Here is a 284,229-nt window from a genome sequence, read left to right as displayed (position 1 = left end):
ATATAACAAATCTGCAAATCATGCAGCCTCTAATGGTTGCATCCACAGTTTTGATACTGGAGTATGTACAACTGAGATTGCGTCATGGTTCAACTCCAACCCAGTACAAAGCAACAAAGTACCACACAGACACTCACCACTGCTGCTCTGCCCAGTGGGGAGGAGAATCAAAATATAAAGAACAAAACTTGTGGGTTGAGCTATGAGCAATTTAATAGTGGAAACACAAAAAAAATATAATAATAATGATTACAATAGTAATTTTATTGAGAACGAGAGAGAGAAAGGATTAAAGATAAACAAGCAAAACACAAGACAATGCTCACTAGCTGCTTACCAATGCCTGTCCCATCCCTGAGCAGTGGTTGATATCCCCAGCCAACCCCAGTTTATATGCTGAACATAACATTCACTGGTCCAGAATATTCCTCTGACCTGGTCAGATCATCTGTCCCAGGTATGCACCCTCATGGCTTCTTGTGCACCTACTTGCAGGCAGAACATGGGAAAATGGAAAGTCCTTGATTTAGAGTAAGCACTACTTAGTGCTAAATTGGTGTTATAATAATAAATTCCAAACACAGGATTGTGCCAGCTGTGAAGATTACCCCAGCTGACAACAGGACAGACAGTACCATCACACAATGAGCTTTTGAATTCTACACATTTTATTTTGTACAGCAGGTTAGGTTAGATGATTGCAGTGGTATCTGATCTTCTATCTTTAACTTAAATGGATTCAAAAATTTAGCATCCCAATGAAACTGCAAGGCCTTTCTGCTTGACAGACTGAATTTGCCTCAGCTCATCTCTTTATGAAGCTAAAGACTTGTGCTTGGGTAAACTTTCTAGAAGTTGTTTAGGCTTGATCAAGACTCAACAGTTCAGAGAATTCCCTGCTTCTGTTGTGTTTTAGGACATCAGTTAATTGCATCTACAGCTATTATTATTCCAATTTTCAGTAGTTAAGGAACTATTTTGTACTTAGGCTTTTCTCCTTGTAAGCTTTCTTGTACACAGGCATGAAATGATTTCCCAGCTTATTTCTTGATAAACTAAACTGAAAACTCCCCTTTTCTAAAGAGGGCAGAGTTAATTTGAACTGCTTTGCATTGGCCACAAACCCAGACTGAGTATCCAGGTGGTGACTGTGAGTCAACTGACACATGGCAGCTCATTACTCTGCAGTAACACTTTTATTAGTGTGTGCAAGTCTTGTGTCTCTCACTGAAAGGCTGTTTCTTCAGCCCTTCCATCATTTTTATAGTTCTAACACCTCAATAAATTATTCTTCTGGTTCTCTACTCCTTCATTGTTATATTCATGGGTATATATTATTAGACTTTTTGGTCCCAATACAACACTCAGGCTCATCTACCCCTACACTCTGGCTTTTAGGTATTTATGAGTGATACTTAATTTTGACACCCCATTCTCTGAACCTGTTAATAAGTATTGAAGTGGAATGGCTTGATAATGAGACAGCTGTGAACAAAGCTTTTTTTGTGCAGAATGGGGTACTACTATTTTGTCTCTAGGTTTTTCCTGCTTGCTTCCTCACCATGGCTCTTCCTGTTCTGGTTTTGGACCCTTCCTTTTTTTTTAAACTTCCTGGATACAGACAGACTGCAGCTCCATTAATCAGAATACTTGATTTGTATAAACATTTCTTCCAATACTGACTTCACAACAGCATTAATGGTTACATCAGTCAGTGCTGTTAAAAACATGTCAGATCTTAAAAATAGAAAGACAGATTTAAAAATAACTGATTCTCTTATACTTTTGTTTATTTGTATGGTTGGTTTTGAGCCTTTAGAAATCTTATCTGTATGTCAAAATCTTTTTTTGCATCACTGCTAGTAAGTGAGAACTCAAACTGAGGACCAGGTGCTATAGAAACAAAACAATAAGGCAGCCTCTGGAGATCCTGATATCTAAAATTAGCTAGGAAAGGCAATTGAGTGAATATAAGGAAATACTGGATCATTATTGGTCTGTATTACAGTCTATGATCTTCACACACTGTTGCCCAAATGTTTCTTAAGTAGGATTCTCAAGAAGGATTATGTGATAGATTGTTTAAGGGGGAATTATTTCAAGAATAAGGGTCAGCATGAGAGAAAGTGCAAAAGTCTTTGTGTCCTTGAAATTTAACATGTCAGAGTTGGAGGTAAACGTCATGGATCAGAGGCAAAATTAATGTCTCTTTAATGGGAGGCCATGCTAAAGGACTTGTGAGATTAGCAGGGAAAGAACATGATGATCTGGTAAGTATATGATGACCCTTCAAGCAGCTGCCTAGGATAGGACCCGAAACGTGTAAGGTTGTTTTTTTTAACCCACAGCAGTCATGTAATTATTGCCTTGCACTGACCATCTCCATGACATATTGTTTCTATTTGCTCTATCTTTATTTTATGTCAATGGTTTTTCACAGAATTTCTTTCTTTGGTAGCTTTAGATAGTTTGAGGAAATATTTTTTCTTGACCTTCTTTGTGTGTACTCAGTACTTACAATGATTCTGAGGTGTATTTGTCAATTCTATTAAGGGTGTTTTGAGAGAACACAAGAAAATCTCAGAAATCTCATTAGTGTCATCTCTTATCTTTGAACTTTAAAGATAAGCATGCAAATAAATGTAGTCTGGCAGCTGCTAATTACTGGATGACAATTTTCAGGCAGGTGGATGTTAAACTCAGGAAATTTTCTATAGTACATATAATTCATAGCAGATAAGTAGAACACTTAGTGATGAGCCTTATTAGTGGTTCTGTAATTTTATCCCAATTCTTACATTCATTCCATGAAGTATCAATCCCTGGTGTTGACTGTTCAGAGAAACACTTTCAAAAGAGCTTCCACTTTTGAAAATTTGTTACCACAGTTTTGGAGAAAGGCTTCTCATGATTTCGAAATGTACTAATCCCCAAAATAACAGATATCTGGTTATTTTTAAATCTCTCCTATGATTTTGGAGGTTTAACTCATGTTTTAATGACACCAATTACAACACATAGCAGCTTTATAACAGCAAGTGTGTCTGCTCTTTTAGAATTAACTTGAAAATAATTCCTATTTGAACATTTATTTGTTCCATAGATCTTTCCAGAGATTTATTTATACAAATAAGTGCAAATTCTGAAAATTTAAAAAGTTAATTCAGAAAAGTATATTTTTTCAGGTCCTTTTGCATTTGGAGGTGCCTACTTAAAAATCCGTTTCAGGCACATGTGATTGTATGCTTTTCCCACCCTTACATGTACCTTTGTATTGCTCTCAGACTTTTATGGAGAATTTTAAAAGATTTATTTTGACTAGTATTAATAGTTACAACATCACCTGTAACTGAAATAGTAGTGTGTAGACAAAGCAAGAAGGAAAACATGGAGAAGAGTGTTGGCATTTTTTCCATTTCCCTCAAAACTCCCCAAAGATATTATTTAAACCAGCAATGGGAAAGCTTGCTATTCCAAGGGTGAAACTGGACATGACTGAGTCTGTAACATCTTTTAGCGTAATCAGAATTTTGCTTACTGAGATTTGGTGGAGCTACACTATATGTTTTAATTTAAATTCAATATTAACATCTTAGGGTCACAGTATTTGTAAGGTATGCCCTGGGTGAACTTGTGCACTGCTGTGTGTTGTCTTTCAGGATGCCCTCGAGTGCCACCCCTCTCATGGAGCCTTGGGCTGCGCTGTATTGTGCGGATCAAACCTCAGACCCCTGGGCCATCTCAGGAACACAGGTCAGATGGGAAGCCCTCAGGGATACCAACTGCTGATGTTACCTTGCTACAGTCCCAGAGAGATTCTTCTAACATTCATCTGCAAAGCTTGTGTTTCCCCTGGCTGGGCTGCTCCCTCACCCTGTGTCACCATCTCTAACCACCACATCCATTCAGTCTCTGCGCTGGGCCATAAAGCAGCCTGCTGACACAAAGGGAGGAGAGTAACATCTGCAGAGGGAAACAGCCTTTCTAGTACCCAGGCAGTTGTAAATACCTCTGCAGTTGCAATATTTGAGAGAACAAGCACATCCTGAAGGGTCACTTCTCAAGCCTCAGGTCATGCTGAACCACATCCTTCCTGTCAGCAGCTCAGCTGTGTCTAAAGACTACACAATGGAGGTACCCTTACACAGACGTGGCTTTTTGATCTTATTCTGATCCTATGGCTCCAGATCACCAATGAAAATAGGCAAGGTCAGCAGTCTATGGGCCCCCTTTTGCACTCACCAGACCATAATCAATACACTGCTCTGTTGTGTCAGATCTCTGACATATAGCTTGAGATAAGGTGATTTCTCTTTCGAGAAATTAAAGAAGTACAATTCAGTACCAGATCAGCAAACTTTCTGGTGACAGCACATACATGGAAGGCAACTGAATGGTGTTTAGGAATGAAGAGACATTAGTTCCCATGGGCACAATATGAAAATATGAGGAATGTTCTCAGATTCAAGATTTTTTAGACAGAAAAAAAAAGCCTGTATTTTTGTTAAACACAAAGCACCTTTATTCCTCTCGTAAATTTGCTGTAAAAGACAGATTCCTGAAACTAAGTTCAGGAGAGAGCAGTGCTTTGTTGCCCCACAGAAGCACAGAGGAATTTAGAAAATTGGAATTGGTCTGTCTTCAAAAAGCTACTTAGAATACTACAAAACTCTAAGAAATTAAATTCAATGGACAAAGACTATCCGAAAAAGAGAACTGAGACTGAAGTTCACCTGGCTTTGACATGGAAAACAAGCATGGAAATTCAAAATTTCCCTGTTGTTATAAGGCATGACTCAAAACAAAGTAGAATTTAAACAAAAGAGTATAACTCTATTTTGTTTCCCAGAGTCAGGCTTGCAATCAAGAGTGTAGCATATGAGATCAAACACTTCATGAATGTCAGCTAAATAAAATATGATGACCTTTAAAGTGGAGAATACACTTGGAAACAAAAATAAGTCTACTAGCCTGGCATCTTCTATCCTTGTACGGTAAAGTCCTCACTTTTTCAAACATATGCAAGACCAACTGCCTTGAATGGGAGTATCTTGCAGTGATGAACTTTAAGTAACATGCTGTAGTAGAAGGTGTTCCTGCCCTTGTCAGGGGCATTGGAATTGGATAATCTTTAAGGTCTTCTCCAGCCCAAACCTGTTCTATGACTATATGGACTAGCTGCCTTGGATGCCTTTCAGGGGCTATCCTTTGCTACATTTTTTGCTTGCCTGCATCTGATGATCTAGAATCCATAGAAATGTTAGGAAATTAGTTTACTTGGTGGGAGAACTTCTTGGTGATAGGGGACATGGCAGGTCCTAGGCAGTACAGAAAGGAACTCTCTACAGAGTAGTGGTTCTGCTCTTGAATTTTGCCTGAACAAAATCGTAGTCCAGAGGTGTTCTTAGCTAGTGACACTTGTACGTAGCTATTTGGCATTACAATAGGCCTGCATCCTCCTGGGGGAACTGCTCACAGCTGCTCTGAGTGGTAGGGAAATATCCTACAGTGTCCGTACAGCTTGGGCCAACCCCTGCCTGGGGAGGCTCAGACAGAAGGATTCAGTGGAGGAGTTATACCAAGAAGAAATAGTTTGAATAGCATGGCACTGTGACTGTATGGATAGACTATATAGAGTGTTTCATCTGGACTGAGGGTGACCATCTCTCTGCCTGCCTGTCTGCCAGGGCTGACCGACATTAAATGTTGTTAAGGGTGCTGTCCAAATGCCTCTTAAATACTGACAGGCTCAGGGCACTGATTGTCTCTCAAGGAAGCCTGTTCCAGTGTTTGACCACCCTCAGAGTAAAGAAATGCTTCACAATGTCTTGTTTGAACCTCCCCTGGTGCAGCTTGGAACCATTCCTGTATGTCCTGTCACTGCATCCCAGGGAGAAGAGCTCATCACCTCCCTCTCTCCCCAAGTCCATTCCTCAGGAAGCTTTAAGGAGCAATGAATTCACCCCTCAGCTGCCTTTGCTCCAAACTAGACAAAGCCAGTGTCCCCAGCCACTCCGTGTAGGACATGCCTTCTAGCACTTTCACCAGCCTTGGTGTCTCACTTTGCTAATTTTGGCTGCTTCAGTCACAATGACTCCGCACCTTTTAGGTTTGAATTTAGCATTTTGTGTGTTTTAAGCACATCATTTTATTTCCTGTGCTGTCATCTAAAAATAACTGTGCAGTCTACTCTCATCACACATACCATAGTACCACAGACTTAACTGCTTGCATCTTACCTGTCTATGCACAACCTGAGTCATTACCCTCCAAGATTAGTAGCTATCCATTTCAAAATGCAGCCCTGAGTATGGAATTGCTACCAGGCACTCTCAGAACTCCAGGGGAGATCTAGCAGCATTCCTGCAGTTGCAAGACAATGGATGTAGGGACTATCCTTGGATAATATTGGTTCAGTGTTAAGCTAGACCTAATATGACAAAGGAGTTTCCTAGAGTACAATTATAATGTTTTGAATTACATTATAAAAGTATGTGGGAAATGGTGAACAGGTGAAAAAGCAAAGCATGTTGATTTAAATAATCTCTGAGGCTGTTTCAAGAACAGCACAGGCACTTAGGCAGCAGAAAGATGTGCATGTCAGAAATGAATAGATTAGCTAGCAGCTAAAGGCTTGTAGACTTCAGAGAGAAAATGGAATGAACTAAACATAAACCAATACAGCAAGATGTGTATTCATTTTCCAGTCTGCCTTATTACTTATTAAATGTAGTTTAAGGAAACAAAATTATTTCATTAAACAGGGAAAATTGGGATAACTAGCTAACCAACTTTAAGTCTTTGAAGACAACTTTTTATAATGGTAATAACAAATCCACCACAGGCAAAACATTCTAGCTTTGAACTTGATCAGTGCAATCATTATTTTGTCACTAAAGAGAAGACCAAAAAAATCAAATGTTTATTTATGAGGCATTTATTGTGGACAGAGAATTAAATCATAAGCATGAATTGTATATAGAGCATTTGTGATAAATGGAAATAACACAAAAAACTCTGAAAAAATACAGATTTGTCTGAAGCACTGCATTATACACACTGTTAATGTTTGCTAAGTAACAGACAATCTGAATGAGGCTCACAAGGTCTTCAATATGTACAAAAACCCAGAGTGTTGTAACAAAGACCCCCTTTCATTGGTGTTATCAGCAGCTGATCCCTACTGAGCTTTGTGGGATTAGTGGCAGACAGTGACGAACTTCAGTAGAAATGTACAGACTTTTGGATGCCACAAAGCTCAGTCCTTTTACATCAGCTTAATTTGTGTTTGAACTGAGTTACACTCACTCTCTTAAGGTATCTGACAGTCTTTCTTTTGGTGTCACTATCTAATGTATAAAAGACAGTGAAAAGTAGTAATGAGCACACAGTTCTCAGTAGCTAAAAGAATGTGTCATCAGTACCCAAAGGAAAAAGAGAAAACAATCCATTGTTAAAGCCCAGATGGGATGAAAAATGTACATAATCGTGATGTGCATTAAAATAACAACAAAAAATATTACTCAAAAAATATTACCTCAAAAATTCATTTAAATAATCCATCCAGAAAATACTAGCACTTAGAACCCAAGGAAATGTAATAAATACCCTGTGCTGCAAGTAATTAACTTTTCATGCCTCAGCACAAAAGGCTCTGAGCATATTATCAATGAAGTGAAACAAATCATATGCCAGCATGTTGCTTGGTGTGTAGGAGATGATTAAAAATAATTTTTTTAATCCTTCATTCATGCTAACATAAACATTTACAATATTGTTTGAAGGAAACAAAAAAATAAGCAGCAATAACTAACTTGCCGTTAAGAACTCAAATGCAGTAGTGCTTGGATGCAACGCAGTTGCTTACTGTGATGCATGTAAGGAGCCTTAAGGCAGCTCCTTAATTCCTCTGCATTTGCATCCCGAGTAGCAGCTCATGGAGGAAATCTGGCTGCACAGAACTAGACTGTCCATATGGGTCAAAGTAAACTGAGATGAGGATTTGCTTCACAATTGCTGCGTGCATGAATGGTAAGTGAAGGAAAATGTCTTCACCAGCCTGAGAGCTGATGCAATCCACTCCCTCCTGTGGTTTCTGAGCACCTCTGAAGTGGGGCTACTCTGGTGTAAACTGCAAGCAACCTAATTTGATATTTATGGTTTTGCAACCTAATTTTGTCCTGTAGGAGAATAATAGATCTGCAAAAACTTATAAAGAATTCCAGTATATGCTTCGAAGCACATATGCTATTTTGAAGGCAGCTGAGACTTCTTCTAATGCATTTTAAGTGTTAGAAAACTTGTTGACTAAGTACTACATTGTTTCATCTCTAACCAGGGAAAAGAATTAGTGCAGTAATTGCAAAGCAATTTATGAGTCAGTCAAGAGGTTTAATATAGCATTCCAAGGAAATCACATGATTTCCATTCACATATTTTCATTATCTTTACACTTACAGACAACACAGCACTCTGTTTTCAAAGCTATTGTCTTGTGATAATGCTCATAAGAGAACCATTACAGTACACAGTTGGTTTTGGCCAAAGGTAGAGATTTGGTTCATGATACTTATCTTTCTGGAAAAAAATAAAAAATAAAAAAGAAGAAAAAAGAAAATTGAGGAAGTTCTCTAATGCAGGATGTCTGATTATTTGCCCAGATTGATCTGTGATCCTTATGGCTTGAGTTGCTCTGTTTTTAATTTTTCCACATATACAACTGCAAAATCAGAACAGTGTAGGTACACGCTACCAATGAAAATTCTTAGTTTCCTGCACTTAAACAAAAAATAGTCTAGATGCTGGCAGCTCCTTTTAAAAAAATTAAAATGTAGAAAAGGTATAAACATAGCTGCAAAGAGATTTTCAGCTTCTATAAATGTACTAAAAGAAAAAAAGGGGAAAAAAGAGGAAAATAAAACTAAAAATTGGAAAATAAAAATACGTAGCCCTTATTTTTAAGACAGTTATACAGGAAAATTTGTGGAAACCTAGAAAGTGGAGTTAATTTTCACATACATTTATAATGAAATACGAAGTGCTTGTATGTTAAATATGTATCATACTCATGGAGTCTTTATAAATGTGTAAGAGAGAGATTTATTATTTATATTGCTCCAGGAGTGTACTTGGTTCTTTTCAGTAAAAAGCAGGAGGATGTGTCTCCTTCCTCAAAGAATATAAAATGTGTCTTAAGCAAATATATTGGATTCTGTACCTTTAAATTTAAAACAAGCTATGGGGATGAGATGGTGTGCAAAATGAAATGTAGCCATAATTGTTAAGGTTTGTGACATACTGTGTGTGGCTCAAGCTGTTATATTTATTCTTATATGCATTCAATTAAAGAACCCATCTTCAATGATGTAGTCTAGCACACTCCTGGGAACTAATCCAATGTCTTTAGCTATCTGTTTTACATGAAACCAATTATTGTAATATCTCTAATGTCTAAGTGGTATTGTCCTGAGTGCTATTTACAGCATGGTCCAAAGTATTTATTTCAATGAGATTATTTATCTACTCTACAAATTTATTATGCTCTCAAGAATATCCATGGAGTCACATTAGCATTTTTGTATTCCACAGCCAAATGTTCAAGCAAAATGTAATATGAGATAAATAATCAGCTGACTAAATTTAGTGCTTTCCACTTCTGTTTACATAAAATGACCTCTGGCTGGTGCTTGACCTCTCTGTAGCCTCATTTGGAGTTCTCTGCAACAGCCTATATCCATTATGTGTTTTAATGCTCTGTTTTTCTCTCATGCTGTGTGATGCTAGCTCAGCTCTGCTATTGACTGCAAGCACTGCCTGGAAAACTCTGGAAAAGGTAATTAAAGCAGTGTTATAGGAGTTTGCAGGAGAAAAGTTCTGTCTTTAGCTACCACAAATTATCATTGTTTTACAGCAATAATAAAATGTACCCACAGGCACTGAGGTCTCACTGGGGCCACTGTTTGACCACATGTCTGAGCTAGTGCATTTCTGCTTTGTGCAATTCTGCCTTTCCAGAAGTACAAGGGGGATAATTATCTAGTCCAAAAGAGTGTTTAGGCTTTGTGCATTAACATAATGCCTGTTTGTTGCAAAACAGTGTGGTGTTTTCATACACTATTGTTAGCAGGTTCTAACTATTTGCATGACAAGTGCTAGGGTTTGTGGAAAACTGCAAACAACTGTGAGGCAGTTACACATCATTATGACTTCTGTTGCCATTGTCATAGTTTGTTACTGGTAGCTGACTTTGACTTGCTGGCATTGTATAACATGTGCTGTATGAGTTCTTCAGTGACCTCGTATAGTCCTACATTGACCTCATTTTATAATAAAGTTTTCATTTATGCCAAGATTTTATAAAACTTAGCAACAGAGTAAGTGGAAAACTTAGATTTGGTGATGCTTTGGACTCCCTTTATTAAAGGAAAATAGCTAAAATGTAATGGAGCGACAAAACCCAGTACTTGCATCTGAAGCACAGGAAAGGGAGGTATGCAATGATTCAGTGGCAAGGTGCAGTGGGGTGACCTGCTTTTCATTTGAGTGAATTTACTGTATGTCTCACGGGAACTTGCCAACAAAGCTTTAAGCAAAGATGATGTTTTAGGGTCTGTCTTGTTAAGGAGGTCCCAGGATGATTTGAAACTTTTCAGATGAGGTAAGTACATAAGCAAAGTGTGTAGCTTCAAAGGAAGAACATGAACTTGCTGGTATGACTGGGGAGGTAGCAGTAAATCTGCAGTGACAGAGGGATGCCTGCATGAGTAGAATGGTAAAGGTACCAGAGTAAGACTAAATATCTCTCTGGAAGCTCATCTTCTAAGCTGCTCTTGTCACAGCTAGCCAAGACATTGCATGCCACAGTCATTCTAGGATAAAATCTGTCAATGCACTTTTATTTTCAGTCTGAGAAAAGAAGAATTCTGCTCAGTAGATACTAAAAAAATTCTTCTCTCTTTTGAATGGGAAGGACATATTAATTTTTTCCATCTCAAAAATCCTGAGATGTCTCTCCTTTCTGAGGAGTTTTCTGATGGAAAAGCATGCAGTTATTCTTTCTTCCACTAGCACTGGTTATCTATTTAATCTGCAAACCAGAAATGAGCCTGAAGCTGAATCAGGCCTATGGACTCAGTATCAATGGGAAATACACTTCTGTTGGCTCTTTCTGTCATATGCTTATCAAAACTGCTAACACATCAAGTGTATTTTGATATGCAGCATGTAATAGAAACAATAAAGCCTTTGACTTTCACTTCATGCAGAACTGTGTAGAAACATAGCCAAACTGTAGATGTGTTTGCTTTCATTTTCCTGGTTTCTGTGAGGTAAATTCTTAAGTGTTAGCCTGCACTAACAACTTATTAAATTAAGCTTCTTCAGGCTTGGTGATGGTGATTTTCAGCTGAAACTATAGGAAACATGCATTTTTAACAAACATTATACTATGGCAGTTTTTAACAGAAAGGAAATGGTTATTTATTGAATATTGCTGGAGGGGCTAAAATAGCATAAATAAACAGAAGGGAAGACAAAGGCCAAGGGAAGTACAGTCTACAAAGCTAATTTAGGCATATTTGAAACCTCTGCAAAATTCACATGAAAAATAGGATTGCTTTATGATATTCTTCTCCACTTGACCCAAATTCCTATATTGCAGTAAAAAAATCAGGATTTATCAGGACATTCATCAAGAATGAGTATACTGTTATGTATAGAATTCCCCATTTAAAATTAAGAAGTTACAAAACACTTCCATGGAAAAAAAAGCAGCTGAAGCACCAGCTGCCTTCATCCAAAAGAAAGCGTGTATATATACAAAGGAATTTGTTGGGTATTCTTTTGTTAGCTTTGGTTTGTCATTACAAAAGGAGGCAGAAATATCACTTAGATAAAGAAATAAATAAATATGGGATAGGGCACACCCACAGAACTCTGGCACTGGTGATCTGAGAAAAAGCTGAGAAGGAAGAAGAGATTTTCAATCAGGTTTTCAATGAGAAAGTTTTGAGAATGGGAGCTATAGAATTATACGCTATTAATTTGATTTTGTGTTTAGGAAAGAGAATCTGTTTGGAAATAAAGGGAAGAATACAGCAATTGCCCTCAAATCAGCTCCCCCTTCTCTCTAGCACAACTCCCCTAGAGCCCAGTAAACTGGTCAATCTTTTGAGTCACAAGGCGGTAAGAGTGTGTGTCTGGAAGCAGTGGATAGGAAATATTAATAGGATCCAGAATAAACGTGCAGCGTACCAGGATATCTGTTTTTCCAGGATTCATTTTACCACCAGAAAATCTGGAATCAGATTATCACAGCTTGTATTCTACATTGTAATTCAGCATCGGAGTGTAAGCAATAGCAAAGCACAAAATGACATTTCAGCCTGTCCTTTGGGATGCAACAGCACTGCTTCCAGGCTTTCTCTCCTTGTAGCACTGTATGAGCACACCCAGGCAGCTGAAATGACACAAACAATGAGATTTAGGTACACAAATGCATCAGTAAAAGGACAAGCTAGCTGCTAAAGGACAGTAAAAAGTGGAAAAGCTCAGCAAAATTACTATTTGCATAGAGGAATTTAACTGAGGAGTAAAAATTGTTGAAAGAGTTCCTGTGCTGATTCCCTGTTTCACTGTTATCATTACTTTCAAATCAGATCCTGCAGGTAGACAAAATAATTACTATAACCGTTCTGATGCTATCTTAAAAGACAGGAGGTGATTCCAGAAGCATTTTCCCTGTGTGTACTTGTTAGTGCAACACACTGAAGGACTCAAGAAGAACTGGATAAAGAACGTAACATAATTTAGCAGTCCTAAATCCACAGAATAGTGCTCAAATAGGTGGCAACATATTATATACAAAAGTACAATTTATTAAAGACTTCTGATTTGGTAAATATTTTTTGAGTTAAATTAATTCAAGCAAATTATAATGAAGGTAATTAAAAGAGGAATTGAATAATAACTTAAAGACTGAAGAGGAATGGTGCTGGGAGTGTGGACTGCAGAGTTATCTGAGCCTTTGATTTCTGAGAAAGAAATTCTTTCAGTGTGCTAAGAGGGGAATCTGGTCACAGCAATATTCTTAACCAAATTCCTGTAATTCGTTCACATCTAATGAATCTCTTCATTGATTTGTCTGCTCTAGGATGCAAATGGAATTATGTGTATTAATTATAAAATCATAAAAATTTAGTCAGAGGTGGCACAGGTCATCAATTCATGCCAAGATTGTACCACTAGCTTCCTCACAGGCCTTGTCTTACCAGATCCTAAAAACTTTGTAATTGCTGCAAACATGCAAACAGTGTAATTCCACTGCTCTGCAAATCTCCACTAAAAAAGTCATGAATCCTCCCTTTATTTTTCCTCTGCAGGATAAATATGCCTTACTCTTCAATTCCTTCCTTGTATTTCCAGACCTCCAATTGCTTTTATTGTTCCCTCATGGTTTCTGTCCAGGTAATCATATCTTCTGTGCTTTTGTTGGAGAGAGAGCAGGTGATGGAGTGGTAGTGCCAGTGGCCAAGGGATCTCTGCGCTTTGTGCCACTGCTCTCCTGCATCTTCCTCCACCATCACACCATGGCATTTGTTGTTATATTTCCCCAGGACAACAAGATTCCTTCTGGCACTGAAAAATCCTTCAGACTGAGGAACAGTGGACTGTAAGAGTCACTAGATGGGATGGACACAGGATACATGATGGCATTCCAACCTTTCCAGTTCTGCACAGTCCCTCTGTCTTTCAGAACTGCCCTTGCCTTTGTGTAGCTCAGCCTTTGTTACATTTTAACAAATTCTGTTACACTTTAACAGCTCTGGGTTGTATGCACTTTTGCCAAGCAGAAAAATTGCAAGAGTAATTTGGAGGATTATTAACACGGTGTTGGGAACAATCAATGAACCTGCAGCCTGGTGGATGTAGGCCTTGCCAGCCCTATGCCAGGTCTGGCAGAGGCTGGGGGTCCAGGTGGGTGCAGGAATAACACCTCAAAAAAAGACAAGGAGCAAGATTTGCAGAACACAATTGCTTATTGCTTTCAGTCCAGCACATGCATAATTTCACAGCACAGCAAGCAGTGGTCAGGGATTGTGCACAGCACAGTGGGTCAGGGCATTCTCCACAGTTTGCCCCTCCCATTTGTCCCGGGTGACTGAACAAGCTGTGGCAGGCACAGGTGGTGACCGGGGCTCCGTTTGGGCTTCTTGCTCTCTGTCTGGAGCCATCTGCTGCTCTCTGCTCCTGCAAATGCAAAGGATCCTGCATGCAGGAGACAGCAGAGAAGCAGAATCCTTTTGAAGTGAGTCTGAAATTTTTCTTCCCTTTAAGTTTTATTCCTCTGGCCTTGAGGTGATTGAGCACATTTTCTAAAGTCACCTATGGATGCTCCTTCCACAGGTATGAGAAACCTTTTTTCTCATAGGATGATTTCAGCTGGGGTCTATTCACATAGCTACAGTGACTTCCTAAGGTATTAGCTGAGGCCTCTCTCTGTTTACAGTGCTATGGCACCTGGTGCTGATCACATCCAAGCTGCCGAGTTCCTGCTGCCCCACTCAGCCCCAGACACATTCCCATCCCTCACATTGCACAAGCTCATAGAATTATGTGGTGAGCTGACTCTGAGAGCTGCTCTGACAAAAAAAAATCACTTTCTTTGCCGAGCCAGCTGTCAGGCCTCTGAACTGTCTCAGCATGTGGTTGAATTAGAAGCAGTGGTAGCAAAAATAAAAGGATGTAAATGTAGCTGGGAAGTCCTGCAGATGGCAGAACTACAGATTTAGTACCACTGATGGCCATGCAATTGCACAGTCCCTTTGTGATGTGTGTGATGAGCTTTGAATGGGTCCATTCCTCTCCACACAGCTCTCTGACCACTACAGAGAGCTACTGCTAGTAGCTCCAGTCTACTGCTGCTGCTTAAGCTAGAGGTGAAAATGGCATGTTGCTTATGTAGTAATAGGTTGCAAATTATTATGATAAACATGTTATCTGCTACTAAGTGAGGTGGTAAAGGTGGGTGATTGAGCAATGCACAGATCTCACATGACTGTGGAAATGTAGCCTAAATATTCAGGTTTCCATCACTTGCTCGGAATTCCCTCTAATGTCTTCTTCTGATTTTTTTCTTATGAGTCCAAGCCATTTTGAATTCTGATCCTGTCAGCCAATATCCTTCCAGTCTTCTGCAGTTTTATGTTGTCTGTAAATTTAATAGAAATGTTGCCTGGTCCATCATCCAGGTTACAAATGAAACTTTGAATAAAACTGGACCTGGCCCAGATTTCTGTAGCCCCAAGCTTGATAGAAATAGGCTTCTTGATCAATCCCTAAATTTAAACAGTGGGTCTATTAATAACTAGTCTTAGCACATTGGTGTCCAATTAGATTTTGTACCTACCTTCCATTACTTTCAACTAAATGTCTTCTGATATTCATCCCTTCCAACTGCATCTCACCTTCACTGTATTAATGGATTCTCATATACCAAGATGATAAGCATTTTCAGGGACAGTTTATTTGACCTCTAAAGGCAGCTTATTTCTACACTTAAGGCTACCTGAATACATAGTAGCTAATCTTCCCACAATGGTAGGAAATTAATATGGTGATTTCACAAGAGAGTGACAATAAATAAATTACCTGTCACTGGTCTGCAGTTTCTGTGAGCATTTGCAGAGTTTGGAAGTCAGCATCTTCGTCATCCCTTTCTTTCATGCCTGTGAATGAAAATATCTGCTGACTTTTTTTCACAGAAAAGCAAAAGAAGCAGAGCCTCATTAGTGGTGACTGTTCTCCATAGTTTTGCAGCCAGCAAAGCTGTTTATGTTTTACTTTGTGGAAGAAAGCATGTGGCATCCCCATAGCAGTAGAGCACACACATTGTTTAAAACAGTAGCTCCTTCCACATTTTGATAACCAGTTGTGGTTGCAAACCTAGCTGCTCCCACAATAAGCCTTTATATGGTCATGCTATGATACAGCATCTTCAGCATTGTCCTTTGAAATACTCTGTTGTTCTTTTATCTCACAGTTTTATAGTTCCTACTTTCTGCAGGTGATTGATACTAAAGAGAAGGAGCTGGCAGGTAATCCCTGCCTCATGTGTACTGTCTGTTTAGACATTACTTTCATTGGTAAACTGAAAGCCAAGGAAAAAGGTGCATGGAAGTGGAACTATTGAAATAATGCCAATTAATAGCAGCTAATGGAAGAGAAAAGGCCACTCAGTCTTTCCTTCCAGAGTATTCTGAGAAAAGCTTAACTGCAGGCTCAAGACCAATTCAATGCCATACACAAACCAGTTGCTGTTGCAGTCCGCAGCCTCAGGATCTCTTCCAGGGAAGCTGCAGGGTTCTGGGGACTAGCGTGGAACACCAACGAGACGGGCTCCCGTTCATGAAACCATTTATTCAGCATGGGAACAAACTCAGATCCAGAACAAAGAGCCCCGAGCAGAGGCTGAGCAGGGGTTTTTGAGGGACAGAACTCTTGAGGGTCTCCACCCTTGAGGGTGGAGTTCAGGGTCAGGGACCACAAGAAACACAGCAAGGGAGAAACCCCCTAAGGGACACAAACCCAATCAGAAGCCCTGGGCCGCCCTTCACAAGGGGTTTGGGGTGGGAAAATGTAACTCTTTGCCTCCTCCGAGGCCCATCGCAACTAGTTGCCATCTCTGCTTTTGCCCAGTGGCCAGTGCTTGCTGTGTCTAGAGGCAGAGCAGGCTTTGCTTAGTGAGAAGGTATTATCTGAAGTGTGCACATGTATGTTGCCAACCTTGAAGGCACAAAATCTCCTATACATATAAACAGACAAGCATCTGAGTATAAAATACTTAATTTAGGTTTGCTGTCACTGGATAGCATTTTTATGGTGATACAAGTTCACTGTGATGATGGTATTAAGCTCAGGGAAGTTATTTTCTCTCTTATACAAGAGAAATTGTAGAAATCACCAGATTTTTTCCCTTTTAAACCAAATTATTTTGTTGGTGGTGATAAAGAAGTCTCTGTAGTAAGATGGACAGAATTATGTCACAGCAACATGCTGTCAGTCTCTGAGTCTGCCAGATATCTCAGTTTTGACCTTTACTGTCTGCAGTACTGGAGTTAACTATGACTGGACAGTTGTTAGCACTTTTAGTCTTCACAGAAATCTCTTAGCCAAACTGCTTTCTAATGATAACGTAGCGTGTGTTCCTAACTTCTGTATTTTTTGAAGACTGTGTGGCACCATTGTAACAGACCATGCTAATGACCTTCAAATTGTGTTACACTTAGATGTTACAACTGGTAATCACTTAGCACAGTGATACTATGTCAGTATGGTACAGGGGACATGAACCCCCTTCGCCTTGCACCTTGCTAAGTAACACATGTTGCTATAAAATCAAAGTAAATATGATACAACTCTGATATTTAATATTTGACAGTCAATTTCTGGGATATAAATTAGTACCTCACCAGGAAGAGGTGCAAAATACCTTCAGGCAGAAAGGCTTTAAGGCTTGATCTTCCCTTGTGACAGAAAGTCCACAGGGTGTGATATTGCATGCCTAATCGTGATTTAGAATTTTGGAAACTGCCAGAGAACTTCCAGAAAGATGTTGATACTACCCCACTATTTGGAAGTAGTAGGAAAAAATAACAGGAAAGCCCCAGTCACCAACAGAAGACCACTGTCTTGAAACAGGGAAATTTAATCTGACAGCTCCAAATAGGAACAGACTCTCAGAAAAACGTTCAGGATCTCTTTAAGTGGATGTCTCCTGGAGAAGCATTAGGTTATTGTTCCCTGCAACCAAGAAAAGGTTCAGAGTCACAGTGAGGGCTGTGTGGGAGGTCCTTTACAATATGCTTTGATTATAGAAAGATGAGTATATGTTTAATTCTGATTTTACTGCCTCAAAGAAGAAATAAAATGCTTGTGAGAAATTTATTCCTAAATTAAGTGAAATCCACCACAGTCTATTAGTTTTAATGCCAAGATATCTGCCCACAGTCTAATCAGAGAGACATTTTATTAAGCAAACAACATCTGACATACTATGGCTGTGTCAACCTACTCTTGCTTGAATGAAGCAGACAATAAAGGATGTAATTTAAGCATTTTCTAAGCTGCTTATTTCACAGATATGGAGATATTTCTCCTTAAAGCAGAGGAAGTAACTGCTGTTGTAGGTTACCACCCTCCAGACTTTCTTTGAATAAGATCTAAGATTTCAAGCTTTAAGCACTCATTAATTTTTTTAGCTCCCAGTAACTACAGTGTCCATTTTATTAAAAACTCTTTGAAGATTCTCAGCAAGTTCCTTCATGAAAGCCAGCTAGTTAATTCTGATAAAATTGACTAATATTGGGGGATTTGCCTTAAGGATTTACACCTTGTCAATTTAGTTAAAAATCTGTTTGACTCAAAGCAACACAATACAGCAATGATGCATCCCAGATGACAAGGTAAAGTGTAGAGAAGGAGTCCTGTAAGGGAGGGTGTGGTTAATTTTCAGAGTCATTGTTCCTCTCCACATCCAACACTTAGTCTGTTTGCTTAAACATTGAAGACCTTGGTTTCTTGATTGCTTTTGTTAGTTTGGTTTTTTTTAAAAATACTTATTTTTCCCTAAATTTCAGGCTTTAAGATAAATCTACTAATTACATCAAGGTAGCAAACATACTTCAGGTACAAATTTCCAAGACTTTATTACAAAAAATGATCTGCAGAAATGTTGTTTTAATACCTCTTCCTCATTCCAGACATTCTGAATACTCAATATAAATAAATCACATATTTATTGTCAACAAATATTTGCAACATCTTGCAAAAAGATTTGGTCATTTGCCCATAGCCTAAATTTAATGTAGCTCAAGATATAAATATCTAAAAAACTATAGAATGGTTTAAGCCATTGCAGTATATTAGAGATAATCACTACTTTTTTTGCATTTGTTTTTATAGAGACTAATTTCTCTCCCCAGGCATGGGAATAACAGATGGTGTCAGTCAGGTAGAACTGCCAGGGTGTGTATGAACAGACAGTCAAGAGACGAGGAGATTTGCTTTGGAAACACAGGAAAGAACAAGAACCAAAATGTCCCTTTCATAACTGCTTGGGCAAGAATTTTCTCTTTCCTTCTTCATCTTCTCCTAAGTCCAGGACAGTGGCTGGGAGTTATTTCAAATGTATTCATAGCCATCTTTAAATTTGAAAAGGGAGTTTGGAACAAGGACCAGGCTGAAAGTCTGGCAGGAGGAGCTTGAATTCCCAAAATTTGAGCAAAATGGTCTCTCACAAAATACGTAAACTTTGTTTTTCCATTTAAAGGCTTGTGATGGATGAATAGTCAGAAAAGCACACATAAAGTCTTTCAGTCTCTAAGAATATGTTCAAGCGCTGGCTTCCAAAAACACTTTTCTGTGCTGCAGCAGAAACTTACTCTGACTGTAGAGTCTTGGTAGTTTTGTGTGGTATTTTCAGTCTACCAGAGATGTTCCTGTAGGGTGTTTGGGTCAGTGAGAAGCTGCTCATGAAACCAGTCACCATTTCCCATGACACATGAACTATTTAAGAAGCAGTGGCTCAGGGTCCCATGCTGAGGAAGAGCAGTTCTGGAAAACTTAAAAGAGGTAGAATAATTGACTGGACTTGAGGCAGCATCCTAAAGCACTTGAGGGTTTCTCACATTTAGATTTCCTTCTTCAGAGAGCTCTTGACTGAAGGAGTTACATGAAAAACCATCTGTTCTCTAAGGCATTGGTTCATAGAAAAGCATAAAAAGTTGGAATATGCAAATAATTTGCATAGCTTTTCACATGACAAAAGATTTGGTGAATCTCCACTCATAGGGCACTTTTTGTGAGAGCATGAGGTTGCTGAACCAAGTCTGGCAAGGCCCTTTCAGCTTTTGGCCATAGCTCTGCCCATTTCATATCTCCATGATCCATTCTTGATCAGCTAAAAGGGTGTGATTTCCCATCACGGAAACTCAACCTGGGACATGTCTATTTGTGCAGGTGTAGAACACAAGATGCCTGATCAGACCCCAGCCTGGTGGCTGCATGGTGATGGTGTTTGAAACAGATTGTTTTGTTTCAATACCCTCTCTCTAAAATGGCATATTGTCAGGTTAAAAAGAATACTTATAAGTGGAAAAATTAAAAAAAAAAAATCAAGTGAATAGTGTTTTTCCCTGCCTCTTTGAAAGACTAATGTGTTAAGGACGGAAGCATTTAATGTCTATGTAAAATGCCCGTTTGTAATTCTTATATTTATAATTATAATATCTGAAAATTTCTCATTTTTACAAGCACTTGTAGTGACAGGACAAGGGAAATAGACTAAAAATAAAAGAAAATAGGTTTAGATTAGACATTAGAAGGACGTGATTAGAAGGATTGTGATGGTGGTGAGGCACTGGAACAGGTTGCCCAGGGAGATTGTAGATGCCCCATCCTGGAAAGCGTTCAAGGCCAGGCTGGAGGGAGCTCTGAGCAGCCTGATCTAGTGGGAGGTGTCCCTGCCCCATGGCAAAGGGGTTGGAGCTACGTGGTCTATAGAGTCACTTCCAACCCACACCATTCTATGATTCCATGATCCTGTGTTTTTAGAAATGTCCTGATTTAGGGCAAAGTATTAAAAGGTCTCAGTGATTTTGTTTCTGACCAGTTCTAATTATTTAGACATTGCCTGCACCTACATATGGGCAAAGCTTCTTTATTTTCAAGCAGTTTTGTCAGATCTTTGAGGAAATTGCAAAATAAGTGAGGTCTGCATAAATTCAAAGTGGTTTAGAGCCTGTGACAGCAGTGCATAGGACAGCCTGGCCCTGAACTGCAGGACAGCTGTGTTGCTGTCCATCTGCACCACCCTGTTCTGACACTCAAGATCATGGGACATCAAAAGTTTGCTGGTTGTGATTTTCCATGAGCCTCCCCACAGCAGTGGTCCTCTTCACTCAGCTAAGGGGCTTGAAATTCCTGCTTCCTCCTAAAGTCCCTCTTTCCCTGAAAAAGAAAGAGCACGTAGTCCCCATTGCACAGCCTGGGTAACTGCCAGGATGATGGGAAGAGATGGAACTTCGGGCAGAAATTCAGGTAATAAGTGGCCTTTGGCAGATTCATCAGAGGAGCTTGTCAAATACTGTTTGGTGCAAGGATTCTGGGGGGATTTAGAATGAGATTTACCAAGACTTCTGGCTGTAGCCCAGCTCTGTGCTGGGCTGGCTGCTGTTCTGGCTGGTTGCTGCAGGAAGGATGTAGCTCTTTCCACACCACTGCTCCAAAGCCCCTCGCAGCTGTTCCCGGAGACCATAGTATCCTGTTTGTTATTACAATAAATCATATCCTAAAGTACACATGCACATGGGTAGAACTACTTTTCAAGTAACTGTGAGAAAGACAGGCCTTTGTGAGCAGGAGCTTTTCTTCCATTGACAGCTGCCCCTCACCTTGAAGGTTTAATCTGGTCCAGTTTACCAGGAAAATTGATTCAAACTCTTGACCCAATAAAAAAAAATCAAACCACAAAACCCTATCAAAACAAAACACACTCATACAAAACTCCTGAGGGATGCAAACTTCCAAAATTCCACTTCCAAAAATCATCTAGTGCTTTGGCACTAAGCAGTGGTGTGTGGGAAGCAGGACCTGAGGACCTTTCGGGAAGTTGTACACATATCTTGTCTCTGCTTCCGTTACTTCCTGAGGACTTCAGCACTCATGGAGCCACAATGAACCCTGAAAAACACTGATACTTCAGGGTTTACATTAAAATATTAATTAATTAAAATATATAAAATTAATTAAAATATATTAAGTTAAATGAATATATTGAATAAATATAATATTATTAATATATTAAACTATATTAAATATATTAAAAGTGTTAGGAATACAAAGATAATTTTTTTAGACCTTACCCTTTATTGGCATGAGGATTTATAGCTCTATCAGTAGCATTAGTCATAAAAATTTTGGATGTTTTTTTAGTAACTGATAAGAGTTCTGCTTTCAGATCTAAAGTGCAGCTGAAAACCACACTAATGCAAAGAATGGTTTTAGTGATGGGTAGGAAAAATGGGGATTACCCAGGCTACTGGAAAAACTTACTCCATCCCGCAGTCAAATTCCTCACGAAGTCGAAGGGGAAAGTCGAGTCTTTCAGTGATTATAAATTAGCCTGGCAACAATAATTTTAATTATGGTACAGCCACAAGAAAGTTCTCAGTCCACTTCATCCTTCCTTTCCAGAAGTTGGTTTAGATTTCTTCTGATAGACACAGATCAAAGATCTTAAGAACAATTGAGTGTCCCATTTCCTGCATGGGATCTTAATATTGTAAAAAATATTCATTGCACTCAAAGGTTATTTCTGTCTTGTTTTGACGCTACAGTTTTAAAGAATGAGATCATTTCTGTTGAATGTCCAGCTATTTAGGATCTACATCTCTATTTTAGAAACACAAGAGGAAAACACTGTGTCTTTGCCAGAAAATCAATCGGATAGTAAGACTGCATTCTGTTTAATTGGGAAAAAAGAATCAGACATAATGTGTTGTGTGGATGAATCTGTACTGACAAGAATTCCCAGGACCCAAAAATTGTTTGGTCCCGAAGTGACTGCCATTCTGTGTGTCAATTTACTTTTATCTCTTGTACTATATTTTCCATCTTCTTGCATAAGATATTCCTAATTTGTTGCATTTCCATGCTGAGCTAATTCTACTGATTTTATTGCAGGACTTAGGACCATTGTTTATCATGCCCAGTTCTGGAAATGATAGAGGAGGAATCTTAGATATCATTTTAGTTAAAGGTTAGTTTCTGATCACAATTGCTACAGGAAAAATTATAACCATAATGAACATCAGCCTAGAGTTTCAACAATATTTGTACTGGTTTGTAACCATTTGTAATGGTACTCATCAACTGATGAGTTTTTTTAAAGCTGGGGACAAGAAGAAGAGTTTATGTGTTTTAGATCCTTACAGAATTAAAAAAAAAAACAGTGGAAGTTAAGTAGAATTTGTAACATGCATCAAGACAATTATTCCAAATTTTATACCATGGGAAGGTGAAGGAGAAATGCTGTGGGGTTTGCTCAGTGGTTGACATACAGTCACTGCCTTGCTGTTGTGAGACATTTTGGATGGAACACAACAGGGTCACGATCTTATCAGAGAAATTATATTTTTCCTCCCTTTACTATTCCATTATATTATTTCCTATTTAACCTTGTTTCTGGGCTTTGAAATTAAGGAACTATTATAAGAGCTTGAGAGATGAGAATTTCAGTAATTTGAAAACTTTCAGCATGTTGATTGATTTATTATGATGTTTGCAGCACAGAGGGAATGTTTAATTATGGCAGAAGGCACTTTTCCTTTACATAGAGTTGTTCAATTATGAATTCTGTGGTGGCTCTGGAGATGGAAAGAATGATTGAGCTTGAACAATAAAGCAAAAGACAGACACTGCTAATGCTGCACTGGGATGTGGTGAAGACAGACCTCATGGGAAAACAAAGTACCCACACAAACACATAATCCATTAATTATTATTTAGAATATTTTCCACCAAAATCTTAATGCTGATAAATGAAAACAAATTCTGATGCCATCCCTGCTGTTATGCCTTTATCATTCTAAGGGGATATGTAGCTTTATTATGATTACTGAAGACTGAAATACATCTTTGATGATCTGCTTTGATGATGTCTTGATGATTTGCTGCAGTGAGAAACATTTACACAAAGATATACTGGAAATTAGACAGAATTTCCTTCATACACCCTTAGTATTTTTATAACTAAAGTGCAGTTGAAATTTTTAAAAGGTTGAGTTCCACTGCATATTTTTTCCTACGTTACTACTCTACATATTGACAATCATAAATCCCTCTCTACTTGAAGAGGCTGACCCATTTTACTGTTTTGCTGTCATCTACATGAACTGGATTTTGCAACTTGAGTCTGTCACTGTCTCCTACTCACAAATTGTCGCAGTGGAACAATTGCTCTTAAATCTACAAAAGACTATTTTCCTTTTGCACAACACTGAATAATGTTAGTAACTTTCAAGCATCTGATGCCAAAAGAATAGCATAATTTAAAAAAGGAAACAAATCTCGGTTCTCACACGGATAATTGGAGGCATGAGATGTGAGTGCTAAGAGGATAGAAACCACCCTTGATGTTACCTCCCTGTCATGACACCTACAGAGAATGCAACATGCTGAAGTGCTTTCCAGCTCCTTGTTATCACACACTGCTGTATCTCTACCATGTTAGAGTCATGTCTTATGTCTTCTTGACCTTCTTTGCCTCCTTCAAACCTTGTCCTTTTGGAAAGCAGAGTTTGCCAGAGGACAGTGAGCCTGGACTGGGTCAGGTCCCTCTCCGTGCAACACCATCTCCAGCAGTGGCAGCGGGAGGAGGAGCAATCATCTTGGCAGCATATCTTTGTGATCTGCTTTACAGGTCTGAAGAGCAGCTGGAGAGAGTAACTTGGAAGTCAAAAATGTCCCTTGACACTTCTGGTATGCTGATGTAGCAAAAAAAATAGGAAGAATATATATAAATTCTCTAAGTACTTGAATGGAACTGATTTTTTTTCCTGAAAGTTAACTAGCAGAAACTGCATTGGAAACAACACTGGTCTTCCAATTGAAGACAAAAATATATTATAATAGTTAACATCTGAAGAGGATCTTGGGTTGTTTAGCCTGGAGAAGAGGAGGCTAGGGGGTGACCTTATCACTCTCTACAACTGCCTGAAAGGAAGGTGTAGTGCGGTGGGGGTTGGCCTGTTCTCCCAGGCAGCTGTGACAAAAGGACACAGCCTGAAGCTGTGCCAGAACAATGTGTTCAGGTTGGACATCAGGAAGAACTTCTTCACTGAAAGGCTGGTTAAGCATTGGAATGGGCTACCTTGGGAGGTGGTTGAGTCACCATCCTTGGAGGTGTGCAAGAAATGCCTGGACATGGCACTTAGTGCTATGGTTTAATTGATATGGTGGTTTTTGGTCAAAGGTTGGACTCAAGGTTCTTTTACAGCCTTAATGATTCAATGATTCTACTCTATGATGAATCATAGAGACAAAACTTAAGACACTTCAGCCACAAGAGGAAGGCTATCCAAAAATCACATGGGATTTCACACATGGGAAAGAGAAGGCTGAAAGGGATAAGTTTCCATTTGATGATCCATGTAAGCTGAGGCAGCAACCACTGCCCAAATGGACACTTGATCCCATCCCCACACCACCCCTTCCTGTGCTCTCCCTTGGACTTGGGCTTATCTGACCACCTGGTGCCTGAGCTAAGGGAACTGAACTGGCAAAAATGCATTGACTCGTATTTTTTCAGTGGGTAGTGTTTTCTGTCAGTTTAGATTTTTTAACTGGCCTGTGATTTGATCAGGAAAGTACCAGCTCAAGGGCTAAAGCCAAGGGTGGGTAAGGGGAGGGAGGATGTATTTTGGCAGCTTTGCTGTGTTTGAAACCATACCTTTATACTCATTTATTTGGAAAGTACAGTTCCCCCATCACCAATCACAATAGAAGAACATTCCTCCTCTAATTTTATTGTTAAATAATCTTTAATGAGTGGGAAGCAGTAAACATTGATGTGGTTGTAACTACTACTTTCTTCTTCTGTGTTAATTTGTTTACTTTTTCGTAATGCAAAAAATGTGAGCCTATAGCTGCAAGAGCCTTTACAAATGTATTTTATCTCCCTTTACTTTTTAATAGTTTGTGCCTTATTTTGAATAAAAGCTCTTAAGTTAGCTTTTAAGAGGAGAAAGGTTCACAGAGCAATTGTGACAAATGTAAATCAATTTAATTCAAATTGTCATATTTTTATATGTCAAACTCTTTTGAGGTAATAGTTTCTTTCTTAATTAGTACTGATATTCTTCTCTGCATTTCTTCAAAGAGTGGAGTATTGTTTATGTTTCTCTTTCTTTTCCTAAAAACCATCTTGGAAGTGTCATACAGATCACTAATCATCCTGTAATCATTTATTTTTATCTCTAGGATTTCCAGAGTCCACAGCAAAGATGTAAAGAACAAACCCAAGACAAGCCTACTAAGCCCAACCTGTACTTTCTAGGCGTGCTGCATGCTGGATCTGTGATCATTACAGTCTTGTGCAGGTTTGGTTTTATAGGTGTATTCACCCTCATCAACCGCAAATCCTTTCTGACATTCCTACCCTGTTCCATCCCAGTCCAAATCCATCTTGTTGTAAACTCTGCTGAAAAATCTCCTTTCCAAATTAGAATAAGTTCTACAAGTTGTTAGCAGTCACCTTAGTTGCATGAAGAATTTTAGCAATATTTGTGTTTATTTCTGGCTTAACTATGCCACTTCCTAAAACTCCATCTTTGCAAATGAAAGAATAAAATATTGCTTAACATGCTCTGTGTATCACAGTAAGAAGCACTTTAAGCCTGTTCTTAGATCCTCTCATGAAAGAGTTGGCTCTGTAGATCTAAAATTCCTTTTAATGTACGTTACCAGCTTGAGGACTTACACAGCCCCAGGCACCAAGAATTTGCTGTCTGCATTATAACTTCCAGAGTGATTTCCAATATCACCAATGAAGCACAAAATCTTTCACAGCTTAATGAAAACACAGGACATTCCTGATGGAAGACAGAGCAGCCACTCAGTAAAATGTATTTTAAACTGAAAGATTTATTTTAATTGAAATAAGAATATTAATTCAGAGATCGATAAAGATAGATAGATAGATAGATAGATAGATAGATAGATAGATAGATAGATAGATAGATAGATAGATAATACATACATGATCCAGCATTAAGAAATCCCTCCAAATCTGTGTGTCCAGGTATTCATTTACTCTTGGCTCCACCTCACTGTGTGACGAGCAAGAGTCGCCCATGGGCCTGATGCAGCAGCGCCTCTTAGTGATGGAAGTCAATTCCTCATTTAGCTACTTCGGGAGCAGGAATATTTTTTTTTTCTTACCTTTCCGGTTTCTTGATACCCAGATCACTAACACAGCAGACAAAGATTTTAACTTCCAGCAACTTTTGACAGTTAAAATTATTATTCAAAATACAGTTATTGTCGTGTTTATAGGCATGGATTTGCACCACAATCTCCCTTCAGATCATGGGTTGACATTTTTTTTTTTAATCTTAGGTATATTTTCAAAATCTGAAACACACTTTTTAACTGCTATTAAAACAAATTCCCATCTTAAATCTACTAAGGATGCTTTTTTGATTACAACTTGTTTGATTTGTTGACCAGTAAAATTTCCAAAGAGATTGCAGACTGAGTTCTTCTTAAGTCTGGAATTTTTTACCAGCTTAGCTGTCTGAAATTCAATGGAAGCCTTTTATTTATACACAGGTATTGATATTGAAATATAACTTTTCAAACAACCTTTGCCTCTTGCTGGGTTTCAGTCTGACAGCATCCTTTACAAGTGTGGTGGACAGTAGCTTTTTACTGGGAGACCTAATCAACATGAGTGCAAAAGACTCATGAAAGTGAAAAAAAAAAAAGTACAAGAAGAGTGGAAGGTGCCAAGTGAAACTCATTTAATTCAACATTGTCTCTACAATAAAAGTTGATTCTAAGTTCTTGATGCAACTTACTCCAGTTAATGGAAAAAAAGGTGCATTTTTTATTTTTAGAGTCACAATTATAAACCTTTTATGAAATGCATAATATTTAATTAGGAAAAACTGTATATCCTCCTTCCTATGCCCAGAAATATTTCATTTCATACTACATGTCAAGTATGCTTCAGAAAAATGATTCAACTGGTTGGATGGGGGACTAGGACTCTGAAGTCCCGCATATGCAGGAGCAACCCCTGACCACGCCTAAAGCTCTATGTAGCTCATGTAGCTCATACCTTCCTGGATGCTTTTTAAACCTTAGCATTAAAAGCTTCATTATGTGCTGGTTTAGCGTTTCCTCTGGCTCCATATCACCTCCGTGAGAGTCATTTCTATCACACTGCTTTGGTCGCCTCTCCCGTCCGTGCTCCTGTCAGATCAGCTGTGCCGGGTCGTTCCGAGCAGCGCCGAGGGAGCCCCGGCTGTGCGGGTGCTGCTGCCCGGCCACGGCACGGAAACAAATGCCTCAGCCCTTCTCCCCGCTTTTCCACTTGGCATCAAGCGGGGAGATGTGCCATTCCAAGTGCTTTTGAAGCTGCTGGCAAATTGCAGCCACATTTGACAGAAGGATTGGTGGTGTAAGGCAAACCAAAAAGCAAGAGCATCCTGTCCAAGGCGAGAGGTCCGCTTTTCAGCAGCATTTTGGTTCTGCCAAAGCGCTTCCCTCCCGGGGTCTCTGAAACCAAGGGAGAGAAGCAGTTGCTGGTGGAGGCCTCCAGAGGGAGATCCTGCCCACCTGAACACGAATGCCCGTCTGCTGTCTCAAATCCACACGGAATTCTTGAATGTTTAATGAAAGAAGATTATCAGGGCGTGGAGGGGGAAGCTAGAAACACTGTGTCTGAGGAACCAGCTGCAGCACGAGCTCACTTTAAATCGAGAGAGACTCTTACCTGGAAAAAACATCCCAATCCCCCCAGTCAGGGGAAAAGCTGAAACCAGAGTTCACAGAAGTCGTAACCCATTATCTGGAGAATTCATCATTAGGTCTGTAATCATTCATCATAAGAGAAAGCAGTATTGAATTATCACTCTGGATATGCGGACCATACTGAGTGTTAGGAACTCTTTATGTAGCTCAAAAAAGCACACAGAGATATGGAGGAACATCTGTGGCCACTAAAAGATTTTCAAACAGAAGCAAATCCCTGGAAAAGACAGAAATGAATGTGTTTTGAAGTCAGGGAGTTAAATTTATTGGAGTGTGGTTATTCCTAGTTAAATGAAAATATGTTATAAATATGTTAGTGTTTTTGAGATACCATTCTCCTGGGATGAGCACTGGTAAACAACCACATCTTTTTCAGAATGTTACTTGCACTGAACTGGCCTGGTGAGTGCATAAATTGCAGCAGTTTGAAGATCACAAATGGGAGGGGATGCCAAGGAGTGTTGGCTGTCCGTGGCAGATGTGATGAAGCCCCTCACCAGGCAGAACCACAGTTGTCATAACACCTTAGCCATGGTGGCAGACAAAAACATCAGAAAAGATGATCCTTACCAATCATCCTCAAGGGCGGCAATAAACATGACCAAAACTACTGTTCTATACCAAAGAGCAGTACCAGAACCAAAGAACCTCAGGCTCCCTTAGGGATGGGTAAGAGCAGAACAAATCACACTTAACATTAGCTGTACTAGATAAAGAGTTATTTTAATCCAGCTGGTAGTTGTTCATTATTGTCACCTAAGATGTTTGCATCACTCTATTTGTCCTCTGGATCTGGAATAAGTACTGGTCCTGACTGAGGGTCCCTTTCCCAGCCTTGCCACCAGGATCAGCTGGTGAGTGCATGGTGAGAAGCATTGCCTGGATCACCTGCCCTGGCTGCAGAGTGGCAGCAGTGCTCAGCTGGTGTAGTGTTCATACCAGCTCATTAAGGGTGCACTCATGGAAGTTTATCATCTAAAAACATTGAAGAAAGTGAACATGATGGAGAAAGTGCTAAGCCTTTGCTACATGTGCCCCAAAGGGCTCTGACCTTATGCCATGCTCCTGTCCAGGGTGAGGCTGATCTTACCCTGCTGCATTTTTGTTAGAGATTTCTAAAGACTCTTTACTGCTAAGCGAAAATGTCCAGGTCTGTCAGGTTTATACTGCAGGCTTCACATTCTCTGTCCCACTGCCTTGTTCTCTACTCACTGTTGGGGAGGCTCCATCTGAAACACATCTTTCAGGCAGGGTTCTTTGGTCCAGTTAGGATGTATACAGAGAAAATGGAGAGGAGAATGCCAGGATTGTAAAGGGCCTACATCTACAAGGAAAGGTTAAAAGAGTTACATTTCTTTCACCTGGTAAGAGGAGGATGAAGAGTGATGATGAAAGCAGAAACTCTGTAGGAAAGAGACAATAAATATCAGGTGAAATCCCATGAATATCCATAAGCACAAGGCCTTATTGTTTTGTCATAAGGAACTTGTGACATCATATGGCTACGTTGATTGAATTAAAAATGTTTTCTAGTTGTCTAGTACATCAACACATAAGGCAGCCTATGATACTTCAGAGAGAAAAAAATTTACCAACTAAACATCATGTAGAAATCCTGCTACATTCACCAAAAAAACCACAGAATGCAAAGTTTGGTAAATTTTAAAGTTGAAATTGAAAGTAGAAAAATACAAGTATTAACTATAGATTTTAAATGTTTTAAGAAAGTCCTGCTTTGTGAAAATATTTATTTGTCAGTAGTTTTTACCATGAAAAATATTTGATACTGATAACACCCCAAAAATCACAGCTGCGCTCTTAGGGTAAAAACACCAAACCTCAAAATCAGGTTGGTGAAAGCCAAAGAAGTTTTGTAAGCTCCTTACCTAGCCCTCACTCTGACATTCTTCATCATCTTCATTTTTTCTTTTAATTGGCAATCACCACGTTTAGGTCAGCCAGCTGGCAGTTGGGTTTTGCCCTGCAGTACCTAAGAATAGTTATGCTACTTTGGCTTCTTGCTTTGGAACTTCTCTTTTCTGAGCATTTGATCCCTTACGTGTGCTGACAGTCAAGGCCGGTTTGAGTCACACTCTTGTGAGAATATTTCTTGAAGATATGAGTATTACTACAAGATCTGTCACAGTGTGAAATGTAGTGTGTCATGTTCCTGTTTAGAAATTACTTCCCTGAAAGCTGTGACCCTGATCCTAAACACACAAACACACACGAGGATATTGACACTGGAATAACCCCCAAACCCACTGGAAGTATCTCAGGCCTAAAGCTATCCATATAACCATATGTTTGTTAGTTGCTGACTACTGCAGACACATGTACTAAGATGATTATAATGCAGTTGAATACATAATACAATCTACCTTTGTTTAATAGGGTGAAAACCAATAGATGAACAAGGTTCTTTTTTACTCATGAGCTCTTGAAACCTGTCCTCAGCAGTTTTAAATCAATTTAGAGCAGAGTACCTGGCCCAGATATTTTATAACTTGGAAAGGGAAGTGAATTACAGAAAAAAAGGAGTGAAATGCATCAGAGCACTGAATCTAATACGAACAGAGCACTAAACTGTTAGAAGCAATATTTTTTTCACTTCCACAAATTAGAAAACTATGCTGAACTGAATGGAAAAACACAGATGTTTGTCACCATCATAGCCCAGGTTAGGAAATCACAGAATACATGAAATGATCAAGAAAACAGTAATTGGCCTAGGAATCCTTCTTTCTTTATGTTTGATAGATAGCTACATAAATATAATAATAATTATAATTAATTTAAGATAAAAATTAACTCAAATAATGAAACCAGTAAACTCCAATAATGTAATAATTATTGGGGCTACGATTATTAGGTCTGCTCATGGACAAATATAGTCAGAGACTACAGCTGACTGACAGGACTGTAGGCTGCAATGTCTTGCTTGTGGCAGAGGTTTGTTTTGCTGGGTAGTAATAAATCAAGCTGAAGGTTGACTGGTTTGGACAATTCTTCTCACAGTAGCAAGTGCTGCATATCAAATGTTTGGGCTTAGTATTTCTAAATAAATCACTGTTTATTTAAGCTTATAGGAACAGTCAAGTGTTATTTACCTTTGAAACTTCAGCAGTCTGATTTTTTTAATTACTGAGAAAAAAATTTAAAATATTCAGTATTACATTTAATTTCCTTGGACTAATGAATGTGGTTTTCTTTGAAGTGATAAGGAAACAGAGATCTGAAACCCATTCTGGTTTGTGTCCATGAGTCTCCATCAACTGTTTCGCCTTCTTCTGATCCATGTACCATCAGTAAGCTCTGGGCACTTGCTCTCAATTACATTGTGTATGTTAGAAGCCAACCATCGCTGTTGATTGAGCCAGAAAGTGAAGTGAGGAGAGAGGAATCTGTGCATAAGAAAGTACAACCCTGAGGTTGTAATAGTCTAAAAGCACAAGTTTTAGTTAGTGAAACCCCAGCCAGTGTCCTGGAGCTCCCCCTGACAAACTTCACACAGGGACAACATGACTCCTCTGCAGCTTAAAGTGCTGCTGTACTGCAGGGTGCAGATGTTTTGCTCTTAAGGAGCACTGCCCTGGGCTTTGCTAAGCAGGGCACTCTGCCAGCACAGACACTGATGGAGCTGAGCTACACTCGTGCTCCCAGCTCCGGGCCAGCGCCACCTCACAGTGATGGCCCCTGGGGCTCACTCAGGCCCCCATCAGCGCAGTGCCACTGCATCTCCTCATTCAGCAGCTTCTCACTGAAGCTGCCCAGAGAGGAATCTGTCCTCTGCCACGGGAGGTGAATGAGGAGCAAAACCCGAGTGGCAGTCGTCCTGTTGTGCATTTACCCAATCTATCTCTCACCCCCGCAAGCACACACCTTAAGCATCTCTCTCTGAAACCCTTTCCCAGGCTGTCAGGCTGTACCTTTATCAGCCCAGAAGTGCTGCTCTGCACTGTTGACCTCTGTCCCAGAAACATTATGATGAATATGGCAATTTGTTTTCTTGGCACAATTTCTGTGTGATACAGTAGCTAAATTACATCAATCCAACTAGCAATCCACCCATCCCAAAGGGATAATAAAAAAACTGTAAGGACTGATGTATTGAACTAGGCCAGAGGTCCATCTAGTTCATTAGTCTTCCGTGAAAGTGGCTGTCACAAGGTGCTTGGGAAGCATGTGGTGATTCTTCTCCAGCTCACCACCCATTCTTCAGTGATCTAACTGACTCGCTGAGGGGCAACATCTTTCTTTTCACTGCACTTGAAGTGTTTTTCTTCCATGAATCTAATTGCTTTATGAACATGCATAAATTTTTTAAATCCATGACACCCTCTGGAAGTGTTCTGCAGCTTTTTGCTTTGGAGGCTTGCTTAATTTCCATTTTTGTCTTAACCTTGCTAACCTTGTTTTATCAAATGTAAGCCTGATGTTTTTATTACTTTCTAACTAGTGACTTGTGGTGGCTAATTTAAGGAAGGTAGAGAAGGTACTGGGGGATTTAACAGGTAAATAAGTATTAAAAAAGGTGTAAACACCCATGATGTTGAAAAAATTTGTGCAGTGATAAGAAAAAAAAATAGAAGGGAAGAAAATGAGAACTCTGTTTGGCTTGTGAAGAAAAATGCTGTCCAACAGTACAATGTATTCCTATCTGAAATATCTAGTAAGAGATTTGCTGTATCTAAAAGTGGACTGGACTGGAACCCTTAGGAAAGACTGGGCAAGGATATTTCTACACTGGCATTAAATAGCTACTAGATGCTTTCCTTTATGTTCTTCCATACATGAGAACCAAACTACACATCTCATGTTTGTGTCCCAGCTCTTGTGCTTTGGCATCTGATCTAGTATGGGTTTAGTTCCGTCAGTTTCAGATCAGGGTTACGAATGCACCATATAATGTTTTTTATCTAATCATCATTAGAGGAAGAGGAAGTTTTAAATCCATTTATTTCTTGTCCATTTTATCTCCCAATATTTAATAAAGATACAGCTAGTTTAGGAAACAGAAGCAGAACAATTATCTGGTCAATACCTGCAGAGCATTAGCTCAATTGGCTTCAGGTACCTCTAGTCACAGTCAGGCAATTTTCCTTCCTTGTGTCCCCTGGTCCCTCTAGCACCGGGACACACACATAACAGTGATATGGAAGCAACTTTTGCAGGGCTTTCTGTGCTGTAGGATTTTGCATCTCCTCTGTGCCCTCTAAGGACACACAAAAAAATGCAAGAGGAAATAGTCAGGCTTTGCATCTGTGTGGATTTACTGCTTATTAAAACACCAGCATTTCTGGACATCAGATACTCAGACTGGAAATCTAAATAAGTTGGTAAAAATAAACAGGGCAGATAGAACTCAGTGCATTAGGTCTAATCCCGACGATAGCATGGCCTGGCCTCATTTCACACTGGGAACTGGCAGAGGTAGCAGATAAGGAGAGTGGTGACAGATGCCAGTTGGCACCAGATGAGGAAGCCTGGGTTTATAGCCCACACTGAAAGTTAATAATGGCCACAAAAGAGGACACACAGACCAAATTGTGTGCACTGGTGAGAAAGCTTCTTAAAAGTCAGTCCCAACAAATGAAAACTGGGGTTTTGTGTGCTCCAGTGTAATGATTGTGCTGAACAGAATACATGGGCTGCTGTAGGTGCAATTGCCAAAAGCCTTTTCAAAATTCCTTTAAATTTTCCCTTCCTTAAAAAAAATCACATAAAATAGAGCTGAAAAAAAATTATTAACTTTCTGAATGACTCTGGGTTATGAGTGCAATTTTTCAGTCTGTTATAGCGAAGAATGGTAACTGAACAGAAAACTGTGATGGGATTCATTAGCTACAGTAAAAATTACTGAACCTCCACATACATAACTTTATCATTCCTTTAAGAAGTGGTGTGCTTACAAATAGTTGACTAAGAGAAATTAAACGTCAACATACATCTGTTCAGTTTTTTTAGAGTAAACCAGGAAATTTTCAAAGTTTTCATTCCTTGCCTTGAGAGAATGAGGTGCCCTGTGAGGTGGATTCCTTCACTGCTGCTGCTGTGTGAGGCTGTGCCTCTCACCCACATCACAGTGTAATGTTGGCAGAAGTCTAGTATGGAGTTTACTTGGAAAAAAAACTTGGAAGCAGGATTTGGGACACAGGGTGTGGAACTAAGTGTGACAAGCTATTACTAAAAGCAATACAACGGGGAATTTTCATAGATATAAAAGGGTATATCTAAATGATTTGAGGTGAGATGTTGAGTAAATTGTTTCATCTTCTTACAATGGTTCAAAATAAGAATAATTATACTTCCCCTATTGAATAAACTAATTAGAGATCTAAACATAGAAGCACAATTTGTTCCTAATGTGATTATCCTCAGCTCAAGGAAGAAAACATATCAGAGAGATAACTGGAAAGGGAAACAAAAGGAATGTCAGCCCTTGGTCTGGTGCCAAAGTGGCAGAAACACCTCTGTGGCATTTAGATAAGGACTGCCATGAGAAGTTCATCAGGAACCTTCACAGATCTCTTCCTCCTTCATCAGCATTGGCTCATGTACCAGTGGTTGTTCAGGTGCCAGTAAACTAGAAATGGCATCATCTTCATTTGACTAGGTGCTAACCCCAGCATAGGTCAAACAACTCCACTGTTTCATCTTCTGATTCTCAGTGGACAGCGAGTGTTCCTATGAAAACAGCCTACCACCAACATCAGATGTAAGAAGGGAGGAGGGTATATGATATATTTGGTATGTCTGAAGAGGATGTGGGAAGAAAGCAGAAGATAAGTCAATAGTTTGTTTTTTTAATTGCCTTCAAAATGCAACACAACGTTGCTACAATGAAGAGTCTATGCTAAGTGAATATATTGGTACCTAACTATTGTCTACACTTGACACTGATCAGGCATCCAACAGGGACAAGCAGTACCCTTCAGGTACTGAAGACTGAGCATAGACAAGGAAGACTTCATAATAGAGCTCAAACAGAAAAGCAGGGATCAAAACAAAGCCAAACCTTTTTGCGACACAATACCTTCCATGTTACTCTTAGTTTCATTTCTTCAGATTGAAAGAGGTTTAAACAAAGCAACATGCTAAGCTCAAAAGCTTGAAAAAGGAGAGTCACTTCTTGTTTGGCTTTGACTGTCCTAATCTTCTCATTTCTTTTCTGACACATTATGTTTAGATGTGAAGTACTGAAAGGTAAAGTTTTGGAAAGCATTACAGTGCTAGCTCCTGTCAGCAGAGTGGTTATGATGAGTACCTAGTTTTTTGTTAACATGGCAGAATTTCAGCTCTCCTGTTTTAGTGAAATAAATTATTTGGGTACTTCTGTTATTACATAACTGGCTCTAGAACCAAGTCTTTAGTCAATAAAAATTCATCTGCTGCAAACCGTGCTGTGAGCTGTCAAAGCTCTGACTGTAATACAGGGCTTGGCTCAGGTAAACTGGGCTCTATCCCACCAACTCTAAGCTGCTAATACCATTTCTTTGCAATATCTTTTCAGCTGTCTCCAGAAAAACAGACAAACATAATGAGAGGAGATTGTCTCCATCTCTGCTCACCCCTCAAAAGAACACCTTGAGTTCAGTTCCCTAATGATTCTTGCTTTTTGTCAGAATACATGGAAAAGTATCTTAACATGAAACTATTGTTTGAATCTTGGTTCCAGGGTAAAAGTCATCCTGTGATGGGTTATAAGAAATAAGTACAGTATTCTGGGCAGATTTTTCTGAGTGGTGATAAATATCTTTAGACTCCTAAATGCAAGACTGACCTATTTCCTTTTCTGATTTCCTAAAATTCCATTGGTTTATTTTTTTATTTTTTTTTTTACAACCAGGTGGACAGAAGATTTGTTTTCAGAGGTTTCTTGGTAGCTGAAATTCCTTGCTTTTTATTTTGTTTTGTTAAAGGCATGTAATAATCCCTCTACAATGCACTTCCTGTCAGGTTCAATTGCTTAATTAAGTTATTGTGGTGAGGTCATTAGAACTATAACAGTTTATATCAACTACCCTTGGCCAGCCCACCATTAGCAATAAAATCTCGTTATCTTATTTTGAAGTCTGGATACTACCTTTCTGCTAGGGGGCAGAAATAATAACCTGACCACGTGATTGAAAATGCTGGCTCCTTTTTATGGCCCAGAGTCAGTCTCTTCTCAGTGTCCATGCCTTTCTTAACTACAACAGTAAACTGATCAAAAATAAACTGAGAAATAGGAAACTGTTCAGCAATAAACTTCATAATGTGATGTATAACGGAGTATTGGTTAATCACAAATAGTGCACTCATATGATTGCCAAACTAGGCATGATTTGAATGGAATATGGATATCCATACAAATCACAACATTTGCTAAATATATTGTTCCAAGCTTGCTTATGGCTACATGGCTTTTTCTCCAGGATTGAAGCTAAGTTTGAAATGAGCAAAGAAAGAATAAAAAAGGTTCACATTAAAGTTCTTGGCAGTCACATCATTAATTGGATACTACCACAGGAATGATACAGGTCACATGATCTTAAGAGCTCAAGAAACAAAATCTGAGCATTGAAGCTAATAGTTCCATTCACCTGTGGGAGAGGAGGCCAAATCCAGAAAAAAACCCAAGACTTAATGTCTTTCATAATGGTCACATCTGGTCTTCTGCCCACTGCAGTCATAGAACAGGCAAGTCTCTCAACAAATTGGAGCCGTTGCTAAGTAGCAAGCGGGCCTTTGGAATATTCAGAATAGAGAATATTCAGCAAAAATTCAAAAGAGAATATTCAGCATTTGGGCAGAATTTACATATATTTAAGATCATTATTAAAATTAAAATGGATAACAGTCTGTATAGATAGACACTGTCAATAGTAAATCAGCTCTAACAAGTTAAATAGCTGACATACAATGTTTTGGACAGCTTTTTGTGTCTTTTGTTTTACCACCAACTTCCTGTGCTTGCCACAAGGATTTTCACTGCTACAATATAGTTGATATAGAGTCTCTTTGAATTAAGAGGGTATGAGTACCAAATATAACAAAATCTTTCCTGAATGTTCTGTGAAAGCATAAAACAGCTGTCTATATTGTGCTATGAGCTGCTGGTTTTGTCTATATGCTGGTCTATATTCTACTTCTTTTGCTTCAGTTCATGAAGATAATTATTGAAAGAAAAAACCAAGTTGTTAGAAAATACAAGTCCATGTAGTTTTTCAAGCATGAAGTCAGTGTTTTATGGTGCACCCTCTTTCCAAGTCAAGAGCTGTCCACTCTTGTGAAGCGCTGTACAGGAAAAGGGGCTACATAACTGAAAATGTCTTTTTTTAAAAAATTACATAGAAAAAATACATAGGGTGTAAGATCCAGACATAATTGCATAACTTTTTTAAAGGGTAGATTACATTTAGCAGAGGCCAACTCCATCTGTTTCAGCGGAGCTGCACAAGGGATGACCGACTGCTAGTTTCTAGACACCACTGTGTCTGCCTTCATAAGTGTCCAGGAGAAACACCCTCTGGCTTACATGCAAATAGCACTGGTAGTAGATATAGTCTTGCTATAAACAATAAACAGTTGTAACACTGAGACCTTTTTGCAGGTTCCTTGTTCATTACTGTCAATTTTAACATCAAGACATCATATTTGTGCTCTAGTTTAGACAACACTGGGCAACCCTGTGGCACTTTATGCAGGAGGTGATACTGCAATGACAGCATGACTCTCTCCAGGCTTCTTGTGAGCAAAGACTCTGTACATTTATAAGTGATGGATGCTGGAGGTGAATAGGAGAAATAGAGTCAGTTCTCCCTATGTGTTCAGAACTGAGGGAAATGCTTTTTTGTCTTCTCTCTGGAAAATGGAAGCCCAGCCCGAAGGAGCTTCAGGTTCAATGCATTAGTCAGGCACTTCCAATCACTGACCTTATCACTTAATCAGTAGTCACTTAGGGGAGGTCTATGCTGAGTATTAGGTGAAGATTCTTCACCCCGAGTAGTCAGGCACTGGAAGAGGCTTCCCACAGAAGTGGGCACAGCACCAAGGCTGACAGAATTCAAGTGTTTGGACAATGCTTTCAGGCACATGGTGTGGGCTTGTCTTGTGCAGGGCCAGGAGCTGGACTAATAATCCTTGCAAGTCTCTTTCAACTCAGGATATTCTATTGATTCTATGAACACATTTTTAACACAGAACATATATTCAATATTTATCTTCAAATGTCAGTGTAAATCTTTTTCAGGCATAAAATACTGAGTTGGCTAAACTTGAATAGAAGTAGAGTAGAGAAAATACCCCTCCTTATTACTCAGTTTGATGATTTAACACAGTTCAGAACTTAAATTATTTAAGCAGCTATACATTAATTTTTTAATCAGTAACCCTGAAGACTGCATAAAATAGCTACTCTCAAGCATTAGAGAGCAAAGAAAGTTTTTTGCCTACATAAAGCAATGAAGTTCTGTAAGAAGCTTCCCACCTCTAACTAACTCAGAGAGAAGCATTAACATTCCACTTCTGGGTTATCACTGACAAATTGCAGACAAATTCCAAATCTCTATCCAATCTACTCATCAGTCATCAAACTGGCTGAGAAATTGTTTGCGCTTTGGAGCTGGTACGTAGCTGAAGGGAACTGGTGAAGCCTGGAAACAGCTGGGTTTGTTCAGCAGCATGAGCTTGTAGTGAGCTCCTCTTGACTTTAATATCTCTGTGCAGCACAAAGACTGATGGAGTGGAAATTGAAAACGCAAACCCAACTTTTATAGGCATCATTTGCTGAACAGAGTGCAAAGAAGTATTCCACTATTTAATATTGACAAATAAAGTAAGAGAATGAAAAGTCATATTTGTACAGAAGGGAACTGCAGCTTTGAAAACACTAACCCTAAAAGTGGCTGCAAATTGGCAATTAGAGTGAATAAGAGTTATAGTGAATAACATCCACTACTGTAGAAAGGCTGTGTCTCAAAGTATTCGAATACCTAATATATCAATGATGCATGAACTGGCATTATGATTGCCAGGCCATGACTAGAATAATGGGCTAAATACTTCTCATCACACTCCAAGTATCTCACATTCTGTGTCTAAAAAATGAAAAGCATAGCTCAGCTGCACTGCTTGCAAATATTTTCCTGAACTATCCATGTACCTCAGGTTCTCTATCACTTAAGGACTACTAAACCAGCTGTCTACATAAAGAATTGCTTTCTCTATTTGCTGGACATGAAAGAAATGTGGGAATGCAAATGCTGACTGTTTGATTTGATAAAGTGCATTATAGTTGCCCTTTAAAATACACAGTAGGTTTCCTCTTGACTCATGATATTTTTAGTTTTGTAATTGAATAACGTTCACTTTTACAAGAATGCTTCATTCTTTGAGTATATTATCCACAGATGATCTGATTATTTCTTTGGTAATTACCTCAAAAAAGTAAACAAGAATCTGAAATGGTAGATACACAGGCATGTTAATTTACATGCCATTGTTTTTGTTAAGAATAACCAAACTGATTAATACTTGCAGCATATGACAACAAAGTGCTGACAATACACAAAAGGAACTACTATAATATATTAATTTTAGGCTCTCAGTAACAAAAATGTATACAGAACACTGATGGAGAATTGCAGGGATGTGATACAAAAGGGGAAGTTTACATCATATTAGAAAACCTGTCAAAAGACTTGATGTCAGATTTTATCTTGTGGATTGAATTTTTAGGAAAAAAGGCAATGTTTTACGGAACGTAATTAAATCAATCACTTAGTATATATATATAGTTCTATATATAGTTCTCATAGTGCACGCTGACTCTGCTGGTACAACATAAAGCCTGTGTATGAATGAGAGTTGTCTACGCAGGACAGGGATTTGTGCTTGTTACTGCCTTTCAGCCATTGGATTTCACTGTTTAGCCCATTGCTATCACTGGTGCAAGGAGCTGAGACTCATCCGAAATCCATCTCCTTCTACCAGCCCTCTGCCACGGATCCTTCCCTGGGGAGCATATCCACCTTTCCTTGTCAGCACTGGCTGCCTTTCCATGTCAGTAGGTGACTTCTAGGCATTGCATTCATTGGACTCTCTTTCCAAGCCTCCAACTTCTTTTTAAACTCTCTGGCCTCGAAATGATAGAGTCAAGAAATACTACCCAAAGTTAACTTGAAGGTTAATGTATGGAACCACTAAAAAATGCCCATAGAATTTGAAATACTGATGCAAATTCTGTAAAATGATAAAGAAATAACTTTTTCTCAAGCAATGTGAAAGGAACAAACAGCACCAAAGTACTTAGGTAACCTAAACAGCTCATCAGTGTTAGTGGACTTCTCTGTGTCTGTGGAAGATCAAGCCCATTTTGACTATTAACTCTCAAAAGTTAACATGAACAGTTGAATTGTTAGTATTAAATAGCATTCACCCAATAAGTTATATTGCTATTCCCAGGGCAACTGTGGTGATTCAAACATACAACACCTCAACAAGCAGCTATGTTTTATAATTGTACCAGAAATAAGAGCTAGTGTTGATATATACTTCTAAAGGATTTCCACAAAAACAAGAGATTTCCTTATTTAGACAAAGGTAGAAGCTTTATTTATATAAATGAATAGTTGCATTGAATTTGGAAAGATTATTTATCTGCATTTAACTAACCCCTAATCCTCAGCCACAGAGTGCTGAGTGTGAATAGAGATCCTGCTGACCAAGATGAGCACAGCCTTGCAGTATTGACAGCCAAGTTACAATATTAATTGCATTTATGTAACATCTCTTGTCTAAGTACCTCCAAGCACTTTACGAATGTTAACTAACAAGAAGCCTGCCCATGCTCTTTTTGAAGTCAGTGGCAGCTTTCCAGCTGTACTCAAAGGGAGCAGCACAGGCTCTGAGCCTCAGAATAACTAAAAGTAGGTTAAGGATCTCTGTGTTCACTGGAGAAGAGAAGGATAGTAAAGCTGAAGAACAGAACCCAAAGGGCTCTTTTCTAACTGTAGGGCTGCCTTTCTCTGGAAGAAACTGTAAAATAATTTATTGGTAAGACCACAAAATGAACCATAAAGAAGGAGCTGCTCATAAAGGCTTAAGTTATTGTTCCTTTAGAATGTGACCTTTTTCTTATTCCAGTAACAGCAACTGGAGACAAAGCTGGGCTTCCAGGGATATCCCTCTACAATTGCTGCAACAGCCCTACAAAAAGCTGCTCCTTGGAAAAGATTTTTTTTCTCCCTAAGGCATTTTCTACAGAGGTATGAGCATTTCTAGAGGTCTAGTTGCTTTACCTCTACATTTCCTATGCCCATGACTGATTTGTTTGCACACCAATGCTCTTGATTTCTTGAGCCACAGTAAGTAATTTTAGAAGTCAGTAAATATCTGCACTTTCACTCTTAAGCCCTTTCCTGGTAGCTGTCCTCAGCACTGATTCCCATTTCAGCCAAGTGCTCTGGCATCTCATCTTCATTGAGATTCTCACAGACAGCCAGTGGTGCCTCTTTTGTATCATACGCAGAGGTCCTCGTGGAGGCACAAGGGTCATGACTCTGCTAGAAGCTGCAGGCTTAACCATCCTTTTTGCAAAGATAAACAGCATTTAGTGAAATGGCACCATTTCAGCAGTAACTGGAATACAGTCATAAAGAGGATGTTATCAGAGACAATAAATGAAAGGGGAGGATTTCACAGCCTAATTCAATGTTGTTTCACAACAAAAAAGCCCTAACAATACATCCAAAGGGAAGGAACCGGAAAATAGCCTGTAGTAATTCTCTTCTCGTTTGCCTATATTTTAGAAGATGGAATTATTTTTTTGTGAATGATACTGCCAGGGAGCCTACAGCCTATTTCCAGGCAGCTCTCCATCAAACACCTATATGACATAGAAAATGTATATGAAGGCACTGGAAGGTCCTGTGATGCCATGTGTGTCATGCTGACCATGTGGCTCAGCAAGAACTGCTGTAGCAGTAGCAGTAGCAGGTTCCACCAATATAAATTAGATTATGTGGACCTTGTAGAAGACATCTTTACAGGAACTGTCTCTGCTCAGCAGTGTGCAGAGGGAAGAAAGGCTCATAAGTGTTAAGCATCATGTTCCAATTCATCCACAAAAGAGATTTAAATGGGTGCTTTTTGTGGGTTCAGACGGGACCATCTTCCTGCCTTACCCATCACACCATTCTTTTCCTTTTAATATATTCTAAATTACATCAGCTCTAGGGATATAAAAGTTATTTATCTCTGCAATGGTGATCCCCTCCCACAGCCACAATTTCTGGCCAAATTTGCAGACTGCCTCTCAGTTTGCAGTCTGCTCACCATCCATCTTCATTGACTTTTCCCCTATACCACTGTGAGATTAGAACACCACAGGAAATTAAAGGCAGTGCATATAAATCATGTTTATTGTTGCCTCTAATACAGAAAGATAACAAGAATCAATAAAAAAGAAATGATGACTCACAGTTTTATTAGTATACTCAGTTTTTCATGAGCTGAGTCTTCAACAGTTTAATTGGGCCACTGAGATCTTGATGAATTCATATATTCCTGGCTATTTATCTTCTGAAACCTCAGTTTCTGCTTTTCCATAGCACTTAAAATCATGAGGGAAAGCACTTTACTACTCTCAGAGAACCTGACAAATTTCTGAAAGCCAGAGCGGTTTGTGAAGGCAAAATTTATCCTAGGCACAGTACCTGAAGCAAAGAGGTGGTGCTCAGGTCTGTGAGCAGCCTCAACTGGGGAGGAAGTGAACTGCCAAAACAACAAACATAATTGGTGGTCCAGATGACTGAACTGTTGTCCTTCCATCTTCTACCCTCACAAGGCATAAAAAAACCCATTGCTAATAGAACTACAATTTTTACACTCTCTAATTAAAGGATCAATTTATCAGGAGAACCTTATTTTGACCATTTCTCATGATTTTTGGTCTTTTATAATAATTTTTGATAATAACTTTATTTCTATAAAAATTCAGTATCATATTTAAATATGATTTAAACTTGTTGCAAATATTATTTTTCTGCAAATTGCTATTCAAATGCAGTTTGAATACCTATGGACATCAGCATATAAGGTTCACACAAACATCCTTAATAGAATCAGATACAAATGTGTTTCCTTGCTACAGCATAGTCCTTAACTGTTGCCGCTGAAGATGAATAGATCACACGGACACAGGTCGAGGTGTGCTGAAAAGAAGAGAGAGTTTATTTTTCCTCCCAGGATTTATAGGCTTCTTACCATGGCCAGGGATTGGATGGTCAGGATAACGCTTTCTCACTGAACTGGCCATGAGAGATGCCCATCACAAGACGTGTAACAGAAAGAATGTACACATATCTATGTTTATAGTTACTGTCCTGGGAAAGTCCTTAGAAAACTATGTTAGCAAGCTCAGAAGCTGAGTTTTCAGGGCGACACTTAACCATGGTTTTCTTTTTCCAGAAAATGGGAGGATTTGTGTCCTTTACTGCTTCATACACTTCCTGAAACAACTTTTAGTTATTGAATCTCACTTTTTTCTCCCTCCAAATAGTAATCATTTGCTCTCCCCAATGTTATACAGTAGCAAACAATATATTATTTGATATAACAAACTTCTTTTGCTTGAAATCATCCATCTCTGACTGGATTCGTGAAAAAAATCTTGATTAAATCACAATTGATTAACAGCTCTTTATTTTCAGTGTTTATCAAGTAAAAATTCTTGAATATTACGGCCAATTCTTTCTATCACGTTTTCTTATTTCTCCACAACAAAGTTTGGTACTGCAGCTAAAAAGCAACTAGATTAAGTACTGAGTTGTGGTGCATTTCATTCAGAACAATTTGTCATAACTGTATCAACAAGCTAAGAAGGGGCCACCAACTCTCTGTGGAACAACATGCACTCTTGCTTAATCCTAGAATAAAAATGGCTGTTGGAGTTACATTCAAAGGTGTTAAGAACGGAGAATTTTAAAGCCCATCTGAATTGCATGAGGTATGCACTGGACTTTATGCTTAGGATTGACGTGTCTCTTGGTGACAGGTTGTGACTTATGTCAGGTAGCACTGGAAACTCATGGCCTGTTTTTCAGTCACATTTTACTTCTGCTTTTTAGCTGTACATAGAAAGCAAAATTAATAAGTTATTCTAAATGCAAAAACAAAATTTTCTTCTTAAGTGGATGAGAGCTCAGTAGATTCTTCTGGCTGTCTGACATTGGTTTGAAAATGACTTAAAGTGGATTGAATAGCTGAAATTACTCCAAATGTACAGCATTTATTTAATGCCAGCAAAGGAAGTGTACAGCTTTGTTAACTTGATCTCCATTCTTTCTGCTAAGGATCCATGAACATTGCCAAAGGAAAAGAAAAAAATCTTGTAATGCCAGGCAGCACAAGTGAACACTGAATTCTGGGCTGTCAATCCAATCCAGCATGCTGAGTGGCTAATTCAAAATAACCCAGAAATGTATGAATGGAATAGTTAAAGAAAACCTTTAAAATACACATAGCACAGTAATAGCAAATGAAGTTCACTGTAGTTAAATTGATGTACTTACAACAAATGACTTGTACTGATTACTTTAGGGCAGCAGCAACAACTGAAAGAAACAACACACAGATGACTTAAAATAATGGAAACAGCAACAATGCCAGGTACCCTATAAGGGAAGTTTCCAGTGCAGGGCCAGCAGTGGGAATGGGACTTTAAAGCAAATTTTGAGTTAAAGAAGCAGATGAAAGGAGGTGTTTTCTTCAAATTAAAACACATAGTAGGTATCAAGGTACACAAGCTGATTTTCACTGACACTAGAATAAACTACTAAGTTCCTGTAAAAACGGGAGTTACAAGGATGAATAATAAAACAGAGCTTATAAACTGATTTGATTCATTTATAGAAGGAAATATATGAGATGGTTGTCAAATAAAGCTATGGCTATGCAGGGGTGACACTACTCTGTTCCTCTTATACTTTCTTCTTCAAATATCCCATCTCAAAGCAGATTTCTCTTATATGAAGAGATGTGCCCAGCCTTCTCAGTGACACAACCAGTGTAACTTGTCCTTTTCTGGAATCTGACAAACATAAAAAAGAAATAAAATGAGGAAATAAAAAGCTTTACGCCTAGTGTTTAGAGTGTCCCACCCTATCAAACCCTTCCTGCCTGTACAGTCCTTGCCCCTTGTCCTACACAGCCACTCCCCAGTTCCTTTAACTGGATTTTGGTTACATAGTGAGTCAACAGGCTTAGTAAATCAGCATAAAGCATTACACACTTTTATTAGTCACATGCATTACCAGACTTGTTTCACGTTGAGTGCCTAAATTTATCCTTACTTTTATTATCTTGGCACTATCAGACTAACTCCATCAATATTTGTGATGTGCCATACACTTGCTGTATAATAAGAACTATACACATATAATTAGTAGTAATTATTACTGTTTATCATTACACAAAAATTTGCATTTAAGTCTGAATTCCTGGGTAATCTTGTGCTCAATCTGGAGTTCTACTTCAGAGCACTGGAAAGAAGAGAAAAAAATAATACTAAGGACAATTGTTTTGTGGTAGTGTCGAAAGTTATAATTAGATCATTTGTTAAATTAAGAATCTCAAGGTTATCATTGATAGGAAACAAGGATGTAGTCACATAATGAAAACATGTGCTGGATGAATCAGGATGATGTGGCCATTTGGTTCTCCCCTGCTAGGTGCCCTCTCAGCCATTCCTTGGGAAAGACTCAGATTGCTCCACAAACTCAGGAGAGTGCCTGCCTTCCTGGGATGATGCAACAGATATAGAAATTAAGAAAATGTGTGTCCAATTGTGCTATGTTTAAAATCTTGCTTATGGGCAAAAACCCCACATTCCCTATGAGGAAAGACGAGCATTTATTTTTGGTATAATCCAGTCCCTAAGCACACACCTGGAACCGATGCCCAGCTGGGTTGGGAGTGAGTTCCTGCTCACGCCTCTGCCCAGAGCACCTCCGTGCCCCTATATTCGCTCTGTGGTGTAAGGGCAGCCTGACTCAGGGGCTCAGATTTCACTCCCACACCTGCTTCAGCTGCTGGCCCCACTTCATCCTGTGCATTTGCACTGTGGCTGCAGCAGAACCACAAGCTTCTGGGAGTTAAGCCAGTAAATCCTTCACTCACCATCCCCAAATCTCCTGCTCTTTGGACAAACTTTTCCATTTTGCTGCTTTACTGAGGCAGTATAGTACAACTCTCTTTGGTCTCTCATTACTGGGGACTGCTCCAGCTGTCAGCCCAAGCCATGCACGCTCCTGACATGCAATCGTCAGTAGGAAGAGCACAGTCAAATCCTGGTCAGATCCCGGCAGGGATACACGGGCCCCGTGACTTCAGCTGATATATAAAGCACATTGCAGCAGTGCCATTTTGAGTGAGGGTGCACACAGCATTGAGGGAAGCATCAGGCATATCTCTCTAATCTTCTGACAGGCAATGGGTCTGAACAGTGCCTGGACATGCCCTGACCTCCAGTCTTTGCTAATTAGAGCCCAATAAAGTGCTTATATTGCTTTCAGTACTGAGCTTTCTGAAATCCTTTATTTTTATTTTTTCTTAACAAGCCACTTTTTCAAAGGACAAAAATGACAGGAGAATAGAAAGGCATTCCATGAAGTGTTACTACAACACAAACGTGGCCATTTATCCTAACACCTTGTCTGGAACAACTTCCTTAACAAACAGTTCTCTTACATTCTACAAGAGCTACTGGGGACCTGATGCATGGGGAAAAATCCTTCCATGCTCTGAGTGACATTGTCAAAATATCAAGCACTGACCTTGCCACGGTTTGAGGAACATCTCTGTAAACAGGGAGGAGATTTCTGGACAGACAAACAATCTACAGTTAGAAATGGAAGAAACGAAGTAAGAAGTTTATAGCTGCTGCTTGCATGGATGACTGCCAATAGGATGGGGTTTTATATACATAAACTGAGGAATTGTACAACTTTGAATTTGCATAGTGTTGGGTTTTTTAAATTATGTAATAAAGCATGTCTCAGCAATTGCCACCAAAGGTTAATATATTTTAAATTCACAATTATGTGTATAAATATTAAAACTGCAATAAGTCTGGTTTTGTCATGGTGGCAGCACTTGCAGACAAGTACAGTCAGCTCACATGGGAAACAGTTTTTAGAAGCAGCTGAAAGCTTGTGCTGCATAACTTGATTTAAATGCTGTCTCCAGCCAGGTGTGGGATCGTGATCTACAAAGGAAACCATCTCATACAGTTTTTTCCCCTGAAAGAAGCTGCCTTGTATATTGCCAATTTCTTCAGAGTAAGACATCACTGATGGACATGCTGTTTCAAAACCCATGATAATGGTGCAGCACCTTCCCCAACACTGTCTCAGTAAGGGCTGCACAACTGTTAAGTCAACCATCTCCTTAAACTTCTTTCTCTGAGGTTAACTTATATTAGCAATATCTGCTTTTATAGAGGGTTGCCCCCTAAATCAATATGTTTATTGCATATGGTAAATTCTTCAATTTGTACTTCACTAATAACCATTGCCATCATTGTCTGTGTAAGAATAGTGCTTGTGAATCAGTCTAAGGAAAAGTTCAAGGAAAGTTAAGTTTTGATTAACTTTTAAATTGTGAGGCTGACACGTTTTAGTGGAATACATCTGTTAACATGAAAAGTCACCAGAGGTCTGTTCTACTGTTTTAGGTGGAAGCTGAACCAGGCAGCGCAGCAGCCAATGCTTTTGGCAAGGGGTCCTTTGAACAGTCACAGAGGCAGACCTCTATCATGGGAGGTCCTGGTGATAAACTACATAAAACTCACTTCTGCCCCCTCTGCTGCAGCAAATAAGCCATTCTTGTGGCAATGCTGGTTGGCAGGTATAACTCAAAAAGTAATTACTTCAGATCAGCGCTCTTCTAGATCCATATATAAAGTAATAACTGACAAATTTAAAGGAAAAAACATTTCAGGCAATGGATTTGGCCGCATAATAGTGACCAATTTGTGTTCGAGCTTTTGTAGTTCAGAAAATTTCTCATTTTATTTACATATTATTTGTTCAGAAGGCTATTCTAAAACTTTGCAGAGCATGAGGAGAATGTTCAGGTCATGCTGGCCTTAGACATTCCCTCTCTTCTCCATTCAGGGGAGATCTAAGATTTATATCTTAGAGATCTAAGATATAAATATCACTAGTGGGTTGCCCAAGCTCTAAGAAAATCAAACAGGTCCAAGACTAAGATGCTAATTATCTGTTAAGACACATCAATACCAAAAGGCAAGCCACTTCCATAGGAAGTTAGTAAGTTTTTAAAAGGTGATTTAAACAAAGCAACAAATAATAAAAGCTACTTTCTCACAACATGATCTGTTGTCACTCTGATACAATTTCCCAGATACCTCTGAGGTCTGCTGAGCTCAAAGGGGAAATAAGACAAAATAAAATTAAATCTGCAGACCGCAATTCTGTAATGTAAAAATAATTAATTCTTATATTGAAAATCTGGGTCTTGATATCTGAAAAAGAATATTGAAAAGACTGTTTTTTCCCACTGCAAATACTGTGAAAACACAGGAGCATGAGTACATGGTCACCACAATGTGAGGCCGGGAGAAAATGCACCCCTTACCCACATTAAGAGGCAAAAATCACAAAAAATATTGCAGGCATGGGGGAATGGCAAGTGCGGTTATGGTTCTTAAAAAATAAATCCTTTTGTAGACAGAGACCAGAAACACTTTGAGCATTGGCTGAATGATAAAGCCACCGGCACTTTTGCCATGCTCTGAGAAAAAAGTCTCCAAAAAGTCTCCTACAGACACAGGGACACATGATCCCCATCCCACAAGCTCCCCTTCAGCTTCAGAAGCAAGCATCCCAAACTCATCTAAACTTTGGTCTATTGTTTTTCAGAGAATGAAAAAGGCAAAGATGAGCATTTTATGAGATGCTTGTGTGACCTCACATAGCGGCCATAGTACATGCCAAAGGAAGAGATCTGTGGGAAAAGCAAACCCTCAAATGAAGAAGAAATTACAACTCCTGTCCCAGTCCAAGCATTTCACAGGTTGAATTTTGGCTTGTTTGCATACAATACCACAGTTTAAAAGTACATTTAGTTTTCCTAGCAATCTGATGGGGCTACTTAAATATTTTCTTGTACATTTTATGGATTAATCTATGACAAAATACCCCGGGCAGAAGAACAGTCACAAAAAGTAGAAGCTTAAGCAAATATAGGCCACACGGCATGAAAGAAATGAGGACAACATGTTGTAAGGTATTTTGCAACTTAACACTGTACATGGTTGCAGGCATCTACTTATTAGTTATTTATAAGTAGTATAATATAAGTATAATAGTATATATATATAATATATATACTATATAATAGTATATATACATAGTGTATATATATAACAGTAGTATAATAATAATGTGTAAGTATTAGTTACTTATAAGTATCTGTAAAGGACACGGAATTAAACAAGTTCAACATTCATTTCACTAGCGCCTCTTGGCTTAGGTCAACATGTTTTAGGTGACTATTTTATGACTGTGGGACTTTGTTACCTATGAACAACTAAGAACAAAATGTTCTGCACATCCCATATCATGTCAGGTGTCTTTCAGGCCATGTCAGAAGATGACAGACTCAGTTGTCCCTAAACTGTGATAGAGTACACGTGGCCATAGGTTTTTGCTGTCCAAGGAGGTGTGGGTTCACTTGTTTCAGAACATATTGAAACAGAGGCTTCATCCAAATGGGTGCTTGTTAATGTTTCCCAACAGTCTCTTAATCCTGCAGGACAGAGGAACGCTACCATTTGAAGTTAACTTGGCTCTTTCAAATACAGCAATTACGGGAATGTTTGTATTCTATAACTAGAACACTCTAAAAACAACAAAAAAAATAATTTCAGGTGTGTTCCTGATGAGATGGCTTGGAAATTGAGTCTAATAGTTTACTTCCAATGCTAGTCTAGGGTAGCCAATATCTACCATTTCTTGACTAAGACACTAGAGATTTCAGGCAGTGTTTCCTGCTCAGAAAAGCCCACAAAATATCAGGTCTTTAACACCTCCCTTCTGCTTCCTTCCTTCCTGCTTTATCTCCTCCTCAGTATTGCCTCTGTGCAGTACGTCTGTGGATTGTTCCCCAGAAAGAAAACATGACTTGCAGACACAAAGAAGATCCATGTTTTTATTGCTGGTTTCTAATTTATTTTTTGGGGGGGAGGGAAGGGGTTAGTTTAGTTTTCTTTTGTTTTTAATTCACATTATTAAGCAAGAAAGTCAGAATCTAGTTCAGCAAAGTGCAAGCTTTGGAGGATCAAAATAGCCTCTAGATGTGGACTAATAAAAAAGCACAAATCACTTTCCCAAGGGGAGAAGGTAGTTTTATTGGGTCCTGTAGGTAACCAGAAATGTTCCTCCCAGTAAAATACAAAACAACAAAGTTCCAAGCAGCACAGCATGCACATGGCTATTATAATCTTACAAAAGTTTCAGAAAGTAGACGGGGATAACAAAAAAATAAAGGTTTGAATTTTCCAATTTGCAGGACAAACCCAAGTATCTATATGAGCAAGGGGGAGAATAATGCAATTAAACAGCATAAACTTTTCATTGACTTCAATACAAGCAAATCTGTCAACAGGCTTTTTCATGTCAGGTATAAAACACATACATAGTCTTCTGCAGTGCTCCAAAATCTAAAAATAAAATTCTGCCCTTTTTTTAGGATCTATGGTGGAATTGTGTACATGAGATATTTACTTCAAATATGGAATTAATATGTTTTACGGTACATGATGCAACTTACCTATATGAAGCCTCAGTGATTATTTTCTTGACATTTCTCTCTTTTAACTGTAAATTTTTTGAGCAAGAACCATGCTTTTTATTTATTTATGTAGAACTATCATACTGGAGACCCTGCTACTCCTCTTCTATAACACAGTTTAAAGAAAGAGGCTGACAAGGCAGCAGATGGCTGAGAAATAGATGTCCAGTCTTTGTCCTCTTTCCCAAACACACAAGCAGTAACACCCATCTGTTACTGAAAAACAAGGAGGGAAAGCCTTTGCAGTTGTTTTGGACAGACTAATTGCACATTGGCCAAAAAGAGACTATTGGAGCCTGTGATGAAAGGGAAGTTTTTGAATCTTTGCTGAATTCCACACAGCTGAAAATTCAGATCCATGAGAAATGTCTGAATATTGAAGACCAGCTGTAGAATCTCCTATCCAAGGGAGAACCTCAAGCTTAGGTCTGGTGTGTCTCCAGGTGTGTGACATGCCATTCCGCACAAGGGTATGGGATGGGAAATAAAGAACACAGGGGGAAAAAAAAGAAAAAGAAAATAAAAGAAAAACCGAAAAAAAGGAAGAGAACTTAATCCAGAGCAGGTAAAACTGCAGCTGAGAGTAACTTGCAGGAACAGGAATTATTTACCTGAGTGCCATACCTGGCACTATCCAAAACCTCCCACCAGCCCAGATGACTCAAAGATCCATAAAGTATATGTGAGCTACTAAACAAAGATTCAATGAAATGGCAGAGAGAAGCATCTTTATGCTGCTTCCCCTCTATTTAGTGATATACTTGCACATATACATAAAAGTCACAACTTGCAATTTCTTGGACTTGAAAGTTTAATTGATTCCTTCAAAAACACATTAAAAATACAAATCTCTGCATGGTTGAATAATAGGGTTTCCCAGCAGGCTCCTTGAATTAACAGATTTCAACAGAAATTGAGAAGGACTTTTATTTACTTTTTCATTCAAAGGTCCCTGTACAATTAAAAATCCCAATCTGCATGACATCCATTAGCAAATCAGCAGAGAATGCCAAAAGGGAAAGTTTAGGTCTGCTCTGCAAGCACTTGTGTTTATATGTATTGCCCTCCTGATATGCACAAATCCAGTATTCTTGAATATAAACTCCTAGCCAACAATTCATTTTGAAGCTTTACCTTGCTCCTTATGCTCTTATGCTCCATTTGTAAATGGTAGAATTTACCTCAAACCTTTATGGCTGCCCTAATCTGATATTCTTACAGCAGAGCAATAGAATCATGAAAGGACCTCACCAGAATGTTGAGCTCAGGCCCTACCCTGCTCAAACTTCAGTCAACTACAACAGGTTGTGCAGGACCTTATCCAATTGGATTTCAAGGGTCTCCAAGGCTGAAGACTCTACAACTGCTCTGGGACTCCTGTTTCAGTGTCTGACCATCCTCACTCTAAAGAAGTTTTTCATATATTTAAGTGGAATTTCCTGTCTTTCAACCTGTGCCTATTGCCAGTTGTCCTTTCTGGGCAGCAGTGAAAAGATACTGGTTCCATGGTCTTTCAATACCTTAACCCCTTCTGGTATTTACACACATTGATAAGATCTACTGAGCCTTCTTTCCTCCAGGTTAAAAATTCCAGCTCTCTCAGCCTCTCCTTGTATGAGAGTCCATTCTCATACATCCTCCATTCTCCTAATTAGCTTTGCAACCTTTCACTCAACTGTCTCCACTATGGGCGTGTATTTCTTGCGCTGGGGAGCCCAGAATTGGACACAGGTCTCAAGGTGTGTTCTCACCAGTGCCTCACTAGAGAGGAAGAATTATTTCCCTTGACCTACTGGCAATGCCTGGATGTTGTTGGCTGCCTTTTCTGCAACTGAACATTTCTGGCTCACAGTCAACATTCTGCCCAGCAGGAGCCCTGGATCCTTTTCTGTAAAGCTGCTTCCCAGGCTCCAGTGTGTACTAGTGCATAGGGTTAATCCTCAGCTGCTACAGGACTTGGCATTTCCCTTTGTTGAATTTTATGAGGTTCGAGAACAAGAATTGGCCCCTTTCTTGAGCCTGGTGATGTCCCTCTGAATGTCAGCACAAACACCTGGTCTCAACCACTCCTCTCAACCTTCTATTGTCTGGATACTTGCTCTGGGTGCACTCTGACAGCATCACCCAGTATAAGCCCTGGTATGAATCCCTGTGGTACTTTATTAATGACTGAGCTCCAGCTGGACTTTGTGCCTAGCACAGCCCTTTGAGCCCAGCAGGCCATCCAGTCTCAGTTCATCTCACTCTTCATTTATCTAGTCTGCACTTCTTCAGTTTGTCTGTACGTACGTTACAGGCCACAGCATTGAAAACCCTGCTAAAGCCAAGATAAACAACATGCCCCACTCTCCTCTCATCCACAAAGCCAGCTCTTCCATCACAGAAGGCCACCAGATTGGTCAGGCAAAGTTTCCTGCCTTTATATCCATGCTGACAATTCCTATCATCCTGTCTATGATATATTTCAAAATAATTTTCTTGAGGATTTGCTGTATTACCCTCTCCCAGGGATTTAGGTGAGGCTGACAAGCTTGTAGTTCCCTGCATTCTCTTTCTTGCCCTTTTGGAATACAGCATGGACATTTGTTTTCATGCAGGCTCAAGGAACCTCCTCTCATTTACATGATCTTCCAGATGCAATTGACAGCAGCCCTGCATGCATGGTTGAATCCCACCAAATCCTACTGACTTGTGTATGCTCTATTTGTTTAAACGTTTCCTAACTCAATCCTCCTATGCTGAGGTTAAGTCTTCAGAGCTCCCAACTTTTCCACTGATTTCCATGGCCTAGGATCCCTGAAAGCAAATCTGACCAATAAAAACTAAGGCAAGTAATTTAGTTTTGTGGTATGAATAATTCAGTTTCATTTAGGTGTAATATTTTTGTATCTGTATTAGAAGTAGCAAATGAACGTGGGCAATGACAGGGATGCCTCTTGAGCATCCTGCACCTGAACAATATCTGTTTAAAACTACTGTTCCTAGTGGTGAACATGGACTTTGAAAGATGAAAAACTGAGGGCATTTTCCTGCAGAACCATATTGTGATTATATATATATATATATTGGCAATATAAATCTAGTCTAGGGAAAGAAAGAAGAATGATAAATCTCTCACAAAACTGGGACAATATTTTAATTACCATTAAAAAGCCAAATTCCTCCTTGTGAAAAGAATATGAGGAAAGCATTCTTTTTTCAAATAAAATCCATAACTTATACCTAAACACTGCAGATAATGCAAGAATGAAAGCAATCGTCATGCCTTCGAGAACTGAATTTCGAAGTTTCTGATCGAATTCCTGTTATTGTATTGTTAAGGAAGTGGCCTCATTCACTGAGCTGAAGCAACACTGGAAGAGTTTCCTGTTTAAAGCAGCAGGGAGTGCAGCCCAAGAACATCAATCACACAGTTCATGATATTAACTTGACTGGAGCATTGCAGGAACAGGGCTCCAGTCAGCTTCAAGGGTCCCCTGCAGTGTTATATATGGCAAGATCCCGCAGTTAGTATTTCTTCACTCTGACACAATAACTCTCTAACAGAAATGGGAAGAGAAGGAACTTGACTGCACTAGGGAATTGATCAGTGGCTTAGCATTCTCTTTCTCCCTAGAGTCTTTCAAAAAGGTGCAAAGATTTGAGAAGTCAATTACGCAATAACCCACACATAAGTTTCTTTGACAGAACAGTAATTTCTTAGCTTAATAACTTAAAGTTCAAGTCTTAATGATTTATATCCTTTGTGATTTTAAATTATCTCTACTGTTGCTTTTATTTTATAAAATACATTTAAGAAGACTGTTATGTTCTGGTAGTGATTTCCAAAGAATACATATTTTTAAATTTGTTGCCTGTTCTACATTCTTTCACAAAATTTCTAGACAAGGAGATGCAGTGGTCCTATGAAATCTTTAATAGTTAATTCTTTATTAAAAGTAAATGTAATCCTATTTGGTCAATAAAAATGCCAAAACTAGGAGCAGGATCATCACAAAAGCAGCAATGTCAGATAGATTTGCTGTCTACAACAAAGATCTGTGGACAAAACATCATGAAATGGACTATTCTGATTGGCCTAGCAGTTGATGTTATGAACAGATTTTGTTATATGCAGACATAAATCCTGATTTTCAGAGATGTGATGAAGGTGCTAGTAACTTGAAGAAAGAGATGGAATAGTTTTCATTCAGCCTGATCATCATTCATGACCCTGAATACTCACATGTTGATTAAAGTTATTAGAAACATTCAATTTACTTACAACACCAATCTCAAAAACCATGGAGGAGATAATAGACAAACCCTGCTTTTATACACAATGTAAAGGATGAAAAGAATGAACCATAGCAGGCAAAATATATCTAGCTGAACTATCAAGGAAAAAGAAAAACTTATATATACCAATGAGTATATTCAATTTGATAAAATGCTTCTTCAGTTTCCTAGATTGGTTTCCTGAATAATAAATTAATATTCTAGAGTGTTTCAGGTACACATAGTGCAATTTTAGGAAGACTGCTCCTTGACTGAATGGCTGAACTTTATGCAAATGTCTTCACTTATTCAAGTAACACCACTTATAGAAATGGAACACATATATGAGCTTGTGTATGACTTGAAATAACTCTCAGAAACATGAACACTAGCATGCATCTTTGACTACTCTTCCCAGAACATTACTTACTAAAGTTTTGGGCATGTTGTTAGGAGGACTATTGTATTATGACTTATCTCACAAATGTGTATTTGGAGAATGCTCATGCTCCATATCCCCTTACGCTTGCAGATGGATGCTTAGCAGTCAAGACATCAAGCTAAGATACAATGAACAAAACTAAACCCAGTGGACTGTTTTTATGCTCAGTGTCTGACAGTGTGAGGGTCTTGGTCCATTTCCTCTCAGGTCCGTAGATCTCTGAGCTAACCAGCCTGTCCTACTGCTCTGAACAGTGAAGGCTCAGCCACTAGGACAGACAACAACAGCTTCTCGTGTGTTGTACAAAGCAAGAGAAAGGCACTGGAGAAGCAGGTGAGTACCAGAGCAATTGCAGAAGCATCCAGTGACAAGTTCAATTGCACTGAGCTGTTTCTGGCTGCAGCAGACAGGTCGAACATCCCAAGTACCTACTTTCCATTCATCATGTCACTCAACCTGGTTGTGCCACACACCACCAGTTCTGATCACTAAAAAGTCCATTGTGACCTAGTGGCTGTCAAAGAGCAGGCACCTCAGGCTGTGCTTACTGATGTTGTTGGAGTCAGAAGCAGCAAGAGAGGAATTTTAAGAGCAGGAGTTCCAATAGTATGTGGAGAATAAAATAATAGGAATGATGGGACAAGTGGGAATGAAGCATTGTACATCCAACCTTATACTTTCTAGTGCAGATATGTGCAATTGTAATAAAGTATTTAAAATGAATGACAGACAATGAAACATGGACACTGAAGAAGTCTTATGACAAAAACTTTAAAAATGTTTCAAAAATAGGAGAATAATTTAAACTCAAATGAACACACAAGACTAATACTAGAAACTCCTGAAGAAAAATTTCCTCCTTCTTATTGAACAGAAATATGATAAGATTGAAGATGATAATGCATAAGAACAGGGAGAATCACCCCAAACTAAGTAGCAATGGCCATATGGACTAAGAAAGCTATTTAGTGTGAGCCAGTCCTGGGATACAGAAAAAGAAAATACCATAGTTCTCCCTTTCTCTCCTTTAAGCTGTGAACTTGAAGTAGCTGAAAGTAAAACTTACTTGGTAAGCCTAATTTTAAATTGCATTTTTGTTATTTACATTGCATCCCCCTTCCTACAGTTCAAATTTTGCTCTTAGAGCAAAATAATTTTATTCTGGAAGCATATCTTGGCATTAAAAACAACTCTAAAGCAACTTTGGGATGAATGAGGCATGTTATTATTTGAAAAACAATTAATCCAAATAAAGAATAATCTTAGTCCTATCTTGTTGCACTCACCTATGGCAAGTGGGAGGAATCTTGGGAACTGAGCTTTCTAAGTAGCAAGGATCAGTTTGAGAACTCGTAATATCTGATACTGAGGAAAGTCAGGTCTCCCCTTTCAGCCAAGGAGACACAATACACAGACAGCCCAGAAACCTGAGAAACTTGTTAAAGCTGTTATTTCCATGTCCTGCTATTACAGTATGACAGGAAATAATATATATACACACACTATATATTCACTGTACACTTATATACATTTCATCTGAATATGGTTTTTTTAAAATAGTTAAATCAATGAAAAAGGTAGACTTGCCAGTTCTTTACTACTGTTTTATAGTAGTAGGCTCCTTGCAAGATTATCACCAGCCTCTCCCATCCACTGTCTCTCCCACAGTCTATAATAAATATTTAATTAAGCTCAAAACAGCTGTTCTTGAACTCATAACCTAGCTTTGAAGTTCATTGCTTTCATTTCAGTTCTGAAAAGAAAGGCTTCTATTCCTTAAAGTTTTCAATTATCAGAGTGACAACAAAACCCCAACTGCCTGTGGCACTGGTTATTACATTTTGAAATGCTGTACACTGTCAGTTTCAACTGTTTCTCCATAAAGAATTTTTGAGTAGAATTTGCTTTTAAAAGGTAACCCATTTATCAGAGTAACTTCTTGTTGAAGTCAGTTGGCTTGACCTTGTCATGAAAGCAGGAAGTTTCTTTAGCAAAGAAATTACAGTTTCTAAGATCTGTATATAAGTTGATACTTACAGCTAAACAGAAAGCTTTAGTCAGCTTTCACTCATCCTTCTTTAGATGCTCTGATTGATTTTTTTTAACAGACTTTGTGCTATAATTAAAAACCAAAATGGTCTGAGCTGAACATGACTCTATGTTTTCAAGAGATACAAATGCATTTCCCCATAAGAGAATTTCCAAGATGTAAGCACTTGGAAGAAAAAATGTTGATCTAAATCAATTATACGATTGAAACCGATTGCTGCCTTAATAACAGAGAAGTTTGCTCACTCTCAGAGCAGCTCTAAGACTCAAGTAAGTCAAAAATCTGAAACCAAAGCATTCTGCTAAAGAGCCAAAGGAAGACTATCTACCATGTATCTAAACTGCGGAAAGGTATTTATATTTTTCCTCATAAGTAGAGAGAGAGAGACAAATAAACATTACTTGAACTAGCAATCAACAATATCATCATGAAGAATTCCAACAGATATTAAGGAATTACACAAAGCGCTAAATCACTAAAATAGCTGAAATGGCTAATTAAAGATTATATCATTTCAGAAAACAGCTGATGCCTGTGAGGCATATTGTGCTGTGCAGAATATTTAAAGCTATAGCAAAAACTGCTTTGCAGAAAGGGTGAGACAAAAATAAAAATACCTAAGTTTTAAGAGCAGATTTTTTAATTAAAATTATTTCCATTTGACTGGCATCAGCTTTTGCTGAAACATTCTTCTCTTTGGAATGAAGTCTCAAATATTTCAGGCTAAGCAAGCCAGATAGTAAAATCTAAAATAAGGCTTGATGTGCAAAAGTGGTCAACTCTCTAACACTGAAACCCATTTTCCTTTTCATTTATTTCTAACTGAAAGTTAGAAGGACTTTCAGTAACTGTTCCTATTTTCTGACTGTGAATGTGTTCCTAGAACAGCCTTATCAAACAAAGAGGAACAAGAACTGTACACAATGGTGCATCTAGAGACTTTATCCCTTCCTGTCCTCTGCCACAGTGCTTCTTGTTTTGTTATTTTATCGTAGAGTGTCATATGGGAAGACTGGTATTGTTAGCACCTGTGTATCTTATATTGTCATTCAAATAAACAAAGTTTACACAAAGCCTCTGGTGTTTGTTACTTCATCCTGACAGATTGAGAAATCTCTGTAGGGCTGAGATGCCTTCGTGATTATTTTTGTACCCAAGAACTATAAGCATTTATGGGACCATAAAAACTTAATCAAAAGTAGAACATCAGAAGTTCTTCATGGTATGTCAGGCCACTCTCCTGGAATTACTTAAATCACCACACCCTCCTGCATTCTGTCTGACAGCCTTTGGTGGAAAGAATTTTCTTGTGGAAGTATCACTTCTTGTTCTCTTACATGAAAATATTAAAACAGTAGGAATGTAAGTCATGTTTATTGAAAACTGTCCAATTCACATAAAATTTTACAGATTCACTACTCTCAGAACATCAGCTTCTATGTATCACTCACCAGCCTTTGTTTTCACAGCATCATTTACCTTTCAGGACCAACTGCATTGTCATTGTGTCAATGTGACGCAGAATGCTACCTGTCGCCAGACAATGCTTCACCTTCCCACACTCAGTATTTGCACACAGGCAGGAAGTTCTCTGAAAACATCTGAAATAAAACCCTCTTCCAAAGGAAAAAAAAAAAAAAAAAAGAGGAAAAGCAGAAGACCTAGTTTTACTGCAGTGCCTGTGACAGTCCTTACCACACAGCAGACATCAAAGACAAGCTACATTTTCTCTGTCAGAAATGCCTTATTTTCCTGTTGCTTTCTTCTTGAGCAACATTTGTACACTTCACATTTCACTGCAAACTTATATTTTCAGCTCTGGGGGGCAGGACACCTTTTGTTCTTCCATGTAGCCAATCTCCACCAAGGGAGGGTTTCAACAAAAGGACTATTACTTTGTAACTGTTTTCATGATGTATTTCTGTGATGTTGTGTTCCCCAACACACACCTTCCTAAGTAAGAGCACAAGTAAGTCTTCTCAAAACACATTTCTCCACTGAAAAGTTGTGAAAGACATAATTATGCAACTTAATGCCGGAGGTGCAAACTATTTATAATAATACTGTGATACACAGTATAGATGTATCTTTGACCAATGAACTCCTAGGATCTTAGGAGTCATACAGGAAAGAATATTTTTGCTATTTTCTAAGCATTGCAAGAATACATACACTGACAAAATAATAAAATTTGCCATAAAAATAAAACAAGTTTTAAATCCAACCAACATTTATGCTGTGATGCCATGAGTTTGTTCTCAGGCATTTTGTTAAAGGAAATAAGGAGTTCATTCAGTAGGTCAATTCTTTGCTGCCAGTATTTCATCGGTGTCAGTAATGGCACCTCCATGGATTTATACAGATGCACTAGAATAATTTCTTGTGATTAGACTGATTCAGAATTAGGCATCAGCCTTTTCTAAAGCAGCTCTTTTGGGGCTTCATTAGAGAATGTTTAGATAAAGATTTCCAAAGATTTCTGTGTGTAGATATGCATCTTCCTAATAAAAGAAAATCAGATAAAGTGAGCTGTGTCTCCATATACATATACACATACGTATAGTGTAATGCAGACTGTATTGAGCCTAGTGACACTGCACTTCTATGAAGTTATTCACACACATATATCCAGATATATAATTTGCAGGTTTAGATTTAAGAGACTGATTCAGAGTTAATTGGGAAAAGTTTGGGGTTTTTTTCTTTCTGAAAACAGCTCTTTTTGCTTTACTACAAAAACATTATACTATTGGAGCTGCAGACGCTACCACAAATATAATTGCCTGTCATGCAGTGGAGAAATCTAATTAAAACCACTTATTTGCACCTATTAACCAGTCTCCTTAAATTCAGACAAAAGACCTTACCACAAGCTAAACATAAGTACAGAGTGCAGTCTGCAATTCAGTGAGAGAAACAACTTGTGTTTTCAGATAATTACGCCTGCCTCCATTTTCCTGCTATTACCAATTAGCATTAACTATGAACTTAAATGACTACGTAAATCACTACACCTGGCCACTACTTCAGACACACTCAGATTGTCAGGATGATATTGGACAATGTTTTTTATCTCTTACATGCTTAAAATGGTGACTTTTTTGTGTTGAGGGCAAATTTCTGATTGTATGTGGTTTAGAGGTGCAACATACAAAAATTATAAAAAACATGTTTGACAAACTGCACGGAATAACTTGCAGTTTTATCTCAAGAGACAAAGGGTTCTTGAGCAGTTTTATAGATAAGACCAGAATATTCCTTTGGAACCTTCTTCACAATGTCTTTTAGAACAATTAATTTCAGTTATTTCACAGGAACAGAAAAGCTACAGAAAGCTCCAAGGTAAGCAAATAGGCAGGTAGGGCACTAAAGCAGAATGGCTTAATAACCAGCCTGCAGCACAAGTTCATCTGGCAGAGTTTTCTGCACTTCTCTAATGTGATACTTTCACTGAAGTGTTTACTCTGTTTCGCGCTAGACAGTGGTGACTGGACAGGTGGAAGAGCTGTGCTGTGCACCACTTCAGTACTATTGCCATCACCACATCACTTCTTGCTTTCTTTGAGGAAACAGCACTGCTAGACAGAACCCTCTGAAGAAGTACTGATGCTTTTACCATTTCACGTTTCTGTATTTAAGAAATAGGCCAATAATATAATTTAAACTGTATCTTACAGCCATGATAAGACTTCATTAAGTCTGTGGGTGGCTGTAGAACAGGGTTTCTTTACCATTTTTCTTGTACCACCTCTTCAGGGTTCCAGGCCACCCTCACGCCCTGTGCATATCCCACCACTCATCCGTGTGAGTGCTGAGAGTCCATGTCTGGGCGAAGGGGTGAGGGCTCGGAGCCGGACACGGGCTGAACTCTTCATTACCTCAACATGTATCTATATCCACACGTTCTGGCGTTACCCTCAGCGACAGACACCTCTTCAGGGGCCACCTGGGCCGCAGGGCACAGACCCCGCCGGCACCACGCTCCCTGTCCGGCTGTCCCTGCCTGCCCACCCCGAGCAGGGAACTGCCACTTCCCATTAGGTGCTCGCATCCATCACCCACCCGCACCCGCAGCTCTCACCCCGCGAACCTGGGCGCAGGTCAGTGCTCAGAATCGCAGAATCAAGAGACTCCGAGATCATCGAGTCCAGTCTATGAGCGAACACCACTGTGACAACCACACCAGCACTCGGTGGTCTTTCCTTAAACACCTCCAGGGACGGTGACTCCAGCACCGCCCTGGGCAGCCCGTTCCAATGTCTAACAGCTCTTCCTGCGGAGAACGCCCGAGCAGAACGTCCCCTAGCGCAGGCAGGGACCGGGTGAGGGAGAGCGCCGGGCCCTGCGCGGTACCTGCGCGCTGCACGCAGCTCCCACCCACCCTCAGCGCGGAGCGTCCGCCGCGGGGCCGCCTCGTCCCGCCCAGCCCGCCGGGGGGCGGGGATTGGGCGAGCCCGGCCGTCACTCCGCGGAGGCGCCGCGCAGCGATTGGCCGCCGGCGCTGTCAGTCATCGGTGGGACCGCGCCCGCCCCTTGTTGTCACGGCGCCGTGCGGGGCTGGGGCCACTCGCGCCGCCGTTGTTGCCGCCGCCGCCGCTGGAGCCCGGGCGGGGAGCGGCTCCCCGGCCTCGCCATGGCCACCAGCACCACGGGCTCCACGCTGCTGCAGCCTCTCAGCAACGCCGTGCGCCTGCCCGTCGACCAGGTGAGGATGGGGAGGCGCCCGCCCCGCCGCCGCTCCCGCGGGCTCGCCGGGGGGGGGCCGCACCGCGCCCCCGCTCCGCGCCGTCCTGCCCCGCCCCGTCCCCCCGCGGCCCCTCCATCCATCCGCGGGGCCGGGGCAGGGCGGGCAGCGCCCGGAGCGGGGGGCGGCCGCGGTTCCTCTCCGCGCCCGCGGGCGGGGGGGCGCCGGGGCGGCGGCCGCGCTTCGCGGGCAGGTGCGCCCGCTCCGCGCCCGCCGCGGCTGGTCCAGCATCCCGCCCGCATCCAACCCTGTCCTTCCCGGCCCTGCCTCGCCCCAACTTGTTGGCATCGTCAGTCGGCCAGATGTGGCTCCGCAGCTGGGAATGGGGCCGGTATCAGCGCAAGGGATGCAAAGGTTGGGTAATAATTGCAAATGCAAAGCAGCGCGCTGTGCCTAGATGCGCCTGCCGGGGGGTTTACACGCGGTGTTAAATAATGTGCGCCGCACACAATGCTGCTGGGAATTCGTATGTGCTTTGTAGGCAGAACATTTCTGTGGTATCTATTGTCCAAGTGATATAAAAATTCTTGGAGGCTCTTAATCCTGGTGTCTTCATGAAACATTAGAAGATTACAAAATAAGATTGGGAAACTGACGTTTGCTGAGTTTAATCACTGAAGTTGGACCATAATGTTTGTTTATGGGGGAAGAGTCTATCACCGTGTATATCTACAGAATATTTATGTATTTAGGAATACATAAGAGAAGTAATCTAAGGTACCTTCTCATATAAATTTTGTAGCACCAAGAAATTTCATGTTAGGAATTTTTTTTTAATGCTTCATTCATGTACATATGAGTGAAACATGTAAAAAAAAATAGTCTGTGCTTCAGTAGAGGGAGACATTGATGGCTTGGGTTTACAAAATACACCTAATAAGTGAGAGAAGTAACTCAAGTTAAATACAGAGGAAGGAGCATGCCTAGAGAAAGTATTTTGGAATTGACTGAGTTACTCATTCTTCTTTTTTCCTCCCCCATTCCCCAGCCATTTGTTTGAATGGAACCATAGTAAAGGATATACATGAAAAAGTACCTTCTAGAAAACTGGTAAAACAGGCAAGTTGAAATTGAGCTTCCTGTGATGAAATAGATACTGGGTACCCCTTGTAATGATACCTGTGGCTGGGATCAATAGCACCTCATGGCTTGGTGCCTCATACCTACAGGTGATAACCTGCTGTTGCCAGGTGCCTCGTGTTTATTCCATAAAATGTACAGTTTCTACAGGGTACTTTAAAACACATCAGAGTTGACCATCTTTTTATGGCATGATGCCAGGGGTGTCTAATTTTCTACTCATATTAGTAGTTATAAATTTAATTGTTTTGTGACATGGTGTGGCTACTGCCAAAATTGTTTTAATATTGTGGATACCACATTTTGATAATAATGAAATTATATTTTATCAAAGCCTGGAAAGCTTCCCTGTATTGAATGTTTTGCAACAGATGCTCCTGTAGAGCCAAGAAGTTTTCATAAAGTACACTTTGAGCTCTGTTGGAGCTTTTGGGAATAATCACGTTGGAGGGTGGCTAAACACGTAGTTTAGAAGATTTGTTATAAGCAGTTGGAAGTCAGACATACATTGTTTTCAGACATCAGTGGACTGTATATAATATGGGTTCAGTTGTGTATGAAGAGCACTGATTGTGACTGGAGTGTGAATTGAAGAGCTTCAAAATTATGCTGCACTGAGAACAAAAAATTTAAAAAAAGCAAAGGTATTTGCAACCTCAGCTCAAGATTCTGTCTTGATAGTAAATTTGTAATACAGAAAGAATGTGAATTGTGTTCAGTGTAGTCAAATCAAAGAAGAGAAGGAGATAATGAGGGCAGGGAAGAAAAAGAAAGTGCTGATACTCTTTGGTGTGTTTGCTCAGAGATTATGCATGACATTTGGTGATACTATAAGCATATTCAGAATGAAAATGTAGCACTGCTTTGAAAAAATAATAGAAAAATGAGGGTTTTTTGGTTTAGTACATTGTTTCTATTACTCAGTCCAAATCTGTACTATGACTATAGTCATACCAATATAGCAGCTGCTTGAAATAGAGACTCTGGTATGATACCAGCACTCAGAACTGCTGAAGATCAGTAGGGCTTTTTTCTCCATTCGTTTTCAGTTTTGACCTCGAATAGATACTAATCTTTATCCAAAATATTGTTTAAATTGTTATTTAGGTTTAAGCCATTACTATTTAATTGTCCTGCTAGGGTGTATAAATCTTGGAAGACAAATTGAGGTAGCATGTGTCCATGTTGTCTTACTCTCTGGTGTTCAAACAAATGAACGGAGAAACTTCCCTAGCTGACAGTGGATGGAAGTAGAAATTTAAATTCAAGGTGAAGTTGCTATCTCTAAGATTGATCAATGAGATCCACATTTCTGTGTGGATCAAGTGTGAGAAATTGATTCCTTTGTTACTTAATCCTTGGCAGAGCTAGAGGCAGAGATTTGAGCATGGTGTTGGTTATGTGCTAGTTGGAGGTCAGTGGAAAATATGAAGGGTGAGCTCCATCGAGCTGTTTGACACAGCAAATGTCCTTTATGTGCCCAACTGTGTTGCAAAAGAAAAGCTTTGTCACTTTAACAATTGTCTGTTCTTAGACATTTTTCCTTGGAACTAGAGTACTAGGTAGCTAAAAGAATGGAGAAGAACTTGTTTGCTGCTTCTGTGTGTATCCCCCAGCAAGGTATTTTGCAGTAACTTGTTGCTGTGTTAACCTTACCTTTGGCTTTTGTTTTGTCTTGCACCAAGTTAACCTAAAGGGCTACTTGGAAAAGTTACTGTGTTCTTTATGGGCTTCTTGGGCCAGTTTTTCTGTTGTTATTTTCAGTCATTTGATGAAAGGGAAGATGCTTGGTGTGAGCAAGAACCCACAGCAAACTCACCTTTCTTCTGTATTTTGTAATAGGAAAAAAATCCCACTGCTTGGGAGTGAAAAACCTCATAAAAACTGTTTCTTTTCACATCTTAGAGAATGTAAGTTGGCTGTTCAGGAAAGGAAGCATTCTGTCAACAGCTGTGGCACATTAGGTCCTTAAAGTTAATGAATGAGTGAATAAATATTTATGTGCTGCATATTTTGTCTTCTCAGGGGACAGAAGGAATAAAAGTTGCCATGTCCTTCCCACCTGGACAACTTCCCAAGAGAAGTATGGGAAGGTTTACCATAAGAATTTGGCTGTTAGAGTATCACATGTTGCATAATGCATTGAGGTTGCAGTTTGAATTATTTTATTGTAGTTACATCTGTCACCTAGATTTATATTTTTCCTGTCTGTTCTCATGTAATATTTATGTCTCTGCTTCTTTCTTCTTTCTCTAAGGTGAAGCCTGACAAATAAGGCGTTGGACTTTGGTCTGTTTCCAATTCTATCACTACCTTGCTGATTTTTTATTAACAAATGACTTACCTTGATGATGTGGCAGTTACTTGTCATTAAATTGGAAAGATTTAAATTTGCTTTGACAATGATTCTAGGAGAGCAGAGCTTTCTTTTTGGTCCCTGTGGGGTTAGGGGAGTTCAGAGAATAATCATTTGCTTTCACTGCTTCCACCAGAGGGAGCAAAATTTTTTTACTGAAAATGGGCAGAAATTGTAGGGGTTATTTCTGCCTTTCATTTGTTGTAGAAATAGACAATTTGTAGTAGAGGAATAGTTGAGCAGGGGAGATAGGAGACTGACTATGACAATATCTGAACATCAACTTTTTAGATGAGTTGTCTAAGAGATTGATCTTGAGATCCTGAAATATGGTCTGAACTTAACAATTACCAGTCTGAACTTCAGTGGTTATCTTCTAGATAAGAAAAGGAAGAATGTGGCTCCAACTACTAACAATATAGCTATGTGAAGATATGTGGACAGAATAAAATGTCATGCTTATGACTATGCACTTGACTTAAACTCCAGGATGTAAAAATAAGCAGTGTTTTTTCAGCAGAAGAAAAAAAAACCCTCTGCTGCTTCCACACTTTTCTTGGTTTTCAGTTTGGTTTTGTTTTTTTGTGTTTTTTTTTCCCAGTCTAGTTTTAGTTTTAGCTTTTATTTTGTTAAATTTTCTTATTTGTGTAGAATAAATACAATTTTCTGTGTGCTTGCCATCAATCTTCAAAGAATCTAAGCGGACTTTTTTTTATTAAGAATAGACATAAAAATCCAAGTCTTCCTAAACACGAATTGTATAAATCACACAAACTTCCTTTGTTTAGTGCTCATAAGCCAATTTGCTGTACCTTTACATATTTTTCTGCATATGTCTCTGTGCAGAGAGTTACCCAAGTTGCTTTCATCATGCCCTTAACACACTTGGTTCCACATAAAAGCACTGATGTATGTTGAGCCTGTGTTTCACCTTTAAGCCCTCAAGGAGAGTGGGCAGGAATTTTCTGTGTGTATAACTATGAAATATTTATTTCTTACATGCATATGATGTAAGAAAATAATTTAGCAATTTTTTCTCCTTTATTTTGATGCCTTGGAGGTGAGCACAGCTGTAGTTTGGAGAAAAGGCAAGGCTTGGAGGTGGGGTAGGGAATTTTGCTGAGAAGCATTATGTGCCTGATTTGCCTGCAGGGTAAATCTGAGTATGTCTCCTATTTAGATCTGTTATTTCACAAAATTTTGAGCATTAGTGATGCTTTATCATCCCTTGTTTTCTGCCAAGGCAACGTAACGTAGCCTCCTGAGGGCTGAAATGTTTTAGTCTGATAAAAACCTTTTTGTCTAAACATGGAATGGATATCAAAATGTTTGTCCTCTACAATTGTCCAGTATTAAGATGTCCTAACATTTGACTGAAGCATTATCAAACTAGAAAAAAGAATAAAGTGAAGAGTGTCCCAAGTTTTCTTCTTTCATCACTGATTCTTAGACCCTTGCGTATGGTTGTGGAACCCAGAGCAGCTCATTACTGATTTTTCAGATGTGATCCAGGAAATTTATAAGTAATAGATGTAATAGCTTTCACAGGTGTGTAAAATGCAAACACTGAAGGCAAGGGAGTGGTAGGATAAGCAAATTGTGCCCCTACTTTGCCCTGTACTTTCTTCATGTGCTGCTAGCAGCAGTCAGGAGAATGAAGGGTGGATGGCAAAACATGAAGTTCTATGATGATAGATAGAGACTGTAGCTGGTGAAAAAAAAGCTGGAAATAAAGTTCTGTTGTTCATTCTGTATGTGCTGTTCTCAGTGACTGGATGTTTGGAATTGTTTGAATTTGCTCGCCCAGTTTTTAGTGGTTTCTTAACTTCCCTTTGGACTCTTGGAAGGGAGGGATTGAATCATCAGAAGAGTCCTCTGCAGTGGCACCTTTCCCAGGTTTTACTGTTAGTAGTTAGGTATTGACTTACTCAACAAACAATAGGTAAAGAGTTAACTCTGCAATGAAAGATATGTAGAGAAGGATGAAATGGTTGGGATAAGAGGGAATTGACAAGAGAAAGTGACTGTCTTGAAGGAAGAGGTGAAATCAGTCATGAACAGAGCTGGAAAAGAAAGCAAACACTGGTTACAGTGTCAAAAAGATGGGCCATTTATTAAGTGATAGATTTAGTGCAAGAAGGAAATACATCTGTGTGTGAGGATGTAAATTACAGAGCTGCTTTAATTCTTTAATATTTATAGAAGCAGCAGTGGATTTTGTTCTCGCATGCTTTCATAGTGGGTATGTTTTCTTCAGTTTTTTTTAAAGCAGTGGAAAAACTCAAATATAATTGCTTCTGAAGTTTCTAGAGTAAACATTTAAACTAAACACTCTTTACCTGAACAGCTTATAGTCACCTGCTTTGTTTTGTCACAATGTTTTTCATATGCTTATGCAAGTTGTTGGGGTGGTGTAAGTGTGAACACTCACCTGTGCTCATGACAATGCAACCCATTTCTGAGTCCAAAATGGGGTTCAGTAATTGCTATGAAAACACCACAGTTCTGGGATGTTGAGAAGAAACAGTGGAGTGCTCAAAGAACAGTCTAATAAAGAAAGAAGAGTAAGGCATAAGGAAGATAACAAGAGTCACTTCTGATGGAGTGCATGGTTACCGCTGTGTTGCTCTCTGTTTCTGAAGGGTTTCTCCTGTAAACCTCTTGTACCACAGCTATGTCGATATTTTCTCTCTGTGGGTTTTTTTAGTACTGTGCTGACTTTAAGCAAGAGTTCTGAAAAAAGCAATAAAACTGAAATAGATGAGTCATCTTTATCATTCAGTAGTCCTGACATTTGTTGACTTTTAACTCATGTTTACCTGTTTCTTTGTTGACCTAATGAAGCACTGTGATACATCCTTTGCAGCCTTGATTACAGAATGCTTTCTCCACATTTATTATTTTGACTAATGTGTACTTTTCCTGAGGAACATCTGTCCATCTTTTTTCCTTGTTTCCCTTGAACTAGGGAGTCTAAACTGGAGTTTTTTCTCCTGAAAAGTGAGAACAATTACACACAGACAAGTGAAAACCCGTTTGCTTGATGTGGGCATCTTCACAATATTTGTGTTACAAAGAAAGTTGATATATCTCTTCAGTATGGCTATTTCATTTTCCTTCTTTCCTTTGCGAAGTGTTTTAAATTCAACATCAGTTGAATCAACATTGCTAGTCTTTTAGCACTTGTTTAAGATCTTTTTGAGAATTTCATTTTGTCTGCAAATTTAGATAAGTGCTAGTTATGCCTACTTGTTTTAAGTGATCATTCTGGTAGCTAAGCCATCTTTTGCAAAGGAAAAGCTCCATAGCTCTGCTTTTTATTCTAGAATAATATATCCAAAGGTGAAGAAGCTATTTTGGTTTGGCTATAGTGTTGTGATTTCTGTAGTTGGGATTTTGGTGTTTTCTTCTATTTCCAGTTAATAAGCTGCAGAAGGTGTTCTTATTCTGAAATGTGGCTTTTGAGCATACTGGTTGTATTACTACAGTGGTGTATTCTATACTGATATATATATATTCAGATACCTGTACAGATGATTCTTAACCTTTCTTACCTGCCTTTTGGCTGAGTAATGCTCTTGATTCTACTGCTTCTTCTCAATCTTATGTATCTGTGATATATATATTATATATATATATGTCTGTATATAAATACAAACATATATAAAACCCCAGTTATTCAAATGACTAAGCATGTCATTGAAAAAGTGGACTGAAGGCCCAGACTAAAATGAATTAGGTTATATTCTTCAAGGTGGAAAGGCTAAAAAGGATTTGAGGTCATCACAAATCTGCAGGAATTTTAGAAGTTCAGTGATGGCTGAGATTTGTAGGTCTACCCTTAGAATACATGAGTAAATAATTTACTTCATGGAATTGAATGTAAGAAGTCAGATAAAATATTTTAATATATAGTTCTAAATGTTACTATATTATTATTAAAAATGGAAATAATTTGAAAAGGTATAGCCTCTCAAAGTAGGGTCCATTGCTTGTGTGGGTTGCTGCATACTGCAGATGTTTAAAGGGCTGTGGTTATGGTGCTTGGAAATGAGGCTTGGCAGATCTCATGGGGATTATTTCTGAATTGGGAAAAGCAGGAAGATAATAGGCATGGAGGAATACAGACTGTGTTTGGATAGTAGTTTGTTCAAGGGAGAGTGTAGTGAAGCTCCTATTTTTTTTTTCCTTCCCGTGGAGAGCACTGAGAAGCTGACCATTTTAAAGGCTGGGGAAATTTGTTTTACTTGCTAATTGAAATTACTGTTGTTGTTACCAGATTTGCGCTTGCTACATGGACTTTCAATGTCTGTTGCTTATTTTAACATGTATTTCAGTTTCTCAGATACCAGGATACTATAATTGTAGTGAAGTAGATCTTAATTGAGCAAATGTCAGTTTCTGTTTGCATTTGAAAAAGATACCTCCATTGGTGTTGGTTATTTTGCTTTATTTTTAAATGCCTAGGAAAGTGAGTAGCTGTGGTAGGTTTAGTTTGTAAAGTTTTTGCAAAATTTCAGACACTGTAGTGGTTTGCTGGGCTTTAAAGTAAAAACCTGTTGTTCAAAGACACATTTGAACCTGTGTTTATAGATGACACAGAGAATAGAAATGTTCAGTTCCCCTGGAGCTGCTAGATGGAGCTTAAAGATTAACTAGCAAAAGAAGGATAAAAGAATGTAGAAGTATGAACACAGGATGTAAACATAGCTGGAACTACTGGATAAACAGATCATGAGGAATATAGTGGTTTTCTGGGCAAAGTTCTGTCTCAAGAACTAACAGCACATGCCCAAATAAAAGCTCAAGGAAAGGTTACCTGTAATATTGAGGCACTTATTGAGTATGACCACCAGAGACCCCTTTAGACAACCCTCGAGGACCATAAAAGGGCTTCCAGTAGGAGAGAGATGCATGCAAATTACTTCTAGGAAAAATGATGTTTATGTATTAGCTAGGAAGTACACTATAATGAGTATGTATGATTGCGATGGAATAAATACCCTGTTGTAAAGTTTCACATGTGCATTTGATTAGAGAAGATATCCTCTGGAAGTGTCCAGCACTAAAGAATGCCTGCTTTCTAATACTTTGAATTATTTTATTTGTTATTTTGTTGTACACTGATTTTGTTATCAGTGTACTGCTAATGCATGCGATAGAGATTTTGAGTTCATCTCATTATGTGTATTTGCACTGCGAGTGTGTGATAAAAATCCATGATTTTAAAAGCACAGTGACTGAGTTGGTCTTTGTTTGGTGCTGTGTTTTGCCAACATAATGCCAGGCTGTGGTGTTTTGATGTTGTAAACTCTTTATCCCTGGTAGTCTGAGATCTGCAATCCTTAACTGGCCAAACCAGTTTTTGCTTAACAGAAGCAAGTGGTTTAGGTCCTTATTGTTTCTGAAGAGAGAAGAAAACAAAACACAATTCTTAGTCCAGTTTCACCTTTGAACCAAACTTGCATCCTAGGTTTTTTTTGTGGGTATTCCCATGAATAAATAGCTTTTTCTGACAACTCGTGATCTGTAATGGTGAATTCTTAAGAGCCCATCAGAGAGAAAACCCTTCAGCCAATATCTTCCTATCCTTAATTAGTTTCGGTTGTTTTCACTATAAAATGTACATTGATGTTTCATTTTATGTCTTTAGTCGTACAGTTTATCTTAGAGTAATGATAAAGTAAGCTTTCTTTGAAAGAGCTTATTGGATTTGATGCTCATTTATTGAACAAACCAGATTACTGTTGCCTACATCATGTTGTTCATTATATGCTTTGCTCTCTGTAGCATGCTTAAGAACTGGGAACTGGGAGTTAATACTGGAAATAGAAATACTATTACTAACCTATCTCATAACTGGATTTGATGTTTTGGTCTGAAACCAGCTTGGAAAGAAAACATTTAAGATCTTCTGTGTAAGTCCTTTCAGCTGTCAATAAATTAATGTGAAGATGAAGTATATGTATCCGGTATTCAAAACCACTTTCCAGTGATGTTGATGTTGACTAAAATGGTTAGAGCATGCACTTCAAGGAAGTGGCTGGTGTTAGAAGGCTGGGCTTGGAGTTGTCCTCTGAAAAAGTATCCTTCACACTAGATACTGTATAACACTCAGTAATACAGTCTGATACAAAGAACATTGTGCCTTAATACAAACATCTCCCATACTGATACGATTTCAAAATAGTCACTGCTGCTTATTCTCCATTTCTTCATGTTTTACTCATGAAGAAAGGTTGAGACTTCACAGCAGGAATGTTAATTAGCTATATTTTCATTGTGTAAGGCACTGAGTATTAATTGAATAAAAAATGCATTTGAAAGCTTTTTTGCAAGATTTATGATCCTTTTGTTTGAAAGGAATCTTGTTTCTTCTTATCATTCAGAGAACAAAGGTTCTCTGAGCTACTCTTAAATATCTGTCAACTTCATCAAATACCCTTGCCAGTATCTCTGAATTCCTTTTCCTGACATTTCCCAATAAATTGAAGAAAATTACCAAGCAGTTTGATTTTTGAGCCTTGTAATGGAATGGCTTTTTTTCTGCTTTACTGTGGAGAATGTTATTTTCTTTTTTTTTTTTTTTTTTTTTCCCTTTTTATATTAGGGCAGCAACTTTCAGGGAGTAGTTGGAAAATTGACATTGGTTTCAAATAAGTCATTCTCACTCTTCAGTTCTTAGCTGTCTGGTGTTAGGCAATTACTGGATAATTGTACAAGTTATTTTTTACCTGATGAAGGTTAGAAGTCAGACGGAAGAGTATCCATCCGTACTGCTATCTGGCTGCTGTGGAGAAGCAGTAACTCCCCTGGATGTTATAACCAAGTTTTTGTGAACTCTGGTAGATGTTTTCCATTCCTCAACTCATTGTTTTGGTGGGAAAGGGAAGTAGTTTCGACTTAACTTGGAGCAGGAACAAGAAAATAATGATGTTTAAGGAACAAGGCACAGCTGATGCTTCATTAATTGTAGTAAAGTTTAGCAATTTTTGACAAGTATGTGTCAACAAACATGGTGCTTGAAGAGGTTTGTGTTTAAAATGTTACTGCTAAAGTGGCCCTACAGATTTAGAAAAAACATCAAAGCCTTGGCTTTAAGATCTTTTTAAGGTGTATGTACATGATTCTGTCTTGATATCCTAGCTCTTGCAAGAACTCATATCAAAGTGGTTTTGTAGATCACATTCTATTTTTTTTCCTAAAATGCCTTTTTTTTCTCTGATAGCCGTAGATGTTGAAAAGAAAGAGCTAAAGGTTGGAGAAGAGGAATGCTGCTTAGTGCACCTTGCTCACTGGCCCTGTCAGATAAAGGAGGAAGCATGGGTCCTAGCTTTCTTTCTGTGGTAGAATGGAGTGCCAGAAATTACTATAGACAGGGAGACAAGCAATGCTGCTATCTTGCACCTCAGAACAGCTGAATTCCAGGGGGCAAATGTACCTTGGTATGGCTAAGAGGGGGAATTGGAGTACTCCTGAATTTCTATCTGCAGAATTGCTATATCTACAATTTTTTGACTGTTGTCTGTGAAGCATCTTGCAACTTAAACAGCAATAAGAACAGAAGTGCCTTCTTTTTTTTTTTTTCAAGAATGACTTTAAAAAAACCACTAAAGAACAAACAGACAAAAATCCACAGAAAAACACAACTCCCCCAAACAAAACCCCCACATCAGATTTCATTCATCCAAAGTGTTTTATTGAGGCCACAGGCATTCTTTGCTTTTTAGAGGTATGAATGTCTATTTTTCTTCTTATTTGTGAAAATTTATTAAAAATGAGAAAATAGAGAAGCTCCAAGACAAGGTAACATCTAAAGTATTTGTGTGGGTCATTGTCAGAAAGAGTAAAATGTAACATTCCTGGGTCATCTTTGGTGCCTCACGTGCTAAACCACTGTTTCTCTTGTGAGGTACTTTGTTGTAAATGTTCCTGGGGTGCCTCTCAGTATCTTGCTATAGTTGGTAAAAAGCAGAACTTTGTGCCATTGTTTTGCTTTTCAGTGGATTATTCGTAGCCTGTGTGGGCCTGTATGATTAACTTGAGCCATCCAGTTAAGAATTCTTTGTATCAGTAAAATTCCCTCTCTCCTTTGGCTGCTTTTTCTGAATGAGGCAAATGCCTTCTGTGCTGTGAAGTAGCAGGATTTTGAAGGCCTTGACTGCAGCAATTGACTTTTGATATTAAAATATAGCTGATATGAAGAGGAGGCTTAGCCTAAAATCTGAATTAGTAGATAAAATTTGCATATATTAAAATTAGTTTTGTAGAAGAAATAAACTTTTCTCTATATCTTTTTAATGTGAACTTAAATTTCTTTAATTGTTAATTAAAGATGATGTCTGTGTTGTAAAGTTGGAGACTTCCAGCTGTTCAAATCCAATGTTATGCTAGAATTTCCTCTTGATGATGAAAATCCTTGTGACAGTCAGTGCCCCTTTTCTTTTTTTTTCTTTGTGTTAAGAATTGATTCCTTAAATACTTTTTCCTTAGCAATAACTTTGTTTTTACAAAAGCATGGCATAAATTATATTTAATTCTTTTAAAATACTAAAATAAATGTCTTTAAAAGTTACATACTTTCTATTGACTTTTGCAGAGGTCATGCAAATGAGAATTTCTTTTGTAGACAGCTTAATGCAGTTAATGGTATAATGGATTTGTATTTTGTGTAGCTACTACAAATATTAAAACTGAATTTGTGTTCTTGTTTTACTATTACATTTGGCATTAGTTGTGCCTATAATCTGCAGTGCTTGTATGACTAGTTTTGAACCAAAATAGTGGATTTAATTTTGAAATCGCTGGGCTGCACACAGCAGGATCTGTAATAGCTTAGCATGTCTAACTAACACTCGAGTCACTCACTGCTGAATAACTAGTGGTGATGATTTACATTATAGTTGAATGTTTTTTATTCTTATGTGCACATAACTTTCCATTACACATTGTTCTCTCTGTAAGAGTTTGAGGTGTTATTCTCATTGGCTGAGCTGTTGATATCCTGTACCTGAGGAGGAATAAAAATTCTGTTATTTTTATACATGTGCTAAATTATAACTGCTCAGGGTGAAACTTGCCATTCTACAGCAAGATTTTTTTTTTTTACCCCTGAAATCTCATCTTTAAATAGACCTTGGTTAGGTTTCTTTAAAAATTTATTCTGTAAATTTTAAGCTGCCTATTGGAACAGGTTTTATGACCTCACGGAGGCATATTACAATTTGGTTTGAAGAACGCATCATGCAGCTTTAGGGAACATGTTGTCTTTGTTCTTTGTGAGTGTTCTGTTCACATTTGACTAAGTCATATGATAGTTAGAAAGTTGTATTTTGCCCATTCTCACAGTGTCATAAGAGCTTGACATAAGTTTTCAAAAGGTACACAAGTATACCATTCCCAATTGTTGAAGTTTGTATATATAACATTTGACAACAAAATCACTGCTTGGTTGAATGCCTGGTTTTCATGGAAGCTTTCAAGATGGTGAGGTCCAGCTCTGTTCTTGTTCCTGCTCATTTGCTGTCTGTTCCTTTTGTCTCCTAGGCAGCCAGTTAATTTTTGTCACCCTTTCAAGGCAAGCTGTGTATGTGAAGGCAAGTTCTTCATCTATCTCAGTGTGGGTACAGTGAAGCTGTCTGTCAATTCCACACTGTTCAGCATGGCTTAAGATGGGAGATGGCGTTAGGAAGAGGCTGAATGTTACATTTTGACATTGTTTACTAAACCTAATAGTGCAGTACAGGAAAAGTATTTCTGTGGGATGAAGTGGTTGGCATTGAGGATCCAACATGGGTCCTATAATAATTTTGGGAGACAGTGCTTTTGCCTAGGTTAGTCCATGGGCTAAATGTTCACTTGTCTTTGGCACAGATTCTCTAGTTAAGTTTAGTTTATAAGAAATCAGGTTTGTATATCCAGACACCATTGCACAGTACTTGCCAAAGCACATGAAGTGCAGATAACTGGGAGGCTTCAGGAGCCCCCTCTGATGTGAACTAAAACACTGTGTATATTCATGTATTATCTCACTGCTGGAGCTGGAAGTGCCCACAGATGGAATTTGGGAGCCCACAGGGTCTGCTTTTCATTCTACTTCCTGTAGTATTGGCAAGGGATTAAACTTCTTTCCATGTGGAAATGAATGCAAGTGGTAGAAATGAGTGCTGTGGATTGAAAGCCACAGGTAATGGCAAACAGGTAAGTTTTAATTTTTGTTGTAGAAATTCTGTGTTTTCCTTTAAAATCTAAGTAGTCAAGTATTCAAGATGTTTACCAAGTGAATATCTAATGGGTGATAGCAGACGCTCAGAAGTCAGTGTGTCAGATGAAGATTAGCCCTGTGACTCTAATACTGCCCAGAGTGCTCACAAACTCTTCCATATGAGCTCCTTTATTTGGAATGCAAATCACTAGAAAACCAGAGGGATTTTTAACAAGCTGGAGAAACAATAGGGAAAAAAAATAGATTGTAGTGATGATTTTAAGTTTTGCTTGCATTTTGAGATACTTAGGGCCTGATTTATAGGCATGCTGGATAATCAGAATAGCAACTGAATTTATATTTTCAAAACACAGTTCCTATTAAAGTTCTCTTAAAAGTACTGACTGAAAAACTAGGCACTGAGTGTCTGTAACTGAGCAACCAAAGTTAGTGGGCATTTATTTTATCCTTTGGGCTTTCATAATTTTTGTACTAGTCTTTCACCTTTAGAATAGGAGTATTGGTCTTACAAAATTTTTGCAAAATTTACCTTTATTGTATGTAGTCTTACCATGTTATGGACAGAGCTGCATAAATTGTAAGGTTTTTATATTCAGTGTAGAATGCAGATGGTAAGCATTTAATGGGTCACAGGATGAGGGCAAAAATTGGGCAATTGTCCATTTGCTGAATGAATCAGAAATACTGCTGGGGAAAACAGAATAAAGCAGCAGAAAGAATATAGTCAGAATATATGTGTATATATATGGTATGTATAAAAGCTAAACTCAAGTTGAATGCTTTTCAAACATTAACTGCTGCATAACTTGGTTTTACAGGTACGTATTTAAAGCTTTGGGAGCTTTACAAGTTCTGCAGAGCTCTTGGTGCCTTGTAATCTGTGTTTTGATGCACTGAGACAATGATAAGGATGGGATTGGTGAGACTAGAGAAGAAATGCAGGGTGGTGTGTGACCATTGTGGTGGTATCTTAGATTTCCAAGTATTGTGTGTTTGTGCACTTTTTTGGAATAGCACTTTAAAAGTACCAACTGACAGTTTTGGATTCCTTTGTGAGGAAGGCTTTTGGAAAAGGTTTGTGCAGCTTGGGTCACTTAATTTCATGTTCAGAAAATTGACATGATAAATTCACATCCCTGGAAGTTGGCTTGTAGGGTTGATCTAAAGATATGCTATCCTGCATTTTATTGCTGTTCTTAAAGTGCTCTTCTTGGGGAAGGTATTCTGGGTTGGGGTTTTTTTATGGGGGCTTGTTTGTTTGTTTTTAATTAATGGGATACTGTTTTTCAGATACAGATTTGATCATTTAAGTAAATAGCTAAACTAAGAGTAAGTGCTGGAGAAAGGTACCCCCATTTGACTCCCTACCTGTTGAATCCTTTCTCAGGTTTGTGAGGATTTTACACATTCTTAAACCTGCAGGCTCATCCTGAATTGTGAGATTCAAGGTTTGTTGTTCGTGTCTGCTCCTATAGAGTTGATGATGCAGGTCAGAAATGTCAAGCACTTCAACCCTTTTCATGGTAGTAGTAGGAGCCAGATGATGACTTTGCTTTTTCCCTGGGTCTTGCTAGCTTGCTTTTAGTGGTAATCTGAAAAAGGAGGACACCATGTGATACCAGTTGGTAAATTAGCTATATTGCAGTCAAAGCACTAATGTCCGGGCATTCAGTAAAACCAGCAATGCAAGTGTGTCCATTTCAGAGCACATATTTGTGCTTGCTTCTTCCCTCTGTCTCTAGCTCAGCTTCACTATGTATCTGTGAATGTGCAACCTTCTCTGTCTCCCTTCCCCTTCTAGTCTGTCTAGGATGTCACTTCTCTGGGTAAGAAACATGCTTTGTGGGTTACATAGCCTAATTTCTGTAAAAAATATTCATACATATGAATATATGTTGATACTGAATAAACACTTTTTTTTTGTTTCAACTTTTCTTTCATGCTCTCTTTTCTAAAACATTATCAGTTTGTTTCCCTTTTAGTGGTTCACTTGACTGTTTTACGTGAAACTTTTTCACTAAATCCATAGAATCATCTTGTAATAAACCTCGCTCTGTTTCATTTGCATCATTGCTTATAAAGGAGAGAAAACAGGTCAAGTTATGCCCTGAAAGATTATCTCCTCATTTATTTAGGATTTCTCAAATACTGTTAAAAGCATAATAGAAATGTGGGTGTAAGAGAATGGATGGAAAAATGTACGTGACCGTTTAGAGAACAGTTTAATTTAGGGAATTGCTCCTATTAGAAAGTGCAGCCCTGCCTTCTGAGTCTCTTTCCCTGCTAGCACTTAGAGCTTTAACTTGGTGTTACAGCTTTTGGAGGGGTTCAATTGTTAAAAGAGTGAGCGTTCTGTAGTTGTTTTAATCACTACTTTAAAAATTACTGTTTGCATACTCTGACCATTACCTATTATGGCCTGAAATGTGGTTGAAACATGATAAAGGAATGGACAAGCTGAATTATGGTACTGCAAGTGTGCGTTGTGTTGCTGCAAACATCAGTATTAGGCTTGCTGTCAGGAACATAAAAATAGTATTGTTATTGTCACTGGTCATTGTGGTGTTAAGATTATGTATTTCAGCAAAGTGCCATCAAACAGTTTAAAACATTGTTGTGCAGAGGACCAGCCAAGCATGCAGGATGTGCAGGTTTCTTGTATTGAAGTGACCTGAAGCAGTGATTCCCAAGCTGTTGCTTATGATGACTTGTGATGCTGCTATTAGACATGGAAAATTATTAGGCAGTTTTCTATTTGAGTGAAAAATAAAACCTATCAAGTGAGAAATGTTATTTTCTAAATAAAGTAATTTATGTAGCTTTTTGTAGCTTAAGCCACTTTTGGTAGTGGTTGCTGTATTTCAGGAATTTCTTTCATTATTGTGGCCTTACTGTTAAATTTTTTCAGGCCACAACCAGAACAATTCTTTTTAGTCACTGATACAGTTTCGTTCAATCCCACTTTTGCTTTCAGTGCCCTAATGTCTTTAAATATTTAAAATACAAGAAATTTTCTATCTTCTAGAACAAACGGCCTGAAGGGAGGAAGAATTTCTCAAACTACCCTACTTGAATGTACAGGAAGAAAATGCAGTGTGCAACCAAGCTGTTTATCTGATTACATTGCACTGGAATGCACTTCATTGAGCTCTGCTTCTGCACAGGCTACTGAAGTGATCTGTCAGTGATTTTTGGAGCTGATACATAGCTTCAAGTCCTTCTCACTTAAAAAAACAAATTAAACTGCAGCTCGGATCTTCACATTACTAGGAGACTAGAAGTGATTTAATGGTTGATAGAGTGGTTTGGTATTTAGAAAATCTACAGCAAAGTACGTCATTTTCTTTTGTCGTTTTATGCACCTATTGCCTCATGTGTTCGATCCATCTTTTCCTCTGAGCTGCTCAGGGGAGCACTGGTTTGTGCTTTAGCCAGGGAGAGTCTCAGGGGAGAAGCTCTGACGTGCTGTGATAAAAGCCACAGCAAAGCTACAGGTTCTGCAAATTGCTACAAATGTGTGGATATTTATGTTAATTTTTAATACACACTTGTGTGATATCTTCTTTTTTTTTTATGCAGGTCAACTTTGTAGTGTGCCAACTGTTTGCCTTGCTTGCGGCTATTTGGTTTCGAACATACCTTCATTCAAGCAAAACAAGCCCATTTATAAGACATGTTGTTGCAACACTCTTGGGCCTTTATCTTGCACTTTTTTGTTTTGGATGGTAAGTTGCACTTAAATTCATTTTTTCAGGAACTTGTAAATTTTTATTTCTGTGTAATGAAGAGCCTTATTGCCTAATTCTGTGGGGTTTTTAGCTGCTGCTGCAAATGTACAGAAGTCAGTATTCTGATGAGGTGCATGAATTTTGAAGCTGTTTGCAAACTGGTAACTACCGTACTGGCTGCCTGTGGTTTTGGGAAGGTGAAACAGGTGCAGTTTGCTTAACTTGTACAGCTTTTTTTTTTTTTCCTGTAAAATTGCTGGAGAAGTGTTCTCTTGAGGCACAACACAAATGTGGTGACTAAGATAATTCCCCATAAATACTCATGGCATGAGATAACTCAGTGTCTTTTAATGACATTGAATAAAATGTGACCTTTTTTTAGGAAGAGTTGCTGGAACTGTAAAATATAGGTAATTATACTATTAGTAGTGTAAAACACATGGAAAGGAGCTGGCTTTGACTTCAGACTGTTTCATGGTTTTGTTTTTTCTTTAATGATTTGGAGGGAAGATGTTGTCTTTCAAACACATTTTGTATGACTGCTGTTTGTGTATCTTGCTCTTTTCACAGTGTAGCAAGACAGAATGTTAGTAAAGTTAGAAAAGGCTATGTATTTAGTTTGGTGTATCTTTTTCCTTCCAAAAATAACTAAGTGGCTCGCATCTTCCCAAGATGGTTTAAGTGCCAGTTTCGTTTTATTGCATTGTAAAAAAGGTGCTTACTTAGCTTTAAGTGTATAAAAGACTTATTTATGCTGACTATTATAGAGAATTACTGAACTAGGAGGAATTAATCAAGCTGTTGTGCAGGTGGGAAGATGTACAGAGTGTGTGTGTGCATCTGTCTCTGCACATGCTGAGTGTGTTGGCCTCCTCATTGGCACATTGCAGATGTCTCCCAACATTAATTGATGTACATTGGTTTTTAATTTCAGGAAATCAGTAACTTTTATTCCTTATATTTACATGCATGATTTACTTTTATATAAAACTCTACTATTCCAATCCATTTCTTAAATATGTGGCCAGGATATTCTGCTTTGAGAGAATGATCTTATCTCAAAGACTTCCAGTCTTAGCACCACAGATAAAGAGGGTGATATGGGAGATAGGAGCTACAATGTGAGGATTTTTTTGAGAGCGTTGTAAGCTTAGAAACACATTCTATATCCACTGCTTTAGAAGCAGGAATCATTAATTGTAACTTGTAATTGGAAAGGGCTACTAATCTATTCGTATATGGTTTTTGGGTCTGGGAGATTTTGGAAAGAAACAACCTCTACTCCCAACAGACATAAATAAAAATTTGTGGAAACTTCTCACTGACAATATGCCCTGGAAAAAAAAAAAGAGATAAATATTCATAAATATGAAAATATTCATACCTAAATCTATTATACTAGCAATTAATTTCTATTTTGCAGTTATGGAGTTAAAAACTATTTTAAAATGAGAAAAAGAACATAACTGAGATGTTGAAAGTACACATTCTTTAAGAAATTGGTACTTCTGTTATATTTCTCCCAGTGCTTTTTCGTTTTGCTTAAGCACATATTATATTAACAGATTTTTTTAGGGTTTTGGTTTTTTTGGTTTGTCTCCCCAAGAAATCAAGTATGCATGCAGGCTACAAGCCCCTGATACATTTTCAGTGACCCTTGGATTGTGCTATAACATGTCTTATAAACATATATAACAAAAAGGAAACTGTTACTGTTTTGTTATATTGTGTTACTAGTAAATGTAGTAACTCATGGATGAGATCATGCAAACTTAAGTGTGGGAAGTAGTTTGAAATTTGCACCCTATTAAGGGCATTTAGTAGTAGTTATGTTGTCATTTTCAATTTCAAGCGTGTTGGTTTTCAGTCACTTTTGTAATACTTGTGATGGTAGTAGAGGAAAGGAGGAGAAGCAAAAATTCCCTTGGCATAATAGCAAATAGCATAAAAGGCCCAGAATATGTACCCTTCATATGTAGTTAAAAATGACTATTTCATGTGGTATTTCAATATATCCCTTTGAATGTTTGAATCAAAGATCAATCATATTGCTATTGTTAACAGCTCTGAAAGAGAAATGTTTTCAGTCACTGTAATCCTGGTATGGTACTCCATGTCAGTCCACACTCTTTTAGGCTTTGATATCTTAGTATCCTCTCTCTGTATAAGAGTTAAACTTCTTAAGTTTTTGCTGTTTCACTAATGCCTGTCTTTGCTACACAGTATTGCTAATACTTGGCAGATAAGAAAAGCAAGTAAATACTTTTTAAATTGACAATTACTATATTAAAATACACATTTGAATTTTAGGTAGTCCTATCTGAAATGAGACTAACTAGAAGTGAAGTATGTGAACATGTACAGATGGGATCTTCCATAAAAAGTCAAGATTTTCAAGATTAATTCATGTCCAAGTGACTTGTTTTGCCTCAGTTCATCATATGTAGGATGAAGGATTTTAGTTGGATAGAACTGGTTTTCTTGTTGAAAGACTTTGAAGTCATTTCCTTATGAGTAGAGAAGGAACGAAATTAGGAAATTGCTGGTGATAAGCTGAAACAAAACAGCATCACTGTAGCAAAATAACAGCTGCTTTTTAGGCTGCTTTTTATGGGGAAAAAAAGTCCCAAATTAGATGAATGTGTCACTTGAGCATATGAAAGTGTGGTTCTGGGGCACTTAAGGTACCAGTATGAAAAAAAAAAAAAAATCAAGTTACTAAAGATCAGCTCTTTTCCCCATTCACTGGCACTGCTTTGATAGCAGTGCTCTGCAGCTTCCTGAAGTGTAACTCCTTCAAAGACCAAAGCAAACTCCCAAAGTAAGGTTGTTGGGATAGCTGTGGGAAACAAACAAGAAGAGCTTAGAGCACCTTTGTGAAATAAATCTGTGGCTTGATGGTGGGTAGGGCTTTTTCATTAGTGTTTTTGTGACCATCATCACCACCATTCCTTAAAAGTTACTGACAGCCTGGGACAAAGAGACTGGCTGGACACAGTCACGGTTTCTCTTGAGTGGGAAATCTTAAAATATTGTGGATACTAAGAAATGGTTGGCCTTATCTGAAATATCTATTGTTGTAAATGGGTAGAAAGATGAGTATGGAAATTAAACTACAGAATTTTAATGTTTTTTACAGTTATTTACTTGGGAAATAATGCCAAATTGGAAGTATTATAAGATGTATTCTTTGTATTTTAAGAACTGGCAACATTTGCAATACCCTTGATTTAGCTGGAGCATTCTAGCTAGGTGTCTAATTTTTGTTCATTACTGCTCTCTGTGATATGCTAAAGGGCGAAGTTCTCAGCAGAAGGAAGGATAGCAGAAAGCCTAAATAGAATAAAAGGGTGTTTTTCATTGGGAGCATTGATGGCTTTAGATTTTGAACATATTTAATTTCACAATAAATGCATGCAATTGATTGTCATTAAAGAAAATGCTTTGAGGGTTTACTTTTTTTTTCCCCTAGGTATGCCTTACATTTTGTTATACAAAGTGGAATTTCCTACTATATCATGATCATAATTGGAGTGGAAAATATGCACAAGTAAGTTTCCATTCTAAAAGTTACTTTCTTTTTCAAGAATGCTACTGTTGAGGTTTGGTTTCTTTTGTAATGGTTCATATATACCATAATTCTAGCTGTATCATAACATCTCAGTATTTGAATTCTCTAACCATGGTTTTATTTTCAGGAGAGAAGATGGCTTGAGAATTTTTGCTAGCTTTTTGGAATATCTAAAGCACATTAAAACAATACCCCACTGAGACAATTTTTGTGTTCTACATATCCTTATTTTTTCATCATTGCTTAATCCTGAGTATTTCTAGGTGTTGACAAAAGACAAATGTAATTTGAAAACAGACAATGCTGGTAGAAGGATGATGTCTAAATGGAAGACAATGTGTGAGAAATTTCTCTAGGTACTAAGTATTTTAATTCCTTTTTTTATATCAGAATGAATGCTGTCTTAGGTTAAGTATCCATTTATAAAACACATATGACAATATTTTAAGTTTGAACGCTTGATTATATTAGCAGTGTCTGAATCCATATAAATCCATATAAATGAAAAACACTTGTTTTTCAGTTCTTAAAAACAGGAAAGACATTTGTTTTATTACTGTATGCCTATGTTTTACTATTCAGCTAGCCTAGAGATCAGAAACAAATTAGGTTCCAACTGTGTTAATTCCTGCATAAATGTTTAGTAACATAGCAAATCCTTGCTTGAATAGATTCCTGAAGTATGTGGGGCTGTTAGAACAGATGCTGGGAGAAGAAACAAAGAGGAAAATTGCTTTACACAGAAAGCATGGGCAGCCTTAGTTAATGATCCTACCTGTTAGACTACTCTGCTGAATTATACTGTGATAGTGAATGTAATTTTATTGTCTTTTGAAATATCCCACGTTAGGTTCTTATCTTCAGGATTTGCTTCAAAGCCGCATGTATTCAAATGGCTGTTGATGTGAGAGAACCTCATTTGGTTGGGTAGCTGGTTTATAGACACAATTTCTTTGATTACAGGTTGTTGTAAAACAACTTGTTCATATAAATTTCTCCTTAGACATTCAACAATGTAAGCTACAACTTATGTTACTTAATACTGTAAAAGAAATTATTAATGCGGTTAAATGCAGCAAAGGGGGAGGTACCAGTCAGGAACACTTCTTTGTCTTTATCATAACACATTCTGTAGGTTTCTCAAAATTGGAAATCCAGCAGTGGTTTACATTCCTAATAGCGTGAGACAGGTAGGCAGATTTCCTGCACTGTGGCAAGGGAACACTAATTCCTGATCCTCCTAATTCATACCAGCTGGTTTAACTGCATGGCCTGATCTGCTGAGAAGTTGGCTCTGCTATACACAGCTGTTACTGCGCAGCTGGGAGGGGAAACCTAGATTTGATTACAGAGCTTATGTTGCTTTGTCACTGTATAAATTAGTCTACCATTGGATAAAACTAAAAAACTCTTCTTTCAGTGGAAGGAAAAAACATAATAGTCATTTATTACTTTTAAATTGTGGACAGTGTGTGGATGCTGTATGAAAAGCTCCAGGAGCCACTTCTAGTAGGTGATACGGGCAAGACTATACAAAGTTTGCTCCCTCCGTTGCTGGAGTATCCCAGAAACGATGATTCCTGTACCTTTCACTAAGGAATGCTTTAGCTACACTTTTCTGTCAGGAAAATGCCACTTACACCTTTCTGTTTGGCAGTCTGAACAGAAACTAATGTGAATTACTCCCGTCCCCACCGAAGTGTTTGTCTTCAGGCTGTGAATGTGTCTCATGGAGCCCGGGGCAGACTGAAGGTTAATTGCTGTATGGTAGAGTGCAGCTGGTACCAGCTGGCCTCAAGACTGGGGAATGTCAATGTTTCAGTGAGGATGTGTGTATATGTACAGCTAATCGTTGTACTTGTATACACCTGCATAGCCCCAGGGTTGGGATTTGCTTTCTGTGTTGTAGAGGGACCCATTGGCTGGCAGTCCTAGTCAGAGGTTACCTGCATTGTTCCATGAGCATCTTAACCTTGGAGTCAAACTTCAAATACCTATATGTGATGTAAATATGGATTCAAGTGGATTTTGTATTGGAAAAGCAATTGTGTATTGTAGAAAATATTTTCGTCTATCACGTAAATACATTCACTGACCTAAGTTTCCTCCTTTTCCCTGCCCTGCTTGCTGTACTGCAGGTTTCATAAATGTGTGGACAGGAAAGACATTATTCCTCTCCTTCCTGTTTTCCCTGCCCTCTAATACAGCTTCTCAGTCTCTCCAGCCTCTCTAAAAATTGCTTGAACAAGTAAGAGACAAGTACATTTTAAAAAATGCTGTCAGTTCAGTTGCTGTGCACTGGTTATACAGGCTTCCTTACCCTCTGAAGAAAGGAGACGTTTTTGATAAACTTTTGCATCCTCCAAAGCACTTTTACCTTTCATGGTAGCTGTTACATCTTCTATTCTGCAGTTCTGTTTTGTTTCGATGGACATACAGTTCTTTGTGCTGTCCCCATGCCCATGTATGTGAGCTGTTTGAACATGGTAATATAAAGAGATACTTGAATTTGAGTAAACAAACTGGTTGTAACTGGTCTGGTAACTGTGGAGGTCCTTCCTGGTCATACCTTTTCTTGAGATTTAGGAATGTTAGTCCTCAATAAGTTCCCTTATGCTCCAAGCTAGAGCCAGGACTGAGGGGAAGGCTCCCCTTTGCCTTCACTCCTTACTGTGGGGTTGAGGAACAGTGGGAGATGTGGCAAAGGAGGTATGGAGGAGATTTGATGGTTTTATCTTAAAAGTCTCAAATTAGAGCCAAATAAGTCTTGATCATTTGAGTAAACTAATTCCCCTGGCATATTAATTGTGGCACTTAATTTGTCAGTCAGGTGTTTAATAATGCTGAATGTCATGATTTTTCTGATGCTTACCTAGAAATCAGTCTTGTATTCTGAAGACTGTGAATGGAAATATTGACTAGCACCAGAAAGTGATTTTCTCTGTGCTGGAGATTTGATGATTATAAAAATAACCATGTAAATGGATGTTTGTCTTCGGTTACTTGAAAAGTAAGTACTTGTTGAAGTTAACAGCTGTGAAGGAATTTCCTAGTAATCCTTGTCAATTTCTTCTAAAAGTATTTGCTCTAAGTAGCTATTACAAGTTCATCCACTCTCATAACTTCCTGTAACAGTCCTGGCTGAGCCTGGCTAGAGCTCAGTGCGTGACTTAAAACAATGAATGTGTAAGTTGAAAAATAACTTGATATATTACCCTTCTTAAAATTGGCATGTTTGAATGGAAAGGCCTTTAATGAGCATATATTTTGTAATTATAGGAATGGAGTGAAAATAGAACTCAAATATTCTTGGTAGGTGTAGTGCCTACCACTTTTTGCTGTACTTTTAAATAAAGATTAAATAAATTAATTTAAACTTGGTTAGTGGGGGTAGGGTGTGTATCCCTACAGAGGTATAAGGAGAAAGAAGGGTAGGAATCATCTTGTGTCTACAGATTTGTAAAGGTTAATACTGAAATAGAGAGGCTGAAAAAGATAATGCATGGGCATTTTTAAAGCGTTGTAGCCTTCTCAGCTGGTTTGGTACAAAAAAGACATGCTGCCTTAATGCACCTAGAAAAAAAATCTGATTATATACCTTTTATTTTCAGGCAGAAGAGTCTAAATCAGTCTTTTTCTTAAATCACCACCTCCCTTTTAAAATTTTATTTTATTTTACACTTGATTGCTGATGTTACTCAAAAGAACAGAGTTCTCAGAAGAACAGGGTTTTTAAATAATGCCATTGGCATATAAAACCTTTTTTTACACTTGAAAACTCAGGTGAAAAAGAAAATGGACTTTTGTAGGAGGTAGCTATACTTTATTGAGTATTGATCTTTAACTGAAGGAGGGTCCTCTTCCTACACTGTGTGTTTGGTTTCTGTAAGCATGTAGTCATTCCAGCCCTATGTTGGAAGGAAGCAGTAGTGTAAAATTGCCTGGGTGTGTTAGAAATCCGTTGGGATGGAGTAGCTTTTTGGCTTGCATATACATTTTATTTTTTTTTATCTTTGTGCTCAAAGTGAAGCTACGCAAAATCAGACAATCAAAAAGTCATGTTTTGGGGCTCTGTGTTTGGTAATCTCTGTAGCATCTATACAGATGATAGCATAGATAGCTGAAGAAGCATACTTCTTCAAGGCACATTACTCTGCCTGTCATGCTGCCAAGCAACTTGACTGTTAGCAAATTAGCTCTGAGTCATGGTATCATTGCTGCATGGTTTATTACCTCAACAAACTATTGATGTCAAATAAATCAGACTCCCTTCAAAATGAAGTGGCAGAATAAATTGTACCTAGAAGAATTCAGTGAAAGCTATGTTCCTCAGCTCCTGGCAAAGACAGCTGCTAATAAGAGTTGATTAAAAATTCTTGTGTGGCATTGACTGAATTGAGCCAGTGGTGTTTGGGATAGAGGGATTACATGCAAGGGTACATGTATTACAGTAAATTTTCTTCTCTAAGAGCATAATTATCCATGTTTTTTGTACTCTTCAGTGAAATTTCTTGCATTTGAGGCAAATTTTACTTGACTAATTATGACAAGCTCAGCAAATAATAATTATATTGTTCTTAGTGGAACTGCTAGCTGTAAGTTAGGCAAATCAGTTTTGCCTGCAGAACTGCAAGTGGTGATGTATAAAGTGTCTGGCTTGGAGCTAAAAGATAATTGATACCAATTCACTGCAAACTGTAAAAATTGTATCTGTGGGGTTTTTTCCTTATTTGGGAGGGGGGATGTAAATAAAAAACATTGATGTTTAAAAAATACAAACATCTTAGTTTTAAAATTCAATGTCTCAATTTAAGATGTTGTTTCATATAGCTTGTAAAGCTTATCAGTTTTGCAGATCAAATGTCTTTACTGGAAGTTAAAGACAAGGTCACAGAATCATAGAACAGCTGTGGAGGGAAGTGTTTCTGACTCCCACCCTACCCTGCCTGTTGAAAGCAGGATCAGCTAGAGCAGGTTGCTCTGTGAAACCTAAGTCTTCCTTAGTACTGTCATGATCCTGAATAGTTTCAGTTGTCATAAGCATGCTAGCCATTTCCTTTTGGTGTCTTGCTTCAATGTCTATTATTGTTTACAATTTATTTGAGGTGACTTCATGCAGCTTAGTTTTCTCATCTGATGATCTGAATTGACACAAAAGCTTTTTATGCTTTAATTTTCCCTCACCCATTAATTGTCCAGTGACTCGATCTTCTCGAGTGTGGCCTGGCTGGCTCAGTGATGAGGTTTCTCCTCACTCGAGTTTTGAGCCAGCATATGTTTGTGGGATTCACTGATTTTCTTCAAGAATTCAAGTCTATAGAGCGAGTAAAGAAATCAGGGGGGGACTCTCTCTCTGGTTTGCATTCCACAGTTTATTTCTGTGAAGGGGAATCCAAAGGACGAGAGACAAAGGATTTGGGGTCTGGGGGGTCTCTTTTAACAGGGTTTCTCGGAGGGTGGGAACATCAGAGAAAGAACCAGTTATTTTTCTCAGTTAGTACATCTTACAAACTTTCTACAAATCAAGGTTACACACGCCAAGATAAAAAATAACAGACACCAACTTCTTCAAATGCCCACAAAGGTGTAGGAGTATTCTCCACAGAGGGGCAGAGGGGGGGAGAGAGGGGGGGCTTGGTTTCCTGGCAACACAGGGGGGAAAGAAAGGGAAGGCAAGGTAAGCATGCCCTCTCAGCTTCCATAGCTCAGAGGCATTCTGGGACAGGAAAAAGTTACAAACTTCCGTGTTGGAAAGAAGGGTTCTCTTCTCCCAACCCCGTGCTTTCCTGGGCTAAAGAAACTTCAAGCAGCTGGAAATGTCAGAGGGGTCCTCTCTTTACTCTGTCCGGCCTCTCGCCGTGAGGCTGAGGAGAGAAACTTCAGTAACCATGGTAACTTGACAGGAGAAAGAGAAGCTGGGGGTGGGGGGAGAATCACAACTAAAAGATGGGAAAAGATACATTTCAGGCTATCAACTACAACAGTCTGGGTTTGGTATTATTAGCTTAAATTGATCAGGTTCATTTCAATTTAAAGTGTAATAAACTAGCTATGCTTGAGACAATTAATTTGATAGGAGGAGACAATGTTAGGCAACAAGTAGTAGTTTGTCTGTCTTTCCATTTTTATATGAGGTAGCATCAATAATAAAAGGAGTTATGAGGGCAGAACACATGAAACAAAGACTATGCCAAGAAAAAGTGTAGAAATCTTCTGTCTTTAAGTCAGCAGAAACAGGTGGAAGCCAGGCTGAGTAATGAAGAAATGTCAGAGGGAATATTTGACACTGCAAGTTGGTTTTACTTGGAATTAACTTCTCAGTTACATTTGAAGATAAATGTTCTTCCAGTTTTCAACCAAGAAATCCCTTATTTTCTTCTTGACAAAGATGGTGAATGATCTTGAGGAGAAGCTGTATGAGAAGTGGCTGAGGTCACTTGGTCTGTTCAGCCTGGAGAAGAGGGGGAACCTCACTGCTGTTACGACTTCCTTGTGAGAGAAGGAGACACCGATCTCTTCTCTGTGGTCACCAGTGATAGGACCCAAGAGAATGGCCTGAAGATGTGTCAGGGAGGGTTAGGCTGGATATTTAGGAGAGTTGTTTCACCCAGAGGATGGTTGGGCACTGGAACAGGCTTCACAGGCAAGTGGTCTCAGCACCAGCCTGACAGAGCTCACAAGGTGTTTGGACAGTGCTCTCAGGCACAGTGTGACACTTGGGGATGGTACTGTGCAGGGCCAGGAGTTAGAACATGTTATCCTTGTGGATCCCTTTCAACTCACCATAATCTGTGATGTTATGAGAAGGTATGCAATGGATTTACTTGTGCTCTCTTCATTATGGGCAAATTTGATTTCTTGCACATAGCCCTCCTGAAAGCAATTTCCTTATGTATTGATTGGCATAGTTTTTAGTTGAAAAGCTGAGTGGTTTAGAACAGTAAATTTCAAATATTCTTTTTAAAAGTTGCATTGAATTATGCTAGAAGAAAGGTGAGTAAATAAAAGATGGAAATCACAGTATGGTTTAAATTTACTGTATAATTTATGGTACCTATCTTAAATCTCAACTTTTGGTGTTCTGTTTTCTGGGAAATTTTAGGTATGTGCTACTTTAACAGGTTTGTTGTGTGTTTACATCTGGTAAGAAGATGTAAACCTTAGACAATGTAGCATGGAGTTAAATCTTCAAAACTGGATAATACTGAAGTAAAAAATACTTAGTATAGCCAAGTGCTAAGCAATTCTTGCAGTCATTACTCATCACAGGCACAACAGGAACTGTGAAGTCAGTAGGCTTGCAAAAGGAAGCTCTGGGTAATTTGGTGTTTGATTACTTAGAGTGAATAATGTGTTTTATTAATAGATCATACCACATGGAGATGCACTATGCATATAAGTAATACACCATTTTAAACAAGAGTCACATGGGTAGCTTTGTTTTTCTTGGTATTCTGCTCTTTCTAGGAGTGTCTGTTTTAAATCCTATATCCTGGGAGCTCTTTAAAAAGTGTCAGGCTTTTCAGCTCATTGGGGTTTCCTCTTTTGCTTCCCTCCACTGTAGTGTCCATTTGTGATACCATGTTTAATATATACTGTCTCATCATCCACGTGCCTAATCACTGTCTTCTGGCTTTGATACTGAGTGCTGGTTTTAGTGGTAGGTATTACTGTTTCTGTAAAAAGCTTTTTGTCTTCAAATAATATTCTCTTTAATGCTTTAAGGTTATCTTGTGAGGTGTAAATGAGGTGGTATGCATACAGTGAGATTAAATAGTAAGATTTTACTATTTCCCTACATAAGCTGTACAGATGTTAGCTAAAATTTGGTAAATGTGTTATAACAAAAGAAAAACCTGTAGAGCCCCCCTGTTTTGTTTTTTTTTTTTCTACAAGATGGGAGGGGGTCTGATTGATCAGTAGTATCCACTTCTCTATAATGGAACAAGAGTCCAGGCTCCTCTGGATCTCTTTCTCTGCATGACCATAGTGCTCTGAAAAGCTGACTGGTAGATGCAGGAGGTACATTATTCTGCAGAGAGAGGACATTCATATAAACCTGTAGTCTTGGAGGTGTTCATTTTCAGTTGTCCTGACTGCAGTAGGTTTGCTAAAGGTTTGCATCAGAAATTCGTATAAGAAGTGTGATAGTGATAACTTGAGTTGTTCGCACAGTAAGTTATATTATGTGATAACAAAATTAACATTTGGTATGCGTGACCATGATGTGGTATATTCTATTACTGTGCCTGAGGTACCTTTCCAGAACGGTGTGAGGGCCTTACTCTACCAAGCTTCTGTCAGAGCTGCGGTCAGAAGCCAATGGCTTCATCAATCCTAGCTGCTGGAGAGCAGAATAACAGCTTTTGCTGTGTTTTATATAAATGCCTGAAGTATCAACATCCATGTCCAGATAGGATATCTTCACACTGAAAAAGCTAAGGCTTTCAGATGTGGGAACAAAACTTGATTCATGGATGGCTTCTGAAAAGTGTGTTTAAAAAAAAGCTTTATTCTGATGTTGGTTTGATGTAAAGTAAATGGCTATGGAGGCTGGTTAGTTTCTCTGGTGTTTTTCCATACTTCCTGTTTGAGCAATTAGTATATGTGACACAATCTGTATAAATAGAAGAAGGGTCTAAATAAAGGAGCCTAAGACATCTAGAAGCAGAATGTTTGGTTTGTTGTGCCAGCTATGTTTTGCTACTCATATAACTACTCAATCCATTTTTCAAAGATCCTGCAAAAGTAATTCCCTTTGCAGTTCTCTCAGGAATATGAAATGATTTTTGCTCATAAACATCATCCTCTTATGATTGAGAATTGAAATACAAGGTACAACACAAACTCAAAACACAAATATCAGATGCTGTCCATCCAGTTCTTATGGTAGAATAAATCCTTTTGCTGGAAGTAGTAAATCCCATATATTTTAGCAGCTAATAATAATGAAATTAGTTAAGTGATGCTTTCTGAAATTGGTAAAATGGGCAGTGGTAGAAGCAATGCCAGTGTTTGCTAATACATCAGTTCCTTACAAGCATCACCACTTTGTGTTTATGAGTAGAAACAATCAAGACATAAAATCACTCTTAATATTTTAAATCTTCTGCTGTAGGTGTTACCCAATGTAAGAACATCCATTATTCAGTATAATTCTTGTAAACTTATTCTTCAGGTCAGCACCGAGAGGCATTTGTTTAAAGTATATTACCCGGATGGTAATGGCCTGCTGTGTGCTTCTGTTCATTGTGAAATGAAGCCATTATTTGTCCATAGTGTGCTTCTCCAGTGTTTCATAATCACATATTGAATTTTCTTTCCTTACTCTGATCTCATAGTGTGAAAATATGTGATCAGTCAGAAAGTAGCTTCTGTTTCTTAATTGTGCCTTTTCTCCATCTTCTGCAAACACATAGGAACATTGTGACACTGTCCAGTTTGTTCTGGATACGCAGCCTCAGTTTTTATGCCACAGGGCATGAACAGTGATGACATATGTTTGAAATGGCATTTGGTCAGGTCACTGCAGAGATACCTGAACAACCTGTATTAGGTCACTTTCTTCTCCTTGGCTGTGAAAATTCTTGCTCTGTTCCTGTCTGCTTCTGTGTGTTAAGAATTGTAGTAGTGATTAACAGGTAACTCATGGAAATTGTGGTTCATTATGCAGTTGAGGGAAGATGGAGTGGGAAAGAGGAGACCAAACAACCCAAAGTGAGTAACTGGTACTTGAATTGCAGACTGTGTATTTATGGTTGTCCTGACCTGTTCTCTTATACTTGAGTAATCAGACATTGTAGTTGGGTAACTAAAGCAGACAATCCTTGAACTATCAGTGTGCTCAGTTAAGGGTTCTCTGTTAAAGGGAATCTTTTGCAAATGGAAATGTTGATTCATTTTGCCAGAGAAGTTCAGAATACCTTATCTCTGAGAGGCTGAGAGATTCCAGAATAGGACTCCTGCCAGATGGATTCTGGTTGGTGGATGCTTTAGATGCCAAGAGGTCTCAGGAGGCAGAGGGAGAAAATGGATGGTAGCCTCAGTTCAGCCAGACAGTTCCTGTTAAAGGCTCAGCAATGAGCTTTTCCCTGTAGCAACTGATTTCTTAGTCTGCTCTGTCAGCATCTGATTTTCTAATGGGAAATTAATGAGTTTGGGGCTCTGGGATTGACTCATATAGGACCAAGTCCTGGTTTTATGATGTGCATTTTCTGAGATAATCTCTTTTATTAATTCTAAGTCTTTACAGAATTTGACATTGGTTGAAGTTGGAAGGAACCTCCCAGAGATCACCTTCCTGTTCAAGCAGGGGCAACCTAGACCCAGTTGTCCCAAACTATGTCCAGATGGCTTTTGAGTATCTCTAAGGAGGGCAAGTTCACAGTGTCCTGGGGAGTTCTGGCAGTGTTTCCTGCTGTTTGGAGAGCACCTGTGTTTCAGTTTGTGCATATTGCTTCTGGGCACGCTACTGTCACTGGGCACCATGGAAAAGAGCCTGGCTCCATCCTCTCTGTGTAGCCTCCCTCCAGGTATTTACACACATTGGTGAGATCTCCCTGAGCCTTCCTCAGGCTGAACACTCCCAGCTCTCTCAGCCTTTCTGTATAAGAAGAATGCTCTAGTCCCTTATCTTAGTGGCCCTTTATTGGTTTCTCTCCAGTATGTCCTTGCCTTGTACTGAAAACACAGCACTGGACCTGACATTCCTTGTGGCCTCACCCACTGTCCAGTAGAGAAGATGGGTCTCCATCCTTGACCTGCTGGCAGTGCTTTGCCTAATGCAGCCTGGAATGCCATTAGTCTTTGTGGTAAGAGCATGCAGCTGGCTGCTGTATGGAATAGACTGTTTTCTAAGTACAAGGAACATTTCTTCTGGAAATCAAACATGAGGGTGTTTTTCTTTAAGAAAAGCTATTTAGCTACTTTATTTTACCAGCTTCAAAAAAATCCCAATTTGCTTTTACAAAAGTGCTTCTAGCCATGTTATTTGTTTGCCTGTTTTCTTTATTTAAGGCTATAATGGTTTATTTTAATTTTATTTATTTAAAATTATTTATTATTTATTTATTTATTTAAAATTTATTTTAATTTTATCTTTTTTAATTATAAATAATATAATTTTTAATTATAAAGCAATACCTGAAGACATTTGGAGATTTCCGTAGATCAGGTCTCTGTTTTAGTATTGATGAGGTTAAAGAGTTATGGTCAGTGGCTCAGTGCCCTAGTGGAGACCTGTGATGGGTGGTGTCCCTCAGAGGTCATTACTGGGACCAGTGCTAAGGGATTGAGTGCACTCTCAGAAAGTTTACCAAAGATATCAAACTATGGTGCAACCAACAGCGCTGCAGGGAGGGAGTGCCGTTCAGAGGGACTGGACAGGCTTGAGAGGTGGGCCTGTGCAGAGGTTCAACTAGGACAAATGCAAGGGGACAGTACACCTGGGTTAGGGTAATCCCAAGCAAGTACAGGCTGGGTGGAGAGCAGATGGAGAGTAGCCTTGAGGAGGGTTTGGGTGTTGTGTGATGAGATGCTTAGTGTGAGCTGGCAATGTGCACTTTCAGCCCAGAAAGCCCATCCTGGGCTGCATCACAAGAAACATGGCCAGCAGGTCAAGGAGTCGATTCTCCTGTGGGACCCTACCTGGAGTGCTGTGTTCAGATCTGGGGTCCCCAGCATAAGGATATCAGACTGTTGGAGTGAGTCCAGAGGAGGACTGTGAAGATGATCAGAAGGCTGGAGGACTTCTTCTGTGAAGACAGGCTGAGAGAGATGAAGCTGTTCAGCCTGGAGAGGGGATGACTTCAGAGAGACTTTACAGCACCTTCCGGTACCTCAAGGGGGCCAGCAAAAGCACAGGAGAGGGCCTGTTCACAAGGGCATGTAATGACAGGACAAGAAGGAATGGCTTTAAACTGAAAGAGTAGATGAGATATAAGAAAGAAATACTTCCCTGAAAGGGTGATGAGGTCCTGGAACCAGAGAAGTTGTGGATGCCTCATCCCCAAAAGTCTTCAAGCCCAGGCTGGATGGAGCCCTGAGCAACCTAGCCTAGTGAAAAATGCTCATGGGCAGGGGGGTTGGAACTAGGTGATCCTTATGGCGACTTCTAATCCAAGCCATTCTGTGGTCCTATGAATTGTTTTTCCACAATTCAGTCCCTTTCTGGTTCCTTTTGATTCTTAAAAATGGAAGAGCGTGATGGGCTAAATGTGATCAGTTTAATCTTATTTTTTCCAATCCCTTAATGAATAGAAGGTAATGCTGTGCTTGTGCATTTGAAATTGGCTGAATGGTTCAATCACCTTGGGCATAAATTTGACTTTTTTAAAGAGTCATTGGAAGCTGAGTGAAGAGGGTACTATCATTCGAAATCTGTGATGTTTTCAAAGCCTCTCCTTTCTTGTGGACTTGATGTGTCCTGCAGGCCAAACTTTGCCATTCTTTTGTACAGTCAGGATTCCATTTTGGTAGCTGGACCTTGTATTTCCATTCTGAGTACGTGCTAATGGTTGTATTCTTGTGAACTGGTGCAACTCCTTGCTGTTTTCCTTCTGCCTGTGTCTCTTGCCTTGACGGAGAAACTGTGTTGTGCCATGATCTTTTGTGTGTGAACTACCATACCTATCCATGCTTTTCAATTTGAAGGGTGTGATAATTTTTTCATTTTTTTCTTTTTAATTTGAATTGGTGATATTTATCTTTTGTACTGCATGCTCTTGTGTTTTTCTGTATCTGCTCAAGTCTGGACATAGCCTAGCCTTTTCAGCTTCAGATAGAAAAAATTTTCTGTATGTCTCTTCCAGGATATTTATTAGAGAGACTGCTACTTCCAAATTATTTTTATGCTCCTGTTATTTTCCAAGGGATTAACTACTCTCTCAAATACAGGATGCTGTCACAGCATCTATCAGAATCTCATTTCCTTTAGGGATCTTTTAAAAGATCATTTTGAGATAATCTTTCTTGGTAGGGTATTTTGATTGGAAAAAAAACCCCAGACAAACAAATAACCAAAACCAAAGGAAAACCAAAAAAACTCCAACCAATAAACCTCACTCTAGAACTAAGCCCCAAACAAACAACAACAAAATGCAGATCCTTGGGCATTTATTGTTGTTTTAGAGTCTGACATAGTTCAGTATTCTAAATTCTAAGAAGAGGGAAGGACAGCATGAAAAACAAGTTGGGAACAGGACCTCTGAGTTCATTTATGTAGGGACTTTGGTAGGTGTTACTATTTTCTACCAATATAGTTGTGAGGGTTTTTTTTTAAAAGTCTTTGCGTCATGCTTTCTGACTAAATCTTGGGGGAAGGGGTGATTTAATTTCTTGAAGGGAACTAGTAACTTTACCCTTTAAACATCATAGGTTGTTTATTTGGCTGCAGTAATGAGAGATGTTGTATTATTCATGAAATGTCAATCTTCGTGCTGCTTGAACTAGATAAATATAATGAAATGTGATTTCCAGATATTGCATAAATAGAGATCCAAATCCATAGAAAACATATCTAGATAGTAAGAGAGCATTTCTGTTTCACTGGAACACAAAGCTGTCCAAAATACAGGGTGCAGAAAGTCTACTGACCAACTACTAGTGCGTAAGTCACCATTTAAATGAAACAAGTATGCACCTTCCTTTTAGACAAGCTTAGACTTTTAGAAAGAGATTGATTCCTCAGGATCTGTTGGTATGAAAATGTTAATTGAAAATTGAAGGTTTTTTTCTGAACTGGAGACTATCAAAAGTATTTTCAAGTTAATATGGGGAGCTGTTTGTAGTTTTGGTTTTGTTTTCTCCTTATAAAAGCAAAGGAAGTTTCTGTATTTGTTATACTGTGGTTTTGATTTTTATGCCCTTTGGTAGACTAGTTATACTACGAAGAAACCAGCAGAAATAAGGAATAGACTAGAAACAGTATTCCACTTCTTTCTACACTGTCTTCTCTGAGTTGCTGGAAAGGAGAAAACAATAAGACTTTTGTCAACAAATTAACACTTCTGGAAGTGCCTTTCTGATGGAAGAAACCTTCATCTATTTTCATGCTTGTCTGTCTTCCTGTTTCTTTCTTTTGCTCATCAGGGCATGTCTTGTGAGAATCAATGTGTGGGTGCAGTTCTGCTGCAAAGTCCAAGATTTCTTCCTGAGGAGGAGAGACAAAGCTTCTCATGCATTGTAACTCAGGTTCTTAATCCACAACTACTCTAAACCTATCCCCAAGGTATATATGCAAGATTGGGTTTTTTAAATGAAAATTTTAGGAATAACTTGTCTTCCAGTGGATTGCTGTTTATGTAGCTTTTGGCCACGAGCTTTGTATCACCATTTGGGATAGTGCTGCATGATACTAGAGTTCTGTTACTAGGTTTGCATCTTGCTCATTTTTTTCCCCTTTTATGGAAGTTAAGAAATCCACTATTCTAAGCATAGTCTTTGGATTTCTGCATTTCTTCAGAGATTCTGTCTGCTTTCTTGCAGTCCCTGCTTTCCCAAAGGAATTAATAAGAAGTGCTACATCTGGCTTTTCAAGGAGACAAGCATGTAGAGTAAAGGCAATACATAAAGAAGGGAAAAAGTATGGGTGAGAACTTCAGCTCAGTTAAATTTTTTACACTTTTTTTTTTCCTTTCAATTATGTGTTCTGTGACTGATTGCAAACAAGTTTAATAGACAAAATATTTGAACAATCTGTAAATTAGAAAAAGATGTTGTAGATTACCTCTCTCTTAGCAGACAGGCTTCTGGATTTACTGGTGCTAAAGCTCATCCTCACTTGAAAATATTTGTTTGCATTGATCAGGAGATAAGGGAGGTACAGACTGCCCGCCCTCGCAGCATAGCTGATCTCGTAATCAGAGTTTAACATATGGAATGTGTTCAAATCCAAGTACATGACTATAATGTGAAATCTTTTCGGCAAATGTAACCTTGGTTTGACAAGATTGGAAGCATTTAAAAGAACTTTGAGTAGTACTAGAATGGTATGACACAAAAACAGCTCCCGTGGGTGTTCCTGTACTGGAGTTTGTCTTGCCAGATCATCAGTATCTTGACTGGCTCCCACAGCTGTTTTTCCTGCGTATTGCATCTGATCTCTTAACAGATTTAATTTATAAATACTTTAAATACAGATGTCTCTTTATCTATGTACTGGAAAATTTTTTAGGTAGGCTCCTTTTCTCATTTTGAAAAATATTTATTTGACAAACAAAATCCAATATAGAATACTGGAAAATTTTTTAGGTAGGCTCCTTTTCTCATTTTGAAAAATATTTATTTGACAAACAAAATCCAATATAGAATTCTGGAAATGAAGGCTGAAAAGGGTTTGAGAGTTTATCTGGACCTCTGATCAAAGTCAGTTGATTTTATTTAAATTTTCATTATCTTTAAAAATAATTTAAGAATTCTGCAAAGTTTCTGGTCTTGTTTGGCAGTCTGTACAGGTGCTTAACTATGCTTGTGGTTAGGTTGTCCCAGAAATTAGCCCAAATTAGCCTAGAAATTAGCCTAAATAATTTGTAGTTTGAGCCCCTTTCATTTGTGTAGGGAAGTGTATTTCCCTTGTGTTTGCAGGAATCTTCTACTTACATTGCCTTCTTTCAGTCCAGTAAAGCCTGAACAAGTCTATTTAAATCTCTCTTTAGGTTGTGTTTTCAAGGCCTCTTTCCTTTTTTTTGTGTAGATGCTTTTGGAATTCTTCCAGTTGTTCTATGTCCTTTGGAGATGTGCTTCTCAAAACAGGTTGTGGTATTTGTAATGCTAAGCAGAGTAAAAGGCTTATTCTGTCTGTTAGCAGTGCTGTTACTTTCAATGGATCCTTTCCTGCTCTAATGCTGCCTAATAGTTGGTTTCTATTACAGATTTTTATGGCTGATTATCTACAGCCAAAATTGTGCTTTGCACATAACTTAATTCAGCTCTATTTGAGGCTTTTAAACCTTTCTTAATTTTATATTTTTTCCCAAGGTTTTCTGATCAACTGAGTGTTTGCAATTTTTATAATGTAATGTCTACTTGAAGATTTAATTAGTGTACATACTATTACCAAAATATTTAAATATTTCCTGTTGTTTTTGTAAGTTTGAGTTAGTGGAGTAATATCTGATACATCCTTATGATTTGATGGTATTTCATCAGTATGTTTTTTTGTGCACTTTGGATTTGGGTTGGTACTCTCCAGCAGCCCACATGTTAGGATTAAGACAGGCTGACTGGCTGTGTAGGCATAACTTTAACCACAGCCAGTAACTAAGTACCATGCAGTACTAATAAAAAGGGAGACAAAGAAATAAAACTGTAGAGAAACAAGTTATGCATGGTACAATTGCACATCACCCACTGACTGATGTCCAGCCTGTCCCTTAGCTGTGGCTGGTCCCTGGAGCCAGTTCCTCCCAGTTTCTATCCTAAGCATGGTGCTCTGTGGTATGGAATATCCCTTTGACTAGTTTGTCACCTGCCCAGGCTATGTTCTCTCCTGGCTTCTTGTGCACCTCCTCACTGGCAGAGCATGAGATGCTGCAAAGTCCTTGACTTGGAGTAAGCAGTGCTCAGCACCAACTAAAACTTCAGTGTGTTATCAACATTATTCTCATTAAATCCAAAGCACAGCACTGTGCCAGCTACTAGGAGGAAAATTAACTTTGTCCCAGCTGTTCCTCACACTGGCTGTGCTAAGAATAGGTTTGATCATGGATGGCAGTCATGTTTGTGAGGCAGGCCACATCTGCTAGTTGCAGTCATATAATCAAGTCATACTTGTTCTGGACAAGCTTCTGATTCAGTTGTGTTGCTCTGTTTACCTTCTAGGTGTTTATAAATGCATACTGTGTAAAAAGCCAACAAAAAAAGTCCTTTTTAGTACTTGATTTCAAGTTCAAGGATCTATGATTTTCTGAATTCCCCTTTCTGCTTTTAAAGACCATGTTCTAAAGAAATGTAGCCTTTTTTTTTCCAGTTTCAAGGAAATCTTACCCATGCTCAATTTTCCTCAGTGGATAATTATTAAATATGACTAAGCATCATTTAGCTTAATATCTTTATAGAGTTTATTTGTGTTTTGATTTGTCAACTCCTACTTCTCTAGATTGTCTCTGAACCTTATCTTTGATTTGCTTTTTGAAATTGTCCATACTGCCTTTATGATTTACAGGCTGTTTGATTTGCATGTTTTTGAATGCATTGTGGCTATTAAAAGGAAAGATGCCTCAAAAGCAGATTCTTGTGAATTGTTCTGAGGGTTTAGGCATTTGTTGGAGAGAAAGGGCTGCTGTCAATTGTCATCTTCTGTTAGGAAGCTAGTAGAAATAAGTTGTTTCTGGGTGAAAATGTAGTAACTACACATCTCACACATCTCGATTATGGTTATTCATGATTTGAAAAAGACACTAATAACCATAGAATCATAGAATGGTTGAGGTTAGAAGGAGGCAGCCTGGTCCAATCCCACTGCTCAAGCCAGACCACCCAGAGCATATTGCCCAAATGGCTTTTGAGTACCTCAGAGGAGGGAAGACCATAAGCTCTCTGGACAACCTGTGCCTGGGCTCATGAGTAACAAAATATTTCTTGCTGTTGACACAGCACCTTCTGTCTTCCAGTTTGTGTCCATTGCCTGTGGTCCTGTCACTTAGAACAACTGTAAAGAGCCTAGCTCCATCCTCATTATACTCTCCCTTCAGGAATTTCTATACATTGATGGAGTCACCCTGAACCTCCTTGTCCCCAGGCTGAACAGTCCCAGCTCTCTCAGCTTTTCCCCACAGGAGAGAAAGCCCAGTCCCTTCGTTATCTTTGTGGCCTTTGGGACTCTCTCCACTATGTCCATGTTTCCCTCTTGCTGAGGAGGCTAGAACTGCCCCAGCTATTCCATGTATGGCCTCACTGTGCAGTGCTGTATAGGGAGTGTGTGCCACCTCCCTTGAATTGCTGGCAGCACTTCGCAGGGTTTGGCTGAATGAGGCAGTTAATACTGTTTTGAAGAATTTCTGAACTAACAACAAAGAATAAATGGACAAAGATGACAGGCTTGGTTCAACACTGAAAAAGCCAACAATACATACCTCAGTGGAGGCTGTTCAATTGTACGTGCAACATGGTGGCTCGAAATTAGGAATGGGATCTGTATGTCATGGACAACCTCCAGGAGAAGCCTTGTAAAGCAAACTATGGAGAAAAACAGGGAGGCCGTATTGTAGTTGCATGGATAGAGGATGTGGTGTAATTCTGAGCCCAGTATCAAGGACTTTTTCACATGGAGTACTGCACATTTACTGCGGATTTGGAGAAGATAAATTAACAAAAAAAACAATAGGTATGGAAGATTCAGGTGAGGCATTGTGGATGTCTGAGTTGGCTATCTTGAAGAGGAAGTTAATTAAAAGAGATGTAACATCATTACCTGCCTAAAGCTGTTGGCCTGCATAGGAGAAACTGCATTTTTCTTGTACCACAGTGGGGGGAGGAGACTGGGAAGGGATCTGTGATGGAAACCTGGATTTCATCTTCCTATTGCTGAGAAAAACAGGAGTTATGATTATTCTGTTCAACAAGACTACTCATTTCTGAAAATAATTATTTTTGTTCATGGCAGTCTTTTGCCCTAAGCATGTACCTACTTTTACGGATATACCTAGTTCTAGCTATGAATGAGATGCATATGAAGATCACAGAAAAGTAAGCTTATTAATTTTTCCCTCAGGAGGAATGTAAATTCAAATTGCCTTTAAAATTCCCCTTTCAAAAGGGGCAGGCATTAGCTTCTATCTCAGCTCATAGTGGAAATATAGGTTTTAATTTTCTGGAGCTGGGGCTAAGACTAGAAAAATGTCAAAAAGGGCTTCAGTATCCTTAGTAAAGAGAAAGTATTCTGGAAGGTTTGTAAATGCCCCCTGTCAGGATCTGTTTTAGTTATTTTGGTTTCCTACTGTAAAGAGCAAAGATAAAGTCTTCTGGAGATAGATTTTTTTTTTTTTTTTTTTTTTTTAAAGGGAGATTTTTTAGTTCATCTTGGCTTCTGATGTAGCACAGACATATTTCCATGGTTAAACCAGTAGGTTGTTTAATTAAATGTATTTCAAAATCAAGATTGGATGCATTTGTGGAAGATTCCAAGAGTCAGGAAATGTTTTCCATTAAACTGTATTCTGATAATCACTTTTATTGATTCTAATCTGAGTGTTTTTGAGCTGTATTCCTGGCATTATTTCTTGTTATGCCTGCCTGGTTTTTGCATTTTTACTGAGTGTCCTAATGGAACTCTCATTCTTTCACTATGAAAGTAACATTTGTCTTCGAACCAGGTATTTTCTAATCTGAGCTACTGTGCCATGTGGTTCTCACAATTGCTTCTGCTGTATCTGTTCTGACAAGGGTACTGTCTTAAGCAAGCCATGGGTTTAATCCTTTCTGTAAAACCTAAAAATTGCTTAAGAAGTATTAAAATCAATAGCAGCGAACAAAAGGGTCAACAAATTATGCCTAACAAAAGAAGGCCAGATAGATTATGCCTAGTTTCTTCTTTTGAAGACAAGGATAGGTGGAGGTAAGAATTGTTTCTTCTTATGAGAGCTTGCTTTTAGGGGTTACGGACAGTTATGGAGTAACTGCTGAAGTGTGGCAAAAGGAGAGTTGCAGAGGAAGCTGCAGATGGCCCAGGGCTCATTGAGGGGATGCAAGGCTCTGGTGAGGAACTGGAAACAGGCAACCAGTTCTCAGAGGAGACAGGGAAAGCTTCTGAGGGACTGGGGTGGTTGAGCAGAGTCTGCCACTGTTCAGAAAATACTGGACTTGGCTGGAAGTATGGGTCTGTCTGCCAAGGACACAATGAACAAAGGGAGGGATGTGCTTTTTGTTCTGACTGCCCTACTTGTGCTCAGATTTTTCTGTTAGGAATTTAAGCTCCTAGTTCTTGTTCTAGTAAAGTGTGTGTTGTTTTGTTTTATTGTGTGTCATGTTCCCCCTTTTTGTGTATGTTCTCCCCTCCCCCCCTCCCCTCACATTTTAAAAGCTTTTAAAACAATTCTCAAAAACTGCATAAAGAGGAAAGGGATGTGAGAATCCAGACACGTAATTTTAAAACTGGGGCTAACTCAGGGTGCTTTGCTAAAGTCCTGTCCTTCTCTGCCTAAGCAGTTTGGGTCATTCACATGTGGAGGCTTTTTTACTGAAGTTTTCCCACAGCAAATCATAGTGACTATTGGTACATATGGTTATTAAAGTAAATTATTTTTTTGATACCTCTCTTCTAAGATTTTGTCTGAAAACTGTCATTTTGCAGCTATTTATTGCAAATTATCTTCACAAAAGCTTGATGTTTTTAATAAAAATGCTCATTTTTTCTACAATCTCTGCCACCTATACTAAAAGTTGAGATGGCATATTTGTTCTTATACTTACAGGCATCTGCAACTTAAAAATGTGTATTTGGGAGTAAATAGTTTTGTAGCTAGAGGGGCAAGAGGTATCTGACTTAACTGTGATGCTTACAGTGCAACAGAGTCTGCTATTTAAATTAATATTTTAGGAATTACAAGTTTGTGTAGGAGGTACATGTTGCTACTATTAAGTTAAAATATTGGGATTTTAGAGTGAGAGCCTTTTGTACAATTCCATAAATTCAGCGATCATTTATAGCTTGCTGTATGGAGATATATAGATACTGTACAGATGAAACTATGTGCAAAAGTATAATGATTGCATTTATCCCATGTGGCAACATCTCGGTTGTGCTCCAGTATTCATTGCTGCAATGTAATTTCTTTCAGTAGGGTTTGCTTCACCCTGCCTCCGCAGCATTCTTCTGTGCAACTCTCCCTCTTGCAAGTCCTAGGAAGGAAATGGATTGTTTGAAGAAAATTAACTTGTTTTGGGACAAAGAGCTGTTGAACACTTTTGTTTTATATTTGGAATGCACATATATTGCAATGTGATGGAAAGCTTTAATAAAAGAAATTGCTTATTTTCTTCCTCATTTTATCTTAAAAATTAACAATTAATAAACTGTTAACAGTTAAATAAACTGAATAAATTCATAGAATGAGGTACATCAAAGTCTCTGACTCAGCCGCCTGCTCAAAGCAGGGTCAGTGGTGGAGACAGATGAGGTTACTCAGGACTTTGTCCTATTGGGTCTGGATAACCATTGTCATCATATGCTTTCTCCTTCAAGCTGATCATCACCTAGGAGTAGATCTACATAAGGTCGAGGTGGACCTTGAGAACAAAAACCTACCCAGTTCCTCATCACATTTAATTCACATTGAATTAAAATTACCTGCATTACCACTTCATAAAACACCTCTGAGGCTAGCAAGACAAAGCTGTGGGCAGTTGAACAGCAGTTCTAATTGTCTGAGGCTACCCTCTCTGCCTTGTAAACCTGTTCTCGTGGTTTTGCAGGGAGCCAGTGTGATTGGGCCAAGATGAATAACTATGCCTTTGGATTAAAATCTTTGTTCCTTTATTCTTGCAGTTGTAGATTTTATAGGAGATATGTGTTTTCACTTTTTTGTACATCATTGCATTCACAGACTTTATTGGTTCACTGTTGAAATAATTTGAGAAAATCAGTCATTGCAGAAGTGCAGCTTGTCTGTGTACTGTTAAAATAATCAGTTTAGGCTAGAGATGTGCTAATATGTTCATAGTCTCCTAAAATACCTTATCTGGCAAAGACACAAATAATTTAGGGAAGCACTGCTGTTTTTTTTGGTCGTGTCACTGATCCTAATTTATTAACAGCTGAAGGCTAACCTATGTACTGCTTTCAATTATAATCAAAATATCTAATCTGTGTGGTAGAGCTTCATATAGACTGAAAATACTTGAATAAGTCATCAACTGAAAGGTTTAAGACTACTGTGTTCAGTTATTAAGTATATAACTCTCTATGAATTGTGACAGGACTGCATCTCTCTTTTGTAGGTGTCCTTTACACTTGATGCTGTTTCAAGTAGAATGTTTTTCCTCATCCTTTCTCCTCAACACTTGTTATCTTTGTATCTCCAGAGATGAATTATGACAAGGTTCTGGCATTCAGCTGAAATCTCTAAAACAAAATATGCATCTTACAATCTGTTGGCTTGCTTTTAATTCTGTTGTCTACTCACAAGACTTCCACCAACCTTTCTCTTGCTGTTGCCACTTCCTAATTTGAATATGTGTGCTAGCTTAAGACTATACGTGAAATGGTGTTACAGCAAACAGTACTTATCCCTAACACCCAGTAGAAGTTTAAAAAGTTTTCCATCTTTAAATTTTTTTTCAACTTATTCCTTTGTCCAGCAGAGAGCTACTAAATTGGTCTGGAGAATCTCTCTTATGAGGAAAGGCTGAGGGAGCTGGGCCTGTTCAGCCTCAGGAGGACGCAATTGACAGAGGATCTCATCAATGTCTATAAATATCTACAGTGTGGTTGTGAAGAGGATGGAGCCAGGCTCTTGGTGGTGCCAACCTATAGAACAAGAGGCAATGGGCAGAAACTGATGCACAGGAAGTTCCACCTGAACATGAGGAAGGAACTTTACTGTGTGAGTGACCATGTACAGAAACAGGTTTCCCAGAGAGGCTGTGAAGTCTACTTCACTTGAGATATTCAAGAGCTGTCTGGACACAAACCTGTGCCATGTGTTCTAGGATGACCCTGCTTGGGCAGGGAGATTGGACCAAATGACCCACTCTGGTCTCTTCCAACCTGACCCATTCTGTGATTGAAATTTTCCAGAAAGGCCTAAATAGAATATGCTTTCAGACTTGTAATGTCTTTACAGAATCTTTTCTCAACTTTTCCAGCAGCTAAAAGTGGGAGGAGACTGATTACTAGTAGTACAAGAGCATTTTAAGTTATTTAAGAGCTAACACTCTAAGTATTCAATAGCATTTGAAATTTAACCCTGGCTGGATGGATACCTGGTGGACTAAAGCTCAACCAATGAGATTTATTCACATTGTGAAAACAATTTAATTCAACAGCTAGTGACAAAACATAGACATATAAACTCACCATGTTTTGTTTCACATAAATAGGATACAGCTGCTGCAAACCCCTCATGGAAGAGTTCTCATTACTCTGGTCTGAGACTTTGTGGGATTTCAGTCACCAAAACAGTATGAAATCGTTTGTTTAAAAGATACTGTTGATTCCCTTTCATATTCTCAAGTCACTACTAAGCGTCATAATCCCCAAACATGTTAAACTGTATTTTTTAAGGCATGTAGACCAGAACATGAACATTTAGTTGAAACATTTCTTCCAATTTGGTTTATAATGAAAATACAGAAGGAAGCTGAACTGCAGTGATACTGCCAGGCTTCACAATAATGAATAATCAGAGTGCGTTCTGTGTGCTTGTGTTACAGATTAGTTTGTCTTGATTGTTATAATATATGTGATTTTTCAAAGTCTTGACATTCCTGGCAAGTGCAGCGTAGGAGCTTCTGGATGCATTCTAAATTTCTGGCTGACTGGCAATCACACTATTTTTAGGCATGAAGGCTTACAGTGTAGAGTTTCACATGCTTAGAATAAAATGAAAAGTTCTCTTCTAGTTGAAAATCAGTAATTTTGATTAACTTGAGCACAATTTATAAGTATGTCACACCCTTTCTAACAAAAACTTGTTTTGGAGAGTAGGCAAGTTTAATGTTTAGATGTTCTTATAATAGTGACCATAAAAGTAGTTCAGCATAAACTAAAATCAGGGAAAACTATAGAGCCCTGAGAGTCCAAATGAAAAGTATTGGCGTCCTTTTCTTCCATTTTGACAGTTAGAGGAAAGGGTGCAGCCAGAAATGGATGATGTGCATGAACTTCTGACTTTGTAGCTGATGCCATCATGGGGGTTTGGGCTTTATGACATTGGGACATGTTGAATGCTTCTGGGTCAAGCTCAGAGGAGTTGTCTCCAAGGGGAGTCTTACAGTAGACATCTGCCATTGACCTCCAAACCAAGATGATATAGGGCCAGTGAAGCAATATTTGGGTTACTTAAGCAAACTTCAGGTCAACAGAATCTGATTCTTATGGGTGAATTCCATACCAGACATTTGTTGGAAGAATCGTACAGTAGTTAATGTGTCATCCATCACGTTTCTGGGATGCAGAGGGAACTGCTTCCTCATACAAATGTTAGATGTGCCAACCAGGAGTGAGGCACTGCTGGACTTGCTGCTCAAAGACAGACAAAACCTGTTTTTAATATCTCAGTGATAGCCTAGGTGGCAGTGATCACAATATTGTGGTGTTTGGGATGTGGTTGAGCATGCTGAAGGCAGTACTGAGGCAAAAACTCTGGAATTTAGAATAACACACTTCAGCTGACTCAGAGCTCAGTTGTGAGGGCTCCATGGAGGATAAAGGAGTGAGTGAGTGCTGGGTGTTTTTCAAGAATGTTTTCCTGGAAGCACAAAAGCAGTTCATCCCCTTCAAAGGTGAGGGGAGTAAGCAGAGCAAAAGATACACTTGGCTTAACTGTGAGCTTCTGACTGTGTTCAAAAACAAAAGAGAACTGTAACAGAGATGGAAAAGTAGATTAACACCTGTTGAAAACTACAAGGACATTGCCAGGTTGTGCAGAGAAGCAGTTAGGAAAGCAAAATATCTCTTTCTATATAATCCTCCTGTGGATTATCACAAGTCAGATGAAGTGTGTGATTGGGAAAAGCCAGCACAGATTCCCCAAGAGAAATGGTGCTTGACAAACCTGATTGCCTTCTATGATGAAGCAGCCTGCTTGGTTGACGGGGAATGAGGGGTGGATGTTGACTACCTGGATTTCTCCAAGGCTTTCAATATTATTTCCTGTGGCCTTTTCCTAGAGAAACTGATGTGTGATGGTGTAGACAAACAATTTGTGCAGTGGGTGGGGAAGTGGCTGAGAAACTGCATTCTCAGTCACGTGGTGGTAGATCCTCCTCTTCAAAGTGGCAGCCTGTCCCAAATTGGGTCCCCCAGGGCTTGATATTGGGCCCAGTGCATTTTAATATTATCAGATGTAATGTGGAAGATGAGATGAAACTGAGTAGAAAAATGGACACTTTGGAAGAGCGTGTCATCCTGCAGGAAGGCCTGGATAGGCTGGAAGAGTGGGCTGACAGGAACCTTGTGAAGTTCAGTAAGGGCAAGTGTAAGGTCTTGGGAAAGCAAAGTCCTGGAATGCAGCACAGGCTGGGATCCACCTATCTGGGGAGTAGGTCTGGGAAAGGGACCTGGGGGCCCTGAGGGACAACAGCTCGAGGGTGAACACTGTGTTGCAGAAATAAAGAAAACCAACAAGGTGATGGTCAACAGGGGCAGCACCAGCAGACAGAAAGAAGACTTTGTCCCACTCTATTCAATGGTGGTCAGGCCACATCTGGAACGCTGTGTTCAGTTTTGGTCCCTGCTCTGCAAAAAAGGATGTGGACAGGCTGGAGAGGATCCAGAGAAGGGCACAAAGATGATAACAGGACCAGGCAGCCTGCCATAGGCTGAGAGATCTGGGTTTATTCAGTCGTGAGAAAAGAAAGTTCAGGGGAGATCTTACCACTGTATTCTAATATTTAAAGGGTGGTTATGGAGGAAATGGAGACTTCATATGATTCCTTGGAAAAAAAAAGGGGGGAAAGGACATGTAGTGGGTACAAGTTACTCCTGTGAAGACTCCAGTTAGACATAAGAAAACTTTTCACAGTGACAACAATCAAGCATTAGAATAATCTCCCCAGTGGTGGATTTCCTAATATTGGACACTTTCAAGATTCAGCTGGACAGGGTGCTGGGCCGTTTGTCTAGGCTGTGGTTTTGCCAGGAAAGATTGGATCAGGTGATTCTTTTCCCTTCCAATCTGGTATTCTATGAACCTGTATTTCAGTTCAGTGAATTGTAATCTATAACATACTTGCTCACAGAATGCTCTTGTGCACCAGGTGTTTCTATAGATGGGGTAGTCAGAGAGATTGAGATAGCTCTGTAAATTTAGCAACTAAATATTAAGGTTCTGTGGATTTAAACAATGGGAATTTTAATGCTAAGAGAGTAGCTGTATAAAGATGAGCACTGCATTTGTGGATCTTGGTTTAAACCACCTGTTTATAATTATATCATGAGTTTGTGATAGTTTTCCCAGGCTGCTGAAGTCCACCTCTCTTCCTTGATTCTGCCTGTCTGTGCTGGCTGTTCAGTGGTGTTACAGTGAATTGTCTAACATGCAGTGGGACCTTTGCCACTGTAATCATAGTAAACTTTCTACATCTATGTAATGTGTATTTCTTGCTATGAAAATAAGGTGTTAAACATTTATTGTAAATTACTTTTTAAACTGTATTCTGAGTTTAACAAACTTTGAATTGATAATATTTGGCTTTTAATAAATACTGAGTTTTTCACTGTATAATGGCTCAAAATATGATGAAAAAGAAATTTGAGCATATTTCCTAATTTAGAATAGTGCTAATTATGAAAAGTACAACTCAAGATGAGCTCCCTTAATAGTCTCTTTTCTATAGTTCAGGTTTAAAATTCATACATGTCTCTTTAGAATTCTCTTGTGACTTTTGTGTTACTTGTCGATAAAAGAACTCAAGTAATAAAAATTTTCACAAAGGAAGCTTTGAGCTGGCAAAATCATTGCAGATGCCTTCTTTGTATGAATGCTGTCTCTAGACAGTCCTGCTAGCAGCAGAAGATTTTGTTCATAGATAAATCAGTGTTGCAAAAGATTTGGGAGTGAGAAGTTCATTTGTTTGGACACCCTGTTTGATGAGGAAGTAAAGATCTTAACCTGCATAAAGAATGGCTTATTGTGTTTGGTCACATCCCTACTTGTACAAAACAGAAGAAACCAGTTAGTATAAGGAAATTTCCTGGTAGTGAGTATGAAAAGCATTTGAATGCTGTGAGAAAGAAATTGTTGAAGTAAGGTTAATCATTATTTATTTTTTTCAGATAATCTTATATGGATGTCTCTATTATGTAAATTCAATGAATTGAAAGTTGAGGCCTGTAGTGAGTTCTTACATTAGGAAATGTAAGAGAGAGAATAACTCAGAAAGGTAATGGAATATCTTTGTGAGGAGTGATAGACAAATGGCAGTAACATCTATATCTATAGATTATATCTGTAGGTCAATAATCCATTATTTTAATCTCATATCTCAAAGGATAATTGATGAACAACCTGAAATTCCTTATTCCTCTTAGCACTGACATGAAGACTGCATTTTTACAGAAATGTAGCCTCTTCCACTAGCATACATTGTGATTAAATCTACCCAAAAGTATCTATTAATTGACTTCATATAACTTACTATGAGGGATGGGTCATATGATTAATTTGACTGGAAAAACCTGAGCCATTCTGATTTTTACAATTTTGCTTAGTTTTAATAAATTGTGAGATAATTTGGTTGCACTGGGCTTTTAAAGGGAAATTTTGAAGAATTTTAGAAAATGACAAACATGAGTAGTTTCTATGGATCTGCTGAAGAGCAGGGAGGTGACAAACTAGAGTGGAAGCAGTTCAGTGGCTATGCTAGGCCAAAAGTGCTGCTAAATTCAAATATACATGAAATAGGATCAAGACAGTATTCCAGTAAATCAATATTTAAAAAGGTATGGGTTATATAAATACAAACATGTGCAATATGTACATAAATACTTGGACAACATAGTTACTTTCTAATTTAAAGATCATAAATACATCTTTGTGTAATATTGTTTGCCTGTGCTTGAAGTAGGTCACTTCCCTAAGTGATTGTGCCATGACTTGGACTGTCATTGAGTAGATGTTTATTTTGCTGTGAGGTTTTTTTGTATGTGGTTTTTGTTTGTTTATTGTGTTTTTTGTTTGTTTTGGATTTTTCTTTTTTGTTTTCCATTGCTAACTGGAAGCATGAAAAATGTTCCAAAAATAAATGCAAGGCTTTTATTTATAATGGGTTCCTTGTGTATTGCATATCATTCTTTTTTGTGGAGTATCTCAAATTCATCCCTGGAAATAGTCATTAGTGTTTCTCACATGCAGGAGAAAAATCTACACAAAAATAGAAGTTGTCATCCTCTATTTCTGTGTCAGGCTTCATCATTGAGCAAAAAAAACGGAGCGACCCACATGTTTTCTCCTATCTGAGAGCAGGAAACAGCTGATTTAGATCTCTGTGTGTGTTTCTGCAGGACCATATGATAAATACTGTGACAGTGGTGACGTTGATGTATCATGTGAGTGTTATATACATCAGCATGCATTGATTAAAGGATGCAGAAGATAGGACATTGTGGCGGTGCTTTAACTTAGCTGGGGGATGGGGATTGGTCAGGAATTAAAGTCTGAAGTCATCTGAAGGGATAGGTCTTTCCAGGTTAAAGGAATGTTAAGCATTGGAGAAAAGCAGGCATTTATGCTATGTTTTAAGCAAATTATATTTTTCAGAAACGGTTTTATTAATTTCAGAAGAGTTTTATTGCAGCCACTGTGCTGCTTGAGATGCGTGTCTGCTTGCAAGCTGGTGTAAATAGCTTGGCAAGGCATAGGGCTGCAGTGTTGGTGCAGGTCTGACCAGCTGTGGGGCTCGCAGTTGATTCAGTACCCTATTGAAAACAAAGAATTATTTGATTCCTTCCTAGAGGCAAAACAAGAAATAGGGTGGGAAATGTAAATACCATCATCCCCTCTGATAAAACACCTCTGTAGGGCATTTTGTTTTGAAAAATGTTTTAAAAGAAAATGCAGCTGTGTTAGGTTATTAGCACAAACTCCTGGCTTTCCTTTAGTCTTGGAATCATTAAAACACTTGGTTTTTGTAACTAAATCTGATTCCTGTGGCGTTCTGTACGCTGCTTGAAGGGAGTTGGGTTGTTTATTAATCTGCTGGCTGCCCTGTGCACTGATTCTGGCTGCACAATCACCTTCTCAGCAAATCATATCCCGTATGTTCCCCAGCTGCTGCCATCCTTAACACATGCAGAAAATGTCTCCTGGCTGGCTGAACACAAATTCCAGCTAGCATCACCTCATGACCGAGCAAACCTTGCCTCTCTTTCCCGGCAGTGTTGCAGCCACACCAGTTCTCTGCTTCAGGTGTTGTGTCTCAAGGCAAAGATGGGGGGCTGCAGCAAAGATTGGAGGGCTGAGCCAGCTGGGAATCTGCTCCTTCCCCACAGATCATGGGGATGTGCATGGGGCACGAGGGTGTGTGTAGCTGGAGCAGGGTGATGAGTGGGTGAATGGAAATAACAGCTCTCTCTTATCTTCATCCAAGATGATACTTGCCAAGTGCCGAGTTAACAGCAGTGAGGGGTTTAATGATTCACCTTGCTATTGTTTTGCTGTCAGAGAACTTGTTCTGTTAAACTACCTGTGAGTTCTTGTATAAAGCTTACTGGCCCACTGAAATATAATTATTACAAAATATTTTGTTCCTAGCAGGTCCAGTTTACCATTTCTAAACCATTTTAACTATGAAGCCCATCCTTTAAAATAGCACTTGCAGTAGTCCCATTATTATCAGTGTTCTGTAATGACATTTTTATTTCCTTAAAAATACTCTCAGAAGTTGTGTTGCTACCAAGCTCCTAATAGGAGACTGTTTTCTGACTCTGTGGTCTATGGGTTTCTGCTGGTTTGCAAAATTAATGATTCTGAGCACAGTTCTGGTGTTTGCAGAAAAGTTACTTATGTATCACATGGAAGAAAAAGGAAGCACAAAATGAGTTGCATGCTGTGATGCTGAAACATTCTATAGCTAGGCAAATATTATGTAGAAAAATATATGAACAGATGAAAAGTCACAGCACCAGCATGTCAGCTATTTGTTTTCTGAGTTATGAGTACTCATTTTTGTCAGATCTCAAGATTCTGCTTCCTTCATCAGGGCTTTATAAGACAGATTCTAGCATCATGGAGTTCTGCCTTTACAGATTTGTGTTGTGAAGCTGTTAGGATTTCTTCTTTGTTTTTAAGAGCTCTTACGCTATTGTCAACTTTTTAAAATGCAAAGGTCAGACTTGCTGCTCTTATCTGCTTTGTTTACTGTTATACTTTCAAGTGATTGCAGAAATAGGGGTTGATATGACACAATGTGGTTTTTCAAGTGAGAGAGAACTTATGGGGTGAGAGAACTTATGGTAACCCCTCATGTCTCATCTCAGCTTAACATTAAATTTTAGACACGGTCAATTTCAGCTCTCAGGTTTGTGTTTTCTAGGGAATCAAATACATTTTTTCATTCCCACCTTTCCTAGTTCTGTGTTCCTTTTGGAGTCGTACAGGAAGAATGAATCACAGAATATGTTTCTACCTTTCCAAGGAAGACATGAAAGCACCCTCCCTCCTGCCTGACTTATGTTTTAGGTGATGTTTCTTTCATTTATGAGAGTCTGAAGCTGGTCTCCTTGTCCTTGAGATGTTCCAGAAGGGAAGGGAGAAGGGACGGAGGTTGGAAAGCAAGAGAATGTGATATTAGGTAGCATGTGGAAGATCTGAAGTGTTTTTGCATGCATTTTTGACAAGAATAACTCTGTTGCATTTGTCATGTATTAATGTTGCATTTGGAATATGGCCTGTAGCTATAAATGGAATGATCATTTAATTTAGCTTGGTAAAGATTTACTTTACCAAGCCATTATGTAGCAAAACATCAAAATACATTAGTCAAGTGACTATGTCAGCAGCTGATCTGCAGTAAACAGTCAAGCTACCACAAATGGTTCTGGGATAATTGAGATAATGAATCCTCATGTATCCAGCCTGTGTGTGTGTGTTTGGATGCAGGAGACCGAGGGGCCTGGATAACATTTTCTCTGCTGGCTGAGCAAAACCCAACCTGGGCACTACTGGGACAGGAAGGCTAAGCAAGCACTGCTGGAGGCCTGTGCAGCCCTCCTGCCATGGGCTGTGTTGAGCTGCTGTTGGATCAAAATGTTGGAGAACTCTGTCCATTTGTTAAATTTGCTTTAAAATGGCTGTCAGATCCAAAAATCTTCAGCTGAGGGTTAAAAAATAGGTAGAATATGATAGTCAGATTGCTTATTACGAAAGCATGATGGTATGAATGTTTCCTTCTCTGGAAATGGGCTCATAGACAGTCTGGTTTTGTCTTTTTATTTGTTTATTTCAATGCATTTTGGATCTCCACTTGAAGTAATCAGAAGGGACAGACTAGTGTGTGAATCAGAGGCTTCTGAGTGGCCAGAAGGATTAACATGGCTTGTATTTTAGAGGCGCACACACTCTGAAGCTGTTATTGTTTACAACAGAAAACTGATCCATTTCCTAAGAAATGCCAATTATGAATATTAATAATGCATACATAAATTGTATAAATAGGCAACTCTTTTTGGTGTAAAAACAGCAGACTGGGGCAGAGTAGCTTACCTTGTGGCTCTAAGATAGTCAAAACAAAGCTAATTCTAATCAGTATATCTGTTGGCTTGTGCTGGATGATTGCAGATTAGATGTTTAGCTTTCACACTTTGGACTTTTTTTGATGCACAGTTTTCTCTTTGAAGTTTTGTAAGCAAATATTGTATGTTCTAACTGCACAGAGTTGAATTTCTCTGTGTGAGCAATGCAAACTCATTATGATCATTAGAATTAAAAAAAATAATATAGCTGAATTATGATAAGAATTCAGTTCTGACCCTAGAGGCAAGAATTCAATTTTTTTAGGATTTTTTTAAAAAAGTTGCTGTAATCTGTAGAAAAACAAACAAGCAAACCTAGGCAGCAGCTTTCAGCACAGTGTTTGGAAAAACTCAGAGGCTATTCTGTTACCTATTTTAAAAATCAATGCAGTATGATGTTACATGGTGTTTAGGTCTGCCTTTTGAAATGAAATAATTACACATTTAAAGAAAAGAAATTACGTTTTCCTAACATAATGGAAGAAGTAGATCTTGACTGGACATGAAGCCTTTATTTCAAGGCTGAATCTGTACTATGCTGGTAAAAAAGCACCCTACATTGATTGGTTTATTTAATTTTCTTCCAGCAAAATAACATATTTTGCTGTTGTCCTTCGACTGCATGAGAAGAGCCTAAAATAACAGAAACTGTTATGACATCTCTCGAAGCCTGCCTTTATCAAGGGCACAGTTCTATTTTTGCTGCATTTTGTGCAAACAGAGATAGGTATGGTAGGAACATACATTTTATAACTAAGATGCTGAGTCCCCCAAAAGTGTAAATTAAAAGTGCCACTCCCACTCCTTGTTATGCAGAAACATAACATACATTGGCTGATTGTTAGCCTGGATCTGTGTGCTGCTCAGCTTGCTCATCAGCTCTAGAATTAACCTGTGGATGTTCTTTCTTGACTAGCAACACAAAATTTCTGAGGAATACAGGTAAAAGATAGAGGTTCTGCTTTTAAACCACATACGTAATCTTTATATTCTTAAGTATGTGGAAACTTTATATTAGTAGGTTCTGCTGGCTCATTCAGTTCTATCAAATTTGTGTATAGTTATGCTGAAGATGTTGAAATTAACAGCCTTTTCTCCAGTGTATGTGGAGCAACAGAGGGTGGTAAAGATGAGGGTGTGCTTTGGAGCCAGAAGTTGATAGAACTGTAGTCTGCTGGGAGTTATTAAACACATGGATAATGTGTTTGAATCTGGGTCTATAAAGTGCTGATTGTTTGAGTATTGGAGAACACTGGGCATGTGTGAGCTCCTGCTGTGGGGAGGACACAGTTTTGGATTCTGGGCTAGATGGAGACTTTGTCTGAGCCTTTATGTCTTCCTGTTACACATGATGTGCCAGGCAGGATGGTTGCTGTATGTCCTGCTTTAGACTGGGACAAGGTTTATTTTCTTCCTAGTAGTTAGTGCATTGCTCTTCTTGGGATTTAGTATGAGAATAGTGTTTAGTATGAGAATAGATAACACACTGACATTTTGGTTGTGGCTAGATATTGCTTACTTTAAGTCAGATGCATGTCAGTTTCTCATGCTGTTCTACTGAGGAAGTGCACAAGAAGTGATGCTGCCTGGTCTTCATGGCCTCTCACGCTCTGGCTAGCTCAGGACTCTGGCCGTTGGCAACGCCAAGAGTGGGGAACCGTGCGAGTTTAAGCTGTCTCAGCACGGAACCTCCAGAGCTCCACGCAATCAGGCTCTGTAAATCCCAGTGGTCGTAGGTCGCAGCAAAAGGAAAGAGAGGACTCAGTCTCTTCCAACTTCCCAGGAACGAGTTTTATTGTAAGGGCAAGGGAGCGATGACAAAGGGAAGGGCTGGGACTGCAGGGAAGAGGTCTGAGCCGAGACCCTGAGCACCTCTGTGCGTTGGGTTTTAAAGGCAAGGGGTGGTGAAAGTATTAACCAATGGGAATACATCAGAGGAGTGTTCGTAGGAGGGGATTAGTGTTCGGAACCAATGGTGAAGACACGGGGGAGGGACGGCAGCAAGACAATCAATGGGGCTTCGAGGAAGGGATAAAGGGCAGGGAAAGAGCTAGAATAAAGGGTTGGGCTTACATAGACAGATGGGGATTGAGGGCAGGATAAGGGTGATGGATGGGGAATTCTCTGGAAATAAGGGATGGGGTTTACAGTGATGGATAACTGGGAACAGACCACTCTGAATAACGGGGGAGCAACTGGGGCAAACTAATTCGAACTTAACAAAGGTAGACAAACTGGCGGCAACAAGAAGCTGTGAGGAAGCATGGCCAGGACAGCTGACCTCAGCTGGCCAAAGGGATATTCCATACCATAGAGTGTCATGGTCAGTCTATAAACTGGGAGGAGTTACCTGGAAGGTGACTGATCTGCTACTCAGTAAGCAGGTGGTGAGCAATCATACTGTGTATCACTTTTCTCTTGGGTTCTATTACTTATTCTTCTTCTACTTGTAATTTCAATTATTATTAACAGTATTAGCATATTTATTATTATAATAACTACTTGCACTTATTAAATTGTTCTTATCTCAATCCATGAGAGTCACCTTTTCTTTCTACTTCTTCCTTTCCCCGTGGGTGGTGGGTGTCTGGTGGAAGTAGAGAGTGGCTGCCAGCTGGAGTTAAACCATGATTGCTGTGTCATGTGGAGTGAATTTGTAAAGTGACACTGGATAAAAATGCCTGTAGGAAAAGAAAATCAACTGTTCAAACAAAATCCAACCACTTTGCACTGAAGTGAGCAATGCTGGTGTGAATGTTGTGTTGGCTGTGGTAAACTTGTGAGGACAATAAAAAAGAGGGGTACAGGGATAAGACTGAAGTTTTCTGCATTAGCAGAAATCGTGTTTCAGGAGTCAATCTACATAATATTAGCAGTAGAAAGCATAATAGGAAGTGTGTAGCAAATTCCATGAGGATGTTTGGAGACTAGAAGTTTGTGTGATGGGAAGGAACCAAACCCTGTATATATGTGTGTGTGTATATACATGTATAGATAGAATCATGCTTTTTGGTTTTATGTGTATACATGCAGGTAAAAATTCCTGATATATATATTGCTTAATGTTATTTACAGGAAAATTACTAGACAAAAAATGGTGAATGGAACAATGTATGTATTTGCTAATCAGAAATTAATTCGCATTTTTAAAAAAAATATAATTAAATGGATGTTCTCTTGATAAACACCTGTAAATAAGTACATGGAGAGACTGCTTACTTAGTACTTCCTATGTATTGTAATATTTATGTGTATAGTTTAAGGTACTTAATTTAAAATACGTTAGAATATACTTTTAAAAAACATTGAGTAGTTTTCTTTAAAAAGAAATATATCAAGTAAAGATAAAATTTTATGTATAGAACATATTATATACTATTTTTAGTGTTCTGAGAAGTTAAAAATTATAAGGAATTGAAATATTATATGGAATACCTGTACAAGAAAAGCCCTTCTATATAATAGGCTATCCAGTATTGCTGATTTTTTTTTTTTTTTAACATTTCATCAGGAGTTAAAAGTACCACTGTGTTCTGCTTTCTGCTACACGCTACCAGATATGTCTGAATTTGTTGCACCCGTTGATAAAGTGAGGTTGTATTGACAAAGATCCTGGGAATTAAATGAATGTTTTTGTCTTTCTGTTTCATAATACACTGTTCATTGCAGGTCAGTTTATCTAAAAGTTACTTGTAATAATAGCAACATTGCAACTTGTTTGTAGCTGTTCATGTTTAGTGTGCAATACTTTTGTCTTTCTGCTCACAAGAACATTATACAGTGAGAAGCAAGTGTAGAGTAACATTGACTTTTAAAACCAATTGCTTTTCTACTGGTGGAGAAACTTTAGCCTTCGGTAAAACTGTTGCATTTTTGTGCAGCCTGTAGTTAGCTCTGGAGTTGGGTAAAACTTGATGTGGTTGAGTTCTGCAAAACCCAACTCAGTTTTCTGATCTGAGGGGAATTTTTGGTGAATGAATCACTGAAGAGAGTAAGAAACGTGCAGTAAGAGTAGTTCAGAAAGTTCTCAAAACATTTTCAGATCTTATTTGAAATTTTTTAAGTAAAGGTGGATTTGTATGAGAGTTAGGATGATCATAAAGTTGCACTACAAACCTGCAGAAGAACCAACAGGAATGATGCATGCTGTCATAAACTTTTTAAGTTTCTTTAGGGGATAATATGTTGCTGCAATTTGCCTGATGAAATGACGTTTCTCATCAAAAAGGGAGGCGATGTGGCATGACTAATGTGCAGAGATGCAGTTAGAAGTTGAAAACCATTGTATGGGTAGCAAGTTCCTGTGTTTTACTCATCAATTAATTTGCAGTCTTCCCATCTTTGTGTAACTTGGAGCTGTGGCTGACGTAGCTGGAAGATAGTTAAGATTCATAGCTGTGTATGGTGAGTGCAACATAGCAGCAAATTTCACTGGTCTGCTGGAAGACAGATTTTGCTTTAGACTGAAATTTGGAATCTAACCAAGAAGTTTAAGATGTTTTGGTTTTCCTTCCTCCATTTCTGCACTTTAACTTCAGTGTGGGTATTAACTGAATGTTGTGAGAAACCCCTACCATGTTGGTCATGGTGACTAATGTTTATTTCATAGCATTATGGATTAGCTTGAGTTGAATTTTAAAGAACATCTTGTCCATGCTGCAATGAGTGGGAACATCTTCAACTAGATCAGGTTGTTCAGAGCCCTATTCAAGCTGACCTTGAATGTTTCCAGGGATAGAGCATCTGTCACCTCTCTGGGTAACCTGTGCCAGTGTATTCTTACTACAAGCACTTTTGTACCAGTTAGTCACCCAGCATAATACTGTTTCTGGATTATAAATGCTAATGAAAACAGAAAATAAACTATTGCTAAAAGAGATCCTCTAAAATATTTTTTTCACCAAAATACATGTAATTTAATGGTATATAAGGTAATTTGTAATTTCAAAGTTGGATGCTTTAAAATATTAAATGGCTTATATGTAAGACATTTTTCAGTTAAAGGTTAAAGTGCAAGTGTTCTATGTAGCAAGTGTCAGATTGAGGAATAATTTCTAAGACCTGAGATTTTCTAATCTTAATAAATTTTTGCAAAATATTTATCTAGGGAAGAAAGTCATGTTCTAAGGTTGTCTTGTAGTGTCCCTCACTAGTTCACCTGAATACAGTCCTGGCTGTGATTATCAGTTTGTTGTATGAATATTTTCATTCTAACTGGATTTGGATGAATTATATAGTCTGCTGTAGGGATTACACATAAGTCTTGTGAACATGAAATAAAGACTGTATAGTTCATCCATTAAAGTCCTAAAGTATTAGTTAAGTTCCTGCTTGCATTCACTGACCTTTTGGACTTCAAAGAATATCTGGCTGATTTTGTGACATGTATTGGCAAATCACTTCTCACTAGTGCGTTGTTAAGAAAATGGTATGTCAAACTAATTTTATCATACATACAACACTTTCATAAGATGGATTGTATATGTGTTTTTCTTACCGTTGCTCAGGATCAGTTTAACCGAAGACAAAAGGCATCTTGTTCCTTTTTCACTCAGCTATGTTTTAATATGTGTATTTGAAAATTTCTTGCTTTCCAGTTCCTTTGAAAAAAGCAGCAATACGATTTATGGTACTGAATTTTGAATCCATTGCAGTACATGCAATGGAAGTTATTTGCTTTATCATTTTCCAAACTTGTATGCTTACACATACAATAATTAACTCTGAACTAAAACAAAACAAAAAAAAGCATCACCAAAAACAAACAAACAAAAAACCAAAACCAAAACTTCAACAGATTCATTTTCTCTTCATAGGACTTCTAGTTTTTACAGCAGCACTTAGAAGTATAAATTCTAGGCTTTAGCTATGTGAATAAATATTCTGGCTACTGACAATAGAATTTATATGGTTGTACTGCACACTTTAAACAAGTATGTGCTTGCATAGAATAAACATTACCAAAAAAACCTCAGGCAGAATAAAAGCATAATTACAGATTCCTATTATGTAATATTTTGTAGAAATAATTGGAGATTAAAGTCTATTGAAAAGATACTTTATTCAGTGTAGAAATAGTTATAATTTTAATTAATTTTTTTCCCATTTTCTTTCCAGGTATTGCTTTGTTTTCGCTTTAGGATACCTCACTGTGTGCCAAATTACTAGGGTCTATATCTTTGATTATGGACAGTATTCCGCTGATTTTTCTGGGTAAGGAGAAAAATAACCTTTCTATCTTTTCCTCCTGAGTATACTATATATACTATATGTGATACTGTATCCATTTTGGGATATTTTTGTTGGTTGCTTTCCCACTCAAATTGTGTTAACCTTTAAAACTTGGGGAGAAAGCTGAGTATGTATGTGCATATTGGAACACATGCAAATATATAAGTAACTCTACTTTAATCATACAGACTGAGAATTTTTGTGAACAATTGTTCCTGTTAGAACCACCAATGTGTTATCTGTTGCCTCTTGTTCCTGTCTGAATGGCATAAAGGATTTGGTGGCTATGGGAATTCTTCCTCTTTTATTTTTCCATTAAAAATCCTTGACAGCATGATGAACCTTGAATTGTGTCTAGTGTACTTGCTTGCCTGGCACAGTCTGATACCACTTTTTTGAGGAAAATCTGATCATTTTATGGAATATAGCTTTTAGCTTCTCTCTTTTTTCATTTTATGTTAGGTGTTCCAGAAGGAGAAAGCTAAGGAGACAGGAACCTGGTATTGAGGTAGTCACAGAGACTTTGGAAACAGAAAGTTTTGTCTCTGTGTGCCCTCATGTTATATCATGAACTTATACCTATATTTGACTTGAACTGTATAGGAGCAAAACAGAATTAAATGGGCAAAATTAAAATAAATAATATTGGAAATTCCTTTTTCTGCTGCAGACACAGAGAAGTGAAGCACAATATTTCTTACAAGTTTGCTACTGTTTTAGTGCTTTTGTTGATTTAAATGAGAGTGTATATTCTGGGGGAAAAAAAAAAAGAGATGGGGTGTATTTGGTAGTCTGCTTAAAATAATGCATTAAATACTTTCCAGGGATACTGAGTGGCAGTGGTCTTTGTAGTTTAGCATAACCTGTGGTAGAATTGTATTAGTTAGCCTTGTTACTTCTCAGTTTTTATTGGTAACAGGCATATAGTCCAGAAAATTAACTTGTGGGCTGAACCAAAAGCTCTTATGGTTGAGTTCACCTTTTCTGTCATCTTTATCTTACCTTCCAAAACATCTTTCTACATTTGTCTTACATCCAAGTGTCTGCCTTCAAGCCAGATAGCCAAGTTCCAGTTGTAGTCAGCAGAGATGTGATTGATATGGACAGTAGAGCCTGGAGGGCATTTCAGCTGACCCACCACTAACTATCTACCTGAGTGTGAACTGGGTCACTTGTCGGATGCCCCGACTCTATTGACTACATCTCCACTGGCTATAATGAGAGCTTGCAACACAGTCATATGCATAAAGACATTAGATTTACTGATGTTGAATTTAATTTCATCATTACTTGTGAAACTGTAATCCAGATGCTGCCCCTTCCAGTTCACTGTAGGGCCAAAGTGTACAACCTTGGCAGTGATCAAAGTTTTGAGCTGACTGTGGAAATGGTGTAATTGCACTTTGTTGTTCCCATTCTCAAAACAATTAGTAGAGCTTGAGCACAACATTGCTCAAATGTGACTGTACTGCTTTCAGATGTGGCTCTGATGGTTTGGTGGTAGCTCAGAGATTTCTGCTAGGTCTAAACACATCCAAAGATTCCCACATCCCATCCCTGGAGATGTTCAAGGCCAGGTTGGATGGAGCAACCTGATCTAATTGAAGGTGTCTGTGCCCAGGGCAGAGACAATGGAGGTAGATGATCTTCAAGGTCCCTTCCAACCCAAATTATTCCATGATTTATGAGCTCTGTGCTCTGGACAGAACTGTTCTGAAGCCTAGATCTGACCTCTGATTGTATGTTTGAGATGGCAGGCTTAAACCACCCTTTTGTGCACCAGTTTGGGAGCTTGATGTATGCATATCACATTAAATCTCTGGCATATACTTCATACGTTCCCTTGACACGAGACAGAGATTACTTCCAAAACAGGCAGAGAAAGAAAACTTTCTCTGGTTCTGGGAAAAGAGAGTAAGCTCAAGAAAATAACTAAAGTTTCCTAACCAGCTGCTGAACTCCAGAACAAGCAAGTTTTTTTAAAGATGTTGGCAGGGATTCATATAGTGGTTAGCCCCAAAAGACCTTTGAATGTTTATCTAGATATTTCTCCTAGCTTGCAGGGCCTGTCTGAAGTGCCCAAGCTTAGAAAATCTGGTCAAAATTTGAAGGAAGGTCTCAGTGCACTGACAGTAGAGAAAGCTGGGAATACCTCATGCTGGAGATGCAATTGCTTGTGCAGAGCTGTGTGGTCCTGGCTGCAGTACTAACAGATCCCAGCTGCCTCCTTTGCCTTTCTGCCAGTACCTAAAAGGGATTGTTAAAATCCTGCTTCACAGCCTTACTGTGCCAGGAAGGACTCTTCCTCTTTTAGTCTCTAGATTTTTGCTCCTCAGCCAAATATTTGATGATACAGGAATAGCCACTTCAGGAGAAAAAAAAAATAGAATACCAGGGTCTGCTGTGATAACAATGACAGATTTATCAGCTGGAATTAATGCAAGGGCTGACTGAGTTCCTCCTGGACTCCATCCTTCCACCAGGCAGGACCCATGCTGTCACATGTCTGCTTACAGAAGGAAAACCCATTATGTTTAGAGTCAGTTGGGGATTCCTGCCAGCACCAGGCAGGCCTACAGATTAAATGCTAGAAAAAGGTATGAGGCATTTACCAGACTATCTGTTCCTGTTTAGTCTTCTTCCTTTATGACCCTTGTGTGTCACTCTAGCCTTGATATCAAGGGCACTGATATTTGGGGCACTAATAGTACCATAGAAATTTTCTTCCCCTAATTGCATTTTGAGGACTGGAAATAATTTTGTGCTTTGAAGTTGTTTTAACCACTACCAAAAAAAAAAAATCAATTTGACGGACTGAACTATGCAGAAAAATACTAGTGTAACCCTGCTAATGAAAGAGGACTTAACGGCTTTTGAATTTGTGTTTCTGTGCCAACTTAATGTGTTATAAAAATGCCAAGTGCACTCAAGACGTGAACAAAACTACGTGTCCATTGTACAGAATGATTATTTTATTGTGAGGGTATTTTGTTTGTAGGGTTTTTTGTTGTTTGGTTGTTGTTCTTGGTTTTTTGGTTTGGGTATTTTTTGTCTCCAGCTCAGATACTTCTAGGTAAATTGAACCCTGATATGTTTTTTGAGATCTGATTTCAAAATTAAATTTCTAAATTGTAGTAGTTTATGCAATCCACATTGTTTCCCTACCCCAGGGAGGGGGTTTGTAATTTTAAGATTCACATCAGGCAAAACTCTTAGATACTATGAAAATGGTATAATTTCTCAGTACAAAACTGACTTGGCTAACCAGGGCAGAATATTTCTTGGACAGTTTAAGATTCACTCAAGTGTACCAAATTCAGAACAAAGTGAACTCTGTTTGAGACAGCATAAGTATGCTGTTTTTTTTTTTTTTCCAGATATGTTTATTTGAAGCAAATAATAATTCTGCATGGAAAAATCAAAGATAGAATCAGGTGTTAGTAGAAACCATGGAGGTGGTCTGCATAGCTAAATAACTTATTTTAATATTCAACTTTGCTATAGTTTTCTTGTCCTTTGCTTACTGCAGGTGTAACTTACAATAATTGCTCTGTCCTTTACTCTTCTCCCTGTAAAAATATGTTAACTATGTTAGTAGAAAATACACGTGAAACATTTCAGCTGCATTTGTAGAACCTAATGCAGCAGTAAAAGACAGGTGATATCAAATACTACGTTTAAGGCTTAAATTCTTATTGCATTGAAAACTGCAATGGTTTGAGCTAAGAAACAAATCACTTTGTTCTTGCATTGAAGACATTCCAGCTTAGAGTAGTTACCTTGGACTCCTAATATAAACTTCCCCTGGTATTTCTAAGTGAAAGAAAATCCTGAATTTGTATCTAAATTGGTTTTTCTTTCTTTTTTTGTGACAGTCCAATGATGATAATTACACAGAAGATCACTAGTTTGGCATTTGAGATTCATGATGGTAAGATTTCTTTACTGTGTTTAATTTTCCATCCAAAATAAAGTTAAGGAAAAGTTTATAATGACTCAGTGAATTACTTTAGACCAGTTTTGTGTTTCAAGGCAAAATAAATTTCTGTGTCTCAGTTCTTTAATTGATGCTTATTAATGGAAGTACTGAGAAATGTTGCTCAGACTACAGGAGCTCTAAAAATGCTGACACTGTGCAGAATATATGACTTGTCAGAAGACCAGTGACACTTCTGGAGTCAGTGTCTAAAGAACACTGATATTCTTTTGGACTGTGAGAGTTAACTAAAGAACTTCCTAATTCAGAGACCTCTGTTGCTGACAGATGGATAGAAAAAGCACATGTAATTTCATTTGTTGAGCACCTTTTGTTTTAAAATACTAATTCTTGAGCACTTCCCTAGTTTGTGCCATATATGCTGATTTTTATAAAGCCTTTGTGTGTTTCATTTTGTTTAGTACTGTAATTACACTCACAGCGAACAGATTGCTGTGAACAGGAAGATTATCTAATTCCATTTATGTCTTTTCTCCTGTCAGATGTATCCATCAGGTAAGTGGGCCCTAGTTGTGACAATGAATCCTAATGTTGGCTTTCATGGGTAGGATAGCTAAGTTTTTAGTTACCTTGAAATTCAAATGAATAGTTTTCATTGTAAAGTTTGAAAATGTCATTTAATAAATCTGTCCAATTAGCTTGAATCACTTGGAGGTACAGATGTCAGTTGAAGATTTGAGAGTATAGCTCCAGACATCTGGATCAAGACACCTGCTGTTCTGATATTGCTTATTAATGTTGTGCATGAAGTTTAATGTGTTTTTGTCTCATATACATCCTAGCTTTAGTGCTGTTGTTTTTTGTTTTTTTTTCCTTCTTGTTAAGTGGCACTGTCTAGAGAAGCCTGTAGGCAAAAACATTCAGGAATATGAAAAGTTGGGAAAATACCTTTTTTAAGTATTTTTGTATGAATGAAAATAAATAATACTAGCCATATGTAGTTGGTCAAAGACAGTGATATTTAACTTCTTGGGAAAATATATTCAGAAGTAGTAATCTTGCAAGCTGTAATCAACTGAAGTACAGAGTATACAAGTTAGTGGAAACAGGTTATTACAAGGAAGTTCTAGTATCAAGTATGAATGCTTCCTCTAACTATTATTTTGCAAGGGGAAAGAACTATTCTGAATTTGCTGATATCATGCACAAATAGTAGAGTGATGGTATGGAACAAGCACGTGAGTGTTCCTGGCAATCTTCAAACAAATGTTTCATTTAGTCAGCTCTATTAACTTCCATCACCAACTAGACTAGAATTTTTGCTACATAAATTAATTCAGGTAATTTGTATTTTCTTCTGGATTTCTTTATAGGTAGCACTGAATTATAGTTGGGGTCTTAAACAAACATTGTTCCTCGTTGACCTCTAAAATTCTTTGTCAGCCCTTGAGGAATAGGTAACAGTAAATTGGAAAAATTTCTCTCTGATTGTGTCTGCAGTTTAGCAGATACCTTGGGTTGTGTGGTCATAGTTGTAGTGTGAACATGACTTTCAAAAGTTGCTGTGACCAATGTGAATTCAGGAGCAATTCATAGTCTGGTGTTGGTAGGTGCTAAGAAAAGATGTTCGGGGGAGACTAAGATTGCATTAAAGCAAAGTATTTTAGTCTTGGACAACCTAAAAGGGATCCTTCATGACAAATTAATGAAAACAAGCCCTGCTGTCAGTGGACTTTTGTTCACTTTACAAAGGTCCATGCTTCCACTGGAAGTGACTCAGAGATATACTGACAAGAGAGGAGATAATGTTGCAAATCTTTCTACTAAGTGATTATTGGCACTCTGAGCCTCTAGCCACATCAGCTTGGCTATATTAATCACCAATTACTTTTTTTTCTTCCCTCATTTTTTACCAGTACATCCAAGGAGAGTAATGAAAATTACTAGCTGAAAAAAAAGTGTTGTGTGTTGGAAGTTCCTAGTAAACTTCCAAGATTCTGGTGGTAGCTAGGTTGGATTTTGGTAAAGGCCAGTCTTCTGGACTTGATCTTTCCAGGGCAGCCAGTTTATGTTTGCTGGTTTCATTTGAAGGTCCTGGAGTGAACTGAATGTAGCCAGAAAGGCCACTCACTCATGCTGCACATTCAAGAATTTGTCTAGCTAAGTGGATATATTTCCATAGCTAGTTTCCAAGTTGAAAACTACTATGGATCCCATACACAAATAATAGCTACCCCTATAACTGTTACACCCTTGTGCTCTTATCGTGGGGGATTTTGTTAAGCAGGGAAATTAAATGCAGGTTGTGTAGGGTTTGGACTTGATATCCTTCTGGGTCCCTTCTGACTCAGCCTATTCTGTGATTCTGTACTTGAGGCTCGCTGTGTAATACAGACTTTTCAGAAGTTTGCATGGATCACAAACTTACACCTGAAGAGATTTGGAGTATGCCTTTCATGTATTCCGATTTACATTTTAACTTCAGTCTTTGATAGTTCTTACTTTGCAGTTCCTTGTTACTCAAATGAGCAATGCCGAAAATGAGTAGTCATTGTGTTAATACTTGCTTTGTATTTTTTGCTGATTACCCCTGGCATCTCACATGTATATTCTAAAGGTAGAATTTCTTTTTATGTAATTTGGAAACTGCTGATGTCCCTATTAATTTTTATGGCAAGATTTAGATTTATTTATGCAACACTTCAGGTGAATAAAGAATTAAGGGAGAAATAGGAATTTCATTTTTTATTAGAAAAAAAAATTGCAGCTGTTGAACAAAAACATTGCTTTCTAATATTTTGATTATATATATATAATTGTATAAGTGAAAATGCCATGATGTGGTGCTGTTTTGTGGGTTGTTTTTTTTTTTTTTGGTAAATTGTTGCTTTCTTATTATGTTTACAAATTCCTTATAATGCTCTCTCTCCAACTACCTATTTCTTTTTTTTTTTTTAATTTTTAATGTGTCCTTCTTATGACAGTGGGAGCATGGTGATTATTGTTTCAGTATCAGTTACCAATTTTTTTTTAATCGTATGTGTCCTTATTGGTTAATAGAATTATATTGTATTTTTCCCCTTCTAAGGCTTCAACTATAGTTTTGTACCTGCATTTTGGTTGCATGGCTCTCTGGATATTAAGACTTACAAATTTTATTGCTTTTTTCATAGGTTTTTTTCGATTTTATTCAGTGGGCATTCATACCTATTTGCCTTTGTTTTTGTCAGTATGGTAGTAACTAAAACTGTTACTGTCTGTGTGTCTTTGGATCTTGAAATGTTTTAATAACAACATACACTTGGGCTCAGCTGGTGATTCATTTTAGAACCACAAAATTTACTGTAATTGCAACAGAGCCTGCAATAGTATCTGTTTATTATTAATATATAATACTATGTTGAAGATTTTATTAGTTACGGATTAGCCAGATTTCCATGCAAATACAGAAGTGGATAAGTTTAATGACAAAGCTGGGGTGATGCCATGATATGTTTGTAAACACTGTTGTAGTGAGAGCCCAGAAGCAGTCATAATATCCCATAATAAAGTCTGTGTGGCAGGATAGTGGTGTGTGCCTAAGGGTGTTGGGTTTGTTACCATTAGGATATGGGCTCTTAGGAGAAGGCTCTTCCTTAGGAGAAGGAATGGAAAGATAGAACTTCCTCATGATCTAGACCACTTGGGAAATTGTCTTTTACTGATGATGGTAAAATTCTTTTACCAAGGAAGGAACATAGGAGTATTTCCTGCTTTACAGGTGAGAAGATAGTTACAATTGCTGAGTGACCAAATTGTTTCACCTCTCTAGCAGAAGTTTAATAAAACCTATTTTATCTAATCTCAGCTGTGTGATTTGGTAGTAAGAGCTGCAGTTGTTTTGGTAGTCCCCTGCTTTAGGACGCAAGAGAGCAATTCTTAAAATCTCCAGAGGAATGTTACAAAACCTCATGAGTTCCCTAGCCAGCAGTGTGCTGCTGAAGTGGGAGTTCTTCATCTTTGGTGTGTAGTAGATAGGGAACAGCTATGGTTTATGAGGTCTCTGTTCCTATGGGCCTGGGAAATAGTGAATACATATGTATTGATTCATCTCATATTGAGTAAGCATCAATGTAAGAGCACCTCTTCTATGTTTGTTTCCTGTGATCTAAAAAAATCTTAATGATAGCTTCCTGAAAGCTTTCAAGAGTACAACAGATCATCATGTTCTTGCATGCTGTGCTAAAACTATAAATGGGCCTTCCAGGCACTGAGAAAGCATTTTAAAAAACCCAACAGGGAAAGCCACTAACCTGACCTCAAAGAATCTGCTGGGTGGAGGGAAACCTTAGTGAGATAGGGAAATGAAAAATTAATGGAGGCTTACTTGGAGGCAGTATGTTTGAGACAGCAAGTGCATTGCTCACCGAGTTATTTGGGCCTTAAATGACTTCATATGTATTTATGTATGTGTATAACTAAAATCTGTTTTAAATACACGGTTTCTTTCCTCCTACCTCCCCAAAACCACAGATAGTATTTCAGTGGTTAGATTCTTCTATTCCAGGTTTGAGGGGTTTTTCCTCCTTTTTCAAACCAGTGTTGGGGGCTGGGCTTCTTTCTTTTGTACTTATGGAATTTTTTCCCTTAAGTTCCTAGGATACTATTGGGTACTTCCGGGTACTTAAGAAAAACAAAAGCGTGGCCAAACTCAGGGGAGAGGATACCTGGAGATTTGGACAGGCAAAAAGATGGGGGTTGGGGGAGCTGCTGGGGCTCTCGCTCTGGGTTTCGGAGGAAGACAGGCGACTCACTGCGAAGAGGATTCCCTGTCACCGCCGGAGCCTAGTCCGGTACTGCCTCATCCCTTCTGTGGGTGAGTCTTGGCTCGTAAGAGCAGCCGCTGTGGTGAGCCCTTATTAACACCTACACCACTAAATGAGAGAACTATCCTCGTCTGCTCGGGTGCCGCGATCTTGGGCTTGCTCCTCTCTGCCCTGCTGGGACCCGCTGTCCTGTCCCCATTGCTGTGCTGTAGCCGCGCACCCCCGCCTGCCGAGACCTCCCACGGTTCCAGCCACAGGGCCGGAGCGTCTGGTGCATCTTGCTACCACCCCAGGATTTTTGCTCATTCCTGCCGGCCCAGCTTGCTGTTTCCGTAAATCCTGCTAAAACACTGGGGCCGGCTGCCCCAGGGGGGTTTGACCAGCAAAACCTCTCTCCCATCCCGTCCTGTCCCAGCCGAGCCGCCATTACCACGTGTGGCCTCAGCCCGCGGCACAGCGCCCCCTGCCGGTGTGGCGGAATGCCTGCCCCGCCCGGCGGGAGCAGCAGCGCCCCCTGGCGGCCGTGCCCGGAACTGCAGCGAGGGGAGAGCGCCCGCGGCCGGGAGGGTCACGGGTCCTGTTCTGTTTGGTGTGAGTGCCAGAGCTGCTGTTGGCTTTGTTATAAATACTAGTAAAGAACTGTTATTCCTATCCCCATGTCTTTGCCTGAGAGCTACTTAATTTCAAAATGATAATAATTTGGAGGGAGAGGGCTTGCATTTTCATTCCAAGGGAGGCTCCTGCCTTCCCTAGCAGATATATATCTTTAAAACTGAGACACACATCAGTGATGTGAAATACTTAATTTGACTAATTCATGTCTTGTTTAGTGTCTAATCTGGCTTTATGCAAGTTCATTTGGACACACTGGGTGATTGCTTCCTCTTTCTAACTTAAGGGTAAAATACTGACATGGAATATAATGGCAAAGGAGGCTTCTGCTCCAGTCAGTTTGTGTTGTGTGGGCTGTGAGAGACTGAAGGCTCTGTATGGGACACTTCACACTAGATCTACATCCATCTGTAGGTGTCTTCATGTTAAATTTCTGTTTGTATTAAATTCAGAGATTCAGTACCTGAGAACTGTAATACTATGGCCTTAAAGGTTATAGAATCTTTCAAAAGGCTTCTTCCACATTTTTTATTCAGTGCCTTTATTAGCATAGAAGTCTGCTACAGAATCAAGGAGAAGATGTGAAAATGTAGTGATGAGGAAGAGAAGGTGTTGCATGAAGTTAGGGGGTGATGATTTATTCTTCAGTTTCTTGCCTTGAATGAGTATGAATGGGGATGACTTTTGACTGTGAATGATCAGGACCAAGGAAGGCATTTTCCCACATCATGGTGAAAGAGAGGAGATGGCAAGTTGGTAACCCTTCTGTTATTCTCAGCTTTGTTGAAGACTAAAAGTGTGGTTTTGAAGTCATAAATGTGTGAAGATCATGGCCACACTGGAGTCACACTAAGACAACAGAATTATCTTTGTAGATAACACATGTTTCCATGAGTCATAGAATTAAATTAGCTTTTACTTCCCCTCAGCTCCTCAATCTTTTTTTTGTCATAAGGCTGACTGATTTTGATATCTAAAAAAAACCTGGCTCCAGTTGAAATTTACCCTGGGTCAAGTATAAGGGCTCCCCTCTGCATTTACTGGCATCAAGGAGTGGGGTTAAAGGCAACTGTTCCATGAGAGGAGGAGTATCTTCTATAGAAGCACCTATTTTCATAAAGCATGTTAGGATTTCATATTTATATTGCCCTGCTCTTTTGTCAAACTTGATTAGGAATTGGCTGTTGCGTTTAAGCACTGCTGTGGAGGAAGATAATTGAAGTGTGATCCCATAAAATTGATTTCCTTCAGGAAGCTATGTGCATCAAGTTTTTAGTACTTGCAATGGCAAAGAAACAATGCAAATATGAGCAGCAGGAAATGGCTGCATGTGCGAGAGTGTCTGAGCCACTAGAGTAGGCTGCAGGAGGAGCTGAAATGGTCATTCTGACTGGAATTCTGAATACAATTCAGAGCAGGCTGGTATTAGCCAGGGTTGTCTAAAGGACGGAGCTCTACTTTTTTTGTTTTCCTGAATTAGTGTATTTCATAATAAATTAAAATGTTGAAATTTTTCACTTTTCTCTTTCATGGGAGTACAGATTTTGAAGACTTTTTTCAGGGATAGATTGCCAGCATTTCAGAAATAGCCACATATGGCAAGAAGGTAGACTCCGATTTCTGCTAAACTTAAGACTTGGACTGCCCCCTTCTGCTTGCAGGGGTTAGAGCTTCTTGTTAGTGCTCAGAAAAAAGGCTGTGGCACCCTTTCCTGCCATGCCTGCTTCACTGCACTTTGGTCACATACTTTACTTGCAGTACAAAGCTGTTCTTAAGGTCTGCTGTCAGTTTTGAATTGCTGATGTCTCTCTTGGACTGTGTTCATTTTATGCGTCAAAACTTCAGTGACTAATGACAATGTTCGGGGCTTTCCTGTTTCCAGAATTGCAAATAAAGGGTTCTACGACCTGCATACTTTGAAGTCCTGACCAATGTAGGAGAATTGTTTTTGTTAATGCTTTTTTCAAGTTATCCTAATGCTTTCCTGAATTCCACATGATTTCATGTTTAGGCACTGCTGGATATAACTGAAGATACAAGAGTTTGTAATTTTGTCAGTAAGAATTGTTTGATCCTACTCCAGCAAAAATGTTATGTGACATAATAGCTCTGAAATTTCTTGAGGCATTAAGAAATTACATTGCAGCATGAAGCTAGTTCTTCTGAGTAAAGAAACTGCTAATTAATGTGGGGGGGGTTTAGCTTTTCTTTATTTTTTCTTTTTCCTGTCCTCTTTCCTAGGAATGTTTCGAAAAAATGAAGACTTGACTCCATCACAGAGGTGTTTGGCTGTAAGGTAGGCTTTCAGACATCCTGCTTTGGGGGTGTTTTGTGTTCTTTATTAATACTCTCTGCAGTTTCTACAGCTCACATTCAAGACAGAGTTTACAAGCTCATGTAAAACAGATCTGTGTTTTTATATATTTTTAGTTTAATTTGTACATCTGTTCTTCTGAAAAATATCACTAGGAGTAGGTTTTATAGTTATTTTGGAAAAACGTTCTAAGTTCTATGCAGTCTATGAATGCCATATCAGGAGATTAGTAAACAGTACACATATGAAGTAGCTGGTGAAGAAACATTGTTAAATTCTGTTTTTCAGTATTTAACTTGCCTTTTCTCATTTCTTTATTCAGGACACTTGAAAATAGTATATTGCTTTGGACAAAAGACTGTTGAGACTTTTGCTTTAATTGAAATTATTTCCAGTTAACACTAACCTTTGTTTATTCATTCAATTGTTGAGGGAAAAATAGAGAACCTAATACAGTTGAACAACTACTTAGGAAAACAGCCTTCCCTTTCCTTCCTCAGGCTCAGCTTCAGTCAAACTCCTCTACTGAGCAAGGAGAGACTCAGTAGAGTTCAGAAGGTCTGTGAAAATACTCAAATATGGGTTGGAAAGAAGCACTGTGTAGAATGTTTTGAGCTGTGATTACAAAAGACAGACAAGCTGCTCTTGTCCATGTGGTTTTTACTGCAGTCAGAGTGAACAATGGCACGGAGTATGACCTTTCCTGCTGTGGAAATCCTGAAGAACTACACAATCCATCTCACGAGTTGCTTGTCTTTGAATTACAGACGCATGCCAAGTCTACTGGAGTATTTAAGTTACAACTGTAATTTCATGGGTATCCTGGCAGGCCCGTTATGCTCTTACAAAGACTATATTACTTTCATTGAAGGCAGATCATACCAGCTGCAACAGTCTGAAGCGAATGGGAAGGAAGATACAAAGTATGAACAAACGGATCCTTCCCCAAATGTAAGATGTATGACTCTTGCAGTGCTGATGCTTATGTAATCATTGCATGGAAAGCTTGGTTTGCACTCTTCATTTACAGGCATCACTGCTGAGCTGTATCTGGAGTTCATTCATCAGCAGAATAGTTCCCTGTTCAAAAAGTTACATGCTTATTTTTTAAAGGCAGGTTTTCTCCATGGTTTCCAGTCTGGATCTTGTGGATAAAAGCAGATGAATTTGGAGCCTCCTAACAAGCTTATATGGTAAAAAGCCATCTTTAAAACCATTCATGCGTGATCACTTCAAAGCATATAGTGTGCATAAAAACCCAGTCATATGTAACAAATTGAAAAAGTCATAGAAACAGTTTGATTTTTCATGCTTGCAGTCATGTAGAGAGGTATTAAAGATGGATTTTGATCTGAAGGTGTAGTAAAAGATGTACTGCCCATAACACTATGAACAGTATTCTGAGCCACATAAGTCTTTTTTTCTCTTTGGTCTGTTATTGGAGAAGAGACCAAATACATAGAGAAGATAGTCCAGTTGATCATGCCTTACAAGAGAGATTGTATGACCTGAATTTGAATTAAAAGCTCACAAACTTGTTACTTTTAGAATGTAGTCTGATTAGGTTAATAAGTACTGAATATTATTTTCCCACTCTTTTCATATCATCTTAAATAGTAATGTATCTGGCATTTAAGTTTGCATGTGCTTAAGATAATTGTTACCTCACATAAGAAGCAGATATTTCATGGGGTCAATTGGAAGACTTCACATGGATAGCTTTTGCTAATTCCAGCGCCAGTTGCCCACGTTCTGCTTATCTTGAGACCAACTGTTGCTGGAGCAGATGAAGATGTTCCCACATGTAGCTGCTTGTCTTGTCCTGCAGTCTGGAGGTTACAGCCCCACAGCTGGGCCAACAGGGAGTGCTTGCTTCCCAGTAGGTTGGGGCATCTCCAACCACTTCCATCCCTGGAAAGTGCGTGAGGACTCTTTGCATATTCCATCCTACCCATCTTGTGTGATTGTAGTAACTTGCACAACTGGAATCTAAACTCATGGTGGGAGGATAACCCTTGAAGGTGCTCTACAAGTTGACAGAGCACATGAGCTCGCACAAGTGAGCTGTGGAACAAGTTAGGAAGGGTAAAAGACACGGGAGAATTCCTTGTGTGGATTGCCATTACGTGGCCCATGCTCTGCTTTGATATGTTGTATTGTCAAAGTTGCAGGCACTTCTATTTCTAAGCATTGTTTTAGCCCAGTAAAGTCTTGTGTACCAAAATCCTATTTCTGCAGAGAAGTGTTACGTAGTAAAATTATTGCAAATGAATGGAGGTAAACCAAAGCTGCTGTATCAGTACTTCTGGACACACATCTACTGATTGCCTGATAGGATTTCCTGGCTTTTTACCGCATAATCTTGCTAGTAATATGGACAAGGTCAATAGAAATAAATATAAATCTATGATGGCTTCTTCTTTCAGGTAAGTGGTTTTTGTTAAAATTAATTGCTCTTAAGATGCTTGAAACTTTTGCAATTTATGCTGCATTAGCTTTTGACATAAAAACAAAGAGAAGTTGTTTATGTTCTTGATACTTCATCTCCCAGTTGGTATCAGAGAAACTTGGCTGCATTTTATAACACCATAGAGTATTGTGTGCTTTTGGAGAAAGATGAATGACACAATTTTACTGCATTTGCTGTATCAATTCAAATATTCATTTTCTTGTTCTAGAAGAATGTTTAAATACCATTAACTTTATATTAATACTTTAAATTCATTATTATTTCAAGAAGAATAAATTTCTAGGTAACTCAAAAAAATTTTAAATGTAGTGGGGATCAGCAAATGTTAATGCCATAAATAAAAAAGAATCCTTGAGCTGAGTTACAGTAAGTTTCATTTCTTGTAAAATATAATTACATAACCAAAGTAGTTCATGCCAGCCTCCTCCTCTATACTGTGTGTTGACTGCATGATGTTAACTTGGATTAGTACTTTTGCTGTGTTCATTGCATGTTAAATTAATCAAGTCATCATATTAAAACTTACTTCTCATATCCCTCCTATTGTGCCTTTTTGCAAGCTATCAGTTGTTGGTGCTCAAAGTGGTGTCAACTCTCAGAAATTAATATCTGTCTTTGTAAGTTTCTTTTTATTATGGCTTAAAATACAAGATTCTTGTCAGCAGATTTCTGCTTTCTTGCTTATTATGCAGAATCTTCCTACAGGTTATAATGTTCTTGCTTAGTTATCTAGAATTTTTATCTGAGATACCAACCTCCCCAGAATAATGTGCTTTATTATCATTCAATATTATGTATAATGTAGTGATTCTTTATCAACCTAAGAACAAGTTCATTCAAATAAAATTTCTGAACATTCCTCTCTACTTTTTAAAATCTGTTTTCATATATTATACATGTTTGTGCAGTAATTTATTTCTAAAATTTCTGACCTCTGTGAGTGTTTTACCTTTATTTCTTCAATTAGAAAGCTTCTCCTGAGCCCTTTTCTCCAATTAGGTATCTAGCTTTCAACCTAATTTTATTCCCATCTAATTTATGCACGTTTAGTTTGTCCTGGCACTGTCTCCTAGCTTAAGTACCTCCTTCCCTTCCCAGTGTTGATCATATTTGATATATTTATACAGGTATACCCAGTTGCTCATCAAAACTAGACAGGACAGGTCTTTTTACCTTTTTGTTGTAAAATAATTTGTATTTCTTCTGAGGTCAAAGTTATCCTGCATCTTACTGTCTTTTAATTACTTAACAAAACAGTTATTTTGCTATGTTAAAAACTTTATAGAATAAATGAAATTAAACTTCAAGTTACTTCATCCTTGTAAAAACTGACCAACCCCTGAATGTGACTGTGCAATTCAGAGATTGCCCATTTATGCCTTGGCAAAGAAAGTTCTATTAATAACCTGGTTAATTAAGCAATAGGAAGTGAATGAATATTTTACCAAATGCATTTCAATAGGTAATTGAACAATGATTTTGTTGGTGTCAGTGCACAGTGTTGTAGTCTGATTCAGATAATTTGATTAGTCTGAAACTAACTTCTTGTGAAAAAACAAACAAATAAACCACTAAAACCTACCAAACATACCACCACCTTCCCACCAAGAAAATTTCAAACAAACCACCCCCCCATCCAAACTGCCAAAAATCTAGGTTTTTATCTGATTTGTTTGTCTGATTTGACTCGTGCTAAGAAGCACGAAGCAAACCTGGAGCGAAGGAGTGGAGGCAGGGCAGGACTCTGCTTTGCACTGCAGCCTGTGCTTGGCTTGGCCTTCAGAAACTCTGCTTAAACTGGGCTGGAAACAGCAGCTCCCCAACTTTTTAGAGGTGGGGGATTTATCTCCACCACAGTTTTCTAAGGACACTACTATCCCTGATTCTGATCCCTCTAAGTGGTATCATTGTGCTGGGATTTACAATTATTGAGTGAAGTAGTGCAATTAAAAAAACAGAAAAAAGTTTAATTTATGGCAGAGTAGTGTACGAATTCATTATTTTTTTCTTAAAATTAATTTTGTTGAAATTCTGATGCTCTTTCTTAAAGGAGGTGTTTTCACCTCCACAATTAATTAAGAGAAATTCAGAGAAATGCAAAGCATATTTGGCATTGAATAGGCAGGTGAATGCCATCTTTTTACTAATAGAAGAATTGTTAGATAGAAGCAGTGGCACAAAGCAATTCATTGAACAGAGATAAGTGGCCAAAACATTTTTTGAGACTTTGTGGTCATCTTCAGATGGAAATAACCTATTTTATATTCATACTTATGTTTTAACTTGCATGTTCCTGTTACCAGCTTATAAATATTGTTTCTCCTGCATAATTGAACATGACTTGTAATTATGGCTTAGGCCTTAAATCCTTGCAAATATCTTCAGAACTTGGCGTGCTGCCTTCTGATGCTTACAAATATCAGACTTTTACATTTGTCACATACTGCATACCAGAATGAAAAATTCATTAGTTTTAGTAGTAACTGATTTTATGAGCATTCATTTCTATTTAAGATCCTGAAGGTGTTATGCCAACTGAACTTGCCCTCTTCTGTAGCAGAGAGAGAGATTCTTAGTAGTTCTAGAGTAACAAAGGAATGCTTTTAGGAAATGAATGCTCTTCATGTTGAACTCTTGTAATAGAATAAATTATTAAATTAAGTTTATTAGAAAGTAGAAACAAATAATTAAGCACCAGCTTTAACCATAAATAGGTAGTCACCTCCTGAATTATCTGGCTGATGTTTTTCTAAATAGCTGAGATTCCTGATCCTCTCTGAAATACCTTCTGAGATGAGCCAAGTGAAATGTATGCAATATCCAAAAATACCCTTACTGTTTTACAGCTTTTCCAAGTCTAATTTTTTAGTCACATCAGGTTGTACCCCTTCTTACATCTGTGCTACTGGGTGAATCTTTGATACTGTCTGTCTTGCCAAAGTGTGTGCTTTCAGCTGGACATTTACTGCTCCGTTCTGTATGATGGAAAGGTGTTTTATTTTGGAACTAGATGTGGAGCTGAACTCTTAGTGAAGCAGGATGTTATCTTTACAAGTGTGGGTGGGTGTACTGGAAGCATTATAGACAGATTCTGGATATATTTTTGTTCTGATGCTTCAAACAAAAGTAGATTGTTTTCTTGTCAAGTTTAGTATCTGTATAATTGTAATGCAAATTAAAACTGTAATGTTTCAATATCAAGATTACATAAAATAAAAATCTGAAAATCACATTTAAATGAATTAGCTCTCAAACTTCTCATTTGTTAGTGCTTGGTTTAGTATGTTACTGGGGACTTTGACAAAACGTGGTATCTGCCCTTGGGACATGGATCAGACTAATGACTTTGAACAGTCAGTGTCAGGCATATATATTGCTCTATATGTAAACATAGTGCTCTATATGTTTTATATGGATCCTTAGAAAAGTTCTACCAAAAATACACTCTTTTTTGTGGTGGTTATATCAAAGCTGAGTTTTGAGAAAATTTGGTTAGGTCCTATCTGAACAACACACTTTTACACATCTGTGAGCATATTATTTGTTCCATTGTAGCTTGATCACTCTGACTGGGAAAACAGGTCTATCTAGAACTGATTGGCTGAAATTTGGCCTGAAATTCATAAATTATTTCAGCATTTTAGTTGGTTTAGAATTTAGATGCTGTGACAATCTAACAGAAGTGATGGATGTATTGAGCTGGGCAGCAATTGAACACCTGCATGTTCTGAAAAAAAGAGTCCTGAAAAAAAATTCAAGTTTTGCCATTATTTTGGAATCTCTGCAGTAATAGTATTACTTTGTCCTAGATGATATGTTTTGTGTTATGATGTCTTAACAATTTAATTGCTGTAGTAGTTTGACAAGAGAATAAGAAAAAAAATTGAGTTGCAAAAAGTGCTCTGGTTATTCAAAGGGATTTTAGTGATTCGGTATAGTCAGACTGGATTTGTTGTGTTGGCCAGCAGTGATGCTCACAACTTGATCAATATTCCTTGAGTCTCTATAAAATAGCAATTCTTTTATAAACTATTATAAAGTTGTTAGTATATATATTACTGAAAAATTAGCATATGTATATATCTGTATAAGGAAGGAAGATTATAACTTTCCTTTGTTTCCAGAAGATAAACAAAAAAATGAAGCTTACAGAAGCTCCCTTCTTAAATTTTCAGATAGCCGTGGCACAGAAGCTCTTGATCTGTGGACTGTCCTTACTCTTCCACATGACTATTACAAAAACTTTGCCTGTGGAATACAACATAGATGATAACTTCAGAGCTACAGCATCATGGCCTGTAAGGTTTTTCTACCTGTATGTGTCTCTTATGGCTGCCAGACCCAAGTATTATTTTGCATGGACTTTAGGTAAGTATACATTTAAAAATATAATAATAACAGAAAGAGCATGTATTGAGAGCCATCTGAGATGTGCACACCCAAGTGTGTATTAAAAAGTGGCAGTGCCCTCTTGAGGCCTTAGGGAAAACCTGATTGCATTTAAGTCTTTCAAGGTATTAAGTACATTGAACAGTATCATTCTTATTGGGAAACAAAAGCTGCCAGAAATCTAAGCACAGTGTTGGGAGAGTGTTGCAAATGAGATCATAGTCTCCTTTGCAAGTCTGAGTGAAACCTAAGGAGTTTTGGAGAGTGGTATTGTTTCAATGAGCAATAACTTTAAAAGAAGAAAATGTAGTAGTAAATATAGTCTGATGTACAATCCTTCTGTTTGTTTGGGGTTTCTTAAAATTTATTTTGATACCTTTATTTTTGGTATATCTTCAAAGTTAGTTTTAACCTCTTTATGTGGTTAGTTATCAGTAATTTGCTTTTATTGATGTTATATATTGTTGTTATTCAATCATGAAGGAAAACTAATAAGTTGAAATTCAGATACATGATACTGTTGTTAATTGTAGGTAGTGTTTTCAGAATTTGATGGGTGACACTTCAGTTTTACTCTTTTTTTGCTAAAAGATTGAATGGCTGGTGGGATAACGTGCTTAGTGATTTATTTAAGACACTTGAATAGATTATATAGTTTAAAGAATATTTTGCATTTCCTTTCATGTTACTTTTAAAAAAAATATGCGTACAACAGGAAGATGCTTTATTTAAGTAATCTGACATCTTGAAAGTGGCTCACACAACAGATTTCATCAGCTTCCTCCTCCTCTCCAGTTTTACATATTTGTTTCATAGTTCTTTTGAGAGAGAATCTGTGGGAACAATGCAATAAAGAAAGCTTTAGGATAGCAGAGCAGCATGACTCATTTACAGCTGCTGGTTTCATTCGTGGTCAATGAATGAAATGCTTTCAGCTTGTCTGGATATAGTCGTTCTGGGGCTTGTTGTGGAAAGAAATACTTTTGAATATTGTGCTCTTATACACCCATATCATCATCTGTAAATAGTAGTAGTCATCTGAAATGTGAATAATTTTAGTTGGGCTTTTTTTTTGCCTTTAATACTTCAGTTAGATTCCTCCTTGTGCATTTGCTAGCAGTGTTAGAGCTAGCATTCCTCTGGTAAATACCAAAGAAAATAAACTATGCCAACTCTACTTCTAGTTTGCTAGCCTTCTTCCTTCCATTTTGTCTCATCTAAACTTATAATGGTGGGAGTAGAATGTGAGGGGTTTTAACAATTTTACTGGATGTTACATCTGTGGGTTGTACATTACTATTTCTTCACACTTAAAAGTGTTAATGAAATGAATTACTTAAAATGAATACTAAAATGCTAGTTAATAAGATGAGTTCTACTCTAGTTACAGTCTTTGCATTCTAGCTTGTGAAAGACTATGGAGTTTGTCTCCAGCTGTTTCTAACTGAGCATAAAACTATTGCCTAGTGTTTGAAGTTGGCATAGCAACATCAGATGTAAGGCAGAAAATGTAGTTGTTTTCAGAGATATTTTTTAAAAAAAATTCACAAGGGAGCAAAAATATTATAAATTCAAAAACAACTCATTTGCTTGTATGTATTTGAAAAATACAGTTGAGGAAATGTTAGTGTCTGAGCTAACAAAGCTCAGGTGAAGGTGATGACTGAAAGTGACAGGCAGTAGAGATCCCTGCATTTTCCTGCATAGTCCAGATGACAGTAGCAGCTTTTTCTCCTAGGGAAAAATATTGTTTACTTAGAACATCTGACCTTTGACATGCTTAAGTGTAAATACTTCACATTCAAAGGTGTTATAACAGTGGCCTTGTGCCATTAGTGGAAGTTCGACGAGCTCTGTATTCCTTAGAAAATTACTGTTTTCTTCTGTTAGGTTCACACTGCTCTCTGTGAGGTGCTGTGAATGTGCACCTGCATAGAGGGAATCACACAATTTAATCTTTATGCTTTAAGCATCACTGTTGTTGCATAATGAAGACAAAGACATGCATCTGAGCACTGAGCTGCTATCTCAAATGATTATAACCAGCCACTGTTTTGTAGTCTCGACGCATCTCATTGAGTTTGTTTTTCTGTCTGATTGTTCAAGCAGGTCTGTGTAGGTGGTATGGGAGACAGGGAACATCTGTACTGTGAAGTAGCTAGTGCTACCTCTCATTCTTAAGCTTTTCTGCAAGTTTTTTAATTGGAAGCCAGTGTTAATTAGATTGTTTTCTGTTTGTTCAAGTCATCCTCAGATCCTCAGTATTTAAAAGAAAAAAATAAATGTAGTCTTTAAAATATGATTAATGTTTTGAACCAGTTACATGTTGTGTGATGCACAATTCGTAATACAGACAGTTTATAATTAATTGGTTCTTTCTTGTCTCATTGCAGCAGATGCAATTAATAATGCAGCAGGGTTTGGTTTTAGAGGCTACGATAAAAATGGAGTTACACGTTGGGATCTAATATCAAATCTGAGAATCCAGCAAATAGAGGTTTGTTTCTGGCTCTTTCAGAAAAACCTACATGTCCCTGTAGGTAGTTGCTCTTAATTTCAGTAACTTTTCCTATGCATTCATTCCTTTAGATAGTGAATATATTCTAATTAGGTCAGAAATTATGTGTTCACACCTTTAGGAAAGGGTGGAAAATAGCCTGTTTTGAACATGTTCTACTTGTCAATTGACTTCCATAGTATTTTGTGGTTATAAGTAAAGTAAATAACTTATTCAACTCATCACAAATTTGGATGGGAGGTTTTATAATTTATACACAATAACTTTGAAACACATTGTGACACTCTGCAGTTATGGAAATAATTAGTTTTTTTTACTTTACAGTTTTCCACAAGTTTCAAGATGTTTCTTGATAACTGGAATATCCAAACAGCTCTTTGGCTGAAAAGGTATTTATTTCTTAAAGGAAGTGTTTCTCCACTGAAGTATCTTGGATAAATATTTCTGTGAAGATGGTATAACATTTGAAGCTAACTCCCACAAAACATCACTTGTTTAGCAGCTGTGCAGGAGATTCTTCTTCTAATACTTGAATTAAAGCCTCTGAGTTTAGTACTTTTCTCTTAGTGTAAACTATCAGGTTATGATAGAAACTGTTTTTCTTCACAGGTCATAGGGAACCTAAAACTGTTAATCTGCGGAGGCATCTTTTTTCCCTCTCTTAGCATTCAGCCAGTGCATGTTGCTGAGAGCAGCAGGCAAAGTGTACATCTCAGCCTGTGAAAGCTCTGCATTATTTTTAGCCCTAGAGTGACACAGGAACTTCCATACATTCTCTTAAAGAATTTTCTGTGCTCCTTCCATTATGAGTGCATGACAGACATCAAACCCCACAATGTGCTGTCAGCAGAAATTCCAAATGAATCTCGCTCAGTTGCACTCTTTTTCCTTGCCTGGGGAACAGGTACAGTGCCCTGTGAACTACATCATTCTGCTTCTTTGTGGTAAAGTAAAAGTGTTCTTGAATAGTGCGTGGATGTTTCCCTTCTTCCAGTCAGACTGATCTCCTATGATCATATGAGTTGATCTCCTATGCACAAGTGCAAGTTTAACTGAGACCCCTATCTTGGGATCACTTAGAGGACTTTACACCTTATTCTAGGATAGCTGGCAACAGGATGTCTCTTCCATCAAATTTATTCATAGTATGTTCTCTTTCTTCCATAATTTCATCCCTAAATATTTTTCTCCCTCAATTTAAAAAATAAATTGAATTTTATGTGATTATTCTGGTTGTCTCAACAGTCAATGGAATCCATTGCTAGGACAGTCAACAAAAAATTGCATGTTTGCAGGTATTGAAGTGTAGCATTTCAAAAGCCAAATACGTAATTTATCTATTTTGGTTTAGTTAGAGAATAGAAGTTTAACAGTATTAAAACATAATAGGGAAAAGTTGTATTTCAGCTTTCAAATCTCCTAAATGGAATGATTCTAAACAAAAATTATTAGTGAAGAAGCATAATATTTCTGTCAAAAATGGAAAGAAAAATTGCAGATCAATTGCTCATGGTGATAATAAAAGAAGATGTGAGGAATCAATTAAAACATCTTTAATAAGTATTTTTTAAAACAATAATAGGAGAATCCTTGGACATTGTCTAAATTAATTCTTTCAAAGTGAAAGGGTGGGGAAAGGTGGATGTTCTGCAAAAGTTTTGTTGCAAGTAAAAGATTGTTTTAAGTGATCATATATGAGATCCATAAATTGTGGTAGAGAATATATTTTGTTACTAATTGTTTGGTTAGTTGCAATGCTCCAACAATTTGCATAGTGGACAAGCTCATGGATTACTTTAAACACCCACCTTTAATACATCATTTTTTTACCATTTATAGAAGTACCTAAAACTTTAGCCATTTATCTCACATGAAATACCAGACATTAGCATTTGTTCTGTTCTTTTCAGATAATTGCTAGAAAATGAACCATCAGTTACACCCTGATTGTGTGTAAAAACAAACTTGTAGAAAATGCAGTTAATGGAGCTACAGATCACAAAGAGGTTTAGTAAATATTTAATGTAGATCATAGTATACAGCAATTTAAAGGCATTAGTGTTACAAGCATGTAAGTTAAAATAGATATTTGCATAGTAGCACATATCAACAATATATGTTATTATAAAGTTTCCTGGCTGGGAAAGCTGTTATGCTCCCCCTCAGCCCTTTCTTTCTCTTTTTCAAAGATACCATCTCATCCCATTTGTCTTTGGTCATATTTGCAAAGCCTCTGTGGTTCTTGTTGCTCAATTTTGACATCTTTCCAAACCTCCTGTCTTAGAGTAGATGTAGTACTTCTGCTAAGACCTTCAAGGTTTTTCCCTGGATTTTTAGAGGCAGAGTTGATTAATTTGAGTGGGTTAGTAATAATTATTTTCCTTGGGTAATACTGGGATATATTAGAAAGGGTGTTATATCTGTCTTTTTTTGCAGCAGAAGTCTACTGTTGATTCATGCTTAGCTGATACTCAATGTTTCGTACTGTTGATCCATAATCATACTCAGCTACACTTTTTCAGTAATGTTACAGGAATGGTACTGGTTTGTGTCTTCCACTTTTCTTATTAGATGTTCTATGCTTTGGACTTCATCTTGTTGATTTCAGAACATCCTTCAAGTCTGCCAAGATCATTTTGGATTCTAGTGCTCTCTACTAAGAAAACAATGCTAATCTCGTCCATCCCACCTTCCACCTCAAAAAAAGAAGGGAAGACAAGGTGGAAAAAATACTTCTCAGTCTACCACCTAAGTTAGTAAAGAAAGTATAGAACCAGATCAAAGACAGTACCTTGTTGAACAGTTGATGCATCTTCCCACTTTTAGAGCATTATGGATAACTTGAACCACCTGTATTTGAATAGATTTTCTCAACCTGTTGTGATGACCATATTTCATTGGTTTATTTTTAGAATCAAATGGAGCATTTGAACATGATATACTATTGCCAAATCCATGGAAGTATTTAAATTTATTTTTTACTCTTTGAAATTGAAATCTGATGATATCTTTTTGTACTATTTTACCTCGTTTGCATTGATACAGCTGGAATTTGGTTAGTTAATTTAGTCAGTTTTGGTCACTCCTGAAAGCTTTCCAGGAACAATTTCAGTACTTCAAACCAAATAAAGATTGAAGACATATATCACTTTATTAATGAGATGTGATTAGCCACCAGTCATACACGTTTATAATTAATAGCAGTATTAGAGCACATAACATTTCACATGGGTTTAGTGCTTTGGTGTAATAAACATTTTAAACACTCTTCTGTAACTAATCCCAAGCAGACTAATAAGCGCATGTGTACGTACACAATTACATGCAAACTGCACCTCCTCTCCTAAGGATGTGCAGGGTACAAAACCCTGCTGGCATGCACTGCCTGTGGGAGATGTGGGTGCTCCAGCTTGGTGTGAATCTGCTGATTTCATATGACCCCTAGAAAGGCCTGGCACAAATCCACGTGCCTGCAGCTGACAGGGATGAGACACTGCTCCCTGGCATGGTGCACTGCACTGACAGGCCCATATCTGGGGGTGCAGCTCTGTGTCTACCAGGGATATTCTGTCTTGGCCAAGACAGGGGACATGGTGTTGGTGGGGTGACTTCTGGCAGGGTCAAATGAGGTTTTGATGAAAAGTATTTTGCTCCAAGATAACTCCCTGACTCAATGCAAATTTTCCTAATGGTTTGCTACTCCTGGGGCTGGCAGATTCTTTATCAAAAACGTCTCTGTTTACTATTCAGCCTGGCCAATGTTGCTTTCCTCTTTAAGGTGATCTGTTTTGGGCAAATGTCCTCAGATAGTTTTGAGTATTATGCCAGCCTCACGTTCTCATCTTAATTGCCACTGTGAGTGAAGCCCTTTAGCAAGAGGAGGTAGTTGTGCACATATCCTACTGAAGACCTCATAAGATAAAACTTACCACATCTATTTGACTGGAATAAACTAAATTAGAAAATTACACTTTTAATCTTTCTGTATTCAGATCCTGTCTTTTTAACTTCTGTTCCTCAACATTGACTACATCAGTAGGTTTTGGTAATCTTTTATGTGGAAGTTGCAGTAAAGTAGATAACTAGTGTATGTTGTGCCTCTCAGTATCATTAGCTTGTCATCTTTGAAAAACAGATGTGCATTCTCTTTCTCTGTTACTACCTATGTGGTTATAAAAATCATTTTACCTATTGGTGTCTATAGCCTTTTTAGTTAAAACTCATTTTTGTATGTTAGCCGTAGATTTGTGCTCATGCATGCTTGTGGTGTTTATTTTTGCTTTGTTAGTTTGTATCCATTTCCATATTTCCTATTGCTTTTTGGTTTTCAGATCATTAAAGGCATTAAAGAACTCTTGATGAAGCCATATCAGGACCTTACCATGTTTCCTATCATTCTTCCACATCATGATGGTTTGTCATTGTGTCATATAGTGTTGTCTTCTAGAAACCACCTTTCTTGGATTCCTTTTTTCCTTCTTCCTTCTAGAATTCCTATTATAGGACCTTGTCTAGTAATTCAGAGTCTCAATTTTAAAATAACAAAGAGTTTAGCATTTTCCTTATTTGATACTCTCTCAGCACTAGAGTATTTATTACAATTTCATCGTCATGCTCACCTAATTATGTCACACAGACACATTTTCAACTGGAGTTTCTTTATTATTCAAAATTGAAGGTAGTTGTTAAGTTTTCCCCTGCTCCTATAAGCTGCTCTTTTTTTATGGAAAACATATACCTGACTCATCCCAAGAATCTGGAGGTGGTTTGTGCCTTCCAGTGCAGCTTTTCAAACACATTCTTTAATGGCTCAAGATCCCTTATTAATGCCAAAACTCATCTTTGGATGGATGCTTGTGTATTGGTTCATTAGGAATAAGGACCATGTGTGATGGTACTGAGCACAAGTTTAGCACTGAGGGCTGGAATTGGGAGCTGTGAATAGCTTTAAGCATTTTCTGTCATTTCAAGCCATAATATAGTGACAACATATATTATTATAATTTATTATTATTATAGAAAATAATATTATTATAATAGAAATGCATTATTATAATAGAAAACTGTAATTACATTGAAACTTCTGTGTTGGAGATGAAACTGGCAAAAGTATAATGTAAATGTAATAGTAAATGATAGCTGGGAAGACTGTGTGTGATTTGTTTCATGTTACTTACCTTGAATCGTTTCTGACTTGCTAGAGTGTGCTATGAGCGAGCCACCTTCAGCCCAACAATACAAACCTTCATTCTTTCTGCCATCTGGCATGGGGTTTATCCAGGATATTATTTAACATTTTTAACAGGAGTACTAATGACACTAGCAGCACGAGCTGTAAGTACCAACCATCTTACTATTATTAAATAATAAGTTTTGTAGAAGCAAATTGATCATGTTCTTTGCTCCAAAGATGCCCTTTACTGTTGCTACACAATCTGTCTGATAGTGGTGTTTACTATTTTAATTATGAGAACAATGGGAATGATTAATTAAAAAATTATTGGAAATTAGACTGTATACAGCCTATAACATCTTTGTAGCATATCTTTTGTGGAATCTCTTCCTCTGTATTAACTGATGGTGTGATGATGTATAACAAGCTGAACAGGTTGTTTATAATTATCTAAAATAATTTTGAAAATATCAGTGACAATGAGTAGCTTAAAATTTGAGTGTCAATGCTATATACTTCTAGAGTCTGCTTCATCCCTAATTTCTCTCCAGTACTATTGTAAGGATGATAACTAAAGAATGTTCCCCCTCAAGGAGCTCATAAAAATCTCTAGTGCAGTTACTATTTCCAGTTGGCCAGCCAGTAGTGCAGTAACATTAACATGCTTCTGCTGTTGCTATTCAGAACCATATGGAAACAGCAAATCTGCCAGGAAATCTCTCACAGTTCTGCCTGAGAAAGCTGTGTAAGAACAGGGACAGGTTTATCAGTCACTCAGTGGAAAAGAGGAACAAATTACACATCAGATCAGAGCAGCATAACAAAGCATTTTTTGTTGAAAGAACCAGGAGAGTGAGAAATTAAGATGACTGCTGTGTGGTTGCTATAATAGCTAGAGGAAGGTGGTACTTCAGATTTGGGTTGTTACTACATCAGTAAAACAAATGGTTCTCTTTCTTCACAGGATATGGGTATAGTCCGTGTTTGACAGAACTGACTCCTTTCTTTACAATAGATACAGTTTTCTTCTTCCAAATCTATCACAGAGAACTTTTGACATTTATCAGCCAGGGGCTGGTGCAAAAGCCAAGGTTCTGGGACAGTTCACAGATAAAAGTTGTTTACTTAGGGAGATGAGTCCAGTAAGTTGGAGTGCTCACTGCCCTTCATCCTGGGCTTCTCTAGTTGACTACATTGTATTCATGTTTCATATGTATCAATCAATAGGCTAGTAAAAATATTTTGAGTTTCGGTATCAACAGGCACTTAATATTAATTAAGATATGTTACAGCATATTTGTTATTTAACTCTACTAGCCTTTAACTGCAAAGTTTGGCAGCACTGATCCACACTTCGTTCTGTTATGGCTAAGTGTGTATCAAACTTATTTTACTGCCTTTGATTGTTACACGTTTCATAACTGGGTGTTTACTAGTGGCAGTCATAGAGTTTCAAGTCCTAAAATACAAGATTACAAGAAACTTTGTGAAGCTTCATCTGAGTTCTACAGAACTCATAAACAAGTCATTGCATGTGACCCTAGGAATAACTAGAGGGAGATGGCAGAATGAAGGGTATGTTGCTAGAATTACTTGTTTGACTTAGCTTAACTAAGCAAAGACTGAGTGGGACTGTGGTATTTACAGGGCAATTAAAATAAGAAGAACAAGAAGGGTCAAAAAGAGTTTTTCTCTAAAAATAATAAAAATTTAAAAATAATTTTCTGAAAAAATAATTAAATCAGCAGGAGCTAGCCTTGGATATGTTCTTTGGAATGAAGAGTTCTAAAGAAACTGAGGGTTAAGGAAGCTAAACAGTGCACGCTGGTGTGCAGCTTTTCAGAGAGCACTGCTTCAGTGCAGGTGACCAGGAGGTGGCAGCTGTGATATCAAGTTGGGTTCAAAGGCTGAATTGAGCCCATCTTGGTTTGTCAACACATAAGAGTGTGAGCAAGGATAACAGTTCAATCAAAGAAAGGGAAGAGGCAAAGATTTACTGATGTCTTTATAACTATAGACTTAAATAAAGCTGAACCCAACCCTGTGTGGGATTTGGATTTGGGATTTTTAAATACTTCTGGTATTCAATCTTTTGAGCAGAATTTTAGAACAAAAGAAGATTTAGCATAGAAATTTGAATAATTTTATAATAATCCCACTTGATAGAAATTAAGACTTAATATGTAATTAGGACTGATATTTTGTATATTCTGATATATACCCTGCTTGCCTTAAAATCTATTTTATTAACAAGCGTATGAGAATGGCTTACTATGTAGACGCTTTTGTCAGAAACTTTCTGGCCGTCATTTACTCCAATCCTCTATATTTACAGAATGGCTTGATAGACTACAATGTCTGCCTCATTCAGACAAGCAGTGTAGACTTGCGTTGGATTTAGGGTAGGATTAATTTACTTAAACTCTGTTTAAATTGATAAATGCTTAAATTCCCATGCTGAATGAAGTGCAGGGAATTTGAGCCAATTCCTGTTGAAGTTGATGGGCATTTTGAATAGTTGAAAGATATTTGACCAAACTAGCACTTAAATTCACCCTATGACTTTTGTATTAATGCAACAAACTGAGCTCTCAAGGTTTATTCTTCAGCTAATTTAGTATTACCTACTTTTTCAGATAAGAAACAACATCAGACACTATTTTGTTGAATCTCCTGCTGTTAAACTATGTTATGATATTGTGACATGGATGGCAACTCAAGCAGCAATAAGTTACACAGTTGTGCCATTTGTACTGCTCTCTGTAAAACCCTCTTTGACCTTTTATAGGTAAGCACATTCTACCTGTTTTCTTTAACTTGGAATAGAAGTATTTTCAGTGGCAGAGGATTTCTGAAGCTATTTTAGTGACAGAATTTAATTCTAAGATCAATTTGTAGGTGAGTGAACTGTATTTCTAGTGCTTGAATGTAGTGTGTCTTGTGTTGCTCACATTTTCCTGTCATAACAGAATTATTTTTCAGGGGGCAGGGAAAAAAAACCAAGCAAAAACAAAACCAAAGGATACCTTTGAAATTACTATATACCCTTGAACTATTTTATGGCATGACTAGATATTGACTTCCCAGATATAACTTGTGAAAAAAGTTGAAAGAAGACTTCTGTTCACTTCATACCTTGTTACAGTCCTTAATAATGTGAGGGAAGACTTAAATTCTGATTTTCCCCTTATTTTACTTTTCTTAAAGGAAATATTAATGTTTTCATATCTTATGTGCAATGTATATCTGTAAGTATGGTCAGAGTTTCATTGATATATTATTTCTGTTTGTTTTTTAGCTCCTGCTATTTCTGTCTTCATATTGCCAGCATCCTGGTGTTGTTGGTATTTCCGTTGAAAAGAACTCAAAGAGGAAGTAAAAATCATGAAAGTGTCCAGCCTGTGTGGTCCAGAAAACTAGAAGAAGAAAGTCTTTTGCAAAAGAACAATTATTCCACAACAAATAATAGTTTCAGTCAAAAACAAGAAATAACCTGCAGATATCAAGCATTAAAACAGTGATTGAGGAAACACTATGATGAATATATTTTGTATGTTTTCAGAAACCCATTTTTAGCACCTTTTAAAGGGGTTTGTATTTGTTTGCAAAGATATTTAGTAAGAAAAGAATGCATTACCTAGGAAAATCACATACAATAGCAAGACTGGAAACAAAACAAATTAACCCCTCCCATGCCATGCCCCTGTGGGTCACGCCTTATATGAAGATATTACCGTTATTTCAATGGGCACTCAGGACTTGCAACGTATGTCCATAGGGTCATATGTGTGCCCTTTGCTGAATGTACGTTGTGTATCCCAAGGCACTGATGGGGTGGAATAAAATTGTGTCAATCTAGGATTAACAAATGGAAATTAATTTTTCCAACTGAATTACTTGCCTTAAACCCTCTATTTACTGAAATATTGTTTTTAAGTGGGCATTTCAAGTTTGATTTTATGTGGAAAGTATTTCACATATGTAACACTATGTGCTATAAAGAAGATAAAAATAAGGACATGCAAAGTCACTAGTAGACTTTGGAATCTTTCAAAGGGAATTGCAATAAGCATCTCAGTATTTGGAGGGTTTTCTTAAAGTATCTCCAACTATTAGAGTACATTACAGAACTGTAAACATTGATGCCAAATTATAGTTAGGTTTCTTTGATAAAGAGTATATAATTACTCTGAATGGATTAAAATGGCCCTTCTGAATGGATTAAAAACACCTCAAATTTACCTTTTCCAGATATTTATAGCTCTAATGTAGGTTTCTTTTACTGTAAAGTACCTAAATCCAATAAAACACTGCCAAGTGGGCTTTGCAGCCAGAGGGGGAAAGGCAGCCACAAGGCACAGAAGACAACAAGACACTGGGATTTCAATGAAAGTGCAGTTTTGCCCTTAAATACCATGTTCTAGAATAGAACTGTTTTACAAAAACTAATTTTTAATACTTAAAGTTATTTTGAATTTTCAGGCATCAGTTAGTTGATGATGCTTTCAGTATAAAATAGCAAAATTACCTTGAAGCTCCAGCACATAGGTAGTCAAACATGAAATGACTATCACAACCAATTTCTATATGCTTGATAATTGATGAATCTTTATCCAAAGAAGTGTGTGAATTTGAGGAAAAGCTTTTTCTTTGAATTAGAATTTTAGATGCAAATTACATGTCATATTTCTGGGTAACATAATGAAAGAAAGAAATCCTTCAGAGTATCTGACTGTCTGAATTATGGAACTGTGTCAAGGAAACAATGCAGTGGTTATATCTATTCCTGATCATTTATTGTGATGATAGTCAGTGCTAGAGTACTACTGTTAAAGGGCTACATTTTAATTGCATATGTTCTGTATTTTCATGTAATTTTTTTTTAGTAAACACAAACTGTTCATCCATGTGGGGTTTATTTCTAATTTTAAACCAGATACATAATAATACCAGAGAAAAATAATGCAGCTGGTTGACAAGTAACTAACAAATGATTGAAAAAATTTTGTCATAATATTTTGAAGCCTAAAGTTTTCATCAAAAATCTAGTTCCAGTTGGATGAGTACTCTTACTACCAGAAGTGCAGTGATGGTCCTCAGCTTTGGGGATATTGCCATGCAAAAATCATCACAGTACTCCCTGAAGAACCAGACCCTAAGTTAGGTCAGAGTTATTTGCTTGTTGTCATAACTCTGTGTCTGGCCTTTGGTTCCTTGCCTAAAACTCCAGAAGGAGAGGAACATAACTTCCTATATATGTAGGTTAGCACTAATTAATCTACTCAGGAAGGGGGAACTGAATATGAAATGAGAGTGGATGAGTCTGTTAAGATGAGCAGGGATGTTCATTGTTTCCGTGACAGCTGTATTATCTTTAAGATAAAATAATCTGACTTCTAAATCCTTACTTTGATTGCCCAGGTAGACTTCCCCTTACATGGGGTTGTGGCTGTCATATGCTTCTTTGACACCACATTATGGTTTTCTTTTTATTAATAAGTAAGGGCATGCTAGTTTGTTTGATCATCCTTGTTAGAGAATCAGGAAAGACATTTTTTTTGTTTTCTGTACTTGAAGGGACATTTACATAAAGGAACAAATTAGATTTGCACATTTCTGAGTGGGTAAGTAGAAATAGGGTTGATTCTTTCCAGCATTTGTTACTCTTGAGCTTAAATTCATCTTATTGGCGTAGTCTCCAAATCTATTTAAATTTTTGGATGCCAGTACAATGTGCTGTTTTCCTATTTATGTTCTCGTACTCTTGCTTTATTGTTTTGGCATGTGTGCCCATGTGTGCTGTGGAGGCTTACAGATTCTTCTTAATGAAATATGGAAACAGTTGTAAAAGCTCACAGAAAATAAGCAGGTTTAGGGTAGTGCAGACTGGTACTTCAGTGTGGGTGAATTCAGAGGTACAGAGGTACAGTTTTGTTCAGAACTTGCATATAGGGAAGTCGAAGCAACTAAGAAAGTACATTTATGCTTTCATTGAGCACAGGTGGCAAAATACAGGTTTCAAAATTGGACATGACTTTTTTTCTTCGTGATTTGTACTCATTAAGTAATTGCAACACAAGAAAATTATGACAATTAATTAATTCTGCACAGAATTTAAGTATAGCGTCCTAGAATTTACCCTTTAAATGCCATTGTTAAAAGTACTGTTTGAACAAAAATCTGCTCTTCATGAGAATGAATCCTTTTGGGGACTATGGAAAGAAGTGTTTTGTTTTAATGGCAGCACTCTGATTTTAGTCAGACTGGGGTTTCAATATTTCTTTCCCTCTGCTTTACTCATATTCTGCCTTGCAATTACACTGTTTTTTTTTATCTTTTCAGTCAGAAGGTCAAGAGCAGCCAACCCCAATGCTTTAGATAATTTTTAGGTTTTATACACATCATTTGATAATACTAAATTTGAAAGGATGGGAGTGATTACTGTTGCTTTTCCTGGCAAAAATTTTAGAAAGTGTATTTCCTATAAATGTTTTGGACATGAAGGAAACATGATTTTAAGTATTCTTTTACTTATTAAATCATGTATATCCAAAAGGTAAAAGTGTTTCCTGTATTGCAGATCAGCACATTATGAAAAATAAATGCAACATATCATTCATAATTTTATGGTGCTTTGCAGATATTTGCCTATTGTGAACAGTTCATTCAGGCACTTAATGAGTTAGTTAGTAAATGTAGTCACCCTGATTGTAACTATTTGCTTGCTTAACATTTTTTAACTTTTATGATTCTATATTAATGAGAGAGATATATATTACGTATTTAAATAATAGTTTCAGTGGTGCCCACTACTGTTATAATCAAGAAGGGTTTGTTAGCTTTCCAGTTATAGATACGCCCTTCTTATTCAGGAATCCTATTCTTCCCTGGCCATTCCTTAAGTTGACATGTAGACAAGAGTTCAGTAATTGGTGACATTTGAAAATGTATTACATGTAAAAAAAAATTGGTATGCATTTCAATATACTCTTAATAATAAATCACACTTTAGTGAGAAGACCATGAACAGACCTTGGTATATTCCCTGCTCTACACTGACGTATGGTAGAAGTTTTACCAATATAGCAAATTATTTATTAGAGGAATTTTACACTTGAAGAACTTGTTCTGTTTCCCCCAGGGGAATAAGTAATATTAATATAAATGCTAGGCTTGTATGACAGGATGCACAAGGTAGTTTTGCCTCTTTTGATGTCATTGATTTGGATAGTGATAAAATGTCCTCTGATGCAGAGGAAATATTTAAGATCATTACCTCCTGTCTAATTCATATCAAAAGTAATTTTAACAAAACCTAGATTTTTCTCTCAGAAGCTTTGCAAACAAATTGTTGGCAATTTGTTTAAATACATGGTCAAATGTGTCTTCACGTTTGCATACAAATGTGTAACTTGCTTATATGTATACTTTCACATGTTCAACTTTATAAGTTGGCCTTGAAAGACAAATTTAAAAGCACAAGTTACTATAATTTAGGCTTTCATTTCCCTTATCTTTAATTCTTTCACTTTGTAATTCTCACTGAATTCTGAAATCAAGCTTGAGAATTTAGTTTTCATTGAAAATTTTGAAATACTACCATCTATGTAGAAAAGTGATCAGTGTTAAAAAGCCAGATGGATATAGATTTAAGGATTTTAATATGATGCAGACTATCTATGAAAAAAGTACACATTAGTTCTGTGCTGATGCATCACAGCATTTCACTACATGATTGACCTTTATTTAGGTCCAATAGTGCTCTGAACTGTACTATTTTTTAATTTTCCTGTTTTAAAATCAATTGACAATAAGTACTTCACTAAGTAAGCAGGCATTCTAGTGAATTGAGCCTACTTTCATAAGATTACCAGATCTGTCTGCATTTCAGCTAGATTTTGCTGTCAGTCTTCATCTTCACAGTCTTGGTAGAAAAGGACGGCAGTGGAGAAGTCTCTAGTCAGAAACGTGTCCCATCTGTGGCTGGAAGGGTTTGCCACTCAATTCCTGCAGCTAACCATAGCTAACCCTATGTGCAGAGCTTAGCAGAGGTTCTACTTGCTTGTGACCCAGGCTGCAGCTCCTCTGTGCTACATCTGGCTGGATTTTTGACATGTTTGCTGTCTTAATCTAGACTATTTTGCAAACACCGTGAAATCTAGGCATCCACAAAGTTACAACTACAAATACTGCAACACTTGCTTATTATCGTCAAAACTAAATTTAAAAAAAAAGATTTCTTAAAAACTTGTTTCAGAATGGGCTTTTTGTAGGTTTTTTACAAAATCTATCCATCAAATGTATCAATTTTTGTTACATTAAATATTTAAACCACAGTTTTTCTCAGTTTAGGTATACAAGTGTGCAAAAGTAAATGTTGCCACTTTATCATCATTTGTGCGTTAGCTGTGTGTCCAGTGACTTAGACCTGGTCTTGGTTGTAGATGGTTTTAGATTTTCTGAACTCATGTGCATATCCATATAAACATTGCATAAATTTTGAATTGAAAAACTGTGTGACTTAAGACTGAGATCTGAGGTAGGACTACTTCTGGAGGAAAGTTTTTGTATTGCTAGTGACTCAGTCCAGCACCTTATTCCAAACAAACCTCTTGGCAAAAGAGACCTTTGCACAATCTTCTTCCTTCCTTTTGTTCTCTAAGAGGGAGGTACCCCAGGCTGGATTTTCATTTAGGTTTCACTACAATATGTCACATGAATAGATAGCTGTGGTCCTTGCTCTAGCCAGATTAGACTAGAAAACTGGGACAGTGTAATCTGAAACAAAAAAATAGAGACATTGGGGTGCCTAGAGACTGGTAATCAGAAAAATGCAACACTGGTTATTAAAGGTGCAACAATTACTACAATAAGTTAAGGAGTATTTGCCTATGCATCTTTTGCCTTTCTCTGTGTTTTTCAGTTCTCTTTACATCTTTTCTTTGTACCTTCTTTTGTCCAGTGATGTTGACTATTTCTATGATGAATCTGCTGATGTGTCTTACTGTGACAAAGGTGTCAAAATGCTACAGTAGTCATTAGGTAGTTACTCTTAAATCCCAGACCTCAGATGTGTTCTAGATCAATTAGAAGAGAACATTCAAAATGTGTTGGATGAAAAATAGTGTAAGATGGGTAATATAGCATTATTCAGAGCTGTTGTAATAAGTTATTCAATTTAAGGATTTAAAATATGGAACTTTATTCTTTCCTGCCTTGGTTACACATTCAAAGGAATAGTTTTACCTCAATGCAGAAGTAGTTATGCCTCCAACCACCCATATGTTAAAGTGAGAGAACACCCCTAAGAGTGGATAGCTACAGTATTCCTAAATTTGCCTTTCCTGGTTCAGATTATAATACATTGTCAGTGAATTTCATTTTTATTATTCCAAAATATATATTTTTTAAAAAGTGTTATTTTTCAACAGATCCATAAACTAAGTGTTGGTGTATGGTAAAATTAAAATACCACTGTTAGTTACACTGTGATTGTGATATTTTAATAATTACTTATTTCTAATTTGTCTCAGCAGTGCTGCAGAAGCAGCATGCTGTTATGTTTTAAAGGTGTTTTTAACTTGCCTATAAATGTTCTTTTCTAATTTGTGTCTTTAAATCTGATTAAACTGTAGTTTAAAAAAAGTGAATTTGTTTTTCTAAATTCTTTGCTGTCTGTCTTTAATGAGTGGTGAAGAACATTATTTTAATGCAGTTTCTCCTTTGAGATTGCTAAATATACATTGCATGCATTTACACTGTAATTTGGAATGTTTTAGTTCAAAATTGCTTTTATTTAGTTTGTTTCCTAGAGCTTATATACCAATATATGTATACAGTTATTTTTCAGTAGAACTAGTAAATAATTTTGAGTCTAGCCTCTTGTTACTGGGGAAAGGTCCTTAAGCAGTTTAAACCCTCCATCTCAGAGCATATTGCTACCCAATGAGCGCTACTTCTGGATATGACAACTGGGGTGATTTTAGCATGAGAAATGGAAACCTCATAACTGAGAAATCAAATTCAGAGCTTTGGAGAAGCTGTTGGTTTCATTGCTGGTTCCAAAGAAGTAGGGCTAAATGTGTACCATACATGCACTTTTTTTTTTTTTTTTGAAACTCAGCTACCAGGACTCTTGATAAGGCAGCTTCTGTTGGCTGGTGACAGTATGTCAAAGCTGGCTGAGACTCCTGGACCTGCAGGTTTTTAACGTGTGAGCTCAGATTGTTGGAGAAAGGAAGATATATTATGTGTCTCTACTAAAGAGGGGCTATTTCCGTCACTTCCTGTCTCACATTTTCTCTCTTCTTTTGATCTGATCTTAATTCCACTTCAGTACAAACTTTGTAAAGACAGTGTAACTTTTCAAAGACATCTTTATCCAGATCTCTTCTGCCAGGGGTCCCAGTGTAGAGGAATGTGGAATGTGTGCGTTCTCTTGAAAGTGGGGCACAATGGTATTTTTGAGCCTTGTGTGTTTAGAATTCTCTTTTAGCAAGCTGTAACACAGGAGATGAAAATACTTGCCATTCCAACACAGAGGACTACAGATGCCATTTTAGAAATTCTGGTGAATGTTGTCATTTAAACCAGAAGTTAGACTGCAATGGAAACTGCCTTCTCAAATACACGTTCACAACAGAGTCAGTCAGGAGTATGAAGTGTCATCACGAACTAATCATTACTGCATTTAGTGAAAAACTCATATGAAGAGATTAAAATAAAACACAGCTTTCTGCTACTAAGTGTTGTAAATTGTTAAGTTGTTGCACAGAGTCATGATTAAGAGCATCCTGGAGCCAGCAGATATTTTCCTGTGCCTATAATTAACTTAGTTCCATTTGAGTAAGTTCCTGATACCATGCAGGATGTTTCAGTATAGAATACAGAAGTAGTTCTAGGGGGATATGTATTCAACCTATTTACTAGATGAGAGTTGGAGATCTGTCCAGGGTTTGGCAGTACATCTTATAGCTTTTCCTAAGGTGGTCATATATGGTAGCAAACGAGTTACTTCTCCATGGGGGCTACACATGGTCATTCCAAACTGAATAAACCATAATTGCACCATGTTTCACTGCATATGTGAAATTAGTCACAGGTGGGAAAATGTTGCTCCTAATCTAAGCATAGGGTAAAAGTTAAAAGAGCACAAGGATGTCAGGAGCTGGATAAATCTGTAGCAGAAGTGGATAATAGTGAAGGACCATACAGAAAACTGCCTTTTCTGCCTCCATATTCATGGTGTTTGTACTGTTCTTTTTTTATGCAGGAGTGAAGGAGCTACTGTTTCTGCCTGAAATTTGTAACTACATGGTGAGAACACATCTAACGTCTGATGTGTGGGAACACTATGATACCAGAATAAGGATTTTGGTGATGGGAGATCATGAAGTGAGATACTAATACACATTTTTGTATAAAGTGTGAAAAAAGAGTAATATCTTCGAGTAATATCATAAGAATTTAACACAGGCAGTCTTGTCAGACTGTGGTTTCTCTTAGGTACACAAGATGATATGGGTGCCTGAAGCATCAGGACCACTACTCCTTGAGTAGTGGCCCTTCTGCACATGTTCAGGTGGTGCAGAGAGCCATTTTCAGCCCCACATTAACTGCAGGGGCTCATCCTCCATTTGTTCACATTTCATTTCTGCAAATAAGTATAAAGAAAAAGAATGTGCTTTATGTACTTAATTTTCCCCAGTTTTTCAGCTGAACCAATGTTTTGGTGCAAGATCAAGTGGATTTAGCTTTTGAATTTCACAGCTTGTGCCTTCACTTTGTATTAATAACTTTAGAGCATATAAAGAAGCTGTATATTTTATCAGGGTGTGAAGACTTTCTTAAGTTCATTGGAGAATTCATGCCTTAAAAAGTGAGCAAAGTACTTGCTGCATGGTTTCTGGTTTACAAGTATTTGGGGTATAGAGGAAGTCCTGTTAGATGTTTCTTTAAGAAGCAGAGCTGGAGTCTGAGGCACAGAGTGTGCCCTTTTCTCTGATGCCTAGCTCTGACATCCAAGAAAATATCGAATTCCATATAACACCAAAGAAACAACTGTTCAAGTTAAATAGAAAAGCTAAAAGTCGAAGTGTGTAGATTAGAGAGTTTTCTTAAGTCACTGGGTGAAAAAGTAAAAAGTTTAGAGTTTAAGCTAGTTTAGAGAACAGAAGACAAGACGGAGGGTTTAGGGTGTTGTCTCTTTTCCTTCTTTGTTCTTCATCTTCTTCTAGAGGTTTTTGGGTAGTAGTAGGTGATTGGATAGAAAATGCTACAGTGCAGCACACAGGTGTTGGGTCATTGGGTCACTAAGAAAAATAATTTACAAGTCTATAGTTAATTGGGTATGAGTAAGTATAAAGATAAAAAAGCTGCACTGTTTGGGGCCATTTTGTGCTTTTCAAGCCAACTTGGGCCAGGCAATGGTGTGTTGAATTTGAGCGAAAAGTCCAGGGAGGACTGCCAAGTCTTTTGATATATATTAATAAACACAAGAAACAAGAAGCAAACGAACCTTTGGAGAATCCTTTGTGAAACAAAACTGAGATAAGGTAAGTCCCCATGAGGGATTATCCCAAGGGGCTCAGCCCTAAGGAGACTAAAATCTCTAGCAGCACAAACAGTTATCAGTCATGGCTCTCTATTGAGATTGAAGATCTGAGTGTTGTAAGGAAGTATATCAGTGCTTTGATCCTTGAAACTCGGTAACCTTAGAAATAAGCAGTACTGTGGAGACTATGCTCCTTTCCCTGTCTGGTTGGTTTCAGTCTTTGTTTTAAGCAAGGTTCCATGATCTCCTGGGGAGATATTGCTGCAGTCACCAGAGATCATCTTTCATCCAGTTGTCCAATGAATTAAATGCATCCATTATCATGGATTTGGACTGTGCTGAAGATGGAAATGACATTTTACAGTCACTGAATACATTTTATCATCACTGAAAGCACCGATGGAAAAACTGAAGAAAATGTAGGGAATGGCATCAGCCATGCACACCCTGGCCTGGGCTGAGAGAGGAATTTTCAAAATACCCATGAAGCTGCATGGACATCTGGGCTGGGGGGGAGTCTGAGAGAAGCTGGTGGATCTCAAGGCATGTGGTGGTACCACAAAATGTGCATAATGTCAAAATTATCTTAAATCAGGATGTACTTGAAATTAGGTCTTGATGTACTTTCAAGTTTAATCAGCAAGAAAGGAGACTTAATAAGTAGAACAGATAGCAGCTAGCATCCCTTAGTCAGGATGTCCTGAAGCTAACAAGCTCTAAGGATGCAGTAAATCAGGATATTGATGTATGTCTATGTATACGTTGCCAACTTGGCAAAAGACTCAAGGTCTTATAGTTGGTCTATCTTCATTATTATACTTAAAATTACTCCTACAGGTCAAAAAGATCCTGCCCAGGTGAAGACTCTTCCCCTGAGCATTCATAGAAGTCAGCTGAGATTACGTGATTTGCATGGAAATTACAACCCAGCCACATAAAGGAGAAGCTGCACTTGGGTGGTTACTGACACAGCTTTTGTGTATAAACCATAGAAACATACAATATTCTGAGTTGGAAAGGATGCATCAGAATCATCCAAGTCCAGGTCCTGGCTGTGCACAGGACAACTCCAAGAGTCACACTGTGGGCCTGACAGCATTGTCCAAAAACTCCTTGAGCTCTGTCAGGCTTGGTGCTGACAGCTTTCCTGGAGACGCTGTTCCAGCGCCAACCACCCTCTGGGTGAAGAACCTTTTTCTAATATTCAGCCTCAGCTTCCCTTGACTCAGCTTCACGCTGAATTCCCTCAGGTCCTGTCACTGGTCACCACAGAGCAGAGATCAGTGCCTGCCCCTCTTTCCCACACGAGGAAGTTGTAATCGCAATGAAACCTCCCCTCGCTTTCTTCTCCAGATTGAACAAGACAACTGACCTCAGTCACTCCTCTTATTTCCTCGGCTCAAGGTCCTTCACAGTCTTCGCTGCCCTTCTTTGGAAGCTAACAGCTTAATGTCTTTCTTATATTACGGCGCCCAAAACTACCCCCACGGCTCGAGGCGAGATCCCTTTCCGCCGCGCTGCTTTCCAGCCTCTGTCCGTACATCAGGCAGCAATTGTTCACTACCCTTTTTCCCCTTCTTTTCTATCAGAAAGCAGCCGGGTGGTTACTGCTGGTGGCTCTCCAGGCCGGTGCCACCCTCTGGGCTGCCCAGCGCTCCGGCTCAGCCAGGCCCACTCTGCGCCGGGCCCGCTGTCCCGGCGCCCGCTGTCCCGGCGCCCGCTGCGATGGGCGCGGCTGGAGCCGGGCGGAGCCGCCCCCGCGCGTCACGGCCCGGACGGGCGGAGTGCAGCGGCGGAAGATGGCGGGCGCTGCTGGGCCGAGCTGAGCAGTGGGGCCGCCGTCTCCTTCCGTCTCAGGCTCCGGCTGGGCCCGGGCAGCCGCCGCAGAGGCCGAGCGCGCCCGGCCGTGGGGTGAGTAGCGGCGGGAAGGCGGGGGCGCGGGCGGGCCGCGGAAGGGCAGGGGAAGGACACGGGCTGTGGGGGAGGCGGCGCTCCCGCTGCCAAACAAAGGGCGCCGCGGGGCCGCTCCCAGCGGGGCCCCGGGGGAGCGCCGGGCTTGGGCGATTCCTGGCCGCCGTGGCTCGGGGACCGGTCCCGTCAGTGCAGGACCGCTCTGCCCTGCCCTGAGCGTGCCGGGGCTCCGGCGGTGCCGTGTGCGGGGCGGACCGGGCTCGGTGTGCGGGTGTCGAGGGCAGCGCGCCGTGGATGAAGCGTCCTGCGGGTGCCGCGGGCACGGCCGGGGGTCCCTGTCACCCCTGTCCCGAGAGTGGAGGAACCTCTTGTACCGTGTTTCTCTCTTGTTGACTCGGAAAGGTAGATAAGGGTTCGACCCGTCGGGAAAGTTTTTGGCATCTAATTTCCAAGGCAAAGAATGACAGATCGGTTGAGGATGGGAGGGACCTCCGCACGTTATAGGATCCAACCCTTTTCGAGCAGGGGGGACAAGAGTGGATCTCCCGGACCGTTCCCAGGGAGCTTTGGTGTCTCCAAGCACGGAGACTCTGCAACCTCTCCGGGTAACCCATGCTAGTGCGGGGTCACCCTCACAGTAACAAAGTGCTTCCTGGTGTTCAGAGACTCCTCTGAATGCAGAGAAGGGCAGCGAAAGTGGTGAAAGGTCTGGAGCACAAGTCCTATGAGGAACGGCCGAGAGAGTGGTGGGGGTGTTTAGCCTGGAAGAGGAGGCTCGGGGATGACCTTACCACTCTCTACAACTGCCTGAAAGGAGGTTGTAGCCAAGTGGCGATCAGCCTCTTCTCCCAGGTAACAAGTGATAAGATAAGAGAATGTAGCCTCAAGCTGTGCCAGGAAACGTTTAGGTTGGTTATTAGGAAGAATTTCCTCTCAGAAAGAGTGGTTTGATATTGCAGCGGACTGCCCAGGGAGATGCTGGAGTCATTGACCCTGGAGGTGTTTAAGGAAAGACCACTTTGTGCCATGGTCTAGTTGACATAGTGGTGTTCAGTTGCAGGTTAGACTCAATGATCTCTCAGAGGTCTTTTCCAACTTAATTAATTTTGTGTTTCAGTTTCTGCCCATTGCCTCAGGTCCTGCCACAGGACATCACTGGAAGAGTAGCAAAATATCATAGAGGTAGTGGGGCTTTGCCACTTCACATATGTGCTTAAAAATGGGTTGGAAAAGTGATTTCCTCTCTATAACTTTTGATAAAGGATTAATGGTGGAATAATACAGTAATATGTCTTTTGCTGGAAAAGTGTTTGAATCATTACCTGATTAATTACCTGACACTTCCCTCCATCAAATAGTAAAGAAATGGACAGAAAAACAGAAGATCTTTTTCTGAGATCAGAACATGTAAGAACACCCATCTTTTTGTTTACTGGATAGGCATCTATTCTTTGTTCTGCCACAGTGTTTATTTAAGATAAATTTGTTGTTAAGAAATTCAAATCTGCTTGAAATTCTGTGTGATCACAGCTTATGAAATGGTGTTGTATTAAAATTCTACACCACACCATTCACTCTTTTAAGTTGGAAACACTCAAAAAGTTAGATTTTAGTCATATAACTTGCGTCTGTGACTAACAATCCTTTGATTTTATGACACAGAGGAACGTGTTGGCCATATGAGACTGTGTGGGATGACATTGCAGACTTTCTTGAGCTTTTGTGTATTTTGTACAGGTTTCGACAATTGATTTGTGTTGGTTGGTATAATTTAAAGAAACCCCTAAATATTGGTGACGGTTTCTGGTTGCTTTCTTTTATCTGATGCATTTAAAAACTGAAATAGTGATTTGTAGGATTGAGCACCTTGTATTTTGTTTAGGAATTGAAATTTGTCTTGGAATTCAGATGTTCTTAGCAATATATTATTGTTCATTGACCATTTTGTCTTGAAGGTGGACAGATTTCTCTGACAAAGTATAAATCCTGTTATCACATACTTCGCACTTTATTTTAACTGATTTTTTTAACCAGGCTGAAATATCAGCATGTCTGATAATTGCTATCATCTGTCAACCAGCCTTGCATTTTAAGTATAAATATCTTAAGTATAAACATCTTTCCAGTTTTCTATATGTAATCCTCTGCCTCTTTTGTTTTATTAAAACTAACAAAAAAAATCTGTCACTACAATCAATATTTGGAAATGGCCATTGCCTTGAGTGCATAAGGTAGAAAAAAAGGACTTGTGTATTTCCAGTTTCCCCTACCTCTTACTGTGTGCAGTTATGATGCTTACAGCTGAGACCTCCTTTTGTGCAAATTTTTTTAGTTATATTGGTTTCAGGTTTCGAAAGAAGAATGTCTGTGTGTCTTGCTGTAGTTCACTTTTTGTATCTTTTGATATTTTAGAGTTACACAATTTTGTTCTTTGTGATAAAGTAACAAAAAGGTAATTTTAAAAAAAATTCTTCTCACCTGGATAACAGAAATGTGGTTAAGAGATGCAGCATAAATGTTCCCAGATAAATAGGGAAAAGCAGAAATGCAGCATAAGGTCATTAGTCACACTGGAATTTCAGACACTGGAGAAGAAGTGTGGGTGTAGACTACTTACGGAAACTTAGATTTGTTATTTCTCTCTGACTCTGAATACCAGAAATTAATATTTTTAGAGGTTCAATTCAGCTGTTCTGAAAATTTGTTCTTTAAACAGAATCCTAGTTGACTCAGTCCCATTAGAAAGAATATTTTTAAATATTTGCCACTTCATGTGATGCCTGACTTGAGATCTCTTCGTGCTTAGGAAGTATATCCATTTAGGAAGGGATTACAATAAGGTGTCATAAAGGCTGGGCAATGCTTGTGTTAGTAAGATTCTGTGGGGTGTAAGTAAAGGTGATGTTCCAGTGTGTTTTTAATTTCTTTGTGCCATCTTAAAGCATAAAGACGTGGGAGAATATGAAACTGACTTATGTTAATTTTTGGTAATAAATTTCATGTGTACAGTTCTTATGTTTCACATTTTTTTAATTCTAATTCGAAAAGATGACATTTCCAGTTGTTAAAGGTGAAATGCTGTGCATTTACGCAGTTGAGTTATGCGTGCTCAGATTTCAGCAGCACAGTAATTATTTCCTTTTATAGTTAGCTGAAAGATCTGCCAAAGTGTTGCATGTTGGGAAGGTGGCTTTTGTGTGTGGAAAAGGAAGGATGCATGAAAAAATAGGCAACAGTTTTTTCATTGTATGATGAAAAATATGAATTTAATGTCATTACTATCTTGACTTCCTTTTCTCTTTTTGTTTTCAATAGGTATGTTTAATAATGCTAGAGTTAGTGACCAATTTTGATATTTATTCATAAAAGATCACTGTTTACAAAATAAATAACAAACATGTGGAAGAGCTATGTAAAAATTATGATGTTGGAAAATTTAGCGAGTAATAATATTTCTTATATAGTTAGGAACTGATAAGAGGTTCTGACAATACATAAAATACCTGCAGAATTCAGTTATCAGGACCTCTGCTGTTGATATTGTTGCTGTTGAGAGAAACTATTATTTTTAAATCGACAAATATTTGCAGTCTTTCCAAAACGGTGATAATGTTCGTCTGCTTCAGCTCAGCATGCAAGAGCCTTACAAAAACAGGTTAATCCCTGTGCAAACATTGCCTTCACCTGAGCATTTGTGCACTTCGTATCTTTTCATAGTTCTTGGTGTGTTGCTAGTTTCATAAAATACCAGGAATTGCTGCCCAAGGATATTGTGAGATTTCCTAGCTTGCAAGTTTGGATTGTGAAGAAGAGCAGGTTTTTGCACTGGAAATTGGCTTACTTAGGTGGGAGAGAAAAATAACAGCATTAATCTTTGTTGGAAAGGGGATTGGTTTCCAAATCCTGGTTTTAATTGAAATTTTTGTTATAGGTTGTGAAAATACTTGTGTATCAAAGAAAGTAAATGTATTAATTGAGCAATTAAGGGCCATTTATATATAGGATGTTCTTGAATGATACTGGTTTTGCACTTTATTTATGAAATTTGACATTTTTATTCCGGGGTTGTTTGAAAACTGTGTGAATATATATTTCAGAAGCTTTTTTCATTAGTGGGACCAGAGTAGAATTACTTCTCTAGACAGAGACTGTTCCTCAGGGCCATGCTTGAGTTTTTATTATTATTTAAAAGAAATCTGGAACATTGGAAGAAGTCACACTTTAGTGACCAGCACCCATATTGACTTTAAGTATAGTGCCTAATTTTTGTAACATAATAACATACATTTTTTTTAACAAAAAGGTGGACTGCGGCTGTATTCAGCTGATGTTGAGTTGCTATCATGAGTGAAAGTATCATGAACAGAACCATTCAGGCTTATTTTGGGCATGTTCTTGGTAGGGAAGAAATAAAGCAAAGTTTCCAAAAATCTTAATACCGTCATTGTTTTATTTATCTTTGTTTCTGGAGTGGTGGGGAGACTTTTCTTTGTTTGGTGGTTGTAGATGTCCCTAAACTGTACTTTCCTAAAGCCTTCCAGAGATGTTAATCTTTTGGATGCTCTAAGAAGCTTGCCTGAAAAAGGGCAAATAAAAGTATGAGTATATAAAATGCATAATTATATTATTTGATTTTGTGATTCTTGTTTTTTATGAAATAGACTGTTTTTAATTCTGAGAAGGGGATATCATGTGGCAATGAAGCATATGGGACAAGAAATATTAATATTCTTGGAGATGTTTTACTAGTTCAAATCTTTTATCATTTTATAAAAGTAATATTGACATGGAGTTTATAAACACGTCTGTAGACGTGTTCATTGGTGTTAGGTGTTCTGCTGTTAGTCAGAGGTTTAAGCCGTCTCTAAGGATTCAGGCAGAAGCTGCACTGTCGCCAGCTGGGATTTCTGAAGCAGGATGCTTATCTACAGTGCAGCAGGACTGTCTCTGCCTTTTGGAAATATGCCCCTAGGGAGCATCAAGGGACGAATCTTACTTTGAGGAAGAAGCAATGCTGAATACTTTCTTTCTTTTCACACTAGCTAAGAATTAATTGGTGAAATTTTGATAGCAACTGCAGAGTATAAATCATTTGGTGAGACATTTTTAGTCATGTTTTGGGGATGTTCTTAATACAGTTTTCAGTTTAGTATTTGGTATGGAAAATAGCATGGGGATTGAAGGTACAGCTACAGGAGAGAAGCTGGGAATTAGCATAGGAAAAGCAGAAAATGCCTGTGGTGGCAGTGGAGCTAGCAACAAATCACATTTCATGGATTTCTGTTGTCTTATGTAAAAAATAATGGGAGGAATACGGGTGTATGTGAATACCTAACGTCATTTTAGGTGCCTAAGACTATCTGAGATACTTGCATAGGGTTGTAAGATATTGCTGTAGGCTGTAAAGGATGTGGGCTGTTCTGGACTGGCAGCTGCATGCCAGGCAAGATGCTAACTTTACTGGAATTTTTTGTGTCTGAAATGGCAGTAGGAGCCAATGTGTCCACACTGAGTCAGTAAAATTGCTGTTTCTCTTCAAACCTTTCATATTTTGTGTGGTTTAGTGGGTTTTTTGTTTTTAAGTTCGCAACCTCTCAATTGGCCCTTCCTCCTACTGAAAAAAATGGAGACAAATTTATACCACCACTGTTGTGCTGCTCACCCTATTTGATAGTAATTTAACTGTACAGTAAACGTGACAGACCTTTGGTGTTCTTAATTTATTTATAGCTTTCTTCAGACTGCCTGCTTGGGTAGTGCCTAGGAAAACTGCTGCTGGGCTTTACGTGTCAAATCTAGATATTTTTTTTTACAGGTTTTAAGCAATGTCTGTAGTTTCTTTTGTCACTTCATTCATATGCACCTGAATTTCATTTGCACACAGAGCTGTTGTCATCTTAACTGAGGTGTTAACTGGCATTATTTTGAACAAGGCATTTCTGTATGTGGGTCATCTATGGCTGCTCAGGTGAGCTCAGGTAGCATCTAACGTCTTTACAACAGTGTGTATGATACTTACTTGGTGAAGGAACGGATGGTGTTACAAACTGTAAGCAATTTAAAGTGGAGCTGGATTATTTGATTTAAATCTCCAAATCTAAACTAACTTTTCTGTGCTAAGCACAGTGAAGTTCTTGCTGGCTTCCTCTCATCTCTTTTGTTTCACTTCAGTTGGAAGCACAGAAAAATTAGTTAACTGCTTTGATTTGAGAATAAAAGTAAGAATATTTGCCTGGGAAAGCCACTAGTCTGTACCTTCTCTGTGGGAGAGAATTGCCTAAGCAGTAGGCTTTAACATTAAACTGGAGGTTTTCCTCTGCTATTACAAGAAAAAGCCAGAGAGTATGATCATGTCAGCCACTGGTGAGGAGAAAGTATGTGAAGGGGTAGTGTAGTCTTGCATTTAGCCCCATGACCTGTTCTGCATCCAGTGAAACTTAATTTAGGTGCAATGAGTGACTCCACTTCTGTCAGTCACTCTATGTGTATAAATTTGACACAAGTAGTAGTGCGGGTGCTCTGAACTTACTGGGCACAGCTTTTTAGGAAGTCTGAAATAGTTCTTAGTGGTCTGCCTTAAGAAAGAGAAACTTTTTCTATCTTGCATATTAGAGGTTAAAAACAAAATCAATTAACAGAAGCCATGTTATATTTGACTAGCAAGTTAACAACATGCCATCACATGCAGGCATGTCTGCATTAAGTTGGTGATAACTGATTTAATAAATCATTTTCTCAGAGCTCCATATGGCTGCAGTTTAGATAGAATCACTGTATTTTGTAAGGCTGATTAGTCTCAATGCTCTGCTTATACACATAAAGTATAAGGGTTATATTGTAAATAGCTAGTATATATAAAGTATGTAACATATACAGATATTCCTATAATGCTGTATATACATATAGGCATTCCATTCAAAATATTTAGGCAATACATAAAAGTTAGAATAATTGCTGTAATTTTCTAAGAACTAGAGAGAGTTAAGACTTTTCATGGAAATGTAGTGCCTTTTAATGCACATCTCCAGAGTGTTTTGTTGAGGAGAATGGCAAGTGTTTGCACCCAGCGAATAACTTATTACCATATACAATTCATTCTTTCTAATGTCAAATGTCATAGGTGTTACTTATGCTTTGCTGGGTTTTTTTTTCTTTCTTGAAATACAGGTAAGCTTTGTTACCTAGAAGAATTTTAAATAGTGCGTGAATATGGCGAGTCTGATGAGTCAGAGTCTGTTGACCTACGTAGAAGAAGGAAATGTTCCCGCTCTGAAAGCGCTTCTTGAGAAATGCAGGGATGTTGATGAGAGAAATGAGGTAAGATGATTTTTGAAAAGGTCAGTTTCACATTGCAGCTTATTAGTTACTGAATGAATAATTAGTGAGATCACACTGGTTATTTAATATACAAATTTCAGTTTTATTTTGAAGTGATTGCTTATCTTTGCATAACCTGAACACTCTTAGTTCAGTCTCTGACAGCACTTCAAGCATCTTTCATAGTATTTGCTTTCTAGAGTGTTCTTCTGAGCTGGCAAATGCAGCTCTGACCTTACTTTGTGAATGGAGTTTATACCTGTATTTCTGTGGCTAAGAATTGTTTCATAGTTCACAGATCCAAGTGCATATGACCTGTTCACCATGGTGAACCTCGTGTGATAACCCTTGCCTCACATCCTGGTTTTCAGTCAAGAGATACTTTAGTATACAATCCAAATAAGAACATATATTGCAATTCATGTGAACATATGCTCATCTAGATGAAAAAATATGTATCATATGTACCAAGAGGTAAGTCTAGAGTTTACCAGGAGTACACAGAAGTCTTGATACATACACAGTAGGGAGTTTATATGAGCATTATTCAGAATCTTTTATGTTGATCAATTTTTCAAATCTGCATAAAATGAGAAGAATATTTTATTGGAAAGAAGTCCAACGACATATGTTACTCAAACGCAAAAAGCATCATGGAAATGTGTAAACAATGTACAGAATTTAGCCTCACCTTAGTTATTAGATCTGGTTTCATTTAAGAGAGCTTTCTTTCATTGTTGGCACATTCGTTCCATGCTGTGTGTGGACATATGCTAAGGTATTTCAGATGGGAAAATTTAAGTTTCAGAGCATACACATCAACCTCACCACCTGGCATGTAGCATATCTGAGAAGGAGAATGTCTGTTCCCTCTGCAGGCAATTCCTTTCAACAACATGGCTGAAATCAGACAGATTGTGTTGATTTTTTCAAGTACCACTGCCTTCACCTTCTTTTCTAAATTTTTCTTCACTTATTGGTGGGACTAAATGTAGTCCTGCATTTCATTAACTGCCTCTTTTTGCAGAGATCATTTCCCTGATACCTATTATTTAAAGTCTTCATATCTGTTGCATTGGAGAAGGTAATTTCTGCAGACAGGCATATGTGGTTTGCATCCGTTTTAAGCCCCTTGTGGGGACAGTCCAAATGTATAATGATAGGAGTTTTATTTAAATGATAGCTCTTCCTTGGAATTTGGTGGCTTGGAGTGCAGTTCAGTTTCCAGTTTTGGACCTGTCAAGACATCGTTTCTTCTTGGGTAAAAAAAAAAAATACCAAAAGGAGAGTGCCTTTGGAGATCTAAAAAGATTGTTGGCAAGCTAAAGGTTGTTAGTGCCAGGACCTCCCAGGCTGCAGTGACTTGTCCAATGGTAGGGTCACCCACATTCTTACCAACCCTATTTTTCTTGAATGTGGCCAGTTGCCATAAAAGCTGGGATGTCCCAGTCAGTTTGTGTATGGATGGTTTTATTGCATTAACCCCATCAGTTTCAGTTAAGTGGGGCAAGTTTCAGCCTCTCTGCCTTTTCTCTGCACATCTTTCTGCTTGTGTGATTTTTTCCCTTTCATACCAGACACATGAATTAACAGCTAATTATAGATGCTTGCTTTGTGTGATACGCTTCGATCCTAACAGCCTCCACTTTTTCTTGATGTGCTTTCCTTTCTGCTCTTGGTACTAAAGGAGCTTCTGCATGTTCAGTTCTGAATGTTCTGTTCTCTCATGGACTGCGAGAGTGGTAACCTGTAAGGTGACACCACTAATTAATTTCCTTATAAAGATACAGATGTGCTCCTTTATAATTTGGTTATTCCAATACTTAGACTGAGCTGTGATGTACAGATAGACAGTATTTGATATGAGTGTGAGAAATACAGGCATTTAGTTGTGGAGTGTCTAGACTCTTGGACAACTTTTGGAAATTAATCTGGAGGTCACAGATGTATTAATTATCTTTTGTTTCTGTGTTGGTGAAATCTTTATGATGGTTGCTAAAACATTATAACACTATACTTACGTTTGAGAGTCTTCTAACAAAAAGGGAAGGATGTTTTCAGTACCCCTATAGAAAATTTGACATCTGTTTCAGGAAACCAAAGTCAGTCTTCAGCTGTATGACACTTCTTACAGGAGGGAATAATTTTACCATCCACAGCCTCTTCTTGCCCAGACATACTTCTATGCCATTGCCCCAGTCCTTAATGAAAGGGTTAAATAGGATCCCAATATTGATTCTCTGCACTAGTGAGTGGCCTTCAGCTGAACTTTGTACTGTTGATCCCAATGCTCTGAGCCCAGCACTGCAGCCAGTTTCAGTCCACCTCACTGTCCATTTGTTTAGTTTGTACTTCATTAGTGTCCCTGGTTGTTGTGGGAGTGTTGAAATCCTTGCTAGATATGGCATAAACAATGTCTCAGCTCTGCATCCACTGACCAGTGGTGTCATCACAGAAGGCAGAGTGGTCAGTCAGGATTTCTGAAATCACTTAGCATGTGTATTCCGAACTTTTTAACTTGCATATCTTAAAGAGCAAAAGTTATGACTGTTTTATCCTCCAAAGAGAACTGTTCTTTTCTAAAAAGTAGAGTTTTATTTTCTGTTGATTTTTTTTGAACATTTTAATTCTTTTTTTTTTATGACCAGACCTAAAACTACTTCTTGTTGATACGAAATGTACTTTAGGATCTAAAAGCAATGGTGTTTTTCTGAATGTATACAATGTACAGTTATAACAGCATAAACTTACATGAGAGCATAATTTTTCTTTGTGAAAAATGGCCTTATAGATGTAATTACATAAGAAACAGCTGATGGGACAGAAAGCATTTTTTAAAGAATCCATGCATCTCTGTGATTTGTGTATATTAACAGCAGAAAGAGTCATCAAGTATTTCTATTAATCATATTGTTAATAGCTTCAATTATGAAAATTAGTGATATTACTGTATTGTGATTCAGCATTGATTTTTATTCCTTCCAGGGAAATTGCTGGTCTATAGTTCCTAACATGTAGCTTTTGCATTATTTAGAGACTAGATAATTTTCTGTATGGTAGAGACAAAAGCCAGAAGTGAGGTCAGGAAAAATTCTCCTAATTTTTTAAACTTGTAATTAATAATTTTACTGTTAAAATTAGCAAGTTTTACTTTTCAGAATGCAGAGCAATTGTATCTCAGAAATTTGCTGACACAAATTTAGCTGATGGAAAGGTGACTGAATCTGACTTTTAAAATACTTCTGAAGGCAAATAAATCAGCTTTTCTGTCTTTCATCTTCTCTCAGATGAGACTGTCTGTTAAGAACCCATCTTGCAAAGGACAGGAATGATATCTGTATTTCCAATGCTGTGAGATAAAAGTGGGGTATATATATGTTGCATTCCTTCTCCCCGATGGGACCCCTCTGTCCCACCCCCTGTGGTGAGAGCCTGCTCGTCTCAGGGCACAGGCGGCCGAGGGGGTCCTGGAGTGGATACAACACGGACTCAAAGTATCTAGACACAGGAGGCTCAAACTTGCTGGAGTAATCCCGGGTTTATTGTCTGTAGTCCATCCGGGGCAAGAGAGAGAGCGAAATGCTCTGGGTCTCATCTCTTATACCAGGGGGCAGGGGTGATTAGGGGATGCAGGGAGGTCACAGCCAATGGGAAGGGGGAAGGGAGAAGGTTCTCAGGTAGGAACTCACATTACACAAACCAGAGGTGAGTTTTACCCTTGGGAGGTACCAAGATTTTTAGATGCACTACAACATATATAACCTCACTGTTTTTTCCAAGGCTTTAGCAACTGTTCCTCTGAACCAGTGTGCATGTTTTAATGGCCATTGTGGTTCCTGGTGTAGATACATTTCTTTATTAAATTGCTAACAATGTGACTGAGTTGTTCCAAGTTGTAAAGATGTAACACATTTTGGAGATGTCTTCAGCGGGCAAATAATTCGGGAAGGTAGATATTTAATAATGTAACTTGTTTTCTTTTAGTAGCCCTGTGAAATGTCTGAAATGTTTGGGGTTTTTCTGTGTTTTTTAATCTCCTATGGGACAGGGTTTAATACCATATTCTCCATTTTTATTTCAAGTATGCTTGTGTGGTTTCAACACCAGTTCTTCCTACTACTTCTCACTGGCAATTAAAAATGGAAACAGTGTTGCTCTATAGTTTCTGGGTTTTTATTGTGTGGGTAGGTGTGTCATTTTCATGTCTTCCCAATGCGTCTGTTTTCCTGTCACTTTGATTTCAGAATGGCCAGACTCCACTTATGTTGGCTGCTGAGCAAGGCAATTTAGAAATTGTCCAGGAGCTTCTCAAGAAGGGAGCTAATTGCAACTTGGAAGATGCAGTAAGTACTAGTGCTTTATGTGATAGCACCTATCAGTTTATAGAAACTTCTTTAGTTTCTTTCTATAAACTTCTATAGTTTATAGAAATTTCAATGGGCAGGCAAAGAAAGGGAATTCAGGTTAGTGTTGAGCTCAGGGGGAAAAAATCAGGTGTAAAATGGTGGCATATAAGAGAAATTTTATACAAAATTACTTAGCTTTTGTATTTCTCTGAGACTTCATGAAGGGTAGGGATATTTTTTTTAGGGATATTATGTTTAAAACATCTTAAGGTCTGTTGAATTTGCTGGTATTTCTTCTGGGAAATTAGAACAGAGAGATACAGCATCAAAGATGAGGTCCAAGTGATTTTGCTCATCTCAGTGTTGTTGAGGTATGTCAGTGGGTTGAATTTTTGTTCGTTTGTGTGGGTATTTTAATGTTTGGTTTTGGAGTTTTTCCAGTAAATAGCTAGAGAGAATTTAGGTTAAAGGATTATTTCTGCCTTTCATAAAGCTAGAGCAGTGGCAGAGAGGAGTTTCAAATTTATTTTCTTCATGCCTCAGCAAAAGAGGTTGACTGCAGATGAAAGATGCCCGAAAGGGATAAATAGAACAGAGATATTGTTAGAAAGTTTTGAAAGGTCTGCATATTCCAGTGAAGACTTATAAACTGGAAAAGGATATCACTTGATTTTTTTACTTCTGCACTAAGTTTATGTGTAGGAGCATGGACATTCAGGAAAGGTCTTCTGTGGAATCTGTCACTTAAAAATCCCAGAACAACCAAAACCTACCAACCAAGTCTCTATTGTTTTGAGACATTTTATTACAATTGCTATAAATGCCAAAATTTCCGTACTTCTAGGAAGAGTATCTACCTTATAAACTGTTGCTATATTTTATAAGTGTGCAGCATATAAAAAATCAATCCACACCTGGATGAGCTTTCAGCAGTGGGGGTAAAATAAGCATAATGCAAGGGGAAATGTATCTTCTTGAAATGATCAGAAATATGAAAAGCTGTTGTCCAGATTACCTTGCATACCAGTCTCTTCAGTGCTGTCACACACTATATTTGGAGACCCACTGCCACAATTTTCTGTGGTCTTGGTTAACATATCGTTCCCTCTCAGCAGTTTTTAATGTCTTGACTTCATTTTCTAATCCTTTTTAGGTGCTGCTTCCTCCATATATTTATTAAGATAACCTGCAGTGAACTGAAGAGTGGAAAGGGCTAGATATTGGGTAGGAGAGCACATAATTGGAGGGGAGATTTGGAGTAGTTGGTCTGTATTTTCATGTGTATAACTGGCACACTGTGGGTTTATTAGTACTTCTTTTTTTTTAAAGGACAGCTATTTTAAGGGCTTCTGTATTTCCTGTTGTGGATTAAACACTGAAAAACAAGGTTACTTGTATTGAAGTATTGAATGTTTATAACATTTTTTCCTTTTTTTTCTAGGATAACTGGACAGCTCTTATTTCAGCAGCTAAAGAAGGACATGCAGCTGTTGTTGCAGAGCTGCTCAGTTATAATGTCAATTTGGAGCATCGGGATTTGGTATGTGTTGTCTTAGTGTAAAAATAACAGAAAACTGGTTTTGTGAGTGGGAGATTTTCAATTCCATAAAACTAAGGAAAGATCTTTCATTTATACATTATGTACCCAGTGCTACTGAAATGAAAAAAGAATATATAGTTAAATATTGCTTTTTACACCTGTAAAATTATTGCTTTAGTGTGGCAATATGTGGCAATGGCAGCTGGTTTACTAGGGCTGCTTTTTCCCCCTTAATTGCTTTGTAAAAAAGCTAAACTGAAGAACAGTTTGATTTTTGGGTGTGTTTTGTGTGGGTGAGAGTTTTTTTGCGGGAGGACAGTTGGATTGTGGTTTTTTTGTTGGAGGTTTTTTTAGGTGGTAGTGGCTTCTTTTTTTTGAAGTGTTCTGGTAAAATAGTAATCATCTTTCCCAGAAGATACCTGTCTGTATTTACTTTCCCTCTGGGCAGCCATAATTGTTCATACAGCAGTCCTTGTTTTGAGTCTCCTAACACTTGTTCTCATTCATCTTGCCAAATTTTTATGTGGGAAAGTGGGCGCTTACAGCGCAGCCTGTGTAAAGGGTTACAAAAGCTACTGACATGAATCTAGGGTTCGATGGCCCTGAAGAGCTGTAAACTGTCTCCATTGACAGAAAATGGAATTGGATACCTGCAAGGACTAATTTTGTTCTGCTTAAGATAAAATCTGGAAAACCACGAGGGGTGAATTCAAGTGCTTCCTTTAATTGAAGTTCCACTCAGTCTGAAAGCTGAGGCATCTTCACTAACCAAGATATTTTGTTTAATGTTAAGCACATTCACATGGCCAAGTATTTTTGAAATTTGTTTACCTGACCTGTCAAATGCCTTAGGCAGTGAAACCTCATTGCCTCCTAGCTTACAAACTTAAATGAACACACCAGTGTAGTTTGAAATTAATTACTCTTATTACTCCCTGCTCCAGAAATAAAAGTAACTTTTCCATGTTATTTGATTTAGAGTCTAGACTTTGTTTTGAAATAGTGATGTGTGTCTTGTTTTTATTTTAAATCCAGTGGTTGGATTTATATGCATTTGAAATAAGAATTCAGTGTTCAGCAATATTAAGGACATGATGTTTTCCCGAGTTTTGCATATAACAGGAAATTAGTACAGCCATACAGGAGCTTATTATTTATTCTAAATAAATAGGGTTACAACATTGAGTGGTCAATCCTTACTATGTTTTGAGTTTGCAGAGTAGTCTTAGGACATAATAATAAAAAGTCATTAGTTATATTTCTAAGTATTTTTCAGTTTTTACATTTTTTTGAATTGTGTTTGCTAGGGAGGATGGACTGCCCTGATGTGGGCATCATACAAAGGCCGTACCGAAGTGGCTAAACTTCTGCTTGAGAAAGGAGCAAATCCAAACATCACAGGCATGGTAAGTTTTAGTTCTAAACATCTCCTTCTCCCAAGTGTTTGAAGTCCTGAGTTGTACACTTATGTTACTATCTTGATTAAACATTTTGCACTTCTTGGAGTATGCCATTAATCACTGTACTTTATAAAGGGCTTGCTTTAATAATCTGTGTGATTGCCACTGGCTTTTTTAATAATTTTGAATTTTTTTAATTGAAGCAAATGGGTTTGCAGCTCATACTGAGATCCAAATTATCAGGAGGAGAAATAATAGAGAAGATAAGTAATGTATCTAATGTTACTTGTATAACAACTGCCATTTTTCTGCATCTGTAGAAGTTAATGGAGTAACTAATGTGTGCAATTTAGAAACCATAATTTGCTTTAATTGTTTCATAATAGTTTAGCTAGTATGAACATACACCATTCATGTTGGAGAATAAAATAACCCTAAGATTTTGAGATTTTAGTTCATTTTATAAGCGTTTTCTACAAAAGTGTAGGCACTGAACAACTTATTTATACTGTCAGTTCTCTGCTGTTTGAGGCAATGAACAATGAAGAAGGAATCCCAGAGGCCAGAACAACCTTTGTGATGGCTGATTTTCTCTCTGGTGTCTGCAGTGTCTGTTGTGCATGGCACAACTCCTCTGCAGTCCTGATTACTTAGGGATATTGCATAGCTGTCTGTTGCTTCCTTTCTACCTTACAAATGTTCCTATTAATATGAGCACCTGAATTTACAACCCTTGTTTAAAGAGTTATAATAAATCAAAACTGATTCAAAACAGTGGATTCTTCCTAGATATCATTGAGATAATGCACTAGATAGCAATTATTGATAATGTAGTTGGATTTACTTCTGTATATTCATTCTTCTATGGCTTTAACTTCTCTTGAGACTTGTTTTGCTGATGTAAAATAATTAAAGTACATAAGGCTGTAATTATTTATTTGTTTTTTAATTCTAAGCAATACAGTGTTTATCCAATTATTTGGGCAGCGGGACGTGGCCACTCAGATATAGTCCATCTCTTACTGCAGCATGGAGCTAAAGTGAACTGCTCTGACAAAGTAAGTTATACCTATATAACATTTAATTTCTGTAATGTTTGATAAATTTATTGTAAAAGGGAATTTATGGTTTCTTGATTAGAAAAGCACTTGCTTTTATATTTTACCCATAAGATTAGAATTAGCGTGCTAGAGTAATTTGTTATGCTTGAAAGAGTTTTTTCAATAGTATGCTCAAGATGGTTATGAACATATTTCTATTTTCTGAGGTGTTGGAAAGCTTGCTATCCTAGGTTGTATAGAAAAATAGTTCTTACAGCTATCTACAAAAGAAAAGTTGAAGTGGCTTTACAAATGCTTGTGTCAATTCACAAGACCAAATGACGTTTTTGTAAAAACTAAAGCAATGAAATATAGGATAAATACTAGATTCTATGTGATACTAAATGCAGAAAGCAATATGATAAAACGTGAATGTTCTTTCAGTATGGAACCACCCCACTGGTTTGGGCAGCAAGGAAAGGTCATTTGGAGTGTGTGAAATACCTGCTGCAAATGGGAGCTGATGTTGATCAAGAAGGAGCTGTAAGTAACTGCATTTTCCAGTGATTAGTACATCTGTGTATCCTTTTTGTTTGTTTTTTCAATAATACAAAGACCAAGAAATACATGAAACAAGATGAAATGTTAGTATTGGAGTGTTTTGCTTTCCAGCTATTTGCAGACTGCAATGAAAGTTCCTGAAATTTCTTTGTGCCTTTTACTAAACTATGATGTAACTAGGGAGTTGTATTGACAGTGGACACTGGTATGTTAAGTGTAAATTTTAATGACCATAAATTAATTTAGGTAAGTGTTAACTGAACGTTAATGTTATCAAAATTCATTCAGTATACAAGCTTGATGCATCAAATATCTTATTCCTCAGTGCCATTTGAAAAGTAAATCAAGCACAAATCATCTTTTGAAATTAATAGGTGACTGCAACTTTTCAGAAATTGAATTTTTTTCAGAAGTTTCAGCTGCATATTTTTTTTTTTAAATAAAACAGATTACATTTAAATTGCTTGTCAAAATAAAAAAAAATCCATTAAAAGTTAAGCGGAAGATTAGGAAAACTTTTGGTATTCATATGATTATTTCTGAAGTTCTTCAAAAATCCTCTTTCTGAACAGTATTGGTGGACTTGGGTGCTCCAGTAATACTATGTTCCCGTATGACAAGAACATTTATCATATGTGTGGCATTCAGGAGATAGAATAAACTGACCTGAACTTTACTTTTTCTGTTTGAAGTGTTCTCTATTATTGCTCTTAGTTAATTTCTTTGTTTTTTAACAGCATGTTTTTTGGTGCACTTTAAAACACAAAACTGAAGTAGAGTTTGGATGATTAAAAGAGTGATGTCAGTGAGTGTTCTCTTCATATTTGAAGTGCTGATATAATGATGATTGCTATATCCACTGTACAATAAAATCTTTTGGTTTTATTTAAAGAATTCTATGACTGCACTTATTGTAGCAGTGAAGGGTGGCTATACTGACTCAGTAAAAGAAATACTGAAAAGGAACCCAAATGTAAACCTAACAGATAAAGATGGAAATACAGCTTTGATGATTGCATCAAAGGAGGGACATACTGAAATTGTGCAAGATCTTCTTGATGCTGGAACTTATGTGAACATTCCTGACAGAGTGAGTCAATTTTCATCATAATTGTCATTTTATATGTATATATAGTTTATGTTTTAATACCAGTGTACGCAGATTTGTAAATATGTGGTTTTTCTGGCTTTCTAATTTTTCTGCCATCTAGGGGTATTTCTGTGTATTGCTCTTTTAGAAGTATGTTAGGTGGTAAATATTGCTATGTGAAGGTAAAGGATAAACTACTGAAACTATTTTTCTTTGAGATGCTTGAACTGAGACCATAGGGTATCTGACATACCTGTAACATTAGACTAATACTGAAGTGATCTGTAGGTTTGGGGTGGGGTAGCGCTGCTAAAACTGCAAACCGTGGATTCTGTAAAGGAGGATGTATTTAATTCAGCATGTACATCTTTTGCAATGAAACTTTTTACTAGAAAACGTGCATATATGGGAGGGAGACTTCAGCTCTGGGTTAAGAGATGTAAATGTAACACTATGTGCCTGACCCATACATGCATTGCTCGGTAGAGGTGTGACATGAACAGTGCCCAGAGTGTGAATCTGCTTGCTGGCACCTTGGGATTTTATTTGGTTACTTATACAGGTGCTTTGGACTGTCTGCAGTGCCCTCTTGATAGTCAGGAGTTTCTGAAATGTCAGAGACAGGTCAAGCACTGCAGCCTTAAGGCTGTAGCTGGTTAGATACCTAAACTTAGGTGTCTCTGTCAAGGTCAGTGACTTAGCAGTGATACATTTCTGAGGCTGCATTCCCAATCCCTAAGTTGGATTGCTTGGGGTTGCAGAGAATAGAGGAAAGCTTCCTAATATTTGCCTCATAAATTTAAAAGGAATTTTGGATGCATTTTCCTGTATTTCAAGTGTTAGTGCATTTCTCAGATGGCAGTGTACTGAGCTACAGTGTTGCATGTCAACAAAAAATTTGACCTCAGGCACATATCAAAGCAAACTTTAAAAATTTTAAAGAAAATATGTTGCAATCCCTCTTAGCACCTCTTCTGCCATGATGTTCTACAATGGTCTGCATTTCTGTGCTTTCAGGAAGGAGAAATTACAGCTTTCAGCACAGCTGACTGCATTCCAAAAATACACCTAACAATGAGTACTCTTAGTTTCAGATGCTAGAGTAGGTTTTGATAAAGAAAAATTCTTGATTTGCAGCCAAACCAAGATTTAATTGATGGGGCATTTCCTATTCTAAGCTGAGCTCTCTGAGTTCTGCACCTGTTGTTTTGCTATACTTTTATCTATTTTTCCTGTTTCATCATAAAAGACGTACTAGGCAGTTTCAGGAGTATAAGGTAATTTCTGGAATTTTGGCATGTCCTTAAGTGTGTTAAAATCAGAAGCCTTAAGCACAATTCTGACTTTGTTTTATGTATATACAACTCCATTTACCACACCAAAGTATTTTTTATTTTGATCTGAGATAAAATCAGCCTTTTGTTTTTTTTGGTTTTTTTTTTATAATAGCATAGTGTATGTAAACAAGATAGCAGTCAAATCTGTACAAAATAGGGATAAATTTAATCAAAATTCTTGAAGAGCTTTTGTCAGCTGTGAAACATCTCAAGGAGACAGACAGTATTCTTGTCTGATTGTAAGTGGTTATTACTATGAGTGTTTGGTCTTCCTATTAACAGAAAACAACTGGCTTTTTTCATATTTATTATTAATTTATGCTGGTTTTTTAGGATAGTGGTTTAAGCTAGACCTATTTATGGAGTGTTTATTTTCCTGAACAATTAAAAAAAAAGTCCAGATTTTTTTCTATTATATACTCATTTTTTCTGAGATAGTTTTCATTTTTGTATCTTTTTTTTTTTTAAATGAGTGGAGATTTATTAATGTAAATAGTCATAATGTATATTTGCAAGCTATAATCCATTCTCTGTTGCACTTCTTGTTAGTAAATAATATTAATTCATGTTCAATATTCTTTCACAATTTTTTTTAGAGTGGAGATACAGTGTTGATTGGGGCTGTTAGAGGTGGTCACGTTGAAATTGTGAGGGCCCTGCTCCATAAATATGCTGATATAGATATCAGAGGTCAGGTAAGTACAACAGTGTAAATGTTAGAGTAATTCTTAAATAGGACATGAGTTTGTATACCAAAGAATTGTACTGTGTTCCTGAAAACAGGGCTTTAAAGTCTGCTCTGTCTACTCTGTAGGAAACTCGAGTTCCATCAAACAGTAAAATACATCAGGTTGCTGTGCAGGTTTTAAGATATAAGATACATATAATTGTAACAGCTTGTTAGCACAGTGAGTTAATTGTATAATGGTTGAAAAGAAAAAGGTGTAAACTGAATTTACTTCATCTGCACTTCTGAATATGTTTAAAATAATGACATACTTTAAAAGATCCTTAATGTAATGATTTTAATAATATTTTAAATAGAATATCAATGAAATGTGATGCACCTGAGATTATATCTGTTGTAAGAGTGTTTCTGTCACTGTGCTTGGTTGGGTCTTGTCTCCACCAACTTTGTGTTGCTTTCTGTTAACACTGTTGTCAGTGCTTTCCATGTTTTCTACTTAGCCCTTCTTTCTTTTTTGTCCTTTTAAGGTTTTAGATAGATTAAGGTATTTACTCTTCTACTTAAGGCTTTACTCTTCTACTGGAAGCTCTCTCACTTAGCATAGTACTTGTTTTATTTACAGTGAACTTGCTTTCTTTTGCTTGAAGCTGTTCCAATCACTCTGTCGGCACATGTGTTCTGCCAAGTTTGAACACAAAACTAACTAGTCACTGAGAGCTGCAAAGGTTCAATCCCTGCTGCTGTTGCAGAGTCTCTCTGAGAAGCCAACAAGTTTTTATTTTCAAGAAAAAGTAGCATTTGGATCTCTTCCTCTAACCTGCCATTGGCAATCTGTGTGTCTCAGCTTCTGGCTGTGACATGGGTTTGAAAATCTGAAGCTTTTCAACATCTTGCTATGACTGAAGCAATACAGAAACAGGAGGAGGATGCAATGTCTTTGGTAGCAGGGAAGCTTGTGACTTCTGTCAGTGTGAGGTTGCTTGAGTGGCAATTAGCAGTGCTTGATCTAGAGAATACTTCTGTGGCCTTACAGGAGGCACAGCAGGAGTCAGTACCATCGGGGCAAGGTTCTGGCTCTGCACTTCAGATCATAGATTAGGACCAGCAGTATCAAAATTGGAAGATGGATGCTACTTCCCTGCTGGGAGCAACTTCTCTGCTGTTTGGCATTGCAGCACCTGCCTGGTGGCCAGACCTGTTCTGGGGAGATGTGTTGACTGCCCAAATTTGTGACATTTCAGAAATATTGCTGAGTCTTGTCCGGCCTTCCAGCAATGGTGTTCCTTGCCGATCATTCATTCATGTGGTCACTAGCTGGTGGATTCCTTCAGCAGATAAAACATGACTAAAAGACTGAGAGTGAGTGTTGGAGCAGATGAGGGCTCAGGTGGTGTTTCCCTCAGCCCTTCTGGGAGGGGGAAGGACCCAGCTGGGAACATCTGGCAGACCTGTGCCTGGCTGTGTAGCTGATGTACAGGTCACTGAAGGACAGTGAAGATGAAACCCAAGTGATTGGAGAGGAAAGAAATCTTAGTGACTGGAATTGCTAAACAGTTGAGAAAGGCTTTAAACTCAGTTTGCTGTAAGCCCATGAGTGGAAGAGAAAGAGCTGCAATGGAAGAAGCAAGCAAGGTAGAAGGCTGCAAGGGGCACTTGGAGATTCTTGCTTAGAAGCAGGTGTGTGTTCAGAGGCTTTTCTTAAGTGTCTGTATACAAATATGCATCAAATAGAAAGAGTCATGGTGTAGTCACTAGGCTACAGAAAGATTGCATGTGTGAAGACTTTCTGGGGTAGCACACATCCACATATCACTGGGGGGAAAAAAAGATGACAGAAGCAGATTTGCAGCTATGAACCTTCCCCCAGGTTTACTGATAAAATATCTGGCTATTCAGCATTCTGGTACTTTGTGTTGGCTTTCTTGTCCATCTACTTCTGCAGCTTCCCAGCTTGCATGGCCTCTGAAATAATAGTTGTTTTATTTCATTAGGTAATTTCTATATTTGAGTTAGAACTGAGTATTTACATGAAGTTTCGGAAACTTTTTTGAGACAGGTTTAGTCTGCTTGCATTGTTAAAACTTTTAATATATTTCACAAAGGTTTTCAAAATAGATTATATTCCCTAGCCAAATTTTCATCCTCCCCTCTCAGTTCTATTGTTGTGCCAATTAGATTTGTTGACCTTTCCCTTTGCCTTGAGCTGTACTAAAAATTGCTGTATTACATGCAATTTTCAATATACAATGATTGTACTTTAAATACTGTTTTGAAAATTAATCCAACTAAATGAAAATACTGTTAGTGTTTAATTATCTTTTTTTTTTTTTTAGGATAATAAAACTGCTTTATATTGGGCAGTTGAAAAAGGAAATGCTACAATGGTGAGGGATATCTTGCAATGCAACCCTGACACTGAGACATGTACCAAGGTAACAATTAGAATTTTAATTGAATTGCTTTTTTTAACATCTGTTTTTTCCTCAGCTCTTACATGATGTGAAGATCACACCAAATTCAGTTTTTGTGAAGTGTTGGTATGTTGAACACGGTTATATTTTTTTTTTAAATAAGGCTTCTCAGCAGCAGTAATGTTCTCTCTATTGATAAATATGATTTGCTGTTAAATCCTTGACTGCAGGGAACACATGGATTCTTTAGTTCAGCACCACTGACATGACCAGGAATAAGGAGTAAAGAGCAGGTGCTACTAAAAACTGGGCAAAGAGGTTTCTGATATTACTAGGCATGAGTTCAGGCATGTGCAGCAGTAAGGGGAAGAATAAGAGAAGTAATTGGCATTCAATGAATGAAATATTTTCAAATATCTTGATTAAATCTGAATTTTGTCTTTCTCTATTTGACACTATTATTGACAGAAATGTATTTTGTTCTTTGATTCTAATCAATCTAGAAAAGTGGGTACTTTTTCACAGACATAGGTGCTGAAGTGTTGTTGCATGCACAGTAGCATATTTAATTATATTAATTTTTTTGTTTTAATTTGTTACCCAATCACTATATTTTTTCTTGGTTTTGGGCATAGAGAGATCTTGATATTAGTCCTACTTTTCCATTTTAGGATGGAGAAACACCACTTATAAAGGCAACCAAGATGAGAAATATTGAAATAGTAGAGCTTCTTCTGGATAAAGGAGCTAAGGTCTCTGCTGTAGACAAGGTAAAGAATATTTGTTAGTTTACTTTAGTATATTTAATCATTTTAGTTTTGCAGCAGGATTTTGGAGAGAGCTGTTGAGGCTAATACAGAAAGAGAGCTTTTCATATGCTTAATTATTAAATAGACCATAAGACTTAAATGCTTAGTCTCCCATATGCTTAATAATTAAATAGATCAGAACAATTAAGTGTAAATTTGTTTCCACCATTAGTAAATTGTTGCGTTTTGGTTCGTTTTGTATTAGGGTGCTCTTAACTTGAAAAAAACATCCAGGCGAGGAATAAAGCTTTCACAGATAAAGCAACTAATTGTTAGTACACTTGAAGAAGAGCATAGAAAATGGTTATTTGTCACTAATGTTAATTTTTGATTAATAGACATTTAACTAAAGGATGCCAAGGACAGATACAACTGATTATTGCTGTGTTTTTTTGTATTACCTACTTGGACTGCAAACCTTTTAAATACAGGAACATTTATTTAGTGCTTTTTAAATCTCTTACTATTATATTTAGGGTGAATAAGTCATAATATTGATTTGATGCAATAAGAAAGCTTTTACTGGGAAGTTTTTGGGGAAGTCTGAGCAGACATTGAAACAATTCTAACAAGCGCCATCTCTTGTTCCAATCAAGTCTCTGAGTTTGCCTGTAGACATTTGTTTCTACACAGAGACTACAGCTTTCATGAACTTTAGCATATTAATATAGGCATTTAAAAAAGAAGGCAGTGTCTGAGGTTTAGTGTTCTAAGACCTGCTTTTTCACATGTCTTCTCTGAAACATTTGTAATGCTTTTTCAATGGGAAAAATGCTTGCTGTAAGGCACTGATGCTTTTGAAAGTGCCCTAAGATTGATTTCAGGGAAATAATGCTTCTGAAACTATGTTGAACATATGGTCTGTCTATAATCTTAGGAATTCATGTTAGATATTACTAGCTTTTCACTTAATTGCAGAAAGGAGATACTCCACTTCACATTGCCATTCGCGGAAGAAGCCGTAAACTTGCTGAATTACTCTTAAGAAATCCAAAAGATGGTCGATTGCTTTATAGACCCAACAAGACAGGAGAAACCCCTTACAATATTGACTGTAGCCACCAGAAGAGTATTTTAACGCAGATATTTGGTGCCAGTAAGTATAAGTTTGGGGTTTTTCTAATCACTCATATATTGACAATTCAGTTTATTCAATTGGTGAAGTGTATCTGTGGCTACAGATTTTTTTATGTTTTAATGTTGCATCTAGTGGGAAGGCTTAAAAACAATCAGTTGGCAAAAAGCCCCATTACTCTAAAAGCCTGGCAAGGTCAAATGTACCTTTTATTTTGGCTTTAGATGTTGGATACTCTGTGACTTCTGTTGATCACTTTGTTTTTATTTGGATCTTGTTTGTGTAGGAATTACTTTCTCTGGCTTCCTGTGGTTTGGGATCTTGAGTCTTGTAGTAGGCTTTAATAGTTGTGATAATTATGTATCATTTATGTGGATGATTTAAAATTCCTTTGAACAGCTGTTACATGGCAGGAGTATATATACAAATATGTGTGAATGTGTTATGCCTTTATGTATGAAAATTGTCATATTGAAGATGCCCTCTCTTAGGGCAAAGTTGTGTAGCACGGTATTTGTGTTGCAGGACACTTGTCTCCCACGGAATCTGACGGTGACATGCTGGGCTATGATCTGTACAGCAGCGCTTTGGCTGATATTCTGAGTGAACCAACCATGCAGCCACCCATCTGTGTAGGCCTGTATGCACAGTGGGGAAGTGGAAAATCTTTCCTGCTCAAGAAACTGGAAGGTAAAAACCAGGTTTAGTCTTTTCAATGCTTCCAATCTACCTATGAAAAGCATCACATACTAGTTTTTGTGAGGGTTGTTGGTCCATGTAATGTCGTATCTGGTCTCATGTTTCTATGATGAAAGGATTTAAATTCTACTGTGGTCAGTTCATCCATAGATTGCTTTGTTCATTTATACAATGTCAAGGCAGTCTTTAAGTGCTTTGTCCATTTTCCTCTGAGTTTCCTGCAGCAGTGAATCTACCCTTTAGGTACTGCAGAAAGTCTGGCTGCCAAAATATGCCTTTCTGGGCCCATTTGTGTGTCAGATCAGGTTCAGACTTCTTCTGCTGCAGTATTTTTTATTGTGCATCCTATGTGTCTTTTTATTTTTATTGGTTAAGAACAATTATCAAGCTGTTAATATTTTATTCTCTGTAGTGTATGTTCTTTGCATCTAGTTTTCTTCCCCTCTCCTGTTTCTTACTTTTGAGTTTTTTTGAACTTTCTGAAATGACAGAGGAAGGCAAATGCAGTATATGAAATAAATGAATATTTTTCCTGGTGGAAATAGGCATCTTACTTAGTTTTAGCATTTTCTTATAGAGATTGTTTTTCTGAGATGTTTCAATATAATTCAAAATGGTTTTGGTGTTTCTTACTTTTGGTGATTTCTCTGTTAGCCAAAATGGGATCTCTGCATTAATTTTTTTCACCTCATGTTCCATGTCATAAACAAAAAACGTGTATATTTTGACTGTAATATTTATTGCTGATGAGCTCTTACTCAGTGTTTTCTTCCTGTTCCTCTTTCCTGTTTTTATTCTGGGTTGTGTATCTTTTATTCCTTGTGTATCTATTATTTCTTATTCTGTAGAACCTAAATAAGTTCCTTCAGGAATTCCTGTTTTAGTAAATAAGAATCAACAAACAGAAATAATACTGCAGCCTTCACATTCTACTCTTATATATGACTATTTGAGGAACACAGTCCATGCTTCAGTGATTGAGATTTTGGGGGTTAGGTGGGGTTTTTTTGACAGATACAATGGATTTATTTTTCTTAGTGTCATAAAATATATTTTACACTTCTGAAGGAGGACAGGAAATGGCATGACTTTTAATATAGTTTCAAAAGTAGAAAATCTGCAGCAAAGATCATGAGTATTGTGTATTTCAATGTTTACATTCATTGCATAAATGAAAACTTAGGGTATTGCACTAATGTTTGAAGAATTCATGCATCATTGTCTTTTTTTGGAACAATAATCAGGATAAGTTATATGGTCTGCTGAAAAAATTCTTCTAAAAAATGATCTGTTCTTGAGTGAATTTGTATGTTAACTGGTCTTTGTCTTTTTATTTTAGATGAAATGAAGACTTTTGCAGGACAGCAGATTGAACCTCTGTTTCAGTTCTCCTGGCTTATTGTATTCCTCACGCTTTTGCTGTGTGGAGGTTTGGGTTTGTTGCTTGCTTTCACAGTGGACGCAAAACTTGGAATAGCAGTGTCGCTCAGCTTATTAGCTGTTCTCTACATTTTCTTTAGTAAGTCTTATATGGAATTCATTAAGGTTTTAATCTGTTTCTGGAATTAAGTATTGCTTCATAGATAGATATGCTTTGCCATTCAGAAAAAAATAGTAAATGGTTTTGTAGACAATAAGACCCCTTTGGGCCTTTTGTTTTGCATGTAATTTGTGAGAGGGCATTCTTGAGAACAAAGAAGGATTTTATTAATTTCGTTGTGTTACTCTTACCCTTCTCATTTTTACCCTAACTGCTAAAAGTTCATAACTTTTTTTACAGAACTCCATGTTTTATCTGATCAATTTCATAATTATTTCAGCTGTCAATGTTGACTGAATTAAAACTATAACATCTTTTTAATATTTTAGCTGTAATTTACTTTGGTGGCCGGAGAGAAGGGGAGAGATGGAACTGGGCCTGGGTGTTAAGTACAAGGTTGGCAAGACATGTTGGATATTTAGAATTGCTTCTCAAACTCATGTTTGTGAACCCACCAGAACTACCAGAGCAAACCACTAAAGCTTTACCTGTCAGGTTAGTTATTTCATTTATTTACTCTTGAGTAATCAGTCAGGCTCACTCTGATACTTCTCAAACTGTGCATATTATTATGCATGTTTTGCTTCATATGAAAAGTTGTTGAGATTCCTGTTTGAAAAACAGTAACCCTAGAAGATCATCAACTTTTCAGTGTGAAGAAGATAGTAGTGTTCTCAAGAAAAACTGTCTGCCAAAGTTGGTGAAAGTTAGCGATTTTTAGGATTAGGGGTTTGGGCTATTGTATTAATGAAAATTCATACCAGATAAAATAAGAATTTTCTGGTATAGCTTATTGTGTATTATGTATGTTTAATTTTTGTTCCACTGATGACTTCTGTTAAGGTTTGAGGTTTTTTTTCCTGTGTGTAAGCAGAATGTCAGACTGTTCAAAGCTTCTAGTTTATCTAAAACCAAGAAAATTTATGCTGTGTGTTTGAAAATTTCATTTACTTCTGTCGTTTAAAGACTTCTATTTTAGCCTCATGGTGCTTTTATGTGATCTTGTGTTTCTGTAATTTTTTAATCCTCTACAAATATTTAAAAATAGATCAGAATGAAGTTTTGAAAATATTTGTCCCTGTTATGTTTTGGCATCATAAAGGTGTTTTCATGTTTTTACTGCCATCTGAGGTACTATTAGTGAGAATTTTTAGCCTTTTAAGAAATCAAGTCTTAGAATAGGAAGTGAGGCAAAGAAGAAGTTGATAAATGGAGAAGAAGTAGTTAAATTCCATGTAGGTTTTTTAAAAAAAATTAGTGTTTTACTTTTTGTACCACTTAAAAAAACTTAAATACAGAGATGCAGCAAGACTTTTGTTTTAGTTGCCAGAAAATATTTAAAGTTTTCTGAAGTGTACAAAATACATGTTTTTTTCTCTTTCAGATTTTTGTTTACAGACTACAATAGACTGTCCAGTGTAGGTGGAGAGACTTCACTGGCTGAGATGATTGCTACCCTCTCTGATGCATGTGAAAGGGAATTTGGTTTCCTAGCAACAAGGCTATTTCGAGTTTTCAAGACAGAAGACACACAAGGTTGTTGTTTTTTTTTTTTTTACCTGAATGACATTTCTAATTATTCCATTTCAGTGCACTGTTACCAGGGCTTCTGTTTTTTGCATTATAAGCTCTTTTTAGAAATTGTTGTAGCCATGCAGAAATTCATGAAGAAGGGGAAACTCTTTGTTTGGAGGAAAAAAAATGTCCTGTTTTATTTGCTAAGCTTGATTTTATTCATATAGTAATACTGTGAAATACACTTTTCAGAAATGTCAGTGGAAATGTATATTTATATTACATCCTTACAGATGCAGCATATTTTCATAACAATTAAGTCATTCTGATTGAGTCAGATAAAGGAAAGTGTATGTTTTTGTGTATTGCTACGAGAGGTTTGTTTAGTTTATAGATTTTAATTTAAAGCTGTTATGAGTGACCACTACTTATTCTTGGAAATAATAAATGTGTAGAACATGTTGGTCAATCCTATAAACTGCTGGGAGTAAGATGGGATGAAATGTATGTACTTGATCCAAATGGAACAAGTTTTTTTGTTCTGTTTCATCTGTAGATTTCTAGAAAAATAAATATGCAGAGAAGAGTATGATATTGTGAAGACGGAGTTCTTGAACTTGACTTTCAATTAATTGAGAACTTATTTGTACTTTAAGTTTAGTATGTGTCAGTTACTTCTCATTTATTTTTGTCCATAAATTGAGGAATCTGTCACCTCTCACAAATTGAAATTTAGACTGTTCTGTCCTGCAGAGGTTGGAAAAAGCATGCTATGTTTGCTATGTTCAGCTGTGTGCTGAACACAATTTACTCCTCATTGTTATTTTTTCATATTCACTAAGTGCTCTTTATGAAAGGGATGTGTGGATTTTTCCACCTTTTTTTCTGTGTTAGGTTCTGCAGTTCCTCTCCTTAATCTCAGTGAAACAGCTTTCATAATGCTGTAATTTCTCCTGAAGTTGTCTTTGGAAGGGCTGTGTAGTGCTGGCTTCTCGTGATTATTTGCAGTAATCATCTTTTCCCTTTCATTTGTAATCTTACACTCTTTTGTATTCTTTGCTCTGTTCCCTTCCTGTGCTCTGCCTAATTATATAATTGATTTTTTAAAATTTATTTTATCTATTTGGTGATTTTGCACATTCTCTCCTTTTCTCCAGTTGTTTACAGGTCCAGGGTCATAGGTTTATTACCTCTAGATGTTCACAGAAATTCTGTAGAGGTTTATTTTTAGCCTTCTGTATCTTAATTTTTATGTCTGTAAACTTGCAGGCATGCCTCTTTCAGTTGTCATTTCCTTGTTCATGATATTTAAGTGTCTCTCTAATCCAGTTCTGTCTCTTTCTAGTAAGAGGATGTTTACATTTCTACTTATGTCTAAAACTGAATCTAATTATCTGAGTTGTTCCCCTTTGTTTCTTGCCTCTCACTTCTGTCATGCATTTCTGTTGCTTTGTCCTGCAGCACAATCCTATGAGTCACTTATGCCAGCAATGTGAAAAACTCTTGCAGCTCATACCTTGGTGTAGAGAATGATATGGACCACATATAAACCTTGGGTATTCTTTCTGTGTAGCATATTAAAAATTTGATTTCCCCCCTGCGGTTCAAATACTGATTTTTAGCTGTCATAATTTTGCTTCAGGTCATTGCCATTCTGTCCTTTCTTATCAACACATGTGACCAGAAGAGAGCAATTTTCTAGGTGTATCACTAGATCTATACAGTTCCTAAACGCAGAGATTATTGCTTTGTAAAATGCTAATCACTGATTTAGCTGTGCTAAACTCCAACTACACTATTTGCTTTATTTCTTATCGGTCCACTTGAAGTCAGGAGCTCTGTACTCTCCTCTGGGGCCTTTGTGAATTGTCCAAACCATATTTGCTGCAGTTTTCCCATTCGTGTGTGTTTTTGCATGCAAGAAAGGATGGCCTCAGGTTGCAGCTTGCAATTTTGGTTTAGTTCTTCAATAGTACCATTACTGTTAGATTATGTAAATACCAGGTTCTGGTTAAAAACTTAAGTAGTTCCTGCACTGTTGTCCTACAGTTTATTTACATAAATACACTTTACAGAGAAATGCCACAAAAGGGGTGATAGCACTTACACAAAATTGTCATTTCCATCCAGTGTGGAGTTCATGAAATGATGAAAATAAACTGAAGATTAAAGGAGTATCTCTGCTTCATAATTTCCAAGAATTTTGGCAAATAATAGATTTTTTTTTTCCACTGGTTTGTGACTGGTAGTAACACTGCAGTAAGCTTTTGTGCCAGTCAGTGTTTTATGAGAAGTATGCAAGTTAATAGATGCACTCACCTGTCATCACATTGTATGTTAATTCTAACAGCAATACTTGTTTCCTAGGTAAAAAGAAATGGAAGAAAACTTGCTGCCTCCCATCCTTTGTGATTTTCCTCTTCATCTTGTCTTGCGTTGTTTCTGCGATCGCCCTGTTGGCAATTTTTAATGTGGAATCAGCCAACATGACAGTGAATGTTATTCTCATAACAGTGACCTGTATTGTTGGTTTGGCTTTTTGCTTGAATTGCCGCACATGGTGGCAGGTGATGGATTCAGTTTTGAATTCTCAGAGAAAGCGTCTTCACAGTGCTGCCTCCAAGCTTCACAAGTTGAAAAGCGAGGGGTTCATGAAGGTGAGCATTTATATGAATTGGCCCTTAAAAGGAATGAAACAAACCCCCAAACATGGAACATCATTAAGTTGAGGCACCATTAATTTAATCAGGCCAAGTCTCACAACAGGAGAATGAGAGTTGGTGAGTTTTTACTGAATGGAACACTTCTGTGCTGGAGGTAATTTTGCTTAGTATATGAGATCTGTCTGCTTAATCATAAATGTTAAATTTGGGGTTTCAGTTTTCTGATTTTATTTTTGCTGGGAAGAAAGTACTTGGAAAACAATTCTCAATTACCATTATTTAGTAAAAGCTTATTTTAGATCATAGGATTAGAAAGAATAACATCGAGAATCTTCTAAAGGTGTAAAAACAAGCCTAACTTTATCTGTCTGCAAGACCTTTTTGCTAAGAAAGGAACTGTAGCACTGAAAAAGAATTTCACAACACTCCATGTATTTAATGAAAAATGGTAGAAAAATACTATTGTTTTGCTGGCCTGTATATATAAACTGATAAATAAACTCTTAGGCTGTTATCAGATAAGGTGTATGCTCCTATTTAAAAGTAAAATGTAACATCGTGATTGTTAACTTTGTAGATTACAGCCAATGTATTGTTAAAAATCTGTTGTACAAATATTTTTCATATGGTCATAGAATAGTTTGAATTGAAAGTGACCTTTGAAAGGTCAGCCAGTACAATTTCCCTGTAATGACCAGGGATGTCTTCAATTAGATCAAGCTGCTCAGAGCCCAGTGCAGCCTGACTTTGAATGTTTCCAAGGATGGGCATCTACAACTTCTTTGGGCAATCTGTACCAGTGTTTTACCACCTCATTTTAAACACACTTCTTTCTTATATCTAACCTAGATTGACTGTCCTTCAGTTTTTAAAACTTGTCCTCTTGTAAAAGATCCTGCTAAAAAGTTTGTCCTCATGTTACTTACAGGCCTCTTTAGGTACTGGAAAGCCACAATATACATGTTCCCAGAATCTCATCTTCAGGCTGAATAATCCCAATTCTCTCAGCCTTTCATCACAGCAGAGGTGCTCCATTCCTGTTGACAAGAGCCAGCTGAGCCTTGGCCTTCCTCACCATATCCCCTCACAACCAGACTGTGTCCCTATACTCTTCCTAGTATACTTGTGCTTGCTTTCACTTCTTGGTCTTTGGTTTGGCCAGCAGGTCTCTACTCAGCACAGCCAGCTTTGTCTCCCTTGCCAATTTTCTTGTACCTGGGGATTACAGGCTTTTGTGTTCCATGAAAAGCATCCTTAGAAGATCTGCCAGCTGTGTTGTCCCTGTGGGCAGTTTTCCAGGGGATCTGTTGACTATCTCTTTGAAGAGCTAAAAGTTTGCTTTCCTAAAATGCAGCGTGCTGACTTTACTCCTTACCCTGACCCTCAGGACTGCGAACTCCACCAGTGTGTGATCACTGCAGCCCAGGCTGCCTCCAAGCTTGTTGTCCCCAGTTAGCCCACTTACATTAGTGACCAGCAGGTCCGGTGTTGCTCCCCTTCTGGTAGGTCTTGTCTGTTACCTAGCTGAAGACGTTATCCTCCATGCATTCCAGAAATCTCCTGGATTGCTGGCAGCTCATGACAGTACATTTCCACATGTTGGGGTCATCTAAGTTCCCCAGGAGGATACAAGCCCATGAGGATGACGCCTCCTGTAGCTGGGACACAAAGGCTTCATCAATAGGCTCCCCTTGATCAGGCCTGTTACAGACACAAACCACAAGGTGTCATTTATTGGTCTGGTCCTTGCAGATTTTTGTGCACTGACTCTACCAGTTTATGGCTGCTTCTGAGAAACATCTCTTTGTGACCTCTCTGTCTCTTGATGCAGAGGGTAACTTCTCCCTTCCTTCCTCTCCTGTCCCGTTTGAATAGCCTACAGCCATCGACAGTTGCACTCCAGTCATAGAATTCATCCACCAGATTTCTGGAATGGCAGCTGGATCATAGCTTTCTAGCAGCATGGTGGCTTCCAGCTCCTCCTGTTAGTTGCCCACTCTGTGCACTGGATAGAGGCACCTCAGCTGGGCTGTCAGCCATTTTGCCCTCTTAGAGGAACACTCTTTAATTCCTTTGATGTATTTCAGTGGTGTTTTCCTGTTTGCTTCTGTTACCCCAGGAGCCTCTGCCTCATCTCCATAAGACTTCCAATTGTGCTCCAGAGTAGCCATCACATCTCAGATGAGAGCTCTCGTTAGCACTGTATCCCTCTAACTTTGGTGTGTCATCCCACAGTTTGTTATGAGCAAGACTGATATTATCCACCTCCCCTGTCATGTCTTGTTGGAAGCTCTGTCAATTAAACCTGCTGGCTCCTTGTCAAAGGCTCTCTTTGCCCTTTGAGAAAGGTGAATCCCTTCTGATGCCAGCATGCCTGGTGTTATGCTTTTACGGCACAGGAGACCTGATTGTGTCTTGGTACTGTGTTTCTTGACAATTTTTTTTTGAGTAGTATTTATCTGACATAACTTCAGCCTTTTAGGAGTTAGGTTCACCATTTGCCATCAAAGAAGCGAAGTAGGTATATCAGGAGATATATTCATATATATTCATCTGTTTTATGTCATCTTATTGTGCACATTCTAATGAATCTACTGGTTAAGAGATCAGATCTTAATGTCTACCTGTTAGCTGCTGAAGCTAGGGTAGGCAAATTCCACCTTTGTTTCTATGCTATGCGTGGTTGTTACATGTGTAACAATGTTGAAAAACTTAACAAATCCTCAGACTGCATTGTCTTGAATAGCAATGACTGAGCATTAGAGTAATAGCATAATGTACTTGACTGGAAGGCAGATAGAAAATTTTGCTGTGCATTTTATGCAAAGCAGTTTTTGAGGACTAGCTGAAGATACAAACGCTCTTATTTACTTCTGAAATAATGCTTTACTATGCATAAATATGATTTTCTTAAATAAAATTGTAATGGATTTTAAATAAGGATAGTTTGTTGTATCAAAGTGGAATATATGTTTCTGCTGTACGTTTTTGTTCAAATGGGAAATGAATATGTTGGAAGTAGCATTTTAGGACTTTTCACTTTGAGTATTTGTAAGTTTATTCTTGTAAACTTACTGAAGTATTTTTAGGACAAATAGCAAGCTGCAAAAGGAAATATATGTATTTTTAAGTATATGTCAGTTTTTAAAATATATGTCAGTTTTAAGTATTATTGTGATGTCTTTTCCTTCTTTGTTTTTCATTTTTATAGGTTTTGAAATGTGAAGTGGAACTGATGGCCAAAATGGCAAAAACCATTGACAGCTTCACTCAGAATCAGACAAGGCTTGTTGTAATTATTGATGGATTGGATGCTTGTGAACAGGACAAGGTTTTACAGATGCTTGATACTGTGAGTTGGATCATTTTATAAAGATTACCTCTGGATTATATGCATGATCTCTTCCACAGATGAGCTCAGATACAATTGTCATATGTTTTCATATGCTTTCTGTAAATAGAAGGCTGTGTTGTAGTAATTGAAATCTGTGTACAGTGGCATAACTATAATGCTAAGAGTGATGTGTTTTAAAACACATTTTAAAATGTGTTTAAATTTAAAAAATTAAATTGCATGTTAGTACATGCAAAGTACAAAGTTTGAAAAAGTTTGAAATAATCAAATATAGACTATGGAAAATAAAAATTCTGTTGAAACAAACTTAAAATGGAGAATTTTTCATATTTACCCTTGAAGTTCTTTAGATGAAAAATACTTAAATGCTGAATATTTGTGGGGGGCTGGAACATTACTGCATCCTTGGTGACAACTTCTACTGTAAATTTTGCTGTTAAATTGTGCCTATTTCTAACTGGATAAGTTCCTAATGTTAGATATCTCATGTAGAGGAAGCTGACATCTCTATACATCTATACATCTCTTGGCCTGTCAGGTTTATTCCTTAAACAGAATGAATATAAAATGTTGAGCCAAATGTTCAAATGATCTGCAGCTACTGTTAGTTGTTACTAACAAGGTGTACTGTCTGCTTTTCTACAGGTACGAGTCTTGTTTTCAAAAGGCCCCTTCATTGCAATTTTTGCAAGTGACCCACACATTATTATAAAGGCAATTAACCAGAATCTCAACAGTGTTCTACGTGATTCAAACATAAATGGCCATGATTACATGCGAAATATTGTCCATTTGCCTGTTTTTCTGAATAGCCGAGGGCTTAGTAATGCAAAAAAACTGATGGTAGCTTCAACAACCAATGGGGATATTCCTTATGCAGATAATGCAGGTAAGGTTATGAAGTAGAGTTTTAACAGCATTACAAAACCAAAGGTCCAAAATCTGGGTTTTGGAAGGAAAAAAATTCAATTAATAAATCTTACTTAATTTAAATAATTAACAGATCATTAGTGTTACTTTTACAGGTCAGGAAAATATATATGACTAGAGAAAATGCTTATCTTTGTTTTCCTTTCCATAGGATTGCATGAAGAGGTTGACAGGAGAGTTTCTCAGAACAGTCTTGGAGACATGACCAAACTTGGTAGCAAAACTGCTCTCAACAGGCGGGTGAGAAGGATTTTTAGTCTAAATAGAGATACTGGTAAAACCTTTTTTCTTTTTTGTTTTCTTTTTTCAATAATATCAACTTGGAAGACTTATCAAGCCATTCTTATTAATTTTTTATAAATTATGAATTTTTTATAAATTATCCATGTAGGAAAAGTCTGCTCTTACATCAGTGGACTGATGCTCTGTCAGAGAGGAAGAAGTTTGCTTGCTCGCCAAAGTATTCCTCTCCACAAAAAAATTAAATACAGTTCTCTGTGAATGCTGAGGTGATACAGCAAATCTGGTAGGGGCTATGGTCTGTGAATGTGTCTATATTTTGTATTTTTTTTTTGTGTAAGCCAGGTATCAGTTTGCAGGTATCAGCAGGATGTTGCAACAAGGAGCAGTAATTAGGTAAATCAAAGAATTTCAGATATTAAGTACTAGACTTGTACTGCAATGTCTACCACATTTTTTTTCCTGCTTTCTCTTCTTTCATCTTTGTATAAAATCACAAACTGGTTGAATAAAAGGTATCTAGAAAGTTGTGAGAAGCGACACAGAATCTGAGGAATCTGAGGTTTTTGGACTGCCATTGGTAGAGACTTTGGGAATTTTGTAGTAGAGGAACCTGATGGTCAATTTTTACATGAAGTTAGTAAATGAATAGTACTAACCCTTTGGAGAGACAGTAGGAAGAGATGACGGAAATGCTGAAAGTACTAACCTTCTTATAAAATATTTTGCTATGTCACTCTATTTTGACCTGTCAGAATTGATATGGAAATAAAATGTGTAACTCTTACCACTTGTTGGCTTCTATGGAAATAATGTTCAGCGTTACACAGCTAAATTAGAATTAAATTCTTGTATGTTTGATATTACCTGTCTGCCTCACAGACTTACTCACAAAGGCTCTAACTTGATTATCAAGTAAAGCTGAAAATACATAAAAACTTTTGATACTAATCAGTATTCCTTGGGTTTTTGTTTCATTATCAGGATACTTACCGAAGACGCCAGATGCAGAGGACCATTACCCGCCAAATGTCTTTTGATTTGACCAAGCTGTTGGTTACAGAGGATTGGTTCAGTGATATCAGTCCTCAGACCATGAGGAGGTTGCTAAATATTGTTTCAGTGACAGGTAAGTGTGACATGCTCATGTGCAGTAAACAGGATTGTGTTTTGGCTGCTTGTAGTTAGAAAATCCTTCTGAAGCAAACTCTTCCAGAATGTAAGAAAAAATTATAGACTAATTTATATAGAATTTGAATGAAAGATACATAATATTTGTTGTTTCATTGACTTCAGTTGGGAGAAAAATGATTCTAGTCTACATTTTTAGAAAATTTTATAGTTTTTGATTTTGAAACAGGGTAAGAAAATTACATTTTCCTGTAGGGTGAACAAAGATTTCACTGATGACATCTGAAAAAGTAAGCTGTGAGGGGAAAACCAGATATATATCCTGTTCATTTTTGCTGAGTATTTGGAGTCCATTTTCCCTAAATGATTGTGTGAGGCTGATGAACGCATTTTCTCACTTGTTTTTCTTCAGCAAAACACAGTCAAGATGTTGGTATCTCTGAAGTTTAAAAACTGGAAATAACTAAAAAAGGGCATTTGGAGGTTAAATAAAAACAAGTGAATGGGGAGTGATTATTTACTGTCTTTTCTGTTGCAGACACTAGAAGGCACTGGGTAGCCCTACAGCTACCCAGAACAAAGAAATTGAGTTACTTTTCGCGCTGGGTATAGTTAAGAGCATAAATCTGCAACAGACCTCAAATTCTGGGCTAATGTTTTAAATAAGTGTGCTGTCTCTTAGCTTGTCACTGCAATTTGTAGCATGTAGCCTATCTTGTTTTGGCAAATTATAGTGCAATTATGAAAGTATAACAAAATCACAAAATGTTAGTTGTAAAATTAAACTTAAAAAAAGACCTTGCAAGGACACTTTTAGTTAGTACAATCTGTGGTTAGACATGATTTCATAAACAGCTTTATGAACAGAGCCTTCAGTCTGTAAGGTTACCTGTCATTACAGATATTAATAAAGGAATTATAGAAAATTTGCTGAAACTTCAAATGCGTAAGTTGCAGCATTAACTTTTTCTGTTTTTTAAAATAACTTTATTTGTAATTTATACCTTGCCTTACTTACTCAAAAAGGTGCTTTTTTATAGCTTTGAATTTTACTATATTGGCTACTGAAGCTGGCGGTTGTATGCTTAACTGGTTTTGACCACATTTCATATGCCAGTGCATAGAAAATCTATCAATGTATTATTAGCATGAAATTCTGTGTTTCGATGAAGAAATTAGTGCTGTGTGAAATTCTTTATTTAATTTTATTGAAGTAAATTAAGATTCACCAGTAGCAGGATGATAGTAATTAGTGTTTAACCTCTAGCTGAAGTTGACAGTTTTGGAGAGTTTTGTATTTTGACCAGTATTTGCAGCGATTTTTATTAGATTGTAAAATGGTATTTTTAGACGCAACTTGTGATAATTGTGAATTAACTGAGCGAAAAACATAATAGCAGGAAGTTCACAGATCAGATAAAAACAAGGTAACATAGCTGTTACATTGAAGGGAAAAAGGGTATCTTTCAAAAAGGAGAAAAAATCCTCTGTGTTTTCTTTCCTCCTTCCTTGTTCTCTTAGGTCGTTTATTGAGAGCTAATCAGATCACATTCAATTGGGACAGACTGGCAAGTTGGATCAATCTCACAGAGCAGTGGCCATATAGAACATCATGGCTCATCCTGCATCTTGAAGAGACTGAAGGTGTTCCAGATCACCTGACTTTAAAAACCATCTATGAGAGGTAGTCATTATTCTGGTAATGGTGTGTACTTTCATTGATTAAAATAGTGACCATTATTAATGATCACTAGAATAACATGGCTTTCAAACATTTATCAGGTTGTAATCTAAAATTCCCACAATCTTACCCTCTTCTGCTAACTTAAAAAAACTTCTAAGTGAAGTTGCTTGAAGTGCATTGCTATTTGATGCACCATGTATGAATAAGTACTTTGTATTTAAACCAAAGAGAACTGTACAGGAATTCTTTCACAGGCAGCTAGTTGTACTTTTGTCTCTTGATATTCTTTTCTTCTTTACCTTGGCCAAGCTACAAGTAGGGTATTTTTTCCACTTCTTTGTTAATCTGAAATAAGCCCAGCAGAAACTGGCCTTACTGATAAAAATCTCTGAAGGTTTTGTGCTTAGCAGGTGTGCTATGGCAATGCCGTGTGCTGCAGTTAAGGGATGTGAAAAAGAGGCCTGACTTTCTTAATTTCTGCTACAAGTTGCTATCCAACAGAGCTGTCCAGGTATTGCTACTGAGAACAAATTGCCCCATGTTGCTAGTGAACATCTCTCTCCAGAACCCTCTGCTTAAAGGAAAGGATTTTTGGATTGTGACCTGATGACAGTGGGAGGAATGGAAGAGAGAAGATGTGACTGAGAGTGGGGTCTATGGAAGAAAAGCAGAATCTGAGAATCAGAGTCAGGGAGAAGAAAGAAAGGTTTGGCTTGGATAAAATATAATTGAGATCAGATGAAAAGAACAGCTGAAGTAAAGAGAGAAGATCGTGACTGATCGAACAATTTACCAAAATATCTTGAGATTTTGCAGGGTCCAGGGGAATGAATTTGGAGAGAAAATATTGGAAGTGTGCCCTGCACTGCAAGTCAAGGAATAGGAGATGAACTGTGTGAGAATCTGGGGTGGGCCAAGAATGGTTGAAGTGTTGAGAATGGAATTAGGATTGTTTGGGAAAGATTGAATGAGTTGTATTAGGAAAGAAAAGTAGAAGTGCAGTTAAGATCTGAACACAGAAATCCCAAGAAGGTAAAGGAACAAGGTTAGATTGATCATGATGAGGCTGAGGATTGAAGACAGATGAAGAAGGCAAGCAGTAGACTGAAGTGGCTTTGAGCTGGAAGATGGTTTTAGAAATACCAGACTTCACAGGTAAATTAAGTGAATGATTAGAAAACACTCTCCTCTAGAGTATGGCATAGTTTTTGGGTTTTGCATTTCCTCTGTGAGTATAATTACCTGTGAAATCAAAGGTAAAGCACTGGGAGCCCATCTTTCCATTGTGCATTCACACAACTAAGTGTCACAAATGCTTATGTGATCAGCTAAGTACAGTAGTAATTCATAATCATCAAGAGTTCCCTTTTCTGTCATGCTTTTCATTCAGACTTCTCTTTATTTAGATTTCTGTATGGCATGTTTCACAATTTTATATTTTCAGTATTTATCCAACAAACTCCTTACAGTTTTCTGATTATTGGCATCTACAGTAATAAATCACTTTGGGTTGATGGAAGTCCAAAGCTGTCTTTGAGACATAACAATGTTTGTCTTCTGATAAACCAGAGGAGGTATTAGAGACTTGATTTATTCTCATAAATGGGTGCTAGCAATTCCAGTATTAATGGATGTTAAATTGTAGTAAAAGAAAACGACATTTACAATTGAATGTGAATAACTTATTTGGCTTCTGAATTGTTTGTTGTTAGCACAAACACTTGAGCTGCTGATGCTCAGTGCCAGCTGGAGTGTGTCATGGTTTATTAGTTAAGATGTGGAGGAGATTCATGACTGCTGCTATGTTGTACCTCTTGCTATGCAGGTTGTCTGGAAGTGATACAGCCATTTGAGTAGACTGCTAGTTCATAACTGACAATTACAAGTGTATAGGTAATTCTGTAGTGGTGAAAACCAGAGTACGTAATGGGAGGAAACAGTGAAGAACCCTGTACAATGTATTGGAAAAGGGAAGGTGATCAACATCTTTTAAGGAAAGCTGTTTGTATTCTACCTACAATACCATAAAAACAAGGAAAAGGAAAACAATACTAATATTCAGGATTTTCTCTTTAGCAGAAAATACCAACAGGATATTTGATATGAAAATTATAAAGCTAAAAGTCTTGGTTTATTTAGCTTCTTAGCAGTTAAAAAAAAAAAAGTCTTCTAAAAATAATGTTGCTGTGTGCTCAGGAAGAGAATTGATGTCTCCCAGCCCTTTCTGTTGAACCCGTGTAAGGAACTAAATATATAACTCTCCCGAAGTACTGACAAAGTTGAGGTCTCATCTGTCTGGTGATTTGGGTGATCGTCTTCACCATATGCTGAATGTGAAAAGGTCTGTGTATTCTGCTCTGGGATTATCTAGCTCTCTAAAAGTTCTGTTTTATCCAAAGTAATCATTTCTGCATCATTGCTATTCATTTTATCTGCAACTGTTTAAAGTTACTTGGCTCAAATAACTGTTGCACTATCATTTCAAAGTTAGTTCCTCTTTTAAAACTTCAGTTTTCTAAGTTTTATTAGTTTATAGAGCAGCTTTCCCATTTGGAGTCTCATAAATACATACCAGATTTTGGTAATTATGTATCTTGTTCCTGTACTCCGTTTATTACTTGTTCCCTGCTTTTTATTCTTCAAGGATTTTTAAAAAATACATTGAAAGTTTAGATCAGAATCAAGAATATAGTTTTCCTAGTATTGAATAGTTTGTGTCAAGCTACTTTTTATTGTGACACTGCAGTCTTAGGGTTGCTGCTTGGACTCTGTCTTCGCTGAAAGGAATATTGTAGGTTCTATGTTGAATTTAAGTTTCACACTTGATCGCATTCTCTGTGTAAGGAGAATGCTTTGATATTGCAGTTGCTTTTCCAAATTTGAAAATACCATGTGTTAAAAAGCTTTTGAATCACCAGGATTCCCTTGCTGTGAGAACTCTCCATTGCCTTACCCCCTGCTGCAGACGGTGCGCAGCAGAGAGTGACCCCCCTGGACTGATCAGTTACAGCTCCTTTCATCGGAAGAGTTATGGCAGATGATCGGTGTGTGCGCTGACGGTGTGACGGGGGCAGCTAACCCCTTGTCCCTGTGTCCCCCGGGGCGGGCTGTCCCCGGCCGTGTCCCCCGGGGCGGGCTGTCCCCGGCCGTGTCCCCCGGGGCGGGCTGTCCCCGGCCGTGTCCCCGGCAGTGCGGGGATTGTGCAGCGCGGTGCGGTGCCGGCAGGTGGCGCTCCCTGCTCGGCACAGCCGCGGGAGCGCTGGCACCTCAGCCTTGGCTTTCCGTGTTCCCGGGAGAAAGCGATACTTTCACAACACACAGAAAATACAGGAAAATGAAAAAAATCCGGGAGTCAAGCACTAAGAAGCAAAAAAATAAATATAGTCTTCAGTTAATTCCCCTCTATGTAGGCACAATGATATATGATTTCCATGATTATATGCTATTTTGCCTCCATAAGATTCCCATCTTGTAATGTCCAGAATTTAATTTTTCAAACTGTAGTAAAGGAGAATGCTGTTTTCTCTCACACTGCAGTGCTATCTATTGAAGTTGAAAAGAATACAATAACTAAAGTAGGACAACTAAAAGATGTTCCACAGCTATTAGTCAGAGTTTCTGTGATGCTGTCCTAGTCGCCTCTGTAGTACCTTTCACTTGGATAGTAATTGTGCCTCTGTGGGGAAGTGGTGTACAGCTTATGGTTCTGTAGGCTGATATTGCTAAGTACTCAGTGTTCAGAGATATATCTGGAGCTACTGGCTGCTCTGCTTTCAGTTGGTGGAGTATTCCGAAAAAAATGCATACCTCAATTTGGTAACTAAGTAAATATGCTTATTTCTTTGTGCTTCAATTTGTCATTAAAAATAAAGCTAACTAGTATATTCTTATTATGAAGGCTTGTTGGGGAAAGTAAATTTGTCTTTTTCTATGGATACTGTGAAGAATATCAAAGACTATGATGAGTACGAAATCAGATCTGTCAAGAGAAATGTATCTTTCCTGTATCATCCTATGCAGAGATGAAAAATCTGCTGAATATTATATTGGGAACTTTCGTCCAGGGTCCATAACAAAAAACTCAACAAACAAACAGAAAAACTACCCTCACAAAAAAGCACACCAAAACCAAAAGAGCACAGACTTCCCCTTCAAAACAACAACCAAAAACAACAGCAACAAACCAATTAACCAACCACAAAACAAAAGAAAACCCCCAAAAACAAATAAACAAATCACACATAAAAATAAGACCAAAAAAACCCCCACAAAACCAATTACAAAAAACCTAACTCAAAACAGAAATTAAAAAAACAACCCCACAACCCCCTAAAGAAAATTAGGCTTCAATTTACGACACAGGCACTCCTCTGTGAAGAATCTTTATGATCTGGTGTCACTTAACATCTCTTACAGCCACAGGTAGAGGTTCTGTGCTCTCAATCAGTTATACAGGGGAACAAGCCCATTTTTTGTCATTGGTAAATTTTGAAAAGAAAATACTGAATCTTCTTCGGTGGCTTTCAGTCTATATACTTGAGAAAAATGTCTTTACTCTTTTTACTTCCTTAAACTGACTTGCTTCTCACTTCTATCTCACTTCTATCCTCTCATTTTAGCCTCTTTCTCTCTGCTGGTCGGGTTGCTATTGCTTTCCATCTGGTATATTTATTAGTAGTAGTATTTACTCCTTCAGGTTATTGTGTTGCCTTTTCTCATCATCAGGATTTTCATATAGTCACTCTCCTTACCAGGTTATCTCTTAATTCTGATTTTGTCTCTCCTTCCCCTTTTGTGTTTAGGTTCTTCTGTGGTCAAGCTCTCTGTTGTCATTACCCATCTGTCCATCCTGGTCTAATTTAATTATCTTTACCATTTTATTTATAGCTATGACATAGAGTTTATATTCCTCTACATTTACGTAGTGCTGCATTCCCTTCCATGCTACTAAGAGTCTTCCTAATGTCAAACTTGTGTAATGCCAAAGTGGTTTGCAGAAGTTGCAGAAGGCAAATTTTTAAAGCTCTGAAGTGGAATAAAATATATGGGCTTTCTGCAAATAAATTTCTAAGAGAATTAAGTTGTCAGATTAAAGCAAGTTTCTGTTGAATGTTTGCAACTGAGACTTCTCAGACATGTAAATTAGCCAGCTATGGGAATGTGCTCTCTTGTGAAGGTAAGTAAAGCATCCATGACACCAGAATAAATGACAGTGCCAGATCTAAATAAATGATATCTTGGGAAAAGTCACTGTGGCTTTTGTAGAAAAAGGATGCATTTCAAGAAACTGAATTCTCAACAGAGTCAATGAACATAGGAAGAATACAAGGATGTATTTAAGACATTTTAAGCAAGATCTTAATCTAGAAACATCTAAATGTATTAAAATCTAAGATAATAATAGGCAAAATTGCCCTGTAAAAGCAAAAGAAGGAAGCAAAAGATGATAGGATTACGTGTCTCGTGAGAAACTTGCTGGTGAGGTTTCCAAAGATAATTCTTGTTCTATTTGACGTACCTGTGAATGGTCTGACAGAGGGAGGAGATGCCATGTGGGTGTATAACCAGGATAACCTTTACAGAGGGTTGTGGAAGTAGCTGTAAGTTGCAGATCAAAGCCATTGTGGATATAGGTATTATATCCTGCTGGGGAAAATAATCTCATTTATAATCATGCTTATGCAGTAGTGGGCAGTAAATCTGCACTAAGTAAAGGAATTAATAAATTGTGGCTGATTTCTGTAAAAAATGTTCTGTGTCCCACTTCAGTCAGAAAATTAACGTGTCTTTAGGAGTTCCTAACAAATCAGTAGAAAGGCAGAATGTATTGTATTATACAGATCTGTGATTTTTCTAAGTTCTAAAGACTGAGTTTCTAATCATCACATTTCAAAATGGTTATACCAAAGTAGATATATTTAAGAGGCTGAGGAAAGCTGTAGTTTCGCATCAAGCAGTGACGACTCCCAGTTTTGCTGGACTACTTTCTCTTCTCCAGCCCTCCTCATGCTTAAGACATTTGATTAATTTATTTCTTTTCCCCAAAAGTCCTAGCTTTTCCATTTCAGTTTGAGGCCCTGAGTCTTGGTCATCTTTGTTTCTTCATATTTTCTTCTTCTTAAGGCTAAAGATGTCAGGGATTAATTTTACCACCTTGTTGAACAAAAATCATGCTATTAAAGCTGATTGTATGAAAAGAAATGTCTTCCCAGTCCCTTTCCTCATTAAATTACCTCACTAAATAAGATAATCTGCTGAACACATTTTATCTCTTTGTATCCTTCTTATCATGGCAGAAATCAAAGTCTGCAGTACTTTGTAAATTGGAAAATATTCCTAGAAATCACTGAAGTAATTTTGTAACTCTCTTGCCTGTCCTTCTGGAGGCATTCGGAAGAGTTTCTGTATCTATGAGCTAACTAGCTCCTTTCTAGATATGGCAGATTTACCAGCCTGCCACCTCTTACAGCTGTTAGTATCTGGACTGTAAGATCTATACAATTGAAACTTCAGGCATGCATGTACCTCTTGAGTTCAAGAATGTCTTGCATTGCATTTCAGAAATGACTATAAATTTCTAGACACTTGAAAAACTATGGATGGTCTGAATTTTTACCCCTGAAGTTGCTGTGAAGTCAACTGTTCTGCTTTTGTGAATGCCCAGAATTGCTAAAGCAAGGCCTACTTTGCACCTGGAACCTATTCAGTCAGTAACTGAAGCCCTTAATAAGTAAAGGACAAAAGAAATGTGGTTTGGGCATGTCTGCAGCAGGAAGAAAAAACGAGGTTCAGCAGAAAGCACAGCAGCAAAGGCTACTTTAATTGTAAGATAAATGTGTCTAAATAAGTTATACCAAGTGCTGGGACAGGCTGTGTGACAAGTTGCAGGAACCTTCTGGTGCTGGTGAGCAAAATTTGTTGTCCAGGCAGGAAAGGCCACTGTAGAAAAGTTCCACTTGGCCTTTGGAAGAAAATGGCAGGGAATGCACTGCAGGCTACCAGAGCAATTTAATGATCTACCTGCTACAGAGGGTCCTTGGTAAGAAAAAAGTCAGTTTGAAGTTGATGACAATCCATGAGAATTTCCTCATGGTCATGCTTGAATACCAAACATAGGTAGAACATTCACCCAGACATTAGGTAGATTTGTGGTAAATATTGTCCTCTCTCTTATGGGGTTGGGATCTAGGTTCTGTATCATTCTGAATATAATTCTAGTCATTACCTGCTGAAACTGTGAGAAATATAAAGCTGGTGTATCTGAGGATATCATCCTAAGAGAGACCATGGCATCAGTGCTTAAAGATATTGGGGAGGATGCTTATCTCCCATGACTGAATATACAATTTATTTAACACTACAGAATTCAGGCATTCACACAACCTTCTATTCAAGTGCTTCCTGTTGGCTGCTTTCGATGTTAATCTGCTTGTTGAACTTGGTGTTACAAGGGACTGTCCTATCTGTCATTCTTTGCCCAGACTTAGACCAAACTGGGGTGTTAAAAAAGGGGCTTTGACCAAACCAGATTATTAAGACAGAACTTTCTGATTTTTTATGAGGATATTTACAAATGGCTTATGAGGATATTTGCAAATAGTTGATGTCCCTAAATTTCTGTGACTATTTTTATGTATTTATTAAAAATATTAGAACAGAAGAGCTTGGCTCAGGATAGAAGAAACTCTCATGAGCCATCTGTTCAGATTATGATCTCCACCCTTCCTTAATCTCCTTGAAAATTGCTTTTTGGGAAGCTGAAGGAAACTATGGAAATCAAGAACTCTTTGATTTTTAAAAAAGAGATCTTTCAGGACAAGAAAAGGGTTATAGTTTCCTCAGAGTTGTAGATAACCATTATTTAAAACTTAGCAACGTGTAATTCATCCATCACTTGGGCTTAGTTTAACCTCTGTGATAAAGTCTTTGTGCACATATGTGTGCATGCCTGCCTATGATGGATGGCAAATTGGATGACAATACAACGTGCCAAGGCAGAACACACCAAATTTAGAAGAATGGCATAACAGCTTTCTTTAATTCAGTTAGTTTTTTTAGTTGCTTTTTTTTGTTGTTGTTTGGTTATTTTGTTGTTGTTTTTGGTGGTTTTTTGGGGGGGGGGTGGAAAGGAGAGGGTTGCAGGGGATGAAGAGAACCAAAGGATTTAAGTGAGCCATAGCTCACGTATTATTTTCATTTTAAAGCTTTTGCAACTCTGACACTATTCCAAGAGATGAATTGTGGAATATACATGCTTGGTCTAATTTATCAACAATAGAAGGAATTGTTGTTTCTTAATTTCTTCAGTTCTAGTCCAGTTGCAGCACTGGTATATGGTTTTTCTTGGGGTTTTTTCCAGTCTTTACTGAAGTTGCCCCTTCTTGAAATCAACCACAGAACTGTTTTTCTTTTATTTTTTTCCTTTTTTCTTGAAATTAAACTGCTGAAAACTAATTTAGTTATAAGTGAAACAGCAGTTCATTACTATAGATTTGGAGTTCTATAACGTGGTTTCATTGGTGCCATGTTTTCCTGATAGATTCACATCTCTTGTTGATACACCCATGGTAATCAAATTATGAAATCACTTAGGTTAAAACATCTTTCTGTTTCATGTACAGTGGAATATTTTTCCTTGATTGTTTACTACTTCAATTTAAGAAAGTATATTTATAGCATACTAAAAATACCACCAAGATATAAATGATGTGAAATTATTAAAGAATTTGATTTCATAAAAAAATAGTATTCTGTAGCACTAGTAGTAAAATTTATTTTTCTCCATATAAAGGCTCATTTATTTTTATAGCAATTTGATGACACATCTGCTTGCTTTATTCAGCTGAAAAGAAAATGTTGGTTCTTGGTGTTTTGTAAAATTGCTTTGTTAAATTATTTTCAAAATCGTTCAACTTTTAACAAATGACATTTGATACTAACATTGGAAAGCAATTTCAGCTAATTAAGTAGATCCTTCTATAAACCATTGGAACATTAAGATGACAAACTGTTCATTCAGGATTATTTTAATTGGTACAATTATTGTAATTTTGTTGCAATTATGTGTTGAGCTAAAAGCTTTTGTTTAAATCATTTGAGGGTTTTTTTGTTAATATACATAAGTAAGAAGAAAAGTAAAATAAAAACGGAAGATAAGCATTATCTGTTTACTTTTTCATTACAGTGCTTTAGATGAGTATCTATTGAATTATTCTTTTAGAACAGTGTGTTACATGCTTTCAGCAAAACTGCAGAAATTTTAAATGTTAAAATTGAGCAAGATCATTGAAATGTAACTTTTCTGGAAGGTTATTATGTTAATTCCAGTTTTGACACTGTTTAAATACATTTTAAGAAAAAGGGTGAAATGAACTTTTGAGGGATTTGTGAGTTGCTTAATGCCTATTGATGTATTAATTTAAGAAGTGTAGCTTTTTAGTGATTATAGAAATTAAAAATGAAAAAGCCATGGAAGGTGCCACATTCATCACTCTGATAATAATGTTCTCTGCAATCAACTTTGCCCAGGCCAGGTTTAAATAAATCAATTCCTTTAAGTAGACAATTTAGTATTCTTGTAGACCTCACAGCGAGGCATTGCTTCTAAAATATTTAACCTGCGTTTTGTTTTTCTGTTTCCTTTTATTGCCTCTTACTTAAAATGCAGGGCACATAAAGTTATCATGCTTCTTACTGTGCTAATAGTGTGGTCTCCGTGTTAAAAGGCAGTGTAGCAGTTGAGTAGTAGGTGGTTGATGCCCACCTTTTTAAAAATTCTTATGCCTTTTGTAATTCAAATAACACTGCAAAGCTGTGAATGAATCTGGGCATTTGCAATTGCTTTAACACTTTATTTTAATCATAAAGTATGCCAGAGTGTTGTTTAAAGAACAGAACTTTTAATGTGGATTCAGTGACAGTGTGTGATACTGGGTGTGGGAGATTAGTTTAATAAATATCAGTCTTTTAAGCATCAGAATGTTTTTTGCTTTCTGAAATGATCAAAAGCAGGAACACTGAGGAGAGGTGGTTTATCTGCTGGTACTTGAATTGAATAGAGTCAGTTTTGCAAAGCAAGCTTTCCTGAATACCTATGGTAATAGGAGTTTTTAAATAGCTATTGCATCTGTTCAGTGAAGTCTCTTCCGCTTAATATGCACTGAGGGGACTTGAATTTTTGTCTACATAAAGCTAACTATAGCTTTCTCTTTTTTTGGTCTTTATTAAGATAAAGCATTTATTCCCTTATGTTATATTATTGAGTGTGTGGTGACTTTTTATTTCTGTCTTTGTACGAATGGGTGTATAAGCGAATGTTCTTTTTCAGTGTCCAAATGACCTGTTGCAGTCCTCAGTTTGAGAGAATATTTGCATCACAGTTGCTGATACATTGATAGTACTGCAAAGTTCCTGGAGTGATTCGTGTGAGAGCTTTTAACACTGTCACTGTTTCGATCAGATATGAGAAGAATAGGATAAGTAACTTCAGCACAAAGCATAATATTAGTAGGATTTGATTATTAGGTATTAGAGATCAGACGTCTAATTTGCAGATTGTTAAGCATCAAAATTTCATATTGCATTCTGTAGTGGCCGAGATTTTCTAGTTTTGTGTTTCTTAGTATCAAGTCTTTAGAAAATTTTTTATTCTCATTTTTAATGACAAATTATTTCATTATTTTAAGCAACATTTTTGACTTGTACTATATTGAGAGGAAAAAATTAAAAAGCACATGATAGATAAAACATGACATGCCTTCATGCTCATGCCTTCTGTTGTTCTATTATTTAATAGCAATTAATTAAGTCATTTGCTTTTTATGGAGTGAAAAAGTTAAATGACTCTTGTCCATGCAGTTGCTTGCTCCTGTAAAACACATAAGGAAAAAAATTAGATGTGCAAAGATTAATTTGAAGCATTTCTTTGTTTTCACCTTCAGGGAGAGATGTTTGGGAAAAGCAGGGAGACCGGCCCTTTGGCGTATGAGGGCTTGTAAAGAACTCAACCTTCCACCAGTGTGGGAACAGCAGGGCAGGCTGCTCCATGAGACAGGGTGAGCTGGTAGCTGAGGAGGGCAGCGAGGCAGGCACGGCACTGTCAGCTAGGGGAGAAATCCCTCAGTGGCCAAACGGGAAAAGTGGAGCAAGGTCAGTGATGGTAACCAGGGACAGCAAACAGCTCTGTGGTGTGTAGCCACAAGGCACAGGTCAAGGCAGGAAGTTAAGCCGGTGTTCAAGGTCAAGACCAAAGGTGCACAGATGTAGCTCAGAGGAGGACCAAGGGTAAAGGTCTGAGCTAAAAAGCTGTTCTTAACTCCAGCAAGAGGGCCCTTCAGCAGGGCTTCTCACAGCTCTTGTCACCACAGCCTGGTTACTCAGCTACACTGTGTCAGAGCCAGCCTTGAGCACCTGCCCTGAAACCCTTGGCTTTTGGGTTACCCACCGGGAAGAGATGGGTAAATCCTGTTAGCATATTCCAGGGCCTAACATAACCAATGGCATAGGCAATGTGGGCACCTCCAGTGTGGATGAAGGTGGTTGGTTTTGGCTCTTGCCATTTTGTCACCACCTAGCAGGGTAGTAAAGGAGATGGTCAATAGGTGCAATAGCTTAGCACCTTCCTCTGAGTGATGCTGGTAACATTCAGTGATGGACACACTGTCAGACCATGGTGGTTATTTTCTAAGTCACTCATGGAAGTACAAGGTGAATGTAGTTAGAATGAATTTGAATCTATTTTACAGTCTCTTGAATGAAAGATGATATGCCTCTGTGTACTTGCACTAAGTTATCTGTATTTGAGGAAAAAGACAGAAATAACTCATCATTGTTGCAATATAACTTCATGATGAAAGCAGTTTTTAATTTCAGCTGCTCATGGGAAAGAGATGTGAAGAGTAGTGGAATGAATTTTTAAGGTTCACTTCAATCAATGAAATGTTTTGTTTTAGCTTCATTCCTTGTAAATTCAAGTAGTTTGTCCTGGAAACAGTCTGTAACACTGATACTTTTTGATGTTTCTGATTTAAAAAATAATTCTTTTGCCTCAGGAATCTAGCCCCAAAACAAGAATATTGTGTTCACAGGGCCTTATTTTTAGATCTGCATGCTTATATTTTAGAAAAAGTAACTCCTAAAGTGCTTAAAATGCTAACCTTTTATTTTTTATCTGAGAAGTGCAGGCACGTATGGTTTTTGTGGCTCTTTGCCAAAAGGTTATCATTTACATAAATATTTCTTTCAAAGGCGTAGTTTAAGACATTGAGCTCAGGAGGTTAGAATAGAGACTTCAATCTGCACACCAGCAGTGGGCTATTGGCTTCTGAACAGTAGCTTTGTTCATCGTATTCGGAACACTGTTCGCATTCAGACTTAAGTAGAGCTGGCATTAAAAATCAGCTAATTTGTTTCATGTGATTCATCAGCTGTGTGTTTTATTTAAATCTGTCACATTCTCTTTTGGCTTTTTATTTTGTAGATTGAAGTGTTGAAGTAGGCCACTCTTTAACTCTTCAATTCCTGACTTGAAAAGTGACTTAATTTTTACTTTTCCAGTGTTGATCTCCTGTAAATATATATAACAAATATATATAACTAAAGTGTGCATTAAGGATCCTGTTTTTTTCACCATCTGATGTTTGATTTAAAACATACATATTTACAGTCAGTTTAGTTGTAGTTTTATATAAGGCTAAATAGAACAGCCTAAAGTAGTAGCTAAATATTAGTGTAAAATATTCATTTCTCAGATACTGTGGAGTATACAAGTTTTACTTTGATACTGCCAATGTTCTTATTTTTTCTTTTGTCTCTTCAATCCTTGAGGTTAGGACTACTTTCAGCTTCTGTTAGATTTCTTTAAACTCTGCCGGAGAATGAACTGTTCCCATTTTTTGAAATTGTAACCTTTGAGTGTCAAGTTTGTCTTCTCACAGAAGTACCACCTTTTATTCTCTTAAGGCTGGAGTCTCTGGAGTCTTACATACACTGAGCTTCCCTAAAGTGGATAATCCAGCTGCCATCTGGACAATGTCTCATAATGATTTGCAGAATCAGAACCTTTGTTAGAATAGGCTACGCTTGCTTTTAAGTTTTATATTTGTTACATTTTTCCTTTGCTATTAAGTAACCTCTCACTGTGAATGAAGTTATTCACTGACACTGTTTATGACAGCATGGTATGGCAGTATCCTCTGTCTGTTAGGTACACAGTCTATTGTTTTCTTGTAAAATTTATAGGAATTCATTAATTCTACGCTTAGTATATGGTAAGAATGTCGTAAAAGATCAGACTGAAAGATTAACACAGCTGAAATACAATGCAATGGCGTTGCACTTCAAGCATGTAGCATTGATTCTCAATTCTTTTATTTTTCTTTAAAAATTAAATACTACGTATTCTGTTTAAATCTGCCACTTTTGTCTCTGGAATAATCCCATGGTACATAAAATTCTAGTCTCTATGGAGGATCTAAAAATAAAGATAAAAAAGATTGTTGCTTTTAAAAAGCAGACAAATTGTGAAATAGGGTAAGATTGTTCAGCTAATGGCAGACTTAGTTCATTAGCTCTATTAAAAATACATTTAAATTACAACCAGTTGGGGGTTTCTTTTAAGTGTCTGTTTTTTTCTTTTCAAAGACACAATGTGAGTGTGAATTTATTTAATGTCAGAGATTCTGGGTGTACTGATGATTTACTGAGTGTGCATGAGTCTCCTTCCTCCCTTCCCATCCATGCATCGGTGCACTCATTTCCCCCTTGAGAGCACTGGTAGTTGCCGTAGCTCTTTTAATTGTCGAGTAGTTGGAGAAAATGCTTACACTTTTTTTGTTGTATTCTACCTTCTTTTAAGCAAGTTGCAGCAGCTGACAGAGCAGCCAACATTTCTATGCTGTTCCCCTTTATCATGGAGTTGTAGCCTTAACATGTCTTTGAAAAGAGCCATTAAAATTCATAATAAATTTTATATTTATATAAAGTTTTTTGGTTTTTTTTTTTTCTCCTCATAATTTTTTCTATTTTTGCTTTATATACAGTGTGGTTATTTCACTGGTGTCCATATAGAGTGGTGTCATAGTTACTTTGTAGTCATTACTGTAACTGTGTTCACCATTCTCAGTGCATTCTTTCACTGTTGACATCTTTATTTTGCTGGGTGTGAGAAATAATTTTTCACTTTAGTAATCTTTAATTTAGATTGTCATTCCTCATTTGATATGAGATACCAGTACTATTAGATGAAACACTGAATAAGATAGGTCCATCTGAACAACAGTGTCAGCCTCCATCACTTGCTTCGTAGGAACCTTTCATAAACTTCCACAAGACTAACATTTAATCCATCTACTTGTTCCTTCCTGAAACTCCCCTTTATACTAGTGATCCCAGAACCCCCATGTCTTAGTTTAGGGCAAATTAGGAAGGAAAACTCCAAATGGGGATTTCCCCAGGGAAATGCCCCTCTCCACTAACTGGTCCGGGAAAAGAAAAAAAATTCCTTAGAGAGAAGTGGAAAAAGCTGTTTATTTAACAGAAATTGAGTAATATTAAATAATAAAACCTCTTGCTGTTCGATGGGATGGCAAGTCTAGGAAGAAAAGTCCTTTTCATGTGGTGTAGCTCGGCTCGCTCAGGTTCTTATCAGTCCCTCCGGCGCTGGAAAGTGCCGAGGCCCAGGCCCCGGTGGGCCACAGGCGTGAGCTCCCGGGGTTTAGCTGGGTGTTCAGTCCAGAGCAGGCTTGCACAGATCCAAGAAAATTGGGAAAAAAACAAACAAAGGTCCAGGGAACTCCTCTGCCTCAGCTAGCTAAAACTAACTAAAATCCAGAGAGAAGCTCTGTCCCGCTGTCTGTCCGTGCTGCAGACACCACAGTCCAGGAGCGGGATGTGTGGGAGTGATGTTTTTCCTTAACACAAACTGCGCGCTTCTTCTTCCCCCTCTCTTGCTCTCAAAGCCAGTCTTAAAGGTGCAGAACTTAATATATAACATAAACCAGACGATTGGGGATACCAGTATCATAAAGTCACCCCAGGACATTCCACCCCTTATCCCCATATCGTCAACTTATTATCAAAATTAATATATATATATTTTAACCCTACAACACATACATTATATACAGACAAGGGCATTTATTCATGATTTTTACCTAACCATCAGATCTCCCTGAGGTACACATTGTGTTGTTCCATCTTTCCGCATTATCCACCATGTGCAACCCGGTCCTTGAGCAAAAACAACTCCACGAATGGGTTTGTCTGTACTTGAAGTAGAATTGATCCAAACTGTCTTTCCTAACAAACCTCTGAGATGTACTGCTGGGACTTTGTCTCCGTCTACTTTATGCAGGGGCTCGGATTGGGCTGGGCCTGCTCGATTGGTGGAACCTCGGGTATTAACTATCCAGGTGGCCTTTGCTAGATGTTGCTCCCAATTTTTGAAAGATCCCCCACCCAACGCTTTCAAGGTAGTCTTTAACAGTCCATTGTACCTCTCCACTTTTCCCGCAGCAGGTGCATGGTAGGGGATATGGTACACCCACTCAATGCCATGTTCCCTAGCCCAGCTGTTTATAAAGTTATTCTTGAAATGAGTCCCATTGTCTGACTCAATCCTCTCAGGGGTGCCATGCCTCCAAAGGACCTGCTTTTCAAGTCCCAGGATGGTGTTCCGGGCAGTGGCATGAGGCACAGGGTAGGTTTCCAACCATCCAGTGGTGGCTTCTACCATTGTGAGCACGTAGCGCTTGCCTTGGCGGGTTTGGGGCAGTGTGATGTAGTCAATCTGCCAGGCTTCCCCATATCTATATTTGGACCACCGCCCACCGTACCATAGCGGCTTCAACCTCTTGGCCTGCTTGATCGTGGCACACGTCTCACAGTCATGGATAACCTGGGAAATACTGTCCATGGTTAGATCCACCCCTCGGTCTCGTGCCCACTTATAGGTGGCATCTCTACCCTGATGGCCTGAGGCATTATGGGCCCATTGAGCTAGGAACAACTCTCCCTTGTGTTGCCAATCTAAGTCTATCTTTGACACCTCTATCTTTGCAGCCTCATCCACCTGCTCATTGTTTCGGTGCTCTTCATTAGCCCTACTCTTGGGGACATGGGCATCTACATGACGGACCCTCACAGACAGTTTCTCTACCCTGGTGGCGATGTCCTTCCACTCATCAGCAGCCCAGATTGGCTTTCCTCTGCGTTGCCAGTCGGCCCTTTTCCACCTTTCCAGCCATCCCCACAGAGCATTGGCTACCATCCATGAATCAGTGTAGAGGTAGAGTTTTGGCCACTTCTCTCTTTCAGCAATGTCCAGGGCCAGTTGAACAGCTTTGAGTTCAGCAAGTTGGCTTGATCCACCTTCTCCTTCAGTGGCCTCTGCGACCTGTCGTGTGGGGCTCCATACGGCTGCTTTCCACTTCCGGTTCATCCCTACGACGCGACAGGAACCATCAGTGAACAGAGCATAGCGTGTTTCTTCTGCTGGCAGTTGGTTGTACGGTGGAGCTTCTTCAGCTCGTGTCACTTGTTCCTGCTCCTCTTCATCAATGAGACCAAAGTTTTCACCTTCCGGCCAGTTTGTAATTATCTCCAAAATCCCAGGGCGATTTGGGTTTCCTATACGGGCGCGCTGCGTGATGAGGGCGATCCACTTGCTCCATGTAGCGTCGGTGGCGTGGTGGGTAGAGGGAACCTTTGCTTTGAACATCCACCCCAGCACTGGCAGTCGGGGTGCCAGGAGGAGTTGTGCTTCTGTGCCAATCACTTCTGAGGCGGCTTGAACTCCTTCATAGGCAGCTAAGATTTCCTTCTCTGTGGGAGTGTAATTGGCTTCGGACCCTCTGTAGCTTCGGCTCCAGAATCCCAGTGGTCGGCCTCGAGTCTCCCCAGGCACTTTCTGCCAAAGGCTCCAGGACAGACCGTGGCTCCCGGCTGCAGAGTAGAGCACGTTCTTCACGTCTGGTCCTGTTCTGACTGGGCCAAGGGCTACTGCATGGGCGATCTCCTGTTTGATCTGAGCAAAGGCTTGTTGTTGTTCAGGGCCCCACTGGAAAGTGTTCTTTTTGCGGGTGACCAGGTAAAGAGGGCTCACAATCTGGCTGTACTCAGGAATGTGCATCCTCCAAAAACCTATGGCACCTAGGAAAGCTTGCGTTTCCTTCTTGTTGGCTGGTGGAGACATTGCTGTGATCTTGTTGATGACATCAGTAGGAATCTGACGCCGTCCATCTTGCCACTTTACCCCCAGGAACTGAATTTCACGAGCTGGTCCCTTAACTTTGCTCTTCTTGATGGCAAAACCGGCTTTCAGGAGAACCTGGATGATTTTCTCTCCTTTCTCAAAGACCTCTTCAGCCGTCTTTCCCCAGACAATGATGTCATCAATGTACTGCAGATGTTCTGGAGCCTCACCCTTTTCCAGGGCAGCCTGGATCAGTCCATGGCAGATGGTGGGGCTGTGCTTCCACCCCTGGGGCAGTCGGTTCCAGGTGTACTGCACTCCCCTCCACGTGAAGGCAAACTGAGGCCTGCATTCTGCTGCCAGAGGAATGGAGAAAAATGCATTGGCAATGTCAATAGTGGCGTACCACTTCGCTGCCTTGGACTCCAGCTCGTACTGGAGCTCCAGCATGTCCGGCACGGCAGCGCTCAGTGGTGGAGTCACTTCATTTAATGCACGATAGTCCACAGTCAATCTCCGTTCTCCTTCAGATTTACGCACAGGCCAGATGGGGCTGTTGAAGGGTGAGTGGGTTTTGCTGACCACCCCTTGGCTCTCCAGCTCTCGGATCATCTTGTGGACGGGAATCACAGCATCTCGAGTTGTTCTATATTGTCGGCGGTGCACCGTTGAGGTGGCAATTGGTACTCGCTGTTCTTCCACCTTTAGGAGTCCTACTGCAGATGGGTTCTCTGACAGTCCAGGCAAAGTGTTCAATTGCTTGATGCCCTCTGTCTTTACAGCTGCTATCCCAAATGCCCACCTAAGCCCCTTTGGGTCCTTAAAATACCCACTTCGGAGGTAGTCTATGCCCAAAATGCATGGGGCCTCTGGGCCAGTCACAATGGGGTGTTTCTTCCACTCATTCCCAGTCAGGCTCACATCAGCTTCCACTAAAGTAAAGTCCTGTGATCCCCCTGTCACACCAGCAATAGAAACAGATTCTGCCCCTACATATCTTGATGGGATTAGGGTGCACTGTGCACCAGTGTCAACCAAGGCCTCATATTTTCGTGGTTCTGATGTGCCAGGCCAACGAATCCACACAGTCCAAAAGACACGGTTTTCCCTAGCCTCTACCTGGCTAGAGGCAGGGCCCCTCTAAGCCTGGTTATCCTTCTTTTCTTGGGTATATGTCTTGGAGGTTCCTTCAAGGGAGTCAGACATGTCATCATCATACTTGTCAGTTTGACTACAGGCTACTGGAGCGGCTTTCTTTTTGGTAGAGTATCCCCCCTGAGTCTTGCTGTCTTCCAATTCAAGCATCCGTTTTGCCAGAGCAGCAGTAGATTTTCCATCCCATCTTTTCATGTTTTCTCCACAGTCACGTAGGAAAAACCACAGCTCAGCTCGTAGCTTTTTCTCTCTATCTGGGGAACTTCTGCGTTGAGTACCAGGGCTCCTGGTCTGTACTGCCGAGACTGGAAGAAGGTCCTCCCTGAGTTTCTTGAGATTCTCCTCTATTTTGTTTTGGAAGTTTTGCATATCTGTTCTCACAGTTGCAATTGTTGCCTGCATGGGGCCATGCACGGTATCTGCATATGCTCGAAGCTTCTTCGCCATATCCAGCACAGTCTCCTCCCGGTCATCCCGCTTCATTGTTGCTAAAGCAGAAGCGTATTCTTGTGGCCCAAGTCGAACAAGTTTTCGCCACATCACAGATGTACATGGCACCAAGTCTGGATTTCTAGTACCTAAGTCACCCACAAAGACAATCTCTACTATTGCCATTTCTCTCAAACGCTGAATGCCTTGTTCTATGGTTTTCCAACGAGTTTGCTGTATATAGAGATCGTCTGCACACAGATATCTTTGTGCCACGCTTCTTAGGACCCGTTCCCAGAGACTATAAGGGTCAGCCCCCCTCATCATTTCCTGGTCAATAACCGGATCGTGTGACAGGGACCCCAGATGCCTCGCTTCAGTGCCATCCAGAACTGTAGCTTCACCTGCAGCATCCCACAGACGGACTAACCAACTAATTATAGATTCATCAGCTCGTCGAGTGTAATCTTTTCTCAGGCCACGAAGGTCCTTCAGGGAGAAAGGTTCACCAGTGCCTTCGGATTTTTGATCAGTTGCTGGTCTTGAGGGTCCTTCCCCCGCATCACCATTATCATCATCTACTGGCCGATCGGTTTTGGTTTTGAATTTCATGCCTCTCGTGGCAGGAGCAACAGACACTGGCTTAGGCTCACTGTCTGGTTTGGCTGCTGGCTTAGGCTCACTGTCTGGTTTGGCTGCTGGCTTGGCTGCAGCCTGAGTGACTGGGGTAGCTGCTGATTTATCTGCCTGCCCTACAGTATCTAGCAGCGTGCGATAAGCATACGCTAGGGCCCAGCTTATTGCAATGATATTTTTCTTCTTAGAATCATCACAGCAATTCTCTTCCAGATATTTCCCTACTTCATCTGGGTTCTGAATTTGTTCACGTGAAAATTCCCAGGCTGGGGGATCAGAAAATTCCTTCAGAGTCCGGCCCATTCTCTCCCATTCTCTACACCACTCAGGATTTCCCACACCTGAGTCTACTTCTGGGGCAGGGGTCTCGTTGGCTCCTCTGGATATCTCAGCCCTCACTCTAGAGAAGTTGCAGACCATATAGAGGAAGCTCAACAGCTGAACTACCAGGAAAGTGACCAGGAATGTGGTATCCTTAACACTCAGGGGAAACTGGATATTCTCAAAGAGGGACATAACAGATTCAAAGGAGAAGAAGGAAAGAAAAGGCTGAAAAGCCTCATCCCCTGGTCTTCCTCTAACAAACTGGGTGCTATTACTAATAAACTCCCAAAATGTGCTACTGGGACTGGGAGGCAGGGTCGGGCGAAGAAACCATAAACCAAACATACCTGACAGAAACTTCAGTAGTTCTATAAACTTCCTATAAATCATTATCACCGAGCCCAGCACAATAACCATTCTAATCCGTGCCCCTCTACTGTGAAAGAGGGCAAAGACAGGTATTAAAACCTCAAAAACTTTTAGGGACCAGGTCCACATGAAGGCCTCCACCCCAAGAGACATTATGTATCCAAACAACATGGCTACTGACTGCTTTATCCCAATACAGAATAAATACAACCAACACTCAGTACAGGTTTTTCCACTTTCTCTTGCCCCTGTTCAGGCGCCAAAAAACTGTATTTGTCTTAGTTTAGGGCAAATTAGGAAGGAAAACTCCAAATGGGGATTTCCCCAGGGAAATGCCCCTCCCCACTAACTGGTCCGGGAAAAAGAAAAAAAATTCCTTAGAGAGAAGTGGAAAAAGCTGTTTATTTAACAGAAATTGAGTAATATTAAATAATAAAACCTCTTGCTGTTCGATGGGATGGCAAGTCTAGGAAGAAAAGTCCTTTTCATGTGGTGTAGCTCGGCTCGCTCAGGTTCTTATCAGTCCCTCCGGCGCTGGAAAGTGCCGAGGCCCAGGCCCCGGTGGGCCACAGGCGTGAGCTCCCGGGGTTTGGCTGGGTGTTCAGTCCAGAGCAGGCTTGCACAGATCCAAGAAAATTGGGAAAAAAACAAACAAAGGTCCAGGGAACTCCTATGCCTCAGCTAGCTAAAACTAACTAAAATCCAGAGAGAAGCTCTGTCCCGCTGTCTGTCCGTGCTGCAGGCACCACACTCCAGGAGCGGGATGTGTGGGAGTGATGTTTTTCCTTAACACAAACTGCGCGCTTCTTCTTCCCCCTCTCTTGCTCTCAAAGCCAGTCTTAAAGGTGCAGAACTTAATATATAACATAAACCAGACGATTGGGGATACCAGTATCATAAAGTCACCCCAGGACACCCCACTGTTGCTTGACAATAGTCATAAAGCATGAACAGTCCCCTACATTGATCATGTCTCATGGTTTTTCTGTTTTCATTTGTTTGTGGCTTTTTCTTGGAAGGTGTTTTGCTTGAAAGCAGGTGGTCGTTTCCCCATTTTTTACAATGGATGCACAGTTAGATTTTGATCAATTTCTGAGATGCCTGTTCCTGTTATAAAGAGTTAGTTTAAAAATGAGATTGTTTTTCCCATGGAATTTCTGAATTGCGTATAGGAATTTGAATTGATATTTGGGGTTAAAGTTCACAAACATTAAATTCCCCTTATTTTGGGTATGACATTACTGATGTATGGCTTCTTTGACATTTCTCTGAAGCAAACCATTAGATCAGATTGTTCAGCAATTTGAGGTTTTTTTGCATATTAGAGAATGTTACACTGATCTTTCTGCAGACAGTGCAGCTCTTTATGGATTCTCTTATGTTTCAGAGAACAGGGAGAATGGGTGCAAGTATACTAGTATTTCACCCTAGAATATTAGTTTGTAAACTGAAGTCGTACTCTAATAAATATGGTTTATGATGTATCTTATTTTGTCCTCCAGAATTTCAAAGAATATTCCTACAACTAAAGATGTTGAGCCTCTACTTGAAATTGATTCAGATATACGGAACTTTGAAGTATTTTTATCCTCACGAACACCTGTCCTTGTTGCACGTGATGTAAGAACCTTTTTGCCTTGTACAGTGAACTTGGATCCCAAGCTACGAGAAATCATTGCAGGTGAGTATGATTTCAAGTAAATGGAAAATGACAAATCTGTTATTTATTTTAAGTAATGCTACTTGGTGTGTCACACAGAACACTCATTTTTTCATCAAATCATACCTTCAGATTGTCTGATTTGACTTCAGTAAGAGGCCATTCAGTTTCGCTTAATAGTTTTGCTGTAATAGCCAGACCATCCTAGAGTAAAACTTCTCTTTTGGAGGGTGAAGTCCATTGTTCTTGCTTTGCAGAGTGCTTTAGGAGATGGAGAAAGCAATACACACAATCATATTTGAGTAGAAGAGATGCAAATTGATTTCAGATATTTGCTAACAATTTTGAAAATATATATAAAACCCTGTAGAATTGAAATCAGGGAAACAAAGTCTTCTCCAGGCTGAAGAGCCCCAGCTCTGCCAGCCTTTCCTCCTAGGAGAGTTGTTCCTTAGAATCTTGTAATAGCTTAGACTGGAAGGGACCGTAAAGATGACCTAGTTCCAACGCCCCTGCCATGTGCAGGGACACCTTTCACTAGAACAGGTTGCTCAGAATCCCATCCAACCTGGTCTTGAATGCTTCCAGTGTTGGGGCATCCATAAGTTCTCTGGTCAGCCTGCTCCAGTACCTCACCACCTTCATGGTAAAGAATTTCTTCCTAACATCTAATCTACACCTACTCTCAGTTTGAAGACATTCCCCCTTATCTTGTCTCTACATGTCCCTGTAAAGTCTTTCTCTACCTTTCTTGTAGTCTCTCTTGACGTGCTGGAAGGCTGCAATTAGGTCACCCCAATGCCTTCTCTCTGAAAAATCCCAATTCTCTCAATCTTCCCTCATAAGAGAGGTATTTCATCCCTCATCAGTCATCTTTGTGGCCTCCTCTGGACTTGCCCAAATACACTGATGTCTTTCCTGTGCTGGGGACCCCAGGGCTGGATGCAGCACTGCAGGTGGGGTCTCACCAGGGCAGAGCAGAGGGGCAAAATCCCCTCCCTCACCTGCTGCCCACGCTGCTTTGGGTGCAGCCTAGGGTATGTTTGGCATTCTGGGCTGCAAGGGCACATGGCTGAGTCGTGTCCAGCCTCTCATCCACCAGCATCCCCCAAATCCTTCTCAGCCAGGGTGCGCTGGATCTGTTCATTCCCCAGCCTGGGTTGTTACTGAAGGTTGACCCAACCCAGGTGATTTTACTAAAATCTCATAGGATTCCCATAAGTCCACTTCTTGAGCTTGTCCAGGTCCCTCTGGATGGCATCCCGTCCGTCAGGTATGTCAGCTGCACCACTCAGCTTGGTGTCATCTGCACACTGGCTGAGGATGCACTCATCCCTTCATTTATGTCATTAATGCAGAGACTAAATAACACTGGTCCCAGTATGGACCTGAGGGACACCACTGGTCACTGATGTTTGTTAGGACTCTAAGCCATTGACCATTACCCTCTGGGTGCAATTGTCCACACCCAGTTTCTTACCTGTGTAACAGTGTACTTATCAAATGAATCTTTAATATAGAGAGAAGGATATTGTGGGGGACTACATGAAACGCTTTCTAGAAGTCCAGATAAATGATATCTGTATCCCTTTCCTTGTCCACTTACGCAGTCAGTCTATCACAGAAGGCCATAGGGTTGGTCAGGCAGGAGTTCCCTTTGGTGAAGCCATTGCTGGTTGTCTTGAATCACCTCTGTTCTCCATGTGCCTTAGCAAAACTTCTCAGAGCTTCTTGTCCATGATCTTGAGAGGCACAGAGATGAGGTGACAGGCCGCTACTTCCCTGGGGTCCTCCTTGCTACTGTTTTTAAGAATTTGCAATCTATCCATTTCTTGATGTAGAGGGCAACCTCTCCTCCCCTTCTTCCTCTCCTGTCCCATTTGAACAACCTACAGCCATCAACAGTTGCACTCCAGTCAGAGGATTGATCCATGAAATTTCTGGAATGGCAGCTGGATCATAGCTTTCTAGCAGCATGGTGGCTTCCAGCTCCTCCTGTTAGTTGCTCACTCTACACTGGGTAGAGGCACCTCAGCTGGGCTGTCAGCTGTGTCACCCTCTTAGAGGAACACCCTTTAATTCCTTTGATGTATTTTAGTGGTGTTTTCCTGTTTGCTTCTGTTATCTCAGGAGTTCCTGGCTGATCTCCATAAGACTTTCAGTGGAGAGATAGTTCCTGATGTCCAAAATTAATGTCCCCTGAGACAGGTGCCTTTTGCCTCTTGTGGGGAGAATACAGGGTCCCCTGGATCTGGCTTTTTTCTACTGGCTGTTCTGTCTCACGGAGATCAGAGATGAGTCCGACAGTCTCTGTCCTCTGACTTGCTCATGCCTCTTAATCTTTGTTTCCTTACTTTGCCACCAGGCTGGACCAGGGTTGTCTGCCTGATCATGTCTCACACATATGTTGTCTCTGTTGTCTCTACTGCTATCTGAGACTGCTGACAGGCTCTGCCCCACCCCGCCCCCAGCCTGAGAGCTGGATGGGAGCTCTGTCTATGTTGTCGCATCCTTTCTGGTGAGTGCAGAGGACTATAGGTTTGTGCCTTGTGGATGCCATATCTCAGCTTCTTCCGAGAGGATGATGACCTCGAAGAGAGCTCACCTCTTGGGTAGAGTAACTGCACCCTTCCTGCACCCCTGGCCACACAAACTACTTTGTCACACTCCCTGGGCTGAGGCTTGTTGGAGACCTTTATTTCTTTGGCAACTCCCAGGGCTCTGTAGTACCTGCTGTGAGAGCATGGACAGCCCCTAGCGTATAAGAAGAGGCCCCTGTATGCTGAGATTTGTCACTCTGCCATTGTACAGACCAGTCTTGGAGCAGCTTCTCTTGGAGAGTGACAGTTAGGTTACTTTATGCCACGTTAAAAAACAAAATATAAATATTTAGAGAGATTTAATATGCTACATAAGTTTATGTGATAAACCATCCTGATTTCCTAAAGACGCCTTTGTAGATGTGATCATTAAGAGAAGTCAACCAAATCCAGCTGAAATTTGACCTTGATGTTCTACTTGATGAGTTCTGATTGGAGTTAAATATGTAAAAATGTACTATAGTGAATTGACAAATAAAAACTTTCACAAATACTTCAAGCAAAATCTTACTCTTGTTACCAATTTATTTTTCAGATGTTCGTGCTGCAAGAGATCAGATGAATATTGGAGGACTTCCTTATCCCACCTTGCCTTTACATGAGGCACCTGCTAGAGCAACATCTCTGTTCAGTCAGCCTTCCTCAGCTTGCTCTTCTACAACCTCTTTCAATGGGCCTTTCAATAGTGGAGTTTTATCCCCACAGCCTCACAGCAGTTACTATAGTGGTATGACAGGACCTCAGCATCCATTTTACAATCGGGTAAATAATCGAGATCCAATTAACATTCTTCTGATTTAGTCTGGTAATACCGCAGATGTCATCTATTAAATATTAAAATACCCATGCAAGTTTTATTGAGGAGTGGAGAAAAGTCCAAAAGCTGACAAATTTTGCAGTAATGTTCAATCACTGTTGTCTGGGGAAGAAACATGGTAAACAGCATCAGAAAAACAAATTACAAAGGGGAAAAAATAATTTTGAGACACTGCTCAATTGTAGGATATTGCAGGGGTTTTTTGTTTGGTTTTCTTTTTTTCTTTTTCTTTTTCCTTTTTTGGGGGGTGTAAACTGTGCTCAGTTATTCACATGCTCACAGACATTGGAAGAGAGCCTGTATTTTTTTGGTGACTTTTGTTAAAACATACAGAAACTCAAGTGGGCAGATAGATTATAAGAATGTATGTCTGTCTTTCCTTTTGTCTATTTTTAAAGTTATTCTGTGATCTTTTCCCTAAGCTGGTGTTGTACTAGTTTAAAGAAATTAACATGAATTGCATAAAACATACATTTTTGAGATATTTGTGGGCTTCAGAAAATATAGTCCTGGGAATGGCTCACGTGAAAATTGAATGAAGTGCTTTACAATATATTCAAAGAGAATCTAAACTTTCTGGTTTTGTGGGATATATTCAGTATTTTTAAACTTTATTTTTCACTTTTTTTCTGCAGTACTATAATGAAAAGACCACAGAGAGCTGATATAAGTCATATCTTACTTCTATATACAGGAAATAGCCTCAATATTAAGATTTGACTGTAGATAAACATATAACATTGTACGGTGAAAAGCAAATTGAGTTATACCTACATCAGTGTTTGTTAACCGAGGCAAAAAAAATATATATATGTAGGCCAGAACTTTTTAAGTTATCTATTCTAAAATTATTCTTATGTGCCTTCAAGACAGTGACAGTATGCTGTTTTGTTGAAAATAACATAAAACAACATGTATTTTGAAGTAGTCCAACACCGATAAATGCTTGACACGTGAATATTTGTGCTGATACAAAGTCAGCATAGTCCAAGTAGCTGTTTCATTGGAAGCCCTGTTTCTGTGTCTGTTTTGCCCTGTTTTGTGTTACTGTACATGACAAGGTTTAAAGTTAGGGGTGATAAACTGTTGAAACCCGTATGGGGATTTTTGGCTCCAATAAGCATTAGAGAAACAATTATTGGGAGTCATAAGCTGTTCTTGCAAAGAGTTTATTTGTTCATTTGTGTTAAGGCTTACAGGCGTGTTTACTTTTTTGCCTGCTGAAGATTAAAATGCTTCAATTTTCACATTTCTTCCTGGAATTTTATACTGCCCTTCTAAAGTAAAATTGTTTTTAGTGTGTCACTTAATAAATATTGTCAGAGAATTGTATTCATTACTTTGGACTCATGAAGATACTGTCATGAACACCAAATACCGAGATAAGTGATGAGAAGCTTTTCAAAGTAGAAAATTCATCCTGAAAAATTATTTCCTTCAGCATTTTCAATCATATTTAATTTTTCAGGTTTTTGTAAAAATGGTGTTTAAAAAAAAGAATAGCAACTGAAGAATAGACTCTCTCCAGTAGAAGTTTCCAAGAGAGGTCTTGGATACTGGTATGACACAGGACAAGGGATTCAAATACTTCTGTGGAAATGGCTGGATTTTATTCAGAAACACGCTCAGTTTTGGGGATATGTGCCATATTCTGACCAGTAAATGGTTTCTGTCCTGTTGTCTTTAAGCATTCATTCATGCTTAAGAAAAAGCCGCTTGAGCTGTTGGGGAAAACAGTCTGTATTTCTGGAAAATACATTTTTATTATATATGTTTCTTTTTTCTTTAGATTCTCCTATGTTATGGACCTGGAACTTCCAGTGATGTAATCTGTTAATTTTTGGTTTAAAACCCTGTTCTCCCTCTGGTTAGCTGTGAAGAGAAGATTATGGTCCCATTTAGAAGCTCTTCAATTTAGCACTGTGGCTCTCAGTATAGGGCTAAGCTGGACATGTACCATTTACCACTGTCTAATGGTTGGGCTGAAAGCTGAATTTAGTTCAGCTTCTCCAAATTGCTGCTCTCATGGATCAGTGTGGAGATGATGTATTTTACAGGGAAGATCAGAGCAGTAGACAAGTCTACCTGGGATGTCCTGTGTGGGAATGAGAAATTATGGTATATGAAGACTTATTTTTTTTACAAAAGAGGAGAAAATTCTTTGATATTTTGAAAATATTATGTTTTGCTAAATCCATTAAGCTTTGTAGGCTATCTGCAGATTTGAAGAGCAACTTTGCACCAATATATATTAATATTGCTCTCATGTTTTCATGATACCTCTACTGTACTTCAAATGAAGATTGAGTCTGTAGTGCTTGGCCTCCTAATGGAAAATTAATCCCACAGTTGGGAAACAGTGGAGTAGCTGAAATGGGCTCAGGAGTTGATTAGAAGTTATGAGAGGATTGTGGGATAATTGCCTTAGTGGACAGATTTTTTCCATTGCTTTGTAGTTTGGTATCATGCAACCAGCAAACTCCCCGTGTGTTTCAGAGAAGAGGCTTTGCACTGAGAGCCAGGCACTTGAATGCAGTTTGATTATTAAGCATTTCATGCTTAGGGGTTTCCCACATGGTTTAAGCTCTTAGTGGAAAACTGAGGCATTAAATTATTCTGTGGTATTTTCTGGAAATTAATTTCTCTCTAAAAAAAAGTTTGTAGTATTTGTAGAATGTGCCTTATGACAGTGGAATAGTTTTAATTCAGTGGACTTCCCTGCATCATTCTATACTAGCCAAATAATATAAGGCAAAGGCTAGGTAACCAAACTTCCCCATTTAGACTAATGGTTACGATGAATATTGTGTAACTTTGTATGTTGGAAGACCATATGAAATTTTTGTGGTAATTGTGTGAAAGTGCTCAGAATCTACCTCTAGCTAAGAATATAGAACCATTTTTATTTTCCATGAAGTGCTTGAAGTTGTAACATATGCTGTCTATATAAATGATATACTCAGAAATTAAACTTGAATTTCTCAGTTCATTTAGAGCTTTTAAGTTAAAGTTAAGTTTTTAAGTCTTTATTGGCAAATCTAAAGTGGACTATTTCAACAAATTTTATTCCTTCCTCATAGATTCTCCCTTAAGTCATAGAATTATTTACTCTATACTGAATTTGGTGCTCTAGACTAATCAGAATCTTGTCATGTACAGAAACACAAATCAGATAACATGTTCTCTTGTGAAATAGCTGGATAGTATAATTTTGAAAAGGCTACATATAGAAGCATCAGAAATCAGTAATACAGCCATTGTTTTGAGATTTATTTTAAATTTTTATGGTGTTTTGTTGGTTTCTAGTTGTTTGTTTGTTTTTGTTTTTGTTTTTTTATTTTGGGAGTTTTATTAAGAACTGGGCAATGAGTTGAAAGCAGTGAGTGCTGTAATTCTGCTTTTCCTAAAGTCTAAATTAACACTGTCCCTTAAAATGGTATGTGTATTGAACAACATGCATTAATGTATTTCCAGCAAAACAAAGCTCCAATACTGTCTGCTATAAGCATCTATTCACATGTTTATGAAATCTAGTGTTTGTGGAAGCCCACAGGTTGAGTACCACAAATATGGGAAGTCCAGTGATGCTATTATATACCATGCTTTTTGTTTATTTGGTATAATTGTCTTGGCTATTATGAATGACTCAAAGTTTTACTGAGCATCTGATTTTTAGTTTAGAAGATCAGAGAATGAAATTGTCAGAATTGTTGTTAAATTATCCTTTTCCCATATTGAAAACAGATGTTAGAATGTAGTTACCAAAACCGTTCTGACTCTGTTCCTCCAGAAAACTATACCAGAGCACCCATTGGCTCTGAGAAAAAAAAGGGGGTCATTTGCTGAGGGATTTTGAAGAACTCGCTCCAGAACGTTTGATTGAATTCTGTTCAATGGTTCAATGCAAAAAGTAAAGAAAGCTATTAGTAATTGCTCTTTTTACTTTATGAAACTCAACTAGAGGATGTGTTTTGTTGTAATGATTTTTATTTTATTATTACCTTTTGATTTGTGTAATTGTTTGTCCCTTTTTTGTTACACCTTTTTTTTTCCATAGCCATTCTTTGCCCCATATCTTTACATGCCAAGGTATTACCCTGGCAGTTCTCATCTCATCTCACGTCCACCACTAAAAACGAGTTTGTCCAGAGATCAGAACAATGGCCTAGTAAGTATTTTGAAGGGTAATTCAAATACTAACCTAGACAATATAGTGAGTAATGAAAATGAAAGTTATTAATGATGACTCTGTGTTAGACAAGTATAAGCTTTATATTATAAATATTTTAAGCAAAGGTGTTATTAACATGTAATGTGAATGTATTTTGTTTTAACTTTAGAAATTCCTTACAGAGGAAAACCAATTCCAGCACCCATATATAAAGATTAGAGGAGAATGACCTGTGATATTGGCAAAAAAATATATTAATGAAAATGCCAGATGTACTATAATACCAAAATAGATGTAGTGATATAAGAAAATGAGTGCTACTTGTAAATTTATGTTCAGGTTTTTTAATAATATGTCACAAATTCTTTGTATCTGGAGAAGATAAAATTACATTCTTTAATGTCATAAAGAATGCTAGAAACTGGAGGATCAAATTCAAATGTTAAAATAATTCTTTTTATTATTCAAGTAAAACAAAATACATTTTATCTTAAGTGTTTTTGCAAGTACATATAATTCAACTTTACTCATTAGAAAGGCAAAACTAGCAGACTTTTCTAGCTTCCTATAGAATGATAAATTTCCTGTTTAACAGTATTTATTTTGCTGACAAATGGCTGTTCAAATGGAATTAAGAACTAAGGAAAGACAAAAAAGTAAAAGCCTCACTTATTGGTTGCTTTAATTCTAAATATTGATACAATGAGCAAGGCTGTTAAAAGATGGTAAAAGCTTTAATCACTTAAAGAAAACAAATGTGTTTCTATTGAATTATGTATTATTATGAGATCATTCTCATTCACTGTTTTCTTCATAATTTTTGTTGAGCCCTTGATCATTTTACCCAAACCGTAATATTTTGTTGTTGTTAGGATGTTATCAAGGAGGATGCTGATGAGGGGCTTCCTTCACCCACAGACCCCTCAATGGTAAATGAGTAGTCATGTGGTGTGGAAATTTTAGCATCTCATTGCTTTTTCAGCAGTAATGAGTCTGCATTAATCATAACTGCAGTTCACTAACACTGCATCAGTGGCTTTGGTGGGCAAATAGAGTAGCTGAAAACTAATGTAGTTCGTGAATGAATTTAAAAGCTAATATTTCACTTGTAAGATGTACCCTATTTTCCCCTGTAGTTTTCCCCTTGCCTTTCTCAGTAGCTGTGGTGAGCTTTCAGTAAAGTGTCGTGGTAGCTAAACAGAATGTAGAATGACAGCTGGTCATTCAGTGCTTAAGTTTTAGAAGTAATTGTGTTTTTCTGCTTCAGTCAATTCTCTTGCCCGAATCCTACTTCTTTAGCTGGTGACTATAAAGCTATTGCAGGTAACATAGTATAAGGCAGCTTTGATAGAAATTGAAAAATGAAATATTGCTGGTCATAAGCTTATTCTTCAGTCAGAATGTTAAGTTACCTTTTCTATGACTTGTTTTGTTTTATCCTAAGTATTCATACTTAGGATGTTATCTTTATGGTATATATATTTTAACTCTAATTATGATAATCATGATTTATACCAAAACAAAAAGTTTAATGTGACTGTCATGATTCTCTTAATATTTGCTGCCAATAGTTGTTGGCAACAGTTCCAGTTCGATTGCATTTACTTTTTCTTTTAGTAAATCATTGCAAAAATCTTTTTCTACTGTTGTGCAATGAAAAAATATCAAGCCCCACACAGATTCCAAACTCATAGAGTTATGATTAACTCTGCATAACTTTCACTGAGAAACCATGTATGTGCAGTGCAATGGAAAATGTACACTGAATTTCTGTCTCCCAAGTAATTTGCTACCTTGTGGAAAGGGATGACTTTGGACTAATTTTTCCTTTGGAAATGCCACCCTTGTGTTTGATTCCTTATCTGAGTATCCCATTCTTTTCCCAGACCTTTGAGACTTGTCAGTGCAAGGAGAATTAAGGACTTTCTCAAAAGTATTAGTGTAATGGCTGAAGAGTGTGTGTCCCTGTGAGTGTGGGAAGGGACACAAGCCTGGAAAAGTGGGATTTAGTCTTGAGGCACAGTAGTGAATGAGTTCCAGCAGCAGAACTGGAACTGGGTGCTCTTCTGCTTGCTGCTGAGTGTGTATCTTAACACTCATTTAGGTGAAGCTTCAAACAGCAGTTTAAAAGACCCTCGTAAGTTAAGTAACCTATTGCCTTTAAGTAAGAAAATACAGGAATTAAAACATTAAAAAGAAACTTCCTTTGAGATAATGATAATGGAAGATTTTGTAAGATTTGTTTTTTAATTTAATTTATACTATTGTGAGTCTGTAATGCAGCATACCAGATCATATACTTTTCTCAGACTTAGCAATATTTAACCTATGGTATAAATCTAAAACTTGGAATTTTGGAATTTTTTTTAAAGTCTCTTGGGAAGTTGACAAGAAGGTTGTTAGTGAGGATATATGTGATGTCTTATCAGAGTTTCATCTATTCTCAATCCACTTATTTTTTCAACATCATTGAATTTTCATTGAAAGGAAACAATATTGTATTTGTGTTATGTGCTACAATTATCTGTAGATGATGGGTACAATAATTTCATCCAGCTATTTAGGTAGCTCTTAATTGATGTGTCATTGATACTGTATAAGTGATCCAACTTATTAAATGGTTTGGTGCACGCAAAGTAATTAAATAAACTAAAAAATCCTGCACAAACTAGTTAATGAACACCAATGTAATGAACACGAATGTGTAATTGGTTTGGTGATTGAAAACAAGAGAAGCATGTAGAATCAAAATTGTCTTTCATGCTAAACTGGCAAGGAGCCAGAAATGTTGCAACTCCTGTGTAAAATAGAGAATAATCATTGTTTTGAATGTTTGAGTCATAACAGGGTGAAAAAACAGGATTATTCAGGAGTATATTTTTTTTTTTCATACAGATCATAATTTCTGCTTATTGCATGAGTTGACAGAGCTGTGTGGAGCCTGTTACATGATTCTAGTTATGGGTCTGCTGTTGTCAGTCTGTTGGAGTGACCAAGTTCTGAAATTCCAGACCATCATCATTAGTCTCATAATACCTGTATAAGTCTAGGTTAGCTTAGTAGAAGTCAGGAATATTTTGAGTATAGTCATCCTGTATCAAGAATTTTACTTCAGTCACCTTCTGTACTTAGATTCTGTTGCTGATGATAAAACTTGTCTATCTCAGACCATAGTTTACTGTTCTTTGCTGAGTGGATCAAAACATAGATGTCAAACTGGTAAGCTGACCAAATACCATCTATTTAGTTGTATCAGCATGAAGCTTCATTGCAAATTTTAGGTTATCAGCTTGAATCACTAATGAAAGTAGTCTTTAGATGCTGGCCTTTGTCATCTGTGATGGAGATAAACATGCATTTCTGCTGGTTTTACTGTACAAATGCTTATTTCTGAATAACTTCAAAAACTTCTAGTGTGCCCTTTTGAAGAGTTTGTAGGTGGATTGCAGTGTTACCAGTCATGGAATGGTAACATGGAATGGTTCACAGAATCTCCTTTTATATTAGAAATCAAACTAGCATTAGCAGTGCTTATCTGTCATAAACTTGATTTTGTGCTTTAGTTTGCATTGTTAATTTTTACTTCTTAGGAAGTAGCTTGTTCCAATGTAATTACTTTGTTTAAATACATTTTTTCATACTGCACTGAATATATAATCCCTTAAGATGTAGTATGTGTGCTTTGAATGAGGACTAATGTGGCCCAGAGCATGTACTAGAGATAAGCATAAAATACTTAAGAAACTGAAAGTACTTTTCAAAAGTTTGAGCATGAATGAAAGTGTATGGCATGGAAATTTTCTTATGGATTTTCCAGTATTTTTGTGCTTTGAATATTTGTGCTTATAAGAAATAACTTTTTTGTGGGTGGTGCTTGTTCGTTTCTGAGGCTTTTTCGAGGGGGTTGGGGGCGAGGGGAGCTGGCAGATTTGGTTAGACAGAAGTTCGAAAAATTATTTGAGGTACGTTAGTAGTATAATGTGATCTTGAAATGGCAGGACAATGCTTTTCACTAAAAGGAGGATTTTCTATCAGAAACATAACCTAGAACCTTTATGCAAAACAGAATATAGCAAGTGGTTTTTTTACAAATGCAAACCAGAATAATCTACTCATGAAAATAGTATTTGTATAGCATATCCTAAATGTATACTTTGAAGACCTATTTTAAAAGTTTCATCACATGAAAATATCCTGTGTCTGTCCTAACCCTGATTTCCTCTGTTTACTTAAAAGCATGTTCTCTGTATGTTCAACTTTTGTGATGTCACTTTAAGCTGTTACTTATTTTAGTTCTGTTTTGTCCTTTTCTCAAAGATGTGTAAGTCTGAGTTAAACAAAAACAGACAGGTACAGCCATTTTCTGAGAATCCTCATTCACTTGTTTCAGAGTCATTCCAGAAGCTATCATACTGGTGCTTCATGCTGGGCTGTCTGTAAACTAATGCTCATTACTAGCCTTGAGGTTTGTTTTGACAAGCTGCTTTTAGCTTTTGCATGGCAAATACTTTTCAGACTAATGTTCTCTAAGCATCTCTAACAAAACCACTAAGGCTGAAAAATGTGTCAGTTTAAGTACAGTTTTAATTCACTTACATGATGACAATATCCCTAAAGCTATTACATTACTTATTCTTCAGAGAGTGCTTTTCATAGAGAATGATTTGGATTAATGTGCATCTATTTCAAACAGTTCACACTTCAACAAAAATAGTCTAAATATTTCAGCTTTTATGAATCTTTTTTATACACTGAAAGCAAAGTTTCTAAACTAGGTCTGAATGCATGCATAAAGAATTGCTTGTCCTTGACTGTTAGAGAAATATTTTGATCTGAATGAGAATCTGTTAAATTAGAAGTGTTTAAAATTTTCCTTCATTTATTTCTGGATATACCATAGATAATATATTTAATAGATTCTGAGAACAAAGGCAATTGCTAACACATGTTGCTTAGGGATCATTTATTTTAGTGGTGCCACAATGTAATTTTGGCTGTAACAGTTTCTTTTATTTTAATTGATAAGCCTTCTTTCAAAAAATAATTAAGATTTGAATTAACTTAGTATCTTGTCTTTGTTGATGTATTATCTAACTCATGCCAATAGTAAATAGTGTGTTTACGAGAAAATAATGGATTTCTCTGGTATTCTGAGGAAAAATCCACAGTGATTTCTTAAAGAGGAAAATTAAAAATGTTCATAAAAGAAATATATGATAAACAGATAATGGGTGAAGCTTCATTCTGTCATTTTCATCATTTTGATGATTGGCTTATATCCTTGACATGATACAGATTTTAGATGTGCTAAAAATCAGACTTAATTGAGACCTAAAATTTGTCCTTTAGATGCCTGTATAATAACTCATTAGGTATTGTAGGCACCAAACTAGCGAGACACTGCAGAATGTGAAAAGTAGTTGTCATGGCCTCTAAAGGAATCCCAAGCCCTAGTTTAAGTGCCTAGACTGGAGTGAAATTAAAATGTTTAATTTTTCTGCAGTCATTTAAGTTGATTGCCTTCTCAGGAAATGGGATATATCTTTTGTTTGTTTATTATCTAGTTGACCTGACATTAAAAAAGATTGGTGCCCCAGCTACTTCCAGGCAAGTGTATTAACTTCCAGGCTCAAATTCCCCACAACCCGCAGTAGTGTTCCCAAATGCTGCCTTTGAATTACTAATTGAATAAATTCTTTGTAAATACCCTGGTTTAGATAATTCTGATAAGGTTAATGGTATTCTCTGTGATAGCTCTTAGTTTTGGGATCTAGTAATTTATATTAATTCTGCAAGATTAAACACCTTCAAAGTAATTAAATAAAAATGGGAGACAATACTACAGCTCCAAAACTAGTCTTCATTGATGATTTGAGGAATATAATAAAACTTGATTAACAGGGTAGTTAAAATGCAGTTTTGCATCCCAGGGTTTGTGCATGTGATGATGACCTCTGAAGCTTAGAAGCTCTTTTGCATCCTTCCAAAATGAACTGTTTGGTTCACAGTCCACAATGCTGAACCCAAAACTTCATGTCCAGAAAAAAGGGAGGATGTGACCTCCCTTACAAGTGGAAAATATTTTTGAACTGATTCTGATCTCACTTTTAGGAATTTGGAATCACTAGTGTAACTGTGCATAGGTTCCCATCCAGGGGAAATTTGTTTTTTTTTAAAGAACATACTGCCTTAATATACTGTCTACCTTCAGATGCATTTGTTTTTGTTTTCCACCCTTTCTTTAAAATTCCCAGAAGTTACCAGTATTAACAGGACAACTCTTGTGTTACAGAACTGAATCATAAATAATTTCTACCTAAATCTTACCTAAGTTTGAGGTACATGAAGCATCCTCTTAGTATCTTGTAGGGCATTTGCAGTGCTGCTGTTTCAGTACTGTGGTACACAGCCCCTTGGCTGATCTTGCATAAGTGAAGTTGAGGGAACCTCTGGAAAATGAACAGATATTGTTAAAATTACCCAATTAATCCAAGTAATTGAGGAGTCATCTTCTTGTGTGTCTCTGAGTTTTAGGTCATCTTTGTCTGATAATAAACCAGGAGTTTTTAAGATGGAAAAACCAAGTTCTATTTGCATTATTTGAGAAAAAACTCCAAATATCCCAAAACCAAACTAACTACTAAAGTTAGGGGAAAACTTGTGAGTGAAACTGCATTATAAATTGATTAATCTGTACTTAATATTTCTGATTTTTGTGTTTCTTTGATTAAAATTATGTAAAAGGGTTATTTTGTCACAAAGGCAGGACTCAAGATGCTGGTTTTTTTCTCCTATAAATACATGTAATGAATGTTTCCCAATATATAGTAGTTAAAAATTATAGTAATTAAAAATGCCTGTGCATTCTTATTCTCATCTCTTAATTTTAAAATGTAGTTAAACACAGCTTGATTTGCGTTAGTGTGTATTGTGAATTTCTGGGTGTACTGAGTACTGGAACAAGTCTTATGTGAACATTCTCTCTCTTACAGGGAGCAGGAGCAGGCACAGGGTCAGCCACAGGAGTATCACATGTGTCTCTGAGCACAATGAGTGTGGAAGCTGTGTGTGAGAAGCTAAAGCAGATAGATGGTCTGGACCAGAGCATGCTACCTCAGTACTCTGCAACTATAAAAAAGGTATCAGCTGAATTTCATTAATGTGTTTTGTTCCTAAATGTAGAGATACATAAGGAAAGGAAAATGTTTAGTTGCCTCTTTTCCTGAAAATGTTTATTTAAACACATCAGATGTTAAAATAACATCCTAAGTTCTGGGCATGACAAGTTTGGAGGACATTTTAATACAAGCATTCATTTTTCAGAGAAAATGCTCTCTGTTGAAAAGGACAGTCAGAAATATAAATGCTGATGAAACTGGTTATTCTGAGAAGAGAAGCAAGAAAAATGTTTTCAAAATTGCCATGTGTAATAAAAAAATAAAGGGTTGCAAATGTATTCTGTATCTAGGTAGCAATATCCCTTTCTTTTTTCTCTGTGAAAAATTAGCACATCTCTCCTGTTGTAAATGAGTGGTGAAGATGGTTCCATTTCTTTATCAACAGTCCACATATATTTGCTTCAGAAAAAGGTCACTGTTTTACTGCCTCTCTTCTTTTCTGTGATAGATACATTAACACAGAATTATTTTTTGCTCTTTAACTTTTTTCACCATTCTGTGTGCTCTTTTTTTTACAAAGAAAGAAGGGAAAAATATGAGGGTTGTCATTAGTCAGTGCTTTTGCTGAGCTCACTTTGTCCTGGAACCTATCATATCTAAATAATACGGGAAGGATGTTGATTCAAGGATTGTTATGACAGGTTCATCATAGGAAGCTTCAGCGAAGTTACTTAAAGAAGAAAGCAAGAAGTAGGATGTTAGATTGCAGGTCATTAAGTGAAGCTGCAAAAAATTTCAGTTGCTTCTGTTGCTCCAGAGTGCAAAAATAATGTGCTCTAATGAGATTCCTCTTCTTATTTATATTTTTGCATTTCTTACAAGGGATATCATGTAAAAAAGAAGAATGAAAATGGCTCAGCCTGGTCTTTTTCCTGGTTTGACTAAGACCATCTGCTAGGATATGGGAACAGAACCATTGAGATCCCTCAGTATAAGGAGAGCTCTCATCTTGGGTCTCCCATTTTCTGGCTGCTCTCCTAAGACATGATTTCTCTTTTACATTCTGTCCATATGCTGATACACAGTATAAAGAGAAATACCTCTTGCTTTTATGCAATGAAAATGGTTCTGTGTTGAATTTGGTGCTTTTGGAAGTTAAACACTATATAAACATGCCGAATGTAAGGAATCACCTTTCTAGAACAGAGATGTTGTTTAAACATTTCTGTGTTGATCTCTGATTGATGATGAACATTAGAAAGAAGTCTAATCTATCTCCGGGTATTTCTGATGATGGGAGGAATGTAAGCCTGTTTTATGTAGAGAGGGAACTTAATGGAGGTAGTACTTGATCTTAGATGCCTCTAGCCAGGAGTCAGATGCTGCTTGGAACTTCATTGTCGGATTATCTTCAAATGCTTGGGTGTCTGCAGTCCATTTGTGTTCTGAGTTGGAGAAATATATACAGATTAATGTGGCTTATTGTCCCTGAAATTTTCTACCACTTATGCGTTGTTGTCTTATGTCTGTATATAGGACATGATCATATTGCCTTTCATATACACATTTAATGGGTTTAATATTTCCATTTTTTTTCCATGACACATAGGTGTTTCTTGTCCATCAGAAATCATCACTAAATATACTTCTATAAAAACACATGGTTATATAGAATTGGACTTAATAGTGACTTTGGGAAATTTCACTAGTAGTCTGCATCCAGCTTTACCTCTGCCTTTTTTGTCTGTTACTGCCATGCCATGAGTCTTTTATCCATAATTTACATTATTTAGTTTTATTGTTTCAGGCAAATATAAATGGCCGTGTCTTGGCTCAGTGCAACATTGATGAACTGAAAAAAGAAATGAGTATGAATTTTGGTGACTGGCACCTGTTCAGGAGCATGGTAAGACTTTTTGTTCAGTTTTCAGGTCATCATAAATTAGTCCTTTCCAATATGAATATTTTTTTCTTTTTGGTTGCTTTCTTGTTATCATCATTTGTAAGTTTGTAAGTATTGTCTTAAAGCATGAATGCACCTGCTCTTTTGTTACTTTGTCTTTTTTGTCTTAAGCACTAATGAATAACTGTTATCTATGGATTTGCATCTTAATTGATTGTGAAAGCTGAAGTTTTGCCTCTTTTTTTTTGTGGGATCTGGTTTTTCCTGTATGGATTCCCTTTTCAAATTTGCCTATTTTAATGACATGGTCAGAAATTAACTCTTTTTTAAATCTCTGTCCTACTGCTGAAGTTAGTCAGGGAGTTCAAAGTATGTGTAATAATAAGTGCAAGGAATTGGGCAGCCAGGCTGTTACAGTGAGGGTTATGCGTTGCAGAGAACTGAGTTTTCTCTTAAGTATTTTTAGACTATTGCCAGTTTTCTTTCTTGAAATAACAGATTGTCTCTCAACTATGTCAGTCTCGAAAACACTGAGAATTACATGATGAAATTTGTTGTTTGAGATACGAAGTGTTTGGTTTTGTTTTAAAATTTGTAATTTATCACTTATTAGTTTTACAAGAATTTAAGTAATTTTATAGCATATGAGTTCTTTCTAGGGTTTGAGCAGTAATAAGAAAAATTTGTAAATATTGAAGAATTATTTAATGATTTTTCTTTGTACTTTTCCATGGTCAAAACTGAATGTACAGGTACACTTTTACGGCTGTGAATTCCTCGTTCCTATTTTCAACAGAATTCTTGTTTATCAATTTTGAGAACTTCTTCTATTTATGTAATTACATTTAAACTGTCCCTCTTTGCATGTTAAGATACTTGAAATGAGAAATTCAGAAAACCAGGCTGCTCAGGAAGATGCTCGTGGAGCAGCAGAGCATGGTACAGCTGCGATTCCTCACAGTGACCTTACTCGCCGTCCTGGCCATAACACTGAGCTGCCTCACACTGAGCTGACAGGTCTTGCTGGTCAAGCTCCCTACACACTGAACTTCAGCTTTGAGGAACTCAACACAATTGGTCTCGATGAAGCTCCTCCACGCCATAGTAACTTAAGTTGGCAGGTATTTAATAAAGAAATGTATTCTGCTTGCTTATCTGAATGGAAAAGAGGTTTTTTTCAGTCTTGGATATAGACAAGTTAAGAAATAAGTCTCTAGGATAGTTCAGATGCTTTTAGTTCTCAGTCTTGGTAATGCCTAGTTCTGCAGAGATGTAAACTCTAACCATACTCTGAGTTGAAGTCTTTAGTCTTAGCCATCTGAAAACTATTTATCTGTTCCAGTAATCACTCCTCATGACAAAAAAAATAAAGATATCATGCTTTTCTCATCTAGCCTAGGGTGGTGTCTTCCAAGGTTTCTGTATTTTTGTATTATTCAGGCTTTGTGTATGAAATATTTTAGCTATGTGCTAACCAGAGATTAGCCCATTCAACAAATACTTTTGCTAGGTATCTGAAAATAGACAACTACAGTGCTCCATAGCATCAAAACTTTGTCCTTACAATGCATAACCTTTTCATAGATTCCAGAACTGACATCCTTCTCCAATAGGTTGTGGTCTGTTTTCTTCTGCATCTTATGAGACCACCTGAAGTGCTGGATTTTCATTTGTCTATCCTTAAGAAATAAGACAAATCAGTTGGTGGCTAAGTATTGGTTAGAATTAAAAAAAAAGAAGAAACAGCAAACCCAGTGGGGTGGACCCTTTTCATGTCCAAAAGTAAATTATAAAATCTTGAAGTTGCAACAAAATAAAAAGACACCAGAGATTCCTATACTATAGGTGATACTTTTAATAATCAACATTATGCGAGTGGGTTTGGGATATATATCCCAGAGATAGATTTCTATCCCAGGTACTTCTGAGTGTGTGTATGCACACTCGTGTATGTTTCTAGGATACTAATTATCCTTACTGCCCTTTCCATGGAGTATCAATATATGTTTTTTCTAGACCAAAGTGGCATTACACAATTGATGTATTTGAATAAACAGTGCTTCTGATGCCTATATATTTACTGAAATTGAATCAAAGGAATGAGAAAGGTAGTTTGTCCTTAAAAAAACATTTTAATTCACCTGTTAGAATTTTTTAAGTCAGTACTGATTAGTATTGCAGCTTCACTGTTGTGGTAAGCTGACCCTGGCTGGATGCTAGGTGCCCACCAAAGTTTCTGTATCACTGCCCTTCTCAGCTGGGCAGGGGAGAGGAAATATAATGGAAGGCTTGTGGGACAAGATAAGGGCAGGGAGAGATCGCTCACCAGGAACTGTCACTGACAAAACAGGCTGCTCTTGGGGAAATTAGTTTAATTTGTTACCAATGAAATCAGAGTTGGGTAGTGAGAAATAAAACCAAATTCTAAAAACAGGCATGGGGGCAAAGAGGGCTATTTGTCAGAAAACTGATTTTTTGAAATCAGATACATGCAATGGAATTTTGCCAGGATATATTGAAGTATGTATGGTGGGGGTATTTTGAAAATGTTTTTGAGAGATGTTCAACATTTAGATGAATTTTTGCTGTCTTTCTAATATAAAATGCAAATTTTGTAAATGTATGAAGTATATAGAAAAGTCCATCTTGATATACAAATCCAGTTTTTATAATTATATACTCAAAAGAGTCTCAAATGTACTGGATAAAATGCTTGTTCTGTGGAAATTTTCCATGATGGGAACCAACAATAAGAATATTTTCTAAGTTTAGTATGTGTTTGTGATTCCATGTATATGTTTATAGTAAGCATATTTTAATTATAGTGTTTATCATTTCACTTGCATAATCTTATTTGCAGCAACAAAAAGAATAATTTAAGTACATATTTTATGCTCTGAGTTATTTCATTTAAGATTGATAAAAGTAAAAATAAATAGGTCATTTAACTGTGGCCTTTCTCTCCTCTTTTTTTCCAGTCACAAACTCGTAGAACTCCAAGTCTTTCAAGTCTTAACTCTCAAGATTCTAGTATTGAAATATCAAAGCTTACAGACAAGGTTCAGGCAGAATACAGAGATGCATATAGAGAGTATATTGCTCAAATGTCACAGTTAGAAGGAGGTGCCAATTCTACCACAGTCAGTGGGAGGTCCTCCCCTCATAGCTCAAGTGCTTTCTATATGGGCCAGAGCACATCAGGGGGCTCCTTGCACTCCAGTGCAGAACAAGAAAAAGGAAAAGATGGTGAACAGAAACAAGATGATGGAAGAAAGTCCTTTTTGCTGAAGAGGAATGATGTTGATTACAGTACTTCGGGTGTTTCTACTAATGATGCATCTCCTTTGGATCCCATTACTGAAGAAGATGAAAAATCTGATCAGTCTGGTTCCAAGCTTCTCCCAGGAAAGAAGTCTTTGGAAAGAACAAGTATTTTCCAGGCTGCAGATTTAAAGCTTAAGGGAGTTACTCTACGGTATCAGAAACTTCCCAGTGATGAAGATGAGTCAGGAACTGAAGAATCAGATAATACTCCACTTCTTAAGGAAGGCAAAGATAAGAAAACAGATATCAAAATAGAGAAGCAGCCCAAATCTCCAGAACATGGTTCTGAGCCTATTAGAACCTTCATCAAAGCAAAAGAGTATTTGACAGATGCCCTTTTAGATAAGAAAGATTCATCTGACTCTGGTGTAAGATCCAATGAAAGTTCTCCAAATCATTCCCTCCACAATGAAGGAGCAGATGATTCACAGCTTGAAAAGGCAAATCTCATTGAGCTTGAAGATGATAGTCACAGTGCAAAAAGAGGAATTCCACACAGCCTTAGTGGCCTTCAAGATCCAGCTGTGGTTCGCATGTCTATTTGCTCAGAAGATAAGAAGAGCCCTTCTGAAAGCAGCCTGATAGCAAGTAGCCCAGAAGAGAGCTGGCCAGCCTGCCAGAAAGTCTATAATTTAAACAGAACCCCTAGTACAGTCACCTTAAATAACAACAGTGCTCCAAGCAATCGAGCTAATCAAAATTTTGAAGAAATACAAGGTATCAGAGATCCATCTCAAATTATCCTGCACCCTGGCTCAGGTTCCAATTCAACTGCAGTTCAGAATGAGAACCTGAAGACGGTTGCTCACAAGCGGGGCCAGCGTTCAAGTTATACCAGGCTTTCAAAAGATTCATCAGAGCTCCACACTGTTGCAGCCTCAGAGGGGGCTGGTTTTGGAGAAGAGAGAGAGAGTATTCTCTGAAGAGCAACCAGATTAAAAAGAATATGCTCATGAATTGTAGCTTGGAATTCTTTGTCAGTCTGTGGTTATATTAATCTCTGTAGTTCAAGCTTTCAGTATTGTAAAGGAAGGACTAGATGATTTTCAGTCATGTTCTCTGAAAGGAGGAGTAATTTCTACAAGAAGCAAACTACTTCAGTCCTTCCCTACATATAAAAGCAGTAGTTCTCAGCATGGAAGATCAGTTCTTTGTTAAAGACTGTGCAAAGGTTTGGTCAGGGGCAGATTTTACAGAAGTATGGTTTAATTATGAAAAGTACAATGTGATTTTTCTTTTCTCTTGGGATATATATTGCTTATCCTATCTAAACATTCTGTTAATTCTCCCTGTTTGCAAGTAAAGTTAATACTGTCCATCCTTGCCATTTGATGTACAAGGTGCCAGAACATCAAATATCTGTGACACCCTTACCAAACTTTGCATTAATTTATGAATTAATGTGTGCAACATAAATTACATACATTGAAATTTGAGTGTTAAGGTACTTGTTTGGCTATATGTACGCTTTTGCTCTCTGTATGTTCAGTAGTTACTGTTGAATTTGTGAACTTTGGGTAGAGTGGTGACAAGGTTTGTAAGGAACGTTGTCTTTATGTGTCACTGGAATTGGCAGTTATTTATAAGGTAATACCTTAAAATTGACTTAGTGGATCCATTATTTATTTTAGGTATGCAGTTTTGCAGTCACTGAATAGATGGTCTCAGTAGATGCAACCACCACATTAAAATAGTGTAAGGATAAAGTATGAGTATGATGTTTGAATTTATGAAGCATTTGTGGCTGTGCATGGTTTTTCCTTGGTACAGTGTTTATCATTTTGTAATGGAAAAAAAATAAGCAGTGTTTAAAATAAACATTTTAAAACTAATGTATACCTTTTGGAATCTTGTCAAAGCTGTACTCCAGCTTCTTTATTTCTGAAGTACAGTCTTTGAAGATTTTTTTTTATCATCTGTGTGATGTACCTGAATGATGTTATAGCAAATACTTGTACTGTCCAGTGAAATCTGCATGGTTTTGAGAAGGAATTGTTCAAGCTGGACTCTGCTAGTAGAAAGAAAATAAAAAATAAGTGCATGTTGGGCTTGTGTCCAAATTTCTTTTTATTTGCAGTATTTTGTTTCTTCACTTGATAAATATGTTAAATCCATGTTGTTATGGTTAAAGTACTTCACAGATTCAATTTTTTAAAATGTGTTAAAACAATATAATTTTTAATATAATACTAAATAAACATAAAAATATATTTGATAAAAGAAATTGCCAAAGCAGACATTTCTCAATGAAGTGCTATGAGCTGCGGAGAAGTGGACACCCATCACTAGTCCTGAGCAATATTCCTGCTGTTTTGGCAGTCACATGTGCTGGTAACTCTGCACAGCTTTGCTTGTGTCCCAGTGCATCTCCAACCAGATGCTTCCCAAGGGACCTTGTAGGCTTGGCCTTTGTTTTCCAAATCAAGAAGATGCATTTCTGTGCCAGAGTCAACAAAAGTGTTTCTGCCTTTATGTAGGCTCTCTTTTTTTTCATTCCATGGGTATCTTATACTTAGAGGACTGGAGATGTGGTCTGCACATTTCTGGATTTGGTTGGTGTGTTACTTGGTTGAATTAAAATTTACTCATTAGAGTGTTACAGAAGTACTGGAAACTTGCGTGCACTATTAGAGTAATAGTTCGGCCAAAAAGCCTCTCAAAACAAAATAAGAAGCCCCCAAAGCCTGCGTAGCTTCATTATAATTTGCCAGGTCTTTGGGAATAGTTTTTTGGGTTGTGTTCTTCATCTTGAAAATAAGAGTACATTACTTTCAGACATTTTTGGGATGTAAAAGCTTTTGACAGAAACATAATTGTTTTGTAAGGGAAGACAAGTGTAGCCTTCTTCATTTAGACATACAGTATTGACAAAATATACCAATTATTTTGAATCATTGTATCTTAAGTCCTCCAAATAGATGAATGACAAATTGTCATATGGTTTTGAGCTATTTTTCTTCCTGAAAATTTTATCCCTCAAGTCTTCATAAAATACTGACATTGGGATGAAAGAGGTGGTTGAGTGGAAAACTTTTCAGTGTTTCTGTCTTGTGTTCACTAATACCAGTGAAATTGCTTACCATCACTAGGAAGCAATAGTTAAAAGAAAGTGTCTGTGTAAGATGGCAGAGGACTTACTGCAATTCTCCCTTGGGATATGTTGATCCATGCCACACATGGGATATGGGTGCCTAAAGTCATTTCAGTTCCAAACAGTGGTTCTGTCCAGTTTCATGGACTGCTTTAACTGCATTATATAGGAATTCAGGCTGTAGTTTATATCATTAAATGTATTCATGGACTTTTTATTTAATGCCTTCCTAGAAAAGTTCCTAGAATTGGGAAATATGAATGCTTCATAGCCAGTTTAAGAACAGCATGCCATAGAAGCTGGATTCTAACAGGACAGTAAATATAGCTGACTCCCAGAATCTACTTGCATAAAAATAACTAGACAGAGTGAATTTTTCTTTTAAGTTTTTTTTTTTAATACAGGTGTTCATAAGCTAACAGAAGAAACTGTGCTAGTGTGATAAAGGGAGAGAGGAGAAAACAAAGAAGGAAATGGAGTACTTAATACAACAGAGTAGTAAGTGTCCTTTAGTACATAACAGAAATATATGTCAGTTACTGTAAATGTTTAATGTTTTTTTCGCATGTAGAATATAATGGGATAAGATTTGCAAGAATTAAAAATACACTGCATAAATTAAAAATACGCTTTCCTAGCTGAAACTTGTTTTTTTTCTCTACTGCAGTTTCTATGACTACTTGCTTGCATAGTTGCACAATTTTTTGAGTTAAGAAACCATAAACAATTTCCAGTGTTGAAATATTTAATGTTACCTCTGTGACTTGTGGGAATCATGGAACCCAAGAGTTACATGGAAAATGGAAATGAATGAAAAGTATTAAACAGTAAGACAACTGCAAACTTATTTCTGGTAGTCACTGCTTTCCAGAACTCTTGTAATGATAGTTTATGTATCCACTCTAATTTTGGATGGCTGAATGTACAGGAACTTGAAACCATGACTACTTTGTCTAACTGAATCTTAAGAGCACAGTTTGGCTTGTCCTCATGTTATGATGCCTGGATAAGATTGCATGGTAGGGTGAAAATAAACCACTTTTGGAAGGAAAAGTTGGATGCAAGTAACATTCCTGGTTTTATATGAGACTCTTGTGGCTATTTGCCAACCTTTTCCAGAGTTGCAGTTTCTGAGGAAGTGGGAGAGGGAAATTCTTACATTTCATTTGTAAAACTTGAATTAAAATAATTGTCTGGTAAAATTCTTGGAGATCTGAAAAAAAGCTTTCAGTTTGTGCCTGTCCTGGTCACTCTGGGATATCTGATCGCCCTGTGTGACTTTGCCAAGACAGCGGAATAGGTATGGGATGTTGTTAAGTTTTCAGACCCTATCTTTCTTAACTTTTCTTTTCAAATACTGTTAAATTTTTGGGTTTCTTCCCCTTTTTTTATTTATGTAATCTTTGGGAAATTTTCCTGACACGCACTTAGCACGGGTTTATACAGAATGCTGAAAATAGGTGGTTTCTCTTGTGGTCTGGGGCTCAACCGTTCACTTCTGTCAACAGAATCCACAAAGCCTCTTTTTTACATATGCAACTCTCAAGGGAAGCTTTCTGGACCTTGCTGTAAGGAAGTTCTTTGTAAGACTGCAGGGTAACACAAGGAGAGGAGCCACAGTTCATCATGTTGTACCCTGTGGCTTTGATCATTTTGATGAGCTTTATCATCTTTTGCAGGTTTGTTTAAGTTTCTAAACATACTCCTAAGAAATTGCCAAAGAAAAATCATGCCTGAATATTTGGGGTTTCATAAATGAAAACTACAATAGTTGTAAAATAGAAATATTCATACTAGTTAATTTTCAGACACAAGCAAAAAACATTGTAGAAATTGGCATGAGATAAAGACTGCCTTTGGGATTTTGGTCTTTTCTGTGCTGTATGGGATCTGTAGTAAGGAGGACTTAGAGCAAAATTCCAATTCCAGTTAAGCAGTCATGACTGGAAAGACTATGCTAAACTTACACACTGTTTTCTGGCAGCCTTGTGCATCCTATTTTCTTGATTTCAGTTATCTTTCTTTTAAGGCCCATTTCATTACATTAAGGGCAGGGTGGGCAAAAATTTTACTTGGAATCTATCTTCTTGGAAATACAGAACAGTTTCAAAGATTGACATATTCTCACAGGTTTTTGAATTTTTACAAACAGAAGGAAAAAAAAGAGAAAATGGGAGCTTGAAAAAAAATCATAGTGTAAATATCACACCATCTTTCCAAGCTTTGAATCTAACATTTATATTTTCATGTGTGGGTCTGATTCCTCTGATACGCTTAATATTTTGGTGAAGTTTTGGCTTAGAAATTTATACCCTGTCTTCCATGAAGTAAGAATAGAACTACAGGGTTGTTAGCAATGGTTTTTGCAGTCACAAATGATTGTAGAAGACTGATACTGACAACACCAAATGTTTGGGCCTTAAAAAAGAATTAACAGGTGATGTTCTATTCCCGAGATTGTTGTGATGGTGACAGTGGATAAACTTCTAAAGGAAGTTCTGTTGGCCAATTTTCTTCTCTTAGTTTATCGTTATCTTGGGGTCACCTTCTTCTAAGGGGAAGGAAAAAAAAATCGCTGGGATATTTTAGAAGAACAAAGTATTTTGGAGGAAACAAAAGACAGGTGAGAGATTGTGTGACATTTTATGTAACAAAGGTTATAATTGAGAGTATTACAACTCATCCCCAGAAAGTCAAGGGTAATGCAGATTCATGTTAATGGATTCCTTGGGGCAGTTTAAAGTAAAAAACACTAAATGGTTGGTTTCTAAATAAATGTAGGATTTATTGCAGAACAACTTGGTTGCAATGGAAATCAGGTATGTAGCCATTTTGGTTATTATTATCTATAATTAATATGACAATATATGCTTTAAAAATGTATAAGGAAGGGACAAGTGTAGAAGATTCTCACCACCAAAAGGCATCCTTACAACAGTTGGCAGTTGCAATTATAACGTCTGTTGGTCAAAGTCGTGGTTGTAGACCATCAGGTAGTGGAAGAAGTCACACAGAACCCCCTAAAACACTACATCTATTGAGTTTTTATCAACTCAGGTTCAGGTGGGATTGGGAATGCCCAGGTACCTCTCCTGGGGTGGGGCGTTTCACACTGGAAGATGATTATGGATTAATGTGGTTCACGGGACACTTTGGAAGCCTTGGACACCTTCTGAGACCTTTGAGCTGTCTATTAGCTGTCTGCCCAGTAGAGTCCATCATGGCCCATCAGCAGAGATAGAAACCTTCAGGCTGAGTGCGAATGTCCCGGTACTTCCCCAGCAAGGGAGTTACCACAGCTGAGTTCACTTCAGTAAGGACAAGAAGACATTTCCCCCAGCCTGAGGGTTTGCCCCTTTCCTTATCTTGTTCAACACCAGCTGTAGCCTGTAGAGGTGTGCTCACCCCCTGCACCTGGTCGGGGTACTTTGCACATTGCCAGCTTGCTCCTGCAAGTTTGAGCTATCAGCATTCCAGTCTCTCTCCAGGATCACTTGTGGATACATTCTTCTCCCAGACCTGGGATGATTGGACAATAGCACTTTATCTTATCTCAAGTGTCTGTCACTTTCCAAACTCTGGTCAATAGGCATAATCAGGGTGTGGTGGCCTTCACTGGTTATCAGATGAACAGCTTCAGTTTGCTAGAATGGGCAGAAGTCCTCTGATAAATTTTTACAGTGTTTAAGCCGTTACCCATTTCAGTCTCTCACAGAGAGTTGATGTATATTTCTTTTAAAGATGAGATTTCAGCACGTAAGCATACTGAATTCTTGGAGCTGCCATTACACAGCAAAGTGTTCAGGGTTCTTTCATGTTTCAGGTCTGACTACTGAAATTGCATATCCTAGTTGCTTCTTACAGAAGTAACCTGGATTGCAGAATTATCTTTGTGAGTAAATCAGAGTGTCTGTATATCAGTACTGGAGTACATTAAGTTTATTGTTTATGAAAGAGGAGGGAAGGAATGCTAGTGGTCCATTATAAGATTTTTCTTTGTCTCTAGGATTTCTCATGGTAGAAAACAAAAGGAAAAGTTTGAATAGTTTGTATATGTCCCTGGAACCTAGAAAAAAACCCCAAAGGCATAAAATATTGACTGTGGGGAACAGTTAAACTAAAATGGAAATTTTGTGATGCCTTACTGCCTTGCCTCACTAATTAAACCACAGGGAAGCAATCAGCAGAGATTTAACTTTTTTGGTTTTCAGTATTTCTTCTGAAATAATGTGATGGTTTGTGCTTGGCTAAAAGCAATCCATATTCTTGAATATGTTTACATATTGTGGTACCATCAAATCTTTCTCATTTGTTATAGTACTTTAGAGAGGCAGCAGAACTTCCCTAGGTTCATTTTAGACACGAAAAATCCTTTCCCACCTCAGCAGTGGTAGAATACAGAATTATATGTATTTTTAGGAGAGTCCTGAGCATTTATCTGCATGTCAAAATGGACTTCAGTTGAGAGACCACCTTTATTTTATGTTCATTGAAACAATAAGAAGTCCTGAAATCTAAACTGAAGATTCCTGTAAAGTTGTCTTTTTCTCATTACCCAGCATTTTTTTTTTCCATCCTCCTTTTGTTCCTTGTTTGACTATAAACTTTGCAGCCTGTTTATGATCCTCTCCTTTTGGCAAAACCTAAGATTCTAGCTTTGAATGATTATAGCTTTAGGCATGCCAGTGATTTGGGACTTGGGGTATATTTGCTTTCCCTTATTGCTGGACGTGCTCCTGTCCTGTCTTGCCCCCATTCCCTGTGTTTGGTGCATGACAACATTGTGTGCTTGGAACTGTTTCAGTTCTGCCTCAACACCTGACTGGTTGTTGGTGCTTTGTTTGCTGACTTACCTTCACAAACTTTTTCCTGAAAACCTCAGAACTGCTGTACTCTGCAATTTTTTCCACTTCAGCAATGGCAGAAAATGCTGTTGTACTGCAGTGGTGGTGGTGTTTTTTGCTTGGATGAGGATATTTAATTGGTGGGGTTTTTACCCCAGCAAGGTTTTACAGCCTAGGTTGGCTCTAAGTTCTGCAATTAATTTTTCTCTCACTTCTCTCCATCCTCTTCCTCAGATCCTGGAAAATTTACAGGATATGCATATCCACAGACCATAAAGCTGGTTTTAAAATGCATTTTATCTGCTATCATTATTGTGGATGATATTGTGGACACATCTAAATAAAGTGCACTAATTTATATCTGCCAGTGGAAAAAACCTTCAAACTTTATTTAGGGGGAAAAATCTGCTTCTTTGTTTCCTTGCATCTGTTCCTGGTAAATAATCAGGCAATGATTGTTCATGGGATAAGGACACTTGTCAGCTCATCTGCATTCTAAGTAGTCTGTTAAGATTCTAGAACTTTATAGTCACACTCAGGAAGGGTTAATTTTCCTCATGGTTCTCTAAGTTATGCTTGATCATGCAGGTCTGAGTGGCACTGCAAATACTGTCATGTGCAGGGCATTTTAGCACTTGCTTTCAAGTAATCTGAAAGGTTCTACATTTGTTTAAAGACTCAAGAGTCAACCTTTGGTGTTCAGATATTTTTACTCTGAAAGATAAAAAGAAATCTTGATTTTTTTCATTTTCTATAAAAGACAAATCATCAAACCATAATCCTATTTAACCTCAGGACATATTTACACTTTTGGAATATAAAGGAGGGTTTGGAGGTTTTGTTGTTCCAGGATGCCTTCTGGTCTTAATTTTCAACATCATCTTTTCAGTAGCTTCTTTCAAGGTGTGACGAGGAACCATGAATAATTTCCTCTGTTTTTACCATCTGTGCTACCTTCTGCCTCTCCTCCATCTGATGACAGACTATCTCAGCTTCATCAGATCTTTTTATATGCTAATATGAACCAGAGTCTTTAATTTTGCTGTCCATGGCTACGGTGTTCAGTAATTTTTATTTTTATTTTATGTCTTCACATCAAATTTCAGGTCTCTTTGTACAGTAGTTTCTTTAAGCACCTGGTGGTACTTCACAAAACTGAGATCCATTGAACTAATTTATCTGCATAGACCCTTTACGCTCAAGCAAAAAATACAATGGTGATTCATCCTAGATTTGCAAGAGAAGGTATATATGATTAAAATTCAAATTCAGGAAAGTAGTCCCACTTCTGTAATTTTCCAGTATAGGAAGGGGACAATTATTTTATTCTCATCCTTGAATTTATTTGGACTTCCAGAAAAAATGCAGATTAGTTTTGTTGGGACTAATTGTCCTTTAGCAGACACCTGCCACTGCTCATCTGAGATGGACCATAACTCTTTTGCTTGAGTAACTGGCTTCTAAAATATAAGATCAGTTGGCTTCTAAAACGTAAGATTGGTTGGCCCAGGTTCTGTTAACTACTTTTGGTTTTTCAAATTTATTTTTTTTAAATTTGTTTGTTTCAGGGACAGTAGATGAAAAGAAAGAAAAAAATCACCTATTTTTAAATAGCCCCTGAAGTTCAGGGCATAAAACTGTCAAAGGTTTTTGTCTTCAGGAATCTTTTCAGGCTGTGGAAAGTTGGACAGAGTACTTAGTCATCCTCCTACTGTGAGGAGCTCCTTTCTAGTCTTTCTGGAAAAATAACCTTCAGTTTATTTTTCTTTGGCGGGGGTGTGGGGGGGTGTGTTTGGGTTTTTTTCTTTTTATTATTATATCTGTCAGTAACAAATCTCAAAATAACATCTCTATCTGATCTCTGATCTGATGAAGAATTCTTTACCTGTTCTAGTCCACTCACCCTTCCCATTTCAGTGTGAATACTGTGTGTTTCTGCCAGGGTTAGGGCACCAGTGTTCCTGTGCTGTGGGAGAGATCCTTATCAAGACCATAAAGGGCTCTACAAGAGAATGCACTAAAAAGCCTTCTGTTTCTTCTTTCTTGGCTGAGTGTCCAGATACTTTCTGTTGGAGCTGAAGAAGCTCAACCATCCCATTGTCTGCTCCACATTCACTTAGCAGCATTACCTTGGTGCACCAGCCACACATGTTCAATTTAGTGTTCTCAGAGGTTCTCTAGGTTGAATTAAATTGTTTCCAGTGTGGAAGACCAACAGAAACAAACCAGGTAATGGTCAGGGCTAGGACTGCAGGATAGAACCTCAGTGGAGTTTACAGCATTGCCATTCATGTTCATGTCTTGTCAGATCGTAACGTCATTTGGAGAGCAGGTGAAATCCACACTCAGGACTGTCACTGCCACTGTCACTTTTTTGGATAGAGTGAAGTCCTATAGCTTTCCTTCTGCCCAAGCAATTCTATTTTAACTAGGGAATGTAGTTCTATGTAGCCTCCCAATTCCTAGACCATTCTTTCATGACCAGGATGGTAAGAGGAGGTGATTTTGTCTTCACAGGATCAAGCCAGGACCATGTTAGTAGCCAAGCAATGCTATCTGTAAAGACTGCTAAACAGGATGATGACTTACGATATGTCTGCAGTGGAACTTGCCCAGAGTGGTGCAATTCATTAGAACTTTGGCAACCCTTGAGAGTCTCCACTGCAGATAGTTGTGAAGCTCTTCTCTGCTGAAAGTAGAGCCAACAGGCTCTGAGCTGATATTCAGCAAGAGTTATTGCATCACACAAGAATCTGGGGGTTGCTGCTGAGCTTCTAAGATTGATCTGTCAGTCTTAAATTGGGGACTCTGACACCTCTTTCCAGGTTGCTGAGAGTAATGCAAGGAGATGTTTAAATATACATTTAAAATTGAAGAAAAAAAATATTCATAGGTTGCATCGAAGGGCAAGTCTTTTTGAGAACTCTGAGTTCTGTAGCGGAGCCAGTGAGATGACACAGCACCTGTATCTGAAGTATGTGTGAGGATGTGGTGTGAACACACGCCGTGGGTAGTGCAAAGGTTGAAAATTCCTATCTGCCTGGGAACATGTGCAATTACAATATAAATATGTAAATGAACAACACTTCTAAGAAAGTAAATCACTGCTAAAGTAGAGAGATTTCAGGAAAAAAAATTACTGAGGATAGTCATTAAAATCTTCCATGTTGGAGCTATGTAGCACTGAAATGTATTCAATGCAGATATCTTAGAATTATCTGGATTTGAAAATTCTGAAGAAAATATCTTCAAAATTCATTCATGTTTATCTGTTGTAAGACCTTCTTTTTAATGCTTTCTGAAAAGAAACAAGCAGAACAGAAAAAAATCCAAGATAAATCGACTCCACATAACTGTTTGGCTTGTATATTTTTCTTCTTTCCAATTATCTTATGAAGCTAAATTATTTCTGCAATACTAAGAAATCAATAATTATTAAAAACAAACAAACAACAATTTCTGAGATCAGAAATGGAAGGTTCTGAATGCTTAGACTTGTCTAGCATACCAAGAGTTTTTTGTCCAGACAGTAACTTAAACATACTTATTTTTCTTTCCCTCATAAGCGTACTTATTTTTCCTTCCTGACTTGACTGCCTCAAGTCAGTACAGCCAAGCTGTGCTTTCTGTTGAAATTATGGATCCAGTTAAAACAATTTTAAACCATGATCAGTTTTCACGGAGGAACGGAGAGACAGCTGTATCATGGAGATACAGCTACTAGAAGATAGGAGTATCTGGAATCATATTCAAGGCAAAAAGTGAGGGCCTGGGGAACTATCTTTACTTTGACATCTGGAAGAACTTGATTTATCAAGCTTTTATTATTCATCAGGTGTTTAAAGGGCAAGTTTGAAAGTTAATATTAAGTTTTCAGGAATGACCCTTATCAAATTGCTCGTATTTCCTCCTGTATCTGAGTAACCAACCTGCAGAAGATGGATACAGCAGATGTGATGTTTGACTGCAGTAAGACTTTTATCATTGAAACTTAAGCAAACCATGCAATGGAGTGAAAGCAGACTGCTGGAAAAGGTAAACCTGGAGTGATCATCAGTTATCTCATGTCAAAGTAGGGTTATGTGGGGGTCTGTTCGGGCCATTCTTGTTTAGTACCTCAATTAGCAATCTTATCAGTAGCATCTCAGAGTTTGCTATTGTCTGAACCTTCCTTATCTCAAAGGACAGAATTATTGATACACAGAAGACTTTAATTAATTAAAATTTGTTTCAAACATCAGCTGTCACTGTGTTCAGCACTGATGGGATTCCCAAAGGAAAACTAGGCAAACTATATGTCTTTCTGGGAAATTCACTGAGGAAGTAGGCCTCAATGTAAATACTCACGAAAAAGAAAAAGTTGCCAAATTCCCCCTTGGTCCATGAATAAAAGTTCAAATACAAAAGGTCCCACTTTGAAATAGAAAGAACCAGGCAACAGAAAGCTGGGTGGGGGCAAAGATAACAATACCCCAGACCATTCCAGTTGTATGGGATACAGTGGCTGTCAGTTCAGATGGAGGAGCAAACCAGTATATTTTGCATATCAGATTAATAGCTCCTTGTTCATGCACTTGATGGGCAGATGTCCAGTCACAAGTACAACTTCTGTATTTTGCACAGTGACCTCATGCCCAGCCTATTGTCACGTTGGGTGTTTGCATTCATGTTATCAATGTTATTGATAATTAAATGTATGGATCTTGGAAAAATTCAAGTACTTGACATAAAATCATGTTACCTGATTTGCATTTGGGCCAAAGAAACTGCTTTTACTTCACCCTAAGATTAGTGGCTGCCCAGTGTTTATGCTTTCTCCCTGGCTCTTTTTTCTTAGTGATACAAACAAACCCAGGGCTTGAACCTACATTAATGCTTCCAACAGGGTAAGGACCATCCTTTGGCCTGTTGAAATGGAATCTCTCCTGTTGATATTGATACTGATGCTCTGTAAAACATGATGCTTCTCTGGAAGGGCTTCTGGGCCATGTAACTCCCAAGTCCTGGCTGGCAGTTGTTTGAGTCTGTGGCAGGTACAATTTCACATGATAAATGACCAATTTTAGTGCCCGAGATACTCCTATTGATAGTATTACAAAGGTAGCCCAGCATGAGACATGCTAATTCATAAGAATTCCTGAGAGGGAGAATGCTATTTCCCATTTTTACAGATGGATAGAAACATGAAGGAGTGAAATGACTTGCAGAGGTCACATACAAACTCTGTGGGAAATTAGGGCTAAGAGCTATGTCTTATAGTCCCAGTTCAAAGTCTTAACCACAAGATGGTATTTCCCCCCACATCAGTGAAGCCCTGTTTCATCACCTTCAACAGCTGATAAATTACTGGTTTGAGCTGCTTAAATGCCAGAACTTTGAAGGGAAAGGTAAGAAGTTTTTGTGGCTTATAAGTGTTTTCATGGACACCTTAAATCATTCACCAACTCTATAAGAATCTAATGGAATTAACTTTCTTTCCTGACTTGTAATTAAGTGCTTAAGAAAGCTGTGGAAACCATCAGTTGATCAAAAAATTAAAAGTACATTTCAGCAATAGTTCAGAGACTAAGAGAGATAGAAAACTAGTACTTTTAAAACTTAAAATTTTTACATTTATAAAGCTCTTTTGTTTTTTTTCTCTCCAGAAAACAGAAGAATGTCTATAAAGATCTCTTCAGCAAAACATTCAGATTCTTAGAAGCATCTCTCTCTGAAGATCTTTTCGGAAGTGCGTTTCTTTTGAGACCTTTTTCTGTGATGATTACATCAAATTGCTACACCGTTACCTTACATTTACCCTTAGATCCCATATGACACTGTCTCAAAGATAAGGACAGATATCCAGAAATTGATTATGTCACGTAATAATTCCAAGTATACCTCCACTGAAGCCCTTAGGTGTTTGTTTTTGGGTATGTCTATGTTTCAGTCTGATGCCTTTAGGTCAGCTCATGTAGATGATGAGTCTGACTGAAAAAGCTGTTTGAAGCATCAGGAGCAGCCAGGTTGCAAAGATTTAGGTGTCAGTAGAGCCTTGTGTATCTTCCATGACTGTCTTCTACACTGAAGTCTGTACTGGACTATCTCTGGTGTTGGTACCCAACTTAAGAGAATGAAAGTTTGCTTAGGTCTTTCACACATACTGCAGTCATGCTTCCTACTTGTACTACAGAGGTACAATTTTTCAGGATTGGAAAAATGCTGGATCACCCCAGGATAACATCTACTCCCTCTCTAACCTTTGAGTTACTGCATGAATTAATGCCCTCAAAATTAGCACTTTTTTTTTGAGCTGTTTTTCCTTTGTAAGCCTGAAACTTGTATATCAAAAGAACCTGCTGTTACTGTGTATTAATGAATGATTTTCATTGGAAAATCTGATAGATGGAGAAATTTAGATCACTGAACTCTTGGTTTTAGTGTCAGCCCACTTTTCCTCTGTTATTTTTTCTAAACTCTGTTCACCATGTCTATTATTTTTAACATAATCATAGTTCTTTTTATTCTTTGCTGCATATAGTTCTGAAGAAGAAACCTCCACTTTTTATTCCTAATGTAAACAATATTTAAAAATGCTCCTTATTACTTATTTACATATTTATTGGTAACCCCCATAAATCATATGTGAGGTCATAAATATTAAAATTACACAGGATTTAATAAGAAATAACACCATCTAATAAACCCCAACATGGAATCTAAAAAAAATACGTTCTCAAAGCTGACCTACTTTTTTGTTCTCCCTGCTTTTAGCAAATTACATGCTTCCTATGATAATATTTTGTTGTTACTGTATGCTTGGCAGGAATTGTGTTACAATTGTGTGTGAAGGTGATTAATTCATAATTTTCCTACCAATTGTACCTGCAAAATAAAGTTTTAAAGAAATATTTTTATGGCTAATTTTCTTATTTTTCCCTAGAACATGTTAAATTTAGTCTGTTATGGGAGGTACAGTTATCAAGGACTAAAATCCTTTATTTTCCATAGGCTATATAGTGTATAGTGTAAATAATCTCCACAATGAAAAACAAAATAAAAATAATTTATATTCTGATTGAGATGCAAGGCCAGCTGGAAGTGGCATTTATAAATGCTTTGTAAATACTGTGGAATTGGAAGAGAGATTTTTAGCTCTTTCTTAAAACTCTTCAGAGAGGCTGAAGAATAAATCCATCCACTTCCTTCCTGAGTTCATGAGACAAATAAGTTTTACGTACTTTTGTTCTAATAGCTCTGCTTTTTTTCTTGCAGAATTTGTGACTGCATTCATTTTTTACATTGCAAATATAATTTCTTCTGTTCTGCCTCTTTCTTACATAGACACTAGTTTTTTACCTCATTCATTTTGTTTTCCATGTTTTCATTACCTGTGATTCTTTGCAGAAAACATACTTTTCTTCCCTTCCCCTGGCAGAATTATTTTCTTCAGAATTTTCTTGTCTGTGTGTACATGATATCACTTATTCTTTTTGTTCTGCATATACCTCTTTTCTCATTCTTCCACTTGTAGTCACGTTGTTTTGTGTCAGGGTGTTGTTACATCATATTTTTCAGTGGAAGACTAATAAATCCTACGTACCTGCTTTATTTTCTCACTTGGATGTCTGGCTTCTGAGTTTCTTTTTCTATTTGTAAAATTTTGGTTATTTTTAGGCTCATAAGTAACAAATCTGCTTCCTTCCAGGACTGCAATAGTCCAGGAAGTTTCTGCCTTTGGATATCTCAGCTGAAGTGCTCCCTTTCCCCTTAGAAATACTGTTCAGACACCTTCCTTTTATATTTTTTGAAAATACTGCTTACCTCAAAGGCCTGTAAAATAGAAGTAAAAATAGTAATTATTCAAAGGTGCCAAAAAGCAACATACCATTAAATATTAGTGACACTCTGTGGCAGATATTCAGATTAAGAGAATTGTTTTCATGCTGTCAATTAACTACTAATTGCATGTTGGATATGGAGTGTACATAACACACAGATTTTATGAATATGTTTACTACAGGGGTCCAAACTTCTACCCTTTTTAACTCTAGGCATAGCATCTTCTAAATTAAACTTTTAAACTTAGATGCATGAATTAAAGTAATTCAGTCAAAAAATTAAATCTCCAAGGAGCTCTTAAAATTTGAATGATTGAGGAATAAGATTTACAGTGGAATTTAGAATTTAATTTTATAGGTATTGTGATGACTTAATACTTACAGGATGAGGTCAAACCAACACTTCCAGCTTTTTCTGGAGTGGTAAGTGCAGCGATGTGATAATGAGAGTAAAATGGTAATTAGTGAAGATTAGTAAAAAATGTGTCCATATGTGTAGCACCTTCATATCCTCTGGATTGAAATATCTATGTACTGTAAACCAGCTTTATAACAAGAGCTAGACTGAGATTTTAGATTTGGCATGTGAGTTACAAAGCCTTCTAATTGTTACATCTTTTGAAAAGTACTAATGGAAGATTTACTTAATGCATTTTACACAAAGTTTTTTAACTCAAAGCAAACCCCTAGCAGTGGCACTGTGTTCTCATCTACTTAGGGGAGAAATACAAAAGCACTAGGAAGATACTTTTCCAAGAAGTTGTGAAATGTAGCTATGCACTTGACCTGTCTTCCTGAAATAGCCTGCCCATCACTTCATACCTGTATATTTACTCATATAGACACTGAATCTGAACTTAAAAAAAAAATCCTAACATGTTCATATTCTTGTTTTTATTTTTGGTTTTAGGTGATTTTTTATTTGTTTCTGTTTTGTTTGGGTTTTGTTTGTTTTGTTTTTGTGGGGTTTTTTGTCTTTGTTTACTCTTATTCATGAAGCAAACTTCTTCCACCCTTAATGAATGGAAAATAAGAATCTCTAGTAGTTAACTTCCTGCATGACAATGTCCATGAGAAACATTTTCTCCCAGTTCCACTGAGGTAAGTCTGTGTGTCTTTCTGATGCTGTGTGAGACTGTCTTTTCTAGAGGCATGAATTTGTTACAGCTGGGTGTGAAGCTACTGGTCTGAGCAAAGCAGAATTCTCAGCAGCATCGGCTGTTGAGCACCAGATCTTTTCTATTCTCTGCTCTCTACATTGGTTTACAGCAGACTTTATCACATTCCTTCTCTTCAAGTACTGCACAGATTTCTGAAAGGTCACAAAGAGCTTGTGGATAGGCAATAAGGTTGTGTCTTGGTTTGAAAAGCCAGGTGTTTGCTAAGGAAGGCAGGAGCCTCTTTTGAAATGGAAAATGCAAACTCCCTCCCTCTGAATTATTATAATTTTGAAATTAAGGGGCTCTTAGCCAAAGAAATGGGAGTAGGAATAACAGTTCCTTATTAGTATGTATAAGTAAGAATAAAAGAAACCCCTCAACTTAATGGGAAAATTAAAATAAAATGCAGTGCTGCAAAAAAACACTGAGAGGATTTGACACCCTGTTGATCAGGATGTTACTAGCAATCTGATTAAGTGGTGGCTGCAGTCCTTCTGGAGTGACAGATGTGGTTCTGTTGAAGCAGTGATCATGTAGAAGGATGTAGTTTTCCTCTGCAGTTCCAGTGGTGTAGATGGGTCTGGTCTTCCTCTGGGAATCCAGTGGAGAAAGGCTGCCTGTGGTGTTCCAGTTCTCCGATTATATGCAGGTAGGAATGCTTGGCTCCTCCCCCTGGGTGGAGCATCTCACAATGGGATGATGTAATTTTATCAGTCATGTAGTGAGACTCAATGGCCCTTTAACAGAAGATATCCCTCTGGAGTTATGAGGGATGGGTCATGCAAGAGATAAAGACCACTGCCCCACCTATTTTAACAGATGGTAATAGAATTCATACTTTTGGTTACATCTTGCATTGCAACCTGAGACAGGTTGACAGAAAATGTGTCAGAAGGATGCTGTTAGAGGTTTTCTAAGACACTGAATTTCCCTGGGGTGCTGTTATCCAATACAGCCAACCCAGCACAGTTCTGTGGGGTGCCTGAGTGAGAGGGTCCATCTGGGATAGAAGTTGGGCTCTCTACTCCAGGTGAAAGAAACTTGCACACGACTTAAAACACAACTCAAACTTCAACCTCATCGTTTTTTAAAGGCCAGGAGCAGTGCTTTGATCTTTTACAGTCTAATATACAGGAGATGCTCAGTCTTACATTACTACTGTCCTCCCTTTTTCTTCCTGCCTCTCTCTCCCCCTTCAGAGCACTACATCTCTTCTCAGGACAAGAGAAAAATAAGGTGGCAGGTGTAACTCAAACAGGATATGCAAGTTCTGTATTGAGAAACAGCGCATCAGAGCGAACCTCCACACCAAAAATACGAGGCAAGCTGTTCTAGGAGCATGTGAGATGATGAGAGTACATGGAGGAAGTACCACCCAAAGCTGATCTTGCACTCTTCCATCAGCATCAGATACTGCAGCTGTTAGCAAGAGGTGGGCTTCAGTGAGGCAATACTGCTGGTCTGGTGTCTGCTCAGATGCAAGATGGTAAGTATCCAAATAATTTGTTCTCGTACAAATGAAAGAGAAGTTCAGCAGGTTTACAGTCCAGTTCTTCAAAAGAGGGAAAAAAAACAAAAATAAAGCAACCCACAAACACCTGTGTGTAAGCTTTTGAAGTTCATCAGTAGTAAAGCTTAAGAGCTGTTTCAGGTTGTTTGTTTTAAGGAGAAATACCTGATCTATACATAAAACTGTTAGTCACAGGGTGTAATTTGTGGTGATACTAGAAATTATAAAACCCTACTCTTTTTGGCAAGTGAAGCAGTTAGTTTAATTGATTCAAATCTGGATGGGCCTTGTTGCTTCACATAATATCATTTTATCTACCCATTCATTGTGTTTTTGTGAAATAGCAAGTAACATGCTGCTAGGGCAGCTAACAGCAGTAAGTCCACTGCAGCGCTTCCTGTGCAATTAATTTTTCTCAGTTTGGTCTTATTTATAGTTCTTGCCCAGTGCAGTGACCACCCTTTTAAAATATTTTTTTTCAAGACAAGCAATCAATTGAAATATAAATTCCTCTCAGTTATCATGAGTGACTCCAAAAGTAATAGCATTTGTTTTTTCATCTTTTGTTTTCTCCTTTAATGTACTTCAGCTAGTGGCTCACACAAACAGTGACTGTTGCAATATCAGCTTGTTTTATTGAAATACTGTTTGCATTTGGCTCCTACACTTCAGGACTTTATGGCTGTTCTAGAGAGGAGTATGGTAATGTGGGTAAAACAAATTTGATTTCAAAGAGTCAACATTTTCATTTATCTGCAGAATTGGAAAATACTTTTGCAAAAACAGCAATTTTACAGAGTACATTTGTGAAAACCTTTTTCTGAACAAAATTTAATGCAGTATTTTATTTTGCCATGCAACAGTTGCATTCTGCCATCCCTCTTTACAGCTTCCAGTAAAAGCTGTGTAAATCATTTCTTGTAAGAAAGCAAGGGCAGTGGTAAACACAGGAAGACATTCTTACTCACAGCTAATTCTCATTAGCAAATCATAATTTTATCTCTTTCCCATATCGCATGAATTGATCCAGACTGCAAAGTGTTTGACAGAAGAATCCTTAACACACACTAGACTGTTTAGAGAACGTTTTTTTGCCTTCGAGAGTCAAATACAAATTAGTTCTATCAAATAGTGCTTTTCTCATTGCGTTACGACCAAAGTATTTGGTGTTTCAAAGCAGATTTCTCCGTAGGTTTTTACAAGCCGTGTCCCTGCCGGGGAAGGAGCTCGCTGGAGCGGCGTTTCCGCGGCGCCCGCATTGGAGGCGATGCTGCGGAGCGGAGCCGGGAGCGCGGTGCTTGCGCGGCCGGCCCGGAGGGTGGCACTGGCCCTCCACGCACCGCCCGCCGCCGAGCCCCGCGCCGCGGCCCGAAGGTAAGTCCTGCCCCTGCTCCGAGGCAGCGCCCTCGGTCATGTTTTTGTCAAAATATTGGCACCGGTTCTGCAAGTGGCTCCCGAATGGTTTCGGTGCGATAGACACATTGCTGTTTGCCCGGGGGTGAGTAAACAAACCCCAGCCTGCTCTCTGCGTTTCCCTTACCTGGAATGGGCTGGAGGGACTCCTACCGCCCGTGGGTGTGAGCCTGTCGATTTCTGACTGGGATAAGATCGGGAGCTGGGCCATGTGCTATTAAGGGTGATAAACAAGAAAAGCCAGGTTTGGAAACCTCTCTTCCAGATGACAGAATCCTCTTGTATCTCTGTTTCCTCCTGCCCCGCGTGTGGAATTGTCTATAGGTGCATTCGCAACTTTCATGCATAGCCTACTCAAAAACAAATTGTAGAGTTTAAAAATGATTGTCACCGAAACTATTTTGCTGTCACATACTTGACTGTAGGTCGTCTTGATCTGTTGTGTTCAGCTACTTATTTAACATGACTATGGACAACAGCTGTGTACAGAGACAGTAAATGGGCCAGGAAAGGTGGTGAAAATGTCACAGATTTTTCTGATGTGTTCTGGAGGGACAATGACAATGGTATAGAATAAAGAAATGCCACACCTTCAAGGAAACTTAAGACAATTAATGTTAAGGCTTTGAGCACTCTGCTTTGACCTTGCTGTTTATCTCTGAATGGCAAAATCTGAAGAACAAAACCAAAGAGTGAATCGCTAAGGGAGGACCTAATTTAAGCCCCCAGTTCTGATTGTAGGATTGCATTGTCAAGTCAAGGAATTAGTTAATTTTGAAAGAGGAAAAATGTTTTCCTTTCTTAATTTACATTTTTAAAAACATGTTTGTTTGTTTTCCTGCTCAGCTCCCCACGCCTTGTAAATTGTGAATTTCTCTTTTGGCTATGCATGATAAGAAAATCGTTTTCATTCTACAAGTGTGTTAATCATCCTGTAGCTTAAAAATATCAAAGTGTAAACACCATAGTTTCTAAAGGCACTGACTTAAAATAATTACACTCATCTGACCGTTGCAGCTCTTTCATTTTATAAAATGAACTGTGGGTTTAAAGTGACTTACTGTTGTTTCACCCCAAAATGAGCAGCAGGGTGAAAAATTAAGTTTTGACGGTGAAATTTGACGGCGATTGCACTGGAGTATTACTGATGTGGAAGATCTCTATACTCGGATTACAGCCGCGAATGTGCTGCTGTTCAGAGTTGGGTAAAATATACAGGGAAAAGAGTATTTTAGGGACTGTGGCGGGCTGATGTGCGTCAATGAAGTATTTCACTAAGGGGCTGTCAGGGTTAAACGTTGATTGCACGAAGCTGGAACAAGCCCTGCGCTCCGGGCGCTGAGACAGTAGCGAGGTTTGGCCACAGGAGGCACAGCCGGCGTGCGCTGCACGGAGCTTTCCCTAATCCCTGCGGGGCCGGGCTCGGGGAGATGCAGATCAGCTCTGGGCCGTGTCCTTCTCTCCCCACCCCCCGGCCCGTCCCAGCTTTTGCTAACCCTTCTTGTCTTCTGATTGCATTGATCCTCTGAGAGGGCGCGCTTCTGCTTGGGCAGGGCAGCGTCAGTATTAAGAAGAGATCAGAGCTGGCTTTCTCCCAGCCTACGTGAATGGATTTGGTGTCAAGGGCAAGGAAAGGCAGCTGCTGCTGCCCCAGAGCACCACCCACCCACCTGTTCGCTAGGGAAAGTGTTACTGGCCCCAGGTGAGGCTCCGGCCTTTCACACTAAGAGTCCCCAGAGCACAGAAACCCTAAACACGCTCCCTCGGGCCCAAAGCGCTGGCCCTGCCAGAGCTGTACCTACCCTTAAGCATCAGCGAAGTTTCTTTCAGATTACAAGTGACTCTCTTAAATTCCCAAGTAGGACCCACAATTTAACTTCTCAGTTCGGGGAAGTTTATGCGTGCGCTTAAATTAGAATGTCATCTGATAAGGCACAGTTCCCACATCCCCTGTCTTATGACAGCTACACATACTTAATGAACAGTGGCTCCACAGTGTACAGTAAGTGTCCCTGGAATAATAAGGGATATTGCATCGCTTCTGAGGGCAAAAGAGAAAGAATAAACCGTTTCTGGCTTTCAGGAATTTAGACTCTTATTTCAAACTTAATTTAATTCTTAGGGAGAGAGTCCCGGTAGGAGCAGCCAAAGTTTAATCAGTAACACAACAGCGATTTAACTCAATTCTCAGTATCTTAGTCATATGGAGAAGCTGCTGCAACTGATTAGAAAGCCCATTTCATTGAAATATTGCATGGAAGCATGAAAATTCCAGTGAGGAAAGGCAACAGTCACTTCATCATTCTAGAGCCCATGTTAACGCATCAGCAACTCTCACATTCAAAGCCTTTTTAGAGAAATTTAATAGTTGGGGCACTAATAACCACCCACAACCCTTAATTCCAAGTGATTATTCTAAGCACAAATTAACAGATCTGGGCCATTACTACCCCGAACTGAATCATTCAGAGGGGTGGGAGGAAAGAAAAAAGGCGATACTCCATGGGAATGCCTCAGGATTAACTGCTTTTGTACATTTCCAAGCACTTTTGTCAATAGCATCCCTTGTGTAATAAATTCCTTTTCTAGTTCCTTTCACACTGTTTACAGGCAGATGACTTAGAAGATTGCAATATACACTTAAATAAGATTTTCCAAGTTACAAGAATTACACACATCAGGTAATTTTATTCTTTATAGTCTCTACATATTTGAATTTTTACTTGATAAATTCATAACAATGTATAAGTATTAAAAAAACAACAACAAAAACACAAATCAAAGCCAGCAAACAGTTGGTCCCCAAAGAATAAAGTAAGCAATCAGTTCAATAAACACACTTGATTTATTTTGTATAAAAAGGGTTAAGTTTACAACTAAACTTTTATAAAAAGTTTAGCATGATTAAGTACATCATTACACTTTTTGCAGAAATGTATATTTCTGCCACTATACAAGAAAACTCTAATTAAAGAGTTCACAAGGTTTCACTCATATATATATATTTATATATAAATATATACACAGTATTCAGTCCTAGGTTTGTGTCAAAAAGGTAATTTCTGACCACACACTTTCCTAAAAAACTGAACACTGGATCCTTCTGGTACTCACGCTCCACCTTTGGAAAAAAAGGCAAAGTCTGCTTTAAAATGGGCAACTCCTTGTGAGATTTTTGTTTCGCTCCCCACGCTGGGAATAGTATATAAAGGAAGCCTTCCAACTAGGGAAAGGGTATTTAAGAGTCTCTTCATAAATAACTAGGTTCAGTCCAAGTTGAAAAATCGGGTGGGGATAAAGATCAATCTTGATTTTTTTTTCTTCTTTATTCATTTTAAAAGGTCCTTTTACTTGAATGTGGATTTCCCCCTCCAGATACAGCTGAAAAATAAATTCAGCACTTCAAAAAAAAAAAATCCTGTAGACATTTTCTTGTGCAAAAGAAAAAAAAAAAACTCATCAGTGGAACACCTGCAAGAGATTGAAAAGAGGCATATTTAGGAGAATGTTAACAGGGCAGAGATCCGGACAGACTGGCGCCAGAGAGGAAGCCACAGTTTGAACATTTAACCAAACACTCAGAGATTGGGCAAACCCTGGCGTCCAGATGCAACACATACAAGCTCACACACTCGCTCTCAAGAGCACAAATTGAACATAAAAATAACATACACTCCAGGGAAAGGCTAAGAAGAGGATTCTCAGTCCAATCTTTATTTAGATCTCTGTAAACGCAATGTTCTGAGGCGCCAGTCTGCCTCTTAGAGCAATTATTTGATTAAAAGCAGTCACTTATTTAACTGATAGCGCAGACAATCCCACATCACAGAATTCAAGGAACTGTGCCAAGATTCTCAACTTAATCAGTCACTTTGGCCTAGGAAGTTAAGGCTTCAAGAACAGATAAGAATTTGCATTAAGCAGCGAGAAGGATCAGAGGAGCCTGTGCTGCTGGGTGAACCTTAGCGACACACACACTTAGGACCTGAAGACTCGGTTATTAGTCTCACTTCTTACTGATTACAAAGGCATCTCCTAATCAACTTTTAGGACCTATTTTTAGCACTTGCCATCACGCCTCCCATTCCCCGGGGAGGCAGTTTTTACCCGAAGTTTAGGAAAAAAGGTGCGCTGCACTCACCGTTTGATTCAGCCACAAAGTGCTTTGCTGTCACTTGACATGAGCTCTGAGGGGAACTCGGACGCCTGCGAGAGAACAAGAGCAGGGTAAGGGCGAGGTGGCCGAGCACTCACCGGGAGGCGGTAGCAGATTGTCCCGGCTCCCGCAGCGCTTCTACCGTGGCGCGTCCGCGTCCAGCCCCGCCGGGGGCGAGGGAGCGCACGGCGGCCGCTGTCACCCGCCACCCGCACCGGGGACACCGCTAAGGCCGCCCGAGCTCCCCGATCCGGGCTCAGCGGCGAGCCGGGCGCGGGGGAGGCACTTACCTGTAGCGAAAGGATGCTGATATCTGTGTTGAGGGTGGTCAGAGGAGTTCTGGAGGAAGGGTTCTGCCCGGGTCTCTGGTGGTGCAGGCTGACGATGCTGGGGTGCGAGTCCAAGGCGATCTGCAGGTCCAGGATGTAGTCGATGACGTGCTGCAAGATTTCCATCTTGCTCACTTTCTTGTTCTGCGGGATGCTGGGCACCAGCTCCTTCAGCTTGGAGTAGCAATCGTTCATGTTGTACAGCAGGCTCATGGGGTCATCCACGGGGGTCTTGCTCCGGGAGATGCCCAGGTTGTGCTCCGAGAGGCCGGTTTTTCTGACGGACCGCACCGGGCTGAAGGCTTTCATGCTGGCAGGCGGACGGAGAGCGCGATTCCGGCGGGCGGGTGGGCTGGAGCCTGCAGAGCACACGGCTACCGCTCTGGCGCTGCCGGAGCTCGCACTGAGGGCCGGCGCTGCGCTGCCGCTCTTATACGGCGGCCGCCGCCGGGCCCGGCCCGCGCTCGCTGCCATTGGCGGCCGCCAGCACGTCCATCACCGCGGAGCGCCCTCAGTGGTGGGGCCTTCCGCCCGGGCGGCCAATGGCGGCGGGGGGCGTGGCCGCGCGCACAGCTGAGGGAGTAAATAGTGCGCAGGGGCCGCGCAGGGCCCGGGGCGGTAGCGCCGTGCTCCCGCCTGTCCCTTAGCGCTCCCCGCGGCCCTCAGCGGTCCCTCCGTGCCTCCTCTCCCTCCCTCCCTCTCTCTCTCTCTCCCTCCCTCCTTCCTCTCCCTGCCCGTCCGTCCTCTGCTGCACCCCGATCTCTGCGCGGGCTCGCACCGGTGTGCGGGGCTGGCGGCGAGGGGTGGAGAGGGCTGAACCTTCCCCAGGTCACCGGGAGTTGAAGCATCCCGGCGGTGTTTGCATGTCCCCACTTAGTACGCGGCAGCGAAAGTCAATGGGCGGATTTGCAGCCAGCGCTGTAGGCTGCGGCTATAAGTAGGAATGAAATAAATCAAGAGTAAAGATAAAATAAGCCTATAAACCTCACTGCAACTTTCTGTCCTGGTGAGAACGGGACATTGAGCACCCCATCAGCCAGGCAGGCATCACTCGTAGCGACCCGCTTCCTGAGAACAGGGCTACTTCAGATGATGCTATTAATTGGAGATCATTAAGCAAATCTGCATATTGGAAGTGCATTTACATGTATTACCCTTGAAAGGCTGCTCATCTGCGCCCTATCAGTGCTCGTGACACAGTACTGCCATTAATTATGCATAGATTGTTTCTGGTGACAAATGCAAATGCTTACTACATGCTGTACTTTTAGCAGCTTTTGGTTGCAGCCAATGAAACATCTTCCAGAAACATTCCAGAGGAAAAAGTTTTCGGGGTTTTTCTGTTTTGTTGAGCTGGAGAAGTGATTTTTTTTTTTTTTTTTTTTAAAGTTTAGTTTCACTGTATTTTCCTAAGTTTTGCTTATGCTACCGGCTGCATAACAAACGAACACAGGTTCCACTTTCCACACACTACCTAAGGAAAGTTCAACTTACAAAAGCGTGAAAGTATATACACAACTAATATAAATGAAATTCTGCACAAATCGCAGCAATTCTCTAATTGTAAAACTACACAGATGCTTAAAGCGCGTCAGTGTTCATTGCAAACAAAACCGTAGTAAACGCATACATCCATAAAATCAGTGAGGATTGTGCTGCCAATCATAAATATTAAAAGCAGACAAATGCTGGATTTATCTGCGCGGTTGTTGCATAGCTACACGAAGGGGGTCGGGGCTGTGAGAGAGGAACATTATGGACACTTGGAGACAAAGCTGCGAGGAGCCACATCAGGTTTTTTTCCAATTAACGTAGCATTCCTGAGGTGGTGGTTGGCTATTCTTTTAACAGGGCACTTTGGCGACTGTCACACCAGGGTGTTTGCCCCGGGGCTGTTCTCCTGGGTGGACTGGAGGCGGTGCCGAGACTGACAGGAACACAATTCAACGCGTTTTGAAACGCGAAGGGTGAAAGTGAATCTCGACATTCAGTCTGATGGGAAGACAAGTACACTGTTCAAGTGCAGTTACAGAGAGTAATAATAAAAAACACCTTGCCAATTAACGACTCACTTATAATCACAATTTAGGGAGACTTCAACCCTTACATCTCTAAGATACCAATTGGTGGTAGTACTTGACCTGCGGCCACAGGTTTTGGTCCTGCAACATGCTTGCGTTTCTGTCTAATGCAGGCACCAGTGGAAGAAATGTTGAGTGGTTTTGGTGTAATAATAGCCAATGTAAATATGTTCATACTTCTCCCATCACTGTTTGTCGTTCTTGGATAGCGCAGCAGCACCGGCCGGCCGGCCGGGCGCTGCAGAGGACCCACTATTACTGCTTTCAGTTTTCCACACCAAGAGCTTAGCACGCTTTTTGGAACACCGGGAAGTTGTGTGGAGAGGCTAACCTGGCTGTTTGCTCTGTCATCAAATGACTGTCATGTGCGCTTTCTGAACGCGAACTAGAGACCGCGAACAGCCAGGCTCCGCTTCCCCCAGGAGAGCGGCTGAAGTGGCTTTTCCTAACATTTCATTTCCTCGGCTCTGGTGTTTTACCACTGAGAGCTCTGGCAGCGGCTCGCTAGCTCTGGGAGCTCCTGCTCTCTGACACGGGCCCCACGAGCGGTCCCGCTGCCCGGCGTGCCGGGGGGACTACGGGTAGGGGGGCAGCCCAAAACCAGCGGCAGGGGGAGTGCTGCGAGCTGCTCCTCGGGGGCTTTTCCAGGACCCGTCCCAGGTAGCTCCGAGTTCCTCGGGAGCCGTGTGTACACCTCTTAGTTTTCAGCCGTGACTTTTCCAGCCGGTTCCCAGTCCCGAAACGCCGCCGCCGCCACTCGAAGCCACGCACAAAGCGCCGCTTTCGCTTCCGCGCCCCCGGGATCGCAAACCCGGGGCTGCGCTCCCCCAACTTCCCCCGCCCGGCGCCAGCCCGCGGCGGCGCTGGGCGCGCGGAGCGGCAACGGGAGCGCGGCCGCCCCGGGGGCGCCGTCCCCCCCCGCGCCCCCGCCCCGCCCCCCGCCCGCGGCCGGCCCAGTCCGCGCGGCGCCCGCCCCCTGACATCAGCCCCTCGCCGCCGCCCCCCCCGCCCGCGCCGCCCGGGCCCGGCGGGGCCGCTCCGGCGGGTGCCATGGCGGCCGGGGCTGCGCCCGCGGGGGGGGGCCGCCCCCCCTCCCCCCTCCGGGGCCCCCCTGCAGGGGGGGCCGCCGCGGGACGCCTCGCCATGCCGCGGGGGGAGGACGAGGGAATGTGGGAAGGCGGGGGGGGGGCGCCCGCTGAAAGGAGAGAGGAAAGAGTAAAACGGAAAAAAATCGCGGATGGACGAGGAGGGGGAAAAGGTGCCAGCGCCGCTCGCCCCCCAGCCAGGCTGGCCTGCGGGGCCGGGTTGCCGTGACCCAGGAGCGGGCCGCGCTTCCCAGGCTCCGATGCGGGGTAGCGAGTGGGGGGTTCGGTTCTGCCTCACGCTTTCGTCCCCCGCCCCCTCCCAAAAAAGTGTGTTTTCACCGGTTTTTTGAAGGCTGCCTATTCTTTGGCCTCTGAAGGCCTTCTCAGCCCAGCCCCAGGGTCACAGTCACCCCCCGGCCAGGCTCCCCCCGGTGCGTGTGCGGGCCGAGGGGCTCCGGGCAGAATCTGCGGGGCCGCGCTGCCACCCCCCTTGGGGACCGGCGCCTTCCTCCGCGGCCCTTTCCCCTGCCTCTAATGAAATCTATCTAAAACATCCAGTAATAATGTAAGTAGCTTTAATTGCCGCGTATTTAAGCCATCAAACCAGACTGAAAAAAAAAAAAAATCTGTTAAAATTGGCCCGGTTCCAAGTCATTGACACCATCCAGCCTGTCCAAGCGAGGTGTCCAAATATGTTTTGATACAGGAATTTTCAATGTACCAGGTAAAATATCTCGCTAAACCCGGCCGCTTTTAACTACCCGCTCCCTTTAGTTTGCCTCACGTTTCCAATTCATTCAAAGTTGTAGAAGTTTGGGGGTTAGCTGTTTTGTTTTTTTTTTCCTTTCTTTCTTTCTTTTGAGCGGGAGGGAGAGTAATGCATGCGAAATATTTAGTTACAACTTCTGCGAAAGGCACCGATCTGTAACAGCATTTTCTACTTTCACAAAGGATTTTCCTGTTACTTTTGTTCCGGTCACAAAATTAAAAAAAAAAAAAAAAAAGGCGAAAGAAGAAGAAGAAGAAGAAAAAAAACTTGGGGGAGAGATAAGGTCTGGAAAACAATCTGGAATTGCCAGGCTGTTGGTGGGAGCTCTGCGGGGCTGGCGTCAGGAAGTCTGCGCCGCCTTCTATTACTGTTGATCCAGCTTTGTGCAGCTGCACTCAGTACAATTAGCTTGTAGAAACAATCCTGCTGTAGGCAGCCTCTTCCCTTCAAAGTGCTTTTCTATACTGATCCCCTCACATCATGATGCTGGAAATCAAGTCACAAGCCGACCACTGTTTGGCCAACATCATCTGTGGGAATTCATTAACCTCCATCCCAGAGATGCAACAAGAGATTGTTTGTCCAGAACTAAACTTACAGCTTAATATGATGTAGCCCATACAGGAAAAAACCTGTGTTCCACACCCCCCCCCCCCGCCCCCCTTTTTTTTTCCCTTTTTTTTCCCTTTATTTTTCTTTTTTTTTTTTTTTTTTTTTTTTTTTTGTCCATAACAAGAAACACATTGTGCAGCTTTTTCTTCTTCATTTTTTTTTTTTTTCTTCAGGGGGTGGGGAATGTAGCTGAAACCAGGCATGAGCCGGTTCCTGCTAAAACTTTGCCATCAAACTGTTTTTTGGTTCATCGGGCTGCAGTTTCCATAGAAGCAACTTATCCCCGCGATCATCTTGTCGGGTGCACTTCGCAAGCTCATTTCCCGTCTGAGCTTGCTCCGCTGCTCTCGGATGCTGCAGCTGACACATTTCCTCCCCGTGCACTTTGCACCCACCTCATCCTTGCCCAGATGCTCGGGGTTGATTGTGCCTAAAAGGGGGTTTCAGCACACTCCGCAGCTGCCTTGGGGGAAGGGACTTTTTTTTTTTTTTTTTTTTTTTAAATTTTCCTTCTACTTTTTCCTGTTTCCCACTCCTCCCCGTGCCCCCGGCCCCAGCGCTGCAGACCCGGCTGGCAGGGGCGCGACTGCGGCCACTGTCCCACGCCTCGCGCGTGTCGTGCGTGCGCTGCCGTGCGCGACCGCAGTCGGTGTCACCCGGCCGAGCGCGGCTGCCGTGCGTGGGACAGCGCTGCTGTGCCCCCGGCTGGGGAGCGGGGCCCCGGCTGCGTGGGCAGCCCCGGAGCGGCAGCGGCAGGGTGACATCTCCCTGCTCCCGCGGCGCTCTGCGAACAGCTGTGCTGTCGGGAGCGCGACTCCTGCTTCCCGGCACCCCCGTGCCTGCCCCTGGCACGGTGCTCCGCGTCCCGCTCTGCCGGCAGCGGCTCTCGGGCCGTGGGGCCACCTCAGCTCCCTCGCCTTCAGGTCCTTCACTGGGCACGAGAATGCCCTGCCCACAGTTTCCACCCACCCCGCTCTGAACCCCTTCGGGTGCTGCTTCAAGGAACGTATGGATACACCTTCTCTGAGACCCATTTCCAAACTCCGTTCTTTTCTGGGCCGTATTTTCAAATGACACACATCTGTCGACTTTTAAGATGTCTTTTCCTTTTTCCTCATTGTGCTTTTGAATAATGTTGCTTTCACACAATATCATTCTGGAACTTCATCCCCACTTTTAAGCATCCTTTATCTGCTGCTGTTAATCCCAAGCCGGGATGCTTTGGAAGTATTTTGGCAAAACATAAATGTTTTTTCATTCTTTTGAGATATCTTCATTTTGGTTAGAAGTGTTGGACTATAGGAAGGGCAGGCCTTTGGATTCTGTTTTGACATGTGTATCATCTTATGATGATATTCCTAAACTGCTGCTGTGCAGTAAGATGACTTTTACTCAAATTGTGTTTTCCAGCACCACCCTGCAAAGAGAGGTGTTTCCAAATGAATTGCATGGTTTTGTTGCAACATTTATACTGAATACAAATTCAGATGCTTTACTTCTAATATTTAGTTCTGTTTTGTAGGATTTCTCTTTTTTGTAAGTAGGACCAGTGCCCTGAAGGCTTTGTTACATAAACTGCTATCTGCAAAGGGCTATTGCTTACCTGATTCTACTTGAAGAAAATTGCCGTGAAATCTTTGAGAGCAGCATCTCTCTGGCATAGTAAGTTCTGCTGGGATAAGGTGTATTATGTCCATGTAGTAACTCTTGTGTTTTTACTCAAAGCCAAACAGATTTCTTTTAAAAAATCTTTAACTATCTTATTAGTGCAACATCTATGTTTCAGGTAAGTTACATATTGTCCTCTAAAAGTGCTTATAGTGAACCATTTAGGTGGCTCTGTAGCTTAGTATGGTTGTGCTGAAATCTGGGACCAAGCAAGTTCACTTATTAGTGCATGGCTTATGTAGCAGATGGTTTTCATCTAGTGTAGCTTTTCTAGTGATACCTTTAAATTAATGTAGGTCTAAAATGTTGCAGATTTTGCACTCCCCACCAATTCTCTGGAAAATCTATTCAGGATAGAAAAGGGAAAAGGGGCCAGGCAGGAGATTACTGACAGTACCTCACATGCAAAAAGGAATAAACCAAGAAGTAAAAAATGGGCTTATTCTTTTGTTAATTATCTTGCTGACTAGTCCAGCTCTCCTCAGTCTCCCACTTTGGCCCAATTTTGAACTTTAGGTACAGGCCTGTGGGAATAAGATCACAAAATGCTTGGCTTAATTTCACTGAAAAAAAAAAAAAAGATTGGGAATTGGCTTGGTGGGAGAAGATTTTGCAAATCTGTTCCAGGTATGGTTTTAAGCACACACACCCCACTCTACCCCCCAAACTGTAAAATTATGAAAATTTCAAGTATAAGTGTGTTTATGTAGTATGCACTGTGTGTTTTGTTTTTCCTCAATAATAATGTTTCATGAAGACAGAGGAGAAATTGAGTATGTAGATGGTATCTAATGGCATCTAATTGTTGGTTGATCTGGCCTTCTTGTTGTCTTCAGGAAGCTTTGTAATATTATTATTGGTGGAAAGCTTTGTAATATTAAGCAGGTAGTACTAACTTAACTTTTCCAAAGCTATTGTTATAGGTTATGTCAACATAGGACCCACAGCATTCTCAGTCCTTTTTAACTAATGTGCAGAAAAAAATTTTGACTGGTTCTACTCAGGGATTGGGTACTGGAAGTTCAGTTTAACAAAATATGTGCACTGCATCCCAAATGCACGTGCACCCTCACGAGTCCTGTTGAACCACACGAGTTCTAGTTAAGTTTCCTAGGCTGTTAAAACTTTGCTTCTTTATTGGCCCAGAATGAGCATTATCTAGGTTAAGCTGACTTTCTTAGTGAGTGTTGCCTGCATAAACCCACCTGGGATACACAAAAGAGGTATGTGTCTAAACCTCTGGAGAGGTCTGGTCCAGGAGGTGTGTGCAAGATCATGGTTAAATGCACCCTGACAGCATGGAGCTTAGCACACGGCACAGCAGCTGGCGCTGCTGGAAAGTTCAGGGGCAAAGAAGGGAAAGAACTGCTGCTTTCTCATAAGCAATTTTTCTCATGAGAGCACTTGTCCTGGAAGTAAGGGATGCAGATTCAAAGTTCTCCTCATCAGAGGTGATATAAACTCCCTCCTTCTTGCAAAGCAGCCCTAACGACCAGAGATAAGGCTAAGCTGGAGGACACCCACCCATCCTGTTCAAGCTTGCCACAGTAAAGAAATAGATGCAAATTTCAGAGGACCAGAGGCATTATAAACAAGAGGGAGCCTAACACTGTAGCTCAGGGGTAAAGGCATCTCCTGGATGGCAAGAAGCCTAAAGTCTGGGCCTGCTGGCCTAGCAGACTCACCCAGTCTTGAGGGTGAGGTTCATCTCACCTTATCTTAGCTATTTAGAGGTTTTATGTCTCATCTCTCTATAGCTGGTGGGAAGAGAGAACAAGAGACACCTGCAGAGAGTGATTCATTCTGTGCCCATCTGACACTTCTCTCAGGATGGAGTGAATCTCCTCGCTGGGGGCCGTTGCTCGCCACCAGTTCTCAGCAGGAGCCAGACAAACAATTTCAGCCAGAAACCTGACTTATAGATGCCAAGCGAGGTGGATTCTACTGTGGATGACTAATTTTTCTGATTCATCATACCCGAATTTAGTCTTTAAAATCTGGGTATGTAGTCAAAGTTAGTTGAGTTCTGTCTCTGTATCACGGTCATTCCTTCCCTTGGGAGGCTGGACGTGGATAGCTGCTTGGGATGTATTATTTAGCCTGTAGTGCCTAAAGGCCATGTGGCCATGTGTGTCCCTAGTCTGTGCTTGTGGATCCTGGTGCCAAGTGTCTGACATGTAAGTGTGGAACTATTACATGTCATTTTACGTGCTCATTTTGTGGATGGTCTAACTGACTCGAGGCACTACGTACTGCCTCTAAGGGAGGAGCTAGATGTGTAAAATATGCATAAAAATTGTTCGAAGATATTACAAGGCTACAGTTGGGATGTCCAGAAAGCTGAAAGGCTCCGTATTTAAATAAAAGAAAGCGAAGTACTGTGGAAAATAGACTAAGTGTATACTGCATTTTATACATTTATATACCCAGAAAAAGATGTCTAACTTCTAAAACTGGAGGTTGGATGCCTTAAAAATATCACCTTTAATAGTAGCTCTGAGGAGATGAGCCTGTAATTTTCAGTTTCAAAAAGTTATAGTTTTTTCATTTTTGATAATGTGGAAGAGTGCTGTGGTGTACTGCAGCATAAATCCCAACTATGTACTTAATTGTTTCATCAGAGATCAGCAAAAGGTCACCCAGCTTTCTTATCAGATTGCTGGAGTGCAAGTGTTTTCTGTGCTGGTCTGAGTTTGGTGCACACATATTCTTTGCAAATGGATGATTCCAGAGAAAGACAATTTTAGTTAAAGGTCACCAAAGGCTTATTGTCCAGTCATTTTGCAAATTTTAGATTGTAGAAACAATTGTGGAAAATAAGTGTCCAGTTTGGCAAAATTACAGTAATATGTTCTCCTGATGGGTTTTTAGCTACAAATACAATTGGAGATGATGCCATCACATTGTTCATGTCAATCACTTCATAAAGCTGAATGCCTTCAACTATTCTAAAACACATGGCTGAGAAACCCTTCTACTTCTTTTATCAAAATATGGAGGATATATGTCTAAATTTGGCAACATAAAAATAATTTGGAATGAACTAAAATTAAATTATTTAAGGCCTTGAGCTATTGTTTACAGCAGAGACAAGAGATATGAAAATAATAAAAGGATGCACAAGCAAAAAGAACTCATTTATACCTAGCCGAGCATCTCAGCTGTTCTCCATTGAACAATCAGAATTCAGACTTTTAGCAGTTTCTTTTTTTCCTGCCATATTACTTTGCTTGTTTTCAGTTCATTACCCATAGTTTTGTGGTCCTCATTCCCTTTCACAGGTCTCTTGGCTCTGGAGATGGGATTCACTTCACTTGATTTATGGCACATATCTGGTTGATATCTGCATCTAAGCCTGTCTTTAAAGACTCAGCTTACAGACAATTGAGAAAATTGTTGCTTCTGTGATGACTTATTTCTACCTAATACAGAAGTCTAAAAGCCTCACTCAATCCTTGATAGTCTCTTGATTTCTGAGTCCAGCTGTCCTTAGCCTGGACAGCATATGGTTTAATTAGACACCCTGGCCTTGATGTGGATGGCCCAGGTTAGGGTTGGCTCTCACACTTTCTTGACAATTCTCCACTTTTTTTTTTTTTTTTTTTTTTTTTTGTGTGTGTGTGTGTGTATTGCTTGACATGTTTGACAGCACTGAGAAGAATGAGCAGTGGCTAATAGACCAAGAAGCTTTTCTGACTGTGGTTTGGTGGAGTGCTGGGGTATTACAGTTCACAGTGTGTAACCTCTAGGCTAGATGCTCACAGTTTTAAGTTTTGTGCATTTCTGCCTGTTGCTAGCTGTGCAATCTACACCAGCAGGGCTGTGCATTCCTTTGTGGCAAAGGTGGGACTTACATGGTGAGGGAAGTTACTTTCTGAGGAAGCCTTACCCCAGTTGTGTTAGAAGGTACACAAAGAATGAAGATACTTCTTAAAACAGCTGAATTATGTTCTGGAGGACTTAATCCATGTCTCTGCCACTAAGTTTTTTTTAATGTGAGATGATGGACAAGTCACTTAGAACAGACCTGTTTCAGGACACTGTTTATCAGATGGGAAGTCATTAATCCAATGGGAATTGTCCTTAAAGATTTGAATTATGATGAGAACACCACTTGAAGTAACAGGTCCCATCTATCATAAGTTTGGCAGCCACAGCTAGAGTCAGTAGTAGCCAGTACATTTTCTGACCAGCTGCTTCACATATTACCATTGGTTTAAAGGTAACAGCTTCTTTTTTTCTTTTTGTTGTTTTTTTCTGCTTGCTCTTGAAAAGGGAATATCCCTTTTGAGGGTAGTACAGAATATATTCTAATAAATGTGGGAAAAGATTCTGGGGTGGCAGAAGTAATAATTGTAATAATTGTAATAAGAGGCATTCTGTCGGTCTCCTTTTCAGCTTTTTAGGGCCCATAGAGAGATTCCTCCTCCTGCTCTCCAGCTGGGAAATCACAAGGTAGTGCAGTGACAGTAGGGTGACTGCCAGAGACCATAGAAAGTACCAGTCACAGCTGGATAAGGACTTGGAGCAGGAACAAGGAAGTCTAAGGATTAAAGGGGAATGGGAGAGGGAGAATACAAGTTTCAGATTTCTTCATCAATTTAGATTTCTTTCATTTGAAATGTCAAGCTAAAATAAGCAACACTATCCAGAAAGTGAATGCTTCTGAAGAAGTTTGTTGTATTTCTATCTCCTGTTAGGACAACTTGTGAGGTGAACTGTGGTGATTTTAGCCCTAGTTAAATCAGTTTCCTAGGTTATAGGAGGCATAGGTTCTAGGTTGATCCAGTGAGGTTCTTATACTCCTCAGATAAGAAACTCCAGAAGTGGTAATTTGGGACATTTACCTGGTGCAATGGAAATTCTAAATTGCAGTCTGAACTGGGAAGAATGGGATATGAAGCCTTGGTTTTTCACAGGCCTTGTAAGCACCAGGCAATTTCTTTGAGAATTTCCTGAGAAAATGTTCAGGAGAATAATCTTGGTTTTCTTCTGAAGTGTGATTGTATTTCTCTTTATGTGAGCTTCTGATTTGTTTTCAGAAGTGCTTTTATAGATTCTATTAGGAAAAAATGTCATGGGAAAGTTTCTGGTATTTTTTTTATTGACTGTGTGTTCTTCTGCTGTACTGCAGATCTTCCCTCCTTTTTTAAACCTGATAAAGGCATAGCTATTTGGGGACATGATACTCTCTGCTCTGTACTGAGAGCAGCAACACACCTTGCAGAATTGTTTTAAGGAGCAGTCTGGAGTGTGCCAATTTCTCTCTTTTCTGCTATTTTGGTAGTGTTTTGTGGAGTGAAGCACATGTATATAAGCTGCAAATGTACATTCCTGTATGGAATAAGCAGGCTGTCTGTGTGAATCAGCTGTTATGGGGGTGGCTGTGGGTAAGACATGAAACAGGCAGTGGAAACTCCTTTGATGGAGACTCAGTAGTCTTCATGCTTTACACCTATGGGTGATGCAAATCCAGTGAGGCCCAGGAAGACTCTCCCTGTCAGATTACAGCTTTGGATTCAGCTTCAGGTGTGTTTGTGAATGTGTGTGTGGGATGTGGCTGGTTTTTGGCTAGTCCAACAGGTGGCTGTGAGAGCAGAGAGGGAATTTGTTTCACTTCTCTGGCTTGGCAAGTGAATTTTATCTAAAGCTTGTCACTTGCATATAGCCAGCCTGCTCACGTTCTAAATAGATTCTGCCCTCAGATTGTAAAGAACAGGATAATAACATTATGTTATGTACTTGAGAGCTAAATTATTTTAAAAGTCTGAAATTAGCAGATGAGGAGGAATTTATTTGCCAAATACATTTCAGAAGCAGCTTGGGAAACCTGTCAGAGCCCATCTTTAAGTGCTTAACTAGTGGCTGTTCAACTTAATAGCTCTGAAGAGTGCTTGCAAGTACGAGGGAGACCAAAACAAAATCCCAGAATGCGTGAGATTTTCTTCCAAACAACAAAAAATGCCATCAATTCACAAACCAGATGGTTAAAGAGGAAAACCTGCATCTACAACCACTAACTTCATCTAACATCCTCTATGCTCCAGGCAAAAAAAAAAAAAGCAACAAAAACCTTGCTCTTTTTTTTGGGCTCTTTATCCTCACTTTCATCCAGCTCTATTAACTTATTGCATAGCTGAACATGACCTTTGCTCTGGTAGCGATGCTGACCTGTACCACACCTTTGTCCTTTTACCACACAGGTATCTTCACATTTTCCTGTGTGCTATCTTCCATGTGTGGGACAAAGGCCTGGAAAATTCTTTCCAGCCACTAGCCTTCAAATCACTCCTTAAGATGCACTCCACCCCTACATCTGTGGGGCTTTGCTGGCAGTAGCTGGGCAGAGTGGAAGTTAAATTGTTTTCTAGACAGCCTGAGTGAAAATATGCTCATGTTATTCCTACTGTGGGACTGCTGTCAAACCCTCTCCTGCTGGGGACCACAAGGCCATGATGCCATTTTAGAAACCATCAGCTGTCATTGGAAACTGACATAGACAGGAGCAGCTCTTGGCTCTGCTGCTTGTTGCCTTCCCTCTCCTTCACACCTAGCCATCCCAGTTTGCTTTTAGCCATGCTGCTGCTTCCATCCTTCCCTTCCTTCATCTGCAAATTCAAATCCTGAACTCAGATGCCTGGCTGAGGGACTAAGGCAGAGTCCACCCTTTCAGGCTTTGTTAGCACATCTCGGCTGTAAGCATCGAAGATCTCTTTTGAGGAGGTGACTTTCTTGCATATGAACTCACAGATCTTAATCCTTCAGAGTGGCAGACAGGCTTCCCCCCTAGTTGACATTACTTTCCCAACTCCATATAGAAGGAGAAGGCATCCTAGCTAATCACAGCTTCCGACAGGCAATTCTTTGAATTATTTTAGGGTTTTTAATTAATATTGTAGGCTCCAGCATCATGTGGCAGAGAGCCAGTATCAGTCACCTGACGATAGCCTTCACCATCTATCAATGATGAGGGAATTCCTCTCGTAAGCTCCAGAAGCTTCTGTTTCGGGTGAGATTGCTGTTTGCAAAGCATCCTGCAACATTCAGCCTTGCAGGTCTGCTGATTTTTAAATCATATAAACAAAACCCTGTAAAATCCGCATAGTCCAAAGACAGTGACTTCTGTTTATACTGTCCAGATCGCAGATGCTGAGCATGACTGCATGAGTAGTCCTTTTGTATGATGTTTGACACTTTCTGTGGCTGTCTGCACTGTTTTTTAATATACAGAATCCCTGATTCTCCACTGCCTTGCACCCTGTCTATTCATTCTCACCCCTGTGAAGTGAGGGTAAAACACTATCAAAACAAAATGGTACCATTTTGCATGTTTTCCACTCAGTTTGTTCAGGTGTAAATAACGACAGAAAGAACGGGGCAGAGCAGAACCTGACCCGCAGTCTGTCTCTCTGTGCGTCAGGGGTCTTGAAGTGGGGGGATGACAGAACAAACACAAGCTGTTACCTTGCCATTTTTGCTAATGCTTTAAAACCAGGCAGCTTGTGAGGATGACAGATGCAAAAGTCAGGCAATACTTCGTTCCTGTAGTCGTCACGTGATGTATTCCCCATGAGCAATAGAAGTGTTACCTGTGGTGTGGATGGGTGCTAATGATAGCTGGTATGGAAGCAAGGTTGTCAGTGAGAATCATCTTTTTGAGTTGTTCAGCTGCTCCATTTAGTATTGGAGAAAGAAAAATCCATTGTACTTTCTGCTCTTTGCTGCATTACCTTGACTTTTACAAATGTTTGTAAATGGAGAGTGAGCACTTCAAGCTGTGGTAAGCCTGCTGCTTTGTCTCCTGGGCCCTGGACATGAACAGCACTTACATATTTTTAACTTTTTAAATTTTTTTTTTGTCATTGCAGTGACAGAAAACTGTACTCATCCTAACTGACTTTCCATCATCCTCTACTACTGCCTTTACACAGTTTTGCAAGTAAACACCTGTGCTTTCTTCCAAAAAAGGGTATCTCTTTTCCCTTCCCATCTTTCTTTTTGCACAAATCCCAGCACTGACACCTTCCTTGCTTTCCTGAACAACACATTAGATTATCTTAGACCATTCTGTTTTTACCAGGGCACAGAATTTAAGTATATTTATGATTTGTTTATAAGTTATCACTATTACCCCTTGTTATATAATGTGCTTCACCATTAATGCAGGAAAAATAATGTGGTATTGCACAAAAAAAAAATCCACCCTCCCTTAAAAAAATACCCAAATAATTAAAAAATGTATATAGATAAATACTGGCAAGATCTGTATTGAACAAATGTTGCATGGGCTGTTGTAGTAGATAGGAATAATGAGCAGAAGTTAAAGTCTCTTTGAAACCAGAACAGTAAATATTTTTGCTTATCATCAATTGAAATCTCAGCCTTACCATTGCATTAGCATTTTCACTCATTTTTAGAAACAGAGTGAATTTTCATGACTCATTTGAGTGCTCTTTAACTATTTGTATGCAAATGTGGCTCAAACTTTCTCACAGTCACATGCTTCACCCTCCTGTTGGAGTTCAGGCACAAATGAGAGTGGTGTTGTTCTTTTTCCTTACAAACCATACTAGACAGTCTTGTGCCTTCTTGCATTTGTGATAGCATTTGAAGAAACACTTGTTCCTATAACTTCAGAGTTGCTTTAAAATTGAAAGACTTAAAAAGAGAAATAAAAGTTGCTATGTATCAAAAGCATTTTGTTAAAATATCGTGTTCTCACATTTAAATACGAGAGGTTAGGAAAGGACCGCATGTTTACTTCTAATTTTCAGAAAAAACATGCAAGTTCTGGCTTAAGAACAAGCATGAGAAAGTTCAGGTGAAAGGTAGACTTAGAATGAAATTGCCATCTCAGCCATAGCTAGAATGAACACAGCTAATGAATAAATATATATTGATTAAAATAAATACAAAGTGTAATGCCAGATATGGACAATGTAGAATGCAGAAAAGCTGTAAAGTGAGTAAACATCAGATTAAGGATTAATCTCAACTGTGAGGAGTCAATTCCAATGAGAAAGAGAACTGGGGACTTTTTTTGCCCAAAACCAGTTGAGGTATGTTTCTAACTAGAAGAGAAGCTGCCTGATCCTTTACTGCTTTCCCATTTGAGGCTCATCAGCAACAGCCTGCTGCATATAACATACAGTTCAAAGGCTGCCTGAATTTATGAGTATCTGTGACAAGGCTGTAGGCTTTTGCTGTAGCCCAGCAAATTAATTTGCATTTTTTCTGCTTTTCCAGAGCTGACCTTTCTGTTCTCCATAAACATCCGTAAGACCATCTGTAGCAACATCCCTTGCACTGTAATCACACAGGGTCTGTTGTCAGTGGTAGGAAGTATGTTTTTATATTTCCATCTCTCACTAAGTCCAAATGACTAAAATGGAGTCTTGCAGAATTGCTTGTTCAGGGGCAGGATTTTTTGAGACACAGCACAGAATCACAGAATGGGTCAGGTTGGAAGGGATCACAGTGTGTCACCTGTTCCAACCTCCCTGCTCCTGCAGGGTCATCCTAGAGCACATTGGACAAATTTGTGTCCAGATAGTTCTCGAATATCTCTGGTGAGGGAGACTCCACAGCCTCTCTGGGCAACCTGTTCTGGTCACTTGCATGGGAAGGTTGTTCTTCTTCATATTCAGGTAGAATTTCCTGTACATCTTCCTGCGCATTCCTGCCTGTTGCCTTCTTGTTGCCACCACTGAGGAGAGCCTCCTTCCATCCTCTTGGCACCTCAAATGACTCCAACTGTAGTCAGTGAACATCTAATAAGTAAGCTCAGTCTCTAGGGAGAGTTGAACCAGAGTCCCAAACTATGTCTGCCTCTGAGTCAGTTCCATGGCTCAGCAGTCACTGATCATTGACTTAAAAATTGACACTGACAGATAAACATTCAAAGTGTTTCTCTCATTCCAGCAGCTAATTTCTGCCCTATATAACTGTGATTTTTTGCTATACTGTGCCTTTCCGGAGTGGCCTGCACATCCAGCACAGCCCAACTGTGCACCTGCTCCAGTGGTGTGTAACACCCTGCAGATGCTTTGCTTATTGAAACCTTTTGTCTGTTTTTCTGTTTCTGATGTTTCTGCCATCAGTAAGCAGCTCACCACAGGTACCTGGGCTCTGCTGTGGCTGTAGTTAATGCGACTAAATAAGCTAAATGCAAATGAACTCAAATGTCTTGTTGACACACCTCTGTCTGAACTCAGTGATCACTTGGTGATCACCTAAAGTTTCTAAACTGACATCAAATTAACAAGTTGCAAAAGCTGTAAACAAACTGTAAAGAAAAGAAAGTAGGAACTTGGTACTTGGTCCAGCTGCAAGTTCCAGACTGATGCATAACCTGCCACTGTGAATTTCACTGCAGGATCAGGTCTTATGAAGGATGCACTCCCTCTTTTCTTAATGCCAGCATCATAAGTAGTGCAGGTATATAGATCTCTTAAATTAATAGTTTAACAGATTGTTCCTGCTGCACTTAACAAGCAGTTCAGTATAACAGCCCTGAGCTAAAATATTCGCAAGTTTGTGAACTTCAAAGCAAACTTTGCTTCTTTTTAAAGAGTCTTACAAACAACTAAGCACATTTTCTCCCACTTCATCTTAAAAGAAATTACAGAAGAATATATACAGCAGGCCTGAAATTCCTGCCAGTCCTTCATCTTGATTTTCTTGGCATATCAGCAAGGAATCTGGATGCTGAAATTTACTGTTAATGAGTACTTTATTTTATGGATGTGTTCTTTTTCTGTGCCCTAACGCTTATCTGAACTGTTCATGCTCTTATGGAGGGCCAAAAAAGACACCTAGAAGATAAATGCAGAAGTAACCAGTGAAATCTCTTACTACTTCGGTGTTTAATTTTTAGTTTGGGAAGTATGGGTGGTCTTTAGCTGAACTAGTTTCTTTATTGATTTATGTATCTGTGGATTATAATCCTACAAATTATCTGCAATCTTAATTTCAAGAGTTTTATGTAGTTTGTGATGGATTAAATGTAGAGGCAGCAATTACTAGGGAGCTGTTGGTCAATGCAAACAAAAGTGGCAGGTAGTGGTTTGATTTGAAACAATGTGCATGAAGTATATACCTAAACACAAGCATGAAGTAGAAAGCAAAAATGTAAAGAAGTGGCATGGATAGCAGCCATTCCAGAATGGAACAGATGAGGGGGAAGCTGAAAGTACTTGTCCAGAAATGGAAAAAAGCCACCAAGCCCCACCGGCAGTACACAGGAAGGATTGAAAATAGTGAGATAAAAATTAGAAATGTTGTACACTTACTGTTGATTTCCAAGAATCCCTAAGTGACTGTTGCTGGAAGCTGAACTAAAACCAAGGGAGGTAAAAAGTCAAAAACCCTTTGAGGGGAGAGTAAAAGAACATGTCTGCCCCTTGAAAGAAAAAGGCAGATACCTTCTGGTTTTATCAGAACAGAGTTGAATGCTGTGAACTATGGAGAAAATAAAAAAAATTAAAAAATCAGTGCTTTTATTATGTTGTGGTCCTAAACTTACACATGTAGAGTTAATATGATGTTTTACATTCTGTAAATTGGGTGTTTATACTTAGGAAAATTTTGGGGACTGCAGACTCTGAAATGTTTTTCCTCATTCCTCCATTGGAAACAGCAGCATAGTCTTCTTCATATTTTGGGCTTTCGTGCCTCAAAACCCAGCTACTTCTAGGTGGGGAAATCTGTAGTCTCCTCAGGTGACCTGTCCCTGCATACTCTGACCATGCATTGCTTTCTTACCTCTCAGTTTGAGAAGCAGATCCTTGCTCAGCTGTACTAGTTTCTATCCTGCTTTGCTTGATTTCCTGCACACTGGGATTGAGAGCTCTTGTATGATGAGAAAAATGGCCTTAAAGAGCTGACAGTTCTGTTTAGCCCCTGTGGCCTGTTACTGAGGGGATCTCACTCACTAACTCTTTAAACAGCTGGAAGTTCGCTCTTGCAAACTTCAGGGTCTTGACTTTGCTCCTCACCAGGCTACAGTGTGGTCACCACAGCTCAGGCTGCCTCCAATCTTAATTCCTTTTGTGAGCTCATCCACATTGGTAAGTGCCAGGTCCAGTAATGCCTCACCTTTGGTTGCCTTGTCTAACATCTAGACCAGGAAGTTTTCCTCTACACACTCCAGGAATCTCCTGCACTGCTTGCAGCCAGCTGTATTGTTTTCCCAACAGATGTCCAGGTGGTTGAAATCACCCATCAGGATGAGAATTTGCAAGTGTGATGCTTCCTGTATGTGAATCAAAAAAGCCTCATTAACTGGTTTCCCCTGATCAGGTGGCCTAGAGCAGACCCCCATCACCAGGTGTCCTTTGCTGGTCCTGTTTTACCCACAAGCTCTCAGCCTGTTCATGGCTGTTACTCAGTGGCAGCTCTTCACAGTCCATCCTCTCC

General features: G+C 38.6%; 3 protein-coding genes across 9 annotated transcripts; 2 read left to right on the top strand and 1 right to left on the bottom strand.

Moving 5' to 3' along the window:
* Nucleotides 1-62,775: 62,775 nt before the first annotated feature.
* MBOAT2 (membrane bound glycerophospholipid O-acyltransferase 2) lies at nucleotides 62,776-157,343 on the top strand. 4 transcript variants are annotated; one of them, XM_005521878.3, is made up of 13 exons: nucleotides 62,776-62,907; nucleotides 80,187-80,332; nucleotides 83,808-83,885; nucleotides 121,411-121,506; nucleotides 125,400-125,455; nucleotides 133,120-133,174; nucleotides 133,960-134,143; nucleotides 139,838-140,030; nucleotides 142,445-142,548; nucleotides 142,894-142,958; nucleotides 147,771-147,903; nucleotides 150,379-150,530; nucleotides 151,041-157,343. In XM_005521878.3, exons 1-13 carry the CDS (start codon nucleotides 62,836-62,838, stop codon nucleotides 151,261-151,263), a joined length of 1,557 nt encoding a protein of 518 aa, XP_005521935.1. In that variant the 5' UTR covers nucleotides 62,776-62,835; the 3' UTR covers nucleotides 151,264-157,343. The 4 variants fall into 4 exon arrangements, with proteins under 4 accessions (XP_005521935.1, XP_087909091.1, XP_087909089.1 ...); XM_088052963.1 differs by lacking the exon at nucleotides 62,776-62,907 and adding an exon at nucleotides 63,193-63,300; XM_088052965.1 differs by lacking the exons at nucleotides 80,187-80,332; nucleotides 83,808-83,885 and having other exon boundaries at nucleotides 62,783-62,907.
* Nucleotides 157,344-162,079: 4,736 nt separating this feature from the next.
* Nucleotides 162,080-243,322, top strand: KIDINS220 (kinase D interacting substrate 220). 4 transcript variants are annotated; one of them, XM_005521879.3, is made up of 30 exons: nucleotides 162,080-162,206; nucleotides 169,374-169,523; nucleotides 173,768-173,866; nucleotides 175,311-175,409; nucleotides 176,717-176,815; nucleotides 177,766-177,867; nucleotides 178,294-178,392; nucleotides 179,303-179,500; nucleotides 181,434-181,532; nucleotides 183,859-183,957; nucleotides 184,608-184,706; nucleotides 185,664-185,841; nucleotides 186,346-186,510; nucleotides 187,859-188,038; nucleotides 188,389-188,554; nucleotides 189,444-189,595; nucleotides 191,942-192,231; nucleotides 195,449-195,589; nucleotides 196,238-196,481; nucleotides 196,674-196,762; nucleotides 197,747-197,891; nucleotides 199,415-199,577; nucleotides 221,184-221,362; nucleotides 224,477-224,703; nucleotides 228,816-228,926; nucleotides 229,802-229,858; nucleotides 235,922-236,068; nucleotides 237,855-237,953; nucleotides 238,823-239,071; nucleotides 240,929-243,322. In XM_005521879.3, exons 2-30 carry the CDS (start codon nucleotides 169,416-169,418, stop codon nucleotides 242,195-242,197), a joined length of 5,352 nt encoding a protein of 1,783 aa, XP_005521936.1. In that variant the 5' UTR covers nucleotides 162,080-162,206; nucleotides 169,374-169,415; the 3' UTR covers nucleotides 242,198-243,322. The 4 variants fall into 4 exon arrangements, with proteins under 4 accessions (XP_005521936.1, XP_014106915.1, XP_087908925.1 ...); XM_014251439.2 differs by lacking the exon at nucleotides 162,080-162,206 and adding an exon at nucleotides 162,524-162,608; XM_014251440.2 differs by lacking the exon at nucleotides 229,802-229,858.
* A 20,616-nt stretch (nucleotides 243,323-263,938) lies between these two features.
* ID2 (inhibitor of DNA binding 2) lies at nucleotides 263,939-265,986 on the bottom strand. Its single transcript, XM_005521880.2, has 3 exons — nucleotides 265,559-265,986; nucleotides 265,254-265,318; nucleotides 263,939-264,583 (listed from the first exon to the last, which is right to left on the bottom strand). The coding sequence occupies exons 1-2, from the start codon at nucleotides 265,904-265,906 to the stop codon at nucleotides 265,262-265,264; spliced, it is 405 nt and encodes a 134-aa protein (XP_005521937.1). The 5' UTR covers nucleotides 265,907-265,986; the 3' UTR covers nucleotides 263,939-264,583; nucleotides 265,254-265,261.
* Nucleotides 265,987-284,229: the final 18,243 nt, after the last annotated feature.

Source organism: Pseudopodoces humilis, chromosome 3 (genome assembly GCF_049639895.1).
Source record: "Pseudopodoces humilis isolate 2021_Gansu_Grassland_sample_001 chromosome 3, ASM4963989v1, whole genome shotgun sequence".
NCBI lineage: Eukaryota > Metazoa > Chordata > Aves > Passeriformes > Paridae > Pseudopodoces > Pseudopodoces humilis.
Note: the sequence above shows the minus strand (reverse complement) of the source record. Positions and strands in the feature narration are given on the sequence as shown.

Coding starts and splice junctions, on each gene's coding strand:
- ID2 (XM_005521880.2), bottom strand. CDS start 265,906: ATGAAAGCCTTCAGCCCGGTGCGGTCCGTCAGAAAAACCGGCCTCTCG. Junction 265,319..265,558: donor TCAGCATCCTTTCGCTACAG/GTAAGTGCCTCC, acceptor GTTCTCTCGCAG/GCGTCCGAGTTCCCCTCAGA.
- KIDINS220 (XM_005521879.3), top strand. CDS start 169,416: ATGGCGAGTCTGATGAGTCAGAGTCTGTTGACCTACGTAGAAGAAGGA. Junction 175,410..176,716: donor ATTTGGAGCATCGGGATTTG/GTATGTGTTGTC, acceptor TGTGTTTGCTAG/GGAGGATGGACTGCCCTGAT. Junction 176,816..177,765: donor ATCCAAACATCACAGGCATG/GTAAGTTTTAGT, acceptor TTTAATTCTAAG/CAATACAGTGTTTATCCAAT.
- MBOAT2 (XM_005521878.3), top strand. CDS start 62,836: ATGGCCACCAGCACCACGGGCTCCACGCTGCTGCAGCCTCTCAGCAAC. Junction 83,886..121,410: donor GGAGTGGAAAATATGCACAA/GTAAGTTTCCAT, acceptor TTTTCTTTCCAG/GTATTGCTTTGTTTTCGCTT. Junction 140,031..142,444: donor TTATTTTGCATGGACTTTAG/GTAAGTATACAT, acceptor GTCTCATTGCAG/CAGATGCAATTAATAATGCA.